The sequence below is a fragment of the Onychomys torridus genome, chromosome 12 (assembly GCF_903995425.1).
Source record: "Onychomys torridus chromosome 12, mOncTor1.1, whole genome shotgun sequence".
Lineage (NCBI taxonomy): Eukaryota > Metazoa > Chordata > Mammalia > Rodentia > Cricetidae > Onychomys > Onychomys torridus.
Window position 1 is genome coordinate 75,230,755 of NC_050454.1, and position 288,358 is coordinate 75,519,112.

The following is a 288,358-nucleotide window of genomic DNA, read 5'->3' on the forward strand; positions in this document are numbered from 1 at the left end:
ACCTAGTCCAAATAACCTGAAAAATTGGGACAGTGATGCCCAGAGCAGCAGCAAGAAGGACATGTGCAAAAATGCAGAGGTCAGAAAGACGTGTGCAAAGGGCGCAAAGGCCTCAGCATTATGAACTGGGAACAAAATAAACTCTCCAAGGGTTACCATAATTTATGCTAGATCAAAAGGACTTCCTGACACATAGAGAAAATGAGAACATCACAGACCTGGCTATACACACAAAGAGACACACCAGTGTGTGGTTGTATCCCTGTTCCTTTCTAAGATAGAAATGTGACCAACAGAGGTCTTCTAAGCCCAGCCTAGCAACCACCTCAGCATTGTGGACATCCCCCAGCCTCCACCCACTGTAACTGGTCCTCCTCAGAGTCCTGCACCACGGTACAAGACTCCATGCCCACAATGAGAACTTTTTATAAAGGCCAGTAGCTTGAAGAAACTAATGGCCAGTGTTTCTGTCTTCCCACACTACTGTCATGACTGATGTGAGTCAGCCATTCTTACAAGGACATCACATTGAAAGTCCATTTCATAGCATCTGACAACATCATGGGGAGAGAGCATGACCCAATGGGTGACACCACCAAGTGTCAGCTGAGAAAGTGGCCTCTCCAGTGGCCTCCACCTGTTGACCGGCATCTCTAAAAGGAAGTCCTGGATTTCTTGGCCAACCTCTGTGTAGTCTCTCAGGCTGGAAAAGCACAGAGTGAACAGACATCTCATCTGACAGCTAAACGGCTCCTTCATGCCAACTAAATCCCTTCCTCAGAGGCGGTGCAAGCAGATGCTGTCGAATCTCTGTATGACTCCTGCTTCATGAGTGTTCTGCATTATCCAAAACTGACTGCCTGAAATCCATCTCAGCACCCGGCTACAGCAAACCAGCTCTTCAATTAGTGTGGCAGTATCCCTCACTGCACTCTGAAAGATGACTTCTAGCCGGAGTCAGGTAGGTATTCAGAGGGAGGGCTGTGGAAATCCATTGCTGCCTTCTGGTTCTGCACCAAGGGAAGCTGAATCATGAAGAAGCTGGCATCCTTAGAGGGTGACAAGCCCTCTTCCTCTCCAAGGTCCTGAGTGTGCTGTGCTGGCCTGTTCATCCTACCATTGATGAAGCCTGTGAGGCTGACTAGCCGCCCTTTGAGATCTCAGGTAAGAACCCAGACAATGCTTCAGCTGAAATATCCCCATCCACATTTCCCTGTGGTAGTCCCATAGTTCAGCAAGATGGATTGGTGGGGAAAAGCAAGTAAAGGTGCCTGCTGCCAAGCCATCTCCAGCTGAGCACTATCCTATGGGACACGGGGTAGAAGGAAAGAACTGACTCCTGCAAGCTGTCCTCTGTCTTCCACATCTGCTCCCTGCCACCACAAAATTATTAATAAATGTGATGTAAAAAATATTTTATTTAAAGACAGCACAATAAAAGCTGCCTGACAAAACAGCACACCCAGACATGCAGATCAGGCAGAAGCCACTCAATCTGAAGTGTGCCATGGCCACTCTCAGGGCCCAGCTTGTATGCAGGTCTACTGACTGTACAGTGGCCAGAAATGGGAGCAAAAAGCTGTAGAAACCAGGAGACAGCAGCTGGCCAGGTCAGAGAGAGCCAGCAGAAACTGCTGGTTGGTTGCTGGGATGTTCGTGTACGACGTGGGTGGGCTAGGTATTTTACAGTATAACTATTATCACATTGTTTGGCCACACATGTGTATATTTGAAACAAACTCTTAATTTGGATTATGATCCAAATTAATAAAAATGCATGATAAATCAAAGAATTTAGTTACTAAATTTCTGTTTCTCAAAATAAAAACAAAAGTAATTGTAAGTTGAGAATCCAGAGTGCTAACCACTACAGAAAGGAAGTGACTACAAATTCTAACATGCACAAAATGTTTGCGAAAGTTTGATCATTCACAGTTTGAGTCAATTTTCTATTGCTATTACAAAACACATTAGGCTGGGCATTTGTAAAAAAAAAAAAATAGATGTATTTGTCTCAGTTTTGCAGGCTGAATGTTAAAGCAGTGTTGCTGGCCCTTATGAGAAGCCCCCATCCCTATCATATCAAGGTGATGGCATCACAGTATCATGGTGAGAATCTGTAAAAGAAAGTGATCCCATGCTCAGATGGGTCAGGGAAAGGGCAGAGGTCACACTTGCTTTTTATACTTGTTCTGCTGAGAACGAACTTAGGGCCCCAAAGAACTACATTAATCCTGCCCAAAGACACCACCATGGTCTCTCAGTCTACCTTATCCCTTAAAGGTTCCACCACCAAAGGCCACAATGGGGACAAGCCCCATCCAAAGCATAGCACACAAGTTCAATGATGTCACAGAGGCTACAGATCTGCTAAACAGCCTGGGGCATCTTCTTCAAAAGGAGCCATTTTGAGGCCAGCCCTGCCCCCCACCCCCACCCCCTCCACACTGGGTGTGGGTTTCTAATGTGAGGTGCAACTTTGAGGAGATCAAGAATCACTTCTAATTCAACACATGCTTTTTCAATTTCATCGTTTCTTGTAAATTCCAGTGATGAAGAATGCTCCTCCCAGAAGCTGAATATCACTGTTAAGTGCAGCCAGTTTAATATGCCTGTTATCAGATGCTTCAAACAGAAAAGCCAATTAAAGTAATTTAAATAATGGCTTAGTTTTTATACAAGTCACTAAGTAACAGCAAAGCTTTTGAACACTCATTCGATGAAGCCCATGTCATTTGTTGTTTTTGAAAATGCAAGGTGTGAATGTAAATTCAGTTAAATCCCCAACAAGACTGATACAATCTTTTGTTTTTCTAATGATGACACAAAAATAAACAGTGGAGCTGCGGCATTGTGGTGAAACATCCTGTGATTGAGTTGACGTGTGGGGCGATGGAACTTTAACTGAGTTAAAGCCGCTGATACCAGAATTTACAAAGATGTTTTACATCTACGACCCTAGTAGCCATTCAATTACTTAATGGGGCAGGGTGTGTTCTCCCTTTGCAGCCCATCTTGAGTGAGACTGTACAGCTTTGAGGACAAGCTTGCTAAGTCCTCTAAATCGCTTGCAGTGATGCTAGGGGTGCATGTTTGTGTGAGTGTGAGTGTGTGTGTGTGTGTGTGTGTGTGTGTGTGTGTGTGTGTGTGTGTGAGAGAGAGAGAGAGAGAGAGAGAGAGAGAGAGAGAGAGAATATGCTTGCCCATGGGTATGCATGTGTATGTGTGCATGTACCTGTGTTGCAACTGAGTCCTCCAAATTTGAGTTGTATTTTGTTCCCAAGCAATTAGAAAATTTCCATCAACCAACAGACAGATAACCAAAACCATCTTCTTTTGAAGCTGTTAGCAAATTATCACAACTATTGGAAATACAATTGCACACCATTTTAGTTTGTCAATGCCCAAAGAACAAAAGAGCCCAGCAGTGTAAGTAACTCCAGCCCAGAGCAGGAGAAGCTTCAGAATTCAAATTGCTCTTTGGAAGAACTGAATTTGTGGCCAAATGTTCCCATATAGCTTGTATTTTAATTGACCATATGTATACTAAGCATCAGAGTAGAATGAAATTCAAGAAGCCTGTAGGCTGTATAATATCCACAGAGGAAGTCTCTGGGACACAGAACCTGTGAAAATATCTGGATGAAATATTGGCACTTTGATAACAATGATAACAAGAGCTTTCCCTCCTCTCTACAGAACTGACTGGATCAGACCTCACTGGATATGTGTTCATTCTTTGACATGCCTCAGTCTACAGAGCAGATGCCATTCAAGCCATCAACAAACTCAAATTATTAGCCAAGAATGTCTTCCTAAAGAAGAGTCCAGATGTGGGTGAGAGCTATGTGGCTTGATCTGTTTGCGGGGTCCCTAGCATAGGACCAGGACTTATCCCAGGTGCATGAACTGGCTTTTTGGAGCCCATTCCCTGTGGTGGGATACCTTGCTCAGCCTTGATACAATGGGGAGGGGCTAGGCTCTCCTTCAACTTGTTGACTCTGTTGACTACCATGGGAGGCCTTACCCACTCTGAGGAGTGGATGGAGGTAGAGTGGGAGGGAAGTGAGGAGGCAGGAGAAGGGAAGGGAGGGGAAACTGGGGTTGGTATGTAAAATGGAAAAAATTTTAATAAATAAATATATTTTTAAAAAAAGAAAAGAAAAGATAGCCCTGAGAGGGCCTGGAACCTTAAAAAAAAAAAAAAAAAAAAAAAAACCAGGCAGCTTCAGGAACTACAAAACTAATAAAGAAGTCGGGTAGGGTGGTGCACATCTGTATTTCCAGCTCTTGGGAAGCAGGAACAGGAGGATCATGAGTCAAAGACCAGCCAATACTATAAATCAAGATCCTATCTTTAAATAAAAGAAAACCAAAAAAAAAAAACTATACCAGGGCCTGGAGAGATGCTTCATTGGTTAAGGGCATTTGTTGCTCTTGTAGAGGATACAGGTTTAGTTCTTAGCACCTACATTATGGGCTCACAACCCTTTGTAACTCCTACCTAAGGGGATTTGACACCCCCTTCTGGCCTCAGCAGGCACTGCACAAATGTGGGGCACATAAAGTAGGTTTTCTTTCACTCGATAATAGGTTGCTCCACAAATGCAATAAGCCAGATCAAGCTGAACTGAAAAAGCAAAAGAGCAGGTTTATTTGAGCAAAGCAACTCCTGGGTGAGTTCTCCAGCCCCAGAAATGGGGGCCAGAGACATCACATGACCAAATTAAAGCAGGCAGCTTATATACCCTGTAAGTGAGGGGGTGATGATGTGTCCTCCACAAGTTGGGTTTGTGTCCAAGTATGGTCAAAAGCTGACTGCTTTAGGCGGGGACTTGGGCTACTGGCAACTTCAGAGGAGGAGCTGCCACAGCTGCCAGAATGGGTAACTGGGCTCCTTGGTGCCTTTTCTTTGTTGAAGATTCTCTGAGAGGGTGGAGTTTGGAGAAAGATGAATGGAGCTTTCCAGATCAAGCAGGAGTGAGCTGGAGGTTCCAACCAAACATACACATGCAGGCAAACATTCATACATAATTTTTTTAATTAAAAGATAAAAATAATAAAATAATTTAAATATATATATATATATAAATAAATAAAAATTAAAAGATAAACCTTAAGAAGATGTGTCCTTCTGGGGAATACTATCCACATGCTCCTAGGACCAAATAAAACTAAAAACTTAAAGAATGTAAATATTGAAATTACTAGTCTGCTTATACTCCTTAATATCCAGACAAACAATGCAAAGACTGTATTTTTGTTTTGTTTTAATAGCAGAAAGTTATTTTTATTTTTAGAAAGTATTTCCATTTTCCTGTTACTACATTTTTATTTTAGCTGGAGTGGGTACTCAGTGAGTAAGAGCACTTTCAAAAGCATGAGGACCCAAGTTCAAATCCCCCTCAACCACATAAAGAACTAGGCATGGTTGAGCATGCCTATAACCCCAGGGCTATGAGGGACTGTAGACAGGACATTGCTGAGGACTGTTGGCTGCTAGATTAACTCCAGGCCCTGTGAGAGACCCTCTCTCAAGGGAATAAGGTAGAAGTGAGAGCAGGACACCTAAAGTCTTCCTCTGACTTCTGGGAGCACATGAGTGTGTACATCCTCACATACATGTGTGTATACAAACTACATCACACACACACATACACCCACCACCACCACCACCACCACCACCACCACCACCACCACCATTTCATTTTAGGAGCTGTAGAGATGGTTCAATGGTTAAAAGCAATGACTATTCTTCCATAGAATGCAGGTTCAATTCCCAGCACCAACATGGCAGCTCACAACCTTCTGTAACTCCAATTCCAGGGGAGATATTCTGGCCTCTGTGGGCACTGTGTGTACATGGTACACAGACCTGTATGCAGATAAAACATCCATACACATAAAAATAATAAAATTTAATAGCCAGGTAGTGGTGGCACACACTTTTAACTTCAGCACTCAAGAGGAAGAGGCAGGCAGATTTCTTGAGTTCTAGGACAGCCTGATCTACAGAGTGAGTTCTAGGGCAGCCAGTGCTACACAGAGAAACCCTGTCTCAAAAAATGTAATCATCATCATCGTATTATTATTATTATTAAAACGACATGCTGTACATCAGTATAACAGTATGTTACCTTACCCAAACCAAGACTTGTTAAAGAAAGTCAATTTTTCTCCAGCTTTACTGAGTTCTTCATATCCAATAAAATGGGTCAACTTTAAGCTCACAACCTGACAAGTGGGGGCTTGTTACAGTTTTGCAGTGGCCACCACCTCCAGTTACTTTCCTTGTACAGGTCTTGCTTTCAGTGCTGCGACGGGGAACCAGACACAGATAATTGTGAACCACCTTGTGGGTGCTGGGAACTGAACCAGGGTCTTCTAAGAGAGCTGCTGCTGTTGCCCGCTGAGCCATCTCTCCAGCCCCACATCCCTGAAGTTTTGTGTTTTAATATACACAACCCATTTTGAGTTCATGCTGTTCATGGTCCCAGGAGCAATTTTGAAGCTGAAATAAACACTTATTGCTCTGTTTCTGGATCTTTATTCTTTTCTATGCATCTTGTCTTTCTGTCTTATGTCCAATGGGACTCACAGACAAGAAAAGCATTGAGAGTGCCTGTGGAAAGAGGTGAAAGGAAAAAAATGTCTGTGTATGTCTGTCTGTCTGTCTGTGTGTGTGTGTGTGTGTGTGTGTGTACATATAAATCCATTTTAAAGACCTTACCTGAATTCCCTGCCCTCCACCTTCCCCCTCCATCACCTTTATCTTCCCCTGTCCCCCACCCTCCATCCTCCCATACTCCCAACCTTCACTCTCCTCTTGTCCCATAATATCAAGCAGTGTCAGATGAGATCATTGGCTGTTCTACCCACTGACAGGCCTGTAGACTCACTCCACAGCTTCAGGCTCAGGAGTGAACACATCCATTACTCTCAGGAAGTGGGCTGGGAAGCCAGCAGAAGCCAACAAGGCCCTGGCATGAGCTAGGACATGGACCCCCACCCTGGTTATGAGGACAGTTCATAACTACAGTCCTGCTTTGGAGGGGTGTCAGGGACACCACCCTAAGCAGAGAGACCAGCCACCAACAAGAGCAGCTAAATGGAAACCCAGAGTCCCAGCCTTGCAGACATGAGCATGTGGGACCCTCCACAGGGTGACACTACTGAGCCTCTCTAGCCTTCCCTTTGAAGTCGTAAAAGTTGGCAGGTGCCACAGCCTGTCTAAGAACAAGAAGTGCAAAGCTACAGTATTGTTCTCTACGAAGTCTGGTGCTGACTCTCTTGTGTCTGCCCTCTTTACATCATATGTCCTTCGACCGAAGGCACAGGGCCCAGATCACATGTTCTTCTAAAGAGATGACTCTAGAGTCCTCAAGCTGTGAGAGGGAGCCTGCTATGGACTCAGTCATATCACATGAGGCAGAGGGGCCATGGTGGGATGGATCTGAATGGGTTGTGCTCACCAGGTGGAATTTGGTTGTGCTCTGTGGCTGCTATTGACATTCAATCAAGGATGAAGATGGGTCATCCCAAAGCTCCTGGTGACAGGAATCTACAATGAGGGCAGGTGGTTTTCTGGCATCCAGAGGGTGTTTGTACATACAGATATACTAGTGGACAGATGAATAGATGAACAGTCAAGAGAGAAGGAAGAGGAGGGGGGATCTGGCTGCCCAAAGAGAGTTGTGTTCCAGGCAGGGGGCTAATTGTCAGGAGCTAGGCAAGCAGAAGAACAAGCACAGGTGAGCTTTACATCAAAGAGGGCACAAGATAAGACACACAGGCAGGCTGGGCCACTGACAAAGGAAATTCTCCTAGCACTTGGTGAAGCATGCATGTGCTCCAGGGTCCTCCCAGCAGCCTACCAAGTAAGAACTCTACTCACCTGCCATCTCTATTCACCTGGGCCAATATACTCAGGCTAGGAGAACGTGTTGCCTCTGCAAAGTAGCCCCAGGCAGCTACTAGTGGAGATAGGTTTTGAAGAACACTAACAGTACCAAAAATTTTAATCTAAGTCTCAAAAGATACTGTGTGAGAACTACCAGTGTCTGGTGCAGGTATGGTCTTCAAGGAGATGCAGCACTTGGCAGATTTTGTTTCTTTCATCTTTTCCTACTTTTCTCAAAGGTCATATGGTTCAATGGCAGGAGCTTGCTCTACTTCCAGATGTAAGATTCCAGTAGCCTGAGAAATAAACTAAATAGAAAGCCATTAAAGCAGTTTCCCAAGGTTCTGGAAAGCAAGTGTTCATTAATCTAATGCTTTGCTTTTTTGGAGTGAAATGGACCCAGATCAGGAAAGACAGGCCAGACCCCTGCTAGGTACTGTCATCTCTTGGGCAGACAAGACTGAGGTGACATGCCTCAGACAAGCAGGAACTGTCATTTTCCCTTTAAGAGAAGTTTGATGATGAGTCCCTGCTGGAAACATCCTAGTTTCACATCATCAGAGCCAGCATCTCAGCTAGACCTGGCTCATTTCTTAAGGTCATGGGTGACTGCTGAGGTCTGAATGAGGCACCTCTCTCATAACAATGGAGACCAGGACAGATCTATGAAACTTCTCACCCTCCAAGACAGTAGTAGGCAAAAGAAGGGAGTGTTGAGATGGTGACTGAGTGGGTCTCTGGTTGTCATCCTGAGTCCCTTAGGGCCAGGCTTGCAGCTTTCTAGCCCACCTAGAATGACAGGGAATGCAAGAGAGCTGTCTGCAGAGCTGGCACCCTCTCCAAATTCCTGCCTCCACCTGCAGCATCACTTACTTCCTTGCTTCAGCCTGCCTGGCTGGGAGCTCTGACTCTTAGCTGCGCCCCTGGGTCCTTGCCAAGGTGAATTATTCATGAGCCTAACACACATGCTGGCGTTCCCATGAAGGCCACGGGAAAAAAAATGGCTTATATGTAACCCGAAGCCCTAATAAGGGTATGGGTGGGGGGTTGTTGTGATAAAGTCTCTAACTTCATTTCTAAGTCAATCAGAAGGAAAGCCACTTCCATGGATGGCTGAGGTGGCCAAATTGGATGCAAGCCAAGAATTTTCCCCATCTGCCATCATTTCTAAGCTCTAGAAGGGATAAACATGGCTACTGAGAATTGAGCACTAGGCCTATGGCTTGGAGTCCCAATCCTGGGCCCTGAAGGCAGGCAGGGAGACGAGAGTTTAGGCCTTGGTGAACACAGGGATCTTCACCTCTCTGTGCCTAGGTTTCCATGACAGTGGGACTGCTATGAGGATACATGCAACAACCCCCTTGAGATAGATGGCAGGAGACTTATTATGCCCCTTTCCCACAAGGCCTTGCACCTCTTTCCTCAAGAGGTAGAATCTGAGACACCTCTGAAGTCTAGGCAGGCCTGTGGCTTTAGCAGCCAATAATATGCTATGCACATAACATCACTTCACTTCTGAGACTTGGAGTGTCCTCCAGAAGAGAGCAAAAGAGCAGAAACGGAGGAATGAAATGCCATGTCCCCAGGGAGACATGGGAACTTAGTCTAAAGGCCTGATCTTGTCCAAGAACCCTCATGTCCTTCTTACATAGGAGAGTTTCTAGAAAAGGCCATGACCCTTTGGAGACATTGAAGGTGTTCTGAGTTGAAGCCGGTGTTCTGGGTCATGGGAGGCCAATCCTGGCAGTGGGGGACACCCTGCTCCACAAGTGTTCCGGGGTTACTCAGTATGACCACACAGTGGCTTTTTAAGGGATGACCCACTCCAGTTGCAGGATACCGGAACTTGCTGTACGTAAGGTACATAGTGGGGGGTAAGGTGGTACAAGTAGGCTGGGCTTGGCTTAATCTCTTTCGAGTAGCTCTGGACATCTGAGAAGCTTATTTATCCTAGGATAATTCTTACATTGTGCTTTTCCTTAAGTGACCCCATCTTCCTTTCTGTTTTATTATGTCTCAGATGGCAATCTATATTGTGACTTGGGGCTTTGTTTAAGCTGTGAAGAAGAAGAAGAAGAAGAAGAAGAAGAAGAAGAAGAAGAAGAAGAAGAAGAAGAAGAAGAAGAAGAAGAAGAAGAGGAAGAGGAAGTGGAACCAGCCTAAAAGTCCCACATCATCAACCAGTGGACACCACATTTGCCATCAGGAGGGCGGGGCCCCTTTCCTACATGTGTTGGAGTTTTCAGCCACTAGAGTTCAAGTACATCCTTCCAAACATTCATTAGTAGCTGGAAGGCTGAAACGAAGGCACAAGGCACAAATTTTTCAAAACTGTCACCATTAATCTCCTGAAACAAAAGTCCAAGACACAAAATCTTCAAAAGTGCCCGTTGGTCTCCAGTGAGTTTTTCCTTTGAAGGTAGGATCTCACTGTATTGTGTAGGCTGCTCCCCAACTCTGGTCTCAAGCAATGTTCCCACATCAGCTTCCAGAGAAGAGCTTGTGACCATAGGCATGTGCCCCTGGGTCAGTGCCCTGTCAGTCTTCAAATCTGAGGAAGGTACTAGAAAACATAAACAGAAGTGTCTGCAGGCTTACTCAGTTGGTCACAAGATCCCAGCTAGAAACATGACCTGTCTCTGTGAATCTTGTTCACACCCTTGAACCACTGTTCTGGAAGCTCCTTGTAGTTATTTGTGGCTCCCTGGGCTCCCTGGGCTCCTTTGGCTACTTGGGACTCTTGGCACTGGGCTGGGAAGCCTGAATAGGGATCATGGTTACAGAGTTCCTTCTCTGGCTGAAACAGCCCAGAAACCAAAGGTGGCTTAGCTTCAGCCTCTGGAGATCATTCAGGCTCCAAGAAGGTGGGGACATGACTAGTGTTTTCCTGGTCACCTGTGTCTTTAGCACTGTCCTATACAGTGATTTACATAGGAGAGAGGGGCCCAGAAAAGGTGGCAACTATTTGAAGGCCCTCCTGGGCCTGGGTCAGGATCCCAATGTGGGCTCCTTGCCACTCAGACAGCTGAGTCCACCCAAATTCCTTGGGTCTGGGAGTAGCTCTCCCCTGAGCTCCAGCTGGGTAACAGCCTCTTTGAGAAGCACCAACTTGGTAGATGAGAGTCTGTTTCCAGTATCCAATGGCCTTGTGTGGCCACATGCTGGGCATAAGACAACTTCTGTCTCAGCTTCCTTGTATGTGAAACAGAGTGAGCTAGAACACCATGGCAAAGCCCACATTAACATGCAATATTACTGATGTGTTTTGTTTTGTTCAGACAAGATCTTACTCTGTACCTCAGGCTGGCTTGAAACTCACTCTGTCACCCAGGCTGGTATTTTAAACTTGAGGCAATCCTCCTACCTCAGCCTTCTGTGTGCTAGGATTATAGGCATGAACCATTACACCAAATGGGTTTTGTTTAAACCATAAGGAAGTGCCAGCAAAGAACAGAGTGGACCTCTCCCACTTCCCTGCGCTCCACTCCAGGCTAAGTTTAAGTGGCCTGGACCCTGCTCTAGGATCTCTCTATGTATTCCAAGCCCTGTCTTGCCAACACAAGCGGATGTCAGGTCAAATTTAGACTCCTTGCCCAGCTCAGGTGTCTGGACTCACAGAACCTGAAGAGCCAGTTCCTAGCCCATTTGAAAGGTCAGAAAGGGAGGAGAAAGCAGCTTTGGAAGAAGAATCCAGGGGGTGCTCTGCTTCCAGAAGAGGCCAGCAACTCAACTCCTATACCTTTCTGCATCATGGGCTCAAACCAGAGACAGCCAAGAAAGGGCTGGACAAGTCCTTCCTAAAAGTCTGGGTTCTCAGCTGGCAGTCCCTAGAAACGATAGGGCAGGACAGAGAGGCCAGCCTTCCCCTAGAAACACTTACATCCTCTTGACATTGTGCTCCCTTTGGAGACTCAAGGCCCTTCCTAACCCAGACATATTTCTACATCTACAGCATGAGACTTCTCCATACATCCCCTTCAAAATCCACCAGAGCAGCTGAAGAACTCTCTGGAACATGGACCATTCCCTGGGGAACTACCTCGGGGTAGGTTGTCCTCTGGCCTCAGTATGCAGTTATGTACACACAGGAACATGAATTAACACACACATACACATCAAAATAATAAGAATAGAATAAAGAAAATGTGCCTTCATGAAGGACACTCATCAACAAAGGGCATGGATGGGTGACCAGGCAAGGTTAAGAATAAGGTTTATTCTCCATCTGCAAGGGGTGGAGCAATAGGAGAGGGGAGGGGATGTAGGGGAGGAGCCAGTCACAGTGGGTGGAGCCAGAGCCCTGAGTTGAGGAAATTGCAAATTTGGACTGTCCCAGTGTGAGGCTGCCCCAGGGAATCATCTTTTAGGGGACTTCAGGGGTCAAGCCTGATTCGAGTTGAGAAGGCTGCCCAATGGCTCCATGTCCAATAGCGCTTCAGTGTCTCTTCAGACCTTTCTTCTCCCCTATGTGCTCCTATCCCCAGCTTGTCTGGCACCCTGCTGGGAACCCCTGATTTCCCAGAGCTGGAACTCCTTGTTGCCCAATCCTCTTCGAACACCCAGGGCTTTATACAAATGAAACCTACCTGAATTCCGGATGTGTGCTCCCTCTGAGCCCCTCCAAATCCTGCTCCTTCCAAAGAGTTTCCTCCTTGCCTCCTCCTGACTCTTGCTTTGCTCTGCTACTAGCATGGCCCCAACCCCTCTCCACAACTGTCCTGCCAACAAGACTGCCTAGGCCTTCCTCCCTCTGCACCAGGGTCTCGCACACAGCTGGCTTCCACAGTCTGGCCATTTTCCTGGGAGAGGAGACGGCAATGGGGCAGAGCTGGGCTCTTGTCAGTAGGGCACCTGTTTCTCCTCACTCAAGGACTTTCACAGGGGACCACCATCCTTGTGCCACACCATTAGCCCATGAAAGGTGCATCAGAGCCTAGGGCTTGGCTGGCATTAACCAGCTTCTCTCTGTCTGCCCATCAGTAATTAGAAGCTGGCAGGTGGGCGGTGAGGCAATGGTTTGGCATTGTTTTCACCAGCATGGAACTACTTTCCCTGGAAGCAAAAACCTGTCTCAGCCAGCTCCCATGACTGTGTCCCCAAAGGGGAGGGAAAGCATGTTTGATGCCATCGGTACATCATCTTCAGGGCCAAGCTGCATACCAGCTCTCAGGGCAGCACCGAGTTTTCTCTGCCCATTGGGGCAGGTCTTCTTGTTAGACTTTCTCTTTGCAATTTGCTGTGTGCCTGCTATGGGCCAGGTGAGCATGGTGTGGAGCATCCTGAAAGGCAGAGAGAATCTGGGTCTGATTCCCTAGAACTGGGGCCTAGAACCTCACACAGTACACAGTGCATGAGAGGCAAGGCAGAGGGCACAATAAGTTCCAACAACTTTAAAGCCCATTGCTGCAGTGGACTGTCTAGGCCTCTACCCCCAATGCATGCCTTAAACCCTAATGCCCAAGGGGCTGGTGTTAGGGGTAGAACGTTTTTTCAGGTGTAGAGGGATGATTAGGTCTCCAGTGGGGAGCCCTTGTGAATGGGCCTCATATTCTTGTTGGAAGTTAGAGAGGTGAGATGTCTCCCTCTACCATGGAATAATGTAACAATTGCCATCTTTAAACCAGAAGCCCTCTCCAGACAGCGAACCTGCCAGTTCCTGGATCTCAGACTTTTAGGCAACAGAACTGTAGAAGCTTCACCCAGTTTCTGGTGGTCCAAGTTTCCCATGGTCCTCCTTTTATGTGGCCAGAGAGTCTCCTGCTGTCCCTGCAGCCACCCAGAGTCAATTGTGGTTTTTTTTTTGTCAGTGGTCAGGATGAACCAAGGTACTCACCAGAACCTTTAATACCCATTAACTGGAAGAGTGGAGGATGGAATGCCATTCAATTCCACCATCCAATTCAGACACAAATGAATCATCTTTCTGACTCCTGGAATGCACTGGCCAGGCTCAGCTTGTTCAGAACCCAAAGGTTAAAGCTGGGGATGAACTTCAGCAGTAGAGTGACTACCTTGTATGCATGAGGACCTAGGTTCAACCCCCAGCACCACCAATAAATACACAAACATGCCCAGGGCCATGTTCTGCATTGGATACCACCTTCAAACCTGAACCAGGCTCCAGAGCCCAGCAGTGCCCTGTGGAGGGCCAGGCACTGGCAGCAAGCAGGTGCCTTGGGTAGGTGCTCTGTGTCCATGCTTGGCTTTGAGAAGATAGATCTAACAACATTCAGAAAAGATCAGAGTTTCTCCAAAAACAAAAATAGCAGAGGCAAACAGGATTAAGTTGAGGAGTGCATAAACAATAACCTTGGCTTCTTTCGTGGGTGGCTAATAAAGGACTTTGTGGTCATTTAACAGAGAGGACTCAGGGGGCAGTGTGAACCAAATGACCTGGGGGACCAGATGCAGACACAAAAGATGAAAATCTCTCTCTGATCAGTGACCTCTAGCTCATTTCTTCCCCTAGCCAATGTTACAGGCTTGTACATCTTTTCTAAACTCGTTGGGGAAAAAAAGGGTGTGGAAGGGAAGGGAGGAGAAAGAAAGTGTGGGAGGCATAGGATGTGTCTACATCCTGGTAAGGGAAAGCTCTGGGGAGAAGTAGCACTTGGGCTTGTTACTGAATCAATGATCCAGGTCCACAAGCAGTTAAACCTTCAGGAAAGGTCAGGAAGCACCTAGGCTGGGGCAGTGCCCCAGCTGAGACCAGGTCATGCTGTTTTAAGATCTCTGTTCTCAGGGATACTGTGTTGTGCCAGGCTAATGTCCACTCTCCCCATGAGAGGTAGATGAGGAAACTGAGGCTAGATCAGTGGAGTCCACTGCCAGGCTGCACATCCCGAGCTCCCTCTTTTGCAGCCACTCTGCATGTCATGGTACCTTTCTCTGCCCAGGGCACCTCTGAGCACCAGTGTCTGATCAACCCTTCTCTGATCTCCAGTGACAGTTTCACAGCCTTACAAGCCTTTTGGACTAGAGTTGTAATGCATCTTTATGCTGAGACAACCTGCACCATCCTGTCAGGGCACCAGCCATGAAAGATGCTGTTTTCAAAATGTGAATGAGAAGGAATGTGGTGAGGCAGGTCAGGCCAGCCAGAGCGTGAAGGTCCCATGACCTGGGGCTCAGCACCTCCCTAGACAAGGACCAGGGAGGGTGAGGGGTATGAAACACTTTGCTGTTAGCACTCCGGGGACAATTTGTCAAGGAGACACACACACAGAAAATTTACTTGGGATAAAAATCACATGACACTTGATCCAATAACAATGATAATCACTAGAACAAGTGCCTCTCCACCCAGGATGGTGTCATGTTTCAGAAAATCCTTGGTAGGTTGAACATAAGCATAAGTAAAAAGTATGTAATTCACCTGACCCACCTAACACTGTAGCTTAGCCACACAGCACTGCACAGTTTTCCCTCATGATCTGGGGCTAACTGGGGCTTTAGTTGCTACCACTGCCCCATGTCTCCAAAAAAACTTGGTACCACTTCTGGCTAGCTCAGAAAAACCACAAAGGTAAAATGTTAAGTTCAGTTTCTACTGACTATGCATTGCTTTTTATCATGTGAGCCATCATAGATCAGGGGGAACTTGTGTCCTTAAAAAGTCATGTTGAAGTGGAATGGGAGACCTGCAGTGGGTATCACGGTGCCACTGAGTTCCCAGGGCTCAGTGAGATGAATGAAGCTGCCTAGGTCATCAGACCCAATGGGCCAGCCTGGGCTTCACAACTGATTTTTCTGCACTTGCTATTCATGGACCTCCTGGTGCTACTCTACCTCTGCCTAGAATATTCTACCTGACTTACCAGAGTACCTCATCCCTCATGTAGTGTCCTTTCCCAGTATGCTTGTCAGCCTTTAGATCTTCAATATTTATCTCATGGAGTTTGTCCAGAACCTTAGCAGAAATCATGTGTCACAAAAGCCTTTACTGTTTGGCTGGAGCTCCTGGGAAGCCTTCTTCAATGTGTAATGGTTGTCCAAGCACTACATGAAGAAGCATCCAAGATCTACCATGTGTGTTCAGCCTTTTCACATTGGAAAAAAAATAAAAGTTCACATTCAAGACCACACAATCAATTTACCAAAACAATTTCAGGGGAGGGAGCCTCATAGTTTAAGTTCATAGTTTTTGGCAGAGCCATATTTGTAGCTATCCTGGGCCACGTGAGGCCACATACAGCCCAGGGCACAGGCCAGACATACCTGCTAGGATCTTTGAGAGCAGGTGTTGAAAGCCATTGTGGCACAATGGTGAAACATAGGTACTCTGAAGTGGGGATGCCTGGTGCCCTGATTTGATTTCTGTTGCTGTGGTAAACACCATCCATGACCAAAATCACCTTGGGGAGTATGGTGGTGTGAAAAAGAAGTCCCCTATAAATTTTAGACATTTGAATACTTGGTCCCCACTTGTTGGTGTTTTTAGGGAAACTTAGGAGGTATGGCCTTGCTGGAGGAAGTGTGTCACTGGGGGCAAGCTTTGTACCATTTCCAGGGCACTCTCTCTGCTTCCTGTTTGTGTTTCAAGATATGAGTTACCAGCTGTTCCTGCCACCATGCCTCTGCTTGGTTATTACTGACCCTCACCCTCTGGATCTTAAGACTCAAATAAACCCTTCCTCCATAAGTTGTCTTGGTCATGGTGTTCTATTGAAGCAGCAGAAAAGTAACTAAAGCAGGGAGGGAAGGGTTTAATTTCTGCTTACAGTTTATGGTATGTCATCGAGGGACGCCAAGCAGGAACCGAAACAACCACAGAGGAATGTGGCGTCCTGGTTAACTTTCCATGCTTGCTCAGCCTGCTTTCTTATACAGCCCACCACCACCTACCATGGGCAGCACTGCTCATGTGTTCTGTGGCCCTCCTACATCAATCGTCAATCAAGAAAATACCCCACAGATATGCCCTATTGCATCAATTGAGGTTCCCTCCTCTCAGGTTACTTTAGTTGTGTCAAGTTGACCAAAACAAACCAGCACACCTAGGATCCACCCTGGCTGTACCACATGTCCTTAACTTTGTATATCTCAACTATACCTTGGGGGACAGTTGCTGCTCATCTAGGAACCAAGTGAGGATGGAGGGACTCACTCTTGGGTCATTCGAGCAAGGCATGTTGGCTGAGGTGACCTTCAGGCAGTGGGAGAAAAACTCCTCTGTCAGCCTGGAACACATTTGTATTTGGTCTTGGTTCATTCAGGAAGCTGCTACCCCAACCCCTCCACACAGCCTGCCCTGAGGCTGCCTGTTAAACTCTGGGGCTCCAGATCTCTCCTCTCTTTTGTTCTTCCTGTTTGAAATGCTCTATCTGGTATTATAGTGGGGCTGGTGTCCCCGGGCCTCTGCTAACATTCCAAGGTATTTCAAGGTATTTTGAATGTGGGAGGGCCTTTGGGTCATTCCTGCAGCCCTAAATGCCACTCTCTTTCCTTTCCACTGCTTTCTTCCTTTTCCTTTCTTTCTTTCTCTCTTTCTTTCTCTTTCTTTCTTTCTTTCTTTCTTTCTTTCTTTCTCTTCTTCTTCTTCTTCTTCTTCTTCTTCTTCTTCTTCTTCTTCTTCTTCTTCTTCTCTCTCTCTCTCTCTCTCTCTCTCTCTCTCTCTCTCGTCTTGCACTTACATTTCAAAGAGCTGCTAAGGAACAGGTGAGAGAGCACAGGGCTGAGCTGGATGGAGAGGGTTGTAGCTCTTAAGGTACTACAGCTGGGTCACAGGTCTAGCACAGGCAGCTTAGATTGTATTGTTTTGTGACAGAGAATCACATAGCCCAGGCTGGCTCAAACTCCACTATGCAACCAAAGACAACTTTAAACAACCTTTTCTTTTCTTTTCTTTCCTTTTTTTTAAAGACAAGGTCTCACTGTGGAGCCCTGACTGGCCTGGAATTCCCTATGTAGACCAGTCAGGCCTCACACTCACAAAGATCTTTCTGCCTCTGTCTCTAGAGTTGTTGGGATTAAAACCATGCACACCATTACCAGGATGTGACACACTCATAATCCTTTCTGTGAGAGAACAATGTTTGCCCATCATGCTTGATGCTCTGGGTTCGATCCCCAGCACCTAATAAACCATGGGTGGCATCCACCTGTAAACCCAGCACTCAGAAGGTAGAAGCAAGAGGACCAGAAGTTTAAAGTTGGCTTGGCTTGGTGGTATACTTTTAATCCTTTCCTGTGACAGGTAAAGATTGCCCATCACTGATCCCTGTGGAAACAAACATCCCCACCTCTTCGTGCCCCTGCTTCTGTCTCATTTAGGGTCAACCAAAGAAGGCCAGGTATGTTCCCCTAATTAATCAATGGGACATCTACTTCTAGGGAGCCTGCCTGCATCCCCAGGATGGCAACCCTCACCAAGATACACCTGGTACCTTCTGTCCATGACAAAGCTTTCCCCTTATCTTCAAAGATAAGATAAGCAAGAGGCCTGACTGCATTGCTCTAGTGAACAAAATAACCTTGTTTTTCTCATTTAGATGATCTTTACCTGTTCCCCATGCAGATAGGATGCTGCTCTGTGCATTTCAGGCTCTTCCTGACCATGGCTGCCTGCTTAGGGGCCATGGAACTGATTGGTTAGATTCCCCTCCTCCCTTCCCATCTACCCTCGCATGAGATTTTCATGCCTGGCATATGGGAAAAATAACATAGAGAAAAGGCAGATGCACTTGAGAGCTAGAAGCAGCAAAAGCTTGATAGTGAGGTAGAACTGCTTTTACAAGCTGGGGCACTGGATTTGGACTTATGTCCATAGCCTCTTCCAGGGGCTCCCCTCATTATCAGAATGGATCTGGTGTTAGTACCATCTCACAGGAGCCACATGGGCCTTGAAGGATAATGCAGGTGGTCATTGCTCACTGCACTGAGTCCTGGGGAAAGTCTTTCATGCATGGCCTTCCAGAGGCAAAGCTGCAGCTTCAGGCAAGGGCTGAGCCTGGGAAAGTCATTTTGAAAGTGAGTGCAGGTGAAGGAGGATCAATAGCATCCATCTGCCCACACCAGGGAAAGAAGGCAGGGCAGGTAGCCAGGCTCTTGCTGCAGGGAAGAGATAAGGGGCCTCAGGAGTTGACAGTGGAGATGGAGGCTTCAGTAGTGGAGAAGAGTAGTACTGTGTCTCTGCAGCATGGCCTAAAAGGCTGAGGTTCAAACTTGCTTGCACCAATGGCCAGGCTACATACAAAACTGTGATTGGTGCTCTGCCTCCCCCCAAAGACTCAGGTGAGTGTAGAGCCACAGAATGGGATGAAAAGTCTTATTGAAGACTGGGTGGGTCCTTTTCTTCCCAAGCAGTGGGTATGGCTGCCTGAGGAAGTGAGAGAGCAGCAGGTTCCCCTGCCCACTGTGGTCCAGCATTCTGGGAGGGCGTGAGCTGGTGGCAATGGGGGACCAGGGGGGATTCTCAAAAATTGCTGTGTGTGAGAAGGGCCAAACATAAGAGACAGTTTTACTGGAGAACTTCCAGGGAACGTAGGTAAAACAACAGTGACGGGGATGGGCATGTCAGGGAAAGTTGGAGTGTAAAGCACTTCTCTAGAAGTTTGGTGCCAAGGGCAGAAGATGCAACAATGGGGCCTCAGGCTCGACTGGAGAGAGGGGTTCCATCTGCCACCACACCCCCTGAACACACCCCATCTCATCCGAAGGGAGGAGTTCCTCGGGGCAGGAAGTTCTGAGCAGCTATGTAAGGAATAGATCCTCACTAAGGTGGCAATTTGTTATTGTTTAAAAACTTCCTTACATTTGTTTATTTTTTTTTTTGTATGTGTACATGTGTAGGCCCATAAAATGCCACAGCATACATGAAGTCAGAGGACATTTTGCAAGAATCAGCTTTCTCTGCCCATCATGTGGGCTCCAAGGGCTGAACTTAGGTTGTCAGGCTTGTTGGCAAGCATGTTACCTTGTGAGCCTAGGATGGTATTTGGGGTCAAGTTCTCCCTTTGGGAGTGTTATTTTTTTATGACATTGTTTAGAAAGTCCAATAGTACTTCAGGGCTGTGACACTATACATGGGTATCCCACTCCCTTCCCACCTCTAGCTCCCTTTCCTGGGGTTGCCTATTGACCCTCCCAGCTGCTTCTTGGTTTTTCTTTTCTTCCACATTGCTAACTATTAGTAATAATATTATTGATTCTTGTTGTTTCTTTAGTTTTCCCTTCATGCACATCATAAATCTCCACACTCTCACGACATGATGACCTACTTACTACCTGCACAATTATCCCAACCTGTGACCAAATTCACGTTCACTCTCAGTGTCATTATGATCCATAAATTCTGTCTCAAATAAGACACTTAGGGTGCTTTGGGTTTTTTTTTTCTTTTTTGTGCAATATTTCCCCCCTAGAGTTAACTATTGCTTTTTTATTGTTGCTATTACTTAATTTCTTAAGCACTTTCTGATAATTGTTCCTCAATAATTAAAACTCTGTCAAACTCCTAGTTTTAGTTTGCTTCCTGTTGCTATGATAAAACATTCTGACTAAAGCCACCTTGAAGGAGGATAAGGGTTATCTGGCTTGTAAGTTACAGTCCATCATTAAAGGAAGCCAACACAGGAACTTCTGGGGAGAAGGGAGTGACTTTCAGGGGACAACATTCCAGAAAAGGCAAAAGTGTAGAGATGGAAAGGAGTGTTGGGAAGTGAGAGCAGTTTGGGGATCCCTGTGCATCCTGTGTGTGCATTATGGTGGTGGTTGCCAAGTATGTAGTGAGTTCACAATGTGCCCCATTCTAGCTCAGGAAGCTTCACCTTTTAAACCTATTATATTATGATTGTTGCTGTTGTTGTGATGGGGATGCAGCCTAGGCAAATCCTCTACCACTGAGCCACATCCCATCCCAAGGAGTCTGACTTTTAAAATAAAGGATGCAGTCCAACACACCTGGGAAATGCTAAACCCCATGGCCCTGTTCATAAAGTCCCTGAGGGTTAAGCTTAATAATGGACCTTAACCAGGACTGAGAAGTCCTACAGTTCACGTATCCAATATAATTCTTCCTCTAAAGCTTTCCAAGGGACAGGCTTTGACAGCTACCCAGAGGGGCTATACTGCACCATCTGATCTTGAGGCTGTTTAGCCAATGGCCTCTCTAAGGGACCAGGAGTAGCTTATTTGATTCTGCCTGGGGTTTCTCTGAGGAGGGAGTGAGCTCTTCTCCCTTTGAACACATTTACTACAGTACTTTATGACCCCAGAAAGGTAACTACCACAGTTAACTTCAGTCTGGTTAAAGACCAGAGACCCTGGGGGCCTGAGGGCATCTAGAAGGCCAAATCTCTGATAGCCTCAGTCACCTTCACAGAGGCTGGTCCTGGGCAATGTGTCCTGGTGGGTTGAGCATGATGCCCATTTCCCCTTGAACTTGTACAAGACCCCTCTAAGTCTCTGTGATGCTACTTCCATATGGTATGGGGCAGGGCCCAAACCAAGCAGTACAGAACCATCCTTGTCAGGGTTTGCCCTTGTAGTCAGAGAGGGTAGGATATTCATATCAGTACATTCAGTTGCTGCCAAACCCAGCTCTGTGGATGGTGGCCCCCAGGGGAGCCATACATGGAACCCAAACTCAGAAGAAAGGAGGCCACTGTACATGGCTGGCCTCTCTTGCTCTGTCAGACTCTCAGGGTCCTGCCTCTGCCTCACCTTATACCCAGGCTGCCAGCCTCCTGACAGCCAATCAGCTGCTAAAAATAGTTCTAACGTGCAGCCAGAGTCTGATGTCATTCTCTCCAGGCACTAGCCCAGTGACAATGGAGTCTATTATGGCTCACACTGCCTCCTGAAGCAGAAGCAGTCAGAGAAGAGTTGCAAAATAAATCAAGGACCCTGGGAAATCTGAAAATTGAATGGTAGACACTGGTAACTCTCTGGACTCCACACATTTTCTGAGGGTAAATGCAGTGGAACCATGGTAGCAGTACACTCTGGAGGGGAACTGTCCCAACAAGGGCTTTCAGATCCTGGGACAATGAGATCCATGGCCCCTACAGCAGAGCAATTGAGAAATATTAGTGTTGATTAAAGAAGAAGAAGAAGAAGAAGAAGAAGAAGAAGAAGAAGAAGAAGAAGAAGAAGAAGAAGTGCATAAATATGGGTTGGGGATGTAGATCAGTTGGTGGAGTGCTTACTTAGCATGCATGATACCTTGGGTTTAGTCCCTAGCACCACATAAACCAGGTATAGTGGTGCATGTCTTTAATCCTAGCACTAGAGATGTGGAGACAAGAGGATCAGGAGTTCAAGGTCATCCTCTGCTACATAGTAAGGCCAGCTGAGCTATTTGAGACCCTATCTTTAAAAAAAAAAAAACTATAAATATGGCCTACCACATATTCTTGTTGCTTTGGGTTTTCTGAGACAGGGTCTTTCTACATAGCCTGGCTGTCCTGGAAGTCACTATGTAGACTTTGAGCTCACAGCATCCACTTGTTCCTGTCTCCCTAGTTCCAGGAATTAAAGGTGTGTACCATCAAGCATGGCCCACTCCATATTTTCTATTTTGCAAAAGAAGCCATGAGCAAGCTCACATTTTGAGTACTGGAAACATCTCTTAAGTTTCCACCACTGTCTAGCTACTTCACATGGGGAACAGATAGGTGGTATAATACAGCCCCTTGCTCTGAACAGAACTTGAAAGGATGTTTTTCCCATTTTTGGGAACTTGACTCCATGTTTTAGTGTATTAAGGAAGTATTGGTAAACTGTTATGTACTGGGTTCCCTAGACAACAGAGTGGGCCTGTTACAGTCCCAGAAATTGGACTTTTGTAATCAGGTGTCTCCTGAGGGATGGCAGGGGTAGAGAGGATGGAGGGAGGGGAGAGAAAACGAAGGAGGGAAAACTATTTCCAGATAGCTGGATTAGCTTGAGGGGTTTTGCACCAGGAAATATACTAGACAGCAGAACACAGGACAGTAAACTCAGGTCAAGAGGTCTTCAAAGTAGTGAGGGCACTACAAGATAGAGATGTATCTTTCTGAGAACCTCTGAATGGCTCTTCCTTCTAACCTCAGTCCAGCTGTCTATCTTGGCAAAGTTCTAAGTCAGGAGCAGGTCCTTGACCCTGGAGTAGCCATACTACAGCCACTGAAGGCACGATGGAGATGTGCCTCTTGGCAGGAGACATTGAACTTGCCTTGCCAGCATCCAGGGAGCTGGTTCTGAACCATCAGGAACCTCTGAACAGACTGTGGTTCCCAATCCAGTCCCATGAGAGTTTTAAAGCTTGCTTCTGACCCCAAACGAGCCACAAGGTGTGCTCCTATGCAGGCTTGAAGTCTCCAGAAGACCTTCTGTTTGCTCAGCCTTCAAAACCTTTCAGACCAGGTAGGCACCGGTCATCCAGATAGCCACTAACTCAAACCAAGTGCCTGTCTAGCACCATCTAGATGACAGCTTATCTGAGCTGCTGGGTTGTGGGTTTGATGCACATACTTGAAAAATCTTGCTTTTACCCAAGTATAAATGGTCACCACCCAATAAAGGCTATTTAATAACTTTTAGGATGCTTGAGAACCTGAGGACCTAGAAAGAAAAATCTTTTCTCTTCAGGGGTTATTGCCTGTCCCTCACTGTACTGGGCTGGGGGATGGATCAGCCAGGGTCCTGCCCTGCTGGCAGGAAACTTCCATCCACTGGTATAGCTCAGTGTTTTCTAAAGGATTCTCTCGAATATCAATTTGGACTTTGTGCCAGGCTGGGCCAAGGGAGAGCAATTCCATTGATCCCAGAGCTGGCCCAGCTGGAGCCCACCACTCATTCACTTGGGGGTGCTTTATCATCAGAGCAAGAAACCTACAGGCTATTTGCTGGATATTCACCTAGGAAGTTGGGGTTGTTTGTTTGTTTTAAGACAGGGTCTCAGGTAGCACAGGCTAGCCTTGAGCTCACTATGTAGCTGAGGATGACCTTGAATTTTTGATCCTCTTCCTTTAGGTGCCAGAATTACAGGCCTTCTCTATCACATCTAGTTTATGCTGTGCTAGGGACTGAACCCAAGGCTTGGTACATATTAGACAAGCACTCTACCACCTGAGTCAGATCACAGCCCTCCTGGAATTTTAATTAGTTGTATTTTTAGGAAGAGGAAATGTTGGTTTTCCCTGGGAAAACTCAAAAAGTCACCAGGTGACCAGAGGAGCCCAGTATCTCTGCCACATACACCCTCTGTTAGAGAAAGTGAGGTGCTGAGGTTGGGGATGACTTGCATGAAGCCCTGAGTCTGATCTCTGGTGTCACATAAACCAAGTGTGGTGTTATCCTGCTCACAAACAGAGGGCCAGGAGACCAACCTTTGTGCTCTGTACTCTGTACTTAGTAGAGTTTGGCTTAGAGACCTTTGCCTGACGTCTTCACTCCATAGCCCTATAAATGAAAACTCTGCCTCTTGAGATTTCCTCACCTCCTCATTCCCACGAGGCCTAATCTTCTGTTTGTGAAATGACTCCCAGTTTCCATGGAGACCAGACACCTACAGTAGAGGTAGATTGTTAGGTAGGTCCAGGGCCCAACCCTGGGGCAGGGAGTGGAGAAAGCAGAATGGGCCCTTCTTAATGACCTAATTATTATCATTCTCACACAATGGTCTACTTATTAATTATTCCCTAAGGACAAGAGACAGACCTGCCCCAGGTCATCTTCCTTGTCTTTACAAGCCCTGCCTTTCCCACCCCTGCACGTGTCTCAGCTCCTAGGAACCTCAGGCTACTGCCAAACTGACCCCAGGGCAGAGGCAGGGCTCTTACTCAGCAATCCCAGCACTTGCAAGGCAGAGCTCATGGGGAAATGGCTCCCAGCCTCATTTTCTGAGAAGATCAGAGCTGGGAAGATGTTCTAAATGGGGCCCGTAGGTTCCAGTTAACACTTCAGGCAGACAGGCAGAAGCACTCAGGAAGCTCCTACTTCATACACTGTCCATTCTTGCATTAGCCCTGCCTAGTACCAAGCCTCTCTGAATATGGAACAGATGCTGACATCTTTGGAAGGGTCATTGTTCTGTTCATCTCAGCAAGCCCTACCTGAGAATAGAGTCCAAATGAGGCTCAAATGACTTTCCAGGAAAGGTAATAGGAGTACCTGCCCTGGAGCCTAGGCTGCTTCCACACCAACACAGACTACCAACATGGTTCATCTGAAACTGGAGATGGAAGGTTGTCCTCAACTAGCTGGGTTTCCTGGAGTCATCACAGGGCCCCCCAAGATTGATGAACACCTGTGCCCCCAAAGCCACCCACTGTCAGAATTTGCACTGGGCAGGGAGAAAGATTAGAGGAAGCTTATCTGGAGCTGGTAGGACCTTGTAATAGGAGAGCATATGGTGGTATGTCCAAGGAGGTTGTGACTGGGAAGCAAGTGCACAAGTGGCCACCATGAGATGATCCTCTTCATCCACAGGGTCAGTAAGAAGGTGGACAATCAGCAGCCAGGTGTATGTCCTTCTAGACTATTTTCTGTGGGGATTACAGTGACATTGGAGCAAGACTGGTCCTTGCAGTGTGAACTGGTCTTGGTATTAGGCACATGTACCTGAGAGCCTCTCCTTCACACACCCCTTTGTCTACCTATTCATTTGGTTGCAGCTTGACAGCCTGACACCATGACTTTGTTTTCTTAAAACAAACAAACAAAAAACAAACAAACAAAAGAACAAACAAAAAACTTCTTTTGGTGTTTGTGAAAGATGTATTTGTGCATTCCTGAGTGTGAGTGTAGGCATGTATGTGCCATGGCTCGTGTGTAGAGATCAGAGGACAACCTTGGGTTTGTTTCCCACCTTACACCTTGTTTGAGACAGGGTCTCCTCCTGCTGTTTACCACCTTCTCCATATACCCCAGGCTAGCTGGCCTTCAAGATTCCAGGGATTCTTCTGTCTCCATGCCCCATCTCACCACAAGAATACTGGGATTACAGATGCTCTTCCACACCTGGCTTTACATAGGTTCTGGGAATTAAAATTCAGGTCCTTGGACCTGCTCAGCAAGTACTTTATCCACTCAGCCTTCTCCCCCAACCACTGTGACTTCCTTTTGACTCTGGTCAACATGTAGGCTGAACCCTCATGCTGGGTGGGAAGAGATCCTGCCCTGCATCAGGCTCAGAGTCCCTGCTATGATTGCCTCTTCCTCAAGAACCAGTCTGAGACTTAGATCCTTTCAGTGCTGTGGTTAAACCCAGGCCCTCCAGGTAACGAGGACCCCTGTGTCTGGGGAAAAGAAGCATCTTGAGTTCTGTTGTATTGCATAACTCACACATTAACCAAACTCCACTCCCTTACCTAGAGAAAGACTGGCCCCTGTCATGTAGCCTAAGCCATGTATGGCCCCCTGCTCTGCCTTGGTCATGTAGCACAGGTCACATGTTAACTCAGCATGCTTCTTCTGGAATCAAGACCTCCTTTTACTTCAGAAACTTTTAAAAGACACTATTGTGTCATGAGGGTCTGGAACACCCCTCAGACTCCTTATTACACAGCTGGTGTCGTTAATAAAGCTCTTGCCTGAGGACTTTCAATTTAGTTTCTCTCTGTAGAACCTCCTCTCCTTTCCTTCCCTGAAGTCTAACAGGGACAGTCTGTGGCTCTTGTCTGACTGTCTGGGAGAAGGTGTGTGTGCTATGGGGCCAGAAATCTCAAGGGCATCTCAGAAATCTTTGGGCTGCCCCTTCACTGGGCCTTGTTTCACAGACCCCAGAGTATAGACTACAGGCCAGGTCTGGCTGGCAGGCTGGACACACAGAAGGAAGAGAGAAAGCACCCACTCCTGCCTTTACCAACCTCCAGCCTCAGTACAGAAAGACTGGGGTGGGACTTAGACTCTAGATAGGTCCAGTTCACTCTTGGCTTTAGAAGGATAGGTTCAGGAAGGGAAATACCCACAACACTCCCCACACACCTTCTCATTCCCAATGAATGAGACCAACTTATGTGTACTGAATGCCTGGACCTTAACCCGGTCTTTGCTGTACAGGTCTGCTCTCAGCCCCATGCTTCTTTCCTCTTCTGCCTCTTCCCCAGTACTCCCAATTCTCTAGCCCATTGTATAGCTCTGCCCAGAAAGTTCCAGAGAGAAACAAGCCCTTCCTCTGACGAGGGGTGCCAACTGTGATGGGATCCTCTTTGGCTGTTGGGAGGCTCCTCATGGGGTCAGTCCTACTGGAAGTTTCAGCCATGTGTTTCACAGCATTGTCTTATGTACCCCAGGCCAGTGTGTGAACATCTATCTGTATGTGACTTTAGAGACTTCCTGGAGAAACTGATAGTGACCTAGAGGCAGAGGTAGTAAAAGAGGCGAGAAGTAGAATGGAACCTAGGAACAAAAGGATAGACCGAGGTCTCAGACAGCCAGGCCCCTGGATGAGGTCTTAACTGCCTACAGAGCCTAGGAGCCTGAGGGTCACTTATAGCCCATGTTCACAGTAGAGAGAAAAGTGAAGGAGAGCCAGATACAGGATCCCAGAGATTCTCACCTTGTAGAACATCCCTCAAGATGAGGGCAGCAGAGTCAGGTGCTGGATTCGGAAGAGATCAAGATAGACTCCAGGGCTTGGTTAGATCTGGAGAGGTTGAAAGGTGTCAGGGAAGGGCAGCTGTCCTATCCCCACTCAGATTTATGACTGGGGAGCGGGGGTGGGAAATAAGAACCCTGCTACAAGTGTCAAAGAACAGAGTCCTCCCCATTCTGCTGCTTGATTTAGGGGCCCTCCGAGGCCTCTGAGTACTTAGAGTATAAGTAGCCTCTGCTCTGCATTTTAGCCTCTTAAAGGAGTCGTCTCTGAGTAAGAACAACAGTCACTCTTTCCTTCCTTCCTTCTTTCTTTCTCTCTTTTTAAATTACATTTATTTATTTATTATTATTTTTGTGTCACACATAAAATAATTAAATGTAAAAAAAAAATTGAAAGGGACTTCTACACCTCATCTGCTTCTTCCAACAGGGTGAACTCATCTTAGAGCCCAAAGTCCATCAAAGCCATTTGCACTGTGTAACACAAGAAGAGGATTTGGGTCTGGGGACCCAGGCAAGAAGAAGGCAGTCTGCTCAGTCCCTCCAACTCTGAGGATCACGAATGCAACTTTGCCCTGGGGCTGGGGAATGGCATCCCTACACCTGGCTTTGCTTAACCAGCCTGAGGACCAGGCTCAGCTGGTTCGGATGCCAAAATACCTTCCTCTGCTTCCCAGAGTCAAGAGGCGAGGCTCCCAGTGGGTCTGCTCAGCCTCAGACCCTCTGCAGTGCTGCAGGTGGCTCCACTACCTGCATTTTGCAAACTGTCTGGGACCCAGAGAAAGGAGCAGCATCCTGTCTGCATCCTTGCCCCAGCCTCCCTCTGCCTAAGAGGAAAATCCCAGCCAGTCTTTACCAAAGGCTGACACCAACCTCACCAGTTAATCCAGATTAATAGGAGGAGGCTGGTGATCCCTAAGGCCAGGAGACACACCCTGGACCAGTGGCTAACCAAGGAGAGCAGCCCATGTGCCAGATGTTTGTCTTCACAACAGCCACCCAACCTCACCTGATCCTGCACCACCCATGTGGTCAGCACTAGCCAGACACCAAACTTTCGGGATCCACATCACACTGATTTGAGCAGTGTGAGGCTGCATACACTGGATGCCTGCCCCAAGCTCCTGGCTCTGCCTGACACAGGCCACTCCATGACCTCAGCCACCTATCCCTGGACTTCTTGAGGAGCTAGAAGTCCCTCCAAGCTGGGAAGGGTCATCACACAACATCCCTTAGCTGGTTCACCAGTGGTTGCTATGACAATTTCAAGAAGGCAATTTGCCATTTTGTGGGAACCTCCTGCCTGTTCTCAATGCACTTAGCTTTGCCAGTAGCAAAGCTACCTCTAAAAGGCAGGTAAGAACCACCCCACTAACAGTTACTGTGTCTGTGGGCACAAACTCAGGGAAAAGCTTATTTGGGGAGAACTCCAAATTCAGGAACATTTAAAAATAAAGTGGTATGGCCAAGAAATGCTAGAAACCAAGAGAACTGCTGAATAAGATACAGGATCTCTGCTGAAGACCAGGGGGAAAGGTAATTCTAGCCAGGCATTGGGGTGCATGCCTAAAATCCAGAACTTAGGAGGTGGAGGCAAAAGATCAGGCATTCTTCAGCCTTGGCTAAATGAGCAAGTTCCAGGACAGCCAGGGCTACACAGTGAAATCCTGTCTCAAAAAAAACAAAACAAAACAACAAAATATGGGACTGGCATGGTGGCTTAGCATGATGGTGGTGGGTGGATGGGTCACAAGTTTGAGGGCAGTGTGGGGTATAGTAAATCCCAAGCCAAACTGGGCTGTAGAGTGAGACCCTGTCTCAAAAAATACACATTAAAATCTAATAAGATATATGATGGATAACTCATTCAGTATTTTGAGACATGCACTAAACCTGATTTAATATGTATCTGAAATTCACAGGCCATCTTGGATTCTATTTACTCTGCAAGCTTAGATGAAAGTTTCCTCATCTGTGTTCAAAATACAACCTGCCTCTGTTGCAGCCCTGGCTTCATCCTCTGTGAGAAGCTTCATCTCTCTCCCATACAGTTTCTCCTCACTCTCCTGCAGAGAAGTTACTGTTTGGGGATTGCGTGTATTTGTTTGTTTGTTTGTTTGTTTGTAGACAGTTTTCCTAGGAAGTCCTGGCTGGCCCAGAACTTATTATACAGACCAGGCTAGACTTAAACTTGCAGTGATCTGCTTGACCTCTTCCTTCTGAGTGCTGCGATTAAGCTATGCACCACCAGGCCTAGCCAGTTAGTTTTCCTTTTTTTGTCTTTTGTTTTTTCACACAGGGTTTCTCTGTGTAGCTCTGGCTGTCCTGGAACTCACTCACAGAGATCCACCTGCCTCTGCCTCCTGAGTGCTTGTGCCACCACTGCCCCGCTCAGTTAGTTCTTCTTGAAAGCATCAGAAATAAGATGGAAACAAGGTAAATCTAAGGTTGTCCTCATGGCCTTGTGCTTCTGGACCGGGCGTGGCAGAGCTAGAGCATCCTTGTGGAGAGTTCTGTACATTCTGGCAGGGGCTATCCAGCCTGGTGTTTTGCAAGTAACTGACTGGTTACACTGGCTAGCAGTAATCAGGTGGGGTCATCCTGCACTTTCCTTGGCTGAACCTGCTATACAGCTTTCTCAACAAGGTGATGCATAGCTATGGTCCCACCACAGGGTGTAAGATATATGGACACTTGTTCACAGATGTACTCAGATGGCCAACAACAGGTAGTAAGGCTCTGTGATGTCCCAGGAGATGTTCCTTAGTAGAAATGGACTCAGAGATGGTAGTAAAGACAAAGAGTGGAAGGCATGTTCTAGAAGGAGTTAGGGGCAGCAAATTCAGGTTGAGCAAGATGCAGGGAGAGGCTAAAAGGACCCAGTTTCCTAGCCAGGGCCTGGAAGCTTAGGCCACAGTCAGAGGCAGGAAAGCCTAGGCAGGACTGGGAAGATGGGATGGGACAATCTGGACATTCACAGTTAACAACGACATAGGACCCTGAGCACTTGGCCCTGCGGACAAAAAGTGCCCCCCTAAGCCCCAGACTCAGATCCAGTCCCTCCCACACCAAGTCCTTGGCAATAGGCCTGCATCCAAGAGCTAGAAGAAGCAAGGCCAAGGACTCTAGACCTGCTCAGGCCAGGCTTTACAGCTGGCCCTGGTTGATGCACTGTACACAAGCCCTTCAAAGGATGCTGGACTCTTCATGTTCTTTGGGAATATGTGTGTACACCCTCTGAGAAGCCACTCACTCCAGCTGTTTCCCCCTGTCAGTTTCCCTGGCCAGATGGTAGGAGGCTGCAGCCCTCCCCTGTCTCCAAGACAAAGGACAGTCTACTTCAAGGACAATGGGATGGATCCACCCAGAACACAAGGCCCCCACCCAGTGCAGATTGGCAGGTGATGATTTCCGGTGGCAGGTCCCAACAAGCTGCTGCTGGCCCTGAGAAATGAAGGAAAAATGTTCCCTGATGAGTAGCAGTGGCTCTTGGTGGCTTGACAGCCTATAAGAGATGCACAGCCTCTGCACTAACCCCTTCCCTCCTGAGTGTGGCCTGCATCCTGAGAAGTGTCACAACCAGTCCCTTTGGACTCCCCTGCATGCTGAGTAGTGTCCACAATGCTTGCTCAACTCAAAATGAGTCTGAAGTGTAGTGGGGAGGAGGAGTGGATATGGCTTTGCCACCCCTTGTGCTGGTTAGTTTTTGTTAACTTAATGCAGTGAAAGTCATCTAAAAAGAGAGAAACTCAACCGAGAAAATGCCTCCGTCAGACTGACCTCTACGCAAGTCTGTGGGGCCATTTTCTTGACTGATGATTCTCATAGAAGGGCCCAGCCCCATGTTGGGTGGTGTTATCCCCCATGTGGTCCTGAGCTGTTTAAGAAAGCAAGTTGAGCAATCCAGTAAGCAACGTTTCTGCTTGGTCTCTGCTTCAGCGCCTGCTTAAGTTCCTGCTTCGGCTTCTCCTGGTGATGGACTGTGACCTAGGAGCCAAATAAACCTTTTACTCCTTAAGTTGATTTTGATCCTGGTGTTTATCACAGCAATAGAAGGCAAACTAGGACACTCTGTCATGGTCTACATCCCCTCTCAGTTTTCAGCATCAATCTTGACCAAGTGTACTCTGTCAGGACAATAGGGCCAGGCCTGGCCCACTGCCCTCTGCTCTTTCCACTGCAGAGGCATCCTGGTGATAGAGGTGCATGGAAGGAGATAGAAGATGAGTTCATTTGCCTTTCTAGGTTGGGAAACACCAACCAGGCCAGCCTCAGGCAGTGTTGCTGAAAGCAGGCCTCAGTCACCTTCCAGAACATCACATCGCCCACACATGAGGCAGCTGGAGGGCACCTGGCTAGGGCCTGGGAGCAAGATCAAGGTGGGAACCACCCAAGGTCAGAGACCTCTACATCCTCTAGAGGCTAAATGGGAGGCTGGGTGGAGGGAGCCAAGCAGGAGAAACAAGCTCTTCATAGTTGCTCTGCCCAGTTACTCAGACAAGGAAACATGGAATGTTCTCACTGGGGCCCAAAGCAGTAGGCAGGGAAGATCTCAGAGCACTGTCTCCCCATCCCTGGGAAGTCACTGGTACCTCTGACAGCTGGGTACATGGAAAAAAATGTTGGGTGTGAGGTAGTAAGAAAGCCAATTGGTGAGTGCTAAGTCCAGGCCAGCTTTGCACGCCCACCAGGTTTCCTGTCTCTGTGTATCTTCTGCCTCTGCCTCAGGAGGCCATGGAACTATCTGGCCCACTCACTGGCACCTGGGGACTGAAAACATGGTGTTATAGAAGCATATCTTAAAACTCCAGGCCACCATGAAAAGTGAAAGCACTCATCAATCCCTGTGATTCTGAGAAAGGCCCAACACAGACTTTTTCTGCTCCTGTGCCCTGAGCCACCCAAGACCTTCCTGTCTGCGCACAAGCATAGGCAGTATCTTCAGACTTTTCCATGTTAATTTGCCTGTTTTCAAACTAACACAGTAAAAATGATGTAGTGTAAAAACTGAAAGATTCACATGGAGAAAACAGACAGCTTCTCTGTCCCATCCCCCTCCTCCAACCAGGGTCCATCAGGGGCCTGGCTTCCAGTGTTCACCCATCCCATGCTCTCTCTACCTTGGCTTTTTCTACTAAAGACTGTGAATTCCAGCTCCTCTGCATGCAGATCTTCCTCTTACACAAGGGCCCCTCCCACACCCACAGGGTGGTTACGGTTGTCACTGGAATCCAAATTCACTGTGTAGACATCGTTATGACTAGGCCATGGTCATTAGGCCCACCCCTCACTGCTGATTGGGTGAGACACTGACTCCTGGCTTGGAGACACATTCATTTTTAGCAATAGCATTCCCTTGCCACATAGCTGGACTGTTGGCCAAAGCACCAGAATCCTTGCAAGTGACTATAAGCAGACAGGGTGGAGAGGGGGAAATCTCCAGGGCCAGAAATAAAGGAATGAATTCAACTGTGGCTGACACCGGCTGGCCCTGGATTGAAACAAGGACTGTGCTAGACTCAGTACCAAAGGGTAGATTCACTCAGAGACCAGAAGGAAGGCCAAAGGTCCATGTGATGCAGTTGTTAAGAAGGAAACCCTGAAGAGACACCTCTGGGGGAAAATATCCCATCTACTTGAAAAGGGGGATGGCCTGAAAATGTATCTCAGCCTGTGCTGTGGGAGAAATTAAATACCCTTGAGAAGCACCATGACAAGCCTCTGTATTCTTGGCCCTGGCCATTTGAAATCATACTAATAGGGTGAACTCTTAAAAGAACATAAAACTAATCTAATCACAGGTTGGCAGCCCAGCCTTGGCTCTCACAAATATTAAAAAAAAATCCCTCCCAGGCATAAAAGATGTCCACAGATTAGAAAAATATTGAAAACAGCTCACAGTCCATGATGATAAGACAGGCAGAAAAGCAATCTGCCGGCAGACCCAACAAACCAGGGAATGAATTCCCTGAGAACTTCAGATAATAGGGGAGGTAAGTGACGGCTCTAAGCAAGTGCATACCTGTTTAAATTATTACAGTCGTAAAGAAGGAAATGAACTCCGGACAGTGCTGTAAAAACAAGACATTTGGAGAGAATGGATAACGTTTGAAGAGGAGAAATGAAGTGAGTGAAATAAAAATCTTAGCAGTCACGTTAACAGCCTCATTTTCAGCAGAGCCAGGGAGGCTCAGCAACTAGACTGGACAGTTCCTGTTGGGAGGGAAGCCACAGGTTGGAGTACAGAGACCCAGAAAGCGGGGCTAAGGACAGCAAGTCCAGATTTAAAGGAGTTCTCTGCTGAAAATCATTTTCCTTTGAGTGTTGAAGGTGGTGGATGATCTCTTACCTCCTGGCTTTTGTGTTGTTCTAGAAGCTGATACATTAGATTCCTGTGTTTGCACCCTCCCAGTCCCTCCTGCAAACATCAGGGTCAGCATCCCCAAGACTGCTCGTTGAGTGGGTGTTTCCACAACCTCACTCTAACCTTTAACTTGGGGAGCAATCTCTTTTTGCAACTCCATATTGCAGATGTTTGGCATTCTGACATAACTCTTTTTCTCTCATCTCCCCTCTCCCAAATTCTACCTTTTTTGCTTGTATTTTCTGTGAAAATTCCTTTCTTTAAAAAATATTTTATTTATTATTATTATTAGCATGGATGGGGCACACCCAGGCATACCTCTGTGTGCATGTGACTTCAGAAGACAACTTTCAAGAGTCATTTCTCTGTCTGTGAGTTCCAGGGACTGGGCCCTGTCTCTAGGCTTGCTTAGCAAGCACTTTTACCAATTGAGCCAACTCATCAGCCTCTGTGAGAATTTCTTGTTAGTGTCCAAAGCTTATTTTCTCTTTGGAGAGTTCCATATCTCTCATTAGATTTTTTTTTCAATTTCTTCCCTCTGTTTCTACACGTTTTGTGTTGGTATTCATCTATTTAAAATCTGAGATAACTGTAGACGTGAAAGTTTTCTTCTGGTTCTCACTTTGTTTTCTCTAGGTTTTTTTTTTCCCCCTGAGACAGGCTTGCTGTGTACCCCTGGCTGTCCCAGAACTCACTCTGTAGACCAGGCTGGCCTCAAATTCAGAGACCTGCCTGCCTCTGCCTCCTGAGTGCTGAGATTAAAGGCATTTGCCATCATGCCACCACCTGGCTGGTTTGTTTTTATTCCATCTATTTATTTGTGTCTGGAAGCACATACATGTGTACCTTCATGCCATCATGTGCTATTAGAGGTCAGAGGGCAATTTGTATAAGTCATTTCTTGCCTTCTCCATGTGGGTTCCAGGAATTGAACTCAGGTCATCAGTCTTGGCAACAGGAATCTTTACCAGCAGGGGCATCTTGCTGGCATCCTGTTTCTTCTGATTTTCAAAATCTGCTTCTTGGCTTGACTGGGAAAGCTGTGGGTTTGTCCTCTGAGGTGGGACATTCTGTCTAGAGGGCTCAGTTCATTTTGCACAGTGAGTTAGTGGCAGGTATTTGAAGCTCCATGTGCATGAGTGGGGCTTACCAATGATTGTCACTGTAGGATGATAGATCTAAACGTTAGGACCAAAGGTCTTTTTAGTGCTGAGTGAAGGGAGAGACAGGACACGTGCAGTGGGACAGGCTGCACTTGAGTCTTCTTTATCCCAGCTCTCTCCCAATAGCATTCCAGGTTGCCTGGGGTCCTGAGATCCAGGCACATGTGATCCAAACTCTTCCTGTCTACTGATGAAGAGGCAAGGGAGAAGCTCCAAGGGTCAAACTGTCCCTGGTGGAGACCTTCAAACAGTTTCCTTGTCCCACTCTGATTGTTCCCTGTGTCTGGTGCCTTCTTGATTGACATGGAGAGTGCTAGAGTCAGCAGACATAGCCTCATTGTAACTGCTATGGATTTTCTGTATACAAGGAACAAACAGTCCCCAGAGCCTCAGCCTCAACCTGACTCACACATGGTCTGCACTAGGCCCATGGCAGGTTCATAGGTAGCCTTCAGATGTTGCCCCTGCAGGTTGAAAAGTACCTCCTGAGAGAGACCATGTGGCTTGTCCATCACACATCCCTGCCTGGTCATTTATTAGTTAAAGGGAGACAGACACCACTAGATACTAGCTGTGATGGCCAGCTTTTGCTTTAGTTGTCAAATTGACACAACCTAGAATCACCTGGGAACAGTCTCATTGAGGGATTATCTAGATCAGGTTGACCTTTGGACATGTTTGTGGGAAACTGTCTTGATTACATCTGGGAATATCGTCACACTATTCACTGGGTTTTGTCCTTAGCTGCACCAAAAAAAAAAAAAAAAAAGGAACGAGAAAGTGAACTGACTAACTGAGCACTGGTATACATACATTTCTCTCCGCTCTTGACTGTGGATGTGACATGACTAGCTGTTTCAAGTTCCTGCTTTGACTTTCCCTACAATTATGAACTAAATAAATCCTTTCTCCTGTGAGTTATTTTTGTCTGGGTACTTTGTCATAGGAAATGGGAAGGAAATCATGACACTGTGAAGCCTCCTTCTACCATCAGTGAAGACATCTTCTATCTCTTCCCTAGATAGAGCTCTTTCTCCTTCCCATCTCCTCTTTCACAGTCAGCTTCTATTACCTGTCACTCCTCCATCCACCTTCTCCATCTTCTTAGGAAGACCAGCTCAAGCTGGCTCTTCAGCAAGTCCTCATCTGGACCTGGCTGGGTCCCCAAACTCACAGAGATGCTGTGCATGGGTGTGTAGCCGGCACATGACCACCTTCCATCATTAATGGCCCCAGCACAACCCCATCTCCATTTCCTGCCTAATTTGTCCTTTCCTTAAAGCAAAGATGGGGTCCTTGCTTGTCCCTCTCAGTGCAGAGAAGGCAAAGGTACTCTTACAGCCTTCAGGGAAGGTAGAAAAAAAAGGAAGCGTGGTGAAGGACAGCTCAGCCTGTAGCCTATGGAGGCTCACCGTCCTTTTCCCCAAGGGCCACTTCCCAACAGCCACACCTGTCATGCCAGCTACACCTGCCTCCTCAGCTGCCACCTCACTGAGCCTTGTTTTTCCAGTGGCCCAGCTGTTCCTGGCAGTGACTTCAGGAGGAAGAGGAGCTGGAGCTATGGAAGGAGATCATGAAGAGACCTCACTTTTCTGGGTTGCCACGGAGGACAAGGCTTGCTGAAACCTCCAGGCTCTGTTCCAAAGGGCAACATCATCAGACATTACAATGTAAACCCTTCACCGGAGCCCCACACTCAGCATCACACTGTTGGGATCTTTCTGAAGAGCTAACCCAGCAATGTGTTTATACCTTTCATTACACATAAACTTGTGACAATGAGCAGAGGAAGTAATACCCACCTGCAGCCTTCTCTCTGTCCTTTCTCCTTAATCCAGCACCAGGGGGGCTTTTGTGAGCTTCCTTGCTGCAATGCGGATATTTTTACTGCGACAATTGCCATTGACCAGGGAACAACTCACAGCTTACTGCCTTCATGATGGCTCAGGACAACTATCCAGCAAGCTCCAGAACTTTTCACTTCCAGAACCAGCTGCAGTGGTCATTCAGAGTGTGAGGTTTGTTCATCACAACAATCTTGTTCAGGCCAGTCCCCATGTTACCCTGTTAAGCAGAATTCAGTGGCTGGTGTCATTGTGTGTATGGTGTAAATGTGATATGTAGTCTATATCTATTGGTCTGTTCGTGTATGGGGTGTTTTGAGTGATGCATGTATACATGGTGTGTTGTGGGGTGTATGTGGTATGTATGTGCGGCATAGAGTATATGTGTGATGTATATGTACACGGTGTATATGTATGTGTGGTATGTTATGTATGTGTGTGTAGTATGTTGTGTATGTTGTATGTCGTATATGTGTACATTATATGTGATCTGTGTGGTGCTTGCCCGTGAGCACAGGTGTGAACACATGCAGAAGCCAGAGGAGGCCATCAGGTGTTTTCCTCCATGACTCTCCATCATATTGTCTTGAGGAAGGACTGCTCACTGAGCCAGAAGCCCTTTGCCTGGCTGGAGATCTGAGGACACTGCCCAGGGCAACTCAGAGCTCTGAGACACTGGGGCACTTCTGAAGCAGCAGGTCTAAGAACAGAGCTAAGTGATCCTTAGACCAGGAAACTGCTCCAGAGCAAAGGGCCAGAGCCAGAGGGAACAAGGTGGGAAAGCAAAATCGAGCGTGAGCACCAGCTGCATTATCCCAACCTAAACATAGGAGGAGAACTGTGTAGGCGCCCAAGAGGAAGGGTGGGGTGTTAAGCCAAATGGTGGTGTTGGTAAGACAAGTTCATTGGCTCTCATACCTGAATAAAGATTTATAGATAATTATCATTCTGCACGGTAAAGGCTCTGGGCTGCTGAGCAGGCTGGGTGCAGCAGGCTGAGTACAGTGGGTTGAGGCAGGAAAGGCTCTCCACTGAAATGCTCAGTGAGGATCAATACAAAAGCTCTAATAATCAGAAGAGCTGGAGCTATTGGTGGATGGACTGTTGGTAAAGGCCCTGGTCTAAGAAAGACTGAGAAATCCACAAAACACTTCCTGACCTCTCTGCTGAGGGTGTAGCAATGGGGACACTCCAGTGAACAGTGGAAACAGCACTTAGATCAGGGTTTCCAACAACATTCTCTGCCAAGAATTTTCTTGAAATAAAAACAAAAAAGGCTACTCCTGGCAGGAGGGCTGAACATACGGCAAACCTGTACTGCCTCAGTCAGTCAAAGCAGTAAGTGTTCATACAGCCAATGTGCATGGAGGCTCTCAAGCTGGCCAACCTGGGGATCGCTGAGCATTAAGGAATAATGGAGTCTGACCCACTGGCTATACAGTAATCTGTAACTGTGTACCAATGCCAAGGAAAATTAAACAGGGAGATAGATGGTAACAGTATCAAGCCTGCTGTGTGCTGGTTAAAACCGGAGGACCTAAGCCATCAGTAGAATCAGATAAACCTATAGTAATACATGTATCACAAAATAAAAAGGTTGTGCAAGACAAGAGAAGCTTGGAAATGCGCATAGAACTGGGGATGTGACAACTAAATGCAAGGAATTAGATAGCATCTAGGACCTACAAGGTTAGCAAGAGCCACTTCTGCTGTCTGAGGTCACCAAGAAAGGGCTCACAGACTAGACAGTATCATGCCAGTGCTAACTTTCTGACTCTGATGGCTGTTAGGAAATTAAAGTCCTTGGTTTTGGGAAAATACACACTGAAGGACTGGGAAGTAACCAGGCATATTGTCTGCAAGCCATTCTGAGGTGAGTAGACGCATTGTAGATAGAGAGGAAGGCAGACAGGTGGAGGGGGGTGGATGGGGAGGGAGGAGACAGTTGGGTAGGCAAGTGGGTGGTTGGAAGGTTAGGTATAGTGGTGGATGGGGGGTTGATGGACAGTTGGGTGGAAAGGTAAAAAAAAAGGATGGTCAGGAAGATAAGGTCAAATGCAACTGAAAGAGAAACCCAGAGTCAATGTGAAGCTAACATAATCAATGTAACCTGAAATTATTTCAGATGTAAAGCTAACATGAGAATTATAATTAAAAAATGCAAACATGGGTGCTGGGAGCTCCTCCCCACCAGACCTGGCATATGCGAGACAGAAAGATTCCCAGGCCCTGAGTTGTTTCAGTATGTAACATGTCCAAACCCTATGTTACTGCCTCAGATCTCTGGTTTTCAAGGACCAGGTAATTAGAGTTTAGTAACCAAAAAAACCCAAAAAACAAAAAACAAAAACAGTCTTAGTGAATTCCAAAAGTGGATGAGTCCTTTATTGACATCACATAGATCTCCTATGGTTTCTGTGTTTCACACAACAGGAGCAAAAGACAGTGAAGGCAAATTGAGGCATATTAAAACATAGCCAGCTCCACGACTTCCTGTCACAGAAAAGTATCCTGTCCATGATTCATGTCAAAGTACACAGTACATGAATGTCACTCTTCGTGCCACACGCCAGGCTTCAGCATGTGTTTGCACACAAGGCACTTCTGCAACGCATATCTCCAGTGACAATGTTCAGAACGCTAATGAGGAAGGCGTAACAGCGAGGCTATCAAATCTTTTGACCCCTCAGAGTACAACTATCTCCAATGGCCACCTCAGGCCACATTCAACTGCTGTGGATGGAACACAGCAGGAGTTGTCACAGGGCACATCAGCAAAGCCCTTGGCACAAATCACCACTTCACCAAAAGATAAGAGCCTGAAAGAGTGATTTGTTTGATTAAACAATTTTTAGTATAAAACCTATTTATAAAGAATTTCCTAGTACCTTTTACATATGTGGCTCTGACATTTTAGTGAGAACTCAGCAACTGTCAGGGAAGTGGGGGAAGAGGTATGGTGACCTAGACATCACCAAAAAACAACACAAAACAAAAAACCCAAACAACTAAACAAATGAAACAGCAGTTCAATGCTGGTAAGGCTGTTCATTGTTAAGACCAGCCTTGTGATTTTATAATCTTCCCTTTCTAGACTCCATCAGTCAGTGCCAGTTCTATCTTCACAGGTCTCAAAGCAAAGCTAGCATGTCACTCATATATAAGAATCCAATATGCCTCCAAAGACAGGATGCCCTGCCCATTGCAACAAGAAGATGAAGGACACCGCCCCTTCCACGCCTCTACTGAAGATGCTGTGCTCCAAGCAAGTAGAGGTGTCTTGCTCTGGGAGAGAGGGGCTATCCTTATATAGGCTTTGCCATGAACAACCCACCATCAGCAGCCAATCAAGACCACAATGAAATGACACCGACCTAGTCCCATCTGACATCAGACACCATGACCGGGCACAGTGGCCAGTGGCAGCCTCTACCCTGACACAGGTATTATTGCCTTGTCCATTAGCCTCTGCTTGGTCAATGTATGGGCAGGCCACCAACAGGGTGAGCAGAGTGTCCCAGAACCATTCTGTTCCCATGAGGAACACAAGAACGGACCAGAAGCCTACATGGAGCCCTGGTTCTGCAGGTGGCAAGCTAGGTCTTGCTGCGTCGGAGCAGTGTGGCAGTGGGGCTCTGGCCTCCCTGGAACTTGAGACTTTGCAAATTGATGTGGGCTCCATGTTTGAGCAGCGTCTCCACAGTCTGTGAATGCCTGCCCTGGGCAGCCAGGTGCAGCGCACTGAGGCCCTGCTCATCAGACAGGTCAATGAGGTCAGCACTGACTAGCTCTTCTACCACCTCCGAGTGCCCATTGGCAGCAGCTAGATGCAGTGCTGTCTGATTCAGGGGCCCCCGAGCCATCACATCAGCCTTCTCCTCTACCAGCAGCTTAACAGTGGCCAGGTGTCCATTCCGGGCTGCCAGGTGCAAGGCGGTACAACCCTCCAAGGTCAAAGCCTCCTTGCCAGCACCACGATGCAAGAGCAGTCTAGCAGTACTAGTGTGTCCAGTCTCTGCAGCGACATGCAGAGGTGTCTGTGCCTGCAGACTACAGATGTTGATGTCAGAGCACAGGTCAATAAGGATGCGAGCCACACGGTAGTGCCCCCTCTGAGCAGCCAGGTGCAGAGGTGTCCTCCCGTCTAATGTCTGGGCATTCACACTCACCCCAGGCTGCTTGGCTAGCAGCTTGACGATGGGCAGGTGGCCCTGCCAGGCAGCATAGTGCAGAGGCAGCCAGGCATCCTTTCCCTCCAGGCCCACGTCCACACCACGGCGTAGCAGGGTACGCACAATGTTTTCCTGTCCATGCTGACAGGCCACATGCATAGGTGTTCGGCCCTCAAAGTCCACCTCATTGATAGAGGCATTCTTCTCCAGCAGCAGCCTCATACTGGCCTCATCCCCATTCTGGGCCGCAAAGTGCAAGGCAGTCCACTGGTCTTCATCCTTGGCATTGATGCTGATCTTCCGGGCCAGCAGTAGCTCCACGATTCCTCGTCCCCTCCGCTCCACAGCCATATGCAGTGGTGTGGAGCCCTTCCTGTTGGTCAGGTTGGGGTTGGCATTGTTAAGCAGCAGCCACTTGACGCACTCCTCCTGTCCTGCCTCCACAGCCAGGTGCAGTAGGCTGGCACTGCTGTCCAGAACCAGGTCCACATCCTGAGGCTGCAGGATCTTCATTAGCTTGCTGGTGTCCCCTGACATGATAGCATCCACTAACTTCTTCTTCTGGATGTCTGTGGGGCCCAGATCTGCAGGAAGAGGGGGTACAATGTCAGAGGTCAGAGCGAGGCCACTACTGCAGGATGTGGGCTTCTAAGGCCTGGGACTTAGGTGGACACATCTCCAGGGATTCTAAACAAGGACATTCAGGGTGCATCCTTTACTTGCAGGCTTTAAGCATCCACTCTTGCATGCTTATTTCAGATCTAGTCTAGGGAGACCTTGGACAGTGATCCTCTGCCAATTTGCAGACTAAAACCACTCTAGCTTTTCCAGGGTTGGGAAAGGTGAGTGACCACACTCCTCCCTCAGCAACAGCAGGATTGCCAACAATCATTTCAAAAGAGGTACACCAAAAAGGAGAGCTGGACAGGAACACAATCTGCCTGGAGATTTAGAGAGCCTCCAAAACACTCTTCCTGGGGCTCTACTGGCCTGTAGAGCTGGTTCCTGGAACTCCAAGGGGATTCAAAGCTACACTCCATGTCATGGGGACATCATATGGGGTGTTTCTGGAATGATCCTCAAAACTGGACTTCTCAGGACACACTGTTCAGTATTCACAATGGAACTTTCTATTGAACCTAAAAATCCACTGCCAATCCTGACTCCCATGAATACTCTTCCTCTGCAGGTGGAACATTCTCCAGGTTGTTCTACAGAGCAGTGGGGTGGGGGTGGTACTATGGAGACAGACCCTAATCAGTGTTTAAACATGGCATTCTTTTGTTGTTGTTTTGAGACAGCGTCTCTCTATGTAGTCCAAGCTGTCCTGGAACTTGCTTTGTAGAGTCTCAAACTCACAGAGATCCTCCAAAGTGCTGGGATTAAAGACATGCACCACCATGCCTGGCTTAAACATTAAATTCTCATAGGACGGTAGTCATCTCTCAAGCATGAGGACAAGGCCATCACCAGAGAGGGTTCCATCTGAAGAGAAGATTTTAGAACACATTTCTCCATGGCACACAGTGATATTTCTGTGGCTGCTATGAAATTAGTCCTGACTACTTTCACAGTCCTTTTTGACTCTGTTGTCTTGGATCCAGTCCTCTCTACCCATCTTTGCAGGGCATTTCCTTAACTTTCAGCGCTCTTTTACTCAACGTTCTACTGGAAAAATCCCTGAAGGCTGGTAAGATCCCAAGTCTCTGGCAGTGCCTAACTCAGCCTCCCTCATGCTACAGCCTAGACTAAAATGACTGTGCTGTACAAAGAAGCCACAGCATTCCAAGTGTCAGCACTTCCCAGGAGAGCCAACCCAGCTTGATGCAAGGCTATGGTAACTGAGGGTGCCCTAAACACAAAAGCTTGGGACAGGGGTTATCTGGAAGTGTCTGAGTACAGGGCACAAGTAAAGTCCCCTTGTCACTAGTTCCACTGGATGGGTCTTGGGCTTTCCAAGTTGCAGACTTAGGCCAGTCTCTGTTCCAGGGCTGGTTCAGCCAGGTTATGTGGCCTGTCTTCCTTGAAAGCTACATGATACCCAACGGAACCACACTACTGATGTGGGAATTTCTGGATCTGTGCTCTGAGCACCAATTATGCTGAGGATGCCAAAAGTTCATGAGAAAAAACGTTAAGAACACGAGACTCATCAGAGCAAGAAACCTGGAGCATCAACTGCTCAGACTCTAACATAACTCACAAGAGAGCACCGTGCAAGCTCACCAGTGCTCACGGCCACTCACCGCCTGTGGAAGGTTCCCGCTCAAATGACAGTGACAGTGATCCTCTGGAGGAGAAGGCTGAGTCCACTGAGGACACCCCAGAGAGCCTCTTGCCACTGCTGGACGATTGCAGTTTGCACTCAGAAGAGCTTCGGCTGAGCTCCTCGGGGCCTTCAAGAGTCTGGGAGATCCCAGAGTCCAACTGTGATAGCAACTCGGAAAGACTGCAGTCATTATCAAAGGGGGGAGCAGAGGCGCGCTTGAGGCGTGAGGACTCTGGCCTGGCCTGTAAAGGTGGAGAGGGTGGTGGTGAGAACTCTGCTCCTCTAGCAGAGATGGAGGCCCCATAGCTGTTCACTACCATGGACAGATAGCATCAAGAAGTCCTGAAACTCAGGGCTGCAAAGAAACCTCCTGGGCCTCCCTGGCACATTGTAAGAATGACACCTTCAGAAAAACGGAAAAGTCTGCACGATGCTGCCTCCCACTCAGGGGCACTGTCCATGTGTAAGGACCAAAGGCCTTACATGGGTAAGATGTGTGAGTACAGAACAAGCAAGGCTAGACCTGGTCCACCCATAACAGACAGCCCAACAAAAAGGAAGGAAGAGTCAGGCTGGGGGTCTCCCCTGCTCTAACAAAGCTTCAGACATCTCAGGTATGTCAGTCTGGCTTGGGGCTGTGTGAATGAGGGAAACAAGGGACTTTACAGGTCTGGCTGCTGCAAGCAAAGCAGATTTCCAGTGACTAAGTCTGAGAATTGCTCACAGCTCTTTCTGAGCCCTCCTCCCTTTGGGAACCACTGGCCTTACTGTGTTTGGCCCCTGCACACTAAGTCATGTCTACTTGCTGGCCACCAGCATATCAGAGGTAGATTCTGCCCCTTTACTGCCCTCAGAGGCAACTCTGTCCCCAGCTCTCACCTGTCCCATAGCTACTCTCCCTGGGTGAATGCCAGATAAACCACCACCACTCCCAACTCTCATGACAGAATTCCCTTAACCCCCAGGCTTAGCTTCAATCATTACCCTGAGGCATTCAGCTAGCACTGGCCTTTGGAACTTCTCACCACCTCTGAGTAACCCTGTGGTACTTGTTACAATTTATAAGCAGATAGACTATGCTCAGATCCTCAAACTATACCATCCATCTTCCACCTATGTGGGGTGGCCATCTGCCCTTCCATGATCTCCAATGTGCTAGGCAGGTGGGGGACCCCTGTGGGACCTACATTTCTGGAAGGAGGTGTAGGATAGGCTCAGAGAGAAATGGGGAGGAATTTTCAGAAAAGAGGTTGGACTGGAAAGTTCCACCACAAATTGGAAACCTGAAGGTGTCTGCCAGAGATGCTTACCTCACTCTTAGGCTCTGGAGAACTTTTCTCACCCGGCTCATGAGCCAGGTCTTTCACCTCCTCATCAGGTTTTTCACAAAGTACTTCAGTTTCAGAGGTAATTTCTTTGGGGGAGAAAACAGAAAGTTGTCACCTAGGTATGACTCCCATAATTCTATGGGGATAGAATCAGTGATACCCCAGTCTCTAACCAGTGGTGGACATGCCTGGTACCACTGCTGGTTCGTAAGAGAAGCCCCCAGGTATCACTAAAAGGCAACCCACCATCCTGAGTGGGCAGCCATCTGTAAGTTCTCATTAGGATCAAAATGGGTCCTCAGTAACCTACCAGACCCAAAAGATTAAAACTACCAGGACTGGCAGATGAGCCCCACCCCACTCATGTCTCCATAGGTTCATTGAAAAGCAATTCTATCAGGTTCACTTTCTTATCCCAAAGGTACATCTGTCCTAAGAGAAGTGAAGGAAAGGTTGCAGGCCACTAGCCATCTCCAGCTGCCTAAATATACAACATTGTATCTGAACTTGAAATCCAAGATTCCAATCTACCTGGAAGCAAATGCAGCCTGCTGGGAGCAGAGGTGAATATTGGTTCTCACCATCTAGTTCTAACAACCAGCAAACTCTAACACTGCTCAGTGTCGGGCAGCCAGAGTAGGGGATGGGCTAACCTGTTAATGATGGACTTGTTTCATCCCTGTCTTTACACACATTGTTCCTCACCTGAGCTTGGCTCTCAGCCCTGTCCTGGTCATCAACTCTACGGCCTGTGTCAATGGAGGAGCACTCACCTTGGAAGGTAGGCCGCATCTGTGGGTCTGCATGCCAGCACCTCTGCATAAGCCCTATCAGGTTGGCACAGGCGCGTGGCCGAGGTCTGCAGATTGGTGGCAGCTCTGGGCGGTGGCCCTTCACCACTTTCACCATGATGTGTAGAATGTTCTTTTCATCTGCAAAGGAGAGGCACATGTCAAGACTGTGAGGAGCAGGAGATTGCTCCTCACTCAGATGCATGGACAAGTGCTTGGGACATGCTGTGACATGCATATCACCTGGGACACTACAATTTCCCTTTCCAAACCTGGAGATTTCTTTAACCCATATCCTTATAGGACATACCATTCTCTGTTTTACCAAGTTTAAAAACTTTGTCTCATGGTCACAGATTCTGTCATTATTTATTATTACCAGCTCTGCTCAGGAAGGACTTAAGGTGACTCTCAGTGGGTGACCTTCTGTTCATAGCATACCATGTGGCCCATCAGCCACTTGTTCCCACGGGCATTTCCCCACCCCTGCATTCCAAACACACCCTGTGGAGCAGCAGGAGCGTATTGGCAGGTATGGAAAATTGGCCCAAAGTCACCACTGGCTGCCAGGGTTCCACACTGAGGCTTTGTTCACTTTCCCGTTAAGTCTTGTGCAACACCTATCTCTTCAGTATCTGCAGGTTATTTCCATGATAATCCAACCTTCCAAAGCCAGCAAGCTTTCCAAATGCAATGAAAGTCAAGAGAACACCTAGAAGATTTTCTGCTGCCAGCCTGATGGAGCCTATATGACTTCTGGGAAGTTCTGCACCTTGATTCCCCTATCTAGGAGGCAATAAAACCTGAGTGCCTAGACCTTTGACACACCACACACCTGACTTAAGATTCACTGCAATCAGACAATTTCACACCCAACCTGTAAGCTGTTACACCAAAAAGAATTCAGTGGACCTCCATGAGGAGAACACAGTTGGAAGAAAGAGCAGTGGAGGGATAGGGGAGGGGGAGGGGGAGGGTACATGGGAATGAATGGAGAGTTGGCTCAATGGTTAAGAACACTGGCTGTTCTTTCAAATGACCCTGGTTCAGTTCCCAACACCGAGATGGCAGTGTACAACTGCCTGTAACACTAGCCCCAGGAGATTCAATGTCCTCTTCTGACCTCCACAGACTCCTGCACACATCTATCACTCAGGCACACACATACACATAAAATAAATATCTTGGCTCCACCCTCCCCTTTTCCATACCTGGCTTGAGTATGTGACTGAGCCAGCAATGGGCCTCACTTACTGATATCTGTCTGTCTGGTGCTGGAAACTGAACCTAGAGCCTCATATACACTGAGCATGATCTGTATCTTCAAATATATTTGGTCACACCCCACTGTGTGAATATCCAGAAATGTTACACAAAAAAGAAACTCCTCTCTTACCAATACAGCTCAAAGCAACTCAGGTTTTATAAACTTGAGTTGATGTGGTATATAAGTTCTAGAGAGAGGCCAAACACATGAAAGCTTTTACTGCTATTCAGTGTGTTTAGAATAGTTAACACAGCAGATCCTGGCATATATGTTTTATACCATTTTTTTTTAAAAGGGAGGTGAAGGGAGGGAGGGAGGAAGAAATTAACTGTTGGATCATAGGAACAGCTAATGGAGACAGAGATCCTCTGGGGTGATGAGAATGTTCTAGAACTATATAATGTTGATGTTTGTTCAGAAGGAAATCTATTGAATGTCAAGGAGATATGCACTTTAAATGTTAGAACTGATATCTTGTTGTGTAGATTTTTACAAGCACAACACTAAGTGGCATCAAAGAACAAGGCACAGCCTGATGGTCCCACAATTGATCTGTCCTGTATGTAAGTGACATGGCAGGAGTGTGTGGTAGCCACCTGCAGTAAGCTGGCTATGGCCTCCAATGTACTTGCAGGGTGGGTACAATGCATCTACCCGAGGGTTGCCATGTGGCTTTGAAGCCCTAGGAGTCCCAACCCAGCCAAGCATAAACCAGAGGCACTATGGAAGGGCTGAGAAGGTTCAAGGACATGCTCATTGTTTTCATGCAGGGCCACTTACCTGCAAATGGCTTCTTCTGTGTGAGCATGCCCCAGATCACAATGGCGAAACTGGAAGAGAAACTAGGTGTCAGTTGGTGCTGGAGCCTCAGGTTTGGTAGAGTTCCCAAGCTCTGAGCCACCATCTTAAGGGGCGCAGAACAAGTACTCAGACATTTATGGGCACTTTGCCCTGTTCTTCTCTGCTGTGGCTTCAATCCTTTAAATCCAAGGTCAGGTTCTGACTAAAATGCTCTAAGAGGCTCTCAGAGGCTTCATCAGAAAGTAGCTAAAAAATGTATAGGAAGTAGTAAGATGCACCAGCCCTCTCTTAGCTACCAGGGGACATATGTTTAGATAAATAAATTATTCTAGGTACGCTGAAATAGCCCAATCTTTAAAAAAAAAAAAATTAAAGACTGAAAATTGAGCCTAACTCATCAACTGGAAAATACAGTTTTAAAATAAAGTTAAAGCCAACTTTAAATTACTGAACTCTCCCCAAACTCTACAAGCTCTGACTAGTCCCCAAAGGGCCATTCCCAGTGGGACTCACTGCTCAAAAGCCCAACATTGACACACTGGCTTCTGTCAAACCAGTCAGCTGGGCCTGGTGACAAAAGGCAGAGCTGGTTGAGATAGGGCCCTCACAATCTGAGGAGGAAAAGGAGGTAGGTACTCAGATCCTGGATGTCAGGTCCCAAGGAAACTTCATCTCCCCAAATTCTGATGATTTTTAAAAAAGCGACCATTTCTCAGGAACTTGTGGAATTGGTTCCCTTCTACCAAAAGGAGTCATTTCCCTTCTCACTGGAAGAAGGGACTGTGGCTATTATGGTGCCTATTAGCGTACCAAAGCACATGCTAGCCTCCAGGCTCCTTTAGCATCACAAGTACCTGCTACACATTTCAAAGTCGTGCTGGCTCCCAGCTCTACTCAGCTCTTCACTCCAGCCCTAACTTCTCAGCTCAGAGACTCCTCTCCCCTCAGCTACTGCTCTCCTTGTAACCTTGCTATGCTCCCTCTTTTGCCTACACTTTCTTTGTCTTGATCTCCTGCTCTCCCGCTCTCCCACTCCTCTCCCTCTGCTCTGGCTTCTCTTCTGGCCAGGTCCAGTGTGCTGGCCATGTTCAGTCTACTATTTTCTCTCTCTGCTCTGGAATCTTCCAAATACCTCGGGTTGTTCTCTCTTATAGCTATAGTAAAAATCTTCTCAACCATACCATGGAGCAACCATGTTGTCAGTTTATACACTTGGGGACTTGGGATGTGAGCTGATGTCCCTCCTTCAGAGGCAAGCAACCCATGCATGTGAGTGCTCACTTTGGGATTCAGAGGAGTGTGTGCTTTGAAGAGTCCAAACCCATGGATCCATGAACTACTCAAAGCAGCAGATTCTTCTGTCAGATAAGTAATAAAAGCAATGTTTCACAACACTGGGCTGGAAGCTGCTGTTTCTGCTTCTGCCTAGCACCAGTCAGGAACAGCCTCTTCCTCAGCCAGCACCACCCACAAGAAATAAAAGTCTTTCCTGTGCCTGGGGAGCATATAGGGCACCAGCTAAAATCCCCAAGTCCAACAGGCACACCCCAATTGCATGTGGACCAAACTCCGTGGCTGAATGGTGCCTCAGAGCCTTCTGGAAACTGCTGTTCAGGGCAGGAAGCAGCAGTGAAGCTTAGAGCCCCTAGCCTTCACAGAGGGCACAGTGTCATGTCACGTACCTGTATACATCATGTTTGGTGTCAAACAGCCGGCTCTTCTCACGGATGCGTTCTGGAGGGAGGTAGGCAATTGTGCCAAATAGGCCATCCATGCTGAGGTCATGATTGTGGGACATACCATTGCACTTGGCCAGCCCAAAGTCAGAAATCTGTAAAAGCAATCCAAAGGAGGCTTGTCAGCTTAAAGGGAGTCAGAAGAGGCTATGGCATATCTGTCTCTGCCATAACAGATGGTGGTTCCCCAACACATGCTATAGGGGCTTACCCCCAAACAGAAGAGCTGAGCTCCAGGCAGCCCTGTCTCCAGGCAGGCAGGAAGCATAGGGATATAAATGGGCCAAACCTGGATGCACCATCAGCATCAACTTGATGGATGGGGAAGAAAGACATTATGCTTAATAAAAGAATGTAATTATCTTAGAGACAGAACTCAAAAAGAATGACAGCCAGCCCTACTTTTGTAAGACTTCATGTCTGCCCTGGTGGCTGATAGTCACAGTCAGCATGAAGGGAAAAGCAGCCTTCAGCTTTCAGGCAAAAGAGGCCACGTGACAGGCTGGGGCTAGGGCGTCTATCCTCCATCGTCAGTCCGGTTATGCAACCTTCCAGCTGGGGAGCTACAAGTGCCAGCAGGTCCTTTAAAGCACAACACGCCTTCAGAGGGATTTAGAGTGAGCAAAACACACGCCTCATCACCTTTGGGCTCCCTGGTCTACTCCAGATATGATGCCCCTCCCTTGGTGATGATGTCACCGTAAGGAACCCCCATCTCTGTTTCCAGAGTTCACAGGGGAGGCAGGTCCCCCATTGGCGAAGGTATCCTTGTAGCTCACTTCACTACTGCAGACTTGGCAGGTGTCTCTGGGAGTCTCCCTTTTCTGCCCATGTCACCACTTCCTGGTGCAAACCAGACCCTTTGAAGCACTGTGTACTTAAGCCCCAATTCAGCACCAAACAGCCTTCCAGTGTACATAGAAATGGCCCCTTTCTAGTCTCCTTCAAGGCTGATGTGGTTTTAAGCCTTTTAATTCACTCCTGGGCTCGTCTTCAAACACACCCTGGTAGCAACAGGAAATGGGCTGAGTCAGGACTCTTGTTTCCAGACTGGCCATACCCATGAAGGGAGAGCCCATGTGCCTGGTGTAATCAATGTCCAACGGCAGAAAGACTGAGTGGTAACTAAAAGACCAGAGGACCTGTGGGAGCTGATAGAAAGATACCCTTCAGAGATGGCCTGGCCCTGTCTCTAAGCCAGTGGTGCTCAGGCTCAGCAGTCCTCTAGGGTCCCTCAGGTCTGCTGGTTCTGAAAGCCTCTACGGCCTCAGGAGAAGCAAGAACTCTGGAAAATCTGCCAGTAACTATGACAAAATCATCACTAAGTCCTGCAGATCCTTCATGCTGCTTGGAGCTGAGAGACAATGCTCTCAAGAAAGTTCAGGGAGAGCAGTCTGAAATGTTTTGCATTCAAAAACGCAGACAGATTTGGGGAACCTCAGCACTGGGCCAATTTTTTTCTCTCTGCCACTGTCCCTTCACATTCACACTGGGCACAGCTAGCTACTACAAAATACACTTTGAGAAAAATAGCTCTGTAGGAAGCTTGGCATTGCAGGCACACCGAGGTGAGGTGCTTGGGAGTTGGGGAGGTGGGCTTTCTATCTCACTGTCCTGCCCAGGATGGGTAGCCTCTTCCCCCAGCTTTCAACAGTGGACACCTGAGGTCTCATGATACTCTCACATTGGCACCTGACTCAGTATCCCCAAGATCTCAGAGTTTACAGGAACATAGCCCTTCTAATTCAGAATAGCTAGACCAAACCACCAAAGGCCTCTTGCTACCTCAGAAGGGCTTCTTTGGATCCAGCAGGAAAAACCCTTCTTGCAGGACACCATGAATAAGCAGTCTGAGGATATTTGGATCTGCCTCTAACTTGGATATTTAGTTTACTTACTAAAGAGTGACATGGGAAATATTTTAATAAACTTGACGACCCCAAGCTGCTGGGAAGCATCAGTAGTACTCATACTAATACTCATACTCAGAGCAGTGCTACCTTCCCAAACAGAGACATGAGACTGGCATAATAGCAGCTCTTGGCCCTGCCGTAGGATCCCAACGAAAGTCTGAACTGCAAATGGCCCAGAAACCCAAGGTGCAGAACCCTCAGGACCACAGGCTCCTCTGGGGAGGTTGTTTTTACAAGACAAAGAAACTGTGTCGTATAAGCACAATTCTGTTTGTTTTCAGCTTTTTGTCAGTGACTAACTTCTCTGACAATAACAGCCTGGCACCACACAAAAGCAGCTTTTGCAGAGCCTTTCAGGGTGGCTCAGGTTAGGGGGTGGCCTTAGCATCCAGCTTTGGGACAGTGTCCCTTCATGCTAAAGAAACACCTTCTCAGCCAGGCATGTTGGCACACGCCTTTAATCCCAGCACTCAGGAGGCAGAGGCAGGTGGATCACTGTTGAGTTCAAGGTCAGCTTGGTCTACAAAGTGAGTTCCAGGACAGACAGGGCTATTACCCTGAGAAATTCTGTCTCAAAAAACCAAAACCAAACAAACAAAAGGAACACCTTCTCATCATGGCTCCACAGCTCCCAGCCCAGCTATCCAGCTGACACTGTAGGAACTACAACTGCCATCAGGCTGAGGGGATCATGGCCTGTAAGGGAATGCTAGCCCGGAATTTGTCAAGGACAGCCTTTACTTCCTCAAGGACTGAGAAAACACCTGGAGAAGTCAGCACTCAGACCTACAAACGACAACCTACCAGTGACAAGCCAGGTACCAGGTCATCACTTTGTACTCCCAGAGGGGCACTGTGTAAGCACTCACCCTCACTGATCCAGATGACACCCCAGAAGCACAGCATCTCCTTACTACACCTCTCAGTAAAGTGACAGAGCTAGGGAGCTATGTCCTTATCCCAACTCTTGGCTGACAAGGATGACACTTTGAAGAGGACAGTTTTGTGCCTCCCCCACACCCCCCAGAAGCATGCCACAGCTCTCCCAAACACCCACAGGCCTGTCAGGAGAGGAGGGCAACAAGCAAGGGAATGAGATGAAAGCACTGGCTGACCAAGGGCAGCTGAGGAACTCTGCAGAGACCCTAGGTAGAGTGACTCTTAGGGCTACATCAGATTCAAGGGCCTAGGTCGTGGTAGGTGTCAGCCAGCTCCGTTTCAGCAGTTCTTAAAGACACAGGAGCCTTCATACACCACCCACTACTGCCTGCTATTTTCCTTACCTCTTCTCAAATGCCCAGGATTTTATATGATTTCTGGGCTCTTTCCTCCACCTAAAGGCTACCCTCCCTTGCACTTGCATGCCCTGCTACATACAGAAACAGAGCCTGCCTCCTGTGAAGGTGAGCCCCAGGTATCCAGGGGCTGTCTGCACACCCTACTAATTTTCACAAATTATTCTGGCCTTCTGTGACTGTGGCATGTCAGTAAGCAGGTTTCCTGAACATGTCATGAATGGATGGAGGTGGGACAAGTCAAGATCTCTGGAGGCTATCATTTCAACCTCTGCTCCAGACCTACAGCTGGAGTAATCTAATCACTCTGTGGCCACCAATACTATACCTCTGCTCTGTGGTTCGGCCTTGGCCCAGGGTAAGGGGCTTGTTGTTATTGTTTTCTTTTTCTGGTATAGGTTACATATATGACAACAACAATCTTATGACCCACTGGGCCCACAGGTCCTGTTCTGCCCAGAAAGAATGGAAGCCAATCCCTGCCAGCCACAAAACTCAGATCACAAGAAGATGCTGGAAGCCACCTTGGAGCTGGCTCACACTAAGTTGTGCAATATCCAGTCTTACTTTTCGGGATGTAAAGGCCATGACTGAGTAATGTTACCTAAGCCACAACTCATAGCTATTGTCCAGAGTGGACATCAGTTTCTTAGCCTGGCTGAGTCTGAGTGCTACAAGTAGCTTCCCACATGCCACTCGGGCCACTGTGTACTGAGTCAAGCTGAATGATACGATGAGTCTCCTAAAGGTCAGGCCAGCAGAGTAGATCTGGAAATGTTACGCAATCAGACATATCACAGTGACATAGGCTGGGGACACTGTTTGCTCCTTGTGTGAACATTGTTTGATCCAGGGCCCTTAGTCCTGCTCCCTTACTCAGTCCCATTTACTTTCTTGCACACAGAGAAAGGGCAGTTATGACCAATACTGTGGGCCCATGGCTTGGGCTTCCCAAGGTCATGTGCATGTCAATGAGAAAAAAAAATTCATGATAGGTATGTGCCCTTGGTGTTGAGGCAGAGATGGCTAGAGGAAAAACATGTCTAAAGCCATACAACCTGGTACAAACTGACAATACTTATATCCAGGCATACAGCACCCATTTCCTGTGTCATTCTTCACACTATACCTTATAAACTTCCAAAGAAACAAAGAAGCAAAACGTATAGGCCTCACATCAATATGAGTGCTAGAGCACAAACAGGTGGCGAATGAGCCCTCTTCTATGTCTAGAACACAGCAGACCCCACCATCTATCTGTAGTCCCAGACAGGTGAGGATAAACAGGTTCCTTTATCAGAGGACACCAGGTCTCTCTAATTCACTTCTGATTTCACAAGACTATAAGCCCTAGGACCCCTAAGTCCCTGGTTTGCTTCAGGGTACTCAGAACCTAGGACATGCCAGGATATGGGGGAGAATCCCATGGGTTTGCAGGGGTCACCCTTCCAGGTACCTATCAAATTCAGATCAAGTGTGACTAGCTGGACTCTCTAGCAGGTCTTACAGTGAAAAAGGCTCTAGCTTCAAGTGTTCTGCTCCAGGGACAATCACTTTGTTTCTTAGGCTCTATTCCAGAATACAACCAAGCTCTTAGACACAGAGCCCTCCCTAAAGCATCCAGCATCCTGGCTGCCCACTCCCAGGGCACATGCTGTCCCTACCTTGACATGGTAGTGGGCATCCAGCAGGATGTTTGCTGGCTTCAGGTCTAGATGCAGCAGTGGTGGAGACATGCAATGCAGGAAGTTCATGCCCACAGCTGTCTCATGCACAATGCGGAATCGCAGATCCCAAGGCAGTGGCTCAGAGGCTAGCAGCTTCTCCAGGGAGCCCGTCTCCATGTACTCCATGACCAAACCAACAGGTTCCTGGCATATGCCGTACACAGGCAGAATGTAGCGGAATTTGGCCATCTCCATCTTCTTCGCTTCCTCCAGAAGTTCCATGCGTTCCCTGAAAAAGGCCATAGGTGTGAGGGCATGCAGCTGTCACCTAGCAAGACAAGAGCTGCTGGCCAGTAAGTATACAAGCAGTGATAAATGCACACGTGTGCAAAGTTCACTGTCACATCATTAAACACTGGGCCTTCCAAAGCCTACAGTCCTCTGCTGTCACACCCACCTCTTCACCTGGGGTCACTGTGAGGGCAGAGCCTGGCAGTTAACTGGATACTTACAGGCAACATCACATCCCTTGTCTGGATGGAAAACTGCTAGCTAACTATCCAAGGACCTTCACCTCTCCTTTTATTTAAACTCAACTCTTTTACTGGCCCAATCACTCCTGGATCTAATCTCACACTAACAGAGCAGCAGGAATCTAGCAGGGATTGGCCAAGGGCCACTAAGAACTGGCCACACTTTCTATTGATTACACAGAGGTAAACCATATTCTTCTAACTACCCATGAATGGACAACACTGGGCATTCCATAGGAAACCATCTACACCCAGAACATTTTCATCATCCCCAACAAACTGTACCTATTAAACCCCCACCAGACCCCACATCCTTCTGTTTCTGAATTCAGGTGCCCCAAATGGGTAGAATCATCTCCATCATTCATCTATGTCTGCTTTCCTTCATGAGGTGTTTTCAAAACCCACCTATATTCTTGTGCACATCCAAGCTTCATTTGTGTGGCCAAGAATAGTATAGAAATATACTACATTATGCTAACCCACCCACGCAAGTCTGTGGGAGTGTTTTCTTAATTTACAACTGTGACTTAATTTACGATCTGTGACACAGTGACAGATGATCCTGGGTTTCATAAGAAAGCAGGCTGAGGGGCTAGAGAGATGGCTCAGTGGTTAGAGCACTGGCTGCTCTTCTAGCAGACCTACATGGCCGCCGCTCACAACTATCTGTAACTCCAGTTCCAAGGAATCTGACACCTTCACACCAATGCACATGAAATAAATTTTTAAAAAAGAGAGAAAGCAGGCTGAGTAAGCCCTAGGGAGCCAGCTTGAAGGCAGTATTCCTCCATAGCCTCTGCGTCAGCTTCTGCCTCCAGGTCCTGGCCCCGACTTCATTTATGACAGATTGAGCTGTATGATGAAATAAACCCTTTCTCCACAAGCTGCTTTTGGTCAGTGCTTTATCACAGCAACCAAAGGCAAACTAAGATACTGTTCCTACCTGTTGGCTCCTGAAAATAATGCTGCACCTTTTGGGGGATAAATGTCTAGAGAGCCCTTGTGCTAGTTCTTCTGGGTATCAGCCCAGAAGCAGAGCTGCTGGATCATGTGGCAGGTGGTGTTGCTGTCCATGGCCTGCTACTTCCTTGCAAGTGACCCCTCACTGCAGACACCTCCTCACACACTTAGATGGCAGAGACAGCTGAAGCATGGGCTACATTCACCAGCCACAGCCAAAGGTCAATTCCCTGATGTTTGTATGAATGTGAATTGCTGTGTAATAGCCTGTGCCAGCAACAGGGGTCAAAAGTCTCAGTGTGCATCAGGGTAAAAGGCCCTGTCCAAGAGAGTGTGGCCGAGCTCCACAGGATCTGGGTCAGTGTCTCTCCAAACACACACAAGAAAGCATCCAGGAAGCTGGGAAGAGGTTCCTATAACAAAATCAGCTTTCTAGAAACAAAGAGCTCCTTAAAGGAAACTTCCAGAACCACTTTCAGAGAGACATGCTAGAGCTGAGAACTGGGCAGCCTGGGTATCCACACATTGGCCTGGCAGACTGAGGTGCCCTGGTACCCCCAGAAGGCAGTCTAGCACAAAGGCCTACTTGTAACCTGAGATAACTGGGTTTTCATTACTCTCCCAAAGGGGCTCTCTTGGGTTGAAGCAGGAGCCTGCTCGTGCTAACAAACCACTTCCTAACCTGGCCTCCCCTTTGACATTGTAGGGGGCCCAGGCTTCTCTGGCCCCATGCAGGAAGGACAAAGGCAGGCAGGCAGAGCCATCTGGGCACCAAAAACCACAGCAAAAAGCAGCTCTCCTGAGCATCACACTCTGGCAGGGGAAATTGCCACAAGTTCTAAGGGCTGAAGAGTTCAATCCTTTGCCAACCAATGTCAATCCTACAGCTAGAGCTTAGTCCTCATAAACACACACTTTGAGCTTGTGCTGGGGTGACAGGCAACAGACCTCTGACTTAAATGAAGCATCTGAAATGAATCACTAAATGGCTTCAGAACAGAGTCTAGCATGGCATGCTGTCCCAGCCTTCTGAAGACACAAGTGCAGGACCAGCCCAGGAGACCCCTGGACTGGGTGAACAAACTGCTCTCACACTAGGATCTTGTCCACTGCTCCTCTTTGTTGGTCAGCCCCATACACAGCAGCTGAGACCTGCTATCAGCTGCTGCTTCTGCTCTCTTTTGTGCTAAGAATGAAAGTTATAAACCAGGCAGTGGTGGCGCATGCCTTTAATCCCAGCACTAAGGTAGCAGAGCCAGGTGGATCTCTGTGAGTCTGAAGCCAGCCTGGTCGACATAAGAAGTTCTAAGCCAGCCAGCGCTACACACAGAGAAATCCTGTCTTGAGGGAAAGAAAGAATGAAAGTTATAACTGTAACCCTCCCCACCACCCTGCTACCTTCATTTCCTTCTATAAAGTGGCTTGCACCTTCCAGTGTGCAGATCCTTCCTGCCCAGTGGCAGCACTTCAGAGTGTAGGGACCCACCACCAAGTAAACTGAAGAGGTACACCTGTCTATCCCCAGTCTCAGGAGCTGGCAGTATTCATGTCTGCAGACTGGCTGCAGCATGGGCCATTTTCCCTCCACTGGACAGCCTTATTCAGACAACCTAACCAATGTCTTTATTTGCCCAAAGGATTAAATACACACAGCAACTTCTGCTGGTAGCTCTTAGAATCAACTCCCAGCAGCCTGACTGGCAGAAAAATAGCTAGTTCTACCCTTCCCACTACTCAAAATCCAACAAGTTCCCCTTCTCTGACCAGGCTCTTTCCAGAACACAAACCTCATTTAAAATGAGCAAGGGCTATAGGGCGGCTAGAGAAAACTGACCCCTGCGCATTTACACACTTACTCTACATGTACAGCAGGCTGGAAGGAGCCCATGACATCACCCTCTTGCCTGGGCTACATGCTTTAGTACACTTCATTGGAAAATGGCCACTGTTTCCTGGGACAAAAATCAGAGACTAGCACTGAGGTAGAGCCCTGGGACATCCAGAAAAACTTTTCTAAGCACTTGCTATCTAATATCCTCTGAACTTAAACACCCATATCATCATCCTGATGCTCTCGGGACATGCCAGGTGGATCTCCATGAGTTTGGGGCCAGCTTGGTCTACAGAGAGAGCTCCCGGACAGGCACCAAAACTACATGTAGAAACCCTGTCTTGAAAAACAAAAAAACAAAACAAACAAAAAACCATCTTTGTCATAAGCAGTGTTCTGATTAGTGCTGATAACAACACAGAAGGAACTGTACATTTGTAATTACTACTATTGTTTTAAAACCTAGAGGGATTTTCCAGCTTGTCCCTAGTCTGGATGCCTGGGTGGGGCAGGAATCAGGTGGCAAGCCCAGGGCATGCTCCTGGTTGCCATTCTGTTCTTTCTGCTCACAGTGAACAAAACGCTTCTGGGCCAAGGAACCCACTGACGTCAGCTTCATTAAAACACAACTTGATCTTTGCCTCTGCACAGTGCAACAAGGCTGGAGTTATATTCTCATCTCCTTTGTCCCTGGGAGAGGGGTGCTAATTCAGCCTCTGAGAAGGAAAAGACACCTCTCCCTCACTCTCATCCCTGTTTGGGGGTTCCATTTAGAAAAACTGGGCACAAACAGGACCAAGTTAGAGTTACGATTCCTAAATTTGGTAGTGCTGGCTACTGAACTGAGAACCAGAACTCACATATGTCAGGCAAGGACTTACCAGGAAGCTGGAGGCCCAGCTTCCCAAGTTTCTTTTTATTTTTTACCCAGGCTGACCTTGAACTCATGGCATCTTCCTATCTCAGCTTCCTGATTACTGAGATTACAGCCTAAGAAACTTTTCAAAAGCATTTACAATAATTTACATATATCCCCTTTATAGCTAGCATCGTGTAGTCTCCATAAAGCAAGGGAAATGGAGTACAGAAGTATGTCAGTGATAGCTGACATCATTTCTGGAAGGTCTATGGGAGCCATACCTCTGACTCCAAGCTTAGCAAGAAAGTCCAAAGACCTTGGGATGGTAAGAATTGGAGGGCTCCATTATTGAAAAGGGGAAAGAGAACCCAAGACCAGCTATGAATGAGCCTGATGCCTTCAGGGAACAGGGGAGTAGAGGGAGACTCGTTAACAGCTGCCAGGGAACCTGGGAAGCATTGCTGGGAGAAGAGTATTTCAGCCTCTCCGCTAGGCTCCTGCACACCACTCCAATTACGTTCCCAGGAGCCTCAGAGGGGTTCCCACACTGCTATTTTTAAAACTGACAAGAATCAGGCTTGTCCAATTGTCAGCTCTGTAGTTACAGACCTGGGGTTTGCTCGGGCTCGCCCTGCGAGCCCTGACTAGCTGAGGCCCAACTCTGCATTAGCAGCTCTTGGGCCCCTGTGCCAGGGACTTTGTTATTCTAAGCTCCTCTTAGCTGCGATCAGGAAGAGGCATGGGGCCTCTGGGTCATTTTGTTCTAAGGGTACCAGGCCTGACCCCTGTACCTGTGACCTCACAAGTCATAGCCAGCCAGGGAAGACAGCCCTCTCCCAGAAAGCCAACCAATAAGACCCTCCTAAGAGGAGAAATCTGATCAGTGGGGAGATCACTTGTGAATTGTGCTGAGGTCCGCTAAGTGTCCCTGCTTTGGCAGAAATTTCACAAGAGGCTTTATGAGTGTCCCAGACATGATTAAGGCCCTAGCTTCCCAGAACAGAAATGGAGGGTCACAAACCACAGAATGGGTAAAGGCTGAGGCCTGGGCAGCTGCTGAGGCCAAGAGACACCCAGCCATCCTGGAGGGTGAACAGTCCTTGCTGTGAAAATGGGACTGGCCCACAGCTATGACTAAAGTGACCCCTTCCCCACCCCCAAGCAGTAAGGAAAGGCCATAAATGACCCCAGCTACATACTATGTAGCAGAGGTAGATGTTAGCTGGCTTAGAGGTCAGTGTGGATGTACCTGCCCTCACAATCAGCTTTGGATACCACCTCCAGTACTCCTGGGGAAATACCACAATGGCCACTCCTTAAAGGTAAAGTTAGCAGGGCTTTGTTGAAGCCCATAGAGGGAAAACTGTTTCCTTCTGGCAGCTATGGATGGCTTACATTTCCTTTTCTGTAACTTTTTTTAAAAACATGGTCTCTCTGCATCAGTGTTTGTCAATCTGTGGGCTGAGACTCCTTTGGGGTTGCATATCAGATAGTTATATTATGATTCATAACAATAGCAAAATTACAGTTATGAAGTAGCAACGAAATAATTTTATGAGTGGAGGTTACCAAGAAGAACTGTATTAAAGGATCACAGCATTAAGATGATTGAGAACCACTGGTCTACATAGTCCTGGAACTCAGTACGTAGACCAGGCTGGTCTTGAACTTACAGAGATCCTCCTGAGTGCTAGGATTAAAGACATGCACCACCATGGCCAGTTTCTTTAATTCTTTTTAATTTATTCTGGTAAAAAAAACAAAAAACAAAAAAAAAAACTGTATCTGAGCTCTACCTGTCAGTAGATGCATACTAAATGACCAAAAGAATGCAAGATTGCAAAGACACTATTGTCCTTCCCTTCAGAATTAATCCAAAGGGGCCTGTCAAGCATCTGGACAGAAAAAGACCCCTCAAAAAGGTTTAACTTTCAGAAACAGGATACACCTAAAAGCATGTTAATAAGATATAACTACTCTCTTGAGATGTATGTGTGATGCCTGCTTCAAGCCCCTCCTTTGGGGCAGCTGCTTGTAGGTCCTCACTGTTAAGCCTGTGTACTTTCCACAGTTTTCCCTTTGTTTTTTTCCTGCTCACTCTGACCCTCTGGGCACCTTCCCACTCTCTGTCTGAAGTCTTTCCCCTCTCACTCCTTCCCTGCGTAGCTTCCTGAGGTCCACTGTGGAGCCTGTCTGCCTAAACTCTTAACTGGGAAGCAGGACTTTCTCTTTTTCTCATTTGTCTCTTTGTCACAGCTGCCAAGACTGACTGCTTGTCAGTCCTGTTGTTTTCTTCTCTCAAACCTCAATAAAATTATCCTCCAAGTCCAGGTTAAATCCTTTCATCTCTAAGGTTAAGTACGATCCTGCAAATAAGACCGTGTCCTCTGGCTGGGGGCTGCACACAAAGAGATTCTGTTTCTTCCTCTAGGTAATGCTTCGCAAAGGCAGGACATAGACCACAACAGCCCAAGAAAAGTTAGCCTCCCTCAACAGCTGTTTGAAGCTTCAGATGGCTAGCCCACTGGCCACTCAGGTACAGAAGAACCAAGTGAATTCCTTAGCACTTCCCAGCCAGCGAACCGAGTTCCTAACATCGCAGCTTAAAAACCTAAATGTGGCCTGGACAGGAAAAGTCAACTCCACATACAAAGGCGGAAAGGCAGTCACCCTGACCTGGTGGGCAAGTACTTCCTGCTGGGTGCTGCTGACCTCTACCTGGCTGCTGACAAGCCACCACCTGCCTGTTTCAGGCAGGGAAGAAAAGCTTTGCAGCTAAAGAACACACACTTCAACACAGGCTCTTTGCAAGTGGAAAAACCCTGCCTGCAACCTGGCCACCCAAAAGACAAGACCTGAGGATTGGAGGACTGCATAGCACACTGATACCTGAGGTGGTTCATGTTTACCATCCAATATTCAAAATCTGTGTCAAGTCTTCAATGGTGAATAATATTCACTCTGCGTAGAAAACACAGTCCCACTAAGTCTCTAAGGGCATAAAAAACACCCCAAAAGAGTTTTTGTTTTGTTTTAACCTTTGAGAAACTGTTGGCTGCTATTCAAAATGGTTTGGATTTCATCAAAATAACCACAGTGCCCCTCCTGGCCTGAAGGGTTCCCAGGATTGGGTTGGGGGAGGGTTTACACAGCATGGTAAAGCTAGTTTCTAAGAAAAACTGGATTATAGCAAAAAGCAAGCAACAAAACGCCCAACAGCTCTCTAATAGAGTCCAGAGTAGGGCTGAGGTGTAAAGGGAATAGACTGAGGTCTCATCTTCAAACCATCCTCCTTATTGTCACTCAGGCACTGCCACGGACACCACTCCACAGTAAAGCTGTAATTCAGAGTTCCTGTGGTTTAAGGCTGGTCCTGCAGAAAGCCAGGGCTCAATGGGGTTTAAGAGGGATTTTAAACTGGTAAAATGCAAACACTACGTCCATGTCAGCTTGGTTAAAGAATAAGTCATTTAAATGTGCCATTCTGAGTCTCATACATAAACTATCACCACCCAACGTAAACAGTTCAATCTGGGGGAATGCTTTTGAAGAATCTACTTCGCACTTCACCTCCAAATTTACGCACAGACCACAATAGCCATCTGGTTCTCTGAGTCCTTTCCTATCTCTGGAACAATCCGCTAAGAGGGACAAAGGCCTAGGGTGCCGGCGGGGGGCTGGGGTAACTTGCCCGGAGTCAAAACAAGATGTTCCCTGGAGTCTGGCTTCCACCCCAGTCCCCTAAAACGATGGTGTGAGGAGAAAAGCGGTGGGCGGAACCAGTTCCCAGACACAAGAGGGACCCAGAGCCCTAGAAGCGGCTGAACGCAGCGGATGCCTCACCCGAATCCAGCCGGTGCTTCCGATCGAAATAATTACGGTCTTACACCAATCTGCGCTCCGACGAAAATTAGTAAGCAGAACCAAATCTAAACTCATTCACAAAGCGCAGAGGCCCACACGGCAATTTCTCTAAGCCGGGCGCGGACCGCAGCACCTAGGTGGGTCCCGGGCAAGCCCGACGCGCCTCGCAGGGCTCAGGGCCACCGCGCCGGGCCAGCTCCGGATCCGGGATACTCCGGAGCTGCGAGGGGACGATGGCCTGAGAGCCGCGAATTCTGTTCCCCGGCTCCTCGAGTACCGCGGAGCCCCCATCCAGCCCGGCCCCACCCGGCCACTGACCTGTCGTCGACGTGCAGGCTGGGCGAGCACTTGATCGCAAGCCAGGTCTTCCAGTGCACGTGGCGCACCTTGTATACCTGCCCGAAGCCGCCTGAGCCCACCTTCTCCCAGCCTGCGAACTCGCCCGCGTCGAAGGTGCGCAGCAGCCCCAGCGCCCACCGGCCCCGGCCCTCGCCCTCCATCGCGTGCGTTTCGCCGCTGCCTGGCTCAACCGCGACCGCCCAGGTGCTCAGGTGAGCGCCCCGCCCGTTGACGTCACTTCCGACGCTCACCCCGTCCCGCCCCGCCGAGCCTGGGCCCACCCCCTACACCCTCCGGGAATCGGGAGTCCAGCGCCAGGAGCGGCGGACACCCTAGGGATGCATGGAATCCCCGCGCTCCCTAGGGCGCGCGCCGCGGCTGGCCGGCTTCTCACGGAAGGTGTAGTACAGTACGTGCATAGTTCGCTACTCACAGTGCCACCACTCTGCAAAACACGGACCGCAAAGTAAAGAAGTATAGTGTCTAACTGGGACGTGGACTTAGTTAGATCCGATCGCGGAGCTTGCTCAGGTTTCCCCGGTTATGTGTGTCTTCGTTTGCGGACGCTGAGCCCTACACAGTTATCATCCTCTGGGTCGGTTCGTGTACCCGACGCCTCAACAGGACATTCTGTGCTCTTCTGGGGACTTTTTGTAACTGCACTCTTAGGCCCTGGCGATCTCTAATCCGTCTTTTTCTTTGTTTCTCTGTTTCTCTCTCTCTCTCTCTCTCTCTCTCTCTCTCTCTCTCTCTCTATTATTATTATTATTATTATTATTATTATTATTATTATTATTACTCTTCTTCCAATTTCTCCTCTGCCTTCTTTCCTTTTCTAAAATTTGTTTATATTAAAGAGTTATATAGTACCCAGTCTTTGGAATTGGTTTGCCACTACCCTTGAATCTTGCTTTTTCACAGAACTCCTCTTAAGAGGTAACTGGTTCTTTAAAATTCAGTCACCCCTGCCCCTTAGCTCAAGCCTGTAATCACAGTACTAGGGGGGCTGAGGAAGGAGGGTCAGCCTTGGCTAAGGGTGAGACCTTGTTTAAAAAACAAACAAATTTACGTAATATTTCTCCAATTCAAATACAGAAAGTCCCTTCATTATGGAAAATAGTGACCTTTTAAAGGTAAACAGAGGATGGAAAAGGAAGAACGAACTTGTTCACCTTCCTTCAGGAAACTCTCAACTTTCAGAAGACAGCTGGGTCAGAGGTGGAAGTGCCCAGGGCTTCTCCACCTTCAGCAACACTCATGCCTGAGCTTTGCTGTGTGTGAGAGAGCTATTCCTTACCAAAGCAGATGAGTAATGGGCCTCAAGGGAGGAGAAGAGGGGGGTTGTGAGGACATGAGTGCTGGAGAACCTCTCTTCTGAGAGGGGGCCGCCTCAAGCCACACTTGGTGACTGAGGCTTCTCCCCTGAGACCCACCCACCTCCCTGCTGGCTTCCCAGTGGAAGCACCCGCAGTCCCAGCACCACATGCTTGCTTGGGAGTGGGGGTGGGTCTCCTGTGAGCTATAGGCACAGCCTTCCTTTTCCACAAATTTCTGAGTCCAAGGCAGCAAATATCTATTTTAAACTCATCTGTAGCGAATATAACTGTGTTTAAGCTAACACTTTAAGAATAATTGGGGTTTTTCAATGCATAAAAATAACTTGAAAGTAAACATAGTCATTATTTTGGTGAGAAAAAAAATTGACTAGAAAATGAGTCATGGCACCCATTTCCGGAGTGCAACCCCGGGTGCCTTTCTCCCCAAGCTTCTAGTCTCTCCCTGCCTGCTCAACATCAGAGAGGGGGTGACTAACAACCCATAGCAGTCAAGTAATAAAACACTCCAATTTCGTTTATTTAATCATCTGTGTGCTTCACTCAACAAATATTTATGGAGTGTCTGCTGCAGGCTCCATAGGGAAACTGGAGCCCAGGGAGACCAAAACAGCCAGCCCCATGGGACCCAGATCACAGCATGGAACTGGCTTGGAGGCTCCCTCTTCCAGACGTGCCACTCACTAGGTTTAGTTCTCCCTTCTGACAGTCTGCTAACCTGTAAAAGGGGACTGTCTCTGGAAGGCAGGGCTTGGACCCTGCTGGAGGAGCACTCATTAGCAGATGAAGTTGACATCTCCAAGTGGGAAGGTAAAGTTGCAAGTTAAATACACTGTGGGTCAAAAGACAAATGCACAGATTAGAAGAAAAATACTAAGTGGACAATAATGCAAGTTCTGTGCCCCAGAACTGGGAGGCTGCTGTGTGGAGGATTCCTGAAACTTTAGTGAATCTGAGAAAGGACCCATGTGATCTCGTGGGGAAATCAGTCAGCTCCAATCCTGGCTGCAAAGCACTGTCATAGTGCATGCCTTGAGGTTTTTAGGAAGCATGATGTTCAGAGATGAGGTTGCTCACCAAGTAGGAACCTGAGGTGAGGTGCTGCCCACATTTTGAAGTTCTGCCCCCCTCCCAATGCTTATCCTACCTTTTAACTGCCAAAGTGGGTGACCTGTCTTGAAGTGAACTCTTCATCTGGACCATTTATTAACGCAGGCAGAAGACCCTGAAGAGGACAGGGGAGTTGCCTTTGGCATCTTTCCTGGAAAGACACAGTTAAGCTTTCCAGGTCCAGGGGACTAGAGCAAAGGACTCTGGGCTTGTGGGTGTCCTACCTGAGATAGGGTCCCAAGACCATTACTGCAAGGGGATGAGCACACCTCTCAGACACTCAGATGTTTGAGAATAGCACCTGCTTCAGGATAGTCTTACATCAGCCCTGAGATGATAATTTGAACCAGCACAACCAGATGACAGCAAAGGAATGACTCTCATTTCCTGCTGCTGGTATGCACCTGGGCCAGGGACTTTAAGCAGTTATTTTCACCTTTGTGAACTTCAGGCTCCCTAGAGCAACCACAGCCCTGGGATGCAGTTAGTCTTGAAGGCCCAGGAGTGTGTGGAATTAAAGAAGCATCCTGAAGCCACCCCACCCCCAACCCCGAGCTTCCTTCCTGCCACAACTTGCATGGTTGTCCTTGAGAGTTCTAGGTTGCTTTCGGCACTGTTTCTAAAAGAATCTAGAATGCCTGCACTTGGCAGGGTTTCTGCCTGCCTTAATTCTAAAGACCTGGCTTGGGAGAGGCCTGAGTAGGAGTCCAGCAGCCTCCGCTGGGGCAAAGGGCTGAGACTACCCTCTTAGACTCCCCACTTCTTTGTCAAGCAAATACTTTCTATTTATACAAACACGCCCCTCTCAGAGACTCCACCCTCTTTGGCCCATATCACCACCACTCCCATCTGTCTTTCCCACGATCTTCTGCAGAACTTTCATTCATTCCCTGCCCCAGAGCCATAACCCCAGGAAGACAGCCTGACTGTCCCAGGAGCTTGCAGTCTTGTGCAGGGGAGTGGTGTGAAGCATGTTGGCAAGGTCTCACTTCTCAGCCTCCTCCACACCCATGCCTCTGAGACTCTATCCTTAAAGATGGATTCCTTAAAGTCCTCATGCCAGGTCTAGGGGTGAAGCTCAGCAGGTATAGTGTTAAGGAGTGTAATAAATTCCAGGATAGAGCTCTAGATCCGCATAAACCAATCCCAGCACATTGGAGGATCAGAAGTCTATCCTCAGCTACATCGCAAACTTGAGGCCAACCTAAGTTATGTGAGTCAGTCCTCCAAAACAAAAACAAAACGGAGCACCCAGCAACCCCTCCAACTAGACTGAGTTGCCTTCTTTTTTTTTTTTTTCAGCTGAGGATCGAACCCAGGGCCTTGCGCTTGCTAGGCAAGCACTCTACCACTGAGCTAATACCCAACCCTGCCTTGCCCTCTTGGAGCCAGTGGGAGTTGTGGCATTAGAGTCTCCATGGAGCACCCTGAGGCCTTTGCATTTAACTGGATCTTCAAGGGAGCCCTGCCTGGGGACCCATGGTGCCCAAGAGCTACTGAATGTACTCCCCAGGTCAGAATCACTTTGCCTGAGTACCCTATCCTGCTCATCTTTGTCTAGTGTTCCCAGACCAAAAGCAGTATCTGATAGTCTCATTCATTAAATAGAACAAAACACTTTCTAAGATATGGGAAAAGAACCTGGCACTTCCTACAAAATTAAACCTCAAGTTACCAGGCAACCTTGCAATTCTATTTTTTTTTTTTTGGTAACCCCCCCAAAAGAATTAAAAACAAGTATTCAAACAAATACATGATTATAATGTTCATAGCATTATTATCCATAGCAACAAAGAGTAGGAACGACCCCCATGTGGCATCATCTCCATACTGTGAAATAGTTACAGCCACTAACAGAAGTAAATGCTGGGGCTGGGAAGACGGCTCAGTAGGTAGTGCCTAATAACTTCAGTTAGAACCCAGAATTCACAGAAAAGCCCAGATGTGACCTGCATTCCCAGTCAGTAAGTGGCAGACAGGACAATCTCACAGAAGCTCCTGGATTAGTTAGGCCAGAGTACACGGCACCGAAATAAGAGAGACCCTGCCTCAAAAGCAAAATGAAAGGAAAGAACCAACTCCCAAAAGTAGTCCTGTGACCTCCACTCCAGTGCCATGGTAGAAAGACATACACTCACACACACATTAATTAATTAATTTTAAAAGTTAAAGAGTAAAGTTCTGATGTATGCCATACAGGTGACCCTCAAAGAAATGAGATAAATGACAGGAGTCACATACAAAAAAAAAAAAAAAAAAAAAAGCACGATTTGTATGACCCATTCAGGTAACATGTTCAGAGTAGATGGGTTCATAGGAGCAGGAAGTCAGTCCTGAAGGGGCTAGAGGATGACAGGAGTGAAGAGTCATTTCTTAACAGGAGTGAGATTTCCTTCAGATCTATAACTGTGTTTTAGACTTAGCATAGCCAGGCAGTGGTGCACACCTTTAATCCCAGCACTTGGGAGGCAGAGGCAGGTGGATCTCTGAGTCTGGTCTACAGAGTGAGTTTCAGGACAGCCCAGGCTACACAGAGAAACCTTGCCTCTGGAGGAAAAAAAGAATTGGAGAGCATGATGGTTGTACATCTCTGAATGCAGCAGATGGGTTGCTTGTTTTTGAATAGTTAATTTTGCATTATGTGAATTTTACCACTACTAAAATAAAATTACATCCTAACTACTTAGGAGGGTGTCACAAATTAATACACATAACTTGAAGAGCTGCGTGCAACTCAGTGGGAGAGCACTTGCCTTGCTTGGGTTCAACTCTGGATTCCATCTCTAACCCTGCAAAGAAGAAAACAATAATTCAACATGGACCTGGTATAGCGGTAGACACCTATGTCCTAGCCCTAGGAACATGGAGGCAGGAAGATCAGGAGCTCAAGGCCACCTTAGCTATGTTGTGAGTTTACTGCCAGCCCAGGCTATGTTGGTAACTAATATTTTTTCAGTAAGGCAGGTGATACACACCTGGAATCTCAGCACTCTGAAGCAGAGGCAGGAGGATGACAGCACAATTAAAACCAGCCTGATCTACATATTGAGCTCTAGTCCAGACAGGGCTTCACAGTGAGAGAGCTGCAGGCATACTTTCTCCCAGCGTGGGAACCACACTGGGCCTGCTCTTACCCCACACTAGTTTGCACTCATTCTGTATCATGGCAATCTCTGAAAACCCAACTATGCAAAGACATGACATCATCAAAAGGAATTTGTTAATACTACCTGGCGTGGTGGGGCATGCCTGCGATCCTAGCATCCCAGCACTCAGAAGATGGAAGCAGGAAGATCAGACAGGGTAATAGGGCAAGACCTCCATCTTCAAAACCAAATAAACATACAAACAAACAAACCCAAACCAAACAAGAAATTATCTCAACCTAATGCTGAGAGTGCCAAGTTCACACATTTCTAACAGACATAACTGGCTCCCTCCAAAATTTGAACTATCTCACTACCTCATGTGAGTTCTCTGTGCTGCCCCTTCACAAGTCTGGGCTGTCCTCATCTGCCTGTATGACTCAGATGACTGTCAAGCCAATACTTAAATGTATCCTTAAACACTGTTTGATTACATGCCCCCAGCTTCTCCTTCCTCTCTTTGTTGCCACTTTTTCCTTTCAAGTGATTTTGTAAATACCTGGCCAATTACTTCCCAAAGACACACACTTCTGGAAGGATGATCATGTGCCCTGAAGGCTTTCTCATACTTACAAACACCCACTCTCATTGTGGCAGCAAAGGGCAGGCCATGATACCTACCTCCACTGGCGTCACACAGGATGTGTAGGGCCCATTCTGGGAACTGAGTCTAGTGTTTCCAGAGCAGGAACACAAACCATGGAAGCTGGAGCATGGCTCCAAAGACAGACAGAGGCACAAGCCACTCACAAGACATCAGTGAAAGTATGGAGAAAGCCCTGGAAACCTCAAAGCCTTCCAGTGTGTATGATGAACCAAGATGAACAAAGGAGAAATGAAACAGGCCTTCAACATCAAATGCTGTTACTTTGAGAGGAGAAAGGGAAACAGGAAGGTTTTAGTCAATAGTGAACAGGATTGATGGAGCTATGTACATGTGAGGGCAGTCAAAACAAAGCAATCAAGGGCTATGTGAGAGCTTCCCCACACACCCACAGAAGTACCCTAGAAGCCCTTTTACTTTCCAGACAACCACCCTGAGGAGTGGAGAATGGGTCTGACTCTGTCATGGAAGGTGATTTTAGTGGCCAAGAAAGGGCTGCAGTTGGATCTCCAGCTGGAGTAAGTCCAGCACAGGGTCCAGAATTTAGCCCAGTGGGTCAGCCAGTGCTGCATGTAGACTTCAGGCAGTTACAGAGGGCAGGTTCATTGGGTCCAAAGTAGAGTGGTCCAGGGAACCTTGTTTCTTTTCACTAGTGTAGAATTCTAAGGCTTGACCAGGTCATGTGCCCTCTAAGGATGGCTGACCCCACTCCTTAGAGCTGGCAGCACAGGAGGTAACCATGTGCCTTCCTGGTTGCCTCCTTGGTGACCAGACAGGAGTACAGGAGAGAATTGAGTGACAGGCTGAACTATGGGCCTTAAACTGGTTTTAGATAAGAATAGAATGGAGGACCTGCTAAGACCGCAGAACAGAATTAAGCACACAGCAGTGCACCTGTTTGTCTCTGGGTGCAGGGAGAGAGACACTGTTCATTAGGTAACATGAAATATTGGCATACTCACAATGCAACAGGCTTTTTGTGTTAGATAACTCTGCCTGGCTGTAAGCTAAGTGTTTAGAGCATGTAAGTAAGGCTGACAAGGCTAAGCTAGGAAGGTTGGGAGGGTGTATTCAATCCATTCACAACATGTATGATATTTTTCAACTTCCTGTGATTTCAATGGGACATTCTCACAGCATGTCAGGAGTATGTGTGATTATGTACATGTTACATAGGCACATCTCCTATTGGTCCTGCTTCTTTAGAGAGGCCACAGTGAACATGAAATCTTAAAGGTTTTGTTTTGCTTGAACCACAATTTCTATAACCAGAAGAGCCTGTTATTCTCTAGACTGATTAGATTCATATGTATCTGGGGTGGGAGGCTGGTTTTCATGTAGCCCAGGCTGGCATCCACCACTCTGTGTACCAAAGATGACTTGCCCGTCCCCTCCTGAATGCCCAAAAAAGTTAAATTTACTCCTTTGCAGCCTGTTTTGTGGTTGGTTTTCCTTTAAGTTGGAAATCCATTTATAAGCCTCAGCAAAAGCCTGTGGCTGCAGCCGCTCCTGCAGTACAGCATACGCAGAGCACAAAGGCCATCATCCACTTCTCCTCTAGACCATCTGCCAGAAAGCTGCCTAAAAGCAAGTTGCAAGGCGCTGTCTTCCGACCTTGGAGATCAGCAGCATCAGAACAGGTGAGCAAAGTGGGAGCCGCCTCGCTGGAGCGATTCTTGGTTCTCGGTGTGCTGTTCTCCCCCCAGCTCGCTGCTGTTCCAAGGAGGCGGTCCCGCCTGCTCCAGCGTGAGTCACCCCGCTGAGTTCTAAGCACAGCAGCTCTGCCAGATGGGTCCTTCATATCAGTGCTCAGATCGCACACCGACAGCCAAGACATTTCTCCCTCTGTTTGGAAAAGAATGCTCTCAGGGTTCTGTTTCTCACACGCGCCCCACACAGCTCTGCCAAAGTGTTTAGTCGGTCCCCACTGGGCACCACCTGCCACCTGCGGGCTGTGCAGGGAACCGCAGACTGGTGGCTTGGCCCTCTCTCTGCACGTTGGCCTAATGATCCCACCAAACTCCAGCCAGACTTCTCATTCACCCAACAGATGCCCCAGGCTCCTGCTGGCGGTGGCCTGTCCCCTGCCTCTGGGTCTGTCTTCAGTGCCTCAGGAACAACACTTGAACCTAGCTGGAAGCAGGAACACAGCTGTGCTGCAGTCCTACCTCTCTACACCCCAAGGTGACACGAGTGTCTTGAGGTGCCTCAGTTTCTCCCTCTGTAAACTTGGAAAGTGAAGCTAAAACCAGTTCTGCTTTGCAGAACTTGTATTGCAGTGTCTGTGAGGGCAGTCTTCCCTGCAGTGACAGCCCTGAATGTAGGCTCTTTATGAAAGGCATATTTAAATATGACTTTGAAGTTCTGGTCTCTGCGTCTTGAGTGATGAGTCTGCAGCTGTGGGCCACCAGACAGTTCAGAATAGAACCCAGGGCTTTCTGCATACTAGGCAAACACTCTACCAACTGAGCCACATCCTCACCCCAATGTAGGTCTTTAAAAACAAACTTTTCAGCAGATGTGGTAGTATAGGTAGTACAGGCCCAGTACTCAGGACACAGAGGCAAGTGGGTCTCTATAAGCTTACAGAGTGACCTTATTTCAACAAATAAATGAATTTTTCCATGACTCTATTTGGCTTATTGAACATATGTTGTATAGTTGTAATTTAAAATCTCACTTTTTGTTAGTGCTGAAATCTCTGTAGCTTCTGGGTTAGTTTTGGTCCATTGGTTCTCCTCCGTGTTTTGTCTCTTTTAGCCTCTCATATGTCTGGTAATCTTTGGTTGAAAGCCAGGCATCTTGGGTTTGCTCTCTTGGTTCCTGGGAATTTCCTATTGGCTCCCAAGTCCTTAAAAGTACCATATATTTGCACATCTCCAGTCTGTCTCCTCCAGCACCTAGCTTGTCCCATATGCCCATCTGAGCCCCAGATTCCCTCTTCTTATAAGGAGATAGCCCCTGACAGGGCCACATTAATCTAGTATATCCCAGCAATGGTGTGAATGTCCCTTCCAAACTTGTGTAGAAATTTCTTTGGTTTGGCAATGGTGTTTAAGAGCGGGACCTTTAAGAGATCATTAGGTCAGAAGAGCTCTGCCCTCTGGAACAGATGGATACCATCCTAACTGAGTAGATTTGTTTTTAATTCTTTTTAAAAAATGTATTCATTTTTAATTTTATATGCATTTGTGTTTTGCCTGCATGTATGTCTGTGTGACAGTGTTGGATCCCCTGCTGGAGTTACAGACAGTTGTGAACTGCCATGTGGGTGCTGGGAATTGAACTTGGGTCCTCTGAAACCGAGTGCTGAGCCATCTCTCCAGCCCCGCTGAGTGGATTTGTTATACCAGGGTCTCACCCCCTTGTGTGATGATTTCTACTATGTTATGAAACAGCCAGAGACCTTTAGCAGATGTGACCTTCCATCCTGGACTTCTAGCCTCCAGAGCTGTGAGGCAAATAGACTGTTACTTTTGTTTGTTTGTTTTTTAATTTTTATTTATGATATATGCTAAGAGGTGTGTGTGTGTGTGTGTGTGTGTGTGTGTGTGTCTGTGTGTGTGCAGATACATGCCTACCACAGCGCCTGTGTGGAGGTTAGATGACACCTTTCAGAAGTCAATCTTGAATTCAGATTATCTATTTTATGAGGCAAATGCTTTAGCCCACTGAGCCATCTTGCCAGACTAACTCCTACTGTTTATAAAACACCCAGTCTATGGTGTTGTAGCCCCAGGAAGTGGATCAAGCCAAACAGGATCCTTGCTAACTACAGCTGCAAAAACCCTGTCTGCAAAGAGGATCACACCCAGAGGGATGGGCTGGGTTGGACGCGTCTCTGGGGGACACAGTTTATCCTCTCCACAATGTTTCACTGGTAGCTCGCTAAGACTGCTGCTTCCCATCAGTTCGGAGCTTAGAAGGATGGCCCAGCTGTCTGCTTCGGTGCAGAATTCTCACCATATTTCATAGGCTTGCCCTATGTGGAGACGTAAGAAATAGGAGATATTCATGTCTGAAAAAGTCATGTTTCATTCATCTTGTGACTTTCCTCAAAAATACAATTTATACATCTGTCGGCACGGCTTTTGTCTCTATCACCTTTCCAATTGATTTGTGTGTGTGTGTGTGTGTGTGTGTGTGTATGCGTGCCTGAGAATGTATGTGCCTTTGGAGGCTAAAGACATCGGATTCTTTCCCCTGGAGCTGGAGTTACACCAGGTTGTGAGTCACCTAATTTTCAGTGCTAGGAACTGAACTCAGTCTGTTTAATGTATGTCATATATGGTTACTTAGTTCCTTAAAATTAAGCCCATTCCCTACCTCTTTCCCCATATTGATCTCTTATTTCTGTCCATAAGCATTGGTGAAATTTTTTTATTTTAAAAATCATTGTTATTGGGGTTGGAGAGGTGGTTCAGTGGTTAAAAGCATTTATACTATATCCATCCATTCACACATGCAAACAGTTATACAAATAAAATAAACATAAATAAATGGTGTTTTTTGGGTTTTTTGTTTTGTTTTGTTTTGTTTTGTGAGCTGAGGACCAAACCCAGGGCGCAAGCACTCTACCACTGAGCTAAATCCCCAACCCCAAAATAAATAAATGGCTTTGTTTATTTATTTGTTTGTTTGTTTGTTTTGTTTTGTTTTGTTGGTTTTTCGAGACAGGGTTTCTCAGTGTAGCTTTGTGCCTGGAACTCACTTTGGAGACCAGGCTGGCCTCAAACTCACAGAGATCCACCTGGCTCTGCCTTCCGAGTGCTGGGATTAAAGGTGTGCGCTACCACTGCCCAGCAAATAAATGTTTTGTTTTTTTTAAAGCTGATTACTATTTATTTTAGAGGCCAGCAAAAACATAACCACCTTTCCTTTTTCAACCAGTATGATATTCCATTTTATTTTTTAAAGAGTTCAAGGCCTGGTTTAACTTTCTGAGAGAGAGAGAGAGAGAGAGAGAGAGAGAGAGAGAGAGAGAGAGAGAGAGAGAGATGAGAGAGAGAGAGATGAAGAAGAAGAAGAAGAAGAAGAAGAAGAAGAAGAAGAAGAAGAAGGAGAAATAAAACATATTTTCTTACTCCACCTGTAAGGGCTTGACAGTTTGCATGCACACATTACAGGTTAAGAGCCATCACACACAGCTCAGTCTTAGGATGTTCTCATGCCTGCTTCTCTGTAAAAACAGAACCCAAGGCCACACAGCCTGTGCTAATTCAATATAGACAGTGACAACCCAGGGCTTAGTTCATGGGGCAAGAGTTCTGAACTCCACACATCCCTGCAAAACTCAGGTTCCTGAGAACTGGGCTAAATTGGATGGTTTAGCAGGCCTGGAAACCTGGGTTCAATCCCGGAATCCACCATGGAAAGAAACAACTCTCAAAGGTTGTCCTTTGACCCCTTCATCATGTGTGTGTTTGTGGTGGTATTGTGTTCCCCAAAATATTGTGCACCCTAATAAACTTCTCTGGGGTCAGAGAACAGAACAGCCACTAGATATAGAGACCAGAAAATGGTGGCACACACACTTTTAATCCTATCACTTGGGAGGCAGAGATCCATCTGGATCTCTGTGAGTTTAAAGCCACACTGGAAACAGCCAGGCATGGTGACTCACACCTTTAATCCCAAGAAGTGATGGCAGAAAGCAGAAAGGTATATAAGGCATGAAGACCAGGAACTAGATAGAGCTGGTTAAGCTTTTAGGCTTTTGGGCAGTACAGTTCAGCTGAGAGGCTTCCAGTCTGAGGAAACAGGATCAGCTGAGGAATTGGTAAGGTGAGGAAGCTGTGGCTTGTTTTGCTTTTCTGATCTTCCAACGTTCACCCCAATACCTGGCCCAGGTTTGTCTTATTAATAAGACCATTTAAGATTCATGTTACATGTGTTGAATGCTTTCGAAGACAGTGCTGACTTTTTAATTTTAATTTTTTTTTTAAAGATTGTATTTTCAAGCTGGGTGGTGGTGGCACATGCCTTTAATCCCAGCACTTGGGAGGCAGAGCCAGGTGGATCTCTGTGAATTCGAGTGAAGGACATTTGCTGCTCTTACAGAGGACCAGGGTTCAGTTCCTACATCTACATGGTGGCTCACAACAAGTAACTCCAGTTCCAGGAGATCCAATTCCCTCTTTTGATCTCTAGGGGCACCAGTCACATGTGTTTTTCACAGATGTACTTGCAGGCAAAACACACACACACACACACACACACACACACACACACACACACACACACACACACACACACACAATGTCTAAAAAGATTTTATTTTTGTTATTTTTAATTATGTATATTCATGTATGTCTATATTGGGGTATGTCCCCATGAGTGTAGGTAACTGCAGAGGCCTGAGGCTCCCCTAAAGTTTGAGTTACAGGTGGTTATAAGCCATTTGAGATGTGTGCTTGGGTCCTCAGCAAGAGGAGTATGTACTGGTAAACACTGAGCTGTCTCTCCAGCCCCTGAATTCTTTCCTTGCTGTTATACCTGGGCCCAAGTAATTCAACAGGTGTTTGTGTGTATGTTTACATGTGTGTGTCCCTGTACATGTGCCATTTCCTTATATAACCTGGAACTGTGCCAAACCTGACTGTATTTTAAAAAACACTTCACTGCATTTTTGTACATTTTATTGATAAAACTGGACAAGTGAGAACATTCTAGAAGATCCCTGTAAACTTGAGTCACATGCAAATAAAATAAGATGCTCCAGAGTTTTAGGGTCATTAGCTTCTGATCACATATAGTAATTCCAGAGATGACTACTGAGCATGTGCAGAAGAACTCCCATCCCACCGCCCTTCCTGCCTGCATTTCAGAGGGGAGAAAATGTCTGAGAAACATTGGCTGCTGCTGAGATAGCCTTGGGGTCTAAGAAGTGAAAGGCTATTAGGCAGAAGGCTATAATCAGCTCTTCTTGATCCTGACCATGGCCAAGAACAGAGCAAGAGTGGGTACCGCCAATTACCCGACACTAGACTGCTTTGGGCAGAAATGCCGTGGGAGGATTGGACATTGAGAAATCTATTCCATCTGCTCCCTTCATAATAGAATAAATCATGTCTGGGGTAGTTCAGCCATGTTTCTGTTCTTGACTTCACATAATGGTCCTCAAATTATAGCAGAGAGCTATAAAAATGTGATTTGTCCTTAGCTGAAGGCAAAAATGGTAAGCTCAGTCATGAGTCTGTGCAGGTGGCATGAGCTGTCTGCCCAAGAGAAGTTCTCACAGCAGCCTGCACTACAGAGCAATATGCTAAGCCTCACAGAGTCAAAAGTCTGACTTTGTCTGATGAATCAGTTCAAGTATGTGATCTTTGACTCTACTTGAAGGGGGGTGTGGTAGAGGCAGCTAATTGCACCCCATTGGGAATGCTGGGTTGTGGTATCACCAGCAAAGTTTTTTCTTTCTTTCACTTTTTTCTTTCTCTTTTTTCCCTTCCTTTTGTGTGTCCGTGTGTGTGTGTGTGTGTGTGTGTGTGTGTGTGTGTGTGTGTGTGTTGGGAGATGGGGTATGCATACACACATGTGTACATTTTGTGTGGAGATCAGAGGTAGACACTGTGTGTTTTCCATCTTTTTGTTAAGACACTGTCCTGGAGCTCATGGACTTGATTAGCCTGGATAGCCAGCACCATGTGTGTGATGTTAGGGATCTGTTGAGACAAGACCATGTATGGAAAACATTGCACTATTTTAACCAGCTGCCCTCCTCTCCTGACAGCTTTGTGTCCTCTGGGCTTCCCAGTTGTATTAGACGGTCAGTTCAGGTCCCACTCTACCTCAGCCACAGCAGAAGCACTGGGACCAGAGTTCTGGGTCACATCTGGAAGGCCTTCTATGTCTTTCTTTCCCTCCTACTTGACAACCAGCAATGTGAGGTGGATTTTCTAAGAACGGCTCTGAGGATAATTCCCAATGTTTGTGTAGCTTAAAGAAGAGAGAAACATTTGTTTTAAGGTCTAAGGTTTTAGTATTAATGCATCATGAACTAGTTTATTCTGACTAGAACAGGTTGTACAAGAATTAAATAAGACAGAGGCTAGAAAGATGGCTCAGTGGTTAAGAGCACTGGCTGCCCTTGCAAAGGACCTGGGTTCAGTTCCCAGAACCCACTTGGTGGCTCACAACCATCTGTAACACCAGTTCCAGAGGATTGAATGCCCTCTTCTGGCCTCCATTGGCTCTGTATAGTACACAAATGTACATGAAGGCTGTGGTGGTTTGAAAGAAAATGACCCCCAAGGGGATTTGGCACTATTAGGCGGTGTGCCCTTGATGGAGGAAGTGTGCCACTGTGGGGGTGGGCTTTGAGGTCTTTTTCAAGCTTGCTCAAGCTTCCCTCAGTGTGACTGTTAGTCTACTTCCTGTTGCCTGCAAGATGTAGGACTCTCAGCTCCAGCACCACATCTGCCTGCAGGCCACTATGCTCCTCATCATGATGATAATGGGCTGAACCTCTGAAACTGTAAGAGAGCCACCACAATTAAATGTTCTCTTTATAAGAGTTGCTGTGGTCATGATGTCTCTTCACAGCAGTAAAAACCCGAACTAGGGCTGGAGAGGTGGCTCAGCAGTTAAGAGCACTGGCTACTCTTACAGAGGTCGAGTTCAAATCCTAGCAACCATATGGTGGCTCACAACCATCTATAGTGGATCTGATGCCCTCTTATGGAATAAAATCATACATACAGATAAAGCACACACACACACACACACACACACACACACACACACACACACCCCTTAAAAAAATAAAAACCCTAACTAAGACATAGGCAAAACGCCCATACACATAAAATAAATCTTAAAAAAAAAAAAAAAAAAAAAGCGGTCATGGTGGAGCACGCCTTTAATCCCAGCACTCAGGAGGCAGAGGCAGGTGTTTGAGGCCAGCTTGGTCCACAGAGAAACCCAGTCTCAAAACAAAACAAAACAACAACAAAAACCTCAACCCCTCCAAAACAAAAGACACTGGGCTAGGTAGGCTTAGGGGAATGTTGAGAAAGGAGGAAAGAGAGTCCTTCTCTCTTTTTGAAGCTTATGGATGGGTAGGAATAAAGCACATAAACAGATAAGCTAGGAAGTACTCACTGATTGCCAGTCTCAAGTGCTGTGAAGAAAAGACAGGCCATTGTCTGAGTGGGAAATGAGAGCTTCTAGAAGATTCCTTTAAGAGGTATTTGAGCCTGTTGATCTGAGAGGCACATAGGCATTAACTGAGGAGAGGGGCAAGGACCAGCGCTCAGTGTGGACGGTGGGTTCAAAACTAGAACAGCATGAGGTCACCAGTGGGAGGAAAGCAGGCAGGTCCTGAGCACCCTGGGCCATGAAGAGACACTGGTGACATTCAGAGGTCACCTGGGGTCCAGAATGTCACCAGACACACTCTGAACACATCCAGAGCCTTTTTTCACAATCTTGGGGCTGGGGAGATCTGGTGGCATTCACATGGCACTGAGGGGCCCACAGAGGGTACTGGGCTTGGTTGTAGGTGCTACAGTGGAACACAATCTTTTTGAGTGCCACTGACAGCACAGTGATAAGAGTCTGGGGAAGGATGAGGAACTTGATGGCTTTTGGGAGGTGAGAGCTAAAGATATAAACTAGAGGAACATGGAAGGATGGGTAAATTTGGCCATTTTCAAAACCTCTCAAGATGTCATGTAGGAAGTAGGTCTTGGTCTGAGATGATGCTAGGAGCTAAGCTGTACACTGAATGAACAATGGGTCACCACTGCTGTCTGAGTGTGAGGACAGTGGAGAGGATTAGGTCTGTGTGGGAAGACTGTGACCATGAGTTAGATTAAGTCATCTTGATCATGCTTTGAGACACTGGGTGGAGATGGATTAGTGTTTAATCCAATAGCAGCAAAACAGATTCCAGACTTCCTGTGACTGCAATATCACTGGTGGATCTTCATCACAATGTTCTGCCCATGGTATATTCTAGAAGATAGCTCCTAGCCTGGCCAGCAGCTTCACTTCCTTCTGGAAGAGAAGAGCTTATCTGGGGGTTAAGCTCCAGGCTTCACATAAGTGAACAACAGCCAGTGTTGGGACAGACCTGAATCCCACCTATGAGAAACAAGCTACGCTCAGCAGGAAGCAGTTCTTGGGTTTTCAGCCTCTCCTTTCTCAAGAAGCCTCTGGAGACACAGGTGGGTCTATGCTGTGGCAAAGGGTACTCTTACCCATGTGTTTGTGGAAGTAAGGAGCAAGCAAGTCAGGAAGGAGCAAGCTGCTGGGAACTCCCATGTTTCCAGGGTTCTGGGAATGCTAGCAGCCTGTACCCAGATACCTTAAGTCTCAGGAGAGTCAGTCCCTGAAAGAGGAATGGGATGCACGGCTTGGGTGGAAGGCTGGGAAATGAGAACATTGTCTACAATAGGAGTTAGAGCCATTCTCCAAGGTTACCAGGCACAGCTTCATCATGGGCAGGAGAGCAGAGGGCCAGCAATTGAAAACACAGGTCACAGCACCTTTATTCACTGTTATACGAACAGATGTGACATGAAACACCCTCAGAGTTACAGAATGTTCTTCGCAACCCTCAAAACCTATGGATGTCACAGGTACTGCCTCTGCCTTTGTATACCGAACGAGACCGGTGTGAAGGAGGAAATCTGCCTTCCGGGATGGGGCATTCTCCAGAGGGCTTCCATGCCAGACACAGAGCTTTCATGGCACAGACCCTTTTCCTGAGAACATCTCACTTGCTAACATCATCCAAGAGGGTGGAGCCCTGTGCTCCAACTGTGAGATTCATGCTGTCATGACATGTGACCCTATAGCATTACCATTCACAAGGTGTAAACAAATTCCCATTATACATTTATTTATGTGAACCAAGACAGTCACAGGGCATGTTGGACACACAGCTATGCATGTGCCCACCTTAGACCGTAAAAAAAAAAAAAAAAAAAGAACACTTCCCACTGATGTTTTATGTATGCAGGGCAGCTGGAATGTGGATATGTCTTTGTTTTACTACCCAGTTTCTATATGTAGAGTAGCTGCAACCATGCTAAGACGACCTGCTTGCCTCCATCAATGACTCTGGTAAGACCATGTGTCACAGACACTTGGGAAGAAAGGCTGGTTTTATCTGAGTTCCTGTTTAGAACAGCAGGAAGTAGATGCCTCTGTGTATAAACAAACAGTGGCAGCAGGAGAGACTATACAGCCTAAGCTCTGTCTTTCAACAGGATTTGACAGCCTGGCTGGAGGCACAAAAATACATCTTTAAAAAATAAAAATATGATTTCAAAAGCTTTTATTTCATAGGGAAGAGAGTAAAAGTCAAATGCTAGTACATGTCTGATTGAGCTCAACAGTCATTTGGGCTAAGCTCGTTCATCTTTGAGAGGCTGCAAAGGCAAAAAGGAATTGTGACTGAATTTTTAAAAAATAGTATAGGAACTATGGATTGCCCACTGCTTCCACGGCTTCCTGGACTAGTTAATTTATTTGGAGAATGAAGGCAATATTTTATAAAACAGTTCACCTTTAGCCCAAGTTCATCTGATAAGGGTACTGTGTACAAAGTAGTTAATTATACACATAAATAACATAAAATAACTGTCATAAATTAAGAAGCCCAAGACTCTCCCACCACACCAACAACTGAGAAGTGAGACTGGCCTGTGCGGATGTAGAGAGGGTGTGGGCCAGGTAACCCACAGACCAGCAGGACCCATCTGAGTGCCATCTCTTCCTTAGACTCCAACGGTGTAACACCAGCTCCAGCCCCATCCTCAAAGCTTATTCTCTGGAATGAGGTGCTGAGGAAGGGCAGCCTTGTCTGACACCAGGTTGGCTGCAGCTTCCTTTGCCCCCTGCTGGTGAGCTGCCAGGGTCTCTGCAGGGTGGCTGCCCACATCCGGCTACATCCAGGAAACACGGGACCAAGGACAAAGTAAGGCAAGTTCATCTTCAAGTTCTTCTTTTGTATGACATTAAAAACTGATGAGAAGAGCAAGACTCTCCTGCTACCTTGCCTCTTTGTGCCCCTATGCTGGGACTGTGGGCACCATGATGGCAGTCCGACCTGTTGCCATTGGGATGGTACAAGTATGTGCTGCCATGTCTCCCCAGCTGGGTGTGGCCAGCTTGCCTGCACTGTCATGTGACCACTTCTGCTCTCACCCCACCCACACCTCTTTGGGTTTCCTTAAATCACTAGCTACACTTCTCTCCTGTAGAGCTGAGCTCCTCCACTTCGTAGGAAGTTGGTCTTCAGACACAACCACCTTTTGGAATTAAGGCTTACACAGAAAGAAAACGTGGGTTCACTCCCCATTCTCCACTCAGGGGTGTGGCTAAGCTGCACTGTAACTCATATGTTTGGATGGCAGAGTCCTGAGATGGCTCTGGAGGAGCATTGGGATTCGAGCATGAGGGCTTATTTTGCACACAACTAACTGTGTGTGCCCTCACGCAAGGCACCTGTGCACAAGACAGGGACCAGCACCCTACAGTGCAAACGACTTTATCTTATTAAAATAAATCAATATTGGCCACAAGAGGGCCATAATACATAACGTGGTTATGAAATAAAATGAACAAACTGTTCATAAAATCAATCTACGGATGTTCCCAAGATGCCTTTTGTGCCTGATCTAGGGGCCTCCCATGAGGTACATGATACTTCTCATACGAGGCCTCAGGCCACAGCCCTGTGACAAAAACAAACTGAGACTTCAGAGGAAGAGTTACTTGACTTCTTTCTCCCTGCTTGTGAATCCAGGAGCAAGGAGAAACCTGGGTTTGCTTCTGTGTGCTGCCTGAGAAGGCTAGCCATGTTTCAGTATCATTACTGGAGTGCTAAAGACAACAGATCAAATCTCCCTGGTTCTTGGGATATCACACCTGCTTCTAGGAACCTGCTATCTGTGTCCCTGAGCTCCATGGCAATTACAGACCTCTGAGGGTGGCACTGTGGTCTGGCCAGACTGCACCACCTTGGGCAAGCACACAGTGGAACTCCACGGAGAGCTTTAAGCTCCTGCCTGTCAAAGGCCATGGCACCAGCTAAGCTGGTAACTTCGTGCAATGCTCACCCAATCTCAGTGATCCTGCCATGTGTATTCTCTTCCTGTTTGGTACCCAGCAAATAAACCTTAAGGCCTCAGAGCCCTCCCTGCAGCTCAGCCAGCTCTGCAGCCACATTATCAGTAGCTGTACATCTGCTGCTGTTCATTCTGTACCTGGGGTTGCACTGCCTGCTGTGGGGCTGCAGGAGCTTGTGGTGGCTGCAACACGTCCGTCTGGGGCACAGCCCGCCACGTGAGTGGATGCTGCTCACTGAGCTGGTTCCCCAGGGGTGTGATGGAGTTCACCAGTGTAGTGAGGTTGATGAAGTGGGCCACTGACTGAGGGTTTGAGGCTTCTGGCTGTGGGTGGATCTGGACATCATTTTGGCGGTTATGCAACATGGCAGAGCCACTGACAGTGTCAAAGGTCACAGTCAGGATGGAGTTATCCAGCTGTAGCTGGCGTTCAGGGTTGGTAAGGTGTCCAACAGCCACTGGCTGTAGATTGGTAAACTGAGTCCCAGCTGCAGTGGTGATGGGGGTCACGGTGATGTTGGTCAGGCCAACAGAGCTTGATGGAGTAGTCACACTGGGGTCCCCTAGGGTCACCACCACCTGCAAGAGTCACATGGAGAAAAGAGACAATGAATTACTTCTGCAAAAAGGAGAAAGGCAGAACCTCCCAAAGCACCCTCCTACTGGAGGCCACAGTCTGTGCTGGAACTGCACGCTCTGGCCAAGGAGCAAGAGCCAGGCCTCCACTGGGGAAAGCAGAACACAGTGTCCTAGGAGAATTATACCAGCAGAAAAGAGAAAGGAAATACGGGCGTTCTCAGAGGTAATGCTGAGATGGAAAACCAAAAGAATGTCACTGGCCAGAAAAAGAGTGAAGTATGCCCAGAGGGGGGCAGTGCTCGCCACTGATCCATGAGGACCTGAGTGCTATTCCCAGTATCAATGTAAAGCCAGGTGCAGCAGGAGAGACAGACAGATCACAACACATACACGAGTAAAGCAAGCATGAAAAGCCAGGAAGCCAACCCTTTATCTTCATCCACCCTCTGACCTGCCCATCTTGTGGCCTGTGAAAACCCTGTGTAGCTATGGAGGCAGCCACAGCAGCAACTTCCTCAAACCTAGTGTCTGAAAGGCAAGATGGATGCAAGCAGGTTTACTGCAGAATCATCACCTCCAAAAATGATACACACATGGAAGAAGTGAGGTCTCAAATGGCAAAGTGATATAAGACAAGCAAAGCAGAGACCACACAGAGAGGCCAGCTCAGTGGCTGGTGCTTGTCCAGGTCCTGTTGCTTAGCAGGCCCCTTGGGGCACCCAACTGGGAACCAAGTCCCAGTCTCTCACTGCTAAAGTGTCACACTGTTATTAACAATGGCATGCGTAATCTGGAGGTCACAGTTGGCACAGCTTGCATGAGACAATGCCTACATGGAAAGTGAGGGTGAGAGTTGGAACCACTGTGGACACCCACATGGATGTGTGACAGGACTCAAGTCCAGAGGAGCTGCCCTGCAGAGGTGGCGGTCATCTGGTATAAACAAAGGCACCAACCAACCTGTTGGATACTCTGCACAGCAGAATTCGTCTCATCACCCACACTGCCTGTGAACTCTGGGTCCTTTTCAGGGTACTCGCTGAAGGTGTTGTCCTCGGGCACCGGAGCCCCTGCCTCCTCCTCTGGCTTCTGCTTTCTCTTGTGGCTGCGCTTGGCAGCCTTTCCATGCTTGCCTTCTGCCAGCCCCTCCTGCTCCAGGCCCAGTGCAGGCTGTGAGGAGATGGGTGTCAGTAACCACCAGGGCAGCGGGTCACATCTGGATGGGGGCCAGGGCATCATTCACTGCCTAGACACACCCACAGGGCATCAAGCTGTGGAAATAGCTACTTTGTGTTCAAATAGAAACATTGTTAAATGAGAAATCTTTCCCTCAAGGAAAGCGCTTGTGGCCACTATCCATAGCAGGAACAACACTGGATGTGTTTGATTAAAACTATGCAGGCATTTTCTGTCCCTCTCTGTTCAGGCTTATCCTTTCCCTTACACAGCTCTGAGAGTGTAAGCAAGATGGGCTGTGGCCCGCACAGCTAGGGGTCAGGGCACGGTGGCTGTAGGGCTCTGTCCTGTCACTGGTACTCTCGGTGCCCCTGTGTGGTTCTGGGGGCAGACAAACTTACCAGGAGCTGGGCAGAGTATGGAGATGGAGAGACTTCCTTTCCTGCTCTCACCTATGAATGTCAGGCACATAAATGGCTCACAGAAGAGCTAGATGTGGATTGTATCTGTTCATTCCATAAGACATGGCCACCTATTCTCATGGGACACTCATCAGCATAAGCCAAAGCACTCAGGTACGATGTCTTAAACATTTACAGCAAAACATATTCTCTTTGTGATTAAAAATAAGTGTCATAAAAATATTGAGTAAATCCAGGTATGATGGTGCATACTTGGGATTTTAGCATTTGAGAGGTAGAGGCAGGAGGATCAGAAGTTCAAGGCTAGCCTTGGCAACATGGCAGGCTCAAGACCAACTTGGACTACATGAGGTCATATCTCAAAAAAAAAAGTATTGAGTAAAAGTTCCTTTAAAAGCTAGGTTTGGCCTGGTGTGGTGGTGCACACTTATAATCCCAGCACTGGGAAGGCAGAGGCAGGTGGAGCTCTGTGAGTTCAAGGCCAGTGTGGACTACACAGAGTTCCAGGCTAGCCAGGTATACATAGTGAGGCCCTGTCTAAAAAGAAAAAAAAAAAAAATTCTGGGTTTGCCTAATATAGTTAAGTTTAATTTTGCTTAAGATAATTTAATCATAATAAAAGTTTTTAGGAATGATCAGTTAAGAATCTTTTTTACATTTGTTTATGTGTATGAGTGTCATTTGCATCTATGTATGTGCAACACGTATGTGCATTGTGCATGTGCCTGGTGCCCACAGATGTCAGAAGAGGGTATTGGATTCCCTAGAACTAGGGTTTCAGATAACTGTGAGCCACCATATGGTTGCTGAGAACTGAACCCAGTCCTTTGAAAGAGCAACAAATGTTCCTAACCACTGAGCCACCTCTCCAGCCCCCCAAACTACCTATTTTCTTAAGACATATACACCAACATCTGAATATCTGAATTTACAGATACTACAACAAACTAAGTCGTAGTCTAGAAAGCTCCAGGAGGAAGGCCTAACAAATCTCAGAGAGACTATGCTGATGTGTAAGGCACGGTCAATGGTATGTTTGGAGCCTGCTCCTACATATGGTCTCTTCCCTCAGGGTTCACTTGGTATGTGAGGTCTGCTCCCCTCACACTCCAGCCCCGCAGGTGTGCCCTGTGCTGCTTACCTGGACAATGCCAATGGAGGAGGCATCAATGGTGGTGGTCTCAGGGATGTGGTCCAGATCATCAATCCGCACAGCAAGGACCTGACAGGGGCAAAGGGTAGTGAGTAGGGTCGCTGTGCCCACCCAATGGCTGCCCTGATTATGCTCTGGGAATCCAAACTCACTGTGCAAGGGTCACTGCTGCAGGGGACTAGCAGCTAACTGACAAACTCACCTCTGCTCTGACTCCTAGCCTCTGTTCTGACTTTGAAACTACTTCTAGAATGTTCTCTAGGGTTCCCCCAACCCTGGTCTCTGACCCCCATCTCAAACCTCTACAGTACGCTCTGGCCTGGTGGGGACACCTGGTACTTGTCTGCTAACTTGTGGCTCCTGTCTTTAGATGGAGGCTACTTCCTCCTTCTGTGGCCTCCATGACATGTGCTCTAGTGAGGTATCAGTGCACCCTCTGTCATCACAGGGAGCTGAGGAAGCTAAGACAGAGCAGTAACTGTTCGATAAGGAACCACCAATGGAGTTTTTGTGGGCCAAACACAGTGCCCTTTAGCCTAATGCATGTAGCTATATGCATGTCAGCTTGTGACAAAGCAAGAGCCTGGTCATGCCTTGCCTTTATCATCCCCACTCACAAGGGTCCTTAGCATGCAACACTCACTTCACGAACTGCCCTATGAGCCCACATGGCCTCCCATCAGCCCCAGTGTCCTATCCATGGCAAGCAACACTAGTCAGCTGCTTACACACATTGCAGATTTCGTAACTGGTGACTAAGTCCTACGGAAGGCAGCAGACACACACAGGAAAATGGATGCACTGGAAAGGTGTAAGAAAGGTGATCTGCCAAAGACACCTGGTGTAGAAAAGCTGCAAGCCTGGGGAAGGCCCTACATCTGACCTTACCCCAACATTCCTTAAATCTGTTGCTCAGCAGAAGAAAGCAAAGTGGAAAAAACATACACTATTCATGAAGGTGGCAGGGAGCTCCATCTTTGAACCTCTAGACAAAAGCCCATTCTGGGCCCTTTTCTGAACCATGCTTGAGCTAAGAGAACACTAATGGGCCTCTGTGGACTGTGTCTCCTGATCGAATCAGCACTTCAGGGACCCACAGGAAAGCACAAGTCTTCCTGGTGTTTCTTAAACCTATATGTATTTCTTCCTTCATGAATTCTTTCCCTAGACACTGGGTTTTCTCACTGAATGGTTGTCACAGCTGATGCTAAGTCTGTATCTGTTAAAGGGATAAAGCTCACAAAGGTGTTCGTTTACATTTGCCTTTTTTTTTTTTTTTTTTTTTTTTAAAAAACCTACAGAAATCCCAAGAGCTTCCCTGCTCAGATCTAGCAATACTTTGGGTACAACTTCTTTTGTGACTCTCATGCTCAGAAAGTCTCTCTTCTTCTTGGGGGTCTAGTAACTTTAACTATTTATCTAGTTTTGTTGTGAGAAAAATGTGGTTGGGCTGGGGCTCAGTTGACTGAGTGCTTGCCTAGCATGAATGAAGCCCTGGGTTCAAGGATCAGCACCACATAAAACTGGGTGTGGTGGTACATGCCTGCAATCCCAGCATTCTGACAAGTGATAGGATCACAAGTTCAAAGTCATCCTCAGATACATAGTGAGTTCTAGGCCAGTCTGGGCTACATATGATCTTGTCTCAGGAAGAAAAAAAAAGATTATACAGTTCAGACATAAGACCAGGGCTCGATCTTAAACTCACATTGCATGAGGACAAAGGGGTCTCAGAGCACAGCAGGCACCCCAAGCCCACAATGGGGCCAGGCCATGCTATGGAGAGACGTGAATGAGCCCCCACCAGGCTAACCTCAGGGTGCTTGCGCCGCATGTGTCTGCTCATGGAGGCCCGGGTGGACACCTTGGTGCCACACAGCTGGCAGCTCTGTGCTTCCACCTTGTCATGGGTGAGCTGGACATGTTTCTGCAGCATGTACTCCGTGACGTACTTCTTGTCACACACAGAACAAGTCCACTGCTTGCCCACTTCTCACACACAAGTGGGGTAGAAAAGAGAAATGCAAGTCAGCAGAGAGCCGTCAATGCTTCCGTCACCTCTCAAGCCAAGCACCTGTCATACCCTGTGTTCCTCTAGACAGCCGTCACCTGGACAGACCAGTCGGACACCAATGCTCAAGACTAGCAGGAACAACTGACCTTTGTCCTTGAAGAACAGACACTGGAAAGGCACAGTGGGGTTTAGAGGCCACGGGGCTGCATCAAACCAGAGAGTCCTATTCTGCAAGTGTTTATGAAACAGAGCAGGTGTTCCATTCCTGCATGTTCACACAGCTGAACCATCCTTGGCACTCAGTTACCTGTGTGGATGAGCTTGTGGGTCTCCATTGTGTTCCTCTCACTGAACGTCTTCCCACACAATTCGCACATGAAGTCTTTTATTCCTGTAGGAAAAGTCATGTTGGATATCACATACTTGGTGGGTTTTCAGTTTAAGTATACAGGATGTCGTCTCACGCTCCGGGATTTGTAGCACCTCAGAGGCATGGTAAACTGTCAGAAAATACAACAACAACAACAACAACAACAACAACAACAACAACCAAACAACAGGATTTGTAGCACCTCAGAGGCATGGTAAATTGTCAGAAAATACAACAACAACAACAACCAACCAAACAACAAAAAAAGCATTTATCCCAAATTTACCCAAAAACTGTGGCCTCAAAAACTTAGCCCTTTACATGACACTTCATATTTTTAAAATGAAGAGATTTGGGAAGGTCCAAGAACAGAGATGTAGAGAAGAGAGCCCAGGGGTGGAGACAGCAGCAGTTTCTCTAATTCACCTATACCCCTACTTGGCTTCTGAGATATGCACTGAGAGATTAAACAGCAAGAGAAAGTCAGGATCCAAGACAAGAATGGGAATGTCTCCATGAGAGACAGCAGAGCTGCTGTGGTCACACAAAGTGCCAGGGATTTTTTTCACTATCTACCAGCACATCCACAGGATGAGCAAGATTAAGCAGAATCCATCCCAGGATGCAAGGATGGTTCAATCTAAGCAAACTGGCAAATGTGATATGGCACATCAACAGAATGAAGGGCCAAAATATCAGCAATGAATATCATGACCATCTCAAATAGATGAAGAAAAAGCATCTGATAAAATCAAATGTCCCTTCAAAATAAAATGTTAACAAACCAGGTGCAGAAGAGTCATACCTCAGCATGAGGTTATGCATGGCAAACACAGAGCCAGCACTGTACCAAAAGGGAGACACTGAAGCAGGCTCCACTATAACCTGAAAGGAGACAAGGTGTTGATTCCCACACTTGTAGTCAAGATAGCACCTTAAGTTTTTGCATGGCTGTTAGGCAAGAGAGGAACAAAAAATAAGCATGCAGGAAGAGCGGAAGTTGAATCATCCCTATTTGTACACAGCATGTCTCCATGTGGGAAAGCCTGAAGACTCCACTAAGATCTTCTGAACTGATAAAGAATTAGAATTACATAACACACACATATACACACAGACAAACCACACAAAACTGCACATACAAAGACCTAAAGGCTGAGGATATGGCTCAGTGAGCAGAGTGCTCACCTGGCATGCACAAAGCCCTGGGTCTGACCCTGTGTACGACATAAACCAGGTGTGGTAGTGCACACCTATAATCCAGCACTCAGATCGCAGAGACAGGAGGATTCAGAAGTTCCAGGTCATCCTTAGTTACACAATGAGTTCAAGGCTAGCCTCTGAGGTGGGGGGAACAAAGATATGTGTATACACACACACACACACACACACACACACACACACACACACACACCAACAATGTTTATCTGCTGGGGAAGGAATCATGAAAACATACATTATCTACATGTAGGAAAATGTTATATAGCCTGTCATTTTATACAGTTAAAAAAAAAAAATCCTGAGAGTCAGTAGGGAAGTTCAGGTTGGACTTTTAGCAGATGCTTCTAAAGAGAAGAATTTCCATATTCAGGACAGGGATTCTGTGTTCAGTAGTTCAGAGTCTTCAGATACACAACAGATCATGACAAAAGATGTGCAATCTCTCATTGGCACACACTGGATTCATCATAAATTTACCAAATTAAGACTTTTAAAGCAAGTCTTTCAAGCCTAGACCCAAAGATCCAAAAAATACGGTGGGGACCCCTGGCACCCACATAAGCTACACACAGTTACCAGAATAATTTGTATAAAAAAGGTATCCATATTAGGGAAAAGACACAATCAAGATGCTGGGACTAGTGAAAGAGCACATCCCTCAAGTTCACAAGAACATCCCTTTAGGTAATACTAAATTGAAAGTGGTCAAACACCTGAGAAAGAGTCTAGTCCCTGGAGCTGCCACAGGAATTTCCAACAGACAGAAGATGTCCCTCACGTGCCTCAGGAGCTCTGGAGTGTTAGAGTACCGGCTGCTGACTGAAAAGCCTCATGCCACCACAGCTTCGATTACAAAATACAAGTCATTTTTATTTAAAAGGAAGTCTTTTCATTAAAGTATATTTTGTTTTTTGGTTTTTCGAGACAGAATTTCTCTGTGTAGCCCTGGTTGTCCTGAAACTCACGCTATACACCGGGCTGTCCTCAAACTCACAGAGATCCATCTGCTCTGACTCCCAAGTGCTGGAAATAAAGGTGTGTGTCATCATTGACTAGTTTAAAGTATATTTTAAAGCCACTGATGACACCAAATGGAGAGATGTTCCTTATTCATGGGCTGTAAGAATGACTACTGTTAAAATGTTGACACAAAGTGATTTACAGATTCAGTGCAATACACCAATGACTTCTTCACCAAACCAGAAAAGCAATCCTGAAGTTTGTGGGGAAGCCTGGCAGACATAGCAGAAGTGACCTGGAACAAAATGCACAGAGCTGCAGGTACTAGTGCCTGGTTTTAAGACACTACCAGAATCACAGGTACAAAACCACAATGGTGCTAGCATTAGAAACAAACACACACATCCACAGAACAGATCCTAAAATAAAGTCATGCATGTACAGTCAACTGAATCTCAACAAACGTGTCAGGAAAACTGGATGTCTACATTCAGAAGCTTCAAACTTGACCCTTATCTCTACAAAAACCAACTTAGAATGGGTCAAAGATTAAGTATCTTTGGTACTAAAAGAAAACTTAGGAGAAACACTTCAAGACATTGGTAGAGTGATGGCTATGTGAGATGAGCCTTGAAGCCCAGGAAACAAAAACAAAACTACACATCAAACCATGAGACTTCTCCAGAGCAAAGGAAACAGCTCTCAGAGCAAAGAGACAACAGATAGAATGAAAGAAGACACTCATCAGCCAGTCATCAGACAGAAGGTTAATACGAACAATGTATAATGAGCCAAAACTTTAGAAATAAGCAATGCAAGCTAAAAACCAGAAATGATCAGAATAGACACAAATATATGAAAAATGCTCACTACCATCAGCCACAATGAACTGAAAACCAACACTCTAATGAAGAGCCATCTCACCCTAGTTATAATTGCTATTATTAAAAGTAAGAAAAAAGAAAGAAAATGCTGGACAGTGGTGGCTCATGCCTTTAATCCTAGCACTCAGGAGGGAGGTGGATCTCTGTGAGTTCAAGGCCAGCTTGGTCTATAGAGTGAGTTCTAGGACAGCCAGGGCTATAGAGTGAAACCCTGTCTTGAAAACTAAAACCAAACCAAACCAAAACAACAACAACAAACCACTTAAGAGATGGCTCAGAGGTTAACAGCACTGGCTGCTCTTCCAGAGGTCCAGAGTTCAATTCCCAGCAACCACATGGTGGCTCACAACCATCTGTAATGAGATCTGGTGCCCTCTTCTGGCATGCATGCATACATGCAGGCAGAACACTGTATGCATAATAAATAAATCTTTAAAACAAAACAAAACAAACCACTTAGATGTGGGAAAAAAAGATCTCACATTGGTGGTGGGATGGGTTTGTGATCCTTTGCAGACATGGGGTGCCCCAGTAAGTGGCTATGATTTCCAGGCATCCAGCCAAAGACATTGGCAAACGCATGAAAAGGTGCCTGCATGGCCTTTGGTTTGCAGACCGGCAGAGCCGAGACGGGACACACCTGTGTGCCGCTTGTAGTGCTTCAGCATGTTGACCTTCTGGGCAAACTTGCGGTGGCATTCTTTGCACTCGTACTCCTTGATGCCCTTGTGCAGCTTCATGTGATGGCGCAGTGCATGCTTGGTCTTCATGCCTGCAGGAAGCAGATCAGCATGAGTGCAGACTGCCCGGAATCCACCCCAGGGCATTTGCGTCCATTCCACTCCCGGAAGCTCCCATCTGAACCCAGTGGGCACAATTTCCAGACAGAGTGGGCTCAGGAGAAACAGGCTGTGGCTTCACCTCAGAGGGCCCCACTCGACCCACAAAGTGAACACCTCAGGAGGCCACTAGAGATTCACTGTGACATTAAGATGCAGTGTGTCAACAACAGCACCCAAGATGATGCAGTGAGATGTACAGGAGGACTAGGGATTCTTGTCTGTCTTGATGACACCAATGTTAACGAAGATGAGCATACCAGATTTATGTTTAATTAATTTATTTAAAAAGTCATTCTTGCCAGGCAGTGGTGGCACATACCTTTAGTCCTACCATTCAGGAGTTAGAGGCAGATGGATCTCTGTGAGTTTGAGGCCAGCCTGGTCTAAAAAGTTCCAGGACAGCCAGAATTACATGAAGAAACCCTGTTTGAAACAACAAAAACCCCAAACAAACAGAAAAAGCCATTCTTTAAAAAAATATTCTTTCGTGTGTGTGTGTGTGTGTGTGTGTGTGTGTGTGTGTGTGTTTGTGTGTGTGTGAGAGACAGAGACAGACAGACAGACAGACAGACAGACAGACAGAGTGTAGGAACATGCAAGGTCAGAGGACAATTCTCCAGAGTCAGTCCTTGCCACCTTGCAGGATACAGGGATCAAACTAAGGTCATCACACCCATGTGCAAGCACCTCAACCATTCACGACACCTTGTCAGACCACCAACTACTTTTAACTTATTGCTCCCAATCTTAGGCATTGGAACAATCCAAAGCCATGACTTCAGACTTATGATGAGGAAAGGGGTGAAGCATCTTTAGCAGCAGAGGCCCAGCTAGGTGAGTGGCAGCAGCACAGTACCTCCAGAAGGTTCACACATGAGTGCAGGCAGGGTGCAGTCCTTAGACCACCCCACCCTCAGCAGTGGACAAGCCAGCAGTGCTGCCACACTGGGTGAGAGCAGTGGGCTCAGAGCGCACTCTTGGCTCCAATCTCAGCCAGACAATAGCCTACCCAGTCCCAATCTGTCACTACTCATCTTCACCTATCTCAGTGTGAAGAGCTGACTTCAGGCAACCCTGCTGCGCCACAAGTCAAGTCAGAGACAGCAAAGGGCACACAAGTTTCACCCTGAGTCTCCTACCTGTCAGTCCCTGGCTGGGTAAGGGCCAGTCCTTTCTGACTATGGAAGAGCAATTTTACCTTAAATTTCCCCTTCCTTCCAACCTTCCAATTAAAAATGTCATACAGCCCCCACCACCTAGGGACAAAAACCACAGGTGATGAGAGATCCAGCCAAAGCTTGACCCCCTAGCAGACTATTCTTTAGGTAACTGGCCTGTTCTTGACCTGTCTTTCTTGCAAAAGGGCTGAAGTTAGTTGGTACAAACCTCACCCTTGCAGTTCTTACACCTATTCATGGTCTCATTTATTCATTCCCATAACTGCTATGACCTCATGATTTATATGCCAGGCATTAGACACCAGGTGATATGCTAGACAGAGCCCTCTGGCTTCATGGGACTTCTGTTCTAAGTGAGACCAGGGGATGAGAGAACCCACATAGTATGAGGGAAGAGAAGGGAGAGACAGGCAGAACTAGGCAGGAAGGGGCTTGGTGAGAGAGGATGTATGCAAAGCCATCCTTGGTTACACATCGAGCAGGAGGTCAGCCTGGGCTACACAGATGCTGTCTCAAACAACAGAACTTGGAACATACAGCTTTTCCTGTAGGCTTATAGAGGTTGTCTTTATGGATAATTTTGTGATTCATGATGTGATTTTGAGAAAGATGGTTTCCTGTGCATGGGACCCTGGCCCCCCTTTGTCAAGAAGAACCATGGTTCCTAGCAGCTTAACCACTGTCGTGGGTACAGACTATGTCTAGGTTCAGGTCTACAATTTTAGGGATCATAAGCAAGCTAGATGATGGCTGAACATGCCCTAGTGGCCTGGGATGTCCCATGGCTCCAGAGATACCCTCCAGGCACACACTCACCTTTCCCACACTCAGCACACAGGTACTCTCGGATGTTGTCATGCACACGCATGTGCTCTTTCAGCATGTCTTTCCTGGCAAAGGACTTCCCACACTGCTCACAGGCATGGCTTTTCACACCTGTAAATAAACACAGCAGCGCCTTGTAGCTGGAGAGCTTCTCTCCAGCTCCCGTCAAGCCCCAGCAGTCCTGCAGCCCACTTATAAAATAAACACAGACTCTTATATTATTTAAACTGTTTGGCCTAATGGCTCAGGCTTCTAGCTGTCTAGTTCTTACATCTTAAATTAACCCATTTCTATAAATCTATACTTTGCCTCATGGTTCGTGGCTTACCAGTATCTTACATGTTGGTACTCATGGCGGCAGCTGGCAGTGTCTCCTGACTCAGGCTTCCTGTTCCCAGAATTCTCTTCTCTGCTTGTCCTGCCTATACTTCCTGCCTGGCTACTGGCCAATCAGCATTTTATTTATACAGAATGATATACACAGCACCGGGGCTGGGCAGGACTGGAGAAAACTTCAGCTACAGTGCCTTAGCCCACAAGACATCTCACAAAGAGGTCTCAGCTAGAAGCTCAGTGACACTGTGAGCTGCCTTTTCAACATGCTCCATGGGAGTCTTTGGCATGAGAAAGCCCTGAGGACCTGGAGTGGACACAGGTGGATGGGAAGGGATGTGCTCCAAGTGGCAGGGGAGGCCAGGATGAAAGCTGGAGAAACGGGGCTGCAGTGTGAAGAGCCAGGGAGAGTGATATAGGAATCCTGCTGCTGGGCAGGTGAGTTGGCGCCATACATCAATGCAGGAACACGTTACCTGTATGGATGAGTTTGTGGCGCTCCAAGTTCCCAATGCTGTTGAAGATCCGCCCACAGATCTCACAGGGATGAATGTACCTGAAAGTAGAGACAACCCTCAGGAGCCCCCCAGGGGGCTCATCACCTGAGGGGCTCATCCACTGTGAAGTCTGTGAAGGGCATGTGTGAAGGTTCCATTGTCCATGGAGGTGAGGCAAGAAGATGTTATGTGTCTCAGCTTTTCTGAATGGGCTGAACTCTGTCCCTCACACTGCTGCTGCAGTCCTAGCCCAGAATGTGGCTGTATGTGGAGACAGGCACTTACAGAGCAGATCGAGGTAAAATGGGGTCATCACGGTGACCCCAGATAAGAGACAGAGTCATATACTGAAGGCTGAGCCTATGAGGGCACAGAAGATGCCATTGTTAGTCAAGGAGAGTTTAGGAGGAACCAACCCCAAGACAAGACACTGGATATGGGACCCCAGGCTCCAGGACTCTGAAGAGTGAGGTACTTGGTCATGGCAGCTCTGGGAGATGAATCCAGTCATCCTGTTGATCACTACATAGCCCTGGTCATGGGCTGACCTTTGACATGGGGGCAGCATTAACAAACCTAGCTACAGCAGGAAGGTGGTGCTGCCTTGTCAAGTAGGCCAGCATACTTTAGAATCCTGTAAGGCAAAAAATTAGGGCGAAAAATGAGGCCTAGGAGGCCGGTGCCCCACTACCCGGCATATGATGACTCAGTGACTGTGACTTGCTGGGCTAACACTATGGCTTTGCAGAGTCCCTCTCATCCTTACAGCCTTGGAGCCTTACTTCTGTACGTTGGGGTCAGGCAGGTTCTCTCGGTGGATGACCATGTGGGCATGGTAGGTGGCCTTGAGTGCAAAGCGCCGGTGGCAGATGCTGCAGCCATGACCCTTCTCCTTGTGCACCTCCATGATGTGCTTCAGGTACTCCTTCCCACGGCCGAAGGTGAGCTATAAGCACACGGGGTAGAGGCTGGTGACTCACTGCCATCTCTGGGCAACTTTGTTACACTTGTATCAGTCAGCCAGACACCATGGGATGGTCAGTCATGCATGGGGTGGGGTGGGGGTGATGACTATGGTACAGAAGCTTGCCACTTACAGGATAGGCTTCTGGAAACTCAGGTCATGAGTGCTTGGAAATCAACTGTCCTTCCTGAAAGCATGCACTTTGCCTTGTGAAGCATGGACCAGCTTCAGGCTGGATGGGGCAAGGCACACCAGTCTGAGGCTAGTAAGGCTACTTAGGCCAGTTCCCAGGACGTGAGCCCCACCCCAGTCAGCACTTCTGCTTATGTGCACACCAAGCCACAAGCGGGTTCTGATGGGTGTGAGGCCCACAGTAAACATCCCTAAGCTCAAGTGATATGGGGCAACCTTTTTTGGTGGAGGAAATGGATTCAACAGTGCTGTAGGTTCTCCACAGCTCCATGGCCCCAATCCCCCCCCCCCCCCCCCCCCCCCCCCCCCGCTGCCATGCTTACAGGTGGGGTGCTGAGTACCTGGCACCTCTTGCAGCTGTATTTGTGAGGCTCAGAGTCTGCACTCTCATCAGAGTTATCATCGTTCTCCTCTGAGGAGATGCCGATCTTGCCGATGAACTCTTCCCGCTGGTGGTCATCCATCAGTGCGATGTCCTGCAGAGCCACCACAAACCAGCCTTTAGTGCGGTACGCCGGCGCTCTGGTCAGAACTTTCAGGGAATCAGTTGTCTGCCTAGTGAGCTATATCTATGTCCTTCTGGATGGCACTGGGCTTGCCATCCTGTGGTACTGGCACTTACCAGCTCTCAGGTCATTATGCTACCTGCCTAGCAAAATCCCAGCTATGCCCAGGGGAGTCCTGGAGGACATCCCAGGCTGCTGCAGCACGGCTCTGGACCGGGCCTTTGACTCAGGTGCTTCTCCATCCGTCCTCACACCAGTTTTCTCTGCTCCAGGGCTCCTGCACAGCTCTTCTTTTCCCTACAGGCAGGAAGGCCCCAGAATGCCACCTTCCTTACACCTCTGCTTCTGGGAAAGGTCCAGAAAGGAGTCATCTGTCAGGCCCCGCACTGGGAGATTCTGTTTGGACCCTATAGCTGGACAAACAGGTGTGACAGTGCAAGTCTGTATGAAGAGCCTGCCAGTACCGTGACGACAATTACGGAAGGCCGGGGCGGCAATATGAACGCCAAAACTTCACCTAAGGTAACAGTGTGAGGAAGTAAGCCCTCTGGGGAGTGATGAGGTCTGACAGTGAGGCACCATAAGTAGGATTACAGCCTTTAAAAGACACATCCCAGAAACATTCTCTTCCTTCCCCATGTGAGAACACAGCACAAAGGTGATGTACGAATGAGGAAGCCCTCAACAGACAATGAACACTCCAGCACCTTCATCTTTAACTTGCAGCTCCAGAACTGTGAAATATAGTCTGTCGTTGGTGAATGCCTCATCTATGTTTTGTCGGAGCATAAAAACTAACACAGACACTGGGTAGGCCAGGTCACCGAGTGTCACCTGTGGGAGACCTGTACCTTGAAGTGGACGTGGATGTGGTCCCTGAGCACGTCCACTCGGAAGAACTTGCGCCCGCAGATTTCACAGGTGTACTTCTTGTCACCATGGGTCAGCAGATGCTTGTTCATGTTGCTCCGGCAAGAGAACACCTGGGGACAGGGAACCAGTACAGCGAGGGTTTTTGAACATACACAGGAGCCCATCCCTGTGGCTCCCAGGACAACTACTACCAGGCCTAGGACATCTAGCAAGTTCTTCCAGACTTACGGTGATTTCCTTCCTTCCTTCCTTCCTTCCTTCCTTCCTTCCTTCCTTCCTTCCTTCCTTCTTTCTCTTTTTCTCTCTCTCTCTTTTTCTCCCTCCCTCCCTCCCTCTCTTCCTCTCTTCCTCCCTCCCTCCCTCCTTTCTTTCCTTCCTCCCTCCCTCCCTCCCTCCCTCCCTCCTTTCTTCCTTCCTTCCTTTTTTTTTGGAGACAGGGTTTCTCTGTGTAACCATTCTGAGTGTCCTGGAACTTGTTCTATAGACCAGGCTGGCCTTGAAATCAAGATACCTACCCGTCTCTAACACCCCCCAAGTGCTGAGATTAAAGGCGTGTACCAATACCACCTGTCTAAACTTATGACGATTTAGACACCCATTCAAACCACAAGACAGGACTCTGTTTCCAGTCTCTGCTGCAATGGGAGCACAGCAGAGTGCTTATGCTGAGTTCAACAGCTCAGTGGCACAGAGCCTGCTGGGGAGCCATGCAGATATACCTGCAAGTTTCTTAAAGCAGATACCAAAAAAGACACTCAACCCAGTTTGAGTACTGTTTCATGTTGTTTTCTATTTCCAGCCTAGACTCAAGCATCCACACTAGTCCTCCCCTGAGCTGGGGTCCCAGGAGCCCCACTGATCACAGAGCATCCAATAGCAGGACATTCCTCTGATAAGGTGCCCTGGGACCTACTTGTCTGTTGCCATGGGCTCCACCTCCCTGTCCCTGCACTCTCTGGCCCCAAATCCACAGTTTAAGGTCAAAGGCCCCACATGGATTCACTGCTCTCCTGATCCACTGGCTCTGGCTCACTCTGTGGGTTCAAAGAAACCAAGCGTCATGGAAGCAGAGCTTTCCACTTCCTTTCAAAGCACCATTGGATCTGGCAGTACTGCCACGCGTTCACAATCAGGAGTAGCCAGCCATGTGGCGCTGGGTTTCCCAGTGTGGCGGTGCCCAGGCGCTGGTGCCTAGGCACCAGCAGCTCCCATGTATAGCTGTAGCCCCTCCTCAGGCTCAGCAGTAGCCTCCTCTAAGCAACACTAGAGGCTGCTCGGGTCACATGCACAGGAGCCTCTCAGGAATCTGTATGCCTAGTATACACTTGCACAGAGAACCCTTTCTAGAACCTGTATCCTCAGCATGTGCTCTGTGCAGGAAGGGACATGACTTCTGGTCCTCTGGGGATACAGCTAGTACTTCCAGTTACCTGAATTGTCAGAGTTGAGTCCAATGCAACGCCATTTTCAGTTAAGAAGTGGTGTTCATGTGTGAAGAATGGGACAATGTGTACGTGGCAGCCAGGATAGGGGCTGGGAGCCTCAGAGGTCTACACCACAGGCATAGCCAAGGCCAGGATAGATCATGTGGATACACCTGTACAATAGCACAGGCTGTCCAGGCAAGAACCTAACCTAGATCACCATGGGGTGGGCTACTCCTAACTTAGAAAATACTACCTGGTCACTGAGCAGGGGTAGCTGGCATGGACAGCCTAAAGCCTCTTCAAATGTGGATATAAGACAAGGTCCAGACACTCATGAGAACAACATGTCCCATAGAGTGGAAGAGACAGAAAAAAAAAAATTCTCCAGATTTATTGGAAACCCATCTCAGGTTGCAGAGACCAAAATGCCAAATGTGTAACCTTCACTTAAAAACAAGTGATGAGCACTGGTACTCCCTGAACACTGTTGCCCTAGCAGGTGTGTCTAACCTTCTGACACTGAAACATGGCTATTGTCTACAGAGCGCACACTTAAGAACTGCACAGCAGAACTGAAAGCCAGAAAACAAACCTTCGTGCTGGTTAGCTCTCTGGTCAATTTGACATAAGTTAGAGTCATCTCTGAGAAGGGAACATCAGTTGAGAAATACCTCCATCAGACTGAGCTGTAGGCAAGACTGTGGGGGCATTTTCTTGGTAATTACTGATGAAAGGCCCAGCTCACTGTGATGGTCCTGGGTGCTATAATAAAGCAAGCCGAGCAAGACATGGAAGTAAGCCAGTAAGCAGTGCTCGTTCATGGCCTCCGCTTCAGTTCCTGTCTCCAGTTCTGATTGAGTTCCTGCCCTGACCTCGCTTCATGACAGACTCTAAGTAACTCTTTCCCCTTCAAGTTGCTTTTGGTCACAGTTTATCACAGCAAACAGAAACCTAACTAGGGCATGTGTTATCTCTTAATGTATGATTTTGTATTGGGCTGCATTCACAGCTATCTAGGGGTGCAAGGGGACTGTAAGCTGTGGGCTGGGCATGTCTATAAGCTCCTTGTTTGCAGCTCTGAGCTTGAGCTTAGACAGTGGGGACTTGCCATCCAACACCAACAGTAACAGCAAAACATTACCTTGCCACACACTGGGCATCCAGAAGGTTCTTTCTTGTAACGAACCAGGCTTTCCCCACTGGCCTCCAAGTCTTCTCTCTTCACTCGCCGCACACCTGAAATCCCAGACCAGGCAGTAAGTGTGAGGCCACACGGTACAGGTCACATCCCAGAACTGACTGGGAACTATGCTGAAAGTATTGTGGAACCAGATATACAAGAAGCTGATAGGGGGTTGCTCGAGCTCATGAGCAACACAGCAAGACTCATCTGGCCAGGCAGTGCTGGTCTGACCCTGAGCCTGGTCTACAGAGTGAGTTTCAGGACAGCCAGAGCTCTTACACAGAGAAACCCTATCTCAAAAAAAAAAAAAACAAACAAAAAAAAAAAACAAACAAACAAAAAAAAAAACCCAAACAACAACAACAACCCCCCCGAAACCAAACAACTCGATCTAACCAACCAACCAACCAAACGACAAATGTGAGTGGTGAACCTAGTCCACCTAGGTTCATCACAGAAAGCAGTGGCTTCCACCAGGGCCCAGAGCACCCTTGGTTCTGAGCAACTGATATGTGTTGGGCCTGAAGGAACCCCATGGAAAGGTCAGGTCCAACTATGACACTGACCTCAAGAGGAACAATTATTACCACCACTATACAAACAGGAGAACTAAGGTGTAGTGATATGCCCATGGTTCTCGGAGGCTGGGTGGGGCCCAGAGTACACTCCTAAGGATCTCATAGAACCATGTTGTAGGTCTTTACAAACCAACAGGGAACCAAAGGGCAGGGGGAAAGCAAAATGTAGGAACTTACAAGGGATGTGACCTGATCTTGTTTTCACACACTCATGCACATGTATCTGGCAGTTATGCTTTCCACACAGCCTGAATTCATTCTGTAAATGATGTTTCCAAGCACTACCAAAGAGTGTTTACATCAGTGAGTGCTGACAAAGGGGTTGTGACTCTTAGTAGGGAAAATAAGGATAGCCTTAATCAGAATGCTGACTTTAACCTCTGTTCCACTTCTAATTCTTCCCTTGCTGTTGCCTCACATGTGTGGAGAGCTGACTCTACTGGGTCTTTTTCTGACCTCACATACTATGTAAACTGATGGTTCCCAACCACACTTCCCACCAGCATATACCACTCCATTTACATGGCTGAGCCTGCTGTATACACAACACCACATTGGCCTTTCCTACACTACATCACACTAAAATCATTCTTCATAGTATTAAAAAGTTCTCTAAAGAAACACTTTCAAATAACTGCCTAAGAGCCAACACTCAGAGCAGTCTAGCTGTGTTTATTTATTCCCCACTGTTCCAAGCACTTCCCTCTGCTCATGGCACTGTTAACACCATCCTAGAATCCCAGGGTTAAGAAAAGGGTCACCAGGTCAGAAGGAAGGCATTCCAGACCCCAGGCTCACCATCCAGGTGCCGCCTCTGGTGGTCCAGCATGACATCCTTGCGGTAGAACATCTTACTGCAGACCTCACAGGCAAATTTCTTGTCCCCATGTTTCTTCTTGTGCTTGGAGAGGTTGCTGTTGGTGGAGAAGAATCTGAAACACATCTCACATTGGAACGTCTTGTCATCTGTCCAAAGAGTAAACAAATACACAATGTGCGGTAAATCACCCCTGACCAGGCTCTAGCATGTATGCCTCAGCAGGGTGAAAAGATGAACCAAACAGGAGAACAGCAGGGCGCTGTGCTTAGAGCTCATCAGCTGTGTCCTCAGCTAGACATATAAATATGCACTGGTGTGCCAGCTCTCCTCACGGGGTAGAGCTGCCTGAACAGCTCTCTAGGCTCCTCTCCCTCTATCTGCATGCACTACAAGCTTCCTCAGACCCAGGGATGCCCTCCTTGTGTCCTCAGCATGCTCACCTGCTTCTCCAGCACAGTGCCACTGGCTGGCTTGCCTCTTCTCTGCCTGATTGCCTCTCCCCCCCCCCCCGTTTTTTTTCCTTCCTTCCTTCCTTCCTTCCTTCCTTCCTTCCTTCCTTCCTTCCTTCCTTATGCACAGCATGTATGACTGCAGGCCAGAAGAGGGCACCAGACCTCATTACAGGTGGTTGTGAGCCACCATGTGGTTGCTGGGAATTGAACTCAGGACCTCTGGAAGAGCAGCCAGTGCTCTTAACCTCTGAGCCATCTATCTAGCCGCCCCCCATTACCTCTTATAGCACCCCCTATGCAACACCCCTAATTTCTCTACCTTCCAGAAGAGAAGTCTAGGCCTCCCTTAGTGGACACACACTTCATACATATTCAACAACACAAGCACATGTTCTCCCCCCCCATTCACTCAACACATATTCCATAAATACACATGCACATGTATACATATACATACACACACACCATATTCAAACCCATCTCCATTCCATTCAACACACAGCACACAAATACACATGCTCACATTGCAAGAAATTAGCACCCCTCCATCCTGGTCCCCACTTCAAGTACCTCCTGCAAGGCAGCTAGGCAAGTTGTAGTTCTTGCCTCTGAAAATCTACTCTACCATCTACCCTGTCCTCTCTGCTTGGTGTCTGCAGTCCCTGCTCCACATCCATAGGGTACCGTGCCTCTTTCTGGGCCAGCTCTCAAACTCACATGCTCTTTCCGGAACCATGGATGTTGACATATACGATAGCAAGGGACAAGTGTGTCATTACTTCTCTCAGAAGCAAAGGCCCCTAGGTCAGAACACCTCTAGACTCAACAAATGTTTTCCTATAAAGCCCTTAGTCTGCATAGCCACTGTCTACCACACACCTACCATTGGTCCTCCTGTCTGGAGGGAGAAGTTCCTACAGATTCCTTGGGACCCTACTTATCAGGCATTCATTGTTAACATCTGAGCAAGTCATTCTGCTTGAGTGCTGTCTAGAACCAGGGATGTGTTATATCCCAGGACTCCATACCAGATTCTAACCTTGACCCTCAGTCAGTTGTGATAACCAAGATGTGGCTGAGAAGCCAATACTCCTTGAAGTAGAGGTCCACTAGTAGGATTACTGAAGTGAGGCCCTATGGCTTCAGAAAGCCTCTAGCTTCACTCAGGAAACTCTATATGTAGCCAGCTAGAGGTCAATCCACCTAAACCTGAAGAAGATCAGCCATCTTTATCTCTTCCTGCCAAGGGGACAAAGACACAAAGCAGGGATATGTGCCTGGCCTCTAAGCAGGGAGGGGTGGGAAAGGGAATCAAGGCCTTAGTGGATACCACACCGGGGACAGGGCAGCACAGCACAGGAAGCAGTGGCCTAGCTATAGCTTCCCCCACAGCAGGTTGGCTCCTGTTGTAAAAGCATGGACCAGAAGTCCTATGTAAGTCTCAGGAGACTTGGACCCGCTCCTGGCAATCCTACTATGCAACTCACTTTCCCAAGGAGAAATATTATTCATATGATTCAACTCTCTTTCTCATTTGTTTGGCTGTATTACAGAGTAGTTCTGCTAAGCCCCAACTAGTTTGCAGCATAGGTGTGCCAGTCTCCCTCCAGGGCAGGTGAGTCTCTGAACATCACATGTGAGCCTTCTTCTTCATAGGTTCTGAACAACATCAGTAACCATGGAAAGCAGCATTGCTGTCTTGGGCTCTAACATGCTCCCTATGAGCACCCTGGGTATGTGGAAAGAGATCCTACTTCCAACTATTTTCTGTGCTGATCAACTACACAGTCAACGAAGATGATCTATCACACACATCCTGAGATGCAAGAACCCAGACATCTAGTCCTAGAATAATTATTCCCCCAACCCCCAGTAATCCAGTTACTAAGGCGATGCGTAGTGACACCGAAGGCAAATGCTCCAGAATCTGGCAAAGGACAAGGGGACTAATGTTGCAGGATATCTGATCACACTGTGAACCCCAAGGCTGCATTATTTACTGGAACAACCTATTTCTAGTTGTGGTGTGGCTCAGCCCTAGCACACACCTTTAGTTTAAGAGCTTAAAGTCAACAATAGGTCAAGAGGTGGAACAACCAAGGTGACTAGAAGTCAACATAGGATTATTAAGAAAAAAACATAGAGTAAGAGAGAGTCAGGAGGACAGACAGAGAAACCCACAAGAAGTAGAAGGGAGGGACATCCAGTTTGAAGAAGTTGGTTGGAGATGGCATAGAATGAGAGCTTTTGGGTGGTGAGCAGAGAAGGAAGGTCAGCTGGGTGCTTTCTCTGCCTCTTTGAGCTAGTAGGTTTTCACCCCAGCATCTGTCTCCAGAGTCTTTATTGGTAAAATTGAACAACTGATATTTTGTTAAAAACATTTGGTGCCACAATGTGTAGCATGACCACAGACAGGGAAATCATGCCAGCTGCAGACCAACTGAGAAGCCACCAGATTTGGTAAGACACTCAAGAAGTCCCCAAGAAGAGAGCTAAGTAATATTAAAAGGAAAAGTCTTTCTCATGTCAAGGATGGGAAACATCATAATATAGGGTGTCAGGACCCTGTATAATGCTACTTTAGATGACTTGAAAACAGAAGCAGAAAAAATGATAAATGATTTAACTGAGATTGACATAATATCAATTATAATTACTACCAGTCTGGTAATTCATATTTTATCCTTAGTAGCCACAGTGGGTTTTTTTTTTGTACCAATTATAAAAAGTGGATTGATAAGATACAAGTCTTAAAAGACTTATAAATGAATATAAGAAAAATATTCAGACACAGACAGAGGAATTTAGACAAGAACCTATTGCACCACTGCATGATGAAACTAATGGGGTGGGCCAAGGTTGTCAGAAAACCAACTTTAATTTATCCAGTTACTGTACAAGAACTACCAGGAGACATAAGACACCACCAAGGTTATCAGGAAGTTAAATGGAATCCTATAGCAATATTAGTTTGAGATTTAAGGAATCGGTTGTTTCATATGGTATGTATGCATATGTGAAGTAGGTGTTAAATTCATGGGCAACTAAGAACATAATTATCCCTCAAGTCCAAAAAGGTTTGGCAACAGCAATATTAAAAGCTAGTCTTCAGTTACAATGGCAAACATGGTTAAAAAAAAAAAAAAAAAAAAAGAGGAAGTTAGGGCCATAGAACAGTGAATATAGGGCAAAAGCTATTAATATTTCTCAAGGTCAGTCACTACATAAAAGTCAATATGCTGAGTTACAAAGGCAGCTTAAATTTGATGATCATATCTTGGTGCTATGTCATTTAGCAGCTTTAAATGCTTGGGACAAGGTTAAAGAATTGGAAAAGAGGTCTAAGTCATTTATTAAAATTATACAAGGCCTGAAAGAAACCTTCACTAATGTTTTGCAAAGACTGACTTCAGCTGTAAATACAATAGTATCAGATTCAGAAAACAAATATTAATCAAATCTTTGGCTTTTGAAAATTCTAATTCAGGGGAGCTGGAGAGATGGCTCATCAGTTAAGAGCACTCACTGCTCTTCCAGAGGACATGGGTTCAATTCCCAGCAACTACATGGCAGCTGACAACTGTCTGTAACTCCAAGATCTGACACCTTCACATAGACATACATGCAGGCAAAATTACCAATGCAAATAAAATAAAAATAAATAAATTATAAAAAAAAAATTCTAATTCAGAATGTAAAAGGGTGATTAGGCCTTTAAAGGCAAGATCAGCGCCAACAGATGAATGGATTAGAAATACCGCTGATACTGGATCTCATGTTTATGACTCTACTCTGATAAGTGAAGTAATTTCTAAAAGTTTTAATAAAAATCAAAATGTCAGGTGTTTTAATTATGGTAAGCAGGGTCTTCTGAAAAGGGATTGTGGGCAAGGTGTTCCTATAAATAATGTTTTTTACAGAAGGTATGGCAAAGGCCAGCATTGGACTAGTAAATGCAGATCAACAAGGGACAGGCAAGGTAACCCTTTTCCATAGGGAAATGCCCTAATATAAGGCCCAGATATCAAACTTTATTCACTCATTCCTTGTCAGACTTGGAGAAAGTCATCCACAGAGCAATTAAAAGAGTTAATGCCTGTTGTCAAAAACAACTATGCTCTGGATGTAATCAAGGATAGAACGGCTTCAGTAGACAAAACAAAATTTTCAGGAGAGACCAGAAAACAAGTATTTTGGCAAACTGCTATAAATGATCAGAGATCAAAGCTAAAAATACAAATAAACAGCATTGAAATTGAAGGTCTAATAGAAGGAGCAGATAGAACAATAATTTCACCCAAATCTTGGCATCTGGATTGGCCTTTTCAAGAGGCAATGGTCAACTTCTATGGATTAGAACTTCATCTCAGGTAAAACAAAGTGCAAGAGAGGTCAAATATATAGGACCAGAAGGACAAATAGAAAAACTAAAGCCATATGTGGCTAATATAGTCATGAATTTATGGGGATGTGATTTGTTGCAGCAATGGAAAATACAGATTAACATTCCTCCAATCCCAGAAACAAACTATAAAGTAATGAATGCTAATGAGGAAAATATCAGAAGGTATTATCTAGAGCAGTCACAGACTGTTCAGGTTTTTCATAAGCAGAGGACAACAACTGTTGGTCTTTCAAAGATACCACTGCCCTACTTTTAAAATGGTTAACTGAGATTAAAGGCGTGCGCCACCACCGCCCGGCTATAAGGTAATGTAAGCCAAATAAACCTGTTCCTCCTCATCTTGAGTTTTGGTCATGGTGTTTTGTTTTGTTTTGTTTTTTTCCCGAGATAGGCTGCGGATCTTTGTGAGTTCGAGGCCAGCCTGGGCTACCAAGTGAGCTCCAGGAAAGGCGCAAAGCTACACAGAGAAACCCTGTCTCAAAAAAACCAAAAAAAAAAAAAAAAAAAAAAAAAAAAAAAAAAAAAAAAAGGTTAACTGATAAACCTGTGTAGGAAAAATGGATTTTGACATCAGAAAAATTACAGGCACTAGGACAGCTGGTATAGGAGCATCTAAATGCTCAACACATTGAAGAATTGACCAGTCCTTAAAATTTTCCTATATTTGTCATTAAAATGAAATATGGAAAATGGAGAATGTTAACAGAACCATAAATAAGGTGATTCAGTCAATGGGCTCTTTACAGCCTGGAATTCCCTTGCCTTCTTTATTACTTAAGGAATGGTCTATTACAGTGATTTATTTAAAAGACTGCTTTCTTACTATACAAGAAAAGAATAAAGAAAAATTTGCCTTCACAGTGCCTACTTATAATAATGCTCAACCTGTAAAAAGGTGTTGGTGGAAAATTCTTCCACAAGGAAAGTTAAAGAGCTCCACCTTGTGTCAATATTTTGTACAACAGCCACTAAAAATAATTTGTAAACAGTTTCCTCAATCTAAAATTTATCATTATATGGATTATATCTTACTGGCTGATTCAGACATGAATACCTTAGGAAAAACGTTTGATGAAGTAAAGAGAATTTTTGCCTTACTGGGGATTACAAATTGCTCCTGAAAAAGTACAGAGAGGAGACTCTATCAATTATCTAGAATATAAGACAAGTTTACAGAAAATTTGACCACAGAAAGTACAAATCAGAAGAGATCAATTACAAACTCTTAATGACTTAAAAAAACTGCTAAGATATTAACTGGCTATGGCCCACAGTTGGATTGACTACTCAAGAGCTAAGTAATTTATTTCAAACCTTACAAGGTGATAGGTACTTAAGTAGTCAAAAAAAAAAAAAAAAAAATCAGTTGAAGCTGAAGAAGAATTGGCTCTGGTAGAAAAGAAATCATAGGATTGACATGTGGATCACTTGGAACCAAAACTTGACCGTATTTTAGTTATTTTGCCTTTTACTCATTCTCCCACAGGAATTCTTATGGAGAGAAAAGATAACATCTTAGGATGGATATTTTTAGTACACAAAGTAAAAAATTAAAGACTTATATAAAAAAGGTTTCTCAATTGATTCTAAAAGAAAAAAATGAGACTTCATCAATTAGTAGGAATAGACCCAGCAGAAATTGTGGTACATTTTATTAATGCTGAAATTGCCTCATTATGGGCAGAAAATGAACACTGACAAAGAGTTTATAATAATTTTGCGGGAGAGATTAACAACAAATATCCCCAAAGCAAGAGACTTTAGTTTATATAAAAAAAAAAAAACTAACTGCATTCTCCCTCATTTGGTAAAAGGGACACCAATTTCAGGAGCCCCTACATTCTATACTGTTGTAAATAAATCAGGAAAGACAGGTCACATATGTCAGAAAAAGTAAATAAAATGGCTCAAAGCGCTTATGATTCAGTTAAAAAATCAGAGATGTGTGCCATTCTTATGGTGTTATTAGATTTTCCTGAGTCTCTTAATATAGTTACTGACTCAGTATGCAGAGTTGTCTTACATATTGAAACCACTAAACTCATTCCAAATGATTCAGAATTAACTTCACTATCCAACTACAACAAATAATCAGAAATAAAAATCATCCATTGTATAGAACACATATTAGATTCCATAGGTCTATCAGGTCCTCTAGCACAAGGTAATGATGAACTTGATCAGCTATTAATAGAAAATGTGCTAGGAGTCTCAAATTTTCCTAAGACATACCATGTTAACAACAAAGGTTTAAAGAAAGACTTTTCTATCACACGACAACAAGCCAAGGAAATTATAAAGAAAATGTCCTACTTGCTCTTTGTATAACCAAACTCCACTCTCTTTAAGAAGTTACCCAAAAGGTACCCAAAAAAGTGAAATTTGACAAGTGTGTTTCATTTTGCACAATTTGCAAAATTAAAGTATGTGCACCATACCTTAGATACATATTCAAGATTTTAATTGGCAACTGCTTTAAGTTCTAAAAAGGCTGATTCTGTAATTATACATTTATTAGAAGTTATGGTTATAATGGGGATCCTGTACAAACTGAGACTGACAATGTTCCAGCATATGTCTCTAGTAAAATGAAACAGTTTTTTGCAAATTACAACACAAAGTGCCAGGCAGTGGTGGCAGAGGCAGGTGGATCTCTGTGGGTTTGAGCCCAGCCTGGTCTACAGATCAAGTTCCAGGACAGCTAAGGCTACACAAAGAAATCCTGTCTTGAAAAACTGAAAACAAACAACAACAACATAAAGCATATTACAGGTATACCACACCATCCAAGCAGTTATAGAAAGATCTAATCACACTTCAAAAGATATGCTTAATAAACAGGGGTAGTAAGGAGCCCCAGAGATAAATTACACAGTGCTTTATTAACTTTAAATTTTTTAATGCTAATGAAAAAGGAACAACAGCTGTGGAGAGATATTGGATTAAAAAAACAAACAAACAACTGCTGAATTAAATCAGCCTGTACATTTTAAAAATGTGTTAACCTCAGAATGGAAACTGGGATATGTGTTATGTTGAGGAAGAGGTTTTACCTTTGTTTCTACAGAAGAAAAGTTGTGGATACCATCAAGATAGATAAAGATCTCCTGAATAAGAAGAGGCAATAGTTCATCAGACAGCTTGGTCATTCAGTCCAAACTAACTTATGCAAGTGTTTCTTTTCTATTCTTTTTTTCCAGAGCTGAGGACCAAACCCAGGACCTTGCGCTTGCTAGGCAAGCGCTCTACCACTGAGCTAAATCCCCAACCCCCCAAACTAACTTATAAAGATTAACAAATGCATTTGATCAGACATAAAACAATAAAAATAAAAAATAATCATATTTTCAAATGATAATTTACAAAAGGCACACTACGATCTTGCCAAAGTGGCTACCCCTTCACACTAGACAACCACCTGATGTTCTGCACAAACAGTGGGCACCTTTGGGCTCACTGCTGTGTTCTACCTAGCTAGGATTGTCACTAAGCTGACAACCACCACCCAAAACTCAGCTTCAGACTAGAAACTGCTCAGGACATTCAAATTGCTGAGTTCATATGAGACTGACGAACATCTTACAGAACTTTGAACTGTAAAAAATACTTAATCCTAAGACTGCCAAATACAACCAAGCTGGACATTGTTGAAAGTTTGGCAGAAATAGCTTCATTACTGTAAATAGTTTTACTGTTAAGAGTTAAAATCTTTCCTTCTCTCCCTCTCTCTTTCTCTCTCTTTCTTTCTTTCTCTCTCTCTCTCTCTCTCTCTCTCTCTCTCTCTCTCTCTCTCTCTGGAGCTGAGGATCAAACCCAGGGCCTTGCACTTGATAGGCAAGTGCTCTACCACTGAGCTAAATCCCCAACCCCAAAATCTTTCCTTTTTAGTTGGACAAAAAGGAAGAAATGTTGCAGGATATTTAATCACACTGTGAACCCCTAGATTTCGTTTTTACTGGAAAAACCTGTTTATGGTTGTAGTGTGGCTCAGTCCTAGCATACACCTTTAATTTAAGAGCTTTCTGCTTGAATATTGAAAACAGGATTAAATAAAGTCAACCATAGGTCAAGAGGTGGAACAAGCAACCAGTTGACAAGAAGTCAACATAGGATTATTAAGAAAAAAACCATAGAGAGTAAGAGGGAGTCAAGAGGATGGATAGAGAGGCCCATAGGAAGTAGAAGGGAGGGACATTCAGTTTGAGGAAGTTGGTTGGAGATAGAGTAGGAGAAGGAGAGCTTCTGGGATGTTGGTGGAAAAGGGAGGTCAGCTGGGTGCTTTCTCTGCCTCTCTGGGCTAGCAGGTTTTCACTTATGCAATTGTCTCCCGAGTCTTTATTGGTAAAATTGAACAATTGAGATCTTGTTAAAAACTACAGGCTTAGACACCCGAGAGGACACCAAGCTGCTGGGGGATTGTACTTTGGGCCCTTGGCTTTGGCCTTGCTACCTGCTAGCACCTTCTTTAGGTTCAAAGGCAGCACAGCAAACATGTAGATGAGAGTGATACCAATGCACAGGGGACACAGGAACAGGCCTGACAGAGTGGGCTGGAGAAATATCCACCCAAACACACTTGAAGCAGCCAGCCCCTCTGTATAAATCCTTTGAGGATGCACATTCTACTAACTTCATACCACAAAAGGCATGAGAGCATATAAACAGGCAGCTGTAGGGTCTCAAAGCTAACAGCTCACCTTCACTCTTAGTTCCCAGCCTTGAAATCTGTCTCAGGAGTGAAGTTGCTTACAGTTCACCACTGCCGTGACCACCTAGCAAGGACAAGTGTCTGGTGTGACAGTTCCAACCAACACACAGCACTGCTTCATTTTCTGTTCTGCTTGTTTAGAGAAATCATTAAACCTTGAACAGGAACAAGTGACATCAAGCTGGGGTTACTCTCAGCCTCCTCTGCATCTCTTTGAGGAACAATAGGAAGGTGGTACCAATCCCAGTTAACAAAGAGTATGCCTGAGGCTGCACTAAATGGGAACAGCTAAGAGAATGCCCAGATTCTTATAGGCACACTAAGACAGGGAAGATGGAGGACACAGGCTACCAATGCTGGTTAGGTGCACACTCCCCCAGGTGGTTCATGTCATTGACAGGCATCCTCCAGAAACCTGCCTGGCCTGCCCTTCAGAGCAGCCTTGTCACAATGAGCCACAGCTGGGGACAGAAGAAACCAGCCGAAGACACAGGTAGAGACTCTGATATCCACAGGTGAGCAGAAGCATTGAGAGAAACATGACCACCGGAGTAGAGAATGTCACAGGCTGACTTTGTAGGTCTCTAAAGTAACTGCCACTGCCTGATTTTTCTGTGAGTCCTAGAAAGAGGGAGAACACAAAGACACTGGTGATCTTCCCTCTACACTCCCTCTGGTGATTTGGCTGCATGGTCAATGCCTGGGAACCGGTGGACACAGGGCTTCTTCTCTGGAGCACAGGGCATCCAGGCCTCAGGGAGCTGCCACCCCTCAGCCTACTTGCTGCTTGCTCACTTTGCCAGCTATCAAAGGTGGCAACAAAATCCCTGTCTGGGTGCCAACAGCGGACAGTTTCAGGAGGCTGATGGTGGGAGGAAGGCTCTGACAAGCCTGGAGGGCACTCCCATCTCAAACCTTGCTGTTCATTTCTCACTCACACACTTCTAGAACAAACCCAACACTGTTGCTCACCCTGTTAGCAAGGATGAAAGTCCTGCATCACGGTGGCCTCAGACAGGGTCTGAGAATGCATACTGACATGAGACAACCCATCCCTTCCTGACTAAAGGAAAGTTGCTTTCATCTTCTCTAATGGCTGAATAGTTTTATTCTTCATGTTCCTTGAGGCAAGAGAATCAGGGAGATGCCAAGGCAGCTGTGTGCTCAGTGGGACCCTTCCTCCTAACAGGCAGGGTGGTGACTGGGAATGGGGCCTCACCTGTCCTACAATTGTGGAACTCCAGCGCACTCTCCATGCGGAAGGTCTTTCCACAGCTGCCACAGCGGTAGCGGTACTCACTATCCACCTGCTCAAAGGGGCACAGTCAGCAAGGAAGACTGCATGAGTTCAGCATAGGTGTCCCTCACCCCCGTGCAGGCTGTTCTAGTAACTTCCAGGGCTAGCTACACCACAGCTTTCCTCCCTGTTCTAGTGGGAATATTCCTGCTGTCCAACTGCCTGAGAAAGAGAATCCCACACTCAAGTGAGTGTACCCCAAATGCCAGCCACTTATCTTCTCCCTCATTGCTATTGCTTCTTGAGCACTGGCCTAAGTCAGAATGCATGGGGGAACCTCCCTCTGGAGACTAAGTTCTCCTCTAGCATGGCTCCTCCTCTAGGAAACACCTGTTCAGCCAGTTGTCTGGGTGCCTACTTACCTCATTCCGGCTGTGCTTGTAGGAGACATGTTGCTTTAGACTTTCCTTACGGCTGAACAGTTTCGAACATTCCTCACATTTAAACAGCTTGTCACCTAAGGAACCAGCCAACAGAAGGCAGATTCACTGCTCTGGCCTTTCTCAGCAAGTTGCACCCATCTTTGAAACATGAGGCCTCTTCCTGGCCTGGGGGCCCCTATGCTGAAGGGCACAGGCAGCCACAGGGTCACCCCTTGCAGCAGCTCTGCAGCAAGGACCTAAAAATGGACACACTCTTTCCTGGCCCTGCCCTGTGGGCTGGGCAGGCACTCACCGTGCGCGCACTCACCGTGCGAGCGCACGTGCCGGCTCAGGTTGCTGCTGTTCTGGAAGACCTTGCTGCAGGTGCCACACTGATGGATTCGTTTATGCTCACCCAGCTGCCGTACGAGCTTCCGCCGGACGCCATGTCTGCTGGACAGAACCAAGCCCCTCTTGAGGGCAATGGTGCTGCTTGGATGATGCGTGAACCTGCCCAGGAGATGGACAGCAGGTCAAGGAAAGGTGGTGGCTGGGTCCTCAGAAAGTTTCTGATCACCTGGAAAGTTCCCTGGCCATATTTCCCAGCTACACTTGGCCCATGAGGAAAGGAGAAGGAAGGCAGAACTTAGTATCATCCGCTGTATAGCATAGACACTCTGAGTGCATGAATGGTGGCATCATTGCCATCTAACAACTGTGCAGCTCACTTGCTTCAGCCTGGCCATCAGGAAGCCTGAGCTCCATTTGTGTTCCAAACAAGGTAGCCCTGTCTGTGGCTCTCGTCCTTACTTGGTCTGAACTCTGCTCTGCTCTATGCTGACTCTGAACCTGACTTCTAAACATTTCTTTGTCCTGCCAAATGTGCTTTTTCTGGTAAGTGCTTGAAATCCTCTGGGCAGTAAGACAGGAAAGAAATAATAAACATGTCCACATTTTCACAGGCTCATCAGGTGAATTCTGCCAACTCCAAAGGGCATAGAAAACACCAGCAGCTGAGTCAACTTCAGGGCAAAAACTCACCAGGGAATCATAACTACGGCATAAACATTTCTTTCCCTTGCACAAAAAGAGAAAGCAGAGCAAGGTGTGAAACTGACTAAAATCCAAATACAAGCAAATGCTGAACCACAGCAGCACTGTTCATACAGCTGGGGCAAAGCCCCCAGGAATCCCCATAGGGGAGCAGACAAAGCAGTGTAACATCAGTCATCCTCACAGAGGATATTTGGACATGCACTATGACATAGAAGGGCATGTGCTGAGTAAAATACGCCATTCACAGAAGGCGTGTGTGCTCGACTGATGTGGGGGGCATAGGCTAGAAATGAATGTGGACAGAAAGCAGAATGGTGGGCATTGGGGGGCAGTTTCAGTTTGTGTAGATAAAGGCTTGGGAGATAGATAGCTATAATGTCTCTGCACTGTGTCCTTAAAGAGTCCTGTGTGTTTTAAGATAAGAAACAAGTTTTCACAGTGAATGAACTATGAAAATATGAAACTCCTAGGCTCCAGAATATATACTTCTGGCCTGAAAAGATGAAGCCTGGCTCTGCTGTGGGGATTAGAGGTGGGAGGCGCATTCCCTTCACTACCAATTAGTTGTTCCCTGTGCTCCATCCCCAAGCACCAGCCACATACAAGCAGGACTTACTTTGGCACTGAGCTGACTTCATTTGTGGGGGTAGACAGCTTCCCCAAGACTAATTCCATTATCCGTTCGTCTGGTGTGGCACTCACAGGCTCATCTGGGGGGATTTCGGTAATGATCTCTGCCACGTGCTCTGTGCAAAAGAGTATGACAAAAGGGTCATTACCAGTGTAGGGGACGGACTGTGAAAAATGCAGGGGAAGCACTGCCCCTGGGAGCACATCCTGAGTGTGGCTGTAATAGGGATAAAAGTAGAACATTTTAGAATTTAAGCGTTTATCTATTATATAAAAAAAATGTTTTTAATGCAAATGAAGTTACATGCCATACCTTGTAAAGCCCAATCATAACATTACTTCAATCTCTCCTGACTCTGCCTAGGACACTATTGATATATAGCAGAGAGATATGCAGCCAGATCTTGTAGCTTATTAAATGAGCTCTGACAGAGATTTACAAGTATGATAAGTCATCTTGAGGATATTCAAAGGTGAGTAAACATTCTATTCACGGCTATGTTAGAAATGTGGTAAAATGAAACATAGGAAGATTATACAGAAGAAAATTTCAACCACTGTGGGCTTTGTTGTTGTTGTTTTTTGAAGTAGGGTTTCATATAGCCAGGGCTGGCCTCAAACTTACTGTATAGTCAAGGATGACCTTGGATATCTGATCCTTCTATTCCCAAGAACTATAATTCTAGCCTTGTACCACCATGCTCAGTTTCTGTGGTGCTTAGTTGATTCTGTGGGCTGTTTTCCTGGTGTCCTCGACCCCTCTGGCACCTACAATTCTTCCTCCCTCTCTTCCTCAGGGTTCTCCAAGTACCAAGGGGAGGGACCCAATGGAGCTCTCCAATTTGGGCTCTCTCTCCACCCATTATAATGTTTGGTCTGTGGATCTCTGCATCTGCTCCCATCAGCTGCTGGAGAAAGCCTCTATGATGATAATTGGAGCCACTGCAAGTGACAGCCAGGAAGTAGTTCCTTCTGACCCTCCTGTCTATAGAGCCAGGGAAGTCCCACAGGGGCTCAAACCACTCCTGCTCATGTGCTGATATTTCCACATGGTTCAGAGAACAGGCACGGGCCAAAGAGCAGGAAACAGGAAAGTGGGGACTGTTCCAAGGAAGCTGCTCTTCTATTCTCTTTAATTTCAAGCTTGCTTCTCATTTCCACAATGGCAAGACTAAAGAGCATCCAGTGCCGGTAACACAGGCAGGAGGGGCCAGGCAGCTGGGGCAGGGGTTGCATGAGGACTACAGAGACAATGGTTTTCCAGAGACATGTACATGCTACAGAGTGGATTCCTTCAAACGCAGTTGAGGGTTCTGCATAATCAAAGAACACGCTCAGGCCAGTGCAATGGCTCAAGTGGTGTGCTGGCTAGTTTCATGTCAACTTGACACAAGCTAGAGTCATCTGAGAGGAGGGAGCCATCAAAAGAGAAAATGCCTCCATCAGATCCAGCTGTAGAGCATTTTCTTAATTAGAGATTGATGAGGGAGGGCCCAGCCCATTGTGGGTGGTGCTATCCCTGGATTGGTGATTCTGGGTTCGATAAGAAAGCAGGCTGAGAGCAAGCCACTCTATGGCCTCTGCATCAGCTCCTGCCTCCAGGTTCCAGCCCTGTTTGAGCTCCTGTCCTGACTTCCTTTGATGATGAACAGTGATATGGAAGCGTAAGCCAAACAAACCCTTTCCTTCACAAGTTGCTTTGGTCATGGTGTTTCATCACAGCAATAGTAACCCTAACTAGGACAGAAACTGATATCAGACCATGGGGTATTACTGTGTCAGACATGACCATGTTGTTTGGGGGAGGATTGTGAAAGGTCTCTAGAACTTTGGGCTAGAAAAGCCATTGAATATTCAAAGACTGGTGAACTTTTCTGTGGGAGCTTGGAAGAATGTTGAGAGTAATTCAGTGGATGGAGTTTTAGAGTCCCTTAAAGATTTTATCAGGGCTATTTGCTATTTTGAGTTGGGAATCTATGGTTCAAGAATCAGCTGTAATTAACAAGAAACAAGAATCTCTGAAATAAAACCTTTGCTTTATTGAGATAATAATAGTGGTCAGCTGCAGCAAAGAAATTGGTGGCAATTAAGAAGAGAGCAGCATCACTGAGGTGAAATCTGGGAAGTGTTCCCTCAGAGTCAGCACACCAAGCTGTGTTTCAGAGACAGGCAAGGTTGTACCTCCTGTTATCAGCCAAACTTGGGTAGTGTAAGAGTCACCCAGGTGGTATTGGTTTTGAAGACATGAAGGAGTCATGAAGAACCACTGAGGCTTGACACTGAGACACCAGGGAATGCCACTGGTGAAGGCGCAGCCTCAGGAGTGGCTGAAGCACCAGGACTGAAGAGGTCATGAAGAGAAGATGAGGCTATTGGTGAAAGTGTAGCCCAGCTGCAGCTAGAGACCCCACCATATTGGAGATGCAAGAACAATAACAGCCATAGAGTAAGCTGGCTAGAACCTGGAAGACAAGCTGTGTGTGCCACAGAGGGCAGAGCCAGAGAAATTACTCAGGTCCTTTGGAGAAGCCCAGAAGATTGTCAGTGAACCCCAGATATTGGACATTGAACTATTTACACTGTTGGAGTTATGATTGTGCCTTGGCTCTTCCCTCTCAAAGAAAGAAAGTATTTAACTTAATTTTGATTTTACAGGCTCCTACAGTTCAGAGACTGAATTTTTAAAGAGATTTTGGAGTTTTACAAAGACTTTGGATTTAAAAGAGATTGAGGGGTTGGGGATTTAGCTCAGTGGTAGAGCGCTTGCTAGGCCCTGGGTTTGGTCCTCAGCTCCAGGAAAAAAAAGAGATTGAATTTTTAAGTGGTAAAGATACCTACTATACAAGCCTGGCCCGAGTTCCACCCCTGAATCCCTTACAAAAGTGAAAGAGAACTACAAAGCTATCCTCTGGCTTTTATATATGCTACACACACACACACACACACACACACACACACACACACACAGACATACAGAGATACACACACAGACACACGCACACCCAGGGCCATGACCAGCTTACATGTCCACTCATAAGCAGTGGGCAAGAAATCCTGGGAACTCACTTGATGGGCTAAGTGCTGCTGGGCAAACAGAAGAGCTGTGACCGACAAGCATGGCATGGACAAGACACACACCTGAGATAGTGAAGCACACAGACACAAGCCAGGAATGGTGGCACAGGTGTGTTATCCCAGTTCCTCAAGAGGCTGTGTGGCTAGGATCGAGAGTTCAATGTCAGCCTGGGTTACATACTGAACTTGAAGCCAGCCACAGCAAGACTATCAGGAAACAAAGCCAAAAAAAAAAAAAAAAAGAAAGGAAAAAACAAACAAACAAACAAACAAAAACCCAGCCAGACTAAGGGCTCCAGTCCCTCTGAGACAAAGGCTAGCCCGGTATCTATTTTTAAAATTTGCTATCTGAACGCTCTAATGTGGAAGAGTCTGCAAGATAATCACACTCTTAACAGCTGATTGAGGGACTGAGAGGAGACAAGCCCCTATCTCATGAGCCCTCCCTGCCAAGATGGTCCCCCAGAAAACTAAGAGATGATGAGGCACACGTACCACCCACTCTGCCACACACCGCATCAGCTTCTCACCTGCAGGCTCCTTGTCCTTGATGACGATCAGAGGCTGCTCAACCTTGGATGCTTTGGGTTTCCTCCCCCTTCGAGGCTTTTTCTTTGGCTCTTTGGTGGCCACAACACTCTGGATGCTCTTGCTCTCAGCTGTTGTGGGAGGCTCCCTCCTGGGTGCATCAGGCTCCTTCTCAGAAGCTGCCTCATGCTGCTGGCCACCTGCAGGAAGGCTTTTGGCTTGCTCCAGGTGGCCTAAGAGATGCTCTGCAAGAGGAGAAGGGTTGCTGATGACACAGTGGGATTAAACGCCTGCCAGCTCACCACCTGCTCCGTGTGTTGGCTTTCTTTGCTATATTTGCTGAGCGTGCCCTCTGCACAGGTAAATAAACTTTATCTCGATGTTTTCAAAGAGAAATGGCTCCACCGCTTACATATAGCTTCAAATCGAGTTTCCCTCATCTGACATGTTCAAGACCAGCTGGTTCTGGATCATGGTCAACTCTGATTTTAGAAATGTATAATGCTAACTTTCAAATGGGGCAATCAGCTTAAATCGTGTTTGCAGACTGGCCTCAACTTCTGATCGTTCTGCCATCACCTTCAAGTGCCAAAATTAGACAAGTCCCACCATGCCTGGTTTTATGCAGCACTAGGGCTCAAACCCAGGGCTTCTCATATGCCAGGCATGCACTCTGCCACCTGAGTCACATCCCCATCCTGGAACTATGCTTAGAAGTAAATGAGACACAGGCAAGGTATGATGTTACCATGAGACAGTCTATAAATCCAGAAGGGCATGTGCACCTCTGCAGAGGCAATGTCCAAAGCTGGTGCAGCTCATGTTTGACTTGATGAAAATGGGCAATTTTGACTTGCTTCCTTGATAGTTTGTATTTTCTAACTTTTCCACAGAATGTGACAAGATGCAACTCGTTCTGTAGACCAAATAGACTCCCAGAGACCTGCCTACAGAGATCTGTCTCTGCCTCCCAAGTGCTGGGATTAAAGGTTTGTGCCACCACTGCCCAGCTAAACAATTCTTTATAAACCCTAAAAGCTAGTGAAGGCTTTGCTTATTTATAGCTGAAAGCAAGCCTCCAAGACCACCCAGGATGTCGGAAGCAGCCAGGCAGGCAGGGTGCCACATGGAGTGGTAAGCTTGGGAGGTCAAGGGCAAATATGGCTAGGTCACAGGGTACCAGGTGACAGGAAGAGGAGCCGCAGGGACACACATGAGAGTCGGTTCCTCCTCTCCAAGTGTGAGTCCTTCAGCACCAGTATCAAGCCAAGTAGTCATTATCCCTGATTCCATTAGAGACTCTATGCTAGGTGGGTGGCCCCAAGGAACAGGCCTGTGAGGGAAGTTAATGTGATCTGGCACCTAGCAGAACAAGCTCATTGGTTGAAAATGAATGGGAGGGTAAGACAAAACAGAACACACATCCTGAAAATACAAGCTGAGTGGTATTAAGGGGAAGCACACAAGACTGCTAATCACACACAAGGAACTTAAAACCGAAGGGAAGGACACGCAAGAGTGAAACTGGAGGCCTGGGGTCTCACAGGTCATTGGGCTGTAAAGACAGGGTAACAAATCATTACAGGGCCTGGGGGCCGAGAGACAGTCTTGGGTCTAACAGAGCAACACAGATTCAAGTTTACATAGAGTCTGGGTAGGAGACATGGATTCATTTTACACTAGGCTCAAGTACTGGGGCAACAGAGAGTGAAGTTTACACAGGGCTTAGGTTCTGAGCCAGTCAACAAAGCCTGGTTTGTGTCAAGATTCCTCTGGGGTTCAGTGACCCAGGGAAACAGAAAGAAAGCTGTTCTCTGCAGTGGTCTTATCATTCATTTATTTACTTCCATGCTTATTTATTTACTGTGTGCAGGTGTGCTGCAGCCATGGTATAAAAGTGGAGATCAAAGGACAATTTGTGGGAGTTGGTTCTCTCCTTCCACCACATGGGTCCCAGGGATTGAACTCAGGTGGTCAGGCTTGGAGGCAAGCACCTTTATGTGCTAAGCCAACTATTGCCTTCTTCTAAGATTTTAGAGAGGAAGGCAGGAGGTATAAAATGACTCCCATAAGGAACCGAAGCCCCAGTGGGGGTATATCACACAAATATATACAAGCTAAATCAAACCAAGCAAACCTCTTCACATCCTAGTAAGAAATGAAGCCTCAACTATGAATGAAGCCCAGGAAAGCAAAAACAAAACAAAACCACCCTGTGCCAACACTTCCCCAGGCTCCAGGGAAGCACACAATAGATCAAGAAAAAGGGAAGAATTCTTGCTAAGTACATCATCAAAGCAACAGAACCCAAAGCAGTGACCCACCACACCCCAGAAAGCTTAGCAACAAAACAACTGTTAGGGTATCATGTTAAGATATCAGCTGACATAAAAACCAGGAAGACTGGAATTCCAAGATCACAGCACAAGCTAAGGGCAAACTGGAGTGGAGGGATAACCAAGTAAAGAATAAAAAGTTTGGGAAAAGGCTAAGATAACTGAAAAGTAGCAAACAAGTCAAAGAAAGCTTTTATAAGACTAAGACACAGAGATACAAATTAAAAACATGACTTAGACACTATTGAACAAGGGATCTCTTAAGCAGAACCCTCACCCCCACCCCCTGAAATGGACACATGACAAGTACCTAGAAACAGGAGAGCAGGAATGTGGCATAACACTAGAAAATGGTCTAAAGCAGGTATGCAGAGCTCTCGGAGAACAGAAAGTACAGGGAAGCAATGTGTTAGACCTGGTCACAGAGACATCCACAGTAGATGGAAGCTGCGACTCTTCAGGCCCAAGGTCCAAAACACGGAGAGTAAATAAAAGGGATAAGTGCAGTAAGAGAGTAAATAAGAGCTAGGGATAAGTGCAGTCCGCTGAGTGTTTGCCTGGATCGCATGAAGCCCTGAGTCTGACACCCAGCATTGCATAAACATGTGTGATATCACATATCTCTAGTCCCAGAACTCAGAAGGTTAAAGCAGAAGGACAAGTGCTCAGGTTCAAGGTGAGACCTTGTCTCAGAAATCAGCAAACAAATGTATGAGAAGTTAGCCTGGAGAGATGGCCCAGTGGTTATGAGCACTGGCTGCTCTTCTAGGACAAGAGTTCAATTCCCAGTAGTCACATGACAGCTGACAACTAATTCCAGTTCCAGGGGAACTGACACCCTCACACAGACACACATGCAGGCAAAACACTAATGCACATAAAATAAAAATCATTTTTTAAAATGCATGAGAAGCACACCAACTCTGATGCTGCACTCACACAGGCCACTAAGTCTGCACAGCATGCTCCTCAAATTTGTGTTTCATTGTGTACCCTAATAAACTTGCCTAAGGATCAAAGGGCAGAGCCAGCTACTAGATTAGACATAGAGGTCTGGCAGTAGTGGCACACACCCTTAATCCTATCACTCAGGAGGCAGAGATCTGTCTGGATCTCTGTGAGTTCAAGGCCACAATTGGTCACGTAAGATTGATCCAGCATAGGAGAGAAAGAGAGCCAGGCATGGTAGCACACACCTTTAATCCCAGCACTTGAGATCTCTTGCCTTTGCTTGGGAAGCACACACTATTTCATCCCAGGAAGTGATATCTGGGCAGAGAAAGGCATATAAGGTGTGAGAAAACAGGAACTCTCTCTCTTTAGGCTGAGAATTTCATAGAGATAAGAACTAGTGGCTGGCTGTTCTGCTTCTCTGATCTTTCAGCTTGTACCCTAATACTGGCTCTGGGCTTTTTATTAAAAGACCATCTAAGATTCAAACAACAGTGTTTGATTTACTAACTGCTCTAGTGGACATGTAGGAATCTTCTACCATGAGAGGAGATAGTGCGATTTCTCCTCGTACACATGCCAGTCTTTGCTTTATGAATGTCTAGTCTATGTATGGTGTGCATATGAATCTAGATGCAATATAGAATAAAATGTGGAAAGGAGATAGCACAGCTCTTAGGGAAAATATCAGGGCTTCCATTAAAAAAATACTTAAGAATAACTGAGTGAAGTCCTCAACTTAAAACTGAGAAAAGAACAAAACAAACAAAGCATAAAAAGGAGCCAGATGAGGTGGCACATGCCTGTAATCCCACCACTTAGGAAGTAAAGCAGAAGTCAAGGTCATCCTCAGCTACAGAGCAAGTGCAGAGCTGCCTAGGCTATATGAAACTATCTCCAAAAACCAAAAAGAAATGATAAATAAGCAGAAGTTAACTTTTGAAAATAAAAATACAGTAAGAAATAAGTGAAGCCCAAAGCTGCTGCTTTGAAAAGACACCCAATATTGGTAAGTCCAACAAGAAAGGTGCAAAATAACCGTAATTGGCTTATAACAAAAAATAGCAGTCTCCTGACCCATTCTGCCCATCCATTCCTCTGCATTCTCTAGTCACCCATCCACAACTATAGAGGATAATTCCAGGAACCGAAGTTATCAGTACCTACAGACACCCAAGCTCCTTCCACAAAATGGCACAGTATTTGCAAAAACTAACACGCATGCTATTTACATTTTCACTCAAAATACAAAAATGCAGTAAAAACGCTATGCGAATGGTTACTGCTCTACATTCAGGGAATAATGACAAGAAAAAAATACTGTGCATATTCAGTACAGACTCATGTTTTCCAAGTACTTTAAAAGTACTTTCCATTTAAAAGCTGGCATGAGGATGCCACAGATAAAGAGGTCTGACTATATTAGAGTCTACTGACAATTTAAAATGAAATATGGGGGTTCTGCTTTCTTATACATGCTACTTCCTTCTTAGAACTCACACTCCTCCCAATCCCACCAACACACTCAGATCATAATTTTGGTGAAGCCAACAACTGGTATTTACAAGACCGTGGCTATAAAGATCTATCCACAGCTATACCACACAGCAGTTGTGGTTAGCATTCTTTCTCTTGGAACTAATTACAGCCTTACCTTCCATCAATTGTTGTCCATGTCTGTACTAGTTTGTACACTCCCTGCCTCTCTCCTCTCTCGCAGTCAGGCCTTTTGGACTTCTCTCCTTTTTTTATTGCACCTGTTCTTCTCAGAGTTCTCTGCTCTCTCTAATTTGGACTGGGGACCTGCATATCCTTTTTCCATTCCCTGCAAAGGACCCTCTTCCCGTTCCCTATGTATAGAGAACATGCATGTTGCTTTGGGCAGGGTAGCACTGTAAAACTCAATAGAGGTGCTGGGATCTCAGAAGCCATGCATTTGGGCTCTGGAGTCCAGTGTTGTATGGGTGGCAATGTCTTCATCAAGTGGTCTGACAGTGCACACTCCAGGGTTCTCCTCATTAGAATTTTTGGCACTGTTTGGTAATTTCTGGATTTGTTGACTATCTTCACTAGGTTGCTGACAGTGAAGAATCTGATTGCTAAGTCTGTTTTCCTGTCTTAACAGTGCCCTTTTTCTAATGGCTTACCTTCCAACAGTTTTTTTTTTCTTCCCTTCCCTCTAATAAGGTCCCATAATGGCACAGGTGCATCTCTGGGATTCATCATACTGGTGGTCTGTTGGGCCCTTCTATGTTGTAAACCTGTATCCTTTAGTGTTTCCTTGCTGACTATCTATCTATCTGGTTTATTTTTGAGACAGGATCTTGTATAACCCAAGGTACACTTAAACTTACTATGTAGTTGGGGATAACTCTATACTCCTGATCCACCTGCCTCTGCCTCTTGAAGACTGGAATTACAAGCATGTGTTACCATGTCTCAGTTTTGGGGATGCTGGGGACTGACCTCAGAGCTTGTGATACTAGGCAATCGACTGAGCTACATGCCCAGTCCACTGACTGATTCTTACTGCTTTTCTCTTTTCCCTATGCAACACTCCTGGTCACCTGCAGAGTGTCAGACCATCTTCCAGTTTCTGTATCTCTTCTGCTTGTGTCCTCCATATGCTCCTCTGTATGAAAAACTCCTCCAGTGTTTTTGGACACTCTTCCATCAATTTTATATCTGCTACCATGGCTTTCATTTTTCAGTCATTACTGTCCTCTGATTTCTTCAACAGGGGCCTGCTCTTATCTGAAGGATGCAGTACCATTCTGCCATCTCGCACCCAAGTGGGGAGGGACTTCAGTTTGGAGGGTCTTTTTCGGGGGTGGGGTGGGGGTTGTTTTCAGATTCCTCAGACAAGTTTCTTGCTCACATTCAGCTTTCTTCCAGTATCCAAAGCCTCACTCTGCAGGATGGTAAGGGTTGAGCAGTCCCACTGGTGAGTCCTTGCTCTCCCTGGTTAGTTTCTACAGAGAAATCCTTCCTCCCTATCTGGGTCCTGAGCCAGCTCTACCACTCTAAGAAGAAGAAATGAAGCCCAAAGCTGCCCAAATTCTAATATCTGACCCTTGAGTCCCTGTCCTCAGTGCTACGTACTTTGGGGTCCTCAGTCTCAAGTCTCTCCCAAGGGACCCATCATTCTGCTGATGGAAGCAGAGATGTAGCTGGGTGGGGCCAGGACAGGGCTGGGGCAGACCAGGAGGCCAGGGCTCTAAGCAGGCCCCCAGTTTGTGCTTCCCTGTCTTCTCTTCCCAGGCTCCTGACACTTCCCAAGCTCTGCAAGAGCAGACATGTTTCTTGGGTGTCCCACCGCTGGCTTCAGCTTCTCTGGCATGCTTGGTGGATAATGCTGCTGCAAACACATCCTGGCATCTTTTCAACCTCGCTCAACACTCTTTCCACTTTCCCTTTCTTTGTCTTTGCATTTAAATGGAGTAGAATTCCAGGAGGGCACCAACACCAGTACATTCACTGTTGCCTCATGTTTAATCAGACACCCCTAAGTGGCCTCCTGAGACAGGAGCAGAGTTCCCTAAGGTGACACAGGAAATGACAGCATCAGGTAAAAGGTCAAGAACAACAACCCGTGCTTCCCATGCTGTCCAACAACCTCAGTTGGTCTCCTGATGCTCTAAGTGGTGGGCCTGACTTTAAAAGGCTCATGCTGACCCTTACCTGGCTGCAGTCAAGGATGTTCTATGCTCAATCACGAATAAATGCATGAAGTAAGTTCAAGTTCAAAGGACTCATCTGGTTTGGAATTTAGCCAACCACAGACATCATAGTTTAGACCTAAACAACAAAGCCAGGCCTTTCTGCTTTAGGTAAGCCTCTCAGACAAGGCTCTGCAAAGGGCAGCTTCAGGCACGGTGTGACTAAGATAGGGGATCATGAATTAACATTCTCCTACTGGACAAAGTATTACTCAACAAAGCCTGTTCTCCATAGATTTGTGTACCACAGCCATGTCATTTAGCTCTGAGATGGTCCTCAAAGCCAGTCTGTGGGGGACAAAAGGCACCTCTGCCCTGCAGCATAGTTTCACAGAGACCCAGCTTTGTATTCTCCTCTTCTTTTGATCAGTTTTGCACCTAGGTCCTCAACTATCAGGTTACCCACCAGACACCCACACAAGGGTTTCAGCAGAAAGAAGAGCCCCATGACGCCCTGGTAGTAGAGGCTGGGCAGCACTGCCTGCATTGAACATGGCTTCAGCATGTGCAACCACTCAGCCTGGACAGGTGTGCTAGTCACTCCAGCCTCAGTCTGTTTATCCGGAAAATGGCTATCATGGCTGTACAGAGACTGTTGTGAGACTCACTTGAGTCAATGCAAGTACATGGTAAGAGGACTCACCTGAGCTGGCATCTAGAAACACTGGCCTAGCCCTACTACCAAAGTGAAGGGAGGCTTTTTCTTCAACTAAAACTAGTCACCAAGGAAAATTACCCAACAAACCAAATAGCCTTTCTTGATTGGGGCTGAGTGATCATATCTTGTGTGATATACCTGCACCCTGTGCTTTCCATAGATGGGCCTTGCCCTCATCTAGGGGATTTGTTTTTTACAAACCTGACAATCTTAAGAAAGCTGGCAGCAGCAGCAGATGGGGCTGGAGAGATGCCTCAGTGGCTAAGAGTTCTTGATGCTCTTCCAGAGACCAAGGTTCATGTCTCAGCACCTACATGATAGCTTACAACCCTCTGTATCTCCAGTTCCAGGGGGTCTAGTGCCCTCTTCTGGCCTCCATAGGCACTGTACACATGTGTCCACAGACATACATGTAGCCAAAACATTCATACACATAAAAATATAAAGAAGAGGAGGAAGAAGAAGGAAAGGAGAAAGAAGAAACTAGCAGCTGCTCTCTGTTCCTATCTGCGATGAACACAGTTGACTTTCCTCAGGCAGAGGACAAAAGTGTTAAGGACAAGATTAGGAGGATAACCCTAGGAGATGAACAAGCCGTGATGGATGATGTTGTTCTGTATGCTGTTAATATGTGTTGCTCTGATAGGTTGATAAATAAAGCTGTTTGGTCAATGGTGAGGAAGAATAAGATTAGGTGGGACATTCTAATTAGAGAGGAAGGCGAAAGATAGAGGGAGAAGCTGCTAGCTGCCACTAGGAGAAGCAAGATGTAAAGTACCAGTAAGCCACAAGCCATGTGGCAAAGCATAGATTTATAGAAATGGGTCAATTTAAGATATAAGAGCTAGCTAGCGAGAAGCCTTTAGGCCATTAGGCCTTAAAGCTCATAATTAATGTAAGTCTCCTTGTGTTTATTTGGGACAAGCAACTGTGGGATGCAGATGGGAGAGATTCCGCAGAACCGGAGAAAACTCTTGGCTACAAAGCCCTGCCTAGTGACCAAGATGTCTCCCAGAAATGCTCACATTAGCTTTTCTGTTGCTAAAATCTGCCCAGAAAGAACCTTCTTATAGATTCTAGAACATTTTAATCACAGACTTGTTCAGACTACAAAAGCAGAACCCAGCTGTCTCTGTCACATCCTTGAACTTGCAAACCATGGCCCCCTTGGGGATTGGCCACCATGCATGTTCTGTATGTGATAAAGGTCACAGTATTCATACCTAGCTTCCTTGTAGCTTATGTGACTAGCATCTTTCTCTACTGCCCAACAGGAAGGCTCCCAGGACACAGTGTAACTAGTTAACTAGGGGATGGAGTCAAGTTTTCCCTGACTACCTTCAATTAGTAAGGGAGCCTGAGGTAAGGGGATGCCCTGAAGACAGACAGGGGAAAGACTGTCAGATATAGAAACTAGGCAAGACTACAAGAGGCAAGTCATGGTGGTTTCTGGTCCTTGCTTGTGCCTACCATATCCAGAGCTTGGTCAGCAGGACAGTAGGAAGGGTCAGGCCAAGGGGAGGAACTCTGAGCAGTGGCTCATTGTGGGCCATGGGGCAGACAATACAAAGCCTAGATTGACATCCTGACAACCACAGGCATGTGCCAACATGGATGAAAAAGCTCAGCACATGGGCTAGAGAGATGGCTCAGCAGTTAAGGGCACAGGCTGCTTTTCCAAAGGACCTGGGTTCAATTCCCAATACCCACATGAGAGCTCACAACTGTCTATAGCTCTTCTTCTAAGGGATTTGACACCCTCATACATGCAGGCAAAACCCCAATGTACATAAAATAAAAATAATTAAAAGCCAAAAATCTAAGACAAACAAACAAAACAAACAAAAAGAGCTCAGCCCAACAGTCTGCCCACCTTGGGTAACCCATTTGCCATTTTTACCTTACCGTTCAGGAGCTGAAGCTCCAGGAAGGAGCTGGAGCACACCTTACACACCCATTGGCCACGCTCAGGCTCTGCAGGGACACTGGGCTCAGGGGTGCCCGAAGCTACAAAGGACAAGGCATAAGGGTTAGCCACGTCAGCAGAGTATGGCCTGTCCCCCAGGTGTTGACAAGAATGGAGATGCCCACAGACTCATGAGCACTTGTATTCTAGGCCCTGTTCTCAGTTTTACACACATTGACCAAGTTCATCCCCATTTTACAGATGAGGAAGCTGAGCAGATGTGATATCCCTGCTACTACCACAGGCTCAGCCTTGCCACTAGATGCATAATGTGCCCTCTTCCTCCCAGTCATCAGCCCTGTGGGCCCAGAGTGCTTCATATTCTCTAAGAGAAAAACAAGCCTTCAAGACCCATACTTGAGCTGGGCCTTGTTACACAGACCTGTAATACCAGCTACTTAGTAGGCTGAACAAGATGACCAGAAATCTAAGGCCTACCCTGGTCATAGAACTAATTCAAGGACAACCTGGCCACTTAATGAAGCCTGTCTCAAAGTTTGTCTGTTTGTTTTTAAAGGAGGGCTGGGCATGCAGCTCAGGAGTAGAATGCTTTACCTGTATTCTACTTGTAACAACACACACACACACACACACACACACACACACACACACACACACACTCTTTCTCATATTTAAATCCTCAGTGGCTCACATAACAGGGTATGGTCAGACCCACAACAGCCATCTCACAGTGCTCCTGAGACTGGAATGATTGTGGCCCTGGCCCAACATATCCCATGGAGATTTTTGTGATAGGATTGTACCTTGTAACTGTTGTCTGGCAGTGGAGCCTGGTGCCTGGATAGGAGTGAGCTTTAAACTGCTCAATTTTTAAAAATCCCCATCTGGGTCAGGTGGCTGCCACCTGGACAGTGCCTCTATTCCTCCAATAATGACACACAGGAACCCGAGGAGGGACAAGGAGAGGGCTCAAGGAACACAGACTGACCTTGGCAATGCAGATGGGGACTGTGAGCTCATTTTGAAAATGAGCCACTCTCCTGGGACCTACACTGGACATGCCTTGGGATCAGGTCTAGCCAGTTTGTCTGTGGGGCCAGCCCACAGCTACCATTCCTGCCTGTCATATCCAGACCCATCACCATGTAGCTTAACACTCCAGAGGCCACTCAGAGGAAGCGCCTGAGTCCCAGATCTGCATCTATATACCCACCATACACCAGCAAAGAGCACATCCCATCTCTCTGCATCCAAAGCTAGTGCTAAGAACACAAAGAATAGAGATGAGATGCAGACCATCATGGCTAGGGAAGACGTATATGCAATATGGAACCTGTCAGACTGAAATCAAAGACAGGAAAAGGAAACAAAGAGATGGCAGTTGGGAACTGCATCCTGAATGTCACACCCAGTGTCTGAACTCTTCTTTGTCTCTTTCAAGGAATCTGCTGGTTAGGGACTCCCAGGAAATTGGGGAAAAAGAGCCAAATTCCCATTTCTCACCCAGGTCCCCAGTCATACAGAGGATCCCAAAAAGGGGTTCAACAAAGGAACCCTTGGGGTCCAGCAAGGGCTCAGCAGAAAATGGCACTTGCCACCAACCCAATGACCTGAGTTCAATGGGACCCACATGATGAAGGAAAGAACCACCTGGCCTCCACATGTGTGCCACTGCGCGCGCATACACACACACACACACACACACACACACACACACACACACACACACGTACATACACACACACACATACACACTTACACACTTAAAAGTTTTCAAAAAAGAGCCCTTGGGACACTGAGCTGGAATTCCTCTCATCTAAGTGGCCCACCAGCTCCTGCACTGATCATTCATGAGAATTTGTACTGCCCCAAACAGGCCCCTAAGCTTGGCTACCTGCTGCTCTGGCACTGAGTGAAGACTTCTCATTGGAAGAACCAGGTAGTCATAACAACACAAGATTTGCCAAAAGGTAACTGTATGAGATTAAGAATTTTTAAGAAAAAACCCAACAGCCAATAGCCAGCAGATGAGTCCTTAAAGGCAACTGACATTTTCCAAACACAGGGAAATGTCTCAGCCAAATGACATGACACAGAGTCCACAGCACTGGCAGCTCGAGAAGGTTTCAGGTGTGAGCACAGGTCTAAACCAAGCAACAGCAGGGCAGGCACACATCAACTGTGAGAAGTCCAGCAGGACACACAGCAGCTCAGCTTGGGTCAGAAGGTCACCAACGGTGAAATCGGGAGGGGAGGATGGGCTATTCTGTAGGAGACTGTGGTAGAATCACACACTTGCATACATACACCTGCCGAGAACCCCTGAAGTGGGCACTCAATATGGTGAGCACAAATGAATGCATGAAAACTGGTTTGAAAGTTAGAAAACACTAGTTACAAAGTCTGAAGCAGAGAGAGTGAGAGAATGGCCAGACTGTGGGCATAACATGGCTTCCCAGGGACTAGAAGATGTTACCTTCTGTCTTTGTCATTAGACGGGTGATTGTGACCATGCGCCCCACTGTACTCACCTGTTCATGCCCTTGGGAGGAAAGCAAGCCACACTTAATGTGGGCTCAGGGAAACATGTACCCAGATCAGCAGTCCACAGCAGGACAAAGAATCCAAGTCTATTTTTTGGGGTGTCACAGCTGCATCAGGATGAAACCTGCTTGCTTGCTTTTCTTTTACTTTCCCTGCACACCCCCCCATCCCCCCCCCCCCCCCCCCTCCGAGACAGGGTTTCTCTGTATACAGCCCTGGCTGTCCTGGAACTCATTCTGTAAAACAGGCTGGCACTGAGCTCACAGACATCCGCCTGCCTCTGCCGCCTGAGTGCTTGGATTAAAGGTGTGCGCCACCACCACACTTGGGCTGAAACCTGTTTTCCTTAAGCAGATGTCACTCACAGTGCTGCCTGGTGAAGCTGCTGTTAAGTGCAAATATCAAGCTTGCTGCACCCCAGCTGTGCCAGCAAGTAGTGTGGCTGTTCTTCTGGTAGTCATGTGGCCACTGAGAGCTGCAGCTGCCCAGTCTCAAGAGAATACTGTGGAGATATTATGCTCCCCAAAATATGGTGCACCCTAATAAACTTATCTGGGGTCAGAGAACAGAACAGCCACTAGATATAGAGGCCAGAAAATGGTGGCACACATGCCTTTAATCCTAGCATTCCAGAGGCAGAAAGAAATCCATCTGGATCTCTGTGAGTTCAAGGCCACACTGGAAACAGCCAGGCATGGCAGCACGAGCCTTTAATCCCAGGAAGTGATGTCAGAAAGCAGAAAGGTATATAAGGCATGAAAAACCAGGAACTAGAGCTGGTTAAGCTTTTAGGCTTTTAGCAGCACAGTTCAGCTGAGATCCATTTGGATGAGGACTCAGAAGCTTCCAGTCTGAGGAAACAGGATCAGCTGAGGAGTTGGCGAGGTGAGGAAGCTGTGGCTTGTTCTGTCTCTCTGATCTTCCAGCATTCACCCTAATACCTGGCCCTGGGTTTTTTTGGTTTTTTGTTTTTATTAATGAGACCATTTAAGATTCATGCTACAGAATCCTACCACCCATCACAGGCTGAAGGAAGAGCAAAGCTTATAGTAAAGATTTTCTAGCAAATGCTCTCCACTCATGCCATCATAAAGTAAAAATAAAAATAAAATAAGATAAAAATAAAAAAAATCATTAAATTGAATCATCAGAAGTTGGAGATCATCCATACTTCAGACCTGATTCTAGAGATCTACAAAGTGACTGATTTGTGTAACAAAGATGCCCATCTGGAGGAAATATGAAAGGGGCAGGAAGAGAATGAGCCTTCCTGTCCAATGCTCATCAGAAAGCCTGGGCCACAGCACAGCTCCTGAGGTCTCACCCACCTAGGGTGAGGTCAAAGTGATGTCCACAAGGCCTGCCCACTCCACCTTGGGTTGGCAAACTGTCTGGTGCATACACAAGGACCAGAGCTAAGCAGAATGCAAAGCCCATGCCTCTCAGGTCCATCTAGGGAACTAGAATCAATTAGTAGTCCTTTCTAGATGTCTCACACCTCTCTTCAGAGGCCTTGCTTTCTTTCTGTGGGCTTCTGAGATGTGGGCAAGGAGGGCTGCAATACCTGGTTTCTGCTGCGGGGATGCATTCAGCACATAGCCCAAGTTCTGCGGGGTACGGTGGGAAAGGACAGAAGGGTGTCCAGGGAGGTAGACAGCAATGTGTGAGGGAAGCTGCCACTTAAACAGCCAGTGGGGAAGCCCAGGGAAGCATATGCCAGCAGCAGCCAGTCAGAGAGGGCCAGGCAAGTGCTCCACAGATAGAAAGTCATGAAGATTCCATCAGGTTGACAATAACCAGTGGCCTGCACCACTTACAAGTTGTCCCAAGACACGGTGAAGTGTTTCTGGGCTCCAGAGCTGGGAGAAGCTGTATCTGTACTTGGCTCTCTGTTGTGTGGTGCTTTATGAGGCCGGCTCCAAAACATGCACCCAGGCTCTTCCTTCATCAAAACTGCAACTGACTAGAAACATAGGATAGGCCAGAGCCCTCTGATTTAGGAACCTCCATCTGTGAGATCTTTGCAAAATGTTATGAACTGCTCCATGAAGCCTTTCTATCACACCATACTTGGCATAGCAAGAAACCATTTTCCTGAGAGGTCACTGTATCTGGGGGTCAGAAGCAGAGTTACTATCCCACTCTGATGATGAAAATTCTTTGTGACAACAATGAGCAAGGCTGCTGTCCTGGGAGAGGCCCAGAATCTAAGTTAACACAGTGATGGCTTCTCCATCATGAGATCCTGAACCTAGTGGCTCACTCAGATGATTCCATGCAGAACTACATTTCTTCAAAGGATATGCATCAGGATACACACACACACACACACACACACACACACACACACCTCTGCATATGTATACACATGGACAATCCTACCTAACTGTACATACAGACAAGTGTATGCACACATCTGTACATACACAGGCATATACCTATAAATCTACACATATACTAACATAGGTACATACCTCTGTATCTGTACACACATGTAGACTCTTGCATGTCTGTACACACACTAACACATGTACACTGCCACAGATCCATACACTAATACATATATAAACCTATACATCTATAAGAAAACAAAATGTGCACTGTGTATTGTACACATGTTGACAAATGCACACATTTGTGCATCTGCACACACACATCTGTACACACATGAAGGGATCCATGCATCTATTAATACACAAGAGCATGTGCTCTGCAGCTTAAAATAATCACATGCATACACCAAGGCATCTGTCCAGACACACCACACTTTTGCCTGGGCACACACATACACACATGTGCATGAACCAGGGGAGGAGCTGCTGCTCTGCAGCACAGGGTCAGCACTGGCACACTGACAGCATAGCGGCCAGATCTGCTGTCCAGTCCTAGTTCCTTTACCTTCTGCATTGTGATGTGGGCTCCCCACTAGTCTCACCTTCTACACTGTCACCTGGCCTGCCCCTAGGTTTACCTGCCACTCAGCCTGGTTCCCTCACCTTCTACACCAGCATTTCTCAACCTGTGGGTCACAAACCCTTTGCTAGGGTTCAAGAAACCTTTTACAGGGGTTGCCTAAGACCACCCCAAACACAAATATTTACATTATGATTCATAACAGTAGCAAAATTATAATTATGAAGTAGCAATGAAAATAATTTTATGGTTGGGGGGATCACAACATGAAGAACTGTATTAACCTGGTGGTGGTGGTACACGCCTTTAATCCCAGCACTCGGGAGGCAGAGGCAGGAGGATCTCTGTGAGTTCGAGGTTAGCCTGGGCTACTGAGTGAGTTCCAGGAAAGGCGCAAAGCTACACAGAGAAACCCTGTCTTGAAAAACAAAACAAAACAAACAAACAAGAAAAAAACTGTATTAAAGGGTCACAGACAGCATTAGGAAGGCTGAGAACTACTGTTCTATACTGTCACTCAGCCTGTCTGAGGCCTCACCTACTTTACTATGATTTGGCCTGTCCCTGGGCCTCTATGCTCATAAGAATAAACTGCTTCCTCACAGCATCAGGAGGGTAGGTCACTGTGGGAGCCCTCAGACCAGAGCAAGAGCCAACCTGCATTATACCCAAGGGCCTCAAATCACCTAAAGACAGAGAGGCACCATCCCTCACCAGCAAGTGTCTGTCACCCCACAGGCCCAGGCATGGGGGACAAGCACTGTTCCATCCCACCTCCCCCATCTCTGCTGCTGGCTCTTTCATTAGCATCTCTGGCAAGGGGCCAAACTATAGTGAAGAAATAAGATGTACCCTGAATGCTAGAGCAGGCCTGCTTCAGCATGGGTTTGTCCATCTTCTTGGCATAAAAGGCAGCATACCACACACGAAGCTCAGTACCCGCAGGGATATCCCTTGAGGTGGTGAAGTACACGTCACTGCCATGCTGGTAGGCTGTCAGGTTCTGGTGCCCCGGCTCTAGGGCTGGTCGTACCAGCATCATCCAATTGCAGTCATCCTCGTTGGAAGTGTCGAAGCACACAGGATGCCCGTCTTTCTGGAATACCTGAGGAGAGGGCCACAGATGATTACTGACCAGTCTATCAGTGTGGCATGGCACCATGGGGGAGACCACACTGCTTCTGATAGGACCTGTTGATAAGCTGTTTGCTATAGCCAGGGGATCAGAGAAAGATTCTCTGGCTTAGATGGGTCAGGCTGGTCACAGGAAAGAGGAAGCTGAAGACATGCCACAGGTCCCGCATCACTGAAGTACCTGAGTTAAGACACCTGAGTTGTTCCTCCTGTGCAGATGTCAAGGGGACCCTGAGCTCTCCTCCTGTTCAGGAATCAAGAGAACCCTGAGCTTTCCTACTGTGCAGACATCAAGGGGACCCTGAGCTCTTTACTTATCCAGCATAACAATCCCAGCTTCATTGGGAATGGGACACATGAGTTCTCCCTATGGCTCAGGTTGGTATCCAGACATTGGAACTCTCCTCCTGGTTCTGCTCCAAGCATGGCATCAGCAGAGTTCTTCAGTCCAGGTGAGCTGTCCCTGGTCTGCAGAGCATCAGTACAGCTTCTGAGTTAGATAGCAGGGCAGAGAAAGCCTTTAGTGACTCTGAGTCAGTGTAGGTGTAGGGTCTGTTCTCTCTCTGTGGAATGATGACTGCTTCCTTAGGGATCCTGCCCCACTGCCAAGCTTTTCCTGAACAGATCCCTGTAAGTCTAAGGCCCTAAGAAATGCAGGGGCAAACTTGGAGGCCACCAGGTTCCCAATGAGCCCTAGTGGGTGTGGGAGGTACATTTCCACCCTCCTCTCAGGGGCACAGGACTTCCCTTGGGACACACAGGTGCTCAGAGCTGAGAACAAGTTGATACCTGAAAACGTCCTTTAGAACTGAGGAGGTGAAAAGAAGTCAAACAGGCATGAAGGAGTCTCCAGCTATGAGCAGACACCAGTGTGTACCCATAACCTGGGGCCACAGAAGGTCCATACTAAGCTACTTGCCTTTCTGGGCTCAGATTTAGGCCTTTCCCTTTTTTTTTTTTTTTTAAAGCACAGAACCTTTCTTTCTGCTTTCCTTACAGTTTCCCTTCTGTAAGTATCTGTCATCAGGTATTTGTCTTTCCTCTTTGACTGAAGTCTGTCCCACAAGCTCAATATCCCAAGAGTGCCAAACTCTGAGGCTACATACAAACACTTAAGGCCGGTGGCTACCTCTTTCAGGTCTTAAAGAGAAGCACATTGTCCCCAGGGCTATTGAGAAGCAACTGAGCCTTCATTTGTTTATGTCCCAACTATTTCTGAAGGTCTGTCAGACGTGTGAGCCTCCTCAGTCTCAGAGGCTTCCTGGGGTTCACTTTAGATCCTCAGCCATCCCTATAACTGACATTGACTTTGTTTTTCTTGGTGTTTATGTCTAAGTTGGAAATACCCATTCTCCCTCAGCCAGATGTGCTCTGTGCAGCTGCCAAGCCCCATGCTATCACTCAGTCTCTGAGAGCTTCCTGCAACTCACACATATGAGTGAGACTGCCACCTCGGTACAGGAAGCTAGAGACCATTGCTATGCTGTAGGCACAGTACCTGCTGGGGGAGCAGAGGGGTCACACCAGCATGGGGTCACTCCTGTCTGCTCTTAAATGTACTCCTTAAACACCTACAAGTTAGTAGGCACTGCCTCACACTGAGCTGTAAATCACAGTGAAGTGAAGGAAAGACTTCTCCAGCATTTACAGACCATCACCACTCAGCAGTCCTCACTCCATTCCCATCAGGAGTCATGCAGCTCTTACCTTTAGAGGAAATGCAGATTCCTTCTCCCACTTGGCGACCCTCCTGGACTCGAATGGACCAAACTGTGTGCGTTTGACTAGCTGGGTTACTGCAAACACACCTTCAGCCCCATCATCCAGGCGTCTGATCTCCAGGTTAGAGGGGAGGGAGGACCTGAAAGCAGAAGAAGTTTCAAAGAGGTCCTGCTACCCTTCCTACTGGTCAGAGCAGTGCCTATACGGCCCCATCATACTCCAAAGATGCACTTTGTCATGGAGCAGAACTAAAATGGGACAGGACTGGGGCTAGGCTTGTGAGGACGCAGAGCCCATATACTAAGGGACACATTTAAAGCCCCACAAGACAATGCTGACGCCACGTTCCTAGGGGGCTAGGGTACAAGAACTGAATCAGGAAAGGTTATGACCTTCAAGGTTGGAGAGAAGGCTGGATGAAGGGAGAAAGAGCGTGGTAAAGTGTTTTGTACAGGTTGAAGGCCAGCAAAGGGGCTCTGGTCTGGGTGGGGTGGACCAGCTTCATTGAGTATGTGGCTTTACTAGCCAGACTATAAGGTCAAAGAAAATGCTGCAAAAGGAAGTCACAGAGCTGGGACCTGAGGATGGATGAAGCCTGGGCCAGTGGGAGACATGTCTAGAAGCAGAGGTGGACCATCCCCCACGGTAGACACTTGGGGCCTTTGCACTCTGGCCACAATAGACAGGCGAGAGCCATTCTTCATAGACAGGATTGCTGTGGAAGCATAGGCACACACTCACCTTGCCCTGCTCAGTACAAAGGAGTCCTTGACCATAACCACAGGTCCCAGTTCAGGACATTCCGAGTCGTGGTACTGGCTACAGTCTTCACACCCTGTAAACAGACATTGAATGTCAGAGAGGACAAAGTCCAGGGAAAGAGAAACCCAAAGACCACAACCCTGGAAAGGGAGACCCTAGTGCCATGAGTTCATGAGACATGTGTGCTGACACAAAGACAAGCAAGGGTACAGCAGATACAGGAGGCCTGGCCACACAAGTCACTTCTTAGTGCTCCTGAAAGCACAGAATGCCAATCAAGAGCCCCTTCCCAAGAGCACCAGTCTATGGCATTTTCAAACCCCATACATCAACTCTATGGTTAGGAAGACCAGGATCCAGGACAGTACTAACCCATTACCCTAAATCTCATATCCTTCACTCTTTCCTAAACCTTAGGTGACTTTCTGAGTTAAAGGTCACCCAGTCATGTGCCCCAATGGAGTCCTGAAGAGAAATGGCCTGAGGTTACAGCACTGTAGCAGACAAGTAATACCCAGGCTCTCAGAGCAACTGAGCAAATTACAGATTCAAAAAGTGCATGTCTGTGCTATACAAACAAAATGTGGATGTAGCTTTGCCTAGACAGAGAGTGTCAATCCCATCTGCGTTCTATGACATCACACTAGCCACAGAGAGGCCTATGGGTCACTTACAGATAAACATGATCTCCTCACTGCCATCTTCAGCCATTGCGGACACCTGTCAAGATGTAAGAGAGACCCATTAACAGTGAGCTTTTACAACACAGTTTATGTGTGGGTTTTCCTGTGTGTATAGGCGCACATACACCTATGTGTACGTGTGTGAAGGTAAAAGTCACCCTTACATGTCAATCTTCTGGAGCCATCCAGCTAGTTCTCCAAGACAGGGACTTTCTCTGGGATCTGGAGTTTGCCACTTAGGCTAAGTGGATGGCCAGGGAGCATGAGGGATTCTGTCTCTGCCTCCCTAATGCAGGAATTACAAGTAAACGCCACAAGCCCAGCTTTTAAAATGTGTGTACTGGGGAATCGAACTCAGGTCCTCATGCTTGCCTAGAAAGCACTTAATTGACTGAGCCATCTCTTCAGTCCACTAGCAGTTTTTAGAGACAATCTCTTCTAAGGTTCCTTGGTCCTGTGCAGGTATATAACACAGTGCTTTCAAGAGAACAACTACTGGAATCCCTATTTTTAACTTTAAACATGTTCTCACCTATAGTAATACTGTTTCTTAGGAAGAGCAATGGATTTGAATGACCTCATGACAAGGGGACCTTCATGAACTCCGATCTCTACTATTTCACAGAAGCTGCCATTTATAAAATATACACTGTATTTTAGAAGTAACTTCTCTTACTGCCACTGATTCTCTGTCCTCTCCAGGCTGTGAATTCCTTGCAGTCATTTCTACTGCAATCTGTCCTTCAGTATCTAGCTAGTGCCAATGTCCTCATCATTCAGAGTGGGTAAAAAGTAGTGTCTGACACACAGCACGGTGGGTTCTCCTGCTCCCATACAGACCTCTGTCAAGCTATTTTTATTTCCCACGCATCCTTTGAAGGTGCCTCAAAAGCAACCATAGTAGGCAGTTAAGCACAGAGCAACACTGTACCACACATATATTTCAGACAGAGTGATACAGCTGTTGTTCATTCTGGGATATCAGATGCCTAAGATAGAAGATAGATATAAAAACATGTACTTCGTGCAGTTTGGGAGAAACACAAAATGAGGTGTACCCAGCATGTCCCACCCAAATATTATCCCCACCCCACATTCTTCCTGCTATCTGATCACCCTGCCTCTCTGGTGTCCACTGCTGGTTATCATCTCAGAAAAGGATGCAAGCTGATATACACTTCCTAAATGTTAGTCTCACTTGCCCTCCATCTCAACCCCAGCAGCTTGAATATTAGAACACAGGTAGCAAAAGCTGCAGTGAAAACTTAGACTTGCTGAAAAAGTTTTTACTGAGAAAAGAAGGGAAGGGCTGAGAGCGCCATGATGAGAGAGGTGCTATCCACAATCTGGGGAGATGAGTTTCCAAGTTTCAAGTTTTCCACATTGCTTTAAAATGCTAAAAACAACCAGCCACATTAACCCCCAAACTCAGCAAAACATTTTCTTCTTCTGGAATCAGCATCTAAGCTAGAAGAGGGCTCAAGGGCCTACTAACTCTAACCTAGTTCCACACCTCTGCCTGGCCTCTCAGGACTCCTGGACTGGGTACCGTGTGGAGTGGGTGCTAACCCAGGATGGGGACAGTGGCTGGTCACTGAGCAGAAGGCAAGGAGGGACTGCTTGTTTCAGGGGATTCATTCTGTGGTTGGTGCTGCTGGCTGGAGGCCCGTGGGAAGCAGAGCTACTCTCTTCCTGGCAGCTGAGAAGCAAATGCCTCCTGGGAGGGCATTTCTCTAATGGCCTAACTTTCTTTCACAAGTTTCCTCCTCCTAAAGGTTCTGGCATCACCCACTAGTAAGTACCATTAGCTGGGACCCAAACTTTAACCTACAAATTTTGGGAAAGGGGTGGGGTGGAGTGTGTAAGGTTCGTAACTATAACAAGAAGCAGCATCAGGGTGACACTTGTGTCACAAGACCCTGAGGGCTTGTGTATCACAGCAGGAATACGCTCTACATACCAGTTACACTCAGGTCAGAGAGCTCTGCAATCAGAACAGATAACAAGAGGCTACCCCAAGCCACAGTTAGATCCCAGCAGGACACAGAACACAGCCAACAAAGCTAAGCAGAGCAGAGCAGAAGAAAAAGAATCTGCTCTGTTCTGCTTGTTTTGAAGCTAGAATCTGAACACAGAGGTGTGGTAGGATGCTTCTCCCTGGGGTAGCAGCCCAGCCTCCAGTTCCACCCCTCCCAGCAATGCAAGGACAGGAACCCTAAGCCAGGAAGCTTTAGATGTTGCTGTGAAAAGAAAGTGAGAGCACAGGAAATGTGAATCTTACATGGTGCTTAACATAAGAATCCTGGGCATTTTTTATTAGTAGGATCTGGTCCTCAAAGTACAGCTTCTAGAATCTTCTAAGCAGAGGTCACATGAAGTGATGATGTGAGTTTTCAAAGTTTGCTCTCATCCATTTAATGTGCTGTGAGTGCTCCTTTGTAGAAGCCAAGTTCGGTCTCCAGATTTCTATGACCCTCCCACATTAACAGAACAGTGCTGGTGTAGTGACACCCACCTATGACCCCCTTTCCCCCCCTAAGCATGCTGAAGCAGGAGGACTGTGAGTTCAAGGCCAGCCTGGGCTACACAGGGGTAGTTTGTCTAAAAACCAAAAAGGAGAAGGGTACTATCTGGTGCAAAAATTAGAGGGGGAAAGGATTAGAACTTTGAGAGAAAACTATCCCCCCAGTTTTCAAGAGTATGTTCCATGGACCAGGAAGCACCAGCAGTACTTGATCTGCCTGGATGCTCAAACACCTGGCCAGCAGCTGGCTGGGGCCCAGCAGGTTTTCTGCATCCTCCAGCTGACTCAGTTGCAGCCCAAACCTGCTCCATAGCTACAGCACACCAACTAAATATGACCAAAGTGACAGAGGGCCACTGTGGCACTATCAGGAAACCAAATGCGTTTTGAGGTTCTAACAAAGACATCCTGAATCTAACTGGTTGGTGATGATACCATTTCCTGCCTTACTTGGCCTTCCTAGTTCCTTTGCCTCTCCATAGAATTTCTCCTCTTCCTCCTCCTCCTCCTCCTCCTCCTCGTCTTCTTCTTTTTTCTTTCTTTCTTTTTTCGGTAATGTCTTGTTGAGCTAGGGTATCACTATGTATCTCTGAAACTTGCTATGGAAACCAAGCTGGCCCTGAACTCAAGACATCTGTCTGAGTGCTGGATTAAAGGCATGCATTTCCATGCTGGGCTTCTCTATGGAAATTTAGGACAACCCTGTTTATAGCTGTGAAAAGATCTTGGAAGATTCAAACATACAGACTTTGCTGCCTTCGCCTACTCTCATATCCCAAGCATCTTCATATATATAATTCACATTTAAGGAACTTTCTCACATTAGAGGCTAGGGAGTCTGGGCATGTTCTTCACTTACAACAGATCTTAGCTTGAACAGTCACAGCTCAAGGATTTAGAAGCCATCTCTGATCTAAAGGCTCTGGGGATTTCTGTTGAAACAAAAGGGCCATCTCTCCCACTGGCACAGGCTTTTAGGACTATATTAAAAGCAATAGGGGAGAAATCTCTATAGGGAAAAAGCAAATGAACAGTTTCCCAAACTCTGTACTGCGATCTAGGTCTGATAAAGGAGGCGCCCTGGAGTAGGCAGAGAGAATCTTGAACTGAACACTTTGGAGCACTGCAAACTCCACTCAAGATATACACCAGGCACTGGAAGTCTAAGGAATCTCGCAGAATACATCTGCTGGGATCAAAGCAGGACAACAGCTCATCAGCCTAGCAGGGTAGAGGCTGAGGGGCCACAGGATTATAATCAGCCCTGTACTAATACAAAAGGGCTTTTTTGAAGATTTCAAAGTCACTGTTAATGTGGGCTATGGTAAAGCCATTAGCACCACAGGGCTTCTACCCTTTTATGAGTGTCCCTTTCATTGGATCCAGTCAGGAAGCAGACAGTGATAAATACTTCCCAATGCTCAGCTGGCTTCCTCCATTTTACACAGTCAAGATGAGTCTACCCACATCAATAAGTACAATCAAGATAAGGCCCCCCAGGCTTGCCCAGAGCCCCTCCCTCTCCCAGGTGATTCTTGATTCTGTCAGATTGACAGTTAATATTAACCAGCACACTGTGCCTGCCACCCTTCCACACTCAGCACAGCTTTGCTCTCATCCGGGGTTCACCACCCTCGGTTAATCTCACTTTCTTCACCTACCTCTTCACCCATCTTTAAAGTTCAGACTGTTCTCCTGCCCAAGTGATCACCACAGAGCAGATGCACAGCAGGACCCACACAGCTCCACACCCACAATGAACACAGTGTCACCTACCTGACCCTCTGCAGGACAAAATGGTCCTTGCAAACAGATGTGAGAGGGTCAGAGACAGGCAGGGTACACTGGTCCTCTGATGTAACCACAGTGGTCAAGCAATAGCTTCCTCCCTGCAATCTGAACGACTGTTCTTCAGAAGGTCCCTTGCTTACTGCTAGACATCCAGGCCTGGAGTCAGAGCACAATGATGCCTTGCTAGGCCTCTCTCCTCTTAGCCTCATGGACCCCACAGCCCAGAGTCTCCATACAAACCTCTCTGCTCAACAGCTCCTACAGACAGGGTTCCAGCCCTCACCTGGCCTAACTTTACCACGTGCAAGACAGGGCTTGTGATCAGACACTGCTTCTCCACTTGACTTTCTTTTTTCGAGAGTGTGTGTGGGGTGTGCTATGGGCATACCTATGTGGAGATTCTGCTGCTGGAGGAGGTGAGGCTGCACACCCTCACTTTCTCCATAGCATCATCTAGCTGTTTAGAAGGGCAGACCAATGAGGTGGGCCCCATGTCCATCTACTTCACTGAGCCCCTTCTCAGATGCCTGCATGTTCCAATTCTTCCCACCACTGGAATCTTGCTTTGCTCTTTTCAAGTGCATTGTTTTCCATGTTTCTACTCTACTTCATGGGTTCCCCCTCACACACACACATACCCTGAGGCTTCCTTGGAAAGAAAGCCTGGTTCTGGTCTGAGTGTGCTTATTGGAACCTTGAAGCACAGCAAGCTGCCAGGGCATGAAAATCTCACTCATAATGCCAGATACTGCAGACAGAACCCTTCTGAACTACAGCTTCCAGCACCACACCACCATGTCTGATTTCTTTCCAGCCAGCAATGCACTTGTGTGCAATCTCCACCTCCAGAATCCTCCAGGTCTGGTTTAGCCCCTGTTATCTGAGGTCTTAGGGCTGGGCCTGCCACTCTGGCAGCTTGGAGTACTCAGCTCCGAAGTTGCCTAATTTGTTTGTTTGTTTGTTTTTTCTTTCCTAACTTCTCCTCCCTTTCTGAACTTCTTAGCTCATCTACAGTGAAGTTGTATTTCCAATGTTCACTTCTGGTTCTTACAAAGGGGTTTCTGGGCAAAAGAGAGGTGTGCAGTCTAGTCCATAAAAATAGAAACTGAGGCAGTGAGTTTAACAGTTACGATGGCAGAATTGTGGCAGCCTGTGAGGGCAGAGTTCTACAAGCATCTTGCTTAACACACCACACTAAGCTAAGCAGGGCAGAGTTCTAGAAGCACCTTGCTTAACACACCGCACTAAGCTAAGCAGCACTGAGATCCATCACAGGAAAGAGAAACTTCTATAATTAGCATGTGTTCATCAAACTTAAAAACCGCCAAAGACCTGGAGAACTGGACACAGGGAATATGCTTCTGAAAGGCAGCCCCTTAGCTGGATGTAGTGGTTCTGCACACATCTGCAGCCCCAGCATCCATGTTTCAAACAACAGAACAATCAGAGGCAGTCTCTTGACACAGTAGGTATGGTCCTTTCTTCCCAGGCAGAAGGCAGTGAAAGTCCAATCATGTCACCTCTGCATACTCCTGGCACTGCTAAGGACTCAGGACATACTTGGCCTCAGTACTGTGCCTCAAGCCATGTCATTCATCCAAGGGATCCTGTGATACTGGCACTTTCTCAGCCCTCAGAACTATGAAGGCCCGGACCACAGTAGATAGAAAAATATGCCACAGAGCCTGAACCAGGGGGTATCTCGGCAGAAGGAAGTGGGGTCACGAGGTCTTTAAGCACCCCAGGTCTAGTTTACACAATTTACCAAGAAGGCTCATAAGATCCCATGGGATCACTGCCTATCCCCACCCCATGTGACAGAGATTGGAAGAAGATGACGGACTTCAGCAAGGCATCCACCTGTACAGGTTTCCTAGGTATTTAGTCAGGTCCCCTTTCCAGACTCCATGTCACCCTTTTGCTGTTTCCTCTCCCAGAACTATGTGGTCTCAAAACTCTGGCTGTGATATGGCTGTCACTGTGACGGTATCAGGTGAGTGGGTGGGCCTGAAAGGTGACTGAGTCACAAGATGCTGTCCTCTCTCATGGGCCTATACAGTCATGATCCTCCACACCCCCGCCCTATTAGTGATGCTCTCCCACATGATACTGCAAGATGGTCCATGCCTGAAAGCTAGGCCCCATCGCCCAGCCTCCTGGACCCAGAAAGGTAACCCGAGGATACCCAGCCTATGGGATTCCTGGTGCCCTCTAACCAGCTAGGGACAGTCTCCATACAGCCTTGCTCTTAATAAATTACCTAGTCTGGGAAATTCTGTCATTTCACCAGCAAACAGACTAAGCATCTGTCAAATTCCTACCCACTCTTTACAAGATCTATCTAACACTGCTCTCTCTACAAGTCCACTTAGCCCACGACTGCCACACACTGAAAGGACGCCTCCCTATCTTCCCCGGAAACCATTCCTACCGTACCTCTTCTGGCAGCATCTACAGACACCCAGAGCTCACACACTGAAACAAAAGGCTTTGCCTGGAGGTTACCGGTGAGACCTTCTCTTTCCTTCCATTGTGTAAGTCCTGGGGAAATTGCTGGCTTTTTCACCCCCTAGGGAAGTGGTTCTCAACCTTCCTAATGCTGTGACTCCTCATGTTGCGCTGACCCCCAACCATAAAATTGTTGCCACTTCATAACTGTAATTTTGCTACTGTTATGAATCATAATATAAATATCTGAAATGCAGGGTAGAAGGGCCGAAACCCACAGGCTGAGAACTGCTTCTATGGGCTCTGGAACAGGAGAACCATCCTTGGGTCCAGCAAACAGCTTCATAGGACACTCTATCTGTCGCCTACATCCCCCTCCATCAATATCAAGTTCCTCCCACCCCAGATGCTTTTCTTCAGTGACCAGTCTCCTGCTTTGCTTCCCTCTTTGGACACCCCATGCCATTTGTATGCCTGTATCTCTGTCTGCATGCAGTAGCCCTCCAGTGTCTCCTTGGGTGTCCCAGCTCCCCCAGATTCAGCACATCGTAGAAAGCCACCTCTAAGCCAGGATCCTGGTGCAGCTGTTGCCCCTTCCCAGGTCTGCACCCACCTCTGAAGCTAGGTAATGCCTGGTACCAGGCACAACACTCTCTGCCAATATCCCCACAAAAAGTGTTTTACTCCATTCCCTGTACTTCAGTACCAGCTTACCTGACCAGGTTTAAAGAGCAGCAAGAGGTGAAAGTTCCACTGATCTCTAAAATAGATCCTTAAGTCACTCTTGTAAATGCAGCTATTAAAATTTAAGGCCTATGATGGGATGGCCCCAGTCACCTCCAACTCACAGGAATCAGCTTCACTCTAAGCATCAGCAAACTGACCCCGCCTCTTCTCTGTACCCTCCTGCCTCCTTCCCTGGAGATCCTAAACCGTCCATTACACACTGCTGCCTGCAATTGCTCTCCTGACGCCCCTGTTGTAACTTCTCGCAACACAAGTATGTCTATTCATTGAATCAGACATGATTTCACAGGACCACAGGCTGCACTCATTTCTTCTGAGTGATCTGTGGCAGGCTTCACTGAACTGTCACCGAGCACCAAAAGAAAGGTCTAGTTTTGAGAAGCTGGTTCAAGGAAGTACACAAGCATATTGTGGCTCCCTATTACTTCACCTGCTGAGGATAAATGACTACTATGGCCCTTCTTCTGGGAGACCAGAACAGAGTCATATGGGTGAGATGGAGCAGGGGGCTGGGAACAGCATGGCCTCATGCCTACCCTTCTGAATTAGGAGACAAAATTGTCAGTTAGGAAGGGCTTCAAGCTGCTGGAGGGTGGGCACCCAGTGACTCCATATTCCCCATACCCATGGAAGAAGACACCCATTCTCCAGGGCCATAACTACAGCAAGCCAGAGGATGGATGGATCAGTGTGGTGTCCTGCTCTGGGCAAGGGGAGACCTGCCCTAGAGTCAGCCAGGTCCCATTTGTGCCATGGCCTCTCTGAAGGGCAGATGAGGATGCCTAGATGTGGGCCAGCTGGTGCCTCCAGAACAGTAGCTATGTACTTTTTAGTGACACTCCTCATGGCCAGATCATCTCCTCAGTTGTTTCCTTCTATTTTGGGTGTAGTCTACTGGCCTGTACTCTTGTGATGCCCTGGCTCCCCAAGGCAGCTACAGGTTCAGCTCTAAGGACAGGGACCTTGTGCCATCCCTGATCAAAGCTCTCTGTGAGCATCATCCTGCTGCTTGTCCACCTTGGTCCATTGGCCTTTCCCAGCTTGAGATCCAACTATGTTCCCACCCAGGCCTCCATACACTAGCCACATGTATGCCTGAGCCCACTCTACACTCCACCAAGAGACTAGACTCCCTCATAGCACTGGTCTCCCACTCAGCCACCCCTCCTAGACAGATGGTTCTTGTCCCAGCTTTGAGTGTGCCAACCCCACACACCCAGCAGCCTTCCTCCTTCATGTCCTTACCACGCCTGCCTAACCATTGTTACTTATGGTCTACACTGCCTCCAGCACCTCTTGCATTGTTCCCTGGGTGTATGAAAACATTTACCACGGAAATGGCCTGGAAAATGAATCTGGATAAGGTACTCTGAACAAGTGTCAGCCTGCAAATGAAAAACTGAATCTGGACAGCCTTTAAGCCACTGCTAGTAACCAGTTTTAAGTTCCATTACACCTGCAAAACACATCAGTCTCTTCCCCACCTTCTGCACAGGTAACCATACAGGGAAAAAAAAAATGACAGAACATAGGAACAGTGGTAATTCTCAAAGGTAATCACTCTAAGACAGCCTTGTAATTGTAGTTGATTTTGTTTTTAGACAAAAATCTCACTATGTAGTCCAGGGTTCCCTAGATCTTAAGATCCTCCTGCCTCAGACTCCCGAGTGCTGGGATTACAGCACTTGCCAACAGCCTAGCTGTGGTTGATGTTTTAATTTACCCATTTGTCTTCTGAAGAAATAAACTACTCTGCTCCCCAAAGAGAACAATTAGTATATTCTTTGCCAACGTTTGTGTAAAAGCATGAATCAGACAGAAGTAAAGGGGGGGGGGGGAGTAAGGAGAAAACTCAGCACTTTTCCCTTTAATAATCTGATGTATAGGTTTTATTTCAGAGTAAGGCAGCGACTTCAGGGAAGTCTGAGGAAACAGCTGCAGCAGGTAAGATGTGGAAAGCCGATAGGTTTGAAGCAAAATATGGTCGGGGTGTGTAGGGGATCATGTCTCAGCAGCCACATCATTGCTCTCTCCAGGCAGTACTGTCCCTCCCATCTCTGAGAGGTTCCCACAGAGCCTGAGATTTCTTCAGGTTTTACTTAAAATCGCCTTCAGGACCCCTGTGGGGATCTGCTCAAGCTCCTCCATTTGTGGGTTCTGACCGGCTCTAGCATATGTGCTTTTGAAAAAAGCGTTGGCAGCTTTAAATTCAGGCACAGGTCCACGTGTCTTCAGCTCACACACTTGATTCTACCATTTTAATCCACCTCGGAGGAGGGGGATGCGTGTGAGCATGTGTGCAGAGGCCCTCCATCCACTGCAAGAAGGGCTTGGCTGGAGAAGTGCGCACGAGCTACCCACCACGGGCTAGAGTCCTACCTCTGCCCTCTCAAAACTCACCTCAGGAGCACTGAGACTCTACCTGGCCCTGAACCCCTCCTATCCACCCTCTTCCCAGATAGTAGGCGGGCACATCTCCAGCCTCTCTTTCCACTGTGGTCCCTGGGCTACCAAAGGGTAGAGGCTAGTAAAGCGTCTGGGCCTGGAAGCCATGGCGCAGCCTCGGACTTTCTTAAACACCAAAGGGGCTGGAGACCAAGGCCCCTCCCTGGGCTGCGCCCGAAAACCGGGTAAGGCGGTCGGGTGGCCGGGAAGGGACTGTAGGGACCTGAGCCTGCAGCCACGCCGGGCCTGGCTTTGGACGCACCAGGGCACAGCGCCCGAGCCTGGGCCGGGGGTCGCCGAGCCCGCGAGCAGGCGGCTGGGCGTGGGTTGGCGTGGGCCGGGCTCGTGGGGGGCAGTTGGCGCGGGCCGTGCGCGCGGGACCGAGGTCGGGCACCCAGGGCGGAGGCCAAGCCCGCGGCGGCGGAACCCGGCGGGCGCAGGGCGATCCGGGAGCGGCTCCGGAATCCAGCCGGGTTTTGACTCCGATCGCCCACGGCGCCCGCGACTGTAACAAAGAACAGGCGGCGCGGCGGCCGGACCGGGGCGGGCGCGGGGGGCGCGGGTGGAGGCCAGGCCGGGGCCGGGCGCGGAGCGCGGGGCGCGGCGGGAGGCGCGCGGTGGGGCCGCGGTGGGCACGGGCCCGGGGCTTTACCTGCCTGTGGAATGTGTAGAGCGGGGTCGGATCCGGACTCCGGGTTGTGATCCGCTCCGGAAACTGCGCAGCACCGGAAGCCGGGGGGGCGGTGGTGCGGCATCGTGGGAGTTGTAGTGCGCAGCGCGGGCAGACGGGGCGGGCCTTAGGGCTCCCGCTGCTGGAACCCGGAGCTGGAGACTACCGGCTGCCTAGACAAGGAGTCTGGCATAACTGGCGGCGTACTCGGGGAACCTGGGACGGACTGTGTGGAGTGGGAGCTGGCAGGGGTTTTGTGGACAGTCAGCCTAAGAAACGGTGGCATGTACTGATGAACCCGGGACAAGAGATGCATGGTTGCAGAGATGGAAGATGACTGCCTTCCTACAAGAGGAGCTGGTAATTAACTGGCTGTGTGGATGGGTAACAGGAGACGGAATGTATAGACAGTTGGTGGAGCAGGCTGTGAGGATCCAGGGGAAGGGACTGAGTGGACAGAAAAGCTGCATCCATGAGTTAGTTGGCCAGACGATATATGGACTAAGGAGCTGGGTAGACAGGCTGTGTGTGAATGAGGGAGGTAGTGCAGTGATGAGTGGGTGGACAAAAAACCTCTTTGACCTTCAAAACACCTTTAAAACAGGTACACAACCCCACCATTCCATATACCACTTCATTGGTTTTACTCATTCTAAAGTGCCCAGAGGGCCAGTTCTCTGGACCTCTACACATGAATAGTACTAAGTGTATAAATAAAATATGTAAATAAATAAAAATTGACAGGTCACAGCTGGAAAAGCCAGTGTAATTTTGGGACTAAGGAAGACATGGAGGTGGAATGGATTATCTCCTACTAGGCTGTGAACTTTGCCTTGGAGAAAGTTAAGAAAGCAAACTTACTTGGAAGACTTTCCATTATGAAGAGAGCTCTCATTGTCAGGCCACCCTGCTCCTACATTCCCCTGCCCCCAGGAAGTTGTGACCTCAAGATTGTTTTCATATTTAGCTGCCTAGGCACCCAGGCCACTGTAGTGGTTACCCAAGAGGCCAACTATTTTTTTGAGCTGGCAAGAGACCTTGGTGGTATCCACATGATATTGATTTTGCATACATGCAAAATAAAAAAGTTATGGACTCACCCAGATTTCAGAGGGAGATCTTGGAGGCCAAGCAATATGTCATAGGGTCAAAATAATTGTGAGGAGCCCCTGAGTGGACGATTGATGTTTGAAACCAACAGAGTAAAAGCTGAAGGAGCTGGGAAGTTAAGAGATGCTCAGAGGGTGGGGATACTTGCTAAAATATCTACATTCAGCACGCTAAGTCCAGAGAGGAACATGTGAGTTGTGCAAGCCCAGTGGGGCTCACATTACGCCACAGTGTGCCTGGGATGCAGGAACATGGATCTACAGAACTTAGTGCTTGCTCTGCTGAGTTTTGGTCTTGGTTTGATCCCATCCTTTCTTTCTCTGCATCCATTCCTCTGGAACAGGATTACAGCTAATAGTCTGCATTGAGTGTTAGAAGAAACTTTAAACCTAGACTAAGATATTTGGAACTCTTGGAGGTCAACTAAATGTATTTTCCATTAGTAAAATGGCCAATAGCCTTTGGGGTCCAGAGATAGGAAATTAAGGATTAAATATTGTATTAGTTACTTTTCTATTGCTTGATAAAACTCCATGACCAAAACCAACGTAGGGAGAAGAGGGTATATTCCAGTTGACAGGTCTCAGATCACACTGGATCACAGAGGGGACATTAGGAACTTGGGGACAGGAACTGAAGCAGAAGCTATGGAGGATACTGCTTAGTGGATTGCTCCTCGTGGTTTATACCACCCAGGGCCATCTACCCAGGGATGGCCAGGCCCACAATGGGTTAAGGCAACAGTTTTCAACCTGTGGGTCACAAACCCTTTGGGGGTCAAACGACCCTTTCACAGGGGTCGCCTAAGACCATCGGAAAACACAGATATTTACATTACGATTCATAATAGTAGCTAAATTACAGTTATGAAGTAGCAATGACATTAATTTTATGGTTGGGGGGGTTTACCACAATATGAGGAACTGTATTAAAAGATCACAGCATTAGGAAGGTTGAGAACCACTGGGCTAAGGGCCGTCCATCTCAATCACTAATTAAGAAAATCTCTACAAGCTTACCTACAGGTAAATCTTATGGAGGCATTTTGTCAATTGTGGATCTCTCTTCTCAGAGAACTCTAGCTGTGTCAAGTTAACAACAAAAGTATCAACCAAGACAAACATAGGAAGAAACCTGGGACCAGGTATAACCCTTAGAGGCACACCTCCAGGGGCCTCCTTCCCCCAGGTAGGCCCTGCCTCCAGAAGTTCCCACTATCTCTCACAAACGGCATCATCAACTTGGCACCAAGCATTTGACGCAGGAATCTGGGAGGGCAGCCACCTGTGCCCACCTCTGTTTTCTTTCTTTAAAAAGCTCTCGAGGGCTGTGGAAATGGCTCAGCTGGTAAGAGTGGCTGCAGTGCAAATCTGGGGCAGAAGTTTGAATCCCAGCACCCATGCAAAAAGCTAAGCAGTCGTGCATGCCTGTAGCCCTAGCTCTGGGCATGTGTTTGGGGAGAACTGGAGACAGGAAGAACACTGGAGCTTGTTGGCACCAGCCCAGGACTAGGTTCAGTAAGACCCTGTTTCAAGGAAATAAGGCAGAAAGTGATAGAGGACATCAGCATGCTCTTTTGTCCTCCATAAACACAAGCCAAGAAGTACACATAAGTGCTTGTGTGGGTACACGCACACACAAAACATCAGGCTAATTTTATACAGGTAAAGAGGGAAATCTAATCATGAAGTAAGTTAATTCCAACTATGTGCACAACACTGAATTCCACTTGATAGCATCCACAGCTCAAAGGTAAGATTAGAGTGTACGAAAGGCCAGATTAAACTACAGTCCATAATCTCTGCATTTAACACAGCAGAGGTGGGGACTGGAGGCCATAATGTATATTAATGGTGTCAATAGAGAGAGCCACACTTTTGAATCTCTTGCAGGATGACTTGGAAATGTACATTGTGGACAGCTATGGCACAGAGCTGGGCTGGGCTGTGGTCAGAAGGTAAACCCTTAGGAGTCTGGCTTGGTGCTTTCTCTTCAGTGAGGTCACTATGTGGTTATTCACCTTGGTGTTTAACCTATCTGTGAGCCTCCCTGCATGTTCCTCTTTTTATGAAGTACAGGGTGACTGACATACACCTACAACACCCTGCACTTGTAGGTATATTTGATGCCCAAATAAGATGTTACCTATGTTCCCTCCAGCATCTAACTTGGTCCTGAGCACTAATAAATGGGACAGGATGGACAGAAGCCAAGCTTCTGTGCAGAGGAGTCACCAACTGATGCCCATCCTCATGCCAATCATGCTTGTGAGAAGAAAGATGAGTGCATAGCAGCAGAGGATGACAGATGGGGGACCAACTGGCAGGCAGCTGTCCTTGTGGGCCCTTGGCCACTTCATGAGAAGTCGGGGCCTGAGTCTGCCCAGTCTAATAGAATAGGAATGATATGGGCAATGAAGGTGCACATTCTAGAATGACCAAGGGTGCCTGATATGGACCACCTGGGGCAGAGAGGATGGACTGTCCAGAACCCAGAATTCCTCTGGAGGTGCCAGCAGAGACCAGCCTGGACATCTGGTAAATTGTGACCAGTTTGGCCCTCTAGTCCTCTCTTGGGATGTCAGCACAAAGCAGACCTTTGTTTGAAAAAGTCCTCCTATAGGATCTTAAGGAGTATTTGAACACTGAATCCCCAGTTGATGCTGCTGTCTGGGGGAGGCCATGGAACCTTTTAGATAGCAGTTCTCAACCTCCTAATGCTGCAACCCTTTAATACAGTTCCTCATGTTGTAGTGACATAGCCATAACATTATTTTCATTGCAACTAATTTTGCCACTATTATGAATAATAATGTAAGTATCTGTGTCATTTGACTCCCAAAGGGGTCATGACTCACAGGTTGAGAACTGCTGCCTTAAGAGGTGCAGCCCTGCTGAAGGAAGTACACCACTGGGCTCTCAGGGTTTACAGCCTTCCCCACTTCCTGTTCAGACATCTGTGTGAATGAAAATGTGATCAGCCACCTTCCTGCTCCTATCCACTGTGCTTCCCCTGACTGCTGTAATGCCTTTCCTGCCAGAATGGACTCTAATACCTCTGGAACTATGAGCTAAAATAAACCCTTTCTTCTCTAAATTGTTTTTTGTCAAGGTTTTGTTTTGTTTATCACAGTGACAAAACAGTAACACATCTCCACAATAGATGCCACCTTTGATGCAGAAAAATGTACGGGGCTTGGCTCAGGAGTGACTCATTCTGAAAGGCCTATGACAACAGCTGGCCACCCCACATGCTGTCCCATAGGCAAGCAGGTTAAAAGTGGAGCTGAACAGTGAGGGAGTCTGAGAGCAAAGGGAAGGAGACCACAGGAACTGAAGACCAAAAAGGGGGTGAGATGCTTGCAGTGGGGGGGTTAAAGCTGCCCCAACCCCACCCCAGAAACCATTGTGAGATCCTGTGCAGACATAAATGCTGTCACAGACTCATGGCTAAGCTGTTACCCATTGCCTCTGCACTCATCTGAGCCACCTGCTGAGGTGGGGCATTAATAGCAGGGACCCAGACTGATGAATGCTCCCTGCCTTCACTCCCCAAACATGTCTCCTACAGGCTATGTCAGGCACTTCTTTGGGGGACCTGGGCCAAGACCTGGCTTGTAACACCCACAATTTATCATTCCCCAGAAGGTCCCTGGAACTGCTAAAAATACTATAATAAATTTTAGCCCCAGCCTTGGTGGTGCTCAATAGCCCACAAAATATAGGAACATGAGGAGGAAAGTCCACTGACAGGAATGAAGGTCAAAGAAGGTATCAGTACATATTTTTGGTCAGCTGGCTGCAATGACCAGTCATACAAATGGGCAGTACTTCAAACATTATTGAAGCCCCTTGGTCCTTTCAGGACAACCCAGAACTTGGAAACAACTCAGTTCAATGTTTTCCATGAACACATTTATTTCTTGAGAGGTCAGTAAAGTTGCAGCCATGTCTCACTGCCTAGGGTGGTGCAGGATGACAGCCCCATCTAAAGTGCTGCAACAGATACAATCATTGTCACAGATGCCAGCTGCCATACACCAGCATCGGGCTCACCACACAACTAGGAAGACTTCACTTTTATTCTCTTTGCAGTAGAGGTTCAACATGACATTGGGCAGGAAAACCACGGCTTACAGCCCAAGGGATAATCACATTTCCACTCCACCATCAGCAAAGTGAACCAGGCAGCTTGGTGATTCCTATGCTTATTTATACACAGAAGAGGGACATTTTACACAGAGAGCCAGAGGTGATGGGGGCTTGCACTGCTGGTTTGAACAGTTTGTCGCCATGCAGATGCTTTGGTCCTCAGGTGTTGGCCCGTTGAGATAGTGGGGACAGTGCCTGTCTTCAGAGTCAGTACCCACACCTGTTTCTGTGTGACAGAGACACGCTTTACCTTCCACCATCTTCAACTTGTACTTTGAAAGTTCAAGATCGACAGCCCTGAGCTTATTAACCAAAAAACATCACTTTGGGGGATAGCAATGTAAATTAAGCTTTCCCTTTCTGCTTGAGAAGAAAAAGTAAAACTCTTCTGTAAATGTGGCCAGGGAAAACCCAAGCAAAAATCTGATTTGGAACTGGTCAGCAGTAAATGGCCTACTTCCTTCCACAGCCAGGAAAGCAGGACTGGTTTTGACTTAAGCTAAAATTTAAAATAAAGTGCTTTGTCTAAATCCTCTTGCTCATAGTAGGTTTTCAATCAGAGCAAGAGAGTCCTAGTTCTTATGCTCACCAACATCACACACAAACAACTCTATTTAGTCCCTGCATGAAGGACAGGAGAAATGTGGCCAGCTCACTCCAGCCAACCTGAGATCTGCTTCTAGATTCACAGACACCTAGATTAGTGTTCATGAGAAACTGCTTTAAAACTAGCATTCTGCCAAAATGTCAAGTCAGAATCTGAAGCCACAAAAGCAAGCAGTGGAGATAGTGTGACAAAGGTGACTTATACATGCGTGCTGTTGGCACCTGGTGTTTAATCTTAGTGAAGAAACAGAAGTGGACAAACTGCTTGAAGAAGAGACTTCACAGTATGAGGAAGGCCCCAAGACCACCTATTTGTATCCCCCATCTCTGCACCCTCTGTTGTGATGGTGTTCTGAATTGGCAAAGGATGTTCAATGAAGACCCTAGAGGACAGGTTTTAGATGTGGATGGGAAGCCAGGAACAGGATGCTCACAGGGTCATTTGGAGGCTAAAATCCACTTGTTGTTTTCTGATGTCGTTGCTGAGAGAGAGGAAGTATAACCTAAAATTCTGACGCCTTCACACTTGAATAAACCGAACCTAAATGTCAAAACCAATCAAACCAACAAACCTGCATAAGCTCAGCATCCCTAGCCCAAAAGTCTAAAACCCAAAACTCTACATGTACCATAGTGTCCAAAGAGTTTCATATTTCTGAAAAAAAATTATATTTGGGATTCAAGGATGCTCAGATGGGAAGTCCCCAGATACAAAAGAAGTCTGAAACAGTTTTGACAACAAGCATGTTAGATGAGGGCTACTGCCCCACACTAATACAGCATCAGAATCAGAATCTCTGGCACACCATAGTCTCTGGGAATTGACAGCAGCTATGTGTCACAATTCTGTATGCTGAATGGAATAACAATACTTCAATAAAGCACAGCATTTAAATCACATCCATTCCCAAAAAGAGTAGTGGCGATTACTGGCTTTGGGAACCAATTTGGTGTTGATGGATCCATTCTGGAACTTTGCAGTGATTTAACATGAGGTGATCTTTAAAGACCAAGTATGCCAAAATGCCTCTTCAACGTCACCTGAAAACTACCTGAGATTCTTCCAGGGTTTTTACTAGTATTTTGTTGTTTGTTTTGAGAAAGGGTCTCATGTAGCCCAGGCTGGCTTGGAAGCTAACATCTCCTCTCTCCACCTTCTAAGTGTTGGGATCACAGGCCTGCACCACCACACCCATCAAGAATTTTCAAATTCTTTTTTATCCTATGTTTATTTGGAAGTAAAATTCACTGGGGCCAATGGCTCAGGCCTGAACCCGCAGCTATTTGAGAGATGAAGGCAGGAGAATCAGAGTTTTAAGGTATAATTGGGCTAAAGAATGAATTATAGGGCAGCCCAGTCAACAACTTAGTGAGACCCAACTCAATAATAATAAAGTGAAAAGAGGGCCAGGGAAATAACTCATTGGACAAGGGCTTGTCCAGCATGTATAAAGCCATGGGTTTAATCCCCAGAATGGAGTAAACAAACAGAAAGAAAGAAAAAGGAATTACTAATGTGGTTTTCCAATCACTTGCTAAAACAGGAAAAAAAATAAAACATATTACTATAATTTTGGCTTTCATAGACATTTTTGGTCAATAACAGTGACTTTGCCCCTGGTGTTTCTAATGAACAAAAGAGGCCAAAAGGAGCTTCTGGACTTTATATCAGTGACAGAACTCAGGTCGTCCTGTTAGCCTTTCCATTGTTATGGGAAGAAAAGGATCTTACTGACACATCAAAACATCTCTTCCCAAGGACAGTGACTATGGAGGGCTCTGAGACCCAGTGAATCTACAGTGCCAGGCACATAGATGAGGAAAGCACCTTATGGATACATGGGGATATTGAACCCAGGTGCCAAATTCATAATTTTCCCACAGTAAACCAAAACCAGGATACTCCAAAATCAGTAGAATTCTGAAGACTCCATAAAAAGAATTCCTTCAAGTTTGGCCCATTGTTATGAAACTTCTATGCCTAAGACCAATTGGCACCCAAGATACAGAATAATTACCTCAGTTGCCCTAAAAGTTCTTTGTTTTGGCTGTTGGCAAGAACCATATATGTGTGGTTATGTCCTACAAGCTGTCACTCACTGTTACTGATGTCAGCCTCAGCATATTTGAGCTTAGTGTGCTGCCTGTGCCATGGGAAAAAACAGAGCCCTTGGCATGAGAAACAATCAAACAAACAAACAAACCGTATCTCAATTTCTGCACCTCTACTTGGAAGAAAGCTCAAGCAAATCTGAAGTGTCTGGCATAATCTGCATAGGACACATTTAGTGTTTGCATAAATTTTTAACTTCTATGGCTGATATCAAAGGTGAACACCTTCTCAAAATTGTCAAAGCACATCTTTTTCCTATTATAATTTCTTCATGGCTCAAAAATCCTGCCTATATCCATACTCCTATCCCCATGGCCAGATGCACTATTTAATTCTAAACAGCAAGACATGTGAGGTGGTACATCCTGCTTATAGCAACAGCCCACAGAGATACCTCTCCCTATGCCATGGTCCAGACATGAACCCCAATAGTCCCTGAAGGAGAGAGGAAGAAGTAGGTAGACTGGAATCCCTCCTGCCTACTACCCATAATCTATCAGAGCACACATGACTTTACTGATGCAAATATCTGTCTTCTGTTCCACCTCAACACTTAGATGGCATGATGACAGCTGGAGCCAGTGTTCCCATTGAGTATCTGGTGGCAAACTGGGTTGCATTATCAGCTGTCTTTGGGGAAGCTTCCTGGGCAAACAGGCAGATTGGTTCCCCCCCTTTAAAAAACAAGATTATTGGGAAAAAAACAAGCTAGACATGCACGCATCTGATGGCACTGGTTCCTGCTGTTCTTGTGGAGGCCTTTGTGGTCCCATCCTCCAGCTTTGAGGACTGGAGGTGACTCGGGCTATGTGCAGGGTTCTCTGGGTGCTCCATTCACAATGTGTTTGCCTCTGTGCCTGGTAAGCAACTTCTTGTTCAGGAGCCGGCTGAGGGTTGCCCCCTTCTTCTGCCTCCCCTCTGGCTGCTGCAGGAATACCAGGTCATTATGGGACTGGCTCATGCCTGGGTCTTTCTGCTGGTGTCGCCGGCGGAAGAAGAGCTTGGCGCTTTTCCTTAGAATTCCTTCTGCAAGAGGGGAGCACAGGAATGATCAGGGCTATGGGGAAGATGAGCAAAGTTGCCAGACACTGTGACAAAAAGCCAGGTGCTCTCTCAGGGAATGGTCATTGCCCACAGAGGCAAACACAATAGCTAAGCTGGTGGGAAGCCACTTTTCATAGTGAGAGCCTTCCAACAGCAGGACTGGCAAGCTTGCACTGTCAAGTGGGTGGGTTGGGGTCCCTTATGTCTCCTCTCCTTTAATAGGAACTCTATGATAAGCAAGGCTATGCTATATGCCCAGGAATGAAGGACATGCTCCTAAAAGCAAGCGTGGAGCCCTGTAAATCATACTTGTGTTCTTTAGTACAGGCAGTATTGTTCTTCAAGAAATAAGGTACATTTTAAAAATTAATTCTAGACCATCCTCTACACTAGGATATTATATCTATTTTATCTACCAGTCTATTCATCCACTCACTCATACTAGACTAAGCCATATGGATCATTTTCAACCTAGAAAGCTTCATGTTAGGCTGAGAATGTAGCTCAGTAGTAAAGTACTTGCCTAGCATGCACAAGGCCCTGGGTTTAATTCCCAGCACACACATAACCAACAATGAAAATAATAAAAAAACAAAGAAAGAAAAAGAAGTAGGCAAGACAAAATGAAAAGAAGCCCTTAATTTTGTATGGTTCAACTCCTTGGCACAGATGCCAAGTATGGAACAGAAAGCAAAGAGTGGTAGCACTTGTTGGGTGTGAAAACTGTTCCTGAAGGTTGCAGGCATAGTGCAGACAAGAAGCAGCTCAACATCACTTTTTCACCAATTAGTTTGGCATCCTATTAACCAAGGCCCAGCAAGTCCAGGGAATGTGCCCATGAAGTTCATTACCATTTGCCTCAAGGAGTTGAGCTCAAAAGAAGAGAAGCTTGGCCATGGAGCCAGGGAGTTCTGTCCTGAATTTGAAAGTGTTTGGCATGTGAGCCATATCCAACAGTCATGACATGCACACATGGATTCCTGTGTTGTTCATGGATGGGGGAAGAGCATGGATGTGCTTCTGTATACCAAACACATGCCAACATGTTAGGGTGGGGGAGGAGACCTGTTAGGGATCTCCTTAGCATCCATATTCACAATGGAGAAAGAAACTGGTTGCTTTAAAAAGCCACCTTGGGTGATGGTGTGGTGGTGGTATGCATCTTTAATCCCAGTACTTGGGAGACAGAGGCAAACAGATCTCTGAGCTAAGAGGCTTGCTTGGTCTACAGAGAAAGTTCTAGGACAGCTAAGGCTACACAAAGAAACCCTGAATCAAAAAACAACAAACAAAACAGAAAAACAAAACAAACCAAAGAACCCCCAAAACAAACAAACAAACAAAAAGCCACCTTGGCAGACTGACATTAGTGATGAGTTTGCCTTGTTCTATTGGCAAATGCGGAAAAGCTGGACTGCCCTAGAAGTGTGAGCTAATTTGATCTGTACAAATTTGCCTGAAAATGTTTAAAAACCCTCTCCGTTAACAAACAAATTGCTTGTCATGAAATACAGTTAGGACAGAGTTTCATTAACATTTATCCCAGAGAAATTACTAGGGTCTGGGTGATGCTGGAAAGAGACGGAAAAGAAGGTAAGTACAGTTGTGCAAATGTCAGGCTCCAAGCCACAGCCTGGTGTTGTCACAGGTGGGAAAGATTGTTCCTAGAGAGTCCCATCTCTGAGCAACAGGCCAACCACCAGTTAGTGTTTAGATGACTGGGTACTAACTTTTAGCAGGATATGACTGGAGTTGGCCCATGTGTGAACACAAAGACACTTATGTAGGTAATTTTGTCTTACCAAAAGCATCATCTGGGCAGAGGACTGAGCTCTAGACATAGCCCCCCTGGATTTGAGGGGGTTCCAAGTCCTAGGTAACTTGGGCTGGAGGTTGTGGTGATATTGTGTTCCGCAAAATATTGTGCACCATAATAAACTTACCTGGGGTCAGAGAACAGAACAGCCACTAGATATAGAGGCCAGAAAATGGTGGCACACATGCCTTTAATCCTAGCATTCCAGAGGCAGAAAGAAATCCGTCTGGATCTCTGTGAGTTCAAGGCCACACTGGAAACAGCCAGGTGTGGTAACAAGAGCCTTTAGTCCCAGGAAATTATGGCAGAAAGAAGAAAGGTATTTAAGGCATGAGGACCAGGAACTAGAGCATGGTCAAGCTTTCAGGCTTTCGAGAAGCAGTTCAACTGAGATCCATTTGGATAAGGATTCAGAGGCTTCCAGTCTGAGGAAACAGGATCAGCTGAGGAACTGGCAAGATGAGGTGGCTGTGGCTTGTTCTGCCTCTCTGATCTTCCAGCATTCACCCCAATACCTGGCTTCAGGTTTGATCTTATTAATAAGACCATTTAAGATTCATGCTACAGGAGGTAGGGAAGGAGGGTTTATGAGGATTTCAGACCTACAAGCACCTCCTGGGTTCTGCTCTAGGTTAGCTTTGGTGTTCTCAAAGAGCACAAGCAGCTAGAGTGCTCACATTTGAAATAGAGGGGGTGAAGGATAAATGGAAGCTTGAGAGAGGGAACTTAATTATCCATGCCCTGGGCAAACTGTAGACCCCAGAACCCTTGTGGTAGGAAGGGCCCCTGTATGTCCCTGAACTGAAGTTTGGCCTAGGGTAGGGACTGTATTATGGGTCAGGATAGTGCTATGAGCTGAACTATGTTCTCCTCAAGTTCTTGTGTTGAACTCCTAGCCCCAACAATCACAGAATGTACCCTTATTTGGAGATGGAGTCATTCCAGAGGTGATCAAATTAAAAGGTGATAATTAGGATGGGCCTAATAAAACATTCCTGATGCCTGGTGATGCTGTAGAATAATCCTTTTGTACACTGTGAAGATTTGTTGCTGTGATTGGTTTAATAAAGAAGCTGACTGGCCAATAGCTGAACAGGATAAAGTTAGGCAAGAAAGCCAAACTGAGAATGATAAGAGCAGAGTCAGAGGAGTCACCAGGAGACACAGAGGAAACAAGTCATGCTGGAGGAATGTAAAGCCACAAGCCACATGGCAAAGCATAGGTAAGAAATGTGGGTTAAATTAAAATATAAGAGTTAGCTAGTAACAAGCCTGAGCTATTGGCCAAGCATTTATAATTAATATAAGCCTCTGTATGGCTGCTAGGACAGGAAAACTCTGCCTACATGGTGGCCCTATGAGAAAGGGAAATTTGGAAAGAGACAAAGAGAGGGAAAATGATGTGGAGGACAGAGGAGGCAAGGTAAAGATAGAGATATCTAAAAGGCAAGGAAGGTCAAGGATTGCTGCAAACCCCTGAATCTAGGAAAGGCCAGGGGCAGTTTCTTCCTCCTGGCTCAGAAGGAGCCAGTTCAATGGACACTCTCATCTCAGGTTTGCATTTAGAAATAAAAGATCATAAAGCTATCATTTAAGACACTAGGTTCATGGCACTTTGCTACAGTCCCAGGAATATGAACATAGCCAGGAAAGAGGACAAAAGCATCTAGATGAAGATGATGGTCAGAAACTACTGTACATTGTTCCACTTGGTTCATGGAACCCCAGCAGGTAGAGGCACAAACACAAAATGCTGACCAGTGGGGTCATGCCCTCATCCTCCAAACAAACCACCCAGCATCTTGTCCAAACTGTTGAAGCTTGGGTTTACATTGGGCCATCTGTGGTATCATGGTCTAGTACATCTAGGAAAAGGAGCATTTCATGTGGCTGGGTTGATGGCTATTGTCCTGCCTCAAGTAATAAGTCCCTAAGGTTGCTATGGAATATTTATTTAATGATACAAAGATGTGTTGCATTCTTTTGTGTTGCATTTGTTTAACTCTGTAAAGCTGTGTTACTTTGCCTGTCTAAAACACCTGATTGGTCCAATAAAGAGCTGAATGGCAAATAGCTAGGCAGGAGAAAAGATAGGCAGGGCTGGCAGGCAGAGAGAATAAATAGGAATAGAAATCTAGAGAAGAGGAAGGAGCGAGAAAAAGAGAAGAAGAGGAGGACACCAAGGGCCAGCCAGCCAGCCACCCAGCCACCCAGCCAGCCACGGAGTAAGAAGAGAAAGAAGACATATAGAATAAAGAAAGGTAAAAAGCCTAGAGGCAAAATGTAGAAGAAGAGAAATGGGATAATTTATGTTAGTTAGAAAAGCTGGCTAAAAACAAGTCAAGCTAAGGCCAGGCATTCTTAAGTAAGAATAAGTCTCCATGTATTTTATTTGGAAGCTGGGTGGTGGATCCCCAAAAGTTATTTTAAAAAAAGCCAAATACATTTTGGTATACCAAGGTGAGGGCCCAAATTTCCATGTAGGACCTGGGAAAGCTGAAAAGAAAAGAAAAAAAAAGGATATGGTTCCTTTAAGAAACTGTTATACAGCAGAGCACTTAAACACTTTTTAGCACTGAGTAGAAACAAAAAACTAAGTAAAAAAACACCTGCCACAGTACTGGGCACTGGCATTCCTGAGTTGGGGGTGGACTGAATGCAGTTATCGGTCACCTACCTCACCAGGCCAAGAGCTTTAGGCTCGGCTATCAAAGACCCCGGAAGGGGATGGAGCTAGCTGCCAAAACCATGGTAGAGGTCCTCCTCATGCCACTTAGCAGTTTTTTTGCTCACACAGACAAGAAAAACTAGAGACACACAGTAAAGACAGATCAGATGGAAAAAAAAAAAAAACTCTAAATAGGTTACAGTGTGTTTAACAATGTGCATAGGCTTAAGAAAGAAAATGGATAATAGATGGTCATAGAAAGAATAGTTTAAAAATAATAAAGTAGGGGCTGGAGAGATGGCTCAAAGGTTAAGAGCACTGACTGCACTTCCAGAAGTCCTGAGTTCAATTTCCAGCAACCACATGGTGGCTCACAGCCATCTGTAATGAGATCTGGTGCCCTCTTCTGGCCTGCAGACATACATGCTGTATACATAATAAATAAATAAATCTTAAAAAAAAATAATAATACAGTTAAGTCTTTAAAGAGGAAAGTTAAGTAATATTTTTTTTTTTAAAGAAGCCATGTAGAGATGGGAAATACAAGGGAATCTGGATCCTGTATGTTGCTGTATTGACCTTGAATTTTTGATTGCTGGTAAGCAAATGACAGCTGCTAAGAGACCTGGGATTGAAAGAGGGACTGATAAAATAAACCAGCCTATGTACTTCAGGAATGCCTTAACTTTAAAATGAAAGTAAAAAAATGTATTTGTCAAATGGAAGTCAAAAATGCTTTGGGGAAGAGGTTATGCTATTGTTTCCACAGGAAACGAGAGGCTGTGGATTTCTTCAGGGTTAAAATGGATCAGGTTTGATCAAGGGAGACCTCCTGAATCTTTACAGGTGACATATATCAACAAAGGTTACAGCTGGTCTTTCCAGGACTTGGCAAATTTTCTCAGGGAACCCTAAAGATATCTTTACCCACAGACAACAGGAAGCAGTCTAGAGAAGACTGTCCACATTCCCAAGAGATGGGGTGGGTGGTTGTTGGTTATTTGGTGGGTTGTGGATGTTTGTTATCATTTAGGAGAATATAGGAATATAGGCTAAAAAGACAGCTATTAATCTCAGATATTTTGCATTGGCATGGATTTTGGTATACTGATACAAATTTAAAGATATTTTTGTTACACTATATATATGTTTCTACTCTTGTTTGGGGTATTGTGCTTATACAGCTCATTTAAAAATGCAACGTTAGCTGGGTGGTGGTGGCGGCGCACGCCTTTAGTCCCAGAACTCAGGAGGCAGAGCCAGGCAGATCTCTGTGAGTTTGAGGCTAGCCTGGACTACCAAGTGAGTTCCAGGAAAAGGCGCAAAGCTACACAGAGAAACCCTGTCTCAAAAAACAAAACAAAACAAAAAATGCAATGTAGAGTTAAGAAATTAGGTTAGTAGTTAATCTATAATACTCAAACTTGTAGTAACATTAGGTATGTTTTCAAGGTTAAATGGGTATATTTTAGACATGATTTTCAAATATTTCAAAGACCTACAGAATATAGCATTTAAGATGTTTAATAACCTAAGCTTTTTTCATGACAATGAGATACATCTGCTCTTGGCAGCACCAATTTACTTCATAAAAGGATGTAAGGTAGTGTAAGGTAATGGTAAGCCACGAGCCACGTGGCAAAGAATAGATTAATAGAAATGGGTTAATTTAAGATAGAAGAAGTAGATAACAAGAAGCCTGCCACGGCCATACAGTTTGTAAACAATGTAAGTTTCTGTATGTTTACTTGGTTGGTTCTGAGCGTCTATGGGCCTGGCGGGTGAGAGAGATTTGTCCTGACTGTGGTCCAGGCAGGAAAACTCTAACTACAATGGGCATCAAAGAAATTCCATATGGAATTTGCTTTCAGTGTGGCAAGGCTAGACATTTGGGCAACACACTTCTCTTGCCTTGACTGCTAACAGTATATTATACAGACTGGACCAGCAGGATACAGGAAAAAGACTGTTGAACTTTGCCAAGACAAGTCAGAATAGTCCTTCAAGATTCCTGCTTCACAGAGGAGTCTGCAACATATTCTAGGACTACAGGCTAAAGATTGATGCCCAACATTGCAGAGGAACTTTGGGTGACTCTTCAAGCAGCCAGATGTCTCTGTTGTTAGGTAATAGTACATCCTTCTGGATCTTTGATGGAGTTAAAGCCTAAATAGTTAAGAGTTATATTCTTCCTTAACTATGATAGAAAGTAAACTAGGTATAAAACTTTGGAATCACTAAGATAAAATAGATAATGGAGTATTTTCTATGAATTTGCTAAATATAAATAGAATGAATATTGTAAATGTAATCCTTACTTGATAACTGTTTTTGCTGTATACAGTTTTACTATGTTAACATTAAAACTTTTCATTTTTATTTAGACACAAAAGGGGAAATGTAGAATAGTAGTTTAAGATTTGTTACATGTGTTTATGCTGTGGAATATTTTAATGTTTAATGATGCAAAGATGTGTTGCATTCTTTTATGTGGCATTTCTTTAACTCTGTAATGCTATATTACTTTGCCTGCCTAAAACACCTAATTGGTCTAATAAAGAGCTGAACAGCCAATAGCTAGACAGGAAAGAGGAACAGGCAGGGTTGGCGAGCAGAGAGAATAAATAGGAGGAGAACTCTAGAGAAGAGGGAGGAGCAAGAAAAGGAGAAGGAGAGGAGGACACCAGGGTCCAGCTACCCAGCCACAGAGTAAGAAGGAAAGAGAGACATATAGAACAAAGAAAGGTAAAAAGCCCAGAGGCAAAACATAGATGAGAAACAGGATAATTTAAGTTAGAAAAGCTAGCTAGAAACAAGCTAAGCTAAGGCTAAGCATTCATAAGTAAGAATAAGTCTCCATGTATTTATTTGGGAGCTAGGTGGCAGCCCCCAAAGAGTTAAAAGAAAATCCACCTACAGTCTTGGCTCCCTTTTATTGGTTGTCTTATGCAGTACCATACCTTATTATCTCTGGGACATGTAACCACAGGATGTGACAACCCAAAGCAGAGTGACTTGTCTGCAGGGCACATGTGATGGTAGTGTCAGTTGTCAACTTGACAGGATGTAAATCATCTGGGAAACAGGCCTTGGACAGATCTGTGGGGGACTACCTTGATTGCATTAACTGAGGTGGGAAGACCTGCCCATTCTGGGTAACAACACTTCCTGGCTGACATCCAGACTGCAGAACTGTATGGAACTATACAGACTCTATGGAACTGAGTACCAGCATTGACCCCTCTCTGCTGCCTGACTGCAGATGTGATGTGACAGCAGCTACAAGCTCCTGCTATCTTTTACTTCCCTGCTAGGATGGACTGTAGCCTTGACCTGTAGCCAGAATAAACCCTTTCTCTCTTAAGTTGCTTCTGTCAGAGTATTTTATCCCAGCAACAGGAAAAGAAATAAAGACAACACAGGTGCCTTGGTCACAAGGGACAAGCATAGATCAGCCCAGGTTAAGGCAGGCAATCAAACCATGAAGACAGGCATGCTGAGGGCTGTGGGAGTATACAGCAGGTGACAACTATATTTATCAGGTCCACCCATGGGGAGCCCCACTTGGCAAAGCTGTGGAGTCACTGGATGTAAATGACTGGCTGCTCCTGTCTGTAATTTCTCGCATGTGCTACTACATTTCTTCCCTAAGAACTGCTATGGGTGTTTTCCCACTGCTTGTGTGTTTATTTCATGAAAATATTCCATCTTGGGAACAAATATAGCTGTGGATGGTCAGGAAGATGATTTCTGCTAAAGCTGTATAATTCTGCTAAATAGAAATAATATTAGAATATTTTTCATAAGTGACACAGGAAAGTAACAGTATTCTCAGTCACAAAGATAGCTAATTTTAGACTTCAGAACAAATTCAAAACAGACTAACTGCCGCTGCAGAGTATACACAAAGACAAATTCCCAGGTGTTTATTGCTAAATCAAGGCCAGACATTAAGCAGCTTCAGTATACATAACCCACTGCAGTAACTCTCTGCATGTACTCCAGCCACTCAAGGTCTGGCCAACTGTTATTGTGAAATCCTGGATTTCAATTTCACTTTCTTTCTGGGAAAGAGCTATGTGCATGGCCAAGTGTTACTCAATGTGACCTTCCTAGCCTGAGAGAAACTGTGATTCCTTACATGTATCAGTTTGGCTCTGTCCCTGACTATTTATTAAAGCAATGCTTTGTAACCCTGAAAATAAAAGTCATAATTGTGCAGAGTTTGGCTGTGAGAGGGGGCTATATAGAGCCATGTAGAAAGCTGCTGTGTAGAGAGGTGTGCAGAGGGTGTGAGTGAGTGAGTGAGTGTGTGAGTGTGTGAGTGTGTGTGTGTGTGTGTGTGTGTGTGTGTGAGCACGCGCGCGCACCCACATGCTGAGTAAGGGATGTAGCTGAATGAGCAGAGAAAAGAGTGAGAGATAAAAGAAGAAGTGTGAGAGAATTGGAACTAAAGAGAACTGGAACCAAAGATTTAGAACTGCAGAACTGGAACTAAAGTATTAGGGATAAAGTGTGAGAGATAAAAGCAGCAGCAGCAGTGTGAGAGTGAGTAAAGAGTGAGTGAATGACGCAGCAGTGTGTGAAGGAATGTAACAGTAGAGAAGAAATGTGTGTAGAAGAAAGATATGGATCTATATAAAAAAGATGTAACTGTATATATGAGTGTGCAGGAAAGAGGTATATGAGATGTATGTATGTAAAGAAAGATATATAGCTGTATGTAAAGAGATGTAGCTGTGTGGAGCCAGATTTTTCAGAGAGGATTTTTTTAAGATGAAGTAAAAGCGAAAGTTACATCAGAAAGTGTGTGTTTCCTTATTTCCCCCTCAGATAGAAACTTTTTTCTTTTCTTTTTTGTTTTGTTTGTTTGTTTGTTTTCTTTTGTTTTTCGAGACAGGGTTTCTCTGTGTAGTTTTGGTGCCTGTCTTGGATCTTGCTCTGTAGCCCAGGCTGGCTTCGAATTCACAGAGATCCACCTGGCTCTGCCTCCCAAGTGCTGGGATTAAAGGCATGTGCCACCACCACCTGGCATAAATTTATTTCTAAAGACCCTCAGATTAAAAAGTTTCCTAAAGTCCCATTACTTTGAGGTCTTCTATTCACTATGCTGGAGCAGTTCTGGGAGCTGGCCTCCCAGGCTGTGTTACAGGCTGCATTACAGGGTGGCTATATTCAAAGGTAATGGAAAGGTAATCCTCACACTTCCTGATGATCACTACAACTTGCCCAAGAGAAATTGCAGCATGAATACCTAAAGTCAAATTCCTGCCCCGAAGTGTCAAACACTTTCAACTGGAGTGTAAGATGGATGGACCTGAGAGGCTTAAGTTTCATTGTTTCTCAGATGTTTGGCTAAGATCAACTGCAGAAAGATTTAGAAGGGAGAAAAGAAAGAAAAAGGAAGACTGTAAATGTGTGCTTGTTGTGTTCTGTACCAATGTGCAGGGCTTAAACTGCCAGTTTAGAGCACCACCCATTCAGCAGGCCTGCACCTGTTCTCTGCAGCCTTTACCAAGGTTGTTTTCTGTTCTTCCAAACTCCCTCATGCTCTCTGCAGCCCCTCTGCTGGTTTGATAAACTTTGTTTCCAGCATTAGTCAGAAATGGATGCTATGCTATTGTACCCCATGGCAATCCTGCACTCGTTTGTAAGACATTCTTGGAAATTATGGCTTCTGTGGGGATGACACGGGCTTCCAGACTGAAGGGAATTCCTTTGATATGGTGGTGCTGAGTCCTGTTTCAGCAGGCTTGCACTGCCCTGAGTCTGGGGAACCCTCACTGAAAAATAAGGACATAAGAAGTCGGAGAAGTGACTACTCAGATCACACAATGACATATATGTGGGCCCAGGGTGATTGCTCCTGAAACCAGTGTCCCTAGGTCTAGCTTTTCTGTGCTGTTAGCGAAAGGTCAGGCCTTGAATGTCAATGGGACCCACCCTTGAGAAGTGGCTGCCAGGTGCCTGGAGCAAAGCATGCCTCACAGTCTCAGGGAAGAGAATACAGACAGGGTGGACAGATCAAGGCACTGACATGGTCTTTGGCAGGATTCCAGAAGATTCTATCTCCAGAGAAGGATACCAGGATGTGGGGAGAACAGGACATTCCAATGAGGAAAGTATACTTGTTCCTGTGAGGAGTAACTCAAATAAATGATTTCTCCTCTCTCCCCACCCCCACCCCCCCTGTGTGTGTGTGTGTGTGTGTGTGAGAGAGAGAGAGAGACAGAGACAGAGAGACAGACAGAGAGACAGAGAGAGACAGAGAGAGACAGAGAGAGAAAGATCTCTGCCTTTGTCTCTCTTTTGTGGTGCTGGATACCAAGCTCACATCTCATAGACGCCAGGTCAACCCTCTACCACAGAACTGTACTCCCATTCACAAACTAATACATTTGCTGTGTGTTTAAAGCCTCACCACAGTTACCATTAGGGGCAAATGATTCCGGAAGAACCATGGGCACAGATGTACATATCAATCAGAATGGGACACAGTGTGGTGAGGAAAGCAGGCTCAGAAGACAGTGGGTAGAATCTGCTGGAAGCCGAGAGATGGACAGAGGGAGATTATTCATAGGGGTAAGCTTTTCAGTTCTCTGGCATGGCAGATGACCACAGTTCACAGTAAGTCATATGAATATACAGGAGCAGGAAGGCTCCATGTACCAAGTCAAGGAAACTCTTCTCTTGACTCATCATTACATGAGTATCTACATGCTAAAGTATCACACTGGCCTTCCTGAGGGTGTAACTGGCATAAGGCTATGATAACTTAAAAACATTCAGTGTTCAAGGAGACACCAGTGGCTTGATTTTCACAATGTGTTTTCAAGCTTTTGTGTGAGGTTACATGAAATCTGAGGCAAATCACATAAATTTTAAATAGGGAGCCGGTTCTGGGGAAAATTCTCTCCCTGGTCTTAATCTCCCCTTTAAAAACACCCCCAAGAAGACTGAAGCATGAATAAACACACAGAGGAATTTGAAAATTATTCTAAATTCTAGCTCTGCTGTCACATTTCTAAATTTATCCTGTTTATTTCTGTGGAGGGGCAGATATAAATAGGCAATGGGAGAATCTGTATTAAAATCTGCATGTAGGAAGACAATGGTCCTAGCAACCTGGAAACATGTGCTCTGATGTCCAAAAGCAGCCTCAGACAGATCGTGCATGAAAAGACAGCTCAAGAGACAGGACACAGTAAGGGACCCCTGCCTGGCTCCCTTATCCCAGTCAGGCCGAAGCCATCACAGCAAGGTGGCTTTGTACCATCAGAGGACAAGAGGAAGTGTCCTATCACCTAGAAACCAGGAACACAGAAAACTAGCCACAGGGAAGGTCAGGCCAGCAAGCAAGGAGAAAGGCAGTGGGCAACCTTCACCCTGCTGGGCATTCTCCACACAGTCAATTATACAGATTTTTTTTTTAAATGCAAGACAAAAAATAACTTACTGTGTAGGTAATTAATTCTGGTTGGCATAGTGATCTTCTTAAGTTAAAGGGAACGAGCACGGAATGCAGAGATGTTGAGAGGCAAAAAGAAAAGCACGCAAGAGCAGAGTCAGAATGAAAGTCAGAGTTTGGAATCACTGTATCACAGTGCATACACATGCTTACACACTTGCACACATATGCATTTACATGCACACATGAATGCAGACTCATGCACACACATGCTTACACTTGTATACCTAATCGCAAACTCATACACACATGCTCACACTTATATACATGCACACACGTACATATATCATATTTGTACATACATATGTGAACATGGACATTCATGCTCACACTTGTACACGCATGTACATGCATATGCATTTTTGAGCACATATATGTACACATGCAAGGTTGCCATCCAGGATATTTGGCAATGTTTCTTTACAGTTTTTCTCAAATCTCTCTACGGGATTTTGTGATGAACACAGATAGGGTAAAATTTACAACCTAGACCTCTGCGCACAGTTACAGTGGGCTTATTATCACACACAGCAGTACTTTTTTTTCAAGTGCTGGGAACAAACCCAGGAACTCATGCATGCTACACAAAGCACTCTACCACTGAGCTACATCCTTAGTCCTGCCCAATGCTTTTTGAACCTAAAATTGCATTTGGGGAATCAATGCTCTGTTTTGGCTGAATCTATAAATTCCCAGGCAGCAAGAGCCCAAGAGAATTGTAGTTACATGGGCTCCTTCCAAAGCTGCCAATACTCTCCTCATTAGACCAGAAGAAGCAGGTGGTTTGCAAGTCATATGCAAACCTTAGTTTAAAACCAAACCTGAGGGCTGGAGAGGTGGCTAAGAGGTTAAGAGCACTGGCTGCCCTTCTAGAGGACCCAGGTTCCTTCCCAGCACCCACATGATTGCCCACAATTTCATGGAATGGGACACCCTCTTCTGGCCTCTACAGGCACTAGACATGCAAGTGGTGCCCAGATATACATGCAGGCAAAACACCCATACACATAAATTAAAAACAAAAACAAAACAAAACAACTAAGTCCCACCAAGCCATTCCCTGTAGCTTCAGTTTTGAAAACAAAACAAAACAAAACAAAAAGGCATGAAATGAAAATGGTTTGACAACCAGCTTAGACCTACTTAGGAACGTCCAACATCTCAAGCTAAGTACAAAGCTTCTAGAAACTGCAGGATAAAAACTAAGTGTGTGTGTGGGGGGGGGGGGGGGGTAATTGCAGGTGTATTCACCTGTACTCACCGATTGGCTAGTCTGGCTAGGGAGAGCTCCAGGGATCCCTATGTCTCAGTCTCCCACTAGCACTGAGATTACAGGTGGATATGCTTTTGCATGGGTGCTAGGGATCTGAATTTGGTTCTTCCTGCTTTCACAGTAAACACTTTACCCATTGAGCATCTCCCTAGCCATATATATATATATTCAAAACAGGGTCTTACTATTTAGTTCTGGCTGGCCTGGAATTCACTATCTATACCAGGCTAGCCTTAAACTCAGGGATCCTCCTGCCTCTGCCTTCTAAGTGCTATCATGCCTGAGCCCTACAAAATAATTTTTAAGACGTTGCCAAATACTTTCGTTAAACTTTAGGTCAAGGCATTTCAAGGATCCAAGGGCAGGTTCAACCTCAGTTCCCAGAGAAGCCAAGAGTGAAACACATAGACCACTCAAACATGTTTGCACCTCCCCTAATGCCCAGCCTCTGGGGAAGCTCTCATACATAGAGGCTACTTCCAGCCCCCAGATGATGTGACAGCCACCCAGATTCCCAAGAGGCATTCATCTGTCTGGCCAGTGAGGGGAGGAGAAGGATGGCAGGTGCATAGCAAGGAGAGTACCCCAAGGGAGGCCAGAGCTAGCAGAAAAGGCTGGAAGAAAGGAGAGCAGCAGTGGGTGGATGCACAGGGATGGTAGGCTGGGCATCTCTGAGAAACCTGGTGGATGTGAAGGGAGGTTTGGGTTCTGTGGGGACAGACATGAGTATATGGACTATTGACTCAAAGAAGTGGAGCACAGGATATACCCTAGGCCCCTGTTCCTCTGTGCTCACTGACTTCCCCAGCAACCTCCTAGAGACTCCCTTGCTCCCAGGACAAAGACCAGGTCAGAGTGTGTACACAGGGTATCCAGTAGACAATCTATCTGATACCCTGGGCCACAGCTCACCAAGAGATGATACAGGGTTCAGCTGAAGGTCCCCAAGGCCAGGCTGTGGGAAACAGAGGCTAGGTGGTAGGAAATCTTCTCCAGGAACACCCTCTTTCTCTCTTTCTTCTTTTAATGTGCAATTCCTCCCCTATTGATCCCCACTCAGTACTGGCAAAGGGCACAAGTCACAGGCAAGCAGCTACCCATCAATGGCTAAGATGTGGGCAGAGGAAGGGTGGATCACTCAGGGCAGGTTATAACCTCGGCACCTGGGACTTTTGTTCTGCTGTGTGGTGGTGTCTGTGCCATATGCCCTAAAGAGTGTGGTACCTGTGACCTCTACCCCCTAGGGGTGAATAGTACCCCATCTCCCAGTTGTGACACAGCTCTCTGCAAACATTACCTATGTCCTCCATGAGGCAAAATTGCCCAGCAGGAGACCCCACCTATCCTTAGCAGAAATAGCTGGCCAGGATTCCTAACACCTGGGGTGGCTAAGCTTTTTTGCCCACTGCATTCCAAGGGGACTCTGAGAACTTTGCTGGAGGGAGCCCTAGATATAAGGCAGAGCTAGGAACTAAGTTGCACCACAGGTCCTGGTTTGACTCAGGTGCTTCCTTCAGCCCTCAGGATGTGGGTTATAGGGATGGTCCCCAGGTCTTGGAGGTGAGGCTCAGTGACTCTGAAGTTTCTAAGTCCTGGAGCTATCCCCAAAGGTGAGACAAAGGTCTGAGTCCAAGTGTCTGCCCCCAAGAAATGCCAGGCTCTGAAATAAGGGATCATTGCTCATGGGAAAAAACTGATTGTGCTAACAAATGACTTCATTACTGTGTGTATCAAGACAGAGAGTAGTTATTCTGGGGGGTTTCTTTCCTTGTAGATCCTGCTGATTCCAGATGGTAAGGCCTGGTTTGGTTCTAGCTGGAGAAGAGACTGAGAAGAGCAAATAAGGTGAGCTGCCAATCTCTGCTCACTTTGCTCTGCCCCTGGACACTCGCTCCTGGTGACACTCTGAAGCCCTGGATAGCTCTGCTTCCGGATGGAGAGAGCCAGGCAGGGAGGGTGCTGGGAGGCATGAAAACACAGCAGCCCCTAGATGAAGAGATGAAGCCCCAGCTGCTCACATGCAGGCTTCCTACCTGTGTTTCAGCTCTCAGTGGCTGAGCAGAATGGGAAGGAGGGAATGAAGCTGGGACAGCCTCATAGAGGACAAAAGGAAGGAAGGAAGGGAGGCCAGTACGGGAGCAATGACACAGAGAGAAGCCCAAGTGAGAAGCTGGGGGCTTGGGAACAGGTACCTTTATGCTTCTTGATGGCTCCAAGCTCTGAAGCACTCAGGGAGCTCTCTGACAGTTCATCCCCATCAGGTTCCTGTAAGGCTGGACTGCTCCACACTGCTCCTGGGGATTCCTTCTCCAGGTCCCAGGAGTCTAGATCATTTTCTCTAGGCTTGATGGCAGATAGGGCCTGGGCTGGCTCATCTTCTTCAGATGGGGTGGTGGTAGAGGCTGCAGCTGCCTCTGGAGGGCACAGAGTGGATGGGGCATCCCCCTGGTTGGTGCTGTCCATAGAAGCTGCATAGTCTAGCATGAGGGCAGCGTTGTGGTCCTGAGACAGTGAGGTCTGTCAGGGGAGATGTACAACAGAGGCTGAGGGCAAGTGAAAAGTCAGCCAAGGGATGTAATGAGCACATGGCAGGCAGGGAGGACTTGATACTCCCGGAATATCACCTTCCAGTATTGAGACTAGAAATATCAAGCAGTAGCAGGGACAGCCAGCTGCAAGAAGGCTCCTGTGCTACATGGTAAATGCTTATAAAATAGGTTTCTGTCTTAGCTGAGACTCAGAGGTGGTCCTGAGGGCACAGGCTGAAGGTGCTGGAGAAGAGTTAGCACACTTCCCCTACAGACCTATCAGTAAGGAAGCCCCAGAAGGTGAGTGGCAAGGTCTAGCACTTTCTTCAAAGTAGACAAAGTATAGAACAGTAAAGAGCATGAACTTGAGCAGACTTAGTCTTTTACACCTTTGTTACTAAGCACTTCTCTGTCTCAAAGTAGAGATTAACCAGAAAATGCTGTGTCCTTTTAAGGACTGTATTTGTTTATAAAATTACAGGCACTAAACCAATAGGTAAGTTGGAAAGCTGGGAGTGGTTGAACAGGGATGCCCGAAAGGGCAGCATCCACACTGTTCTTAATCTGGGTGGCAGTCACACAGTGGCTTTCCTACGTGACAGCTGACAGATGAACCAGCTTATAGTACATGATGACTACCAATACAACAATCTGCATGCCAATAAAATTAATAATCAAACTGGCCTACAGATATTAAATATGAAGATTAGTTGATGATCCTGAAGCAAAGCCAGCAAGTAGAGAGCAGATGATCATGGGTTATCCTCATCTTGTTTACTTATCTAACCTAGACTGAATAAAAGCTTTCATTATTTGGCCTTGTTGGCCCCAGAGATCTGCCCCTCACACCCTAGTGGCTGAAGAAGCCAGCCCAAGAAAGGATACCCCCTGCCTTGGTATTCAAGGCCACCCATGAGCTTTCTTTTGGAGTCCTAGGCCCAGGCTACCCACACATTGTGTATATCACCACTTACAGTGACTCACCATTGGCACCTGCCAGCAACGGAGAGGGTGATTTCCAGCATGCTCTCCTGCCTGCCCTCTCGATGACCCTACAAAATCCAACCCATCCTCCCTAGCCATGGCTACAGCTATCTAATCTGTCACTTATTGCAGTGATTCCTCCATCTACATATTTGGAAATGTCTAGAAAGAACCAGAGTTTCTTGCATGGCCCCTTGCACTGAGGATCTAGCCTGCTCTGCACTCCAGTGGCATGGCTGTAATCAGAAGCAGTTCACACCCACCATCTGCTCCCCAAAAGATATCACAGAGTAGAAGAGCAGGGGAACTGAACTGGAACATTCTGTAGAACAATCTTTGTTTCTATCAGTAATGGAAAGGAATACAGATATTTATTGTAAAATATTTCAATGTTTTAGAAATGAGTAATGTGGAAAAAGTGAACTTTGGAGGCAGCGAGGTGGAGCCTACACCACTGGGGGTTTCTTATATGTGCCTTTCTTTCTCTCTTAGTAATCATTCCAGAAATGACTTACCAAGCTCTCAAGCCTCACTAAGCAGACGCCTTCTACCTTCCTGTATCAACAGGACAAAGGGCTACTGTGGTCCCAAAAGTAATTAACTCTCTGGTGGGAAGGAACTGTATTAGAATCTGTAGAGTGGACCTTTTGGGTGGATGGGGGACTGGGGTGCTGTGCTGATAGACTGCCGCCTTCTGCTGCTGCCTTCACCTACCTTGGAGATCCCTGAAATGATGATAGTGCTTTTCTTCCGTGGGGACTTCAGCTTCAGCTTTGAGGATTCACTGAGCTGCCGAATGGCAACTTCAGCCACAGGATCTGAGCCGTTCAGCACCAGTAGTTCTGCCAGGAGGAAGATACACTGAGTTCAGTAGCAAAGTTAAACGGCTCCAAGGGAACTCCCAGAATAGGGGGCAGGAATGGTCTATAAGCAGTGGTTGGCAAACATTTTGGAGAAAGTGGGATAAAGAGGTAGCCAGGCGGTGGTAGTACACACCTTTAATTCCAGCACTCGGGAGGCAGAGGCAAGCAGATCTCTGTGAGTTAGAGGCCAGCCTGGGCTATCAAGTGAGTTCCAGGAAAGGCACAAAGCAACACAGAGAAACCCTGTCTAGAAAAACCAAAAAAAAAGAAAGAAAGAAAGAAAGAAAGAAAGAAAGAAAGAAAGAAAGAAAGAAAGAAAGAAAGAAAGAAAGAAAGAGGTTGAGGTTTACAACTAATCTCCCCATGGGGTAGAAGCAGCCAGGAGCCACATGTAAATGAACAGGCAAGGCCTGATTCCTGAAAAACTTCATTTTCAGAAACAAGGAAGGGTCACCATCATCTACAACTCTACTCCCTGTGGTTATGTGCTACTCACTGGTGTGTATGTATGAAATTCATGTGTTTTACTGTTTATAAGTTGATGTTTTTTGTCAAGAAGTTATGCAAAGTGGCAAAATCCAGCAGACAAAAACAAATAAACTGGGTGGATGAGATGCTGTAGTGAGTGAAGGCGCCATGCCTGATGCTCCAACTTGAGTTTGATCCCTGGGACCCAGTGGAGGAAGGAGAGAACAGATTCCTGCAGGTTGTCCTCTGACCTCCACATGCATGCAGTCTCACACACACACACACACACACACACACACACACACACACACACACACACACTACAAAAAGAAAGGAAAAGAAATAAGAAAAGGAAATCTTTAAACACTGGGAAAAATTTGACCTCACAAAGACATATAACTCTTTCTCCCTCCCAAAGCCCCAACACAGAACAGTAATCAGAGGCAGCTAATAAAAGTGACTGAGAGCTGGCCTGGCTGGCTCTTCCTGGGTCATAAATGACCAGTGCTGCTGACAGCCTGCACACTTGATGTCATTGCTCACTCCTTAGCTTCATGAGATGAGTTCTTGTTTTTTGTTTTCTTTATTTTTAAAAAATCTCCACTTGACAAGGAGAAAGATGCCAGGCCATCAGGCAGGTGGCTGAGTGGAGATGCTCAGTGGAGTTCCTCCCTCAGAGAACTTGTACTCATAGTTTACACTATTCTGCTAAGGCAAAATTAAACATGACAAAAAGGGATGGTGGTGCAGCTCAATGACTGAGCTTACATAGCATGCGCAGGTTTGATGTCCAGGGTCGCAGAAGCAAATGAAGGAACAAGAAAACAAAACCACTTTAGGAGTGGCCATGGCTGTAGGTCACAAGGGGCTGGTTTCCACAGCCAGTGACACACTTGGTCTTGCCTAGTGCCTGGCACATAGTTCCTAAAACCTTGACATTTTCTGTGATGGGGTGAAGGGAATATTTTTTTTTTTTTTGTTATTTAGGATAAGCTTCATTTGTGTGTGTGTGTGTGTGTGTGTGTGTGTGTGTGTGTGTGTGTGTGTTCATGTGTCCATGTCCATGTATGTGTATATACATGTGTGTGTGTGTGTGTGTGTGTGTGTGTGTGCATATGTATGTGTTCATTCAATTCTGCACATGTGTAGGGGCCAGAGGTTGACACTGAGTCTCTTCTTAACAGATCTCCATCTTGTTTTTTGAGACAGAGTCTCCCATTGAATTTGGAGTTCACTAACTGGCTCAGACTGGCTGCCAACAAGCCCCATAGATCCCTTTGTCCCCACCTTCCCAGAGCTAGGCTTATATGCTTGCTCAGCCACTGCCAGATTTTTAAGTGGATGCTGGAGATCAAACTCAGGTCCCCACACTGACTTATAGATAAGAACATGTCTCTTTATGATGATGATTACACGAAAACAAACCTAAAATTGGAGAATTGATACTAATATGGCTTGAATGTGAAATGCCCCCCACAGGTCAGTGTTTAGAGAGCCTGCTTCCCAGATTACAGTGCCACTCTGGAGGCTGTAATACCTTTAGGGGTGGAACCTGGCTGCCCTTGAAGGTTATAGCCCAGGCGTTGGTTCCAGAACTGCCTCTCTGCTTCCTGGTCAGCCATCATGTGAGTAGGCTCTATTACACACTCTGGTTACCATGAATTTACTCTTGAAACAGTGAGCCAAAACAGACTTTTCCTCCCTACATTGCTTCTGACCCATCTCTTGGTCACAGTGATATAAAATATACAAATAAGTAATCCATAAAATTGGGGAGAAGTGGGATATGAAACGTGGATATGTGGTTCTTGGGCCTTTGGAAACAGTTTGTGGGAAGAACGTGGGAGCATTTGGAGATGTGGACTAGAATAACTCTTCAAGATGCTCTAGAAGCCCTCAAATGACACAGGCTATTGCCATTGTTCTCGTTGCCCTAGAAGGTAAGACCTACTGCTGAAGACACTGCACACTTGTTTAGAACACAGAGAAATCTGAAACTGACCTGAAAACTTCCTCCCTGCTGGAAGATGCTATGCAGGCTGCTGAGAGAGAAAAAGAATCAATAGGCTTACCCAGCAGTAGACTCTGTATTCTATGATACTGACCCAACAGGCACAATATCTACTAGCACAATAGTGGTGTGGCTGCTATGAAGTAACCAACTGCTTTTGATTGGATTTGAGGTCTGTTGCATGGGAAGGAAGGAGCCCTCTATTGTTTTGTTAAATGTACATGATTCCAAATATTTATTTATATCTACAGATTAAGTGTTAATCTCAACTTTTTTCAGTGAAGCTCACCCCCTTTTGGCAGTGGTAAATACAGAGACTCATAACTAATAAAAATGCTGAAAATAAGTGACCTCCCCAAGGCTCAGGGAACATTCTGAAAGAAGGGGAGGAAAGAGCTAAAGGCTAGGGAAGAGTGCTATAAAATGCTGTCCTCTGGATATGAATCAGCCAGCACACTCATGAAGTCTCAGCAGCAGTGACTACTTGCACAAGATCAAGCCAGTCAACATTCATCATGGATGAGTGGTTCATCTTAGCTGAAGGGATATTGCAGTTAATGGCTGCTAGGGGAGGGTAAGTCATTTTTCTTCAGGAGTTCTAGTCACTGGTAGGTTACCCATGCTCTGGCGGATGTCCTCCATATATGAAGGGACTCAGCAGGTTATTTTAAAAAAAGAGTAAGATATGTGGGTGGGAGGCGTTTGTGTTAGAGGAGACCTAAGAAGAGGGACAGTGGGGAGCTGTGGGTGGATATGATTAAGATACAATGTATCTTGTATTTAACTATGAAATTATCAAAAATAAAATTTTTTTTTAAAAAAAGGAAGAAAAGTTCTAGAATACTGTAAGTTCATTCTTGTGGGTATGTGGAAGATCTGAGTGCTGAGAGAAAAACAGTGAGACTGAGCTGCTGCTGTTGGGATGGGAACAAGGACTCCACTGGGAACAGGACTAGAAGCCATTTGTGTTACATTCTGGCACAGAATTCACCTATATTTTAACTATGTTCTGGAAATTATAAAGAGGCTAAATTCCAAACTAGTTCAAGGCAACACAGCATTTAGGCTATGGCATGGTTGCTGCTGGCTGTTTTAGCCAAGCTTACAGTGGGGCCTGAAAATAAAAATTAGAGCAGAAGGATATGAAAAATGAACTATTTGGCCAGTAAAGAAGAACATCTTGAGCTGCGAAAGCAAGTGTGACAGGTAGCCATAGTTATTTGAGATAAGCACCATTAGGAAGAAGTCACATAGTTTGCACTGGGATGTAGGAAGGATGCTTTCAGTGCATTTCAGGATTTGGTGAGACCCAAGACATCACAAGCTCCAGCATATAAAACTGCACAGTCATTTGAAAGAATTTCCCTTTAAAAGACATAACTGCAGAGGCACTCTGCTTGAATGGGGCTGTTTAGAGAAGTGTTGTCATAGGTTCACCCACCTAGGCACTCAGAAGCTACTGTGGTCATAATACAAGGAGTTCTAGCTACATAGCAAGCAATCAGTGAAACTTAGTGTTGTCCACATGATGCTAGGTTTTCAGACATACAGTATACATAAGTTATGAGATCATGAAAGGTTGTACACCTAGGTTAAGGTAAGTTTGGGAGGCCAAGTAATTCAGGGTTGGGTTTCCTGTGAGGAGGATGAAGCCTAAATTGCAGTAGAGACCCCTGGACTATGGGACATCTCCCAAGGAAAGCTGTAGGTAATGAGTAGAGCTAGCCCCAGAGAAAGGACACATGGGCTGTAAATGGCAAGGCTGTGGGAGTAGAACTCTCTGTCGTTGGTACTCAGATCATTCCACCACAGCATTACATGCCAGACACAGAGCTACAACATTCAGTGCCCTGCTGAGGTCCAGTCTCCCTCCAGTCGAATCTCTCCTTCCATCCTCCCATTTCTCCCTTCTGGAATGGGCACATTTACTTTGTACCTTTGCAATCTCTAAATACATGACTTTCCTGTTGATTTTATAGGCGTTCACAGCTAAAGGACTGCCCTGAGTCTCAAAAACAAAACTCTAAACTTAGATTTGAATAACGTTGGCACTATTGAGCTTATGGAGACTCTTGAAGTTGGAATAAATACATTTTGCTTTATAAGATGATTAAGAGCCTTTGGAACCAGGGTGCAATACTATTATGGTTTAGATATCAAATGTCTCATAGGGTCATGTTCTGAACGCTTGTTTCCCAGCTGTGGCACTATTTTGGGAAGCTATGGAACCTTTAGGAGGTGGGATCTCGCTGGCAGACATCTGACACCGGGGCAGGCCTTTGAAGGGTATAGCCTGGCCACTGGTTTTAGAATCTCTTTACGTCCTGGGCTAATGTGATATTGACTACACTACATGTTTACAATGCCATGCCCCCGCCCATGATGGACTGAAACTGAAGCCAAAATGAACTTTCCCACCATGAAGCTGTTTCTGTCAGCTGCTTCATTGCAGCTATACAAAAATAACTAGGAGAAACACCCAGAGATCTCAAAAAACTGCTCCTAAGTGCAGAGCATACGGAATGCACCAAGCACAGCATCAGCCCATGCTGTCCCCAGTGTTGCTCATCCAATGGAGTGATATTTATTACCCATGTGCCAGATGATAGGAAAGATAGCTTTCAGAAAGTTACAAAGTGGGGGCCCCACCACCTGCTTGTTTTGTTAAAGTGCTCCACAGACCTAGTAGGGACCCAGCTCTGTCTTCTGTCTTCCTTCACCTGACATTCCCAGCTCCTTTTTCATTTTCTATTTGCCACTAAAACAAAGACTCCCCAAAGACAAAAAAAAAAAAAAAAAAAAAAAAATGAACCTTTACTCTTAAAGTTCAGAAGTGCAGAGATGGAGAAGAGATCGTGTCTTACCTGTGTCTGAAGAGGAGAATGTCTTGCTGACGGGGGCGCTGTGGCAAGAAATGGCCTGGACAGAAATGTCCTTCTCAATGACCTTCACCTTGATGGGTGTCCTCATAGGGGACTCTGCAAGAACAAAAGATTCTAGAAAGGAGAGGAGGCCCCTGCTGTACCATGAGGCCTGCAGTTGTTACTGACCAGGATTGGGCTTTAAGACCTCTCAGTTCCTTCACTGGGTTGGCAAGAGTGGGGCTGGGAGTTTAAAATTCAGAGCAATTTTAATGAAACCGGACTTCTCATGTGAATTTTGGGTCCATGACATGTGCCAAGGGAGCTACTTTGGGAAGATGGTTTCTTTACACAAACAGAAACAATATACCAATAAAATAGCAATGTGTTTTTCATTCTCCTACCACCAGGGGCCAGCTACATTGCAATAGAAAGGTTTGTGCTTCCCCTGTTAAAACAAATCAAAACAAACTTTTTTTTTTGAGACATGGCATCATATATCCTAGGCTGGACTTGAATTGCATATTAGGCAAGAATGACTTTGAACTCCTGATCCTTCTACTTCCACTTCCCCAGTGCTGGGATTACAAATGTGTGCCACTGTGCCTACGTGATACAATTAATGCTGGGGATCCAATCCAGGGCTTCATCCATGCTAGGCCAATGCTGCCCAACTGAGCCACATCCTCAGCCCATGTCCCTTTATCAGTGATGTTTAATGTACATTCAACTAACTAGACTTTTAACCATCACAAGTGTGATGGAGTACTGAGTCCCATGTTGCTAGTCTTAGAACCAGACTGCAACTTCAATGTAACTTCCAGGCAGAACTTCACCTCTGCCCCTCAACTATTTCTCTCCTCCTCTTCCTCTTTTTGTTTTGTTTTGAGACAGGGTTTATGCAGCCCTGGCAATCCTGAAATTCAGAGATCCACCTGCCTCTGCTTCCCAAGTGCTGGAATTAAAGGCATTATCATCATGCCTGGCTCTTTGCCAACTATTTTTTATTGACTATAAAGGTAACTGTGCAATGCAAAAGTCTGGTGCCAAATGTCTTTCTTTCCATGCCAACAGACTTCTCTGCTAAGCCTTTGTGCTGTGTAGTGCTCAGTGTTGCAGGGTGAGACCCACCCCACAGAGGCTGGGGACCTGTCGATCTTCTGCAATGAGACTACACTCTGGGGTCTCACCTGAGCTCATTGGGGATGCCCTCCCAGTGTCAAAGCGAGGCTTGGTCTTCACAGCAGTGACAGTAGTGACCACAGTCCCACATGGCATCACTGTACGGTCCTTTTCTATCTTTGCAGCAGAAACAGGGGGAGGAGTGGGCCAGGACTTCAGCTCTCCAGGTTCTACATAAGAAAACTGTGGAAATGATAGATACTTATTTTGAAACACAGTAGAGCCAGGCTTCCATGGAAGACTGCTTCCCACAATTACTGGACAAACACCGACAAATGAGTCCCTCCCAGAACATGGTGTCAGGAGAGCACAGAATAGCCATTTCCTTTCCTGGTGTAGTAATGACCTCTAGATGACTTCTCATTCCACTATGACACAAATGCTAGGGGCAGCTGTTTTTCTGTACTGCCCAAAGAATTGTGATTTTTTTAAAAAAGGTATGTTCAATGTGATGTGGTTTGAGTGTTTGTTTGTTTTTGGTTTTTGTTTTTTCCTCTTAAATATTTTCAGGCTGGTTGGTGCAAGCTGCAGCTGTAGAGCTACAGAAATGTACTCTGCAGATAACAGCAACAGGCTGGCTTAGCAGTGGTACACTGGTTTCTGCTAGTTTCTTCACCCATGTTACTTAGTAGTTTTTTGTTAATTTTTTTTTAAGATTGATTGATTGATTATGTATACAATGTTCTGCCTTGTATATATGGCTGCAGGCCAGAAGAGGGAACCAAATCTCATTATGGATTGTTGTGAGCCACCATATGGTTGCTGGGAATTGAACTCAGGACCTTTGGAAGAGCAGTCAGTTCTCTTAACCGCTGAGCCATCTCTCCAGCCCCCATTGTTTTGTTTTTTAAATCAACTTGGAATGACAAAGACCCAGAAGAGCCAAGCTTAAACTCTAAGCATGACCTAGCAGAGGAATTTTTTATAGGAGGCAGCTGGGTCAGCTGAGATGACACTGGAAAGGGTCATCTCTTACAGTAGCCAGATTTAGCTAGTTGTGGCAAGATGTGGCCACCTGAGCCTGAAGCCCATCCTGAGAAAGAGGGCCTCCTGGGTGAGCTTAGCTATCATAGGGAAGTGACAGTGAGCCCTGACAGGCAGGAGACAGGATTGTAGCAGCAAAAAACATGCCATCATACCTCTGCAGTGACTGAGCCTAACACCAAGCTGTCAGGCTCTGTCCCGCTGACCAGTCTGAAGGTCTGTGGGCCATTAGGCTGCTTCCTAAATAAGTCCAGGTGAATGGTTGCTGTTCCCAACAGACCTACAGTGGAAGACAAGGAGGAGTAATGGTGATGTTTCCACAGTCACACACCTCAAGGGATGTCGCTTTAACTCCACTACACAGTGTCAGTGTCACCAAATAAAAAGAGGCTACGGGCATTCCAGAGGGAACTCTATGCCAGGCCTGGCAGAAGAAATAACTAAACCATATATGAGTGTGGAACCGCACCAACCATCCTTGAATCACTGACAGAAACTGGAAAAGACAGTGGGGGATGGGAGGAAGGATGGCATCAATGAAAATAAAGAAGCTACTGAATGTCCTGGGCAAAACAAACACCGGAGGATGGAGGGGTTAAGGGTATAATGACAGAAGCCTACTCTCAAATGTGTGCCTGTGTGAAAAGCAAGAGTAAGTAAGAGGGAGAGATAGGGTGAGAAAGAAGGAAGAAGGAGACAGAGATAGGGGTGCAACGACTAATCGAACATAAAGATTATGGGCAATAGGGCAAATATTCAGAATGAGAATTTAAGTACAGGCTGCGTGGCTTCTGTAAAGCTTCAGCTCCATCAGGCTACCCTGGAATGGAGAGGGGTGAGCCAGCAGAAGCAAGGCCCAGGAGGGATGAGAAGTGAATGGTAGCCCACTCAAAGAAGGGAAGGTTTTTCTTACTACTTCCCCAGGCATCTAAAGATGGCAGATTCAAAGAGGCTCTCACAGATCTCTTAATGGTAACTTGGGCATGATCATCTGGTCAGTCACCTTCTCTCTTCAGGAGCTCACAAAGAGACTCAATGGCACAGCTGGATATGCCGATGGTCTCTTCCTTCCCAGTTTTAATGTTTACATGGATTTAAAAACATCCAAGAGGTCTGAGGATGTAATTCAGTAGTACAACACTTACCTAGCATGATTGAAGCCCAGCACCACAAAAAGAAAGAAAAAACTATTTAAGGGCCAATGAGATAGCTCATCAGGTAAAGGTACTTGTCACCAAGCCTGATAAACTAAGCTTGATTCCTAGGACCCACAAGATGGAAGGAGAGAATCAACTCGCACTTCAAATTGTCCTCTGACCTACACAGACACAGATTAAATGTGAAAAAGAAGAATCTAACAAACATTGGCACTACCAATGTATACCAAGGTATACACTCAAGTCCATGTTTATGTTGGTGACTTTACCCTGAACTGTAGAGTTCCTGTGTCTGAATCATGTATCTACTTTAAATTAAGCCCAAGGGGCTTATTCTGTAGGGAAACATCAGCTGAAACTTACAGAGAAGGACATTAGGAGAGGGGCTGCCATGGCTATGATAGGAAAGTTTATTACTTCTTCCTTCCTTCCTTCCTTCCTTCCTTCCTTCCTTCCTTCCTTCCTTCCTTCCTTCCTTCCTTCCTTCCTTTCTTTTTTCTTTTTCTCTCTTTTTTTGTTTTGTTTTTTGAGACAGAGTTTTTCTGTGTAGTCCTGGCTGTCCTGGACTTGAATGGTAGACCAGGTTGGCTTCAAACTCACAGAGATCCACCTACCTCTGCCTCCTGAGTCCTGGGATTAAAGGCATGTGCCACCACTGCCTGTCTTGTTACTATTTTTTAATTTAAAAAATTGAAGGAAGTCCATTAAGTATAGAATGGTTCAAAATTGTTCCTCTAATCTAAAAATTATTGAAGAAAGATTCTAGATTTGAAGAAACAAGGGCAGGAGAGATGACTCAGTACTAAGAGCACTGGCTGCTCTTCTCGAAGACCTAGGTTCAGTTCCTAGGCCTCATGTGGCAGCTCACAACCATCTGAAACTCTGGCCTTGGAAGATCTGGCATCACTTATGACCTCTGTAGGCACTACATGCACACAGTGCATAGACATACATGCAGGCAAAATACTCACATACATAAAAATAAAGGAAAAAATTTAAAAACCAGACAACCATGTCCCCAAAATGAATGACATTGTTGATGTTTGACTTTTTACCAAACATTTCATTGGGAGACCTGTGGTTCAGAGGAGGGGGCTGCCTCCTTTGCAGAGTTTCTTCCCTCTCCATTCCAGAGCCCAGATCAGAGTGCTAGTCTGGAACACTCCTCCACCCACCTTCTGAAGAGTACTCATTCTCTGAGATCTGCAGGAGCAGCTCCTTAGATTTGGCGTTCAGTTCACTGTGGAAAGAATAAAGCCCTGTGAACCCTTCAAAGCTCAATGCTGTTGGGTTGGGTCCCTCCTCCAATATATATTTTTTGATTATGCAAAGGAACACAAGGTTGTCAGTCATTAAAGGCAGAATGCCTGCAGCCTGACAGTTCAGAAATAGCCACTGATGCACCCACGGACTGGCCTTTCAGAGGGGATCCATGAAACACCCTTCAGTGACAGAGGAAATACAGCAGCCAAGAGGCATATGATTGGTGGCCAGTACAGACTGAGATCTTGATTTCATTTGGTTAATTTCTATTAACTTAAAAGTCACATGTCACTGTTACCATTTTAAAACAACTATGTATAATTAACTGAGTACAGAACACAGAATATCCAACAAGCCTCCCTCCTCCTTCCTAAGATACATTTTGCTTAAGATACATGCACTATTCCTGTTTCCATGCTATATTCACCATCACCTTTAACAGATTTAGGTGATTTCCTTGAGATGTTACAGACTGCAGAACAACTGCATTTTTGACAAATGTTTAGTGCTCTGTTGCCTTAAGAAATTTTATTCAGCCAAGTCCTTACAGACAGACTGTTTAAAAATAGAGTTGTTGTTTCTAGGAAACAAACTGAGATTAACATCCTCACACAGTTGGAAGTCAGAGGAAAACTTGCTAGAGTTGGTTCTTTCCACCAAGTGGGTCCTGGGACTTGAACACAGGTTGTCAAGTTTGACAGCAAGTGTCTTTACCCACTGGACTATCTCACTGTCTCCCTTTCCAAGATCTGCCTATCATTTCTGTCATTTCTTCTTCTTCTTTAAGTTCACTAATCAGTTCTTTTAGATCAAAATCATCCCTGTCCTGATGCCAGTGGTCTGTTCCTGGGACTGATCATTTACAGTGAGATTAAACTCATTACAAGAGACCATGAATTTGTCCTAATTAAGTGTTTCAAAACTGGGAACCAGTATTAAACACTACTGATTCTCTTTAGGGAAGATGTGAAGACAGGAAGTTTACTTTCTCCTACAATCTAGTGACAAAGTGGAACTTATTGACAGATTTTCTTATATCAAGCCACCTTTACATTTCTGATGCGAACTCAAGTGGACTTATTATTTATTTATTTATTTCAGGCAAGGTCTCTACATAGCTCTGGCTATCCTGGAACTCAATATGTAAACCAAACTGACCTTGAACTCACAGATATCTTCCTACCACTACTTCTCAGATTAGGATTAAAGGTCCTACACCTGGCTTGGATTTGTTTATTTATTTTTAATAGAATGGCTACTCAAACTTTTTTTAGATTTATTTATTCTATGTGTATGCATGTCTTGCCTGCATGTATATATACCACATGCATGCTTGGTTCCTGCAGAGGCCAGAAGAGGGCATCAATACCCCAGAATGGTTATGAGCTGCCATATGGGTACTAGGAACCTAACCCAAGTCCTTTGCAAGAGCAACCAGTGCCCTTGACCAGAGCCACAGCTTCCAAATGGATGTATTTTAATGTATCATTGGATCCTATGTGATGACATATTAGTTAAGATCTGTACATTGTTATTTATAAGTAGTTTGCATGTCCCCCCTTTTCTATTTCTATTTCAGAGATTGGCATCAGTTGGAGGTTTCCTTCCACGCTGTGTGGCTGGCTGCTAAGGAAAGCAGGGAATCCCTTAACAGGTCTTTATCACAACAGAGAAAGAGGAGAAAGGTGATCCCCAGAACTGCCTTCAAAAGAAGTCCATGTTGGCCACAGGGATGGCTGTCTTTCAAAAACTCTGAATTTGTTTTCATTTCTTTAATTATTTTTTAGTATAAACAGTGCTAGGCAATGACTCCAGGATCTGTCCATCTTGAGCAGACCTAGCTGTGGCCACCAGGCCCCTGGGGATGCAGGCTGTACTCACAAGGTGAATTCCTCTTCCCAAGTGAGGTCTGTAGTGTTTCTTACTAGGGTGCTGATGAACTGCTGTGCAGGATCATTCAGCTGGGCCACACACACATGGCTAATGCTACCTGTGATGAGATGAAGCAAGGTTGTATTGGCTTTTATTTTTGAATTGCATTAAAACTTTGCTTACTCATACAAGGAAGGGTAAATTAACTGACAAGGATCTCAGTTTACCGATACCTAAGAGAACCTTCTGTCATTTCCCATTTATACACTCTCAATGCTGAAGCAATAACTTGGTGGTTACAACCCAAGACTGACCCCAGTGTCTCACTTCCTTCCATCAGTTCATCAATTCTGGCAGGCAGGACTCTCAGGTATGGAGTCTCACCCAGAAGCAACATGCCCATGTACTGAGGCTTGGCCCCACTTCTAGACAAGACTGACAACCTGCCCAAAGGATGGCTGGTCCTAAGCTTAAACAGTGGCTGAATTTCACAGACAATCCATGTCCACTTACAACAAGCAGGTATTTTCATCCCTCTTCTAATCCAAGGCCCTTTTAAGGTACTTACTTGGTATAGGTACTGTGATATCTCACAGCTGTTTCTGCACTGAGAAAATGTTTCCTCTACAGCATCAGTCCTGAGGTCCTCTGTGTTTAGTAACTACTACAGAGCCTGACACCGTACCATGCCTCAGATCAAGGTAACTTTCACAGTCTTTCCTCAAGGGAAGGCTCAGATCCATTTCCAGATGTGGGCATCTTAGTGTGCATAGGGAATGGAATCTGGTTTCATAGCATGTACACCCAAAGCTGGGACCCCAGCCCTATCTGGTAGTCCTGGGGACCCACTTGGCCACTAGTTGATACAGGTGTGAAAGGCAACATGCAAGTATTTGCACCAAAAAACATCATCTATAGCCAGCTTTGTAGTTCAAACGAAGCCTCTTTATGCTTTGTAAACTGGGAGGAAGAACCTTTGCAAATAGTGACCAGAATTCCTAACTTTCTTAAGCAATGACCAGAACCTCAGTTCTATTCTCATCGACATCAAGCTGCAATTGGAAAGTCACATCCTGCTTCAGACTGCTGAGCTTGGGGGTCCTTAGTGACCATTGAGAAACCTGAGGAAGGCCAGGGCTCACAGCTGCCTCCTTCCCATCAGCAGCACCAGAGGCAACAGTAAGCCTAAGTTCTCTGATGTCCCATCAGCCACCCTCACACCCTACTTTTTAAGGCAGCAGAAACTGCACTGCTCAGAGGTTCAGGGGTGCTCAACATGACTTTATTGGCTCAGTTTAAAATAGAAAATGAGACTAGTATCTGTCAGGCTGAAAACAAACAGAGCAACTATGACACTGCTCTCCCTTGGCCTTCACGTGCATGAATTTAGATTACAACATTTGCACACTTATGGGTGCAGCATGACACTTAGTGGCATGTATATCCTGTATAATGATATACATTATTACATTATTATAACAGATTCTGTGACTAGCATTGCCACTGTTTCAAACATCTTCCTCTGCATCTGAAACATTCAGAATTCTCTCCACAAGCTCTTTGGGTATACATGATTGGCCATCACTAGCCACAGTTGCTTACTATGCTAATTGGGTTACAGTGTGTGGCCTCTGGACCCCAAGCCCATTAGCCAAAGACCAAGCCTTTCACTGTATTTCTGCCAAAGAAGGCAGGGGTCATACTGCAGACCCAACCAGGTTACCATATGAGGATTCACCAGGCTGAGTCAAGGAAGGTCCCTCCCACAGCTGTGGTAAGTGCCATGAGGCTCTGGTGGCACCAGCACCTACCTGAAGCACCAGGGTGGGTTAGCAGGGAGACTCGGATATTCTTCACCTGCAGTTTTAGTTCATGAGCCCTTGGAGGTTTGGGAGGGCAGGGTTCCTGAGCAGTGGAAGAAGTGCACTGTAGAGTCTGTGGGGAAAAAGCAGGATAACAGCTGTGAGGATGTGAGGGAATGGCCAGGGGCACTGGCTTCTATAGAGGCCATATCTTCAACACCAGTGTCTTCAGGGAACCAGAACATGGGACCTGACTTCCAGGATCAACTTAGAATTGACACTGCTGCCTCAGAGGTGAGTCTTTTCTTTTTCCCCTCCTTCCTTTGTTCATTTATTCCTTCATTCCTTGCTTCCTTCCTAAAAGATTTATTTATTTATATATATGTGTGCTGTTTTCATGCACATCAGAAGAGGAATCAAATCCCATTACAGATGGTTGTTAGCCACCATGTTGCTGGGAATTGAACTCAGGACCTCTGGAAAAGCAGTCAAACTCTTGACTTCTGAACCATCTCTCCAGCCCCGTAGTGAGCCTTTTCTATCACAAATGAAGAACCTGCAGATAGTGATGACACTGTTCAAATTCTGCTTGTAGTATACTTCCCAGGACAGTGAAGATTAGCCAGCACATGGATCCATGCTCAGACCCAGGGCAGGTGCTTTACATAGTGAATTCGTCTTCAGGCTGTAGTGCTTGACAGAACAATATCTAGATATGAATGGCCATCAGTCTGTGATCACCTCTTGCCTCCAGGCAGAGCCCACCGGTTCGAGGAAGAACATCTATGGTCCCCTGACAGTGCACAAGTGAAGGACAAAAGCAGGTGCAGTCTCATCTCGTTTTCAGAAGAGCACCAAGCACTGGTGGCCATGATGGTGCTCACAGGGACTCTTAAACTTAGCACAAGAACCTAAGACCCCAGAAGGGTCCCTGAGAGGTGCCGGACAAAGAGTGAATGCCCTGCAGGAGCTATCTGGGGTGCTGATTGGACTTGAGCTACTTCTTGGGGGATGCTTACTAACATCTCCAGAGACACTAGTGGTAACACTCAGCAAACACTGTACTGAACCAGGTTCTTCCCCGCTGTGAGTGAAGCATGGCAAAGGCCAGGAAGGACTGTACCATCCTTAAAGCACTGGGATGGGACAGAGATGTGATACTTTGTCAGTTGTATATGTGTGGCTATTTTTTTCATTCCTTCGTGTGTGTGTGTGTGTGTGTGTGTGTGTGTGTGTGTGTGTATTTACATGTTGGGAAATATTACTTTAATGTGTGTTACTTTCATTTATGTTGCATTTGTTTAACTCTGTGAAGCTGTGTTACTGTGCCTGTCTAAAACACCCGATGATTTAATAAAGAGCTGAACAGCCAATGGCGAGGCAAGAGAAAGGATAGGTGGGGCTGGCAGGCAGAGAGAAGAAATAGGAGAAATTTGGAAGAAAGGAAAATCAAGGAATAAGAGAGGAAGGAGGAGGACTAGAGGGGCCAGTCATCCAGCCACCCAGCTACACAGCCGGACATGGAATAAGAAGGAAAGAAAAGGTATACAGGAGAGGAGGAATACAAAAGCCTTGAGGCCAAAGATAGACATGATAATTAGTTAAGAAAAGCTGGCTAGAACTAAACCAAGCTAAGATCAGTCATTTATAAGTAATAATAAGCCTCTGTGTGAGTGATTTCTTTGGGAGCTGGGTGGTGGGGCCCCCCAAAAGGGCAAAAACAAACAATATTTACATATTGTGAAGGTTTACATGTGTGTGTGAACATGGACATGTCTGTGCATATGGAAGCCTATGACTGTCAACAAGTATAATCCTCAATCACTCTCCACCTTATTCACTGAGGTAGGGTCTCCCAATTGAACACAAAGCTTACCAATAAAGCTAGTTCAGCCAGCCAGCTTGCTCCAGGATCCCCTGGTCTCAGGTTTCTGAGGCTAGAATTAAGAGTCAGACCACCATGCCCACCTGGCATTGACTTTGGGTTCTAGGGATCCAAATTCCAATCTCCATACTGGCACAAATGCTTTAACCACTAAGCTATGAGGGTTCTACTTCTGGGCCATAAATACATAGGTACTCAGTCAAACACCATTCTGGGTGTTTCTATGATGGTGGTGTGAGATGAGTTCAATTTTAAGGACAGATACATTTTTTTTTTTTTTTTCTGAGACAGAGTTTTGTGTTAACCACATTGGTCTCAGACTCATTATGTAGTGGAGGATGACCTTGAACTTCAAATCCTCTGGCCTCTCCCTCCTGAGTGCTGGTATTACAGGCATGTGCCACCAGGCCTGGTGTATATAGTCTTAGAAATTGAATCCAGGACTTCATGCATGCTACATGCTAGGCAAGCACTCTTCAAACTAAGCTATAGCCGAAGAGATCAACATTTAAATGGACAGACTAAGTAAAGTAGATGGCCATCCCTAATAGAGTAAGTGGGCTTTATCCCATCAGTCTGAGTAGAAAAATGAGACACCTTTAAATGAGAAAGAATTCCTCCTACCAGACACATCAGCCAGGCCACGATCTTTTTCTGCTTTTAAAATCAAACAGAAACACTGGTCCTCCTGGGTTTGAGCTCTGAGCCTCTGGTCAGTCTGCACTGAGGCCCAACCATCAACTCTCCTGGCGTTCAAAGCTTCAGACATGGGCTGGAATCATACCATGTATGTTATCAGTCACATCTGGGGTGATATTTTGTTTGTGCTCTCACAAATAAAGCTTGCCTGGAGATTGGAGTGTGGAGCTAGCCACTAGAGCCCAGGCAGTGGTGGCACACACCTTTAATCCCAGCACTTGGGAGAAGGAAACAGGAAGTGATATGGCTGGGCAGAGACAGTAAAGGTAGGGTAGAAACAGGAGCCTGGCCCTTTCAGGCTGAGGATTTGGTAGAGGTAAAAAGTCTCTCTAGTGGCTGGATCTTTTACTGATCTTTCAGCATTCACTCCAATATCTGGCTCCAGGTTTTTATTATTAAGGCCAATTAGGATTCGTGCAACAATGTCATAATATATCTTATAAATCTCTCTCACCCCATTGCCCAAGTACTCAATTTTTCTAGAGAGCCCTGCCATGGGTATAGTACTTAATGAACACTTTCATTTTAGAATGTGATTGGATATGATAACATAGCCCCCCTTTTTTTAATCTGTGGGTTCTGAAAATACAATACTATTTTGTGAACTGTCTCCAATTTTGATAAATTTATAGTCACCAATACTCTCTGCTTTTCAAGAATCTACCATTAGCAGGTTTACTGGGAGATGCAGTGGCTGAGGCTGTTCCAACCTCTGTAGATGCATGACTGACACCAGTATTTAAGAAAGGCTGAACCGGCCCCTCACGCCTTATGCCTCTGAGAGACCCTGAGGGAAGGCTATAATTACCTGCTGTTCTCATCCACTAGCTGAGCTATGCCTGCCACCCTGTAAGCAAAGTAAAGATGACTTCTCATATCCCTGTGACCCTAGTCACCTAGAATTTAGCATCAAACACTATCACTAGCTAAGAGCGTCTGATGAATGGTGAAAACAGGGGACCATAGCTTCATCAGAAGAGTAACAGTGGCCTGGCAACCTCTCTCACCATGGAGCTCTCATTTTGAGGCTCTATTCTAATACTGTGGACAATATCTGCTTGTGCAATGTCAGCCCTACCATCAGAAGTGAAGGCACCAGAAACACAAGCTCAGAATTGCCTGTATCCTTCGAACTAGGCTTACCTGAGCTTCTTTGACCCGTGTAGGCTTGGTGCTCAGAAACACAGCTGGAGAAGCAGCACTAACTAGGTGCTTGAAAAGATCCTCAAGGGCTTCGGAAAGCATGTTTACCTCGAGTGCCTGTTTCTGGAGAGAGACAGGTCATCGGATCATTCCACGCCAGATCATTGCACACCATTACAACATCAGACCTCATTAAGCAACCTTGGTGTGAAGGCTATGCTGGCTCTTGTTGCTAGGACTGCAACTGTCCTGCTGGCCCATGACAGGCTAGGAACAGCAGCAGCAGCCTCCAGGAGCACAGCCAGTGAGAAATTAGGGACCTCAGTTCATAATGAACCAGTTGTGCCAACAACTATGTGAGGATGATGAGTCCCCTGAGCTACAGAGAAGCACTGTCCAGCCAAGAACTTGATGGCAGGCAGAGAGAGTCAGGGCTTAGGACCAGACAAGGTGTGCAAAGACTCCAGACCACAGAAACTGCACAGCAATAAACATTCTGCTTTTAGCTGTTGGATCTATTGATTGTAGATGTCTTGGTTATCTGGTTTGTTGCTCCGACAAAAACAACTTAAGGAAGAAAGGGTTTACTCTGGCTCATGGTTTTTAAGGCACAGTTTTTCATGACAGGGAAGTCATGGTGGCAGGAATGTGAAGCAGCTAGTCACAGTGAATCTCTGGAAGCAGAGAGAGATGAATGCTAGTGCTCAACTTGCTTTCTCTTTTTTATTCATTCTGGGACCCCAGCCTATGAGATGGTGTTGCCCACATTCAGGTGGGTCTTCCATCTCAATTAATCTAACTTTGAAACTCCCTCAATGACTTGTCTGGAAGTTTGTTTCCAAGGTGATTCTAGATCCCATCAAATTAAGAATCAAGATTTAGCTGGGTGGTGGTGGCACACACCTTTAATCCCAGCACTCAAGAGACAGAGGCAAGTGGATCTCTGAGTTCCAGGCCAGCTTGGTCTACAGAGCAAGTTCCAGGGAAGCCAGGGCTACACAGAGAAACCCTGTCTTGAAAAACAAACAAATAAATAAATAATCAAGATTCTGCAGCTCAGATATCTCCCATATTCAATATTTCAAGGTCCCAGTTCCCCATGTGGAGCCTATGAAGGGACAACAACAAGCTTCCTGGGACTCACTCTGAACTATTTCTAGCTGGGTACTAGTGTGGGTACAGTACCATCTCAAGTGTGCGTGGTTCTGTTCTGTGCAGCAGAGCTCTATAAACCAGAGGTTATCAACCTGCGGGTTATGACCCCTTGGGGATTGCATGGCCTTTCACAGGGGTGGCATATCAGATATTTTACATATTGGATCTTTACATTATGACTCATAACAGTAGCAAAAAAACAGTTATGAAGTGAGCAACAGGATAATTTTATGCTTGGGGTCATCACAACAGAAGGAACTGTGTAAAAGAGTCATAGCATTCGGAAGGTTGAGAACCACTACTAGAAATGTTTTTAGTGCACAGGTTTTGGGTTTTGTTTTATTTTTCAGTATTAGAGAGAAAGCCAAGGGCTTCCCATACTGGGCAAGCATTCTATTAGTGAAATACATTCCCAGTGGATGTTGAGTTTTTAAGACAAAAATCTCACTGTATATCCCAGGTTGGCCTTAAACTCATGATCCTCCTGCTTCTGCCTCCCACAGACTGGGTTACAGGTCTATGGCACCACAGTCAGTTTTAAAGTATTGACTTTTAAAATCTCCATTAATGTGAAGGGTGACTTGGTCTCCTTAAGTCTTATTTCAGTGTTATAGCTTTGGTTTTCACGCTTGAGGAAAAGGGCCGGGTGGGTATGTGCTAAGATGACAGGTCTCCTCTGCGGCAGCCCAGGCATCCATGCCATCCTTCTGAGTTCTGGAAGAGGAGCTGTGATGGTCAAGCTCTGCCAAGACCTAACCCCTTAGCTCCAATTGCTGTGGTATGCAGCTTGAAAGCATCTTGGGTGCCATTTCCCCTCGCCGTGGACCCCATCTGGCTGTATAGGCAAGGCCCTTATAGGCACTGGTTCCACTGGCTTATAGGACACTCACAACTTGTACAAAGGGAACTGACTTTAGAAAGCAGGCTGGAGTAATCTGTGTTGTTGTAAGACAACTGGCTGCCTGCCCCTCCTTGATCAGGCCTCTCTATAGTGAACTTGAATCTATTAAAAGTGAACCTGAATCTCTAAAATATAAGGTCTCTGAATGCCAAAACCCAAACGGCTGATGCTATGGTTCTCACTGAGGGCCAGCCTCCCATATACACATGTATTAACTGATCTTTACATCACACTCCCTTCACTTCATGGATAAGGAAATGAAGGCATAGAGAAGCCAATTAACATCCACAGAGCCATATAGTCCATAAATGGGAGAGCCAAGAGTCAAATCCAAGTGGCTAAAATAGTTAAAGAGCCTGTTCTTTGAACCAAGAGGCCATCACCTACTCCCTCAATGGTTCCTTGATAACCTAGCTTTCATTTTTAAGTTAAGTAAAAGTCACACAATATAGAATAACTACTTAAATATACATTTCACTGTCCTTTTGTACATACACAGTACTAAGCATCCACTACTTAAATATGTTCTCAATCTTCTCACTGCTCTCTAAAGATGAACCCCAGACTCCATCCTATCAGGAGTCATGTCCCCAACCCTGGCATCCATCTATCTTTCTTTCTTTGTGGATTGCCTTTTCTGGACTGGGTGTGTCATGAAGACACATTCTCTTGAATCAGGCTTCTTTTATCATCTGCGAGGCTAATCAGGATACAGTGTGCACCAGCAAGTCACTCCGTTTCTGGCTGAATAATATCACACAGTATGTCTTTGCCTTACGTTGGGCTCTTGTTTCTCTGTCTGACCTGCACAATTACTTCTCACTCAGTAGACAGGAACTCTGGTCTGATGGTTGCCATCTCAGGAGTAGTGGCCAGGGCAACCTCTTTTCACAGCTCCTGTCCCCACTGCTATTCTTATTCACTAGGACGCTGTAGATCTGCTACTGAGCAACAAAGTAGTCCCCGGAAGCCTCCATAGAGAAATCTATAGGGTGCCTAGAGGATGAGGAACAGGAAGTACACAGTATAGGTAGCATGCTGCTGGCTGGGTACAAGAGGAAGAATGAATGAGGTCATCTTTGTAAAAAGACAATGACACTTATGATACTTTGTGCAGGTATCAGTAAGGCCAAATGGAAGGAACAGAGCTTTTCCCCAGTCTGTCAGTGGTGCTGACCTTGGATCACATTTTCTTTCTTTTTTAAATTTAATTTAATTTAATTTTGATTTAATTTTAATTTAATTTATTTATATTTTATGTATGTGTGCTCTACATGTATACCTGCATGCCAGAACAGGGCAACAGATTCTATTACAGATGGTTGTGAATTGAACTCAGGTTCATGTGGTGGCTGGGAATTGAAACTCAGGACCTCTGGATGATCAGCCAGTGGTCTTAACCACTGAACCATCGAATTTTCAATAGTAAAAATATATACAAGGGGTTGAAAAGAAGGCTCAGTAGTTAAGAGTGCTGGCTGTTCTTCTGGAGGACCTATTTGATTCCCAGCACCCAGAAGATAGCTCACAACCTTTCCTAACTTCAGTCCCTAGAGATTCAGTGCCTTCTTCTGACCTCTGCAAGCACTGCACACACATCATACACAGACACACATATGGGCAAACCAAATTATATAAAAAAATAAGATAAATATGTAAATCAACAAAGATGGGAAAATTCTATACCTGAATATTGACTGAGACAAATGAATCAATATCAGATTGGTAACATAGCTATCCATGGGGGAAATGACTCAAGGAATCCCACAGAATGATGTCCTTCTTCGCATTAAGAAATCCAGCATGGTTGAGCTTGCCTGTGTGTACTGCAGGCATGGACACATGATGCCATCAGAGAAAGCAAGCAGCAAAAAGAGAGAGAAGGAAGGGCTGCCCAACCCCAATTCATTCTCTCTTCCCCCTCCTTCCTTCTGCTATTTGCTTCTCTCAGACAATGACATCATTTGTGGGCCTGAAGTCCACCAGACAAGCCCTGACATGTTCAATCTCTTCTACTGAGAAGAGGACCATTCTAAGTTCAAGATTCCTTGAGTCATTCCTCCCGCCCCCCGTAGCTGTGTTACCAATCTGAAATTAGTTACTTTACCTTAGTCAGTACTGTGTGTGTGTGTGTGTGTGTGTGTGTGAAACTTACCAGCTCAAACCAAATCAAAGCCAAACCAACCAAACCCACACACTGCACACATCTATGTCAAATCATAAAGGCTAAAATACTGACAGGACTGGGGTGGAACACTTGTTTAGCATGTTCAGGGCCCCGGGTTCCATTCCCAGCACCAGAGAAAAACGGAGAGGAAAAGACAAAAGAGAGACAAAAGGAGGAAAAGGAAAGTCTCTTATTGGCAACACAGTACAAGGCCCACACAGCTCTGCTGTGATGAGACCTCTGTGGCTGGCCTAGTTGAAACAGAGCAGAACTACAAGGGAATTTTGTGAAAGCCACAGGAAGGATTCCAGGTGCAGCAAAGGAAAATGACTCCAGGGCACTCTTCACATGCACTCACTGCACCCCAGTTTCTGTCCTCACATGCTGAGGCCCGAGAAAGTGGAAAGGAAAGTATCCTCTTCATCAAAGCTGTCCCCACAGTGCCCTGTCTCTTGTGGCCTAGGTCAGCATGGGGAGAATGGCTGGCAGGGGCTGCCCACCTTAGAGATGCCCAATTTGAGACATGCTCTAGCCATGCATCCTTAAACCAGTGAAAGAATGACAAAAACTTACGGACTGACCTCCCCTGGGGCCTGGGGCTGGATCTTGATGGCTGTTTCTGGTGTGTGGGTGAACGACCACCTGATCTGAATGTCCTCTCTCTTCTCTTCCATGTGGAATTCCATCTATGAGAACAAACCACCAAGAAACAGTTATTGGGTAGTTGAGCTCTTTACCTGAGCCTTAATTAGCTCATGTGTGCATGCATATGTGCCATGTACATGCACATTTTATGTATATGTGCTGTATGTGTGTGCAGACTGCATGGGTGTACTATGTCTGTATAAGGTGCACATGTATATTATATGTATATGCTATGTGCTGTGTATATGTGCACTGGTGCTCTCTGTGTATTCATTTTTTAAGATTTATTTTTATTTTATGAGTTTGCTGGTTGATTTTTGTCAACTTGGCCCAAACCTAGACATACTTTGAAATGCCCCCATCAGATTAGCCGATAGTCAAGCCTGTGGGGATTATGATTGAAGACTGATGTGGGAGAGCACAGTTCATTATGGGCAGTGCTACCCCTAGGTAGGAGGTCCTGGGTTGTATACAAAACCAGGCTAGCAAGCCATGGGGAGTAAGCCAGTAAGCAGGACCCCTCTATGGCCTCTGTATCAGCTCCTGCCTCCAAGCTCCTACCTTGAGTTTCTACCCTGACTTCCTTCAGTGATGGAATGAGATTCCTTAGTTGGATGCCTTTATTTTCCTGGAAAGACAAAAAACGAAACCCTGCCCCAACCCTAGCTTTGGGGAAAATTTCCTTTTTGGCAAGTTATATCAATCAAATGAAAAGGATTTGTTAGTCTTATACATTAATTTAAATTGAATGGTCATGCTGTTTGATGAACTGCTGCCTCTTTTAATCAAGAGGTCTCTCCTGTTCAAATATAATCTATATCAATTTTGATGATAACCATAGCCTTTCTCCTCCTATAGAAACAAAACCAAAACCCCTTTCCCAACATAATACATATCCTGGTTTCCATTCTGAGGTCATCACATCTTTAAAGTATACAGGCTGATTTAGCTCAGCAGTTTTTTTCTATTATCCAATGCCTCTCTGCAACTGTTGTTCCTTTCTTATTAGCATTAAAAAATTGAAGTTAATAAAGCATTGTTCAATCTGTCTCTGGGGATCTTTATTACCCCTTTCTGTTTATTAAGCATATCTTTTAAAGTGAGATTAGATCTTTCTATAACTGCTTGCCCTGTAGGGTTATATAGTATACCTGTAATATGCGTTATGTTATAATATACAGAAAACTGTTTAATTTTACTAGAGACATGCTGGAGTACTGTCAGTCTTAATTTGTACAGGTATCCCCATGATGGTCATAACTTCTAATAAATGTGTAATTATAGAATCAGCCTTTTCAGAACTCAAAGGAGTTGCCCATTGAAATTCTGAATATGTATCAATGGCAAGGTGTACATATTTTAATTTTCTGAACTCTGCAAAGTTAAACACATCCATATGCCAAATTTCATTGCTTTGAGTACCCTTTGGGTTACTTCCTGCAGCTAGTGGAGTTTAGTTTTACAAAGAACAAGTAGGACATTTCCTTATAATTTCCTTGGCTTATTGCCAAGTAATGGAAAACTCTTTTTTTCAGACCAGAGAGTTGTAAGCTAGAATGAACCCTCTCCTCCCCAAGTTGCTTTTAGTCATGGTACTTTATTACAGCAATAGAAAAGTGATTATGATAATGTATATGGTTGCCTGTGTGTATGCATGGAGTCCCTGGAGGCCAGAAGAGGTGAGATGGCCCCTAGAACTATGGTTATGAAAGACTGTAAACCGCCATGAGGATGCTGGAAACCAAACCCAGGTCATCTGCAAGAACAGCATGGACTTCTAACTACTGTCCCAGTCCCGTGTGTGTTCCTGTAGTCACTTGTTCTTACAGACAATGGCTCAGCTTCTACCATGGTCTACACAACGTCCTTTCAGAATGGATGTGAAGCTCTCCTCCCAAACTCCTTTTCAGCCTCTCGTCTGCCTAGACAGTCCCTCAGGCCAGGTGTCACTGACACTCTGCAGCCTTATTTAAATAAGGAACTCACTGTGCTCTGTGCTTCTGTTTCTGTCATGAAGGCATAGGAGAGTGGAGAGAGAAGGGACCCCAGGACACTTGTCTTCAGTGCTGGGCATGGCCAGTGCCCATGTTCAGATGTCTCTGGGACTACATATGGAACCCTTGCCCCTCTCACCTGAACCACTCCAGCAGCCTCAGCTGGTCTCCTAGACTGAACAGTCCTACTCATAGAGGTAGCAGAATAATGGAGACACGGCCAGGCTTTCATCCTGGAGCCTTATATACAGGGCCAGACATAGTAAAAGGGACTTGGTAGGTGTGATTAGGGCCTGGACCTTAAGGTGGTGAGAACATCTTAATGTCTCCAGATTACCAAAAACAATCATAAGCATCCTTAACACTAAGAGAAGCTAGCAGGAGAATGGTCCAATAGGTATGGTTTGAGAACTACACCCATGGTGACTGAGCTGAAAAAGTATAAGGCATAGAGACCAAGGAAAGAGTGAGGTGGTTGGTATATGAGCTCTTTACAACTAATATGTAGCCAACAGGAACATAAGACTGCAATCCTATAACCCTCAAGGATCCTATTGAATAATGCTATCTTCAGAGTCAAGCTGCCACCATTTTCATCATCTGTATCTGCTTGTGAAAGATCATCAAAGCTGGGCTTGCAGAGTGCTGACATTTCCTCATAGGAGAGGCAGGGTAGATTACTGGACCCTCACCAATATCTAGTTACTTCTCCAAACCAGTTATACATAATTCTGTCCTAATTCCACATGGCCTCAGAGAGTATATAGGCTGAAAGGAACTAGAGAAGGGGGCTCTCCAATTATAGCTGTGGGGAGTCATCATCCATGCTAGTACAGACCTTGCATGTTCTGAGTCATGTTCATGGTGGCTTACAGTTTAAAGATGATGAGTGATGTGACTCATAATTAATAAGTACATGAGACTCAGAACTATGTAACTCAGCATGGATGAATCCTCCCTGTGTCCCTCCTATGGCAGGGAACATAAGAGTTATTTCTACCATGGATTTCCTGGGACTGACAGCATCTACACAGCCTTACCTTTAAATGAAATGGGGAAAGCCGGACGTCATACAGCTGGCATTCTGAACTGGTTGTGGAGGCAGGCCCTGCACTGACCAAGAACTGAAGGTTCTCACCCACCACATGACATATCACCACCTGGAGAGACAGGGTACATGGAATCTTCAGAGGACAGCAAGGACAGTGCTTACCATAGACACCTTCATTTCGTTGAATAACCTAGACTTTCTATGTTATCAAGGAAAGAATTTTGAGTCTCAATCTTGGATAAATACTCAGATGCACATCTTTTCTACCATGAAACAATTTTTAAAAAATTGAAACTGTCTCAGACAATGGATTCCTGATGGATTCTCAAGATCCGAGTTCTGTCTTGCTTAAATCTAGTTGTCATGCTTTTTCCATATATAATGAAGGTTTTTTCCTTTAAAAATCACTGTTATGTATTTTTCCCCAATGGCTGCTTTTAAATTCCCAAGACAGGGCCAATGAGATGGATCACCACGAAAAGGCGCTTACCACCAGGCCTAAAAACATGAGTTCCATCCTCAGGATTGACAAGGTGTAGGCAGAGAGCCAACATCTACTTGTTGCTGTTGCAGGATATTTGATCATATTGTGACATCTGGAGATGGAGTTAATAAATTTAACCTTGAATCAGGGGGCGGAGCCAGCTACTGGCTGACCAGAAGTAGCCATAGAGAAGCCAGAAATGTGGATAGAGAATAAACACAGGAAGCAGCAGGGAAGGACTTAGAGATTTCACAGATCTGGGAAGTGTGGAGAGAAGGTCAGCTAGTTATTCCTCTGCTGCTTATCTATCGGATTTTCACCCCAATATTTGGCCCCTGAGTCTTTATTGGTAATAGAACAACTTAGATAAACACATCAAATTGCCTCTGACCTACACACACACACACACACACACACACACACACACACACACACAAACACACCACATCCCACACATCTCACACCACACACAAATAATAAATGAACTTATTTTTAAGCTCTAGACATTTGTACCCTCATGTAGAGAAAAGCCACTTGCTATCTTTTGCTAAAAGTAAGCCTTTAAAAGAAAATAAGTCAATGATGGACTGAGTGGGATGAGACCCACAAGCAGGCCCGTGGTGGACTACCTTGGGCTCCAAGGAAAAAGCATAGTCCTGTCCAGTGCTATGACAGAGTGAGTGAGACAAGGAGACCCACACACAGGTCCAGGGCAGTCTGCACTGGAAAACATGGGCCTACCTGGCACTTTGTGGTGCTAGTCAGACAGGCACTATTATGTATGATATGGTATGGTATGGGAGAAAGAGAGAGAGACAGAATGGTTCATGTCCTGTGGACAGAGACATACCTGAAGAGGTAAAAGCAATGAGTAATAGGCTGATGTGGTTGGCCTGATTGCCACCCAGGGCCATGTGATGTCTGGGCCTGGGCTGCTGCTAGGTCCCATGTCTGGGTTCATGGCCCTGATACAGCCATGGTCTGTGTTGATGTCCATGGCTCCTGATGCCACTGAAGGCTGAGAGGATAGAGCTGTACAGAGTTTGCTCTGTCCCCTCACTGGCAGCAACACTAGAGAGAACTGGGTAGGGACCTCATTCAACCCCGTACCAGCTGCCGCACTTGAGAGAACAGGCCCTGTGCCTCACCTAGGCAACACAGTAGGGTTGACCCTGTAGACAGGGGCACGGTGAACCAGGCCTGAGGGTGTTAGAGGGGCACAGCACCTCATCTGTGGTGCAGTGGTGGGGGCAAAGGAAAAACGCACTCCCCACTTGCCCCTGCTGCTTCCAGCTGGTGAGGGAGCTGACCCTTTCCTTTACCTACTGCAACAAGTGGGCCCTGTATCGTGTCTGGGCAGTACAGCAAAGCTGACTCTGCTGAGTGTGTGTGTGTGTGTGTGTGTGTGTGTGTGTGTGTGTGTGTGTGTGTGTGTGTGCTGAGCTGCCTGAGAACGTGAGTGTGAGAGATCTGGCCCTGCCCCTCATCTGCCATATGGCAGTATGAGTCGGGGAGAGCTGTCCTTCCTCTACCCCTCTATGCCTGAGCTGTGTGGGAGAGCTGGCCTTGAGGTCAAAAGAGCAGGAGAGCTGCCCATGCCCCTCACCAGCTGCAGCACTTGGGAGAGCAGGTTCTGCACCTTGTCTGGGCAGCACAGTAGAACTTACCCTGTTGTTGGCAGCATGGGTGAGCCAGCCCTAAAGTTGTGAATGTGGGAGAGTTGTCCCCACTACTCATCTGTCATGCGGAGGTGGGGGTGGGGGACAGCCCTCACCCTTCACCTCTCACCACCTGTGACAGATTAGGAAGCTGACGCTCCCCCTTATCAGATGTAGCATTCAGGAAAGTGGGTTCTGCTCCTCACGTGGACAGCACAGTAGAGCTGACCCTGTTGGTGGAGGCACGAGTGAGCTGGCCCTGTGGCCCTGAGGGTGAGAGAGTGAGATAATTGGCCACACCCCCTTGTCTGCCATGTGGCAGTAGGGGAGAGGGAAAGATGCCCTCTCCCCTTGCCGCTACCACCTGTGGTGGGTGAGGGAGCTGACCCTCTCCTTTACCAGCAGCAGCACTCTGGAAAGTGGGCCCTGTACCTTACCTTGTCAGCAAAGAGAGCTAACCCTATTCACCAAGGTGCAGGTGAACTGTCCCCAAGAAAGTGAGCATGGGAGATCTAGTCCCACCCCTCATCTGCCATATGGTGGTGTAGGCAGAGGAGAGATGTCCCTCAGCCCCCACCCTTCACTGCCTGTGGCATGTGGAAGAGCTAGCCCTGAGATCGTAAGAGTGTGAGAGCTGTCCCTGCTCCTCACCAGCTGCAGCACTTGGGAGAGTGGTCCCTGCACCTCACCTGGGCAACACAGTAGAGCTGGCCCTGATAGTGTAGGTGTGGGACAGCTGGCCCTGCCCTCTGCTTAACACTGCAAAGGGTGAGCTAGCCAGGGCAATGCTGGAGAACTCACCCTGGTGGTGAGGACAGGGAAAGCTAGTGGGCAGACCAACCCTGCAACTACCCAGGCCCAGAAACAGGGTTATGAGTTGGCCCATCCCAACATCCACCCCATCTGTGATCTACTGGAGCATGTGAAGGGGCCAGTCCTGCAGACTCAAAGCTGTAGGATCTCCATAACATAGGGAAACAATAGTATATCCAAGAAGAGTCTCAGTAAGGACCCAGCATTAGTATTGTAGCAGAAACCAGAAGACTTAAACCAGACCAGTGAGTGACTCTTTGCAATGAACACTTGCAAGTAAAGACATATGGATAGGAGGGTTTACTGTATGACTCACTGCATCACACTACAGCTTCCATGATGAGATTGATTTTCCTTTTTTTTTTTCTCTTAAATTTTATTTTATTTCATTTTGCAGGAGAGGTTGCAAGGGCAGAGGATGAATACAAAGGCATAGGGAAATGAAAGAGATCGAGATGCATGACGTGAAAGACACAAAGAATAAACAAAAAATTTAACATGCATTGATGAAGAAATATATTAAAGATTTATCCAGGACATAAAAATTATTTTTTTAAGATTTATTTATTTATTTATCATGTATACAGAAGAGGGTACCAGATCTCATTACAGATGGTTGTGAACCACCATGTTGCTGCTGGGAATTGAACTCAGGACCTCTGGAAGAGCAGCCGGTGCTCTTAACCTCTGAGCCATCTCTCCAGCCCAAAAATTATTTCTATACAAATAATTTCAGCATATTATTATTTTTAATGTTAGAATAATTTTAAAACATACATATTAAGTAATTATAAAATTAAATAAGTCTAACAAAAATAGAATTACAACATGAGCTTAAATATAAAATGAACTTGTATTTTGGAACAAAGTTCTAGAAGACAGAGATAAGTACATCAACAATAAACCAAACCACAATCTAATATATCATAAGGCACTTCAGAGGGCTGATTTTTATGAACAAAACAATGCAGTGTTTTTTGGGAAGCAAATCTTCTAAGTTAGACTCTAGCCATGTCTGGTAGAACCCTGGGCATGCCCAGTGTACACTAAGGCTAGATGCCAGGTATATAGGGGCTGCAGCAACAGGGCATGCTGGGTATTACACAATAGGGTGGCTAGGCAGCCTAGACGCTGGCAGTGAGCCACTGGAAGTCTGAAGATAACACAGGATAGACCCCAAGGGATTCCTTTCCCCAAGGAATGGTTGACCCTAACCCTGAGGTTCACTTTGGGAGACAGAAAATTTTTTAATTCTCTGGCGTATTTTTCAGAATCTAAAGCACAAAGCAGAAAGATTATGAAAACAAATACTTTGCTAGGCCTGATTCACAAGGTTCAGAGCTAGGCCATCCACCTCCTCTCTCTCCTCTCATCCCTGGCCTCCCATACATAGCTCTCTTCTGCCACCACCACCCTCCCCCAATACACACGCTCTAACATAACCTTGGTGTGCTCTGAGCCCCCCCATTAAGGCAGGTTCTGGAATCTAGGAATCCTGAGTACACAGGCCTAGCACTAGTTCACCTAAAAAAATTACCTTGCTTCTCAATTCTAGAAGAAACTGGTTCACCTTTATTTCATCCATTTCTGTAACACTGCTCTCAAAAGATGGATGACAGGGACTAGTTATGTCTTCCCCATCCCCAGAGTTCACAGAGGGTTGGAACAAAAACAAAACAAAACAAAAATGTTTGGATAAGAAATGTTGCTGATTCATGTTAAAAATAAATGTTCTATAAACAATCCTTTCTGGAAATTTTGATAGTAGAGAGACTCCACGGACCAATGACTGATTCAGGGAAATGTCACTGTTCCCAGGGCCTGTGCCTTTTACTGCTTGAAAATAAAACAACAATAAAACAGATAAGGGCTTACTGCATCATTGTCAAGGTCTAGAACCATCTACATTAGTACACTGTACTAAGAACATTGTTGGCTTGGGGTGGGGAGGTGCTTTCAAACCTCATAAGCTTTGGTTTCCAAGGACACATAAAACTGCCCAACAACCATCCCTTGAGAGATACAGAGAATCTAAGTACTTGGGTAAAGCTAGAAAGCAATCAGGCCAATAACTAAATTCAAGGGACCTGAGGACTTCTAGAACACAAGACTTCAAAGCTCATGATTAGCCACTTATGGTGGTCAATGTTCGCTGTAAACTTGACAGGGTCTAGAATCACCTAGATAGACAAGCTTCTTCTACCCTACCCCTCCCCACACACACAGTCCTTGGGCATGCCTGTGAGGATATCTTGGTGAAATTAGTTGAGGTGGACAGACCCTTTATAAGGGGACCAGTAGGGTTTCCTGGCTTGAGTCTTGAACAGCATAAGAAGAAGCTAGCTAAGCACTCACCACTCTGCCTTCTGAATGCAGATGCCAAATGATCCCAAACAAACCCTTTCTCCCTTAAGCTGTTTTTGTCAGGCATTTTATCATAGCCACAGGAAAGGGACTGAGATGCCACTCACCTCCTCTAGCCCCACAACTAGTAGAATTACTAATGGGACTTCTTTAGGTGGAAAGTCTTTTAATGGCAGCCCAGGTCTTCCCCAGCCCTGTTGTAGCCCATTAGCCATGTACACTGGCCTCTGTTATTGCCTCCAGTGTATACCCCAAAAGTTCATTAAACAAACCGTCTGAGCCCACCATCAGTTGTGTGGAGTAAGAAGCTGTTCTTTCCAGGCTGACCTGAACTAACTACATAGCTGAGGCAGGCAACAGAACTCTCCATCCTTCTGCCTCAGCCTCACCTGCTGGGACTTTAGGTGCATGTCACAACACCTCTCTTAATCATAATTTTTTTTTTTTAATTTAAAAGCGCTTTGTAGCTCAGCATGGCTTGTAGCTCACTATGTAATTCAGGCTCATCTCAAACCCATGACACTCTTCTTGCCTTGGTCACCTGAGTAGCTGAGATGATAGACATGGGCCACACCTGGTCAAATCAAACAGCTCTCAGTGGACAGTCATCAGGGGCTGAACCCCTCCCTAGAGTTCCACCTCTGCCACCTGAGAGCCACAATGCCTCGTTTGCCAAATGGAGGAGAACAAAATGTTTTTAAGTTGGTAATCTTCTTTACCCATATTAATGGCGATCTATGATAAGGATTAATTCCCCCAACCCACACAGAAGGCTTCATTTTCAGGCCTCTCAACTGAACAGCAGTAAGCCGGATCCCTGTAGACGTTTGAGGGACCCTGACAGCTTGCCAGCCATCTTAAAGGTCCAGAATGCCCAGAGTTGACATCTATTGCAGGGTCTATGAGGAGCAGAGACCTGGTAGAGAATCTAGAGCTCTCCCAAAGATGATAACTAGGCTTTCTAGTTAGCCCCTCAGTGGGCATTTTATGGCCCTGACTAAGCACAGTTTTTCAGTCCTTCTGGCTTGGGTTCCAAGTATCTGTTCTGGAATGTCAGTGCATAAATGCATTCAAGCTTGCATGTGTGGTTTATGAATGTGTGCAGATGTGCTAACCCACCCAGGCAAGTGGGAAAGCCAGAGGTTGATGTTGGCCATCCTACTCAATTGCTTCTCTATTTTTTGAGACAGCATCTCTCACTGAACCTGGAACTCACCATTTCTGCTAGACTGGCTGGCCAGCAAACCCCCAGCCTGTCTGCCCCCGCACTGGGTTATAATGGACATGGCCACACCTGACTTCTATGTGGACTCTGGGAATCTAAACTCAGGTCCTCAAGATTGCATGATAGGTACTTTTCCCACTGAGTCATCTCCCAGCCCACCCTGGGTTTTCATTTTGTTTTATTTTGATTTTAAGGACAAAGTCTCACTATGTATCCTTGGCTGGCTTGTAACTCACTATGTATGTAGGCCATGTTGGCCTTGAACTCTCAGAGATTCGTCTGCCTCTGCCTCTTAAGTGCTGGGATTAAAAGTTTATGCCAGCATACCCAGCTTTCTAGTTCCTGTTTTGAAAAAAGGTCTCAGCCTTAGAGCTCAACCATTATGGGAGGCTGTATGGAAAGTGTCTGCCTGTCTCCACCTCTCCAGCTCTGGAATTACAAGCACATGCCACTAAACAAAAAAGCAAAACAAAACAAACAAACAAACAAACAAACAAACAAAAAACAACAGAAATCTGGGTATAGAATTCAAGTCCTCATGTTTGCAAAGCAAATATTTTACCAACAGCCATCTCCCAAGCCAAGTAGTAGCTTTTTGAAAGGTTAAGTATCATTAGTATCTACTATGAAGCTGGACTTGCCTCCCAGGAATGAGCTTCCTAGATAACAATAAGATAAAATAAAATAAAATGAAATAATAAAAAATAAAATAATTAAATTAAAATAAAATAAAATAAAACACACCACAGACCTGCTTGAGTCCTGAGATCTTTTATCCCCAAAGCTCCCACAGAACCCTCAATGACACCATTTCAGGACAGAGGCTAACTACACTTCCTACTAAATACTGTCCTTTTCAAGGGCAAGAATGGTCAAGGTGGCTGTGGTAGGCAGATGATAGCTTGGGTAAGCACATTTCTAGGACACTCCTGGATGAAAGAGTGTAGCTTCCAAGGGTGAATGAAGGAGAGATGCATAGGTTACTGGCACCACCCTCTCACAGCAAAAAGCAGTCAGAGCCTGTTCACCATTTTCCCTTCCTTCCTTCCTTCCTTCCTTCCTCCCTCCCTCCCTCCCTCCCTCCCTCCCTCCCCCTCCCTCCCTCCCTCCCTCCCTCCCTCCCTCCCTCCCTCCCTTCCTTCCTTTCTTTTGGCTTGTAGAAGGGGAGCCCCAGATTCCTGCCAAAGGAACTTCCAAGTCACTGCTGTTACTTGCCAACAAGGAAGTCCCAAATTCTTTTAAAGTCTCACTACTGTCTAACTTTCCTTCCCAGCTCCTCTGTGATGTACCTCCTCCCAAAACATCTAGAACTCAAAATCATGTATTATTTTTGCCTCTAAAGGAACTAGGAGCACAGCTAAGAAAATGCATCTGAACAGATACTAGGGGTCATTTTTCACTTGGATCACATGTTATAAGGAAGGAGCCCATTACCAGAGCTGTCAGGTCAGAGGGCAGGCTCTGGCATCCTCAATAAGCCAAACAAACAATAGAATAGCATAGAAAGGAGATTTATTCAATGTGGTCATATTGTGAAGAGGAAGATAAAGAGAGAGGTTCAGTTACCCCTCAAGTCTGTCTTGCCCCTCGAGTGGGGGCTGAAAGGAGGGTTAGGTTCAAATGGAGGGCAAGAGGCAGGCACAGTTAAGCAGTCCTGATGGAGGCATCGTCCCACCAGCCACTGCCCTGTAATGTCTTGGCTCCCTTTCCTCCTGCAACGTAGTCTGACAAATTGTGTGAAATCCTTTTCAGGAGGCAAGTTCCTCCTCTAGCTGACATCAGAATTTTAACCTTTTCTTTCCTCAGTATGAGATTCCTCAGGAAATTGCAGTTACTTGGGATACACTGTTTTAGTACTCTGAAAGCCAAAGGGAGGGGTGTGAGCATTTCTTTTTCATTAAAGTATATTTCCTACTGGATTACAGATCCATTTTCACCAGTTCCCAAATGAGATGTCTTTCTGCAACCTAGTCTCACCTCTGTAAATACTCTTAAAGATGTGAGGAGGATATCAAACCCAATGTCTACTCTGAAGCAGAGGGTCCTCAGTTTAAAAAGTAAAGCAAGCTAGAGTTAAGCATTATCACATCTACACAATTCACTCTGTATAATGGGTAACACTAACTGTCAACTTGATAGGACAAGCCACTGGGTATGTCTGTGAGGGAGTTTCTAGACTAGGTTAATTAGTTTCTAGACTAGGGTGTTGAACCTGAATGTGGTCAACACCATCCCTCGGCTGGGGTCCTGGAATAATAAAGGAAAAAGCCAGCTGAGCACCAGCATCCATCTCTACCTTCCTGAGGACAGATATACTGTGACCAGCTGCCCCCATCTCCTGCTACCATACCTTCTCCAACACAAAGAACAAGCTCTCTTTCCCCTAAGCTGCTTTTGTCAGGAACTGCTTTTGTCACAGTGATGATAAAGTAGCCAATGCATCCTGTCTGGCACTAAATCAGTCTATAGACCTCAAGGCTTATTTCATAAGGAACTTTCCCAGGGTGCTAAAATGAAAAATTCTGGAAACAAGATGGCAGCCAACTCCAAAGCATGCTGGGCAGATGGGATGTGCTTGAACCACACTGGTTCCCTGTTTTGGATTCCAACTCTCACTCCAGCCATGCTTTCTGCTCATATCAGAACAGTATAAAACTAAAAAGGAGACAGGCTTCCTGACAATACTGTAATTCAGGGAGGATTGTGACTCTGTAATATGGCATCACACAGAAGCACCTGTATATAAGTTTTCTCCCTCAAGGATTCTACATAAAAGACATGGAGAAGCTGTTTCCTTTAAAAGGAAGGCTGAAAGGAACTGGGTCTTTTCCTTGCTGGCACTTAGTACTTCTCATTAAGGGCCAAGTCATTCTGTCATCTATCCAATAAACTAACTGATCTAGCAGCTCCCAAGGGTCATTTCACCAGATGTCAATACCCAATAAGCATGTTCCTTCAGGGGTAGTGACTACAGTGGCACTTGGATGGTGGGACCTACCAGGAGGAGCTTTCACCTGCCATGGGAAGATCCCACCTCAAAACAATTGCACAATCTATTAACATTTTAGCATACATACTGGGTTAATAGCAGGACTGGAATTTCAAGTCATACAAAGCAAACAAGAAGGTCAATGGAGATTTCTGTTAGGAGAAATAAAGGCAAATTCGCTGAATTCAATGCCCTTGCAAACTAGAGAGGAATGGACAGAACAGGAGCCATAATGCTCCCCAGGGTAGAAATAAGTGCACACCACTAGCTGCACACCCTAGGTGGCTGTGGCCTTCCTTTCTATGCTGTTTGTTACTATGGTTTCACAATCTTATGGAATGCCTCATTTTTTGTTGTATCTCCCTTTCTCAAATCTTTTATTGATGAATGAGGGCAGGTGCAAGAGCCACAGAGTACACTGTGCACAGTGGCCAGAATACCACCACTTGGTAGCTCTGTTCTTTGGCCAAATGACTTAACCTCTTGTCTCAATGTCCCCTCCACCCAATGGCACTGTGTTTGTCTTCTAACAGAGGCATATGATGAAACCAAATGAAAAGAAACACAGCCTGGGCCCATCACACCCAAGGCCATCACAGGTATGGATGTTGTGGAGCCCTATGGAATCCTGCCCCTGCTTTCAATGTCCAGCCCTACTGGGGAAGGATTTGCAAATGACAAATACAGACCCTGTGGCCTGGAGTGAGGATCAAGCACCTACCCACTCCAACCCAGATGCTTGGCTGGGTCTTTCCTGAATGCTGGGCAGGCACAAACTTTTATTTAAAACTTTAGCCTAAGTTGGTCCTTATACCATTTAGGAACTTTGGCTTGAGTCAGTTAAAGCTTAGCACAGGGCACCAGGCCCCTCATCCAGAAAGGTGACATCATCTGTAATCTTCAAGGTTGGCTCTAAGTGTGACCACTGCCGGCACTGGTAAGGTTTCCAAATATAAGTTATAGCAGAGTTCTCGGGATACAAGCTGGGGCAGCAGACCTAATAGCCTGACTCAGCTACATGCGCCAATACACCTATTAAAGTGACAAACACTGATAAAAAGCAGAGAAAAGTATCCACTGGGGCCATATTTCCAAGAGGAACCAATAAAGCGTCCAGTAGTCCCAAGTCTATCTGCAGGGTCGTGACATGATGGTGATGTTTAAATAGGGCAAAGGGTGTGTTATAGCTAAACAACTGGTCAAGGTGTGGTTGCAGCCATCACTGACCCATCACTGTCTTAGCTTCAGTCTCTCCTGGCAGGAAGTCTGATAAGCTGTCAGCACTGTATGAAATCTCTTCCTGAGAAACAAGTTCCTCCTTTGATGGACACTAAGCTTCAGCCTTTCTTTTCCCTAAGCATTGGATTCCTAGAGAGGTTTTAATTCTCTGGGCTTCATTGTTTCCCTAGGCTGACAGTTGCTGTGGATATCGCTCTGTATAAATAAAATGCTGTTTGGCCAGTGGCCAGGCAGGAAGTATAGGCGGGACAAGAGAGAAGAGAATTCTGGGAAGCAGAAGGCTGGAGTGAGACACTGCCAGCCGCCGCCATGAGAAGCAACATGTAAAAGCACCGGTAAGCCACAAGCCACGTGGCAAAGTATAGATTAATAGAAATGGGTTAATTTAAGATAAAAGAAGTAGATAACAAGAAGCCTGCCACAGCCATACAGTTTGTAAGCAATGTAAGTTTCTGTGTGTTTACTTTTTTGGGTCTGAGCGTCTATGGGCCTGGAGGGTGAGAGAGATTTGTCCTGACGGTGGGCCAGGCAGGAAAACTCTAACTACAGACAGTGGACAAGAGGGACACCAATGTCTTTTTAGAATTCCTCCTCTTCTGCCAGGGCTTGCATTAAGTTTAAGACAACACCCATCCCACTTGTTAAAGGAATGTGACTAAGTGGGTAGCCAAGGTATGGTAGGGCTGATCTTGTCATCAGGTTTTGCCCCTAGATTCTCAAGACACCAGATAGGGAAGCCTCTGTTACAGCTGAGAGACACAGGAGGGCTACATTGTACACTGTGGAGGATAGATTGGCTCCAGTCCACTCTTGTATGGAAATAGAGCCTTGTGTCTCCTGGGTGGAACAGTCTAGAGCAGACCTCTCCTAGGATGTGAGGAAAGAGAATGTAGTTAGGACTAGTTCCTCTGTAAGTATGTAATTAAGTCTAGGAGAAATCGCCAGTTGGTACATGCTGAGACTAGCCGAGGAGGCAGGAAGGCCTCAGGAGAGCACAGCCCAGGCCCATGAAGCATCTCTTTAGAGCAGGGCCAGGCTTGTGCCTGGAGGAAGTTTCATCTAACAGAATGCCCCTTGAAGGGAGTTACCACAGAAAAATGCCACCACTCTTCAGGGTTGCTGTGGGAGATAAGCAAGTGTGTCTTGTGGACTAGAGACAAGTGGTGGCTGGAAGTCCCTAGACAGCTTCTAGGTGGGACTTATCAGAAAGACTAAGAGGTCAGAGAAGTCAGGGAACTGGAGGTCCAGATCGATGAGCAACTGAACAGTAATCAGTCATTCGGAGTGCTGAAGCCTCCATCCAAGCTCAGGTGAAGAAGGGGGTCCTGGGAAGAGCCATGTCCAGAGGGTCCTGGGGCTATGCCTCCTCCACATACATCACATATACAGTATTTACTTGTCTATAGCCTCATAAACTAGAAACAGCACAAACTGTGTTCCTGGGTTCTATGTGCCATTCCAATTAACTGTTGAACTAAAGGGGTCCTGGGATGTGGGAGGCCAGCTCCCACTTTTACAAGGTTCCTAGGAGGAGAGAAGAATAAGGAGTTTGTAGATAGAAAGGTAACAGGGATGAGACAAACAGAAACACAGGATAGCTTTGAGAGGACCTGGATCAAAATCCACTGGCCCCTTCTGTCTCTTCAAAAGGGCTTTTTATAACAATGCCAAGGGGTGGAGCAAAAGACCTCCCCCTTGCTAGATCAAAGCATACTGCACAGCCAAGTGCAGACCCTTCCAAACACCTGGTAACCAGGCACGTGGTCAAGCTGTCCCCTGCTTGCAGCCCTGCTGGGTAAAGCAAGCTCAGATCTCACTAGTTAATCTATGTGGGCTCCCATACTGGGAAGCCCCAATTTGTCCCTTGCCAATCAGAAATGGGATATACAGCAGGGCCAGGCCTGGAATCCAGCCAGTTACATTAACTTCTAGCTATGAGGGTCAGAATTGAATTGAATGGGAAGATACCCAGTCTGTGATACTAAGATAAATGCACATGTTCAATGTCCAAAGTGCCCTGCATGAACCAGACTGCTCCAGACTTAGTGGGGAGGGCAGGGCCTGAATCTTGCCCCATCTTTGGTACTTCTCTCTGCTCAAGCCTTGAGAGATTTCACGGTGGGCTGCAGGAAGGGGCTGCTAATGAACCAAAGTGTTTGCAAAGACTGCAACTGTGACACTGTCTTGAAAGGCTATAGGACAGAGTGCAAGCTCAAGGCCCTTTGTATAAGCTCACAAGTAGCCAGTCCTTACTCTTATTCAGCTAGGAGAAGATAATAAGCCATGGAACAGCTGGGCTTGGGAGGACCTCCCCCGCCCCCTTTTTTCCCCAGAGCTGAAGACTGAACCCAGGGCCTTGTGCTTGCCTAGCACTGAGTTAAATCCCTACCCCCTCCCTTTCTTAAAACAAGATACGTAGCCTTGGCTAAGGTCAAGTTAGAAAGATGAAAACAAAACAAAATACAACAACAAAACCCTGAGGCCATGGAGGAAACTGGCAGAGAAGGGCTTCTGAACATTCTTTGAATCAAGTTTTCTTTCTCTATGCCATGGACTTGGAGTCCTCAAGTTCTCAAGAATTCTACACAGCAGAAATACTATGAGGGGAGACTGAGAAAGACTTCACTGGAAATTTGCACCCTATGGGGAATGGTCAAGCAGAACACAGCAAAGCTATACTCAATCCCAAAACAATATTAAAAAGAGATTTCCATGGCCGGGCGGTGGTGGCGCACACCTGTAATCCCAGCACTCAGGAGGCAGAGGCGGGTGGATCTCTGTGAGTTCGAGGCCAGCCTAGTCTACAAAGCAAGTTCCAGGAAAGGCACAAAGCTACACAGAGAAACCCTGTCTCAGGAAAAAAAAAAAAAAAAAAAAAAAAGATTTCCATGCCTCTGGTCATCTAATAGAGGAGTTAAGTAATGTTCCAACTGAGACATGCTATGAGAAAAGCTTATTTTCAGGCTCCAGTCCTTTCTAAAAATGGGTGTGTTGTGGCTGGCCAAGGCATCTGTCTAAAATAAAAAGGTCACATACAGAAAACAAGTACATGAAGGGTCTTACCCTCCCAGAAGCCCAGGAAGGACACACACACACACACACACACACACACACACACACACACCACCACCACCACATTCCCACAGGTGAGCACAGGTCAGGGGCAGTGAAGAGCCACCTAGGAGCTCCAAAGACAAAGCCCCACCCTTCCTACACCCAGAGCCAGTAACCAATGGAGGGCAATTTCTCTGGGAGTGAAGAGCAGAAGGTCTGCCTACCTGCCTGGCCAGCCCACTTGACTTCAGAGAACAGCATTTGGACACATCACTGTCAACCATTTCTTCAGGTTTGTCACACAGAACACTAACTCTGTGTCCCGCTTCTCCCACCCCCTTCTCACTTTCTGCCTGTGCACTTGACTCTATGGACCGTATCCAGAACCTCACTTAATAACTCTTATTGTGTTTGTTCTTTTATATCTTGACTTAGCAAAAGGTCTTCACACACCTTGAAGGATGTGTCAGTATTTCCCTTCATTTATGAGGCCAAGTAATAGTCTATGTCCATACGATGTGTTCACATAGCTTGAACCACTTTTCCCTTTTGTCTATGGTGAATGACATAATTCTGAGCAGGGTATGCAAACACTATACACCCGAAGGATTTGGTTGAACATTCCCCCATAGATGGACTAATAGGAATGCACTTCATCTACCCATTTTTGGAGGTTGCTTTTTTTGGCAATATGAAGACCTTTAAAGCTGGAATGCTGTAATGTCTGCACCTCTATCCCTCCGCAGTTGCCAGCCAGCCCTTGGCTCTACTCCACTGCCCCTCAGACTTGGTAGTTTCAGAAAACAACAAACACAAGCTGCCCACCTCCCAAGAAGTATAGTCCTTATCTGTCACAAACAGAGACAATGCTAGCTATTGGAGCAAGCACTTCCCAACAAGGTGCCAGGAAGGTTGGGTCCTCTGCTCTATAAGCCTCAGTTTCTACCCTGTAAAACTGGCCAAAGGCTTATCTCCCTTTGGTCCTTGCCAACTGCATGGACTATGCCAGCTTCTATATTCCAGTGTCTGCCACAGGCTTCAGTTCTTTCTGCTACTGTAGTATCTTCCAGAGAGTTCTTTGGACTCACCAAGTGGGTAGCATGGGCATGTGACTTCTATACTAACAAGGGTTATGCCGACGAGACTTTCTTTGGGTTGATGGCATAGCTCCACAGTAATCAAGGTGGGAATATATGGCTAACAGAATATCTTGGACCCATGTAGTCCACCCCAACCTGGCAACTTGTGTGTGCACCTGGGAAGTTGAAAGAGTAAACAGGCCCCTGCAGCATCTGTCATTCATGCCTGTGAGAAAAGAAAGCAAGCTATTTATCCATCCAAGGAAGAGTAATAAATAAGTCTGATTCTATAAGACCCCAACCCTAACGAAAGCCAAGCAAGTGGGATAAACAAGCCTGACTTGTTCAGACTCTGACCTGTGACAGCTAAGGAAGCAAAGCTATAATCAATCAGATGAATCTCAAGTTCCATGAAGAGAAATCTTGGTACTAAAGTATGCATAGTAAATTGACAGGAGTTCATAAACACAAACAATCCTTGCTGTGAAGGTGACAAAAGATATGTAGGAATGAGGGATAGTAGTACTCTCTTCCCAACCTGAGCTTCCTTCCAAGCTGTCTGCTAAATGTGCCCTGCACATTTAACTTGAAAATAAATGGGTATAGATCTGAAAATGCTGGTCTTTCACATGCACGGTGAGGAATACACAGAAGGCTGGGAAGAAAGAAACTAGCCTAACTTCAGGTGGTCACCACTGTGGGTGGGAAACAAGGACAGAGGTCAGGACTGGCATCTATGTCACAGCCTAGAAAATATGTTCTCTTCATGGAGACACTTGCATACCAATGTTTCTACAGCAGTATATAGCTAAGTCATGAAACCAACTTAAATGTCCAACAACAGAGGAATGCATAAAGAAAAAGTGGTTTAGATACACATGGAATTCCTTTCAGTCATTAAGATGAATGAAGCCATATCATTTATGAGGAAGTGGATACAAATGGAAAAAATCTCATTAAACCAGACTCAGAAGAACAAATACTGCCTGTTTTTCTAATTTGTGGTTCCTAGATTTTATATAGATACACAAAGTCACATATGTATAACATGACATACAAGCATAAGTTAAACTATTAGAACAGTGGGGACCAAGGTAGCAGGCAGGATAGAGAGTCTTTTTTTTTTTATACTGAGGATCGAACCCAGGGCCTTTCGCTTGCTAGGCAAGCTCTCTACCACTGAGCTAATCCCCAACCCAAGAGAGTCTTATCTTTTAAGAAAATTTTGTTTTACTTATGTGTATGTGTTGCATGAATCCTAAATGGTCTTATAATAAAAAACCAGAGCCAGGCATTTGGGTAAATGCTGAAAGTTTAGAGAAAACAAGCCACAGCCTTCTCACCTTGACAACTACTCAGCTAATCCTGTCTCCATGAATCCTCAGACTGAACGCCTCTGACTCCTCAGTCAAAAACTCTCTAGTTCCCTTCTCCTGACGCCTTATATGCCTTTCTCTGCCCAGCCATTTCAGTTCCTATTCACTTCAGTCTATTCACTTCAACCTTCCTAGCACTGGGATTAATAGCATGTGCTTCCCAAATGCTGGGATTAAAGGTGTGTGTTACCACTGCCTGGCTCTGTTTCTTCTAGACTGGATTAATATTGTGTAGCCTAGGATGGCCTTGAACTCACAGAGATTCAGACAGATCTCTGCCTCTGCCTCCTGAGTGCTAGGATTAAAGGTTGCCTGACCTCTGGCTAACTCTGTGGATAACCCTGTCCTCTGATCTTCAGGCAAGCTTTATTTCCTAGATGACAAAAATGTATCACCACATGTGTGCAGATATCCTTAGAGTCCAGAAGAGGGTGTCAGATCCCCTGGAGCTAGAGTTACAGGAGGTTGTAAGCTGCTCAATGTGGGTGCTAGGAATCAAACTTTGGCCCTCTGCCAGAGCAGCAAGCACTTTCAACTGCTGAGCCATCTCTCTAGCCCAAATCTATATTCTTCTTATGTGTACAGAAGTATACTCTGAAGAGTTGTAACGAACGGCACTGACGGGGGTCCCTCTTTCTCTGACAGCAAGACTTTCTCATCTGATGTCCATGGGAACCACAGTGGCAGGGATGTCCCACCACCCATGTGGGGAAGGTCTTTAAGTTTAGAAGATAAGCTGAGGGGTTGGGGATTTAGCTCAATGGTAGAGCACTTGCCTAGCAAGCGCAAGGCCCTGCGTTCGATCCTCAGCTCCGGCAAAAAATTAAATAAAGAAAGAAGAAGATGAAGCTGAATATTAGGCAAATAAGGCATTTTTAATATGGGGGCACATTTAGGGCCCAAGGATATAAAATGCATATTGATAATATTAATAATAAGACAGTAAACACAAGTTGGTAATGTGAATACAGCAGGCCAAAGTTAATCTTTGATTTTTGATATTTCTTGAACTCAGTATTGAGGTTTCTTTAGACTTTCTGGTCAATCTCATGTGTGCATCTGGCTTGTAAACTCTGAGCAATAGGACTAATTCTATACCACATCTCACTGGCTCAGAAACTGCCTCACACAGCTGACTTCACATACGCACACACACCAGTTTTACTGAGAGCCATAAATTCGGCCTTTTAGGCTATGCACTCAAATGCTTTCAACACAGTTGTAGCTGGGCAGCTATCACCAGCAACAAACCCCCTGCTTCTTGGGAACCACTCTGGTGCCCACCAGGCCCTTCCCCACCCAGGTCTTAGCATCACTAGCCTTGTTCTACTATATCTATATATTAGATCTATTATATCTATAATTTATCTGTTCTGGGCATTTCAGATAAATGGAATCGCACAACACACGGCTGCATGTGACATGTTGTTTGTTATCTTTTTGAGACAAGGTCTTGTGTAACCCAGTTTGGTTTGGAACTCACTATGTAGCTGAGGATGGGCCTTGAGCTTCTTATCTTCCTGCCCCTACCTTCAGAGTATTAGGATTACAGGTATGCACCACCCTACCTAATTTATATGCGAGGGATCAAAAGCAGGGCTTCATGCATACTAGGTAATCATGTTCCTTATTGAGCTACATCTCTAGCCCCCAGTAACATGTTTTCCAGGTTCACAGATGGTATGCACATGTGTTTGTATTTCTGTCCCTCTCAATGCTGATTGATATTCTTATATGCAGACTTTTAAAAAATCCATTTATCCAACAATAGGCTGACCATTTCTCCCCAGAATAATGGTTCTATATTTTCAGTAATTCTGAAGCAAAGCACTTGGCTCAACTCCCAATTGGCATTCACTCAGCATGCAGGAGAAAATGCACAGCTCAAACACCCAGCTCACCTTCTCCTGGGCCGACTTGACCACACTAGAGACATCCCCAACTGTTAGCTGCAAGGACTGTGGCTGTGGCTTCTGATGGAAAGAGAGATGCAGTGGGCCCTGGAAGAAAAAGGCTGTGTAAGGAGAAATTCATAAACATAGCCTGGGTTTTATTTATTTTTAAATATACACTTGCTACAAAAATTTTTTAAAAATTAAAAAAAAAAAAAAAAAAAAACAAAAACACCTGTAACAGAACATCCTAGCAATGGTTAAATCAGTAGGTTTACACCCCTGAGAACCTGCCGGTGTTGGACTTGGCAAGCACTTGACAAGCAGGATCCTGTGAAGAGGGAAGGATGGAGAGGGCAACTGACTCAAAGTGAAGCATCATGCTGAGCCCCAAGATTCAGGATGGGAGAGAAGTGCAGCCTTAGGGCAGGCTGTGGGGTACATCTTGTCTTCTCTGCTGTGTCTCTTCCCTACAAAAGAAGTGCTCATCTCTGGATGAAGGGGATTAGCTCTTCTGCTTTATGAGGTTGCAGGGGCATTGCTACTTGAAGTGCCATCTCCCTTCTTCTCTTCCACTGCTGGGCAGAAACCCAGGACCTGGCATCTCTCTGGGATGTGAAATGACACAGAAGGCTGCTGGCTGGAAAGGAGCCTGTCCGGTGGCTGTGTCCTCAGTCTTTGCCTCACACCCTCCAGAGGTGCCCGACTCCCCAGCCACTGGAACGCCATGCATTCTCCAGTGGACACTGTGTCTCTCTTGTTTTCCATTTCTTTCTTTTTTTGGTGTGTATGTTTATTATGTGTGTGCGTAAACGTTTGTGTGTGTGAATGCATGCACATGCCTGTCACAGTCTGAATGTGGAGGTCAGAGGAAAATGTTGGGTGTCAGTCTTCACCTTGGTTCATCCTTGTTTGAGCAGTCTACATGCACCAGGCTAGCTGCCAATCAACTTCCAGATATTTTCCTGCCTCTGATCTCTCCATGTGAGCTCTAAGATCATAAAGACACATGCTACCACACATAACTTTTACACGGGTTCTGGGGATTCAAACTCAGATCCTCATGCTTGTGCAGCAAGTGGTTTGCCCATTGAGCTAACCTCTCTTTTTCTGGGGTGGAGGAGTCTTACAAGTTAAAAATTTCCAAGTGAGAGCTGGGCATATTGCTCAGCTGGCAAAGTTCTTATCTACCATACATGAAGCTTTAGATTCAATTGGCATGGTGCTCCATCTCTGAAATCCTAGCACATGAGAGGTGGAGGCAGAAAGATCCAAAGTTCAAGGCCATTCTAGACTACGTATTGAATTTGATGGCAGCCGGGGTGACACAAGACCCTGTTTTTTGTTTTTGTTCTTTGTTTGTTCTTTAAATCTCCAACCATATATATAAAATCAATGTAACGATAAGGCAGTAAAATTGATTCTTTAAATAGTAAATATGGGCTTAGACAGCAAGCCAAGGACTATCCTTTTAAAATGAGTTCTCTGGAAAGTCCCAGCTTATATATCAAGATATCCTTAGAGTGAAACCTTCTTTAACTTTCCCTGCCAGATAGTCTTTCTTGTCTAAAGTTCTGACTGAGTGTCAAGAAGCTGCTGCCTTATGTGTGTCCTGTAAGTGAGGACTCCCTGGCAGTGAGCTAGTTACCTATATGGGTATGAGCAAAGATAGGAGACAGAACTGGCATGTAATGGGACCAGAGGTGCTTGGGCAGGCCTAGCACAGAAGAGTAGTGACATAACTTTCTCTATATATTCCTTAAGAATTCTCAGAGATCAAAGTCAACCATAAAATACATAGTTCATTTTTTTAGGATTTAGAACCTCATCTGTGCTAACAGCACCCACCTCACTCCTTAAACATCATAAGAGGTGGTAAAATCTATATTTCGGGAGGGATGAAGTCACCATCTTTAGGCTGTACTGGCAGAGTCTGGGACTGGAGCTGGCTTTGGTGGGAGCAGCTGGCTAAGGACCCTATGAACTTGCTGAAGTCACTGCACTATGAGCTGACCATATGTGGCACAGAGGCCAGTGCCAAGCAGGTGCCATCAGCAGAGTGCCCAGATGCTGAGGTAAGCCAGCAGAACAGAGCACTCCAGAAGAGCCTGGAAGCACAGGGCTGCCTTCTGTCCACTAGACAGACTATGTCCCAGAGCTACAGCAGGGCAGGTAGGGTGGACACTCCTTCTTATGATGCCTTCTGGGCAAAACCTTGGAAAGATCTTTAATGTCAAGGCATGCATGCTCTTACAAAGGACATACATTGTAAGTTAAAATAAGGATGGAGGAGACTACTTTTCTACTTCTAATCCACCTGCCCCTGTGGACTCAAGAGTAGAGTGAGTCCACAGCTTTCAAGCAATTCCTGCACTGCTGATATTCTGCCCTAGGCTAGCAACACCAGTCCACAGCCACCTGCCCTGACTAAAGGAAACTCTGGATACACACGAAAAAACTCTCATGTAATAACTTCCAGAAAAACACATATTTACACACACACCATTACAAACACATATAGACACACAACAAACAAACAAAAGCTGAGAAGTAAGATGGGTAACCCTCAGACCCTGACCCATATTACAGAACTTCTGTGATTAAAACTGTGGCTCTGAGCAATGAGGGGAAAAAATCCAGAACAGAACAACTGAAATAGAAGCTCAGCCATAGGGCCCCAAGTGGAAAACTCCACACCGTGAACCTTTGTTTCAAGCACAGGATTGTGCTTGAAAAAAAAACCTGTGTCAAATTACTTTCAGTATGTGCTGGCCTGGGCACCATGTACACTCCTTAAGGTGTACATGAAACAGAAGAGAAGTTCATATTAGGCTCAGGTCCCATCCCTGAGATATCTAATTATGCATATGCAAATATTTCAGAATCAGACATCAAGAACACTTCTGGCCCAAGAATTTCAGATAGGAGTGTTGCATGTGGCAACAGTAACAACCCAAGGCAGTGGAAAGGAATTTTAATATTTAGTGTACTTGAAGAAGTCCTCCATGTGAATTCCGGGGGTTGAACTCTGGGCATCATGCTTGGCAGTAAGCATCCTCACTCACAGCTTTCTCTCCAACTTGATTTTTTTCCTTAGTATTTTATTTTCTTATATATATATATAGGCATGTTCATGCCTTAGTATGCATGTGGAGGTCAAAGGACAACTTGAGAGGGTTCTTTTCCACCAAGTGGGGTCTAATGATTGGACTCCAGTCATCAGGCTTAGCCATAGGCACCTTTAAACCAAGATATGGAAGAAACTAGACAGAAAAACAAATGCTCACAAGGAAGCCTAGCATGACACATGAACTACATAACCACTGGAAGTGGGTAGGAGGATGGATATTAAGAACATTCAGAAGACCATCCTGACTGTGCACAGAGCCTGTAATCTAGCACATGTATTTCTACAGGGTTAGCAACGTGTGAGTTACCAATGTGATCAAATAACTAACCAAGCAAAAAAACTAAAAGTAAGAAGAGACTGATGTCTCAGTTGGTAAAGCTCTTGCTGTGCAAACTGAGCACCTAAATTGCATCCCTAGTGCCTACGCAAAACAGTCAGGTGTATTGACACTTGCTCACAATCCCAATAGGGGAAGTTGGGCTGGCAGACACAGGAGAATACTGGAGGCTAACAGTCAATGAGTTCTAGCCCAAAGAGAGATCCTGTCTCAAAAACCAAGGTAGATGGCCCCTGAGGAATGACAGCTGAGATTTTCCTTTGGCACAGGCAAACATACACATCAGGGTAGGGGACACATACATACACACAACAGAAGAAAGAAGACTAAGATGAACCCTGCTGTTGAACTAAAAAGCAGAGTACTGATATGCATTTATGGTTTAGAAGTCAAATACTGATAGACATGAAAACACACATTTTCATGCCCACAGTTATGCTGAAGCTCTGTCCACTGGAAGGATCTAGAATACCGAGAGTTAAGTAGTGGCATGCATACATCCTTTTCCAAATAAATGGAATTGAAGTTTCTCAGAGAAGTGGTTTGATCCAGGGTCAGAGGAGAAAATACAAGGTGAGCAACACACACACATACAAACACACAACACACACACACACACACACACACACACACACACACACACACACACACACGCACACACACACATGGCCTTGTGGGACCATAAAGCAAGAAAAGAAACACAAGTGTGGGCTGATGAAAAACACAGCTGGCTAGAGAAACACACAGCAGCAATTTAGGCAGCAAAGTAATAGTAATAGTACAGGGTTAGGACCCACAGAATAATTTAAAGAACAAACAAAACACAAGTCTACAGTGATGTATACAACTAGCTAAATATACATGGAGGAGTGACCATTCCCTCTCTCAGCAGAGGTCCAGTTAATAACATAAAGGAGGAAATAACAAATCACCATTAAGGAAGCTCCATGTAGGTAGTTGTTGCTGGTGAGTCACACTGAGGGACACTAAACTGAGAGCAGAAACATCCAAGGATACATCTCCCAAGACATGGTAACTGCAGCCACATGTGGAGCCATCTCACAGGACCCACATTCCTAGTAGCAAGTTACACCTTGACCTCCTCAATACTGAACAGTCATGGGATACTGTTTCTGTATGTACAGCCTCAACTCAACAGCAGGGAAAAGCAGACAGATACTCAGCAAAATAACAACACTCGATTTTATCAAGTTCATAAACAGCAAGACAAAATGAGAAACCATTACAGGCTATGGGAGACTAAAAAGTACCAACTAATGGTCATAGGACACCCAAGGGGGCCTTGAGCAATAAGATGATGTACAGAGGAAGCTGCTGAGACTGAGAAATGCTTTGTTTTCTTGTTAAAGGGATAGTGATAATGTTAATGTCTTGTACTGTTACAATGTTAATTTTACTGGTTTTAGTTGTAGCTACAGTAGTTCCAGCTGGTAATGTAACTGTGCCCAGGTTAACACCTTGGTCTATACAATGTTAATTTTATTGCGTGTTTGGTTGTAGTTACACTGTTAACCCCTTGTTCTACCTGAATTTTTCCAGTTTTAAGTTATAACAACCCTATACCAACAGTAATTCTGCTCTAATCATTGAGTGATAGTTATGGGAGGCTGAGTGAGGAACACATAGAAACTCAATTATTTTTCCAACTTTTCTGCAAATCCAAAAAGCAAATCAAATGGTTTTCAAAGGAGAGTTTACAAAAGAGTAGCCCTGACTCATGATAGGCTTTGCTCACAGCTTCATACAGGCTCACAGATCTCTATGGCATTCCCTTCTGCAGAAATAAAGAGAGATAAGACTTGCCCAAGATCACATTGCTAGTGAGTATAGAGTTGTATATCTTCCACATGGTTAAAGAACCCTCTTCCCTTCTCAGCCACCAGAAGTGGGTTGGAGTTAGCTTTGGCTAATTCTGGTTGGTGTGGATAAGACACCCACTCTTTCCTGAATTCCTGTCTTGTTGGGAACACAGCTGAGTGAGCACAGCTGAGTACACAGATCAGCTCCACTGGCACTGGTCCTGAGCTTCACACTGGTGATCTGCACAGTCACAGGCTAGCTTCCTTTCACATTTCTTTTCTTCAGAATGATGAAACAGAGCACATTAAACACCATGTTGTTCTTTTGGAGGCCTGTTGGCTCCCAAGTTTGAGGCCTGCATCCAGATATCATGGTGTACATGGCCACTGTCTTCTCCTTCTACCAGGCCTATCATTTACACCACTCATGCACAGGACTTGCTTCCAGCCACTTCTGAGCTGAGCATGAAGTCCACCCGAGCTCTGCCTTAGCTCACAATGCAGAAAGCAGATGGAGCCACAAGTGACGAAGAGAAGAACAAGTGCAGACTGCTGAGTGTGTAGAGTAGGGTAGCATCCTTACAGATGTCAGGTATTTCAAGAAGTTAAATAAGGAGAAAGGGGATACACACTATAAGGAACTCTGGGGTGCCAAGTGGGAAGGCCCTTGTACTGGGAAGAAGCCTGAGTGTTAGAGAGACAGAGAGACAGAGAGACAGACAGACAGATGTTGTAGAGTTCACAGAGTTGCCCCAAGCCCATTTTCCTTCTCAGTGGGGTGGCTGACCCAGGGCCCTTCCGTGGGGTGGCTGTCAGAGTCTCACTACTACCCTTCCTGTGCACAGCTTCTGCCATTGGTTTTTATAAGCACAACTGAAAGTCATTAGGTGATGGGAAGACTGCAGGTCCTGGCCACTATTTACATGCAAGTTGCAGAGTCTCAGAGAAATCAGTGCTATTCAGAATATGTTCTAAGTTCACACTGACTCCTCATCCTCTAAAGACTGTAAACTGCCCAGCAGTCTTAGTCACTTGTGTTTGAGCATTCCTCTGAAGAAATCCTGGTTTGAAGGATTATAGAAATGAACAGATCTGGGAATCTTCCTAATCTAGGGTCACTGCCAGTTGAGAGCAGGGAGGAAACACCAGAGAAACCCATAACACCAGCAGCAGAACATGGTCTCTGAGACCAGCACATGCTCCACAGAGCATCACAGTGGAAGGGAAGCCCTGCAGCCACATGTGAGGTTACATGCTACCAGCATGATGACATCCCAAGCTAGGGCTGTGGAAACAGCAGCCTTAGGTAATCTTGGTTGGTGTAGGGGTATGGGCCATCACTAGTGTAACTGATTATTACCACAACCAAAGTGTTCATGTGACTGTAGGCCAGTCACAGGGTGTCCCTGAGCAACTACCTTCAGATTATACAATACTTTCTGGTTCTCTGGCTTTCAGTTACAGAAACCCAGCCCCATCGATGGGCATGGGTTTTTGTAATGTCAAACTAGGGGGAGAAGTGAGACTTAACACTAAAACCATCATCTGGGACATGTTGCTGGGCACAGCAACGCTGACTGACAGATGGCTTAGAGACAGATGTGCAGTGTCTTCTCACCCGTGGAGAGGAAAGTATCTCCTGTTCTCTACTCTTCAGCTAACCCAAGCCTTGTGAATGTGGCACTCTGATGGAGAAGCAGGCAAGGATATTCCTAATGATTCCATAATTCCCACACACTAGAAGACAGCTGACCAGCTTCTGGGACAATGACGGCTTCTCCTCTTTTCCACCCAACTAATCACCCTATAAACTACTTCTGGAGTGATAGTTGGAACTTACACAGCTATATTTATAAGAGCACAAAGAAGCCACCATGAGTCACAGCTTAGTTCTTGGATCACAGGGATTCAGCTACATCACTCAGGCCCTCCTCACGGGACCTCATTCAGGAGAAACACTTGGGGCTCAGGGATGACTTTGCTTCCCACAGGGCATGGCTGTAGCTGAGACAGGAACTGAAGAAGCCAGACCAGGCTCTAGGCTGAGCTTGACCTCTCAGCTCTCAGGCTTCAGCTCCTCACTTCTAGAGAGAGAAGGGGTTAGGCAGAAAATTTGAGTTTCTTTCCATTTTAAAACAACTATGGGGCTGGAAAGATGGCTCAGTAAGCAAAGTGCTTGTGTGTAAGCATGAGGATCTGAGTTTGACTCCCAGAACCCAGGAAACTAAACTAGGTGTGGAGGAGGAGCGTGGCTGCAATCCTAGCACTGTAGAGGAACAGACTGTAGAGGCAGAGATAGGTGGATTCTTGGGGCTTGCTGACCAGCCAGTCTAATCAATCAGTGATCTCCAGCCAATCATAGACCCTGTCTCAAAATACAAAATGAATAGTGTCCTGGAGTTTGTCTTCTAGTCACCACATGTGCACACACAAGTGCATGTGCACCTGCACACACATATATATATATATATATATATATAGAGAGAGAGAGAGAGAGAGAGAGAGAGAGACAGAGACAGAGAGAGACAGAGACAGAGAGAGACAGAGACAGACAGAGAGAGACAGAGAGAGAGAGACAGAGACCTAGGGTAAAATCTAGAACGGGACAGGTTATTGTCCCTTCCCACCGGGTAGAAAATCCCCCTTTTCATGGAAGATGCTGGATATGATCAAATACTACCCGTGTCTCTCCATTCCACTCCACCAGTAACAGACCAAGTATTGGTTGACTTCCAAGTATTAGCTGCCTCCCTAGTTAGGGCAAAGAGATTTCAGGAGAGAATGGGGGCAGGGGACCTCTAAGCTATGGCTGTCTAAGCCTAAAGCAGTCTGGGAATGTCAGCCCTAATCAGGGATTAGTGGCATTCGAAGTTGGGGGAGGCAGGGAGAAACTCCAGCAGGCTTGGCCACTGGGGTCAGGCTCTCACTAGTATACATGCCAGCATCTGTTCCCTGCATATCACCACTGTAACAACAGCAAAAGCCCAAGACTCTGGTGGTAGAGAAGCAAATTACTGACTTCCTCTCTGCTGCAAAACCCTCCATTTGAATTCAATCAGGCAGCATTCACAGGCATCTGCCAACCAAGTACAACAAAAACCGTGGCAAGAGATACTCCAACACCAATTCCTATGCAAAAGTGCACATAAAGCCCCTGCAGGAGCCCCCAGTTACTTTGAACTTGAACCCAGTACAGTATTGGCACTTTTCAGGCAGGAGCTCTCTTGGCAAAGAGCAGAGCACAGACAGGACCATGCAAACAAGCTCATGTCTTTCCAGCCCCTGCATGCCCTCCCCAACTACAAAGGCCAGGGTTACAGGTGAGAGGCTTTCACCTGCCACTAATTCCATGGGAATTCACTTGCCCAACCAAGACCAGTGCTAAGGAGGGGCTCCCTCTTTCTGGCCAACCCTCCAGGCAAAAGGATCCCCAGGAGCATATCTAGAGTGATCATATCTTAGGAAGTCAACCAAGAAATGACAGGAAATAAAACATCCAAAATTCACAGAAAGGAGGGTCACTGACTCTGGGCCACTAATGTCCACCTCCTACAGATCATTAACCTGCACACCCAATAGCACCCTACAGAGAAAGAGAACAAGACTGGCCTCAGCTCAGGCAACTCTGTTTTCTCCTTGCTGAGACCAGGTTTCTGCCACCAGATCAAATGGGGGTCAGTGACAGCAGCTTCATGGTGGGATACTGTTTACACCTACATATGAGGACACATAGCTTGTGTGCTGACCCTGGGTAGCGATCCAGCTCTGATGACTGGGCACCAATTCTAGGTATCAAGACAGATGTCAACTGAGCTTGTAGCCTTTGCATCCAAAAATCTTTCTCCAAGAGTCTAGAGCAAAGTCTCTTGTACTGTTGGATTTATGCTAATTTATATTTAAAGCTTTTTTTCTTTCTTCCTTCCTTCCTTTCTCTTCCTTTCTCTTTCTTTCTTCTTTCTTTCCTTTTTTCTTTTTCTTCTCTTTTCTTTTTCTTTTCTCTCTCTCTCCACTCTCTCTCTCTTTCTTTTTTAGTTCCATGGCCACATGTGCCAAGCTCATGGCACAAAAACCAGGCTCAGGGCCCACTGTGGACTATTCTGAAAGTGGGTAGGTTCAGCCATGACAATGACTGAATATTGCGGTAGTTACTGTGTCCAAGGCTGATGGGGTGGGGCTTCTCTACTGGGATGCACAGGAGGTGTGGGTGCCTGGGGACCTGAAGTCGAGGGACAGATACAGTGCTGACAGGTGCCAGCTCTGTCCCACCAAGCTCCTAATTCCCCTGTGGAATGCCTCCAAATTGTAGACGCCAGGAACTTGTCTTTACACTAACATCTCTTAAAAGTAAAAATAAGTCAGCAAGCAATTAATAACGAAAGAAACAACCTCAGGAGTGTGAGGCACAGAGCCAGGTAATAAGCCCAAGGTATGTCCATATCCTGGGCCTGACACCAAAGGCTATGAAACTAACTTTGCAGATATCAGTTTTCCCAGTTGTATGATGGTGAGGATGTCATGCTGATTTCCAAGTGACATAAGCACTTACAGTCCCCAGGGTCACATCTCGCAAATGGTCATTCTTCTGTGATAAGCTCAGAAACGCAGACCTTTTAGCATTGAGAAGCTCTAGGCAGAGGGCAACAGATTCGAAATGGAAGCATATGTGTATCACGGTTATCCACAGTTACCGGATTCAAAATAAAAAAATGTCCACCCAGAGTCCACTAGAGACCAGCTGTGTGGGCTCAGGACCTCTGAGCGGTTCTCCCACAGACAGCCTACTCCAGGGAGCCAAGTATGTTTGGTGTGTGAAACAGTCTTGTTGATTTCCCACCGCAGGTGCGGCACTCTCAGGTCCTAACTTCAAGGATGGAATGCCTTGCCTCTGTAGGCTTAGGGTGGCGGGTCAAGGGCTGTGCGGCCTCCAATCCACAGGGCTCTTTCTGATGGCCCCCTCACCCCCAAACACCACGCCTTCCTAGGAACTCACCCCTCTCCTTTCGGCCTCGTAGTTCAGGGCGGTCACCCAGGCGGTTTGCCACTGGCTCCCCCAGCTATCCAGTGTCAGTATCCAGGACAGGAGTGTGTCTGACTCCCGGCGCCGTCGCTCGTCCGGCTCCACCCGCCGCCGGGGCGGGGGTCGCGCCCTGGCTAGCGTCCATTGCGCCAAGTACAGGCCCACCGTGCCCAGGGCCGCGACGAAGAGCGACAACAGGATGAGCCACTGTACCTCGCCGAGCCACGAGCCCATGCTGACGGCGCATACCCGGCGTGCGCGCCCCGACTTCCCCAGCAGCCTTGGCCCTGGGGCTCGGAGCCGGCGGGTGGCGACTCAGGACATCCGCCGGGGCGCAGGGGCGCGAGGTCCGGCGCCTGAGAGGCCGAGGCCGCGGGGAGGGCGGTGGGGACCGGTCTGCGCGCCTAATAGAGCGCTGTGCACCTAGGACCGGAACGCGGGACAGAGGCGACCTGTCCCTCACACGCGTCTGGGAAGTGCGGGACCAGGCGCTTCCTCTTGGGTCCCAACCCCGGGCGTCCAGCCCGCGGCCCGCGGCCCGCAGTAACCGCAGGAGGACGGGCCTGGGGGCGGGCAGAAGCAGAGGCTCCCTTCACAGCTCCGCCCCCTTAAAGGCCCCGAGGGCCGGCACAGCTTAAGCGCTCAAGGCCTCTCCCACCACAGTCCTGAGTAGTGGCAAGATGGTGACCTCTTTGGGGTGCCACATTTGGCGCATTGGACCCCAAAAGCTACGGCCGGGCGCCCTCGCTGGGTTCTGTGTGCTCGCGCGCGTTGGTAAGAGATGCCCCACTGAAGTGAGAATTCCAAGACTTTCCCTACCACCAGGCTGTGTTTTTTGCAGCTACTTCAAAGGAATCTGACATCAAGTTGGGCTAGGTGGACCTACCATTCAGCCTTCTCTTACAATGTAGGAAAAACCAAAACATCAGGGAAGAGTTGGGCTGAGAATCAGTGTCCCCTCCAACCCCTATCCTTAAGGAGAAAGATTGGGGGGCCGTTGGACAGAGGGATTTCCTAGTCAGGACATGGGATTAAAAACAGCCCTAGCCACATCCTGTAAATGACCATAGGCCAATGAGCACTGATATAGACCACAGGCTAGAGGCTCAGACCTGCTCCTCTTTCCCCTCTTTACATCTGGTATTTTGAGAAGAAGGAAAAGAAAAAGGAAATCTGTTTTTGTTTGAAGAAAGGATCAGTTATTTTCTGACTTAGAGATATATCTATGCAGTTGAGTGATGTAGGTCTTACCAGGCACCTGAAAGTCTAGACTCTATCAATCTGTGCCCAAGTCCACCTGTGTTCATGTGAGTTTGCACATGTGCTGACTGCTACTGTGTGGGTGGGGATGAGGAACTCATCTGTCCTGTGTGACTGGTGCAGCCAGTCATATTCCTTCATCGACATGTCTCAGGGGCTACTCACTCCACTGCCACAGCTACAGGCTTGTAACACACTGCAAATTAACCACCACCCCTAGTCTGGAATGTGTCATATTTCCATATGTGTCTGCAAAGAGACTGTTGACATGCAGATATGCAGGGTATCAATATTTGCTTCTAGAAGCAAATTGTGGGGGAAATAATGACACTGGCTTATGGGACAATGCAAGTGATCAAAACATGCTTGCAACAGAGCAGAAACACCCTGTAGGTTCATGAAGAGATCAAGCCCTTCTAGTTTCTGCTCCCAGTGGATGACCCAATGGCTCTGGGCTACTCAGTTTTCTGGCAAAAGCAGCACACACCTTCCTCATCATGACGTTCCTCTTGGACCTGGGAAGCAGACTACAGTTCTCCTGTGAGGAGCACCACCTCACAGGAGTGGATTTTAACAGGTTTGGTTCTCAGTCACATCTGGCTGTGGCTGTTTGTTGGGTTTATCCACTGTGGGGTGTGTGTGTGTGTGTTTGTGTGTGTTTGTGTGTGTGTGTGTGTGTGTGTGTGTGTGTGTGTGTGTTTCAGGTACATGCACCCATGCGTAGCAGCAAAGGCTAGAAAAGGATATCAGGTGTCCCACTCCACTTTCAGCCTTACTCCCTTGAGACAGGATCTCTTTACGTCTCTGGAGCTAGGTTGGTGACCAGCAAGCCCCAGCACTTTTCTATCTCTGCCCACTTCCCACCAGCACTGGTGTTACAGGCAGGCATGCACCCACATCTGGCTTTTTACATTGGTTCAAGGGATTTAAACTCAGGTCCTACACAGCAAGTACTCTTACCCACTGATCCATCTCCTTAGTCCAGGTTTAAATACTCTTCAACTCAAAACTGTGACTCTGAATTTCTATGAATATGTGGGGTAAGAGTCTGTGTATGGAGGAGGACCCTAGGTGTTCTGGCTGCTGTCCCCACGTCTGCTCTCCCCTTTGATAGTTAGTGGGTGATGAAATATCTCCCAGCTGCCTAGCCTGAGCTTCAAGCATTTTACATCAATCCACAGGAGCCACCAGGAGCAGCTGCCTACCTGGAGGACTTCCAAAGGCATCACTCTAAACTTGGACCAGATATTCCTGCATTAGTGGGCTGGATATAGTAGCAGAGTAGAGGAAAGCAGAGAACCCATGTTCTGAATTCGTCTCCAGCATGCTTCCAAGAGCTAGTAGCCTCCAGAGCCTGAAGCAAAAGCCCCACTGTTCCAATTTTCATTTCAGACATTTCTGAGATGCTCATCGTCCAGTCAAGAGTTGCCTATTGAATGTTTTATGCTGACTCACCCTGTTTCAGGGCAATTTCCTCATCTGTATGTCAAGGTTGGACATATTTTAACATCTTACCAATCAAGTCCAGAAGATATGATGATGCTATATTTTCAGAAATTAATAAACATATCTAGTGTTATAAGTTTTGTGTGTGTATACAGTTATCCTTATTCATGTGAGAATTATTCATTATTGTTGAACAGATATTTTGTGGGCTTTTCTTAGATAGTCTCATTTAGCCCAGGCTGACCTTTCACTAGCCATGTAGCTCAAGATAATTCTTAACTCCCGATCCTCTTGCCTCTACTTCCAAAGCACTGGGATTATAGATGTATACCACCATCCCAGCTTTATGTGATACTAAGTGATAGAACCTTGGTCCTCATGCATGTTAGGTAGGCACTCTACCAACTGAGCTAAATCTCCAATTCACTTAAAGGTTTATAAACATACAAAGAATTGGAACTTTTCTTAAATTTCCAATATAATTATCTTAAATCTCTGAACAAAAGGAAAAGAGGGTTCCAGGAACTCTCCAGTTTGTCTCTTCTCCCTGAAGTGATTGTTGGGATTATCAAGTTGTGCCCAGCACCCTGGCAAATAACAGTTGGGGTGGGCCAGTTAAACCAGCAGGGCCAATACTCTGATGCCCTTGTCACCCCAAGAATTCCAGCTGATTTAGTGGTGCAATACCCAGGGCTATGCTGCGGGAGTGACCAGAGAGTGTGGGAAGACATTTGGCTCAGTATCATGGCTCCATCCACTTTAGACCAGTTTCCTGTCATGCCTGTAGAGCCCAAGCAAGGAGCCAATGAACCAGGAAAGGTACACACACACACACACACACACACACACACACACACACACACACACACACGTCCTGTCAGAGTTAGTCATAGCTGAAACATCCTTTACTTTCATCGTGTCACTTTCTGAGCTTGTGGCTTGGTACTTTTTCCTGTGGACTTCCTTGGGGGTAACAACTGTCCCCAGCACTTTCAGTAAGAAAAAGGGGAGCCTCTATGAGTAGAGAGCATCCAGCCAGCTCCCTTCAGTGTGGCCAACAGAACAGCAGTATTGTGAAGCAGGACTCCTTCTGACAGGGATGGCACTCCAAGACCCAAAGATACACCAGCTAGGTGAGACACCTGGTAGGCATTCATGAAGGTCACCCCAGCTGCCATCATATCCTTCTTAAGACACTGGGCTTTTATAGACTCACTTCTTGCTCCTGACAACACTGGAAGGAAAACATCATCCCAATTTATAAAATGAAACTTAGTTCAGAGAGGAGGAACTTGTCCAAGGCCACAAAAAGAAAATGGCTGAACTAAGGTTTAACCCCTTTGAGGTCTTTGTGATCATACCCAGCTTCCTGTCCTTTATAAAGACAGAGGCAAGCAACTTTTGTACTTAAAGTTTCAAAATCTGGAAGTAAAGGAGTTCCCTTTCTCTTGATCACAGGTAGAAACTTGCCTAAAGGAAACATGTGGGCTCTTAAAGCTGAGATCAGTCATTCAGGAACCCACTCAAGGAACAGTATAGAGTATCTGTAGGTCTCAAGCCCATTGTGGGAAATCTCTAAATGAATCCAGTTCCAGCACCTCCATGGAGATGATCAGGCAATCACATGATTATCTTGAGCGGACAGCATCCTAGTGCAAACACCCATCAAACAACAGGACATGCCCTCAGCCCCCACCTAAGTGATGTCTGCTGATGAGCGTGAGTCACAGAAACATTGAGGAGGTGTTACAGGATCTGAGCAGGGCCACCTGCCCTGGGCAGACTGAGGAATCGCCCATGATTCTGTTGAAGCTGATCATACAGAGGAATGTGGTTGGGTGACAGCCTATCTCTGTCAGGCAGCTTGAGTAAGCTTCCTACAGGATTTCTCATGAGCAATTGCTTATGTGATTGGATGGGATTACCCTTAAGAGCAAAAAGCAGGAAACCAACATGTTGAGATAATTCTCTATAACTTTCTCTTTACTGTGGGTTTTCCCAAATCCAAGGAGTGCTGGCCCCTCCTGTGCATGCACATCTGATGTCTCATGACAGAAGCTGGCCTGGAAACTGATACCAAGATGGGTTCACCATTAAAAGTGGAGTTTGTAGGGGCTGAACTACAAACTAGAGCCAGTGAGACCCATGGCAAAGGGTAAACAGAGATATGAATGCATATCCAAAGGATATGGTGATATATTGTGTCCCCTATTTAATATATTGTGCACCCTAATAAAGTTTATCTGAGGATCAGAGGAAAAAGCCAACCACTATATACTAAATATAGAGGTCAGGCAATGGCAGCACATACCTTTAATCCTATCACTTGGGAGGCAGAGATCCATCTGGATCTCTGTGAGTTCAAGGCCACACTGGGAACAGAGCCAGTCAGTGGTGGCACTTGCCTTTAATCCCAGCACTAACTATAGAGGTCTGGAGGTCTGTACAGACAGACAGGAAGTGATGTAGCTGGGCAGAGAGAGGAAGTGAGAGAGGAACAGAAAGGCATATAGGCATGGGTATATTGGAAGTAGGTCTCTTTTTGGCTGAGGATCTCCAAGTGGTAAGAACATGGCTGGCTTCTTTCTGCTTTTCTGATCTCTCAGATTTTTACCCTGATATCTGGCTCCAGGTTTTTATTAATAAGATCATTTAGCAATTTGTCTTACAAGCAGATATTCCTCCCTTCATGCACCCTTGATGGGTTTCATGTAAAAGCTCCATTAGATGTAGTCCAGGGTCCTTGCTTGCAAGGGAAGGTCTTGAGGGCCAGCTTCTCAGAGCCCACTAGATCTGCCTCTGTGGCCTGGCTGCCATGGCTATTCCAGGGCTGATGCTGTGATCATACTATACCAGGTGGGCATGCTTGTATCTTTCCACAATATCAGACTTTATTTAATACCAATATTTTAGTTAATATTTAATTAATAATTGAATTTAAGTAAGTTTAGTATTTAATAACAAGGTTTAGTGGTTTCAATAGTGGCATTTGCCAGATAATCCCATCTACCTTGGCATTCTGGCCCAGGCAGATGCAGGTCCTTTTACCTAATTTTAATTACTAATATTAACTCTTATACAGTCTACAGTAAACATACCTTCAATCTCCATATATGTGGTTTATATAATGGTTACAAGTTAAAGACGCTGTAGCAGAGTTCAAAAGGTCCAAGAAGTAGATGATAGAAATGTTAATAAAATTTGTTATGGATAAGATAATGGGCATGAACCCAGACCAGCTGCAAGCAAGCTGTTAGTTCAGAGAGGCCTTTTGAGAGCTAAGTCTGAGAGCAAGGCTCAGGGTGGAATTCAAATAGCTGTTAGGTGAGATAGCAGAACAGAGAGAGCAGTGAGACAGTGGGTTCAGATCCAAATCAAGTGAACAAATAGATGGGCAGGCAGTCAAGCACGCCACATCAACAGCTGGGGACAGCGCTAGCTGGAGTTCCAAGGAGAGCCAAGAGTTTCCTGTCTGTCCGTCTGTCTCACACACAGTGGGTATCAGGTTGGTGGGGTTATGCCACCCTACTGTTAGGCGTCCATCTTTGTATGGGGTCCAGTCAGGGAGTTACACTCTTTTCTGTCTGGCATGTCTCCAAGTTCTTGGGCCTGGTTTTCTTGATATGATTCTGATAGACTCACCCGTGTCCCTCCAGTCTTAACTCATCCCATTATACCCCAATGGAAAGGTGACTCTTTTATCAGTCCACGATATACATACAGGTAGTGCCTTGCAGATGGTGCAGTTTGTGGTCCACCCAGGGGCTGCATTCATTATCTTCCCCCAAAATGGAGTCCAAGCTTCTTGTGAACCACAGTCTCCCAGAGCAGCCTAAAAAACACTGTTTTGTACAATCTGGACTCACTTTCCATAGGGTACAGCCTAATCTCAGCATCTGACCTTACTGGATTTATTAAGCAAGCCTAATGGCTCTGTTAGAATGGAGTCAACCCCGCAAGATAGACAACCAACTTGGGGCATGGGACATATCTCTTACCAGGGAATAGTGTACATTCCTTATAATTGATGTTTGTCCTGAGTTCTGGCCTAATTTTTCTTTATATGTTTTTTTAAAGCCTATTTGAAAACAGAAACAATCCAAAGAGAAAGTATTCTCTTTAAGAGTTAAGGGATACCAGGTGTAGTGGTGAACATCTTTCATCCTAGCACTGGGAGCCAGAAGCAGGAAAACTGTTGCAAGTTCAAGGCCAGCCAGAGCTCTCTAGTGAGACTGTCGAACAACAACAAACAAGAACAATGTCAGAAGGAGCTGTGGTGATACAACTTATGTTATGTTACATAATGATGATCCCCAATAGGACAATTAGACAAATTGCTGGCCCAGAAAATACTAAGCACCTGTTTGATGGCACTTTGCAATTACCCTACCCCCAGTCAGGAGCATGAAGCACCACTGCACTAGGGAGAGGGTGGAGGTTTAGGATACTTAATCAAAGCAAGAGTCTGGAGCTGGGTCATGCTTGGAGCCAGACTGTGTCTCCCTGTGCAGCAGAGACAGCAGCCCCTGAGGCACAGGCACACAGATGACCCATAACACCTCACCTTCCTGGATGTTGATGGGCATCTCCAGGGCGGGGTGTGACCACACATGTGAGTTCTGGAGTCAAAGGCCATCTCCTGCAGCATCATTCTGCACAGAGGCATGTGCCCTCTGGAATGTGCCCAGGGGAAGGAAGAGCTTCACTGAGCAGTCACCACCTCCAGGTCCTCAGGTCTTCAAGCCATCCCAAGTTTCCCTTACTGAGTCTGCTGGACTCTCCAGAAGTCAGGAGTCACAGAGACAGGAAGACGGTGTCAGGGGTAAAGTGGTCCAGTCTTCTGTCCCCAGGCTCTTCCTCTAGGCTGCAGAAACACCAGGCATCAGGAAGGAGGTAGCTGAGGGTCACAAAGGGAGAGGAGGAAATTGTCCTCTGTCCTCCTTGCCATGAAAGCCTACTTCTAAGCAGAATTAAGGGGTGCATTTCTTTTTATTTTCCCTCCATTGTTTGTACTCTAGATCTGTATGTCCAGAAGGAAGAGCCAGTATAATCTGGGGTGAGCTATACTCCCACCCACCTGTGGAGGGGCTTGGAATCCAGCCTCCTCTGGCTAAGTCCCAGGGCTTCCCAAAGAACAGGAAATAAGCAAGCAGGTGGGAGCTTGTGCTCTCTCATTGCTGTGAAGCAGACACAGTAGTCACTTGTCACTAAGGAGCAAGTGTGCAAGGCCACAGAGGAGCAGATAGTACCAAGACCCTACCCCCCAACAGACCCAGAAAAGGAAGAGAAAGGATGCTGTGAGGACTTAGGTCATAGTCGAGGGTACTGCTCTGATGTCACACCCTCACCAACTCACACCCTCAAAAACCTACCAGACAGTCTTCTGGAAGGAAGTGTGTAAGCAAGCTTTATTGGGGTACACAATATATCACCACAGACGTGTCTTGGGTTGGGGTGTCATAACAGAGACCAGTGGCTGATGAACCAATGTCTGTAAGTTTGGAAGCTGAGATCCAAGGCTGGGGTGCAGCATGATGTAGTACTGGTGAAGGACCTCTTCCAGTTATAAATGGTCATCTTCTCAGATGTCCTCATGTGGTAAAGAGAACTCTCCAGACCCCTTATTTATTTAATAATTTGTTTATTATATTTTTGTGGTGCTGGGGGATATAAACTGGGACCTATAGCATGCTAGGCATAATTCTACCTCTGAGTTGTATGTGTCCAGTTCTCTGGGCCCTTTTTATAAGAGCACTAATTATCAGACCCCTGTCACCACCACACCTCCTAGTTAACTTCCAAAGGTCCCACCTCCTCAACTTACCACGTTGGGTTGGGATTTCAATGAAAGGATTTGGGTGGGGGAGAGAGGCATGCAGGGGTATCAATCTGAGAGTCCTTGGCATCCCTCTAAGAAGCCCCTTTAGAAGTCAATTTTGTTGGTACCCCAGAGACTCCTTAGCTAAACCATCCCATAAAATCAGGTTCAAAGATATAGAAGCTCAAGGAAAGCCAGCAGGCACAGCAAAGACTGGCATTGGGGTCTCTGGCTAACATAATTGATTTTGGACTAGCCCATAAGTAAACTGACTAAAGATGCTTTAAAGGAATTAGAAACACTGAAGGAATCAGATGCTGCAGGTTCTGAGTTTAGCTCTTAGGAACAGTGTGGTATGGGGAAAAAAAACAGATGTTACTATCTTTCATTTGTAAGTAAGGAAAATGAAGTTCGGAGATCTGGGCAAGGATCCTGTGGTTCTCAACAGTCAGGTGAGGTTGCAACAGGTGTGCCCAGGTTCTGCCTTCTCACAAATAGTCCTTCACCTTCACTGGCTGCAAATTCACCTTTGAGAGAGCAGCTGCAATGACTAAGCCACTGTTCTGACAGTGTCTTGAGGTTAATATTGCTGTGATAAAACACCACAAAGAAAAGCAACTTGGAGAGAAAGGGGCTTATTTTGTTTACAGTTCCACACCACTGTCCATTTATCAAAGGCAGTCGGGGCAAGTATGGAAAAAGGACAGGAATCTGAAGGCAGGAGCTAATGCAGAGGCCATGGAGGAGTATAGATTATTGGCTTGTTCCTCATGGCTTGCTCAGCCTTATAGCACCCAGGATTACCCGTCCAGGGGTGGTACCACCCACAGTGAGCTGGGCCACTCTGTCCTGGGAAGTCCCCTGCCTGCTTGAGCCCAAGGCACCACAAGAAGGAGCAAGAACCTAGGAAGAAATGCCCTTGGTCCCCCAGCTCACTGGCATTCACATTAAGAGCATGGCTGTGGTTGGTGCAGTTTTCAGGCACCTGCAGAGCACACAGGCACCTGTGGAGGCCTTGAGCCTTATGTTCTTCATACTAGGGGAACATGTGAGCTGAGAGCTCTCTTGCAGATCAAGAGTCCTAGAGGTGAAGTGGGCTTCTGTCTGTCTGGGAGAGAACTGGAATCAGAGCCTTAAACTGACTCCTTGAAACACTGGTGGGAAATGCTACATAAAATGTGTCCCACAGTGAGTTCTACAGGACTGTCATGAGACTCTGAGGGGCAGAGGGCCACAGAGATGCTTCCAGCAGACTTTCTTCTGGGATGAAACTCTGTTAAGTTCGATTATGAGGAGAAACAAAACAAAACATAAAATTGCTGTACCCACTCACACATCATCTCCCTCCCTCCCTCCCTCCCTCCCTCCCTCCCTCTCTCTCTCTCTCTCTCTCTCTCTCTCTCTCTCTCTCTCTCTCTCTCTTTCTCTCTCCCACTCCTTCTCCCTCTCCCCCCCACCATGTATGTATATGTGTCTCAACTTCAGGTGTTGTTTCTCTATTTTGTTTTGAGACAGGATCTCTCACTGGTCCCAAGTTCACAAAGTAGATAAGGCTGGCTGGTCAGTGAGTACTAGGGATCTGCTAGCCTCCGCCTCCACAAGGCTGGGATTACAAGCACTGCCCCCTCTGCCTGGCTTTTACATGGACTTTGGAATAAAATTCGGGTTCACAGAAGCACGTTACCAGTGCATCCTCTTCCCAGCCCCACCTTTAGCTTTGAGTAAAGTCTGATTTGTCTTCCTCTGGCATACTGCCACAGCTGGGGTAAGTGAATAGGGACATTTGGGGCTTAGGGTTTTGAGTGCTGAGAATCTAAGAGTAAGCTCCAGCATCTGTGAGGGCCTCATACTTCACCATGATGTGAGGTAATAGAGGGTGAGAACCAGCAAGAGGACTGAGCCTATGGCATGACCTACCTCTCTTAGCACATCTGAGCCAGCTTCATGACTCACCTCTCTCAGGACAGCTAGCCACTCCCTGGGCCTCAGCACAAATCCTCATTGCCTCAGTCCTCTTAAGGCCCATTGCCAATACTGTTTCATTAACGATTGTTTCCAGCATGAGAATTTGAGGGGACATGGCTTCAATAGAAGCCATAGTATCTGAGGTATCTAAAGGTATCTGAGTTGAAAGTGTCTATTAAATGCCTTCCACATTGGCCCAAATAATATGTCATTGTGCTTGGTTGCTTCCCAGATGCCCCTGATCTCAGCAAGTGTTCCCTATCAGGTCTGCCCTTGACTGGCTTTGATGTTAATTGTTCTGGTCTGTATTCTGTTTAGTACAGTTCCTTATATGAAGGGAATCACACTAAGGAATGCAGATGAAAGGGGAAATCTGTGAATTAAAGCATGAAGATTTATATGAAAAGAATAATCCAGAGCTACATGTGATGGCTTGTACCTATAATGGCAGCACTTGAGATGCTGAAGCAGGAGAATCACTGTGAGTGTAAGGCTAGCTTGGGCTACAGTCTAATACCCTATCTCAAAGAAACTAAGTCTATTAGTTCTTTTTGTTAATGTGACAAAATATTTGATAAAGGCAGCTAAAAGAAGGGAGGATGGGCATAGAGCTCATCAGGCTTGGGAAGCCAAGCTATCAGGAACAAGAGGCAGTGGGTCACTCTGTGTCCATGGTCAGGGAGCAGAGAGCACTGAATACTGGTGTTCAGCTCTCTTTTTTATTCAGTCTGGGACCCAAGCCCACTGGATGGTACTACATTAATTTATCTAGAAACTCCATCACAGGCATGCCTAGAAGTTTGTTGCTAATTCTAAATCCCATCAAGTTGATGATTGAGATGTCATTATCAAGCTGGATATGTACCAATAAAGACAGGTCAGGGCTTTCTGGCTCTTACTCACCTGCCCTGGGTCTTCAGGGATCACATGCCCATGGTGGAGGCTGGACATTGGGTGCTGATCTCTGCTTGTCACCTCAAAGAGCAAGGAGACCATAGGTGCTGGTAAGAGGGTCAGAGAACATCATAACAGCATTCTGCAAAACAAGATGTCTCTACAAAACAGAATGTGTATGGAATCAATTTTTATTTGTTTTCATTTCTCATGTTCTCATTTTCATCTTTTGTTATAGAGTTGGTGTTTGTTTCCTTCTGTTTTTATAGTCTGAGTTTGTTCCCACACACTAATGGCATCTCTGTTTTGTCCCTATCCCTATCCTACATGCTTTCAGGCCAGTTTTCCCTTGCTGTCCTCCAAGACTGCTTCTCACTCACCTTAGAGAGAGCATCATTACCTGACTGGGGGTCAGGCAAGGATTCTGGGGTCCCTGCTAACTTCTCACTTCCCACTGGTGTGTGTTCTAAAGTCTTCTCTTTCCTGTCTCTCTTTCTCTCCATTGTTCTTTGTCTGTCTGTGTTCTCTTCAGAGAAGGCTTTACCATTCCTCCAGCTTTGATTTTATCCTGCAAAAGTGACTAGCATCAGGGTGACTTCAAAGTCTTCATCACGTTGGTGGATATTGGTGGTAGAGGAGGCATCAAAGATGTGGCAGAGAAATTAATGAGGGAGACCGACTCTGCATTCTGAAGGCTGGCTCCCCATGGAGGGTCCTGTGCTTGGTGTCCACAAGTATGCCTGATTCTGAGTGCTCATCTGTGGTTCCTTCCTTGGATACCAAGCAGGTCACTGAATGCACAAGGAAAACAAAGCTATTTGTAACACACTAGCTTACCTCTACAAAATCTTCAATCTCAAGAGAGTGAGTTCCTGTTTCCTCACACCTTATATACCTTTCTCAGCCCAGACATCACTTCCTGGGATTAAAGGTATGTGTCCTTCCCAGTATTGGGATTAAAGGTGTGTGCCTCCACTGCCTGGCTCTGTTTCCAGTGTGGCCTTGAACTCACAGAGATCCAAATGGATCTCTACCTCCCAAGTGATGGAATTAAGGGTATGTGCCACCACTGTCTGGCATCTATAGCTAATCTAGTGGCTGGCTCTGTCCTCTGATCCCCAGATTAGTTTTATTGGGGTGCACAATATATCAAATACCAGCTGTACAGTCCATGTTCTAGGTCACACCTGAGAGAGCTGCAATGTGCCTAGAGTTACATGACTGAGGCCACATGCTGGTGTCCTCGTGACCTACCTTGTGCCTCAGCCTTACTCTGGCACAGCCCTGGAAGCATTCTGTCTCAGGTGCACCATGGCCTGACTCCTGCCTAGGTTTCTTTACTGATTCTGGGGGAAGCTGGTGCTATGCTGTGCAGCATTCACAGGTCTTCAAGTGACATACATTATCCCTGGGAGATAATGGGTATGATGACTAATGGGTGCCAGGAGGTGGAGGGCAACTGACAAATGCTCACTTCTGTGTCTGTGAGATTCTTTTCAAATCTTCGGAGTGTAACCATCCTTACAGTAATGAAGATATTTAAAAAGACACACACCTGGGCCCTCACTTTGGCTGTCAGACTACGGAAACAATGGTTTCCAAGGAATTAGAATTTCTGCAGGGATCTTATGCTTACAGAAGGAAAGGCCTGGAGCCTAGGGCCAGAATAAGGAGGAACCTGGACCATAAAGAGATTTCACTCGGTGCCGACAACTGTGTCAGACCACCTTGCAGAAGTGATTAGAGTTAGGACAATTACAGGTTAGTGATGGACAGGACCACATCCTGACCAGGACTACTTAGCTATGTATGCCTTTTGTCCTCTGTTTAAACCTAAAAATCATGTACAACCCCCCCCAAATGGCATTTGTGGTCAGTGGCTGCACTGACTGCATCTTCTTTCTCTGCTTTTCACTGTTGCTTGTCATTTAAGCAGCCCATTGTGGACAGATTGCGGAGTCTGGCTTGTCAGGGCCACCAGGGCCCAGGCTCTGACCCTAATAACTCCTGAAAGGAGAAGGTCCCTACAGAAGGTAGCCCTATATACACACAGCACAAGCCCCTCAAGGGCAACCTGGCACAGGCCCCTTTATTACCTGTCTTGCCTCTTTTCAGTCCTGGGGTAGCTTCCCAACATGGACTAGCAGGGAATAGCTCTCACTCTTGTGGGGAGCACTAAGGTGGGCCACAGAAACACATCCCTGAGATAGAAGTATGTGTGCACAATTACAAAACAACTCAGTGAATCCCACAGTAGCAATTCTCCATAATTTAAAAATAGTTTGTTTTCTTTTAGAACATCAAAGTAGCCGAACACATTGGAAGGTGGGAAAATAGGCATCTCATGATATTACTTCAGGATAAAATAGTTTACCTACACCATCATCAGAATTTATTTTTCCTAATGTGCCTGATTGTTCATTTATTCTTTTTAGTCCTACACAAGTGTGTCCATCAACTCATTTACAATCCACCTGCTGAACCCCAATGATGTCGTCTTACTTGTCCTCCTCAGTGTGTTCTCTTTCTTCTTTGTGATGCTCTTCCTTTCTTTCTTTCTGTCCAGGGCTCATGTAGTCTAGGCTGACCTTGAATTCACAATGTATCCAAGGATGACTTTGAACTTCTGACCTTCCTGCCTTTACCTTTCAAACACTTAGATTACAGTCATGGACCACCATGCTATGCTGGGAATTGAACCCCTACGGCAAGATGGGAAGTGGAGACTGGAGAACTTGCTAGAGGCTCTGGGCCAGATAACCGCTAGAGTACGGAACACATCGACAGAAAAAGTAAAGACCTTATCTTCAAAGAGGAAGGAGAGAATCAAATCCTAAAATGCTTCTTCTGACCTCCCCATTCACACTGTGGCATATACATGACCAGACTCACACACACAATAAATAGATAGAACATCTTTTGCCCTCATAGCCTAGGCTCCAGTCCTCACATCTGTCAGGAGATTGTCATCAACGGAAAACTTTCTATTCCTCTATCTGGGAATCTAGTTCTCTTGGCTGGCCTGTGAAACCTCCTCCTTCAATCCTGCTTGCCTCATTTTCCCCTCTAATCAGGGCCAACTTGACACTTTAAGGAGCACAGAGTGTTCTTCCTCTCTGTTAGCTGTGTCATAAAAAAAAAAAATGCTGACCTCCAAGAACAGTTTTAAAATAATGTACATTGTGAGGCTGAGTGGAATTCTATTACCTCTTTCTAAGTGTCACTCTGGACAATCAAAGTATGTCCAGAGAAAGTGTTCCTCGCATCACAAACCTCCCCCTGGTGGCAAGTATCACCATGCCCAAATTCTCACCCCTACAAGGCAGGGACCACCCCTTCAGTTCTACAGCAGTTTGCATGGTGGTGGTGATAGGGTTGTGGAAAAGAGCCCAGTTCTTCTGAGCACAACAGCCCTAAAGCAAGTACTTTTTTGCTAAATGAAAGAGCTAGCAAGGTGTTTCACACTCATGTTTTGGACCTTACAAAGGAAACAGACAGCAATAGCACCCAACTTTGCACACAGTTCGGTAATCCCTTGTGGTCTCTGATCTGGTGGACAGCTCCCCCACCCCCCCGTTTTGAAAGAAAAAAAAAGAACTACATTTGTGTGTGTGTGTGTGTGTGTGTGTGTGTGTGTGTGTGTGTGTGTGTGTGAGAGAGAGAGAGAGAGAGAGAGAGAGAGAGAGAGAGAGATTGAGAGGGGGGGTGTGAGAGGGTGTGCGCACTCGTGCATGGGCACACATACCATAGCACACATGTGGCGGTCAGAGCACAACTTTTAGGAGTTGTCTCCTTACTCTGGGCCTTGGAGATCAACTGAACTCAGGCTGTCAGGGCTGGTGGTCTTTACTAAGCCATCATCTTTTTCTTTAATTAAAGGCATGTTTCATGTAATCTAGGCTGACCTTAACTAGATATACAGCAGAGGAAGACCTTGAACTTTATTTTGAACTTCTTGCCCTCACCTTTCTGAGTGTTTGAAATACAAGTGTGTGTCACTGTGCTAAGGTTGTGGTGCTAAGGAGAAAAACAAGAGCTTTCTCTTGCTAGGCAAGCACTCTGCTGAGTCCTTTGATGAACTCTACAAAATTAACTTGTAGACCAACCTCAATGATCATGGAGTCTCACAGAGCAAAACCTCTGCCTCCTTACATGCCAAATGCTCTTTCCCAGTGCACTGACAAAAACTACCTATCCTGACTTCCTGATATCTTCATTACATCAGGCAGGTCAGCATGCTTGTTCTTTTAACTGCATACCACCTCTGTTACCAATGGAGGGGAGAATCCACAGGGACTTTCTTTCCAGATGAGTAAGTCAGATGCCATTCCATCCTCCTCCTCTAGGGTGTAGCCTTGCGCCCAGCACACCTGAGGAGCTGGGCACAACAAAAGTTGTGCTCTGACCTCCATATGTGTTCTATGGCATGTGTGCCTATACTCAATAGACAACACACACACACACACACACACACACACACACACACACACACACATATGCTTTTTTTTTTTTTTTCAAAAAAGAAAAGTAAAGGCTATCTAAAGGTAGGGTGGCACCCATTGTCAGGTTATCAAATTCAAGTGCTAGGCTGTGGTTTAGGAGATCACTGGAAGTGAAAAACACGGTCACTCAGGTTTACTATGAAGACAATGAAGTGTCAAGCTCCTATACGCATGACCACACATATACCAAACATTAGAGAGGTACCGGTTTTCATTCCATTCTCCCTCCACCCTAATTAGCTCTCCTACTCCTTTTGATTATAAATATTTATTCTAATTATACATATGCCTGTGTGTTTATATGTGTGAGTATACACACTGAGAACAGGTACCCTTAGAGGCCAGAAAATGGAATCACATTCCCTGCAGCTGGAAGGACAGGCAGTTCTGAGCTGATCAGTGTGGGTGCTGGGAACCAAACTTGGGTCCTCTGAAACAGCAGTAGGTACGCACTCTTAAACACTGAGCCATGTCTCAGCACCATGCTCCTTCTCCTCATGTGTATATGTGTGTGTAGAGGACAACTTCAGGTGTTATTCCTCATATGCCACCCATTTTGTTTGTTGAGATAAGAGTCCCTTGGTGGCCTGGAGCTCGCCAGGCCAACTGACTGGGCTGGCTGGCTAGCAATTCCCAGGGATCTGTCTGCCTCCCTGGTGTTGGAAGTTCCATTGTAAGCCACCATCTGACTTTTCCATCCTTAGCTTTTAGGTACTTATTTATTTATTTATTCATTTTTGACACAGTGTTTCACTATGTATTCCTGGCTGGCCTGGAACTCACTATGTACCCGGCTGGCCTCAAACTCACAGAGGTCTATTTTCCTGTCTCTGACCTCCAAGTGCTAGAATTAAAGGTGAGTGCCACCATGCCTGGCAATATGAAGCTTTTTTTAAAAAAATAAGTCCTAGGGATAAAACTCAGGTTCTTGTGTTTGAAAGATAACTTCCCAGCTGTGTGCCTTTACACAATATATTGGGGGGACGACGACACAATATTACCACATAACTTAGGCAGTAGTTATTAGCCACAACTACAGGATAAGGTTGAGAAAAGGAATGGGTTTTTAGAGTCTCAAAACATCTTCCATAAATTATGCTCTGGCTGAAAAGGGAGAAAGTACAGAGAAGATGGGCAGCATCTGCCTCAGGCACAGGACTGAAAGGAACATACCAGAAATAGGACAAACACTACAGTTGTGTATATGTTTGTATCCTCATGGTGGATGTGAAGAAAATATGGTTTCTGAGTTATGCCGGTGAGAGAGACAAACTCCATTTTTCCTAACAGCACTAAGATAGAAACTGACCCAAGTTCCAGAGATGCAGACAGCCAGTTAAGATTCTGGTCAAGGGGACACCACCCCAGGACGGGCAGGCTACTGGCCAAGAAATAGCTAAAACAAAGGCTTAATCCATCAAAGTCTCCAACTGGGAGAGTCTCCAACTGTATTTTGTCTTCTGTAGTTCTTTTCTTGGCTAAATGTTCCTGTTAACTGAAGTATGACCCTGAAATGCAAAGGCTTGTACCCCCTAGCTTTCGGTTTTTCCCTTTAAAAACCCTTCACCTGAGAGCTCAGGGCCGTCCTCCTTCACCTGGCTAGCCAGTGTGTTGGACGGTGACCAAGCCCAGCCTTGCTTGTTTTAATAAACCCCTTTGAACTTGCATTGGATATTAGCTCTGTGGTGGTCTTAGTTGGGGGTCTCTTGACACAGGCACAACACTGGCTCCAAACATATGCATGGCAGGAGCTGATCCAATCAAGGGATAATCTACCAAAGGACCAGCTCATAATTGTCCAAACGACCAAGGCTATGAGACTCATAGGTTAAAGAATATCCACGTGGAAGAAAACCAGCTATGACTAGGTTGCCTAAGATTGGAAACAGAAATAAAGTGAAAGCATGCCCAGCTCTGGTGTCTAACAAGCACTTGGTGTCAGCTGTTACATCTCTTCTTACGGATACTGATGATCTCATTTGAGTTGCACATTAAGAAGCACAAATGACTTGCACCTAGCTTTTCTGTGTTGGTAGCACCTAGTGGTATTTGAGTATGAGGGGCTTGCCTGTCTAAATCTGGCCATTCCTTCTGGGGCTGCAACTCATCTAAAAATGAAAATACACCCTGGATCTCACTGAATAGTTGAATGTAGGAACTCACTGTTTTTACTACTAGCTGAAGATAAATTGACTTGGCTGTCCCTTGCCTGTGACCATATTTGTTGTGAATTTATCAGATATCCAATAGGCATCATTCTATGCCAGGCATGGGAATACTGAAAGATACAATACCATGTCCTGGGCCTGCTTCATTTAATAAGGTAGACAAGAAATGGGCAAGACAGAAGGTTGCAGGAGGTGAGTAGCTCTCAGGGCTTTATGGGGACCATTTAAGAAGAACAGCTACTTTGGGTTGGCAGAAAGGAAAAAATGGGTGGAAAGGGTGGAAAGAGGCCAGGACATTCTTCCTGGAGGAAACAATGCCACCCATAGCAAATAGGGTCCAGGGTCCTCAACTGGACAAAATGTAGATTTCGGATCCCCCAGAGTGGATGGACTGAGGGATCTGTTATGGTTTCCAACTGAAATGTCCTCCAAAGGCTATGTGCTGTAGGCTTAGTGACCAATCAGGGTCCCACTAGAAGGTAGTGTATGTAGTCTTTGGGAGGGAAATCCAATTGAAGTAAGTCAATGCAGTTATACCTCAAAGGGGACCACAGTGCCTAGCTGTGAGGCGAGCAGCTCTGCTCCACAATGTTCTCCTCACGGCATTCTGCCTTGCCACAGGCTCAAAGCAATGGAGCAGTTCACCACAGACTGCAATGGCTGACACTATCGGACAAGTAAGCCTTTCTTCCTTCAAGTCACTTTAGGGTTTTGTCATGATGACTGGAGCTAAGAGAGCTCCACCATGGAAGACAGGGTGGACAGCCAATCACATAATCTCCAAATCAAAGCTATAGCTGGGACTCAAGTGATAAGTCTGTAAAGCACTATGCATCACAGGGATGTACTCTCCAATGCCCTTGCATGAGTAGTACCTGCCATCTGTCCCCTATAGCCCACGTCCATAAGAACCAAGACATAATGTCGTCTCTTTGGGAAACGATGAGACATTGGGCATTGGTTTTGGCAGTATGGCACTTAGAGATTCTGTGTGTGATGAGGACTGAGGAGGCGGCAGGAGAGCAACAAATCCAAACCCAGAAAACTGATGGCTGCCAAGAAGAATGTTCAAATTCTTTAGCTCAAACTCAGTTCTGTGTTGAACTGTTGGGTAAGCTGGGGGAGCAAAGAGGTTAACAAATGGCATCCTTGGTCCTTGGTATGCTGAAGAAATTTAGGCACACATACCCAACAGACTGGCTTTGGATTCTAGCAAGGGAAGCAAAGTTGCTGGAGGGAATGCAAGCAGCTCCATCCATCAGTGGAGGAGTTTGCCCATTCTCTCTGTGCCCTTTTATTACCTTGGTGACATACCCACAGCCAGGTATTTGCAAAAATAAAGTGGGACTATATCTCTGTGATGGAGGAGCCTCATTACAGTGAAACATGTTATAGCCAGGAAATGAGACTAGCTTATCAGCTACTCTGCTGAAACATGAAGGCAGGTGCTCAGATGTTGTCATGTATTTACACCCTCCTCACTAACACAAGATCACCCCTGCGATAGTAAACGGTGGTTTCGAACTGAATCTGAGCAGGAATGACACAAAGCAGACAGGCACAGATGCCCATGCATCTAGTCTTAATGTTTACATACTTGTGGTACCCCACACACCTAAGAGCTCTAGCAACTTAATTCCAGAGGCAGCTTGGAATAGGGGTAGAGGTAAGAAAAGCAAGTATCCCCAAACTCTCCAGTGCTGCTCCAATCATCCTGACAGGAGAGTCCCCCTTCATTGTCATCAACACCAGTGGTGATTTTCAAAGCACAGAGGTTACCAGTGGCACCACAACTCAGAGCACAGTAGAGATTAACTGACCCATCCATTGTCGGTACCATTAAACAAAGGAAAGACTACAGAATTAAAAAAGCAATGGAGCACCATTACATCCTTATATTACTATGCAATTTCAGTCCCCAAAAAGTTATTTCTAAAAAAAAAAAAAAAAGCCAAGCAGTCTATTCTGCAAAGCCACGTAACAACCAAACTTGTTCACAATTATAAAACCCATTTGCTTTCATTTAAATAGAATTTGATGAAAAACTGCTCTCAGTGCAGTTTAGATTAAAGCCAGCTACAAATGGTCACCTTCTAAGAATCAATATTAACCAAGAACTGTGGCAATTCAGACAGTATGCACAAATGACCCAAGAATGTGGAATCCAATTATTATAAAGATTTACAGGAAAATACTTTGGATTCTCCAGTCTGTTTCTAAAAGGAATCTTTAAAATACCAGACACTAACTTTCCTTTCTTCTCTAGAATCTGAATCCCAATTTAGCTCCCTGCCCCGGAGAAAAGCCCTCAGCTGGAGTCCTCACAGAGGCACTGAAAAGCATGCTAAAAAATCACAAAAGTATCAAATGTCTTAAAAAGCCGCAGCAATACTTCAATACTTGAAGCACTACTTGAATACTCTGACTTGTTTTTTGGAGACAGTCTCACTATGCTACTTGTGGGCTCAGCTTCTCAAACAGAGAATACAGTGAATATAGGTATGTACCTGGATTAAAATCTATTTTTAAAGAACACTTAAGAAGGTTATGCACTGGTATTATTTGAGTCGTTAGTGCATTTCACAACTACCCTCAAACCACTAATCAGATATTAACAAACTGACTTTGAATTTCTAATAAAGGTTAATGGATAGGATTTATAAAGAAATCTGAAGGAATGAAAGCTACTCATTTTGTACTAAGGAAAAGGAAATGCACCAACTACACACACACACACACACACACACACACACACACACAATGTCCATGTCCATGAGAGCCCAACCACAGGGAACACAGCTTCATGCCCTGCCTTCCAGCCCACCAGGCCTGGGAAGGTGGTGTTGAGGCATCTGTCTCAAGGAGAGGCCCATCTTACCATCTCAGTCACCACTTTCATTAGTGCCAGCACAGGCTACATGTAGATTCAGGTGGTAAGCGACTGAGTACAAGGCAATCTTTTCAAAGAGAAGGACATTCTGAAACAGAAAAGCAGAATACACACAGCCCTGGTCAGCTGTACATCTGGCAGAACCACAGATGCATGAACTAGTTTTAAAGGGAGAATTCGCTTAGCAATCTGGAAATGCTAACCCTCAGATATAAGGATCCGTTAGCTTAATTTTTCACTCTTAGTAGGAAAAAGATGTTTTAGGTACTCAATCCTCCCCACATAAAGAAAACAATTCAATAACAAGTTCTTAGGTTAACAAAGAATATATTAAAACAGTTTACATTCTTTCCACAACTGCATAAAAAAGCAGGCATCTTAAATAATTACAGAAACAATGTGCTTTCTATACTTGCAAAAATTAATTACAATCAGAAAAACATTTACAAGAATATCTTTACTATCTAAAGATTTACAATGGTGAAAGACCTATTTATTTAATACACCAAACATCTGCCTGCTAGCTGAGATAGACATTCTCTAAAAAACTGTTTACTGAATACAGTGATTAATGTCTTTCATTATTTTGTTTCTTAGCATTTAAAATAGTTACATGAGTAGAAGGATAGTTTTTGACACCAAAATAAACTCTTTCAGCCTGACATCTTTTAAGATAGAGTATAAAAAAGCAATAGAAAAACCACAACTGCATTATAAATGTTTTTGGTTCAAATTTTTATTTGAAGTCTTATGCTTTATTCCTAGACAAAAAAGGTGACAAACACAAGTAATTTGTAAAACCTAACAGATATATAGACCCTACGTTTAGATAAAAAATACTTTTTTTTCTTTTTTTGTAACAATATTATTTTATAAATCTTCAAAAATGTAGCATAGGTTCAAGTCCTGGAGCACTGAGCTGGCAATGCCTGGTTTGGAGAGTATCGCTCTGTGGCTACACAGGAGATGACCATGTGGGGAGATGGTCTTTAAAAAAAGCGACACTCCGAGGTGTTTAGAGGGAGAGACCAGACACTCACCACAGGGAATGAGTTCAGTGGACAGCTACACAGCCTGGCACTAGATTCATTCATCAAAAGGTGGACTTTTAGTTCATCTCTAAAATGCATAGTTCAAAAAAGCAGATGGCAAGAATCAGTAACTGCAACCTAATTTTATTTCCCTTCTCTGAAGATTTAAGGAACAAAATAGGAAATGCAGATATATTTAGGGATTTTCAATAGCCTTTTCAAGTGAGAGAATGAAAGTCAAAATTCCACATATAGCTTCTATAATATATAAAGTCAATTAGTATTTTATAAAAATGTTTGTTTTAATATAAAGACTGCCTTTGCTACCATGGGTGTAGAGTGCTGGTGAACAGATGGGTGGTATCTCTGCTACAGCACAACTTAACAATGTAAAGAAACAGCTCTCGGCAAAAGTAAATAGGGAATTTGTCTCCTAATTTCCTTTCCAGGTATGATACTCCCTTGGGGCAGTGAAATAAAAATTTTGCCTTTTGAAATACAGTGAACTGTGGATATTGCCTATGGAAACGCTTTTAATTATAACCTACATGGAACAGGAAAAAAAAGAAAAAGGAGGAGGAGGAGGAGGAGGAGGAGGAGGAGGAGGAGGAGGAGGAGGAGGAGAAGAAGAAGAAGAAGAAGAAGAAGAAGAAGAAGAAGAAGAAGAAGAAGAAGAAGAAGAAGAAAGAAACCCAAACCCTAAGTACCAAATCAAGTTGCAAAAACTAATTTTGGACCTTTGCTAGTGCTTTCATACACGTTTGCATGTCAGATAGTGACATTTTCAGTGCTATCCACTTCAATACTCCAGGCAGAAATGTGTGTGTTGTGCATACAGTCCTTGGAAAGCACATGGAAGCTGCAATGTGGCACTTCCTCCAACCTCTGAAGCCCCTAGAAGGAATGGTGGTCCAGGGTGTGGTGAGGCTGTGCACTGATAACTTCATGCTGGCTAACACTGCCTATCCCAAGGACACCCGAGTTTCAAGCTGGTGGAGACCAAGCACTGTCAGCTATAAAGAGCAAGTTGAAAGCTGCTAGAATGCAGAGGGCATACCACAGAGGTCAGCGGCTTTCACAACTAATCTGCTGACTGTTGAGCACTTCACAAACATGCTTCCATTTCTCGAAGTGATTGACAGCTTGTTATAAAAAAATCTAATTGTGACTATTGCTGATTTAAATTCTCACAATTTTCATACAAAAAGAAAGTTTCTAAGGACCACAAAATACCAAATATTTGTCTTATCAAGTGTCAGGATAATTTACTAAAGTTGGGGTTTGTCTTTTCTTATTGCTAAGGTATTCTAAAATCTGACTCAATACTGCAAACAACTCCCTTTCTTCCTCATATGTTTTTGGCCTTAGAAACAGAGCTAAGGGTTACCTCAAACTTAGGTGTCTGAAATAATAAATTAAAAAACCCCAAACCAAAAACCCAACAATACCCTAGTATCCCACTACCCAGAAAACAAAAGCCAAAAACCTCAATCAAGTCATTATAGTGACACCTTGGAATGAGGAACCATGCAATTCACCAACAGTAACCCAACTTCAACAGTAACAGGATCAAACCCCTGCTGACTGAGGTCCAGAACCACAATATTTCAGAGTTTGTTTCTGAAGCTATAAGGACATTCCAAGCCAATATCAATTTATCCCAAACCTAAAATTCATACAATTTCCAACCTTTATTATTATTATTTTTTAAATGTTGTCTGAGGACACAGTTCACAAGCCAGGGGCCTGATGTTTTCTGACAGGTGAGAGGGGTAAGTCACTTAATTGTGTGTCTGCTCATGACTCCAAAGACTGAACGCGGTCTTGAATGTCCTATGGCAGAGCTTGCACATGAACTGTCTTTTAAATGTGATTGCTGAAAGGGGAGGAGCGTGGTAGAAAAGGGTGTCTGACTCCTGGGGTGCAAACAGCTTCTCTGTGGCTGAGGTTGGGTTCTCAGGAAGGCCTGTGGGGCTGTCCGGCTCCAGGGGCTGGATCTTGGGCAAGGGTGGTGGAGGTGGCAGAGGTGGTGGTGATGGGGAGTTTGTGGGCAAAGGACACACCTCAGCCTCTTTCTGTGCAGGCTCCTCTGTGGCCTGAGACATGTGGGACTGGAAGTGACTCCAAAGCCGGAAGTTGGTACGGAAGGCTTTGTGGCACACATGGCAGATGAAGGGCTTCACGGAACACAGCAGCTCCTGGTGTCGCTCCAGCTGCTTGTGTGCTGTGAACATCTTCCCACATTTCTCACAAGGCCACAGACCAGCCTCCTTGCTGGGGCCAGCCTCCCTGGGAGCTGCACTGGCCTCAGGAGCCTCCTCCTCAGCCTCCTCTACAGGCTCCTCTTTGACTTGGACTTTCAGTTGCTTTGAAAGACTCAAGTCTTCAGGGAGGCAGGAGGAATCCTCAGAATCGAAGTTCACTTGCTCTGAAGAGTCACTAAACGCTGTGTCCTCTTTTGGAGCAGCCACATGGTTTACCTTGGTAGGCTCAGCCTGAGGCCTGGAAGCAGCTGCCACTTCACCGTTGTGGTCCAGGGTGGGCAAGGAGACGTTCTCTGCTGAAGCCATGTTGTTCTGGTTGTGCACTTCCACCTGGTGCCGCCAGATGCTGAAGGAAGACTTGAAGGTGCGCATACACTCCAGGCAGGTCAGCTTTTTGTACTCACACCTGTCCTCATGCTCCTGCTTCAGCGCGGGGGAGAAGAACCTGAGGCTGCAGTAAGGGCAAACGGTGGCGTTCCGGCACACGCGCTCGTGGCTGCCTTGCTCTAGAAGAGAAGAGAGCTTAGCATTACAGAGGCGGCACGGGTAAACCTCCTTGCTCTCTACCGCGCGTGCCAGAGCCCGCTCTTTCGGCTTAGCAGCTCTGCTCACTCCGAGGGGCCTCTCTCCCGGGTGCATCTTTATGTGCTGCTTAAACTGAGAGAGAAAACGGTATGCCTTGCCACAGAAGGCACAAATGTAGGCCCCTTTGGCTCGGGAGCGCAAGTTCCTCTTGATGACTTGCTGTGCTGGGGAGCTACTCTGTCCCTGGAAGCCAGGCTTGCTGCGCCTCAGCTTAATGATCAGGGCCTTCTTAATCTCCCTCTCTCTCACTATGTCAATCAGTTTTCTTTGGAATTTCTCATCCAAAACTGCATGGGAACTAGAGGCTGGCGATGGGTTCTTCACTATGCCGTGTTGGGTCTGACAGTGTGTCCACACTTTGAAGTTGGTATGAAACCTCTTGTGACAGATGTCACAAGTGTAAGGCTTCTCTGGGTTATGGTACATGTTAACATGGCGGTGAAGACCCGCGGTTGATCTAAAAATCTTAAGGCAATGTTTGCATTTAAATTTTTTGTTTGGTCTCGTCCCCTCCAACTCACCAAACTCCTCTCTGTTTAATTCAGAATCTGGGAAGTTGCTGTCAAGGGAAGGAGGGCTCCTGTCCTCCTCACAGTTCTCTTCTGAGACAGAAGGCCCATGCTCATTTGCCCTTGCTTTCTTCAAGGGTGACCGTCTGTCTGCCTGGAACCTTCTCTTTGCTGGGAGTCTGCTAATATCCCTCTGGTCTTCCTCTGCTTTGAGGGGCAGGTCTCTTGTAGCCGTCGCTGCATCTCCCACGGTGACCCGGATGATGTCTGAAGGGTCCGACAGAGGGCTGCTAGGCTCAGTCTTAATGCGCACCTCAGTCACAGGGGAGGTCCCCTCCCTGTCTGTTGACTGAGAAGCACTAAAGGACCTGAGGCGATGAGGCTGGAGAGCTTGAGGCCTGTCATCCAGGGCTTTTTTCTCACTGCCATCTTTTAAAGATGACTTTTGAGACACTGCACAGAACACACTGCCTGGTGCCTCATTTGCTGCTGTGGATGATCCCTGGGATAACTTCAAATCTATAGAGGGAGAGTAAACAGGAACCTGGCTGTCCATAGACAGTGACCGCCTGAGGAGGCTTTTCACTAATGGGCCACTTCTGTCAATGCTCTGGTTTGCAGAAGCAGGCCCACTGGATGGAACCACCAGGCCTAGCTTAGAGTAGTAGAGCAAGTTCCTATCCTCCCCTTGACCACCTCCTTTGCTAGTTTCTTTTAAGAGATATGGAGTCTCTGATGAGCTACGAAGAGACAGAACAGGTGGCCGTGGTCTCTTCAAAGCCAGCTCTATAGCCTTCCCCTTGGGAAGCTGGCTGCTCACCCCAGGCTTATCGTCCGTGGCCTCCCTGTCTTGTGAAGGTTTTGGGGGTAGGACTGCATTTCTCTTAACCAAACTGCCCCTGTTAGGATCATCCAAAGCCCCAGGCTGTTCCAAAGACTTTGCAAATACCGCAGCACTGTCCTTCGGCCAGTTCTTTTCAGTTAAGGACAGACTGTGAAGCTGCTCTGGCGGCTTGGCCACATGTGGCTTACTGGTGCTGGTCTTGACTGCACCACTCGGGGAAGCCCGGGCAGCAAGGCTGAGGTCCTGCACAGTTGGACCACTGGCTTTCCCTGGCACTTCGCTTCTGCCCTGACACACGATGACACTTCGCTTTTGAGAGCTGGTCTCATCATCTTCCACCGGCACTCTTTTCCTGTTGGGACAGGCTGGAAAAGGAGCCTGAGGGGCTTTGGCAACGATGTTGGTCAGGAAGGAGATACCAAGGCTATACCCCAGCTCCTGCACAGCAGCAAGGCTGCCCTTCTCCACAAAAAGGGAGGAAGAATAAATGTAGTTCAGAACGTTGTCAAAAGCATCAGGCTCACAGAAGTCCAGCTGAAAGACAGTCTGTGCCTCGTTCTCCTTATTCGTGAATAAACTCTGGAAGTACTCACTGCTGGCAGCCAAGACGTTCTTATGAGCTCGGAACTTCTGGTCCCCAACAATCAGGAGTACATCACACAGCTGTCCCTTGAGGCGTTCCTCATTGAGGGCACTGAGCAGAGAGATGGCATGTGCTGGGTTGATGTAATGCAGCAGTCCCTCCATCCTGCAGTTTATCTGGAAGACAGAAGGTGAGACCATCAGCATTTGTATTCCATCAAAGGTCTGCTCGAACTTAATAGGTATACACAGAGGTGATACTTGAAAATGAGGTTTAACATTTAGGGTCCTTACCAATTTGATGCTTGGTTACATTTAGTTTATTTGAATCATCAAAATTCCTCAAGTCTATAACTCTAATTTTATTACTATCTTATATTTTAGGTTTTACAAGATATATACTCAACATGACTGCTAAAATTAATAATGGACTGTGGACTTATAAAAATGAACTTGGAAAGGGAATAATTACTTGCTAATTACTAGGTCAAAGTGTTCAATAAAGGTTAGAAGCATTAGAGAATTAAAAGGTTGTTTTCCTTCTTAATACTAATTGCTTGTGATTTTTTTAAATGCTATTTTCTCACTACATGTCATTTTCAACAGCACAGAGAACTTTAGCCTGGCTGTAAAGCTGATTAAAGAGTTTGAACTGAAGGGTCACTGAAATTCTTTTCAATCCTAAAGGTGAGAGAAGGCAACTTGGTGGGTGAGTGTGAGTTTTGGGGCCAGACACTTGGCTGAGGTACTAGCTCTACCCTATGAGCTGATACCCTCTGTACGCGGGTCTGTGTGTGAAGTGAGGCAACAACTGTGCCCTCTTGCAAGTTTGTGGCAAAGATTAGATGAACAAGTATCTACAGCAAACACTCAATAAATATGAAGATAACTGTCAGGACTGCAAGAATAGGTTTAACTTAGTATCAAAGAAGAAGGTCCAGGTTACCCTCCCTCCCTGGTGCTCTAGGGAAAAGCAGGCTTCCCATGGGACATGATGTATGGGTTCTGCTCTATGAGCACCTCCTCTCTGTGGTCTAGTTTTATATCACTGACTCCTACTAACAGTATTGTCATGGAGCTAGGGGGATGTAGCTTAGTGATGGAATATCCCATCACCAGCACCACTGTGTGTGTGTGTGTGTGTGTGTGTGTGTGTGTGTGTGAGAGAGAGAGAGAGAGAGAGAGAGAGAGAGAGAGAGAGAGACACAGACAGACAGAGACATGGACAGAGACAGAGACACACACACAAAGATAAAGACAGACACTGATTTTTACTATTAGAATGTATCCACAGTGACTAAATACATATTTGACAGGCTTATTCTAGAGGGGCTGCTGCCAAGAACCACACCCAGCCCCAGATGTAACAAGTCCCCAGCTCCCAGCTCTCTAGGGTCAGCCTTTACTGGTCACTTGGAGACTATACTCTTTGATTTTCAGAGAGAACAGAATGCAAGATGTAGATGGGGTTTGGCTCTGCCACTAGAAATGAATCTAGCACCCACCAGATTTCCTTTCATTCTTTCCTGCTTTTCTTTAAGAGTGACATGTAGCTTGTTTACTTGTAACAAGGGCTTGGATGAATTCCTTTTCTTCTGCCAGACATTTCCATTTCTCCCTCACTGCTAGTAATCTGTAAGAACCACACATCTGTGTAAAGACATGTCTCATTTTTTACAGGGGTCAGCAGAAAAGCATTGAGCTTATACTTCTACAAGACTTACTCAGCCATGCACTGTGTGTCTGTAGCACTGAGAATTTCTCAAAATGTTGACACAAGAGAGAAACAGCAGACCAGAAGCAAAGATTGGGCAGATATTTGTCAAATGGGTTTTTTTTTTTTTCTCCTAAACTCAATTTAATGGTTTGAAACCAGCAATTACAAACAGATAAAGCACTAACAGAGAAAATATCAGAAAGTATTAAATGTGGCAAGTGCTTGGGAAACCAGTTTCAGTTACAGACAGACATATGCCCCATGTGCAAGTATGCATCCAGTTGAGTTGTAAAAGAATTTTTTTTCTTGGAGGTCAGAGTCACCTGTGTTCTGGGCCAGTCAGTTACTCAAGTCTTAGTCTTTCCCTTGAACAGCAGACAGGGACAGTAACAGTTTCCACACAATGCTGCTGAGGGGCAAATGGGATGATTATTCCATCACTTGGTACCTACAAATAGTGCCTGCCTACCTACCTACCTACCTACCATCCATCCATCCATCCATCCATCCATCCATCAGTCATGGAAGTACATTTGAGAAGACTCAAGAGAACAGGGCATGAGCCTAGGGATTATGAAGTAAAGACAATACAACAGAGGAAAGAACCAAGGCCATGTAGAACTGGAGCCAAAATAGCCAAGAGTCATGGATGATATCATCTCAGGAGTCAAAGACTGTAAGGCTGGGTAGCTGGGAGGGGATTTTATTATGTAGAAAATGGGGGGGGGGCATTGGAGGACCACAAGGAAGAAGCCTGAGTCATGTCTTAATTATAACATTTCTAGCTTTATTGTGGAAGCAGGTGACAAAGCAAAGGACATCTGAGAAGTCTACTGCCATGATGGCTTGGTGGGGCTAGCATTGGATGTAAAGGCAGAGTCATTAGGCTTTCTAATGGAGTAACTACAGAGCAATGGGAAAAGTCAAGGATCCTGCCAGGAAGGGAGAAGGGTGGCCTTTGTTGGGATGGATTTGGCAGAGAAATCAGGCTGCTTCTCTCCTTGCCTCTCCTTTTCTAAAGGATTCAGTTCTGACACTCTACAAGCAAGTGACAACTTATCAATCTTGCCTCCACATCTTTCTATTTCCTTTTCTGAGCTCTCTGAAATCTCTGCCCATACAAACATCTATATCTAGATCCTTGTTTCAGGCTCTACTTTTGAGAAAAATCCTAGACACTAAGACAATCTAAAACCACAGGTGTAAGCTAGCATCCACCAAGAATGTGCTAAAACTCTAACCACAGAGGATGTCAACAAGCACAGACTAGCTCCTGGAGTTAAGTCTTGCATAGGAATAGCATACAGAAATCTGTTAACACTGTACAGTTATGCAGGTACAGAAAAATGTCTATGGATATCACAGAAGAAGCAGTACAGGTGACAGCCACCAGACTCAGGTGAGGTAGCCAGATGAGGGACCAAAGCATGGGGAAGAGACAGGCAGAAAAGGTAAGGTAACCCAAAAGGGGACAGGGCAGTATATGCAGCACTACAAAAAAGAGAAGCCGGGCGTAGTGGCACACGCCTTTAATCCTAGCACTCGGGAGGCAGAGCCAGGCAGATCTTTGTGAGTTCGAGGACAGCCTGGTCTACAGAGTGAGATCCAGGAAAGGCACAAAGCTACACAGAGAAACCCTGTCTCAAACCCTCCCCCCCCCAAAAAAAAAAGAGAACAAAAGCCATCCTGGGAACTATCATGACACTGATCTAGATATTCATTTTGGCTCTGGGAACCAAAATGAAGACACTGGAAATCATAAGCAGAAGAGTGATACCTGTTCCTACAGTCTCTGGAGAGACTGAAGTGAAGGCCAGGTGGAATGGATTCACCTTTACTTATGGGTTGCTTTTACACTTTAATTCAATTATAAGGACTTGAAAGCAATGGTCCCAGTCTTGTCTACCTGAAAACTAGGACTATTTGAATTCTTGCATTTTGACTACAGCAGGTGTAACAGCTTATTGAGTTTAGCAACTGAAGTACAAATACTATCTTGAGAGAGCAAGCAAAAGGGAAAAGCAGAACTTCTGTGTGTTGCTTGGCAATCCAGCACTGTAGCCGGGGAAGTGCAGATGAACCCTCTAGACTTGACCTGTTGACATCTCAGCTGTTCAGTCCTCAGAACAGCAGTTGTGCTGCTGTGTGTACTTTCTCAATGAATGTGAAGGTATAGAAGGTTCATTTTCCTGCATGAGTTAACTACAACTCACAGCAGCAACAAATCTCATGCACAAACCACACAGACATTGCTGTCCCTGGCTTGCTCATCTCCACCTGACTCATTAATGCAGAAATTCCATCACTTAACCATGGCAAAAAAGCCTTTAAAGTGCTCAGCTGTGGAAGAAAAGGCCCACTTAAGAGCAGAAACAGCTGAGACAAACTCCCCTAAAAACTAGATTCTGAAACAGGCTGACTTCCGTATCACTGGGATCTCCCTACAAATATCTTCCCAAACTCTACCTGAGATGGTTCTACTTAATGTTGTTTCCTGGAGATTCAAAGTGGGGGAAATGGAGAGAATTATTACAGTAAAAAGCTCATGGTAGACAACTATCCATGGGGAAGTCCTCGGTCTATTGCCATCTATCAGGAATGCAATCTTGTCAGGACTGCTCATCCTTTCTGATAGCCCTACCTGTACCATGTGGAAATCTCATGAGGCACAAACAAAACAATTTGTGAAAGGTCCAGTCTGCAGAGCAAATCCCACCTGGCAAGTACACATCTTCCTTCTCTCTTCCTCTCCCGAGTGTTTGGGAGCCCGCTGTACACTGTGCATCGTAAGAGGTGCTGATGATGAGAGGTGAGCTTGCTGGCTGGCTTCCTGTTCTCCTGCACCTCACATTCCTGTGACTGGGCAGACAACAATGTGATAAAGAAGGCACAGAGTATGGAAGAACACTCATATCAGGAGGCTATCAATGTGGCCAGGAGGTGGGAGGGTGGATGAGTGAGTGACTGGTGGGACATCTGAGAGGGCCTGGGACTCACTTGATATTGAAGTCAAAACCAAAGGCTCAGAACTTCCAAGAATATTATCTGATTGGCCCAGGCTTAAAATCTTTTAAAGTTTACCCTGGCCTCAAGTCAACTCCCGCAAAGGACTCTAGAGCCCCTCACAGCTAGACTCAATGAAATTACTTCATGCCATCACACAAATGCCTTTAATACACTAGATGCTGAAGTGAGACATCTATATCTTAATATAAACTAATTAAACCCAAGTATTTCTATTCTTATGTTACACAGAAGGAGGACTTTGGGGTTTAAGGAAGGCAGGCCATTTTGAAGCAGAGTATTCTGGGGATAGATGCATAAGAAAGGGAAGCACACAGTCAGAAACTCAACAGATACCACGAAGGGAGGTGAGGAGATGGAGATGATTCAAAATGATTTCCCCTATTTCAATTTAAGAAAATGGTTCCATAACTAAAGATCATTACAAATGAGCTAGGCTCTGGGACTAGTCCAAAAAACTCACAGTAACAGCTCTGTGGGAAATGTCCCTCTACGAACTTCAGGCTAAGCTCTGTAAACACTGCCCCTTTGCAATGTTGGAGAGTGCTTACCAAAACCTAACCTGATCCTGGAACTCTAGGGATGCTGGTGACACAGGTGAACATCCAACACCTGACTACATACACACAGCTCATCCCCAAGCCCTCACTTCTGGATTTAGTCCTCTCTCTCTCCACTTGATCTTATCATCACTCACCTGGTAACACTGCAGACATCCAGAAATTATCTAAAGTGTCTCAGGTTTCAAAGCCAGATTGGCTAAGAGGATCCTTCATGGTATCAAGTTACTGTATTCTACTTCAACACATTTCAGCCTCCCTCTCACTAGTTCAAATTTGGTTCAAGGGCAGATTGTCAGCCTCAGCCAGGACTGCAAACAAGCAGTCTCTGCTGATCTGTTCTGGCCACCCAGCAGCTATTGCTCCTTCCGCAGTGACCCTCTGTGTTGCTTTGAAGAACACTCTTGCCTAGCAAGTGCAAGCTGATGGTTATAGGCATACCCCCAAAACCAGGCCAACTAGAAACTTTCTGCCTAGACTATGGTTGATGACAAGACAAAGGCAACAACAGCTGAGTGGAACTGACTGATGGATCTCAGTGTGGTCTGAAAATTCAATGTGCTAGTGCCTGACTCGTACATTCCAGCAAGTGGTTTGGTTTTGTCCTTCGTAATCCAAGGGTTTTTTGTTGTTGTTGTTGTTGTTGTTGTTGTTGTTGTTTTGGTTTTTTTAAAGATTTTCCTCAAACCTCAAGAATAATCATGTATTGTTTTCAATAAATTCCCTTTTCAACCAGTTAGCTAGTTTTTATTCTGGCATATTTCTGCATGCTGCCTGCTCCTGTTCTGCCTTTCATGTTCATCCTTCATATGCTAGATTTCTCAAGCAAGGCTTTCATTAGTGTCCCAGCACACAATCTCTTCCATGAATGCAGCTTGCTCACTGGCTCTTTCCATGCACAAGGCATGATTAAATTTATCTGAACACATGGGTAATCAAGACATAAAGCCCCAGTGTCTAGAGATAAGGAAACCCCAAAAGTTGATTTCACAGTGCTAAATATCTTGATGGAGAGAGAAGTGTGATGGCTGGTGTAGACCTCAGGAGTGCAGAGGGAGCTCAGGAACCGTCTTGATGTAATGTTTCGTTATGATGAAAAGACTGAATAATGTTATAGTCTCTGTCCTAGTTAAAACAGGCTAAAATACAAAATCTTTAATAAATGGCCTTTAAGCCTCTATAGACATCTGTATTCAGACTACTTTTAAAATTCTTTAGCTACCTACTGTGGCTTTTTCCTGTTTCTGTCCCAGAGACACAATCTGCCCACCTGACCACCTGAATCATCCTAGATTGTGCCAAACTCCTTTCCCAACTAATCTCAAATTCTAATCCTTTGGGAATCCTTTAGAGCTGAACATTCTCAGCCAACACCCCTAGTCTGTATGTTGAAGTCCTAACCTCTGCACCTCAAAAGGCAATCATATTTGGAGCTGAATTTTTTTTTGGGGGGGAGGGGGTTTCAAGACAGGGTTTCTCTGTGTAGCATTGCGCCTTTCCTGGAACTCACTTGGTAGCCCAGCCTGGCCTCAAACTCACAGAGATGCACCTGGCTCTGCCTCCCGAGTGCTGGGATTAAAGGCGTGTGCCACCACCGCCCGGCTGGAGCTGAAAATTTTACACAGCTAATTAAGTTAAATTGTGCCTGAGTTAATAAAAGAGTATCTTTAAACAAAGAATTAGAACAGAGACAAACATGGAGGAAGATGCTATGAGGACATAAGAAGATGTTGTCTGTAAGCCAAGGGGAGAGACCTGGCCTTTACTTCCAATTTCCAGCTTCTCTAACTATGAGAAAATAAGTTTGGGCTGTTTAGGTCATTAAGTCTGTATACTAAATTAAAGCAGGCCGATAAATATAGTCCTTAAGCTTAGAACAACTAACAAAATACAGTGTGTGGCACACATCTACAATGCCAGCATTTGGGAGGCTGATGGAGGAGGATTATGAGTCCAAGGCCAATGTGAATTGCAAGCCCTTGCCAAAAAGAAAAAAAAAGCAAATGCCTTCTGCCAATTCCTTCACCACACAGAGCAGGCACACCACTACATTGTGTTTATTCAGTCATATGCTAGCTGGTTGTGTGTCCCACCAGGACTGCAAGCTCTTTAAGGTCCAATACATTACTTCTGACACTCACGATGCCCAATTTGGGATCCTACACAATAAATGTGTGGTTACTTTCTACTCTCTATTAAATTAAGGAGTAAAAATGAAGCTCTTTGATTACTTTCTCTAAATAAAGTTGGCCATTTTACTGCCCTGTTTTAGAATAGTTTGTTTTTTAAATTATTATTTCCTAGAAAAACCCAAACTACAAACTAACACACGGGCTGCTCTGATTGATGTCAATTCACCTCTGTACCATATCTGGGTGGCACTCCTTACCATGTAACCCACAAACCTGCATTTCCAGTTTCTGAAACCTAAAAGTACCTCTACCTCTGCTTTACTTGGCCACTTTGGAACTATAAAGGTTTTGCAATTTGCCAACAGCAACACTTCATCTCTCTGCAATTACCCCATAGTGATTTCAAATTCATCAGCTTTTATATGTAGATCCATCAGAAGATCCCCCCCACATGCTCCCCCATAAAAGCCCTGTTTTCATCTGTGAATTCCTAGCACAAGGCTTGGCTGGTGTAGGAAAAGCTCACTAGACCTGAGGATTTAACTTGCTCACCTTTATCTATTCAGAGCCTTGTAAAGCACAGCACAGCACAGCACAGCACATTTTCTCAGCATTTTCTGAGATTTTGTAGCTGTACTAACAATTGGATTATGACACCATCTGTATCTCTGCTCAGACTTCTTCAGAACAAATACATCTCAGTGAACCCACTTGTCCTACATGGTACTTGTGATCCACTCTCACACCTGCTTGTCTTCATACATTGCCTCCTTAGGCTGAGGTGATGCCAGGCAGGTGTCCTCAGGCAGAAAGTTATTCTCTTTTCATTGCCCTTTGGCCCATCTCTGATAGCTGTAAATCCAGCCCTCAATCAGCTCTAGTACAGGGACAACTAACATGGCTTCTCAAGTTATCTCCTTGTCTGGAGACCTCTATGTTAACACTTTGTTGCTTTTAGTGTTCCTATACCCAATTTCCCCCACTACATAATACTGTCAATTTCTGAGGGTGGGCATCTATCGACAATTTCTATTTCTGCAGAATGATGCTCCCTATACTTCCACTAAATAAAAATGCTATACTGTTAAATGCATGGGCTGAATTAGAGCCACTTTTAAGTAAGCCAAATTTCTCCTTTAATGTCAATATTTAGGGATTTGATTAAGGGTAATGATTAATTACCAGACGTGGAGGAGGGTTTTTGGTGGAAACGCTAAAATGGATTAACCTAGTTTTCACCCTCTTAAACAAGGTGGGAGGATCATGAAACAAATCCAGGAACTCATGACTCAGGGTCATGCTGATGAACAATCACCGGACTATGCTGTAACACAAATGTCCAAAGACATAGAGGCAATTGGAGTTCATGCACCAACACAAAAATTCCAGGCTTCGGAGGGCTGCTCAGTGTCCCTCAACACCGCCCCTATGTCAGGCAACCTCAAGGAGAACTTGTCTAAGGTCCCCTGCAAAGTGCTACAGTGTGTGTGGTTCTCCAGTACGCAGGGCCTCGGGCCGCACAGTGCACGTTCTTTGATCACACCGTGCGGTCTCTTTAGAGGGGCGCTCGAGATGCTCCTGATAACCAGGCCTAGAAGACGGGGGACCCGGGCGTGTGGGCTGCAGTAAGGTCTTCCGCGCTACGTCCCTGGGCGAAGAAGGTCTTTCTCGGGGGAGGGAGGAAGGGGAGGCAGGGTCTGCATGGGCTCAGGAGGTGTCCGCGGAGGGGCTGTCACGTTCCAGCCGCGGCAGGTGCGGGGTGCCGCCCAGCTCCCCGGGCTCTCGCGCGCGGGCTGCCAGGCCCTGAATGTGCCCTTGCCCGCAGCGGCATCTCAACGGCTCTGTAGGGGCGCGCGTCCGGAGACTCCACTCCCTGGTTACCCAGGCTATCCCAGTCAGGGCGAGCAGCTCAGCGGGCCTCGGAGGCTGAGCATGCGCTGCAGTGAGGGTGAGGCCAAAAGCGGGCACAGAGCATGCGCAATGTAAAGGCACGCTAGGCTACGTGGGAGTCTGAGCATGCTCGGTGAGGACCGCGGCCCCGCGCACGCGTAGAAGGGCCCGGCGCCCGCAACCCACTGGGGGAGGAAAAAAGGAGAGAAATCACCTCAGAGTTACGTCAGGAAAGGCCGCGTTTTGCGGGGAGGCCGTAACCCCCAACAGGGCCCGACGTCCTTCGAGGGCGCGAGACGTGACGGTTACTCACCACTCTTCAGCCCCGGGGCAGGCGCCGGGTCCCTTTCCTCTCACACTCGGCTAGCGCAACCCGCAGCCGCCGCTGCCGCTGTGATTCCATCCATCTTGAATTTGACGTCATCCCACACCAGGGATGAGGTCATCGCAGGCAGCGCTCGTCACGTGCGCGGCGGTGGGATTGGATGCCGGGCGGCGGAGGGCGGGCCGGGGGCGGGCCTGCGGGAGCGTGGGTGCTTCTCGGAGGAGGCGCGGCCACGAGCCGCGGAGCTCGGGGACTCCCCGAGGGTAGGTGGCGACGTGCGGTGGGAAGCCCCTGGATGCGGAGCTATCGGAAGTGGCTTATTTCCATTTCTTCCCCCTGGAGAGAGCTGTCGTGAACGAAATGAGCTCTCGCTCGCCTCCCTTCAGACCAGCAGTTCCTCTTGTTCGCTCCGTGGCGTCTGCCTGTCAGTCACAGATCCAAACCTCTCCCTTTTAAAACCTTGTGGAAGCCGGGCGGCGTGGTTCACGAATGTACTCCCAGCACCCAAGAGGCTGAGGCAGTCTGAACTACAGAGTGAGACCCTGTCTCATTAAAACAAAAACAAAACAAAAACCCACACAACTCTTCCTCGGCAACATCAATTCTCTTTTAGCCTCTTTGTATGAAAATTACAGTTCCGTTTGTATTCAGCCAAAACCAGACAGCTAGGTAACAAATGCCAAACTGTGAAAAAAGGGTCTCCGGGCCACAGGACAGTCGGACAGTTCTCTAGAGCCTGGAACACAGCAACAGTCTCACCAAGTGAAATTTCTGTAACAGACCTTTAAAATGCCTAGATCTTAAATTAGGTGTCCTGAATTTCAAGAAACATGTGGTTTTCAAATCTACTTCAGAAGGTGGGTTTTAGCCACATGAATCAAGGTAAGATAGCTTTAGGAAGTGTAAGAGGGATGTGGGAGAAGGGATCTTGCATTAGGTTGATCCAAATGGTCAAAACAAAACAACCACCAACTTCAAATGAATGGCTCTGAATGTTTAGTTTCTTTAGTTTTAAGACTTTAGGATTTCACACTTAAAGTTTTCTACAGTCATTCGAGGGTTTTTTAAAATTTTCTGTATTTTGAACTGTGTGGCATTTAAACCAAGAAGTGATCTTGTAAGAGGGTTTTCAGAGGGCCACTTGTGATGAGGCTGTTAGCATGCACTATTGCCCTCTTTTCACAGGCCAGAAAATCAGTATTTTGATGCAGAGCCTGAGGCCCAGAGAGAAGCCAGATTTGGTTTTGATAACCACACAGAGTGCAAAGCAGCCTCTGTCCAACTATTCCTCAGCTATCTGCAGCTCATTGGCTGTCTCCAGTGCCTGCTGGCTGTACACTAGGCATCTCCACATTCAACCATGGTTGCCAGTTCTAACTGCCAAACACAACAGAAACTTTGGGATCTTTCAGGTGACCTTTGGCGTGTGATATTTTATCAGTTCCTTCTTCAGACCCAATGGCAGTGCTCTGCCACTTTGCCCTGGGCTTCCTGCCCTGGCTTGCACCTTCCTGGACTCCTGTGTTGTATCCCTGCCCATACCCACACTTCGGATTTCTGAGAGCTGTGGTCTTGCTTGTCCTGTTACATTTACTCTGCTCCACTTCTTCCATTCCAGGGAAGATGCTCTGACAATGCAGTCACTTTAAGCACCATCCCCTGTCTCTCTCTCTCTCTCTCTCTCTCTCTCTCTCTCTCTCTCTCTCTCACACACACACACACACACATACACACACACACACACACACACACTTTCTAACTGCTCTCCCAGCCTCCAGGTTTTACTCCACCCTGGCTTTGCAACCGAAAAAGTCTTTTAAAATGTTCCCTTGCTCCTGTGTTAGCACTAGGTTCTCCATTGCTTTTAGATGAGAGTTGAACTTTATTCTGCGATAACCTGATAGCTTGGTCCACATCTATGTGGACCAGCCTTGCTCGTCTCTCCTCTCAGCTCACCTCTGAGCTTCAGATGTATTGGTTCCTCCACGAGAGCAAACCTGTACTTTCTACCCTGTCCTGTCATCTGTAATTGCTCTGAGATTCTGGCTCTTCTGCCCTTCTGCCATAACTTCAACTTTGTTCTGGGGTTGATGCTACTATACCTTTGTGCTCATTAGTGTCTTTTGTAGGGTTTGGCTGTTGCTACCTGCATGTGCCATTGGATTTGTCCCCCATAGGCTTCATGTCTGCCTCTGGACTGAAGTATAAGTCCATCATGATTCTACCCCTTGATAAGCACTAAGCAGGATCTCTAGCTCTGCCTCCATGTCAATGTTTATACACACATGGTTTATTTAACCACCTCATTAGCAGTTATCACTCGGACAAGCCCCAGCCATGGACTTCACAAGCTGGAGTCCATGAAAGGGACTCAGAGCTGAATTTATCTGCTCTGTCTATCCTTAAACCTGTTGCTTGCTGTCGTGTCCTACTTAAAGGGCTACTGCCTGCTCTACTGCCAAATTTGAAACTTGGGATTACCTCAGTTCCTGCCTTCAGCTGTCACTAGGTCGTACCGAGTTACCTCTCAGGTATCCCTTAGGTCTGTCCTCACTGGCTCTAGCTCTTCTTGGGCTCCAGTCCTAACTCTGGCTCGTCTGTGGCTACTCGACCAATTTCTGGCTCTCCTTCCCCTAGTGGATTCTGGTTTTAGCTGGATGTATCCTTTTAATTGCATGTTTCATCAACTTGTGCTCAGGTACTCTCTCCTGTGGCTTCCAGTGGTCTTGGCTTTCTTCCTGTCCTAGACCAGTGCTCACCACCCTCACCAAGCCCTCCTTACCAGCTCCCTCTTCCCTCTGCATAGCACACCCACATTCTCTTTCATGGTCAAACCACAGCCTCCTTCCTTATGCTTCAGTTGGCTTCTGTAACGTCTATGCCATTTCTTTCTTGCTGTTTGAAGGCCTTTTTCTCCCCTAGCATGGATGTTCCTTTGGTATGGAGACTGCCTAGTAACCTGAGTGTTCCCAGACCTTTGGTCTCATTGCTAGGGCTGTGTCTTGGCCCAGTCACTCCCCATGGCTAGAGTTTTCCCTCAGAAACTGGGCTACAATGTTGTTCAATGCTGTGGTGTTACAAAATTCTGTCTGAATTTCTTGTGCTAAACAAACACATTCTTCTAGTAAGCTGGGGAAGCACTTCTAGGTGGGATTTGAACAAGTTTCTGCATCTTTACAAGTGGAAAGTTTTACTCAGTTATAGGTCTCTTAAATATTACTTCACTTTGAACACATTCTTGGACACCTGAGTTTGCCTAACTGTGGTTTAAATTGTTGTTCCTTTAAAGAATTAGGCTGGGGTAGAGGGTAGAGGTGGTCATATTAGTATCTTATAATTGCTGTGATAAAGTACCCCAAACTTAGAGGCTTCATGCAAATCAGTCACAGTAGGCAAGTGTCTGAAATTAGTACCACTGGGCTGGAGTCTGGTGTCTGCAGGGTCCTGTTCCCACGGAGGGTACTGGCACAGTATCCCTAGCCTCTCTACTTCTGGTAGCTGCTGGCAACTCTGTCTATAGCTGTGTCATTGAAGCCTTCGCCTCCACCATCATGTGACCTCTCCTGTCTGCCTAGTCTTCCTCTGATCTTATAAAGACATCTGGAGAGGAATTCTCCCATCCCCATCTCCCAGCCTCCTCAGCTCAGGTCTAGGTAGGTTCAGAACCCAGGAGACTTGCATCATCATGGTCCCTTTGGCATGGGTGAAGTTGGATTGGATTAAATGTTTATTTCACTGCTGAGAAGCCTGGTCATTAAAAATAGCATAAACATAAAAGGGGCTGGAGAGATGGGTCATCGGTTACTACCCTTTCAGAGGACCTGGTTCAGTTCCCTTTACCCATATCAAGCTTCTCACTATAACTCCAGTTCTGGGAGATCCAACACCCTTTGGCCTCAATATGCATTTGCAAGCATGTAGGACACATAAACTTGCACAGCCACACACACATAAACAATACAACTTTAAAAAATATGATAAAAGAAAATGGATGCTACGCTGAAGGGCAGCACCCTAACATAACAGCAGTCACTACTGTGTCTTTCTCTTCCCCTCAGCATCCAACCTTCTTCTTGTTATCTTGAGACTAGTCCTGCTGTACCTGCAAGTCAGCAAATGGCACAACTAATATCTGGATTTTGTGGACCACCTTCTGCATTTAGTTAAGTAGGAAGTAGGGGTGTGTGTGTGTGTGTGTGTGTGTGTGTGTGTGTGTGTGTGTGTGTGTGTGTTTGTAGTAATTCTGGCATGCATAATACCATGCCTAACTGGTTATAGACTGTGCACAGTAATAAGACAGATTGAGATGGAAGGAAAGAGGATGCAGAATATGGTACTTTTGAACTATGCACCACAGGGTTTCTTTGGTAAACCCCAAAGAATGGGGTGCCTGGGGATGGCAGCTATAGTTTAACAGTATCCACCCTTGCCCTCAGCTGTGACTATGTGCACAGCCAATCATACTTAAGGGTAGTAATTCCCATTTCACCCATTGAGAAACTGAGGCTCACAAAGATGAGAGTGAGAACATCTAGTGAAGTCATTCAGGATATTCAGGTCAAGCTACTCTGAGATCATTTCAGATTCATGAGGTTGGATCTGTTAACCAAGCAGCCCATAGCTTAGTTTTCCCTTGATGGGAAAGGGTGAGTTTAGAGTACATCACTCTGGTGCAATGAATCTGGAAGGGAGAAATATGTGCATGCCTGAGAGCAAGCTGGAATGAAGCAGGAAGCACAGGGCTTCCCACTGCAGGGCATGTGTTTGATCAGTGACTTGTGGGTGCTATTTTATGAAGAGGTATATGGGGACACCTCTTTGCCAACACTCTCTGAGGTGATATTTTGCTTGTGCTCTAACAAATAAAGCTTGCCTGGAGATCAGAGTGCCGAGCTAGCCACTGGTTAACCATAGAGGCCAGGCAGTGGTGGCACACACCTTTAATCCCAGCACTTGGGAGGATCATGCCTTTGATCCCAGCACTTGGGAAGCTCAGGCCTTTAATCCCAGAACTAGGGAGGTGGAGAAAGTAATATAAAGTGGGAGGAAACAGGAGCTCAGCCCCCATTTAGTCTGAGGATTCGGAAGAAGTAAGAAGTCTCTCTAGTGGCTGGCTCCTTTACCTCTCTGATCTTTCAGCATTTACCCTGATATCTGACTCAGGTTTATTACTAAGACCAATTAGAATTGGTGCTATAACTCTCACTTTCTCGCTGCCTTCACTTTGTGGACTTTGGTACTATGAAAATGAATGCCATGAAAATGGTTTCTGCCATCGGGGAACTGGTGTCTTTTTCAGAAAATTGTGTATGAGCTGAGGTCACAGTGACAAACACCAGAAGCCTATGCACTCAGGGCTGTGAGTCAGAAAAAAGAAGAGGGTCTGCCTGTTGGCAGGGGTCATACTGGCTCCTGGGCAGAGAGAAAGAAGCCGACCATTGCTGTTCTGGGAATGTAGTCGAGTCCTCAGAATGTGGGGCAAAGCTAGCAGACTGCAACACATATTCAGTCTCCTCCTTCCTGGCAGTCTTTTGGTCAGCAAGGAAGTGACATCATTCCTGTACTTCAAACATCAGCATATCCTGATGCTAAGCATCCTTACCCCAGAGCAGCTTAAGGCCAGAAAGGAGATTGGCTTTGGTTTGGCTTTCTGGCTTTGTTTTTAAATCTTGGAGAATTTAGTGTTTAGCCTCCCCTGTGGTAAGAATCATCTGGCTGACTGTGGTATTATTGAGAACAGAGATGATAACTACTGAGTTTCGTCTTCACCAGCATTCATGTTCCAGCTTGCCATGCTTACACTGTAAATATAATGTTTACAATTTTTTTCATATAGCCCCTAACATTGTACATCTTAGCACTAGACTTTTTTTTTTTTAATGACAGGGACTCATGAAGCTCATTCTTGCCTTAAATTTGCTATGTCACCAAGGAAGATGACCTTGAACTCCTGATCCTTCTGCCTCCACCTTTTGAGTGTTGGGTTTATTAGGTGCTGGGTATTGAACTCATAGCTTCATGTATGCTAGGCAAGCACTCTGGAGCACTTTCACTGAAACTGGGTCAAATGACTTAATCTGTTTCCTGTGTTAGTGTACAGCCTCCACTCCTCCCCCCGTCCAGGATGTGACTCAGTTGATCTGGCATACTGTTAGGTCTCTGATATGTCTGAAATGACTTCTAAAAATGGGTGAATTCCCCTTTCCCACTTAGCTCCCCAGGCAGCCTAATAGCCACGCTGCACTTTGGAAATTGTTAGGAAGAAATGCCTGGTGAGTGGAAACCATGGTGACATCATCTGTGGTTCTACACAGTCTGCATGTTGAATTCATTTGACATGCTCTTGACTAGAAGAATTCTAGAATCTTCTAATAATACTGGCAATATTCCCAAGATTTTTCCCCCTTATAAAAATCAGCTAGGATTTTACAATAAGATGGTGCAAGCATGTGCCAGGGCTGTGGAAGGAACAAGACTTGGCCTCTTGACAAAACCTGCTTTCCTGTCAATGCTCAATTCTCTCACCATCAGTGGACAAGAGTGATCATTTGATTCCATCATGATGGCCCAGCTGCAGGAAAAACAAACTCAAATTGGTTTTCCTACTTCATTTTTACCCAATGACGTGATTCTTACCACAGTTATTGGGGCAGGGGGTGTCCATTTCCTGAAAATACTTACAGAAGCCAGGCTATGGCAGTATTATGTGAGTATTCAGGGTCAGAGCCTGGGCCCTGGCTGTCCTAACAAGCTTGATCACTTGTTCTCAAAATCCAATTTAAGAGGCGAGTGTAGAAAGGAAATTTATTCAGTGTCACTGCTCTGGGAGGAGATATAAAGAGGTACAGTGAAAACATACACACACACACACACACACACACACACACACACACACACACACAACTCTTTAGAGTCTGGACAGGCTCAGGTTTAAGTAAACAAAGGTATGCATAGTTGAGCAGTCCTAGTCAAGGTGTAATCTTACCTCATTGGCCCATCACTGTCTCGGCTCCAGTGGCTCCTGAAAGATGGTCTGAAAAGTTGTCAGAACTATGTGAAGTCTGTTCTTTCTCTGGACCCTGGCTTCAGGCTTTTCCTTCTCTCAGCAGGAGACTCCTGAGGAAATTTCAGTTTCTTGTGAACAATTATTTCTGTAGTCTGACAGCCAAAGGATAGGACACATATCTCTTTAGAACACCAGCATTAATTCCATGATGGTGGGTACCATCTGTAATTCTCTAATTTGAACACCATCTACCTGGGTCTAGCATACAATTCCTGAAGTTAGGGGCTCTGATCCCCAAACTGCTCCCCATTCTCAACCAATTGCAAGCTCTAGGTTCTGACCCATCCTTCTGATGGCTGATAATATTTTGGGGTTCCACATCCATGTCCTAAAGGTGTTACAAGTGGAATGGCTCATAGAACCCAGAAGAATATTTATTTACATTTACAGTTTATAGCAAAGTCACTTACCAAGGAGCTCTGTATTGTTTTAAGAAATGAGTTTTAAGTAAAGATGAAAGTCCAGCTTCCAGTTCCTTCTGTAGGCACTTTCATATTATAGGATAAACAATGGCGATGTTATACTTAGAGTCCCTGAAAGACCACCAAGAGACCGAATCCAGTGCAAAAGCAAAGAGTCTTTGTATTTTGAGTTAACGCAGGACTCTCTGTCCATCTGTAGCAGCAGCAGAGCAGGAGAGACCCTGAGTAGCGATGGGGCAGGGTTTTTAAAGCAAGGGAGGCTTGGGGTCTACAGACTGCATAGGAAAAGACTCAGGATTGGTTTGTGTGAGTGTCAATCATGTTAGTAACTTTTAATTGGCTAGAGTTAGTTGGGGGTTACAGTTATCCATTTTTGAGCAGGCCTGGACAAATCCCAGGATTTGTCCTTGAGCTGCCATGGAGGATGGCTGGCCTAACACATATTGTTTGTGGGGGCTGTCTCAGTGGCCCAGGCTTTCACACTGACCCATGAGCTTAGCTCTAAGTTAGTGATGGGTCCCAGATGGTAAACAATTGCCTGAACCTTGAGCGATCAGAGTACATGCAGAAAGGGAACTACTGCAAAGACTATTTCTTTTGTTCATGGCCCTCCTAGAAGCTGCTTGCTCAAGTCTCAGGAAACTAAAATTGAGGACTGATCTCTGAGAGAAAACTGAGCAGCCTGTTATGACATCTGCTTGGTCCTTTCAGTGACATAGCAACCTCAGTTGGATAGGATTTACCTTGTAGCTGATCTTACAGCCACATTATTTTTAATCCTTTTATCTGCTGGCTGTTTTTCCTTCTCCTCATTACAGATCTGGGGCTGGTGGGCTGATCAAGGACAATAGGTCTTGGAGGACATTTGACATAAACATAGTTGTATTTAAATGAGGGGGAGAGGGAGCCCAACTTCCAAACTTAGCTTTTTAGTGAGTTCAAACAGTACTCAACAATTACCAATATAATGTTCCTTAGAAAAGGGCACAGAAGAAGAGAGGAGTGGGGTGAGGCATGGGGGAGTATAGATACTTAGCATCTAGACAATCTCCTGAGGCCCTGCCTTCCAGGAAGCTCCATAAATTCTCACCCTTTGGGTTGGTATGAAGTCTTCTTCATACAGGATTGACTAACTCAAGAAGAGTTTATTGTAGATATGAGTGAGAGCACAGATAGAGGCATTTGGAAGAGTCCAGAATGATCATAGCCAGCAGAATAGTCTGGGCCATGAGAGAAGGGCAGGGGAGAGCAAGAGAAAAAAGAGGAACCAAGAGGCCAAGAGAACACATAGGCAAAATGACTGGGTTATCTAGGAGAAAAGACAAACTGAAGGAGGGGAAGCCAAGCTCGGGCTGAGGAGCTTTAGCACAGGGCTATGAGTGAAAAGTTCTGAGAGGAGCTAGGACTCAGGTAATGAGAGAGCCTGGCATCCAGCATTTGCTTTGGTATGTTAACAGGCACCCCAGTTAGCCATTTGTCTGGGGGTGGCTGTTGAGCCTCAAGCTTCAGTCCATCAGTTCTACTTGGAGATTGGTGCTAAAATTCCACACCCTCTGGTCCTGTCTTGGTCTTTTTGTGACCTGCCTAAGACCCCAAGCCACCTAAAGGCTGCTAGCTAGCATTCTGTTCACAGTTTACAGAAAGATGACCATACCACTTTTAAGAGCCCAAGGACTTAAGGAGCTGTGTGCCAGGAAATTGGGATAAAGACTGAGATACATTTGATTGTTACATTTGAATATTAAGATCGCATTGACATTAAGCAATATAAGTGTTTGTGAATGTGTGTGTGTTATGTGTGTCATATATTCCTATGTATGCATTCATGTAGTAGACATCAGAGTTCAACCACTTTCCATCCTTTTCTTTTTTTTTTTTTAAGACAGGATCTCACTGTGTAGATCAGGCTGGTCTTGAACTCACAGAGATCACTGGCCTCTGCTGCCCAAGTGCTGAGATCAAAGATGTACACCAGCATGTGATGATATAATGTATATCAAATAAAGCTTGCCTGAGGATCAGAGGACAGAGCTAGCCACTAGATTAAACATACAGGTCAGGCAGTGGTGGCACACACCTTTAATCCTAGCACTGGGGAGGCAGAGATCTGTCTGGATCTCTGGGACTTCAAAGCCACCCTGGACTACATGAGACTGATTCATTCTAAGAAAGAAACAGAGCCAGGCAGTGGTGGCACACACCTTTAATCCCAGTACTTGGGAGTCACGCACCTTTAATCCCAGCACTTGAGATTTCATGCCTTTGCTACCAGTATTTCTGAAGCACACACACAATTAATCCCAGAACTAGGAAGAAAGTAAAATGGCTGGATAGAGAATGGCCTATAAGGTGTGAGGAGACAGGAACTAGGCCCTTTCAGCTGAGGACTCAAAGGCTTTCAGTCAGAGAGGTTGTGGAGATAGGATCTCACCTTCCATTCATTCAGCCTGAGGTTTCAGTCATGGTAAGAAGTTTCTCTAGTGTCTTGTTCCTTTGTCTCTCTGATCTTTCAGTATTTACCCCAATATCTGGCTCAAGAGTTTATTATAAGACCTTAAGGAATTCGTGTTACACCAGCACTCTCTTCTTTCTATCTTATTTTTGAGGCAGGGTCTCTCTGAACCTAGAGCTCACTGATTCAACTAGACTGTCTGGCCAGCATGCTCTTTCTGTCTCCACCACCCCAGCATTGGGATTACAGGTGTGCACTCCCACATCTGGGTTTTATGTGGGTATTGGGATCTAAACCCAGGTTGTCATGTTTGTGCAGAAAGCATTTTATTGAGCCTTCTGGCCTCGCCATAATCTTCTAAAAGTAAATCCTGCATTCTCTCTTCTAGGTTTGACGTTAGCTCATCATAATTCATAATTAAAATGTAGGAGAGGACACTGCAGCTTTAAGTATCTTCTGGCCATCCTGGGACCAAATGCCAAAAGAGTCTCAAATTACCCTGAAACAACCCCTACAATAAAGACATAGTTTGAGTGTGAACTGTTTGAACACTTAATCCTCAGATAGTGACAGTTTTGAAAGTTTGTGGAACCTTTAGGAGGCAGAACCTTACATGAGGTAGTTGATCAATGGGGATGAGCCTTGATGGTTTAAATCTGGGTCTCACTTCCTATGTACTCTTCTCTTCCTGTTCTGCCAAGATGGGAGGAGATTAGGTGTCCCAGCTGCAAACATCTGTCACTGTGCCTTTTCACCACAATGGACTGTATCCCTTCACACTGTAGCTAAAATACACCCTCCCTTAATTCACCTCTCATCAGAAATTTGACCACAGCAATGAGAAAGATAACTAATGAGAACACCAGCTGCTTGCTTGTTTAGGGCTGGAGACCAAACCCAGGGCTGCACACAGGCTAAACATAAATGCATACCCAGCCTTGGTTGTCCTAGCAGGTGAAAAGTGGTGTTCTGAACAGCCCAGAGACCAAACAGACCAAAGTGTGGAGAACACAGACAAAACATATATGAACATTGCATCAAGTATAAAAACAAATTGTCAGAGAACAAAGATATATGACAATGAAGATATGTTTATGAAACTGGAAAGGCCTCCAGGCCTTAGGACTGATACATACTGTTCTGTAAGGAAGCTTCATTTGGAGACTGAGAAATTAAGGAAGGAGAACAATGAAAGTAGTTATGTCAGGCACAAATACTGTGCCTGAGACACAGACACACAAATGTATGGTTTACATCAAAAGGCAGAATACACCATGTTAGTGTTGGGCTACTAGTCTCTGAGTTCAAATGCCAGAGCATAGCAACCGGGTGACCCTGGGAAAGTGCCATGATCTATACATTGTCATTTTCAGTGAAAGGGGAGATTGACAGTCTGCCTCTTGGCTTATGAATGAAGAGTGAGTGAAATGACATGAGCCAGGAGCTTAGTACAGAGCAAGCACTGACCTGGACGCAGTGATTGTCTTCACTACTTCTTCCTTAGAGTGTGACTCGAGGACTGAAAGACATTTTAAAAAAGTGATCAGATCTGAAACAAGTTACCATCATGGAGGATGTGATCATGATGCACATGGTAAGAGTAGCAGAGGGGTGTGTGTGTGTGTGTGTGTGTGTATGGAGGGGGAGCTGAATCTGCACATGCTCATTCCAGAGAGATTCTGATTTTTGGGTATGTGTGTGTGTGTGTGTGTGTGTGTGTGTGTGTGTGTGTGTGTATGTGTGTAGGGGGAGCTGAATCTGCACATGCTCATTCCAGAGAGATTCTGATTTTTGTGTGTGTGTGTGTGTGTGTGTGTGTGTGTGTGTAGGGGGAGCTGAATCTGCACATGCTCATTCCAGGGAGATTCTGATTTTTGGGTGTGTGTGTGTGTGTGTGTGTGTGTGTGTAGGGGGAGCTGAATCTGCACATGCTCATTCCAGAGAGATTCTGATTTTTGGGTATGTGTGTGTGTGTGTGTGTGTGTGTGTGTGTGTGTGTGTGTAGGGGGAGCTGAATCTGCACATGCTCATTCCAGAGAGATTCTGATTTGTGTGTGTGTGTGTGTGTGTGTGTGTGTGTGTGTGTGTGTGTAGGGGGAGCTGAAACTGCACATGCTCATTCCAGGGAGATTCTGATTTTTTGGGTGTGTGTGTGTGTGTGTGTGTGTGTGTGTGTGTAGGGGGAGCTGAATCTGCACATGCTCATTCCAGAGAGATTCTGATTTTTGGGTATGTGTGTGTGTGTGTGTGTGTGTGTGTGTGTGTGTGTGTAGGGGGAGCTGAATCTGCACATGCTCATTCCAGAGAGATTCTGATTTTTGTGTGTGTGTGTGTGTGTGTGTGTGTGTGTGTGTGTGTGTGTGTGTGTGTGTGTGTAGGGGGAGCTGAAACTGCACATGCTCATTCCAGGGAGATTCTGATTTTTGGGTGTGTGTGTGTGTGTGTGTGTGTGTGTGTGTGTGTAGGGGGAGCTGAATCTGCACATGCTCATTCCAGAGAGATTCTGATTTGTGTGTGTGTGTGTGTGTGTGTGTGTGTGTGTGTGTGTGTGTGTGTGTAGGGGGAGCTGAATCTGCACATGCTCATTCCAGGGAGATTCTGATTTTTGGTTAGAAAATGGTGACTACATTAATTAATTCATGGCTGTAAGATAAAATGGAATACCTTGTGTGAGATAACTTGTGTGAAGATAAGCTGGTAGAGACAGTGTAAAATATCACACTTTGGGGGCTGGAGAGATGGCTCAGAGCACTTCCTGTTCTTCCAGAGGTCCTGAGTTCAATTCCCAGTAACAACATAGTGGCTTTCAACCACCTGTAATGAGATCTGGTGCCCTCTTCTGGAGGGCAATAACAATAAAAATATGCTGTGGATATTGTTCTGTGTAAATAAAGTTCTGATTGGCCAGTGGCCAGGCAGGAAGTATAGGCGGGACAAGAGAGAAGAGAATTCTGGGAAGTAGAAGGCAGGGAGAGAGACCCCGCCAGCCGCTGCCATGGAAAGCAACATGTAAAGACACTGGTAAGCCACAAGCCATGTGGCAAAGTGTAGACTAACAGAAATGGGTTAATTTAAGATAGGAAAGGTAGATAACAAGCAGCCTGCCACGGCCATACAGTTTGTAAGCAATATAAGTTTTTGTGTGCTTTCTTGGTTGGGTCTGAGCAACTGTGGGACTGGCGGGTAAGAGAGATTTGTCCTGACTGGGCCAGGCAGGAAAACTCTAGCTACAAATGGCGCCCAACGTGGGGCAAGAATTTCCACCTAAAACCTGAGAAAAAAGATTCTAAAACGGAGCTAAAAACAGCTTGCTAGTTGTCTCTCTCAAGTTAGCGGCAGCCTGCCGGTTTGAGCTACTATGGCGGGTTCCTGGCGTGTGCGTCTGACCTACAGTGTGGCGGGAATGAGGAGTCTACAAGGGCACTTTACTCTGCTGCATGGTAGATTTAGCCTTTGCTAGTTTAAAAACAGAAAAAAAAAGGTTTCTGGGCTATGCACTGCTTTGATAGAACTGCTTCTGATAGTTGATGGTACACATGGCTCCAGACCCAGAGCTGGCGGTAAACTATACCACCGCCATGTTGGGAAGCTGAGGTGGGCGGAGCCAGCAGCCACAGTGGTGTTTCAGTCTTACAAAGATGGATATTACACAAAAAATCTGGTTTGTCTTGTCTTTGGGATTTTTAACCACAGAAAAAGATTTGATCATAAAAGCTATTAAGTTAAACAAAAATGTAAATTTTAAAGGTACCTTGACTTTAAAATTTGGATATAAGGATATGTTGCTTTGAAAAGGAGTCTCTGCTTTTGTTTCCACAGAAAGCCAGAAGCTGTGGATTTGTTCCAGATTAAGATACATCAGGTTTGATCAGCCAAGACCACCTGAAAGGTCTCCGATGACACCATGGCCCAGATGATCCGACATCCAGAAGGGTTTAAAGGCAACTGGCTCAGAGGTTTATCCTCATGGACTACTCCATAATCCTAAAGTTTTCTTTATGTCCCCATAAGATACAGCGCCCCCCTCCAGCAAGAAGTAGTAAGAAAAACTACGTCCACATTCCCAAAATTATCAAGCTGGCTTTGGAGATGGAATTAGCTCACTCCTTCTCTAAACCCAGACATATTGCTAAAAAAAAAAGGTTAAGAGATTCTTATGTCCCAAATCAAAAGAGCCCTCTGGTGTGGGACAAAGAAAAACCAATATTTTTCTTTAAAATAGATTGATTATAAATACAATCTCTTTCTAAAGAAGAAAAGGGGATATGATATAGATATAATAGGTTGAAAGGGTAGATTAAGGAAGGAACTTACTTCTAAAGAGCAACAACTTGTTTAAAATGTTTTACATTGGTTTAGATTTTAGTCTATTGATACAAACTTAGTTAATTTTGTTATATTGTGTGTATATTTCTACTCTTGTTTAAGGTATTATGTTTATATAGCTCATTTAAAATTGTAATGGATAATTAAAAATAGATTAATAACTGGTCATCTATGATAATCATACTCATAGCCATGTTAGTTAAGTCTTCTAGGTATACACAGAGATATTTCAGATAGATAGGTAATCTTCAAATACTTCAAAGACCTACAGAATATGGCATTTAAAATACTTTTAAAATTTAGACTTTCTGGACAGTGAGACATGTCTGCTCCTGGCAGCACCGTTTTACTTCAGAGAGGAGGATGGGCATTAAAGACACTTCATATCTTATCTTCACCTTGGCAAAAATAGCCATTTGGGCAAGAAACTGTTCTTGCCTGGACTGCTTGATCAACTAGACATGCAGGACCCATAGAAAGGTGACCACTGAACTTTGTTTGACAAAATGGTCCTTCAGGTTCCTGCTTCACAGAGGAAACTGCCAGACATTTTACAGGACACTGAGAGAAGTGACCAAGAGACTCTAGCCCTGTGGGCTGAAGACAAATGCCCCAACTCTACAAAGGAACATTAGGTGACTGTCCAGGCTGCCAGCTGTCTCTGTCTACTCTTATAAGGCTCCTGAAAATGCTTACATCCTTCTCCCGGTTCTCAGGTAATATATCCTTCTGAGGTCTTTGATGTGGTTGAAGACTAGATAGTTATAATTTCCTCAGTTATGATACAAGATAAGTTAGATATAAAACCTTAGACTCACAAATATAAGGTAGATAGGATATCTTCTTTAATATTGTAACTGTAATTCTTGCTTGATAATTGTTTTGTTATATGTAATTGTACTATGTAAAAGTTAAAACCTTCCTTTAAAAAAAAAAAAAGAAAAGGGGAAGTGCTGTGGATATTGCTCTGTGTAAATAAAGTTCTGATTGGCCAGTGGCCAGGTAGGAAGTATAGGCGGGACAAGAGAGAAGAGAATTCTGGGAAGTAGAAGGCAGGGAGAGAGACCCCGCCAGCCGCTGCCATGGAAAGCAACATGTAAAGACACTGGTAAGCCACAAGCCATGTGGCAAAGTGTAGACTAACAGAAATGGGTTAATTTAAGATAGGAAAGGTAGATAACAAGCAGCCTGCCACGGCCATACAGTTTGTAAGCAATATAAGTTTTTGTGTGCTTTCTTGGTTGGGTCTGAGCAACTGTGGGACTGGCGGGTAAGAGAGATTTGTCCTGACTGGGCCAGGCAGGAAAACTCTAGCTACAAAAATAAATCTTTTTTTTTTTTTTTTTTAAATCTAATTTTCACAATCATAAAAGCTAGGAAAGTAGAACATAGTACTTATAGAAAATTTCAGAGAAATTCCATACTAACATAAATATTTTAAAGTTGGATGCTAGGAAAGTGTGATGGTTGATTTCACAGTCAAATTGATGATGTTTAGAATTATTGAGGAAATACTCATCCTTCTGTGTCTGTGTTTCTGAAAAGGGTTAACTGAGAAGGTAAGACCCACTTGGAAACTAAGTGCCATTATCCCACGGGCAGGGGCTTGGTGGAATGAAATGGAGAAAGTGAGCTGAGCACCATCAATGTCTCTCTGCTTTCTGACTACAGAGGCAGTGACCAGTCACCTCATGTTTCTGCCCTGATGGACCTTCCCCACCTTTAAACCCTTCCTAAGTTCTCCTGTCAGGTATTTTGTCACAGCATGAGAAAAATAAATGATAAAGTAAGGCTGATAAAGAGGAATTAAATTTAGTCAGGTTGAATAGTTTCTTAATGATTACAAGAGGCTATTGTCTTAGACTGGGCTCCTGCTCTGGGCCTCAGCAAGTTGGCTAAAATACCAAAATGGAGTCACTCATGCTAAAATTCCAGGTCACTGAGCTGAAACTGGCGGTTAGAATTAATTAGAGAGATAACATTCTTCCCCAAATAGGCCATTTCAGGGGTATGATAACCCTTAACCCTTACACAAAAAGGGTAATCCAAAGTAACTCAACGTCAGTTGGTTCTCCTATGTCTTTTCCTCCTGTTGCTGCCAGATATGGAAGTGAGTTTGAAATGAAACCTGTACCTTCTGGTTTTGTTTTTACTGTCTTATACCTTTCTCTGTTGGTTCAGTGGGGTGCTCCAGGTCTCCTATGGAATGAGGAGCAGCCCGATTCTAGAATAGGAGCTAGTTAAGATCTGTAAGCCAAATTGCTGTGGTTTTGACTTTTAACTAGATAAATGTGATAAAGGAGGTGACAGAGAGATTATCAGAAGATGCTCAATTTCCTCTCACGGGGCTATACAAGAGCTGTCCTTCTGTAATTTACATTAACTAGAACTGGCTTTTCCTTTCTCCTTTGGGGCACATGATCTGTATGTGTAATATTGTCCTGTCCTGGACAGGAGAGCAGGAAACCTCCAAAGTGTTGAAGAGGCAGATATGCTGTGTGGCACAGCCTTCACTGTCTTCCCAGCCAGAGCCACACCTCCAGCACTTCCAACAAGCAGCTCAGATACAAAGAGGTCCCAGGAAAAGGCAGTGACACTTGCCTGTCTACAGCTTTTCTTCTTGAGTGAGTAGTATGTTGATGCTGATGCTGCCATGGCCACCATCCTCCATCGACATCAGACTCCAGATTCTTCAGTCTTCCAACATAGACTAAACACCAGCAACTCTCCAGAGAGTTTCCAGGTTTTCAGAATGGACTAGGCTCTCAGTAGTAGATTGAGACTGCTGATGTATTCATCTTCGTAGAGTGGGTTTCTCGGCCTCTCTGGCTTGCATGGCTATTGATGGGCTAGCCAGCCTCTGTAGTATATATGCACTCATTGGTTCTGTCTCTCTAAAGAACCTTGTCTAAAACAATGTCCAATGGAAGAGAACACCAATACCAAATAGCTGGCCCTGAAAACATGCATACAAGTAATATTATACAGACTGAGCGGGTTGTATTTAGGAAAAAAAATATGCATATACATGAAGGAGTATATGGGAGGATTTGGATGAAGGAAAGAAAGAGGAAATGATGTAATTATATTATAGTATAAAAATAGCTGGGTGGTGGTGGCGCATACCTTTAATCCCAGTACTCGGGAGGCAGAGCCAGGCAGATCTCTATGAGTTAGAGGCTAGCCTGGGCTACCAAGTGAGTTCCAGGAAAGGCGCAAAGCTACACAGAGAAACCCTGTCTCGAAAAACCAAAAAAAAGTATATTATATTATATTATATTATATTATATTATATTATATTATATTATATATACACACATATGAGAAGTAATAACAAAGAGGAGAAAAAGAATGGAGATGCAGAAAAATAGGAGCCAGATATATGGTAGGGTCTCAATTTATAACCCAGGCTGCCCTCAAACTCACATTAACACTACTGCCTCAGCCTACTGACTACTGGGATTACAGAGCCACCACACCCAGAAAAAGATTTTCATTTGAACAGAGTAAAGAACATATGTGTTAGAGATCACCAGTACTCACTTGGTTTTATTTGGGACAGCAATGTGCTTCACGGAATAACTGCCCTCTCTAACCTCTTGGCTCCCATTTGATGTTCTATCCAAGAGATGTCCATAGAAACATACTTCAAGGGGACTGTGGGATGTTCTGCTCCATTTCTCTTAGACTGGCTGCCTTAAGATGTTTTTTCTTATCGGGATTAAGCTTGCCTGCATTCAGTGGTAATTCAGTCCTTGTATTCAGCTGAACTGAATCCTAACATCTACCACGATTTAAGATGGAATGAAGAGATCTTAGTCCATAGAGGTTATTTAAAAAGTACATGAATGCACCCAGTACCCAGAGAGATTTCTGTTCTCTGTGTGTGCTTCATTCATTCTATTAGGCACAATACCTAACATTTATTAGGGAAGGGTTCTGGTTAGTGTTTTGTCAATCAAGGAAATGCCTTCATCAGATTGGCCTGTGGGCAAGTCTTTCAGACAAGTTTTTGATTGATGTGGGAGGGCCCAGGCCACCTGTGGGCACATGGTTCTGGATTTTATAGGAAAGCTAGCTGAGCAAGCCAGTAAGCAATATTCCTTTATGGCCTCTGCTTAAGTTTCTGCCTGTAGGTTCCTGCCTTGACTTCCTGTCCTGACATCCTTGGACAATGGACTACATGTTGTAAGCCAAATAAACCCTTTCCTCTTCAGGTTATATTTTGTCATTGTGCTGGATAGTTTCATGTCAATTTGACACAAACTACAATCATCTGAAAGGAGGGAACCTCAATTAAGAAAATGCCTCCAGGGGCTGGGGAAATGGCTTGGCTGTTAAGAGCACTGGCTGCTCTTTTAAAGGACACAGGTTCAATTCCCAGCACCTACATGGCCCCTTACAGCTGTCTGTTAACTCCAGTTCCAGGGAATCTGACACCTTCACGCCAATGCACATAAAATAAATTTAAATAAATTATTAAAAAAAGAAAATGCCTCCATAAGATCAGGCTGTAGGCAAGTCTGGAGGGCATTTTCTTAATTAGTGACTGGTGAGGGAAGGCCAAGCCCATTGTGGGTGGTGCCATCCCTGAGCTGGACATCCTGGGTTCTATAAGACAGAAGGCTGAACAAGCCAGTAAGCATCACTCTTCTACTGTAACATGAATTGCTAAAGAGAGAGAGTTCCTGTTTCCTCATGCCTTATATACCTTTCTGTGTCCTGCCATATTACTTCCTGGGATTAAAAGCATGTGTCACCACTGTTTGGCTCTGTTTCTCTCATGTAGCCCAGTGTAGCCTTGAACTCACAGAGATCCAGTCATATCTCTGCCTCCAAGTGATAGGATTAAAGGTGTGCTACCACTGCCTGACCTCTATGTCTAATTTAGTGGCTGGCTCTGTCTTCTGATCCCCAGGAAAGATTTATTAAGGTACACAATATATCACCACATTCCATGGCCTCTGTGTCAGCTCCTACCTCCAGGTTTCTGCCCGATTTGAGTTCCTGTCCTGACTTCCTTCACTGATGGCTTGGCATTGTGAGAGGCCATTGGTAAAGGTGCAGCTTGAGTAGCCATGGAAGCCAAAGGACTGAAAGGGTCATGGAAAAAAGTTGAGGCTTTGGACCATAAAGAGAGCACCATTGGTGAGGCTACTGGTGAAATTGCAATCCAGTAGCCACAGAAAACACCAGCATTTTGGAGAAGCCAGAAATGTGGGATGACTGCCAAGAATAGCAGCAGCCACAGAGTGGATCCTGCCTATGTCTAGAAGACAAGCTTTGTGTATTGCAGATGGTGGAGTCTGAGAAGTGCCACAGGCCCTTTGGAAGAATGCAAAAGATCCTGAGTGATTCCCAGGTATTAGAAGTTGAGTGATATACACTATTTGATTTTGCTTTGATCTGATTGTCACTATGCCCTGTTTCTTCTCTCTTCAAATAAGAATGTATTTAACTTATTTTTTTATTTTGTTGGAACCCACAATTGAGACTTTTGATTCTAAAAGTGACTTTAGATTAAAAAAACACTGAATATTGAAAAAAAGTGGGACTTTTAAAGTTTTTAAAATATTTATATTGTAATGTTTAATTACAATTAAATACAACAAATATTAATGTGTGATTTGGGGGATGAACAAGGAAGGAAATGTTGTGGCTTTACAGTGATTTGCTTGTGTATCAGGTTGACAAGGGGTCAATTGCGCTGGATAGTTTTATGTCAACTTGACACAGCTAAAGTCATCTGAAAGGGACCCTCAATCAAGAAAATGTCTTCATAATATCAGACTGTAGGCAAGCCTGGAGGGCATTTTCTTAATTCATGATTAATTGGGAGGGCCATGCCTATTATGGTTGGTGCCATCCCTGAGCTGGAGTTCCTGGGCTGTATAAGATAGCAGGCTAAGAAAGTTAGTAAGCAGCACTATTCCATGGATTCTGCATCAGCTCCTGTCTCCGGTTTCTGCCCTGTTTGAGTTCCTGCCCCAACTTCCTTCATTGATGGACTATCATGTGGAAATGAAACAAACCCACTTTTCCCCCCAACTTGCTTTTGGTTATAGTGGTTCATCACAGCAATAGTAACCCTAACTAGGACACTCATGGAATTTTATAACAGCATTGGAAAGTCATTCTAGAACATGAGGATTCTCAATCAAGCTCATGTGAAAGAAGACAAGAAGTTGTAACACATCTCAGTGGGATTTGTTTTAAATAAAGACAGTATAAGCAAGAATGCACGCTTCCCTGCAGTGGAAGGTCTGGGTCTCAATATTTTGAGTGGTCATGTAGGTATGGCAAATTCTCCAGGATATGCCCACCTCTAGGTTTAGTTGATGGTTATGAAAGCTGATATTCACATCAGGAACACTAACACTGTGTGGTGTTGAGCAGGGCACCTAAGATTTAGCCTTACTCCTTAGCTGTTATAGAGCACTGACCACATGGGTGAGGCAGGGTTGGTGGCTAGTAGGGATAGGCTTGATGACTCACCTCATAATCTCTGGGACAGTGAGATGAGTCTATGGTTTGGCCATGTGGTGAGCATGGCCCATTATAAACACTTAAAAAATATGTGAACTATTGCACAGCATTGTCTGTTTCCCCCTATTTTCCAGCCAGAAGCATTGGTCAGTTTTAAGATTGGGAACATTGGTAGTTTAGTGGAAGCTGGGTGCTCTTCACCCTCCACAGGATGTATCATAGAGTTGTCTGTTCCCTCTAGTTTCCCACCACATTCTTTAGGGAATTAGGTGCTCCTCACAGCCCTTCACAGGATGCTCCCATGGAGCTGGGTATTCCTGAAGTAATCTACAGGATGCACCATGGAACTGAATGCTCCATACAACCCTTTTTAGGTGACAGGAGAGACATCACAGTGCCACCATCAGTCTGGTTCTAAGCTAGGCAAAGGTACCTTGCCTTCATCAACAAATACAATTCTTCCATAAGAAGCCAGAACTCAGGAAACACCATAGCACCACAGCTGGTTAAGGACGTGACTCAGCTCAACACAAGTTTTATGTTCCAGACTTGACTGTCAACTTTGTACCTAAATACTTGTCTGAGTATCCCCTGGTAACTCTGCTGGATCCTTAAGACTTGGTTTGACTTGGAATCCTGGACCCTCTGACTCCAAGACCTCAATCTTAGAGCTAATTCAAGCACCATGCACCATGCATGAAGAACAAATCCATTTCTATTCTTTCATTTTTGCTTTGAGACAGGCCTTGATGTATATGCTTAGCTGGCCTCAAATTCCCAGAAACCTCCTGCCTCAGCTTCCTGAGTTAGGTGTTATAGGCATTGACCACATCATCCTGGTCCCTTTTCAGTCCTAAGGACTATGGCAAACAGATGGATGCTGTTATAATACAGATGTAAAATATCCCCAAAGGCTCCTGTGTTGAAGGCTTGGTCTGCATCTGGTAGCACTATTGAGAGATTACTGAATCATAGTGATGGACTGGAACATGGGATTGCAAAACACTTGTCAGAGTGTTTTCTCACAGCAACATAAATGAAACAAGAATACTCTTAGGTTGTTTATCTTCAGGATTTTTGTCACAGCAATGAAAAGTTGGGTAACACAGATGTCCTCCATCTCCTCTTCAGACTTGTGAACTAGCATCCTTACTGGGTAAGGTACTTCACAGATGTGTTAGGTGAAGACTTTGAGATGGGTAGCTGACCTTGGGTTTTCCAGGTGGGCAATTAATGTCTTCACTGGGTCCTGATCAGGATGGGATCAGGAGAGGTAGAATAGTAGCTATAGCAATGGATGAAGATGTCAGAATGTTAGAGACAAGCCAGAGCATGTTGCTGCTGCTGCCACTGGCCTTGGTAACAGTAGGAGACATGAACCAAACATGTGGGTGCCTCTAGGTAGCACATCAGTCTGTTTTGACTATGATAATAGAGTGTCACAGCCTAAGATACTGTCTTAGTTAGTTTTTCTGTTGCTGTGAAGAAATACCATGATCACAGCAACTCTTATAAAGGAAACCATTTAATTGGGGCTGACATACAGTTCAGAGGTTTAGTCCATTATTGTCATGGTGGGAAGCATGGTGGCATATAGGCAGACATGGTGCTGGAGAGGTAGCTGGGAGTTCCACATCTGGATCAGCAGGAAGAGAGTGAGACACTGGGCTTCACTTGAGCATCTGAGACCTCAAAACCCACCTCCAATGATACATTTCATCCAAATCCACACCTACTCCAACAAGGCTGTACCTCCTAATAGTGCCATCCCCTGTGTACCTATAGGGCCCATTTTCATTCAGACCACCATAGGCCTGAACCATCTTCCAGCCACAGAAATGCTGGGGTGAGTCTTGCTGTCCCACAAATCTCAGTAAGACCCAAGTGCCTGCCTTCCCCTCCCTTACTGTGCTCCTGGGATTACTCTCCAGGAAAACTGCTTTGAAACTATTGTCTTATGCTGTTGGTTTTTTAAAAAGCATGTACCTTTAAAAAAAAATTGGGAGTTGAGGATTTAGCTCAGTGGTAGAGCACTTGCCTAGCAAGCACAAGGCCCTGGGTTCAATCCTCAGCTCAAAAAAAAAAAAAAAAAAAGCCAGGCGGATCTCTGTGAGTTTGAGGCCAGCCTGGTCTACAGAGCAAGATCCAGGACAGGCACAAAGCTACACAGAGAAACCCTGTCTCGAAAAACCAAAAAAAAAAAAAAAAAATTCTTTTATGTATGTGGGTGTTTTACCTGTATGCATACTTGTCTGTTCCATGTGGTGGTATTGTGTTCCCCCCAAAATTGTGCACCCTAATACACTTATCTGGGGTCACAGAACAGAACAGCCACAATATTAAACATAGAGGATAGGCAGTGGTAGCACACGCCTTTAATCCTAGCATTCCAAGGCAGAGATCTACCTGGATCTGTATGTGTTCAAAGACACAGCCAAGCATGGTGACTCATGCCTTTAATCCCAGAAAGTGAGCCCTTTAATCCCAGGGAGTGATGGCAGAAAGCAGAAAGATATATAAGGCGTGAAGACCAGAAACTAGAAGCATTTGACTGGCTAAGCTTTTAGGCTTCTAGCAGCTGTAGTTGGAGTTTTTTTGTCTGGCCCATAGTCAGGACAAATCTCTCTTACCCGCCAGTCCCACAGTCGCTCAGACCCACACAGAAACTTATATTGCTTACAAACTTTATGGCCATGGCAGGCTGCTTGTTATCTACCTTTTCTATCTTAAATTAACCCATTTCTGTAAATCTGTACTTTGCCACATGGCTTGTGGCTTACCGGTGTCTTTACATGTTGCTTCTCATGGCAGCAGCTGGCAGTGTCCTCTCCCAGCCTTCCTGTTCCCAGCCTTCTCCTCTTCTTTGTCCCGCCTACCCTATCCTTCCTGCCTGGCTGCTAGCCAATCAGCACTTTATTTATACAGAGTGCTATCCACAACAAGCAGCAGTTCAGGTGAGATCCATTTGGATGAGGACTCAGAGGCTTCCAGTCTGAGGAAACAGGATCAGCTGAGGAACTGAAGAGGTAAGGTGGCTGTGGCTTGTTCTGCTTCTCTGATCTTCCAGCATTTACTCCAATAACTGGCCTCAGGTTTGATTTTATTAATAAGACCTATTAAGATTCATGCTACAGTTCCATGTATGTGCAGTGCCTGTGGAAGCCATAAGAGGGCATCAGATTTCCTGGAACTGGAGTTGCAAGCTGTCAACTAGGTGCTGGGAATAGAACCCGAGTCCTCTGCAAGTGCACCCAGCGCTTTTAACCATTGAGCTGTCCAGCCTCATGTGTTATGGCCTATGAGGGTAGGAATAGTACCACCTAGGCATAAGTGAAAGTCTTTATGGAATATGCTAGATTATAGTTGTTTGACTGAAAAATGGATGAAGGTATACTTGTTATTTTAGGAGTAAGTGTTCTGATAAAATTTCCCTCTGTGTGTGTGTGTGTGTGTGTGTGTGTGTGTGTGTGTGTGTGTGTGTGTTTATGAATGTTTGCATGTATGTGGGTACAAAGTGGATATGTGGGGGTGCACGTGTACATGTGGAGGCCTGAGGTTGATGTCAGGAATCTCACTAGCCATCTTGCTCTGGGCATCTATTGTCTCTGTGTTCTGAGGCTGGAATTACAGGCCACCCATTTACATGGCTTCTGGGGACTTGAACTCCAGTCCTCACACTTGT

The 288,358-nt window shown here is 45.9% G+C and overlaps 5 protein-coding genes across 20 annotated transcripts; all 5 read right to left on the reverse strand.

The window, feature by feature from the left end:
- Positions 1 to 39,151: 39,151 nt before the first annotated feature.
- Positions 39,152 to 62,684, reverse strand: Ripk4 (receptor interacting serine/threonine kinase 4). Its single transcript, XM_036203773.1, has 8 exons — positions 62,400 to 62,684; positions 54,029 to 54,320; positions 49,103 to 49,251; positions 47,400 to 47,449; positions 45,335 to 45,493; positions 44,544 to 44,647; positions 43,211 to 43,475; positions 39,152 to 41,548 (listed from the first exon to the last, which is right to left on the reverse strand). The coding sequence occupies exons 1-8, from the start codon at positions 62,579 to 62,581 to the stop codon at positions 40,389 to 40,391; spliced, it is 2,361 nt and encodes a 786-aa protein (XP_036059666.1). The 5' UTR covers positions 62,582 to 62,684; the 3' UTR covers positions 39,152 to 40,388.
- A 16,347-nt stretch (positions 62,685 to 79,031) lies between these two features.
- Prdm15 (PR/SET domain 15) lies at positions 79,032 to 147,252 on the reverse strand. 3 transcript variants are annotated; one of them, XM_036203785.1, is made up of 24 exons: positions 147,164 to 147,251; positions 136,544 to 136,589; positions 135,849 to 135,942; positions 135,093 to 135,246; positions 133,104 to 133,356; positions 126,773 to 126,874; positions 117,206 to 117,448; positions 113,587 to 113,716; positions 112,228 to 112,424; positions 111,915 to 112,009; positions 111,475 to 111,562; positions 100,669 to 100,836; positions 99,251 to 99,345; positions 96,661 to 96,792; positions 95,645 to 95,779; positions 94,930 to 95,093; positions 94,127 to 94,206; positions 93,309 to 93,428; positions 91,113 to 91,244; positions 87,345 to 87,428; positions 86,837 to 87,012; positions 85,012 to 85,092; positions 83,233 to 83,442; positions 79,032 to 82,272 (listed from the first exon to the last, which is right to left on the reverse strand). In XM_036203785.1, the coding sequence occupies exons 2-24, from the start codon at positions 136,578 to 136,580 to the stop codon at positions 81,796 to 81,798; spliced, it is 3,447 nt and encodes a 1,148-aa protein (XP_036059678.1). In that variant the 5' UTR covers positions 136,581 to 136,589; positions 147,164 to 147,251; the 3' UTR covers positions 79,032 to 81,795. The 3 variants fall into 3 exon arrangements, with proteins under 3 accessions (XP_036059678.1, XP_036059680.1, XP_036059679.1); XM_036203787.1 differs by having other exon boundaries at positions 79,110 to 82,272; positions 147,160 to 147,252; XM_036203786.1 differs by having other exon boundaries at positions 79,110 to 82,272; positions 112,243 to 112,424.
- Positions 146,570 to 147,262, reverse strand: LOC118593885 (basic proline-rich protein-like). The gene has a single exon (XM_036203462.1). The coding sequence runs from the start codon at positions 147,260 to 147,262 to the stop codon at positions 146,570 to 146,572; it is 693 nt and encodes a 230-aa protein (XP_036059355.1).
- Positions 147,263 to 154,214: 6,952 nt separating this feature from the next.
- On the reverse strand, positions 154,215 to 228,076 carry C2cd2 (C2 calcium dependent domain containing 2). Of its 3 annotated transcripts, none has more exons than XM_036203799.1 (15): positions 227,492 to 228,076; positions 217,224 to 217,322; positions 199,031 to 199,150; positions 195,933 to 196,037; positions 191,129 to 191,251; positions 187,411 to 187,534; positions 185,609 to 185,717; positions 183,640 to 183,704; positions 181,463 to 181,587; positions 180,332 to 180,506; positions 179,145 to 179,258; positions 173,653 to 173,780; positions 171,619 to 171,943; positions 168,142 to 168,175; positions 156,120 to 156,183 (listed from the first exon to the last, which is right to left on the reverse strand). In XM_036203799.1, exons 1-14 carry the CDS (start codon positions 227,750 to 227,752, stop codon positions 168,153 to 168,155), a joined length of 1,896 nt encoding a protein of 631 aa, XP_036059692.1. In that variant the 5' UTR covers positions 227,753 to 228,076; the 3' UTR covers positions 156,120 to 156,183; positions 168,142 to 168,152. The 3 variants fall into 3 exon arrangements, with proteins under 3 accessions (XP_036059689.1, XP_036059692.1, XP_036059690.1); XM_036203797.1 differs by having other exon boundaries at positions 168,142 to 168,178; XM_036203796.1 differs by lacking the exon at positions 168,142 to 168,175 and having other exon boundaries at positions 154,215 to 156,183.
- Positions 228,077 to 234,473: 6,397 nt separating this feature from the next.
- Zbtb21 (zinc finger and BTB domain containing 21) lies at positions 234,474 to 264,017 on the reverse strand. Of its 12 annotated transcripts, XR_004946314.1 has the most exons (6): positions 263,814 to 264,017; positions 258,710 to 258,852; positions 251,973 to 254,453; positions 248,450 to 248,549; positions 238,911 to 239,061; positions 234,474 to 237,315 (listed from the first exon to the last, which is right to left on the reverse strand). XR_004946314.1 is itself a non-coding variant. In XM_036203577.1 (5 exons), exons 2-4 carry the CDS (start codon positions 258,776 to 258,778, stop codon positions 248,454 to 248,456), a joined length of 2,646 nt encoding a protein of 881 aa, XP_036059470.1. In that variant the 5' UTR covers positions 258,779 to 258,852; positions 263,814 to 264,017; the 3' UTR covers positions 234,474 to 235,088; positions 248,450 to 248,453. The 12 variants fall into 12 exon arrangements, 11 of the variants coding, with proteins under 11 accessions (XP_036059470.1, XP_036059469.1, XP_036059473.1 ...); XM_036203577.1 differs by lacking the exon at positions 238,911 to 239,061 and having other exon boundaries at positions 234,474 to 235,088; XM_036203576.1 differs by lacking the exon at positions 238,911 to 239,061 and having other exon boundaries at positions 234,474 to 235,121.
- Between the last annotated feature and the right edge of the window lie 24,341 nt (positions 264,018 to 288,358).

What these genes read in the sequence shown, in the direction of transcription:
- Ripk4 (XM_036203773.1), bottom strand. Translation starts at nt 62,581, where the DNA reads ATGGAGGGCGAGGGCCGGGGCCGGTGGGCGCTGGGGCTGCTGCGCACC. An exon ending in AGCCTGCACGTCGACGACAG is followed by an intron (nt 54,321 to 62,399) that starts GTCAGTGGCCGG and finishes GGCCTTTTTCAG; the next exon opens with GGAACGCATGGAACTTCTGG. An exon ending in GATGCGGCCTACCTTCCAAG is followed by an intron (nt 44,648 to 45,334) that starts GTGAGTGCTCCT and finishes TCTCCCCCAAAG; the next exon opens with AAATTACCTCTGAAACTGAA.
- LOC118593885 (XM_036203462.1), bottom strand. Translation starts at nt 147,262, where the DNA reads ATGCCGCACCACCGCCCCCCCGGCTTCCGGTGCTGCGCAGTTTCCGGA.
- Prdm15 (XM_036203785.1), bottom strand. Translation starts at nt 136,580, where the DNA reads ATGGCTGAAGATGGCAGTGAGGAGATCATGTTTATCT. An exon ending in TGAGGAGATCATGTTTATCT is followed by an intron (nt 135,943 to 136,543) that starts GTAAGTGACCCA and finishes GTCTGTTTACAG; the next exon opens with GGTGTGAAGACTGTAGCCAG. An exon ending in TGCGGCGCAAGCACCCTGAG is followed by an intron (nt 85,093 to 86,836) that starts GTTAGCCTGGTG and finishes TGCCCCTGTCAG; the next exon opens with GTCCTTGCTGTGCGGATTGA.
- Zbtb21 (XM_036203571.1), bottom strand. Translation starts at nt 258,778, where the DNA reads ATGCACAGTGTACAGCGGGCTCCCAAACACTCGGGAGAGGAAGAGAGA. An exon ending in GGAAGATGTGTACTTGCCAG is followed by an intron (nt 254,454 to 258,709) that starts GTGGGATTTGCT and finishes TCTGTCTTCCAG; the next exon opens with ATAAACTGCAGGATGGAGGG.
- C2cd2 (XM_036203796.1), bottom strand. Translation starts at nt 227,752, where the DNA reads ATGGGCTCGTGGCTCGGCGAGGTACAGTGGCTCATCCTGTTGTCGCTC. An exon ending in AGCCCCAGGCCCCAGGGGAG is followed by an intron (nt 191,252 to 195,932) that starts GTCAGTCCGTAA and finishes GTCTCTCTCCAG; the next exon opens with AAACAGGCACTCGAGGTAAA. An exon ending in TGGGAAGAGGAATTCACCTT is followed by an intron (nt 183,705 to 185,608) that starts GTGAGTACAGCC and finishes TTCTTTCCACAG; the next exon opens with TGAACTGAACGCCAAATCTA.